Source organism: Mustela erminea, chromosome X (genome assembly GCF_009829155.1).
Source record: "Mustela erminea isolate mMusErm1 chromosome X, mMusErm1.Pri, whole genome shotgun sequence".
Classification (NCBI taxonomy): Eukaryota; Metazoa; Chordata; class Mammalia; order Carnivora; family Mustelidae; genus Mustela; species Mustela erminea.
In genome coordinates, this window is record NC_045635.1 from 128803443 (window position 1) to 129072448 (window position 269006).

At 57.4% G+C, this 269006-nt stretch overlaps 17 protein-coding genes and 1 non-coding gene across 50 annotated transcripts; 11 read left to right on the top strand and 7 right to left on the bottom strand.

Moving 5' to 3' along the window:
* Positions 1–716: 716 nt before the first annotated feature.
* Positions 717–13076, top strand: LOC116583029 (long-wave-sensitive opsin 1). The gene is made up of 6 exons (XM_032330946.1): positions 717–828; positions 4821–5117; positions 7490–7658; positions 8858–9023; positions 10008–10247; positions 12662–13076. Exons 1-6 carry the CDS (start codon positions 717–719, stop codon positions 12770–12772), a joined length of 1095 nt encoding a protein of 364 aa, XP_032186837.1. The 3' UTR covers positions 12773–13076.
* TEX28 (testis expressed 28) lies at positions 12920–57323 on the bottom strand. Of its 8 annotated transcripts, none has more exons than XM_032330943.1 (6): positions 57200–57306; positions 55157–55292; positions 24929–25028; positions 20668–21422; positions 14186–14321; positions 12920–13571 (listed from the first exon to the last, which is right to left on the bottom strand). In XM_032330943.1, the coding sequence occupies exons 3-6, from the start codon at positions 24938–24940 to the stop codon at positions 13215–13217; spliced, it is 1260 nt and encodes a 419-aa protein (XP_032186834.1). In that variant the 5' UTR covers positions 24941–25028; positions 55157–55292; positions 57200–57306; the 3' UTR covers positions 12920–13214. The 8 variants fall into 8 exon arrangements, 3 of the variants coding, with proteins under 3 accessions (XP_032186834.1, XP_032186833.1, XP_032186836.1); XM_032330942.1 differs by lacking the exon at positions 57200–57306 and adding an exon at positions 38537–38679 and having other exon boundaries at positions 55157–55241; XM_032330945.1 differs by lacking the exon at positions 57200–57306 and having other exon boundaries at positions 55157–55340.
* On the top strand, positions 29225–55163 carry TKTL1 (transketolase like 1). Its single transcript, XM_032330941.1, has 13 exons — positions 29225–29404; positions 35010–35127; positions 38779–38876; positions 40226–40417; positions 40501–40628; positions 41832–42025; positions 46249–46413; positions 46916–47072; positions 48190–48320; positions 50218–50301; positions 52823–52919; positions 53052–53171; positions 54602–55163. Exons 1-13 carry the CDS (start codon positions 29268–29270, stop codon positions 54772–54774), a joined length of 1794 nt encoding a protein of 597 aa, XP_032186832.1. The 5' UTR covers positions 29225–29267; the 3' UTR covers positions 54775–55163.
* Positions 57324–69721: 12398 nt separating the features above from the next.
* Positions 69722–94499, bottom strand: FLNA (filamin A). Of its 4 annotated transcripts, none has more exons than XM_032331785.1 (49): positions 94408–94499; positions 91813–91943; positions 91106–91593; positions 87870–88118; positions 87692–87789; positions 87436–87583; positions 86818–86936; positions 86658–86735; positions 86404–86566; positions 86110–86310; positions 85474–85611; positions 85265–85388; positions 85037–85173; positions 84759–84952; positions 84481–84594; positions 84238–84381; positions 83455–83578; positions 83211–83371; positions 83033–83123; positions 82772–82941; positions 82393–82510; positions 82033–82295; positions 81222–81573; positions 80954–81127; positions 80702–80864; positions 80463–80623; positions 80203–80373; positions 79767–79890; positions 79521–79677; positions 78709–78898; positions 78530–78553; positions 76084–76331; positions 75891–75986; positions 75609–75711; positions 75382–75522; positions 75155–75283; positions 74786–74959; positions 74528–74689; positions 74231–74434; positions 74001–74153; positions 73750–73872; positions 73391–73657; positions 73117–73254; positions 72822–72937; positions 72159–72291; positions 71272–71448; positions 70874–71092; positions 70583–70786; positions 69722–70236 (listed from the first exon to the last, which is right to left on the bottom strand). In XM_032331785.1, the coding sequence occupies exons 3-49, from the start codon at positions 91476–91478 to the stop codon at positions 70049–70051; spliced, it is 7698 nt and encodes a 2565-aa protein (XP_032187676.1). In that variant the 5' UTR covers positions 91479–91593; positions 91813–91943; positions 94408–94499; the 3' UTR covers positions 69722–70048. The 4 variants fall into 4 exon arrangements, with proteins under 4 accessions (XP_032187676.1, XP_032187673.1, XP_032187675.1 ...); XM_032331782.1 differs by having other exon boundaries at positions 81222–81819; XM_032331784.1 differs by lacking the exon at positions 78530–78553 and having other exon boundaries at positions 81222–81819.
* Positions 94500–99976: 5477 nt separating this feature from the next.
* On the top strand, positions 99977–102288 carry EMD (emerin). The gene is made up of 6 exons (XM_032330889.1): positions 99977–100180; positions 100270–100377; positions 100544–100621; positions 100830–100963; positions 101424–101470; positions 101553–102288. The coding sequence occupies exons 1-6, from the start codon at positions 100099–100101 to the stop codon at positions 101884–101886; spliced, it is 783 nt and encodes a 260-aa protein (XP_032186780.1). The 5' UTR covers positions 99977–100098; the 3' UTR covers positions 101887–102288.
* Positions 102289–117804: 15516 nt separating this feature from the next.
* Positions 117805–120518, top strand: RPL10 (ribosomal protein L10). 4 transcript variants are annotated; one of them, XM_032330236.1, is made up of 6 exons: positions 117814–117969; positions 118855–118913; positions 119011–119118; positions 119318–119456; positions 120054–120216; positions 120301–120514. In XM_032330236.1, exons 1-6 carry the CDS (start codon positions 117947–117949, stop codon positions 120451–120453), a joined length of 645 nt encoding a protein of 214 aa, XP_032186127.1. In that variant the 5' UTR covers positions 117814–117946; the 3' UTR covers positions 120454–120514. The 4 variants fall into 4 exon arrangements, with proteins under 4 accessions (XP_032186130.1, XP_032186127.1, XP_032186129.1 ...); XM_032330238.1 differs by having other exon boundaries at positions 117844–117969; positions 119001–119118; positions 120301–120518; XM_032330237.1 differs by lacking the exon at positions 117814–117969 and adding an exon at positions 118431–118536.
* Positions 119873–120006, top strand: LOC116583822. Its single transcript, XR_004282921.1, has one exon. It is a non-coding gene; the product is annotated as a small nucleolar RNA SNORA70 (small nucleolar RNA).
* Positions 120519–121687: 1169 nt separating the features above from the next.
* Positions 121688–127995, bottom strand: DNASE1L1 (deoxyribonuclease 1 like 1). 2 transcript variants are annotated; one of them, XM_032330235.1, is made up of 8 exons: positions 127793–127995; positions 124477–124689; positions 124053–124141; positions 123883–123969; positions 123128–123228; positions 122870–122982; positions 122534–122782; positions 121688–122451 (listed from the first exon to the last, which is right to left on the bottom strand). In XM_032330235.1, the coding sequence occupies exons 2-8, from the start codon at positions 124606–124608 to the stop codon at positions 122317–122319; spliced, it is 906 nt and encodes a 301-aa protein (XP_032186126.1). In that variant the 5' UTR covers positions 124609–124689; positions 127793–127995; the 3' UTR covers positions 121688–122316. The 2 variants fall into 2 exon arrangements, with proteins under 2 accessions (XP_032186126.1, XP_032186125.1); XM_032330234.1 differs by having other exon boundaries at positions 127789–127995.
* Positions 127996–129069: 1074 nt separating this feature from the next.
* On the top strand, positions 129070–140766 carry TAZ (tafazzin). Of its 4 annotated transcripts, XM_032330850.1 has the most exons (11): positions 129073–129565; positions 129734–129862; positions 130890–130935; positions 131189–131274; positions 138211–138291; positions 138362–138403; positions 138602–138664; positions 138831–138883; positions 139694–139771; positions 139920–140017; positions 140369–140766. In XM_032330850.1, exons 1-11 carry the CDS (start codon positions 129457–129459, stop codon positions 140610–140612), a joined length of 1029 nt encoding a protein of 342 aa, XP_032186741.1. In that variant the 5' UTR covers positions 129073–129456; the 3' UTR covers positions 140613–140766. The 4 variants fall into 4 exon arrangements, with proteins under 4 accessions (XP_032186742.1, XP_032186741.1, XP_032186743.1 ...); XM_032330852.1 differs by having other exon boundaries at positions 139920–140373; XM_032330853.1 differs by lacking the exons at positions 129073–129565; positions 129734–129862 and adding an exon at positions 130035–130053.
* A 7515-nt stretch (positions 140767–148281) lies between these two features.
* Positions 148282–156121, top strand: ATP6AP1 (ATPase H+ transporting accessory protein 1). Its single transcript, XM_032329941.1, has 10 exons — positions 148282–148501; positions 148761–148887; positions 151417–151491; positions 151777–151970; positions 152484–152524; positions 153318–153403; positions 153803–154041; positions 154651–154698; positions 154786–155017; positions 155272–156121. Exons 1-10 carry the CDS (start codon positions 148359–148361, stop codon positions 155479–155481), a joined length of 1395 nt encoding a protein of 464 aa, XP_032185832.1. The 5' UTR covers positions 148282–148358; the 3' UTR covers positions 155482–156121.
* Positions 156122–156510: 389 nt separating this feature from the next.
* GDI1 (GDP dissociation inhibitor 1) lies at positions 156511–162812 on the top strand. The gene is made up of 11 exons (XM_032329942.1): positions 156511–156844; positions 158091–158198; positions 158358–158457; positions 158596–158730; positions 159219–159417; positions 159686–159817; positions 160406–160505; positions 160925–161096; positions 161386–161530; positions 161658–161712; positions 161802–162812. The coding sequence occupies exons 1-11, from the start codon at positions 156800–156802 to the stop codon at positions 161952–161954; spliced, it is 1344 nt and encodes a 447-aa protein (XP_032185833.1). The 5' UTR covers positions 156511–156799; the 3' UTR covers positions 161955–162812.
* Positions 162813–163509: 697 nt separating this feature from the next.
* FAM50A (family with sequence similarity 50 member A) lies at positions 163510–169542 on the top strand. Of its 2 annotated transcripts, XM_032330952.1 has the most exons (13): positions 163512–163751; positions 164866–164950; positions 165051–165150; positions 165402–165547; positions 167453–167529; positions 167605–167671; positions 167792–167853; positions 168143–168219; positions 168486–168540; positions 168744–168792; positions 168902–168972; positions 169100–169210; positions 169314–169542. In XM_032330952.1, exons 1-13 carry the CDS (start codon positions 163641–163643, stop codon positions 169320–169322), a joined length of 1020 nt encoding a protein of 339 aa, XP_032186843.1. In that variant the 5' UTR covers positions 163512–163640; the 3' UTR covers positions 169323–169542. The 2 variants fall into 2 exon arrangements, 1 of the variants encoding a protein (XP_032186843.1); XR_004282592.1 differs by lacking the exon at positions 169314–169542 and having other exon boundaries at positions 163510–163751; positions 168668–168792.
* Positions 169543–181074: 11532 nt separating this feature from the next.
* PLXNA3 (plexin A3) lies at positions 181075–197035 on the top strand. 4 transcript variants are annotated; one of them, XM_032330843.1, is made up of 33 exons: positions 181077–181480; positions 182989–183612; positions 183912–184451; positions 184643–184825; positions 185747–185875; positions 185947–186047; positions 186389–186512; positions 186594–186750; positions 186830–186929; positions 187104–187218; positions 187394–187594; positions 187729–187825; positions 187983–188173; positions 188254–188399; positions 188478–188598; positions 188679–188815; positions 188924–189094; positions 189393–189486; positions 189584–189823; positions 189918–190061; positions 190141–190375; positions 190476–190618; positions 190698–190954; positions 191064–191130; positions 191243–191389; positions 191477–191636; positions 191793–191896; positions 192134–192230; positions 192497–192687; positions 192969–193138; positions 193717–193929; positions 194155–194305; positions 195424–197035. In XM_032330843.1, the coding sequence occupies exons 2-33, from the start codon at positions 183016–183018 to the stop codon at positions 195517–195519; spliced, it is 5619 nt and encodes a 1872-aa protein (XP_032186734.1). In that variant the 5' UTR covers positions 181077–181480; positions 182989–183015; the 3' UTR covers positions 195520–197035. The 4 variants fall into 4 exon arrangements, with proteins under 4 accessions (XP_032186735.1, XP_032186734.1, XP_032186732.1 ...); XM_032330841.1 differs by having other exon boundaries at positions 194155–197035; XM_032330842.1 differs by having other exon boundaries at positions 181077–181227; positions 194155–197035.
* Positions 197036–201488: 4453 nt separating this feature from the next.
* Positions 201489–204069, bottom strand: LAGE3 (L antigen family member 3). Its single transcript, XM_032331613.1, has 3 exons — positions 203731–204069; positions 202278–202406; positions 201489–201989 (listed from the first exon to the last, which is right to left on the bottom strand). Exons 1-3 carry the CDS (start codon positions 203967–203969, stop codon positions 201875–201877), a joined length of 483 nt encoding a protein of 160 aa, XP_032187504.1. The 5' UTR covers positions 203970–204069; the 3' UTR covers positions 201489–201874.
* Positions 204070–209012: 4943 nt separating this feature from the next.
* Positions 209013–211710, bottom strand: UBL4A (ubiquitin like 4A). Of its 3 annotated transcripts, none has more exons than XR_004282767.1 (5): positions 211569–211707; positions 211292–211397; positions 210884–211098; positions 210465–210778; positions 209013–209356 (listed from the first exon to the last, which is right to left on the bottom strand). XR_004282767.1 is itself a non-coding variant. In XM_032331614.1 (4 exons), exons 1-4 carry the CDS (start codon positions 211614–211616, stop codon positions 210668–210670), a joined length of 480 nt encoding a protein of 159 aa, XP_032187505.1. In that variant the 5' UTR covers positions 211617–211710; the 3' UTR covers positions 209013–210667. The 3 variants fall into 3 exon arrangements, 1 of the variants encoding a protein (XP_032187505.1); XR_004282768.1 differs by having other exon boundaries at positions 209013–209877; XM_032331614.1 differs by having other exon boundaries at positions 209013–210778; positions 211569–211710.
* Positions 211711–212344: 634 nt separating this feature from the next.
* On the bottom strand, positions 212345–216205 carry SLC10A3 (solute carrier family 10 member 3). 3 transcript variants are annotated; one of them, XM_032331610.1, is made up of 3 exons: positions 215439–216205; positions 214817–214878; positions 212345–214153 (listed from the first exon to the last, which is right to left on the bottom strand). In XM_032331610.1, exon 3 carries the CDS (start codon positions 214013–214015, stop codon positions 212585–212587), a length of 1431 nt encoding a protein of 476 aa, XP_032187501.1. In that variant the 5' UTR covers positions 214016–214153; positions 214817–214878; positions 215439–216205; the 3' UTR covers positions 212345–212584. The 3 variants fall into 3 exon arrangements, with proteins under 3 accessions (XP_032187501.1, XP_032187500.1, XP_032187499.1); XM_032331609.1 differs by lacking the exon at positions 214817–214878 and having other exon boundaries at positions 216105–216205; XM_032331608.1 differs by lacking the exon at positions 214817–214878.
* Positions 216206–220522: 4317 nt separating this feature from the next.
* On the bottom strand, positions 220523–245620 carry G6PD (glucose-6-phosphate dehydrogenase). Of its 7 annotated transcripts, none has more exons than XM_032331603.1 (21): positions 245474–245620; positions 244426–244553; positions 237566–237603; positions 237375–237483; positions 236651–236868; positions 235533–235691; positions 235279–235404; positions 234854–234947; positions 234364–234550; positions 234047–234282; positions 233888–233964; positions 233680–233772; positions 227287–227357; positions 225691–225804; positions 225171–225194; positions 223064–223187; positions 222890–222948; positions 222420–222470; positions 222070–222154; positions 221867–221993; positions 220523–221155 (listed from the first exon to the last, which is right to left on the bottom strand). In XM_032331603.1, exons 1-21 carry the CDS (start codon positions 245520–245522, stop codon positions 221060–221062), a joined length of 2265 nt encoding a protein of 754 aa, XP_032187494.1. In that variant the 5' UTR covers positions 245523–245620; the 3' UTR covers positions 220523–221059. The 7 variants fall into 7 exon arrangements, with proteins under 7 accessions (XP_032187494.1, XP_032187492.1, XP_032187493.1 ...); XM_032331601.1 differs by having other exon boundaries at positions 245408–245620; XM_032331602.1 differs by lacking the exon at positions 245474–245620 and adding an exon at positions 245115–245348.
* IKBKG (inhibitor of nuclear factor kappa B kinase regulatory subunit gamma) lies at positions 241000–261277 on the top strand. Of its 2 annotated transcripts, none has more exons than XM_032331612.1 (10): positions 241000–241185; positions 249227–249428; positions 251907–252118; positions 256514–256632; positions 258014–258166; positions 258604–258679; positions 259281–259424; positions 259682–259824; positions 259981–260042; positions 260212–261277. In XM_032331612.1, the coding sequence occupies exons 2-10, from the start codon at positions 249242–249244 to the stop codon at positions 260352–260354; spliced, it is 1239 nt and encodes a 412-aa protein (XP_032187503.1). In that variant the 5' UTR covers positions 241000–241185; positions 249227–249241; the 3' UTR covers positions 260355–261277. The 2 variants fall into 2 exon arrangements, with proteins under 2 accessions (XP_032187503.1, XP_032187502.1); XM_032331611.1 differs by lacking the exon at positions 241000–241185 and adding an exon at positions 245906–246049.
* The last annotated feature ends 7729 nt before the right edge of the window (positions 261278–269006 follow it).

The window sequence follows — 269006 nt, forward strand, 5'->3', positions numbered from 1 at the left end:
GGGGACAGAGACTTGAGCAGGCTGCTGGGAGGGCTCCCCCGTGAGCCCCCGCCACCCCACGAACCCTCTGCCGACGTAGCTCGCGGGGAGCGCGGGGAGCAAGGGGGAGCAGGCAGTGGAAAGCAAGATGCACAGTGCGGCCTCTCCCGGCCTCACGCCAGTCCCCCTTCCGCGGGCTGGGGACCCCCGTCAGCACAGCTTGCATCCACTTGAGTCCTCGAGATGGCCTGACCCTCGGGGGCCCCCCTTCCAGGCCTCAGCACTGCACCTCCCAGGGCTCTGCGGCAAATCAGGCAGGGAAGGCAGGTCGAGGCTCTGGGCTGCTTCCCTACCCCACGCCCCAATCTGGAGGTCTTGAAGCTTGAGTCCCGCTGACCTAAGAGCGAGTGCCAGACAGTAGGGAGGAAAGGGAGCATGAACACGGGTGAGGGCCCACAGCAGCTCCCACAGCCACCTGCGCAAGCTGGGGGCTCCGAGTTGGGTTCCCAGAAAATCCTTCTGAGCCGCCCTTGCAGGCTCATCTTAGGAGCCAGGAGGCAAGGGGTGGGGGAGGAGGAGGTCTAAGTCCCAGGCCCAATTAAGAGATCAGGTGGGGAAGGGTTCGGGAGCTTTTAAGGTGAGGAAGCCTGGGCTGATCCCATGGGCGGGTATAAAGCGCCATGACCCCCAGGCAGCACCAGGGCTAGCAGGCACTGAGGACAGGGCTTTCTGGAGCCATGACCCAGCGGTGGGGCCCCCAAAGGCTTGCAGGTGGGCACCCGCAGCCCAGCTATGAGGACAGCACCCAGGCGAGCATCTTCACCTACACCAACAGCAATGCCACCCGAGGTGAGCGAGCAGGCGCTGTGAAGGCCAGGTCACACTGGCTGGAGCAGCCTTCCAGGGACACTGAGCCTTAGTGGCCACACAGGGGGCCACTGGCCACCCAGCCCCATTGTGAGACTTCTCTTCCGCACATCGTCCTCAGCCGAGATGGTCTTCTCGCTTAATCTTTATGATGACGTGAAATGGGGGGGTGGGCCTTCTGATTATAAAAGGACACCACAATATGGAAGCGGCATTTTCAAACCACACAGACTTCCCAGACCTTTTGAGAATCCCTGTCCCAGGGACACCCTATTTCGTTGCGGTCCCAAGCTACTAACAAGCGTTCATTTCGTTCAGTTCTGGTGCGTCTGTCTGGATGCACTGCCCTGAGCTTCCTGGGGAAGAAGCCGGGTCTGCCTCATTTTTGCATCTCCCGAAGCCAAAAGGAGGCAAACAGTGGGAGCGGGAGGCTGGGCAGCTGACCCGGAGGAGGGTGAGTGACTTCTCCAAACTTAGGGTTGGAAGGGACAGCAGCAGTCATCTTGTCCAACAGTGCGCCCGGCGCCCGCGGCCTTTGGCTGCGCATTCTTGGGGAGGAGGCTCGCGTGGCTCCCAGGGCAGCTCTTCCGCTGCAGGGGCGGCATGAATTATGCCCTGGGAGTGGGCCAGTCCAAAAGCTTTGCATGCAAGCCCTGGAAAGAGCTGAGGACACCGGTGACCCCTAGCCCCTGGCCCCCCTTCCCCAGTCGCTCCTCCAAACCAAAGACCATCTGTTCCTTCGGGAATGTCTCACATGCCGTGGTGTCCAGAAGCCACACCAGCTCCTTGACAGCCAGGGTTCCCGGGCCAAACTAACTGAGACCCCCGAAGTTTGCTCTGACCCGATTGTCCACGTCCTGTCATGTCCTCGGTGGACATGCAACAGTGCTCTCCCCGGAGGACCCTAGGGCTTCACTGAGGCCTGAGGTTCCGTTTTGTCCTCCCCCCAAACTCAAGTACCAACTGAAGCGGAGGCCAGTGTGTAACACCCCCCACCCCGATTTCTGGAAGCAGGTCTGAGATATCACACCCTTTCCTCTGCAAATCTTCTGAGGAAAGGACTCTAGAAATGTAACCGTAGCGCCATTGTCACACCCAGAAGGTAACGTTGCCTTGGTATCATCCAATCTCCTAGTCAGTATTGAAAGAAAAGTCACACATTTTGTTCTCCCTTTGCCTGAGCCACGCTCAGATTGACCGCTCTGTTCTCATCCCCTTTGAATTTCGAGGCTCCCCTCTACCTCCTTGTAACTGATTTGTCGAAGGAAAGGGGTCCCTCGTCCCTGGGCTCGTCCACTTCAGACTTCGCCGGCGGTTTCCCACAGGTGGCTTTCCCCCACCTCGTTTGTCATTACATTTGTGCAAATTGGTAGTTGCTCGGAAGATCTGCTTGGAGGTCAGTTGGATCCGCTGGGTGTTTTGGCAACAGCTCTCCACTAGGACGGCGTCCCTTTTCCTGGGGAGTTGGCAGCTGCTGTCATTCTGGTTCCTTTACCCCCCACGTGCATCCATAGCTATTTCCCTCTGGCAAAGAGGGAACAATGCCCTCATCGACTCTTGGGTTCCCCAGGGGCACAGTGTGTATAGCAAAGGCGAGAGAAATGCCCCTTCTTTCTTTTTATTGCTCCGATTCCGAAGTGATGATTTGGTTTCCCAGCAGAGCCAGCTGGGGTTGACCTCTGTGTCTCCTTTCCTCCCACTCGGAATCCTGTCCTCAAGGGCTTTGCCTGGAAGAATTAGAATATCATTTAATTACTCATTTGCTTGATCTCAAAGACACAACGGTCTCAGAATAAGGACACCAACACTACCATCAACAATGTGATTACCCAAAACTTAGCTGTTGGACAGGTCTATTTATCTAGTGTCTTTCCAAGTCCTTTAGAATAATCTAATGTTCCAGTTCCAGTTCAAGTCCTTTAGAATACTCCCTTCATATGTGATTATGCCTCTGAGTGGATATGCATTTAGTTTCGTTTGTTTTATTTTGGATTTTCTGGGATTGCTTTTTTTAAAAAAAATAAATGTTGTTTTTATTTTTATTTTTTTAAGGATTTTATTTATTTATTTGACACAAAGAGAGAGATCACAGGTAGGCAGAGAGAGACAGGGGGAAGCAGGCTCCCTGCTGAGCAGAGAGCCCGATGCGGGGCTCGATCCCACAACCCTGGGATCATGATCTGAGCCGAAGGCAGAGGCTTTAATCCACTGAGCCACCTGGGCACCTTAAAATTTAATGTTGTTTTTAAATTATGTAATAAAATACTTACAAGATTCCACATTAAAATCTAGAGAACAAGGTCTATTCAAGGAAATCTTGCTTCCTTGTCTGCCCCCACATCTAATTCCCTCCCCGCAGAATTTTCTTTAGAACCTGTTCTCCTGGTCAAAAAATTAAAAAAAAAAAAGAACCTGTTCTCCTGTGAGTTCACTGTGATACCCATTTGTGTACGAAATTCTTTCTGTAGACGACCCTCCTCTGTGACTTCCCACCTTCAGAGCCCTCCTCTCCCCTCCCCCACTGCACACTGCCCTGTCCCCTCTTGTCCCTGCCCTGCCCAATTTGGACTCCATGGGCTGTCTGGGAAGGGTGCTCTGGCGGCCTCATTTTGAAATTATCCCCAAGCCAGAGTGTTCCAAACACCTCCCAGTTCCAGCTGCTGTTCTCAAACTGACCTGCTGTAGTTTCCGGGGACAGTGTGTTGGCAATTTGGTGGGGAATGGTCTCTGTTCCCCCGTCTATCAGCAACCCCATTGTTTCCCTCTGCTTCCTTCTGCACAGAGACTCGTACCACGCAGGCCTTTGGTACTCGGGGATCTGGTCCCAGGGAGCCATTGTTGCCGTGGGGTCCACTTGTGCTGGCGGGGGAGCGAGACCTACCCCATTGCTCATAGCCAGGAGACCCAAGAAAGCCCTACTTTTTATTTTCTTTTTTTTACTAACATATAATGGATAGTTTGTTTCAGAGGTGCAGGTCTGGGATTCATCAGTCTTACACAATACACGGTGCTAAAACTGGTTTAAGCTGGGCTTTTGAAACACACCACGGAGTCGTCCTGGTAAACCTGGGGCTCTGCGTGGATGCTTTCCTAGGCGCTGCACGGCCCTGTTGGATGGTGGTGGGCACCAGCTTATAACCCCTTCCCCTATTCTGCCAAAAATGATGGTGGTGAAAAAGGTCCTTCCAAAACAGAGAGGTGCAGAACTACTGTGTTGTAGTAAAGGGGAGTTAGCCCTTCTTTTCGATCGGTGTGCATTTCCTAGGGCCACCATGACCAAGGCCCCCACACCGAGTGGCTCAAACGAACGAAATCCCTTCCCTCACAGACCAGGGGGCCCGAAGTCCGAGATCCAGGTGTGGGCAGGCGTGGCTCCTCCTGGCGGCTCTGAGGGACCGTCGGCTCGGGGCCTCTCCTCTAGTTTCTGGTGCTCACTGGCCATCAGTGGCGTTCCTGGGCTTGGGGAAACCTCACGTCGAGCTCTGTCCCCCTCCTCATGTGGCCTTACCCCACGTGCCCGTCTCTGCATCCAAATGACCCCCTTTTAGAGGGACCCGGTCCCGTTGGCTCAGGGCCCTACCCTAACGACCTCATATAACTCGACGGCCTCTGGGTAGACCCTGTGTCCAGATAAGGTTACACTCGCACATACTGGAGGTCAGGACTCCGACATGTCTTTTTGGGGGGATACAATTCGACTCAAAACTCATTCATTCATTCTCCGAACACCGATTGTGTGCTGGCCCTGCGTGTGAGATGGAAAACGGGACGTGTGCATGGGTAGCTCCGATACCGGCTAGAAGGTCACAGAGGAGCGTGGAGATGGTGGTCCCCAGGGGCCAAGCTGCCTCTCAGCTCCCGGAGGACAAGCGTCACTCTGCCAAGGCAGAGAGGGCCGGGGAGGGCATAGCCATGCCCGTGCCGTAATGCTGGTCCCCAGCTCCTGTCCCCACTCTGCACCTCCTGCCTTGCAGGCCCCTTCGAAGGCCCCAATTATCACATCGCTCCCAGGTGGGTGTACCACCTCACCAGCGCCTGGATGATCTTCGTGGTCTTTGCATCTGTTTTCACGAACGGGCTTGTGCTGGCAGCCACCATGAGGTTCAAGAAGTTGCGTCACCCCCTGAACTGGATCCTGGTGAACTTGGCAGTCGCTGACCTAGCAGAGACCATCATTGCCAGCACCATCAGCGTCGTGAACCAGATCTATGGCTACTTCGTGCTGGGCCACCCTCTGTGTGTCGTGGAGGGCTACACTGTCTCCTTGTGTGGTAAGCCAGGCTCGGGGCCCGCTCTGTGTAAAGGACACACTCATGCAGCAACCCCGGGGGTGTGCCCAGGGTACATATTTGAAGGGAGACGAACCTGCAGGGCGAACTGAGCTGGGATCATTATGGGGTGGGGTGGTTGCCGTCCAGCAAGCAGGCCTCCCAAGTGCCTACCCTGAGACGGGCTTGTTTGTGCGGCTGGCATGGGAGGAGACAGCTACAGCTCCAGACAATCCCAGAATCGTGTGGGAGGGAAGGGCTCTGGTCACGGCAAACAGAACTTGTGCTCAGGTCAGAGACATGTGCCCTTTAGCTCACCTGTGCCAGCTTTCTCCAGGGAAGGAAGCACGTCCCATTCGAGCTCTTGGGATATTGGAACTAGATCCCAGATCCCCTTCCCCACCCCCAACGCTAACACCTCTGTGGGCCTTGGCTCTGTCTGGGTCGACATCCGCAAAGAAGAGACCACGTGCTGGGCGCAAGAGTATAGGGACCCCGCTCCGAGGTCGTTCCCAGTCCTGGCAAGAGGGGTCGCTATCCCAGATGTGATCACATGGCACCATCAGTTCTCTCAGAGGAGCTGGAGGAGACAATGGAGGACCTGAATCTTAAGTCAGCCAGACAAGCAGGGAGCTGGGACGAGACGGGAAGGAGAGCCGGGGGCCGCCGGCACGTGACAGAAGGAGGGGTGCGGAGGCTAGAGTGGGGGCTGGGCCTGCACACGTGGGGTTCCGGGCGGGGGGCTGCCATGAGGCCAGGTTTCTTTCTCTGGGGCCCACAAGGAACAGGAGGACAGGCAGGCCTGCTGAGGCTGAGATCCCCTCCGGGAGCTCTTGGGCCAGACCCCCATGAAAGAATGGAGGCCTGAGGGTTGCAGCTCGGTGCCCATCCAAGAAAACAGAGAGCCTAAGGGCCACGGGGCTTGGCACATGCAGCCTGTGTCTCCGGGCCCCCGGCTGTCACACCAGCTCTTCTGTCTGAGAAGCTTCCCAGAACCATGGTCATCATTCCTGGGTCCTTGGTTCCCACATCCATCTTGGGTTTGCCTAATTGCTCCATAAACTGATCTGCAGTCCGCATTCCGAGGAGGTGGAGATTAGAAGAGAAAACAAAGACACAAGGACGACAAGGGCCTGGGGAAGGGGGGGGAGGCGTCCCTGGCCCCAGACTTGAATCCTTCATGTGGTGAATGCCGGGCCTGGGGAAGGGGGGGGTCCCCTGGCCCCAGATTTGAATCCTTCACGCCGTGAATGCCACTGAATTAGGTTACCACACCACGCCTCCATTTTCGCATCTGTAAAATGGGGGCAGGACTTGGGGGCGAAGAGAAGCTCACAGTGCAGGGGTGCACGCTGTCCCCCTGTATCGAACTGCCTCTCATTACGGATGACAGCCCAGCACTCTCCCAAAGGTACAGACGGGGCTGCCCAGGGAAGGTGAAGCAGAGAAAAATCCATCCCCAGTTCCAAGTGCTCAGTGCACCTTTATCTCCACTTGGATCGGTCTCTGGTTCTGTCAGGAGTCCCCACTCGCTTCTCTCTCTGACTGAGGTCTGTTTTTGAGTCACAGAGGTGCCGAGGAGCCTGGGGACCCCTCCTCAGGAGAATGTTTACCAACGCGCGCAACAAGATGCATAGGATTACAAAGGAATCCAGTGATATTGAAATATAATAATCAAAGTATCAAATATTGATTAGTGGCATAGTCCTTCATTAAAATTATTAGCAAATGTATTATTTAGAAGTATGAATGATACCATTCTTTATTAAAGTACCAGATAACTGGATCTGGCCGGACAGCCCCTGCGATTGCCAAGTGGAAAGGAATGTAGTGATATTGGGAAATGTGTGCGGCCTCTGGAGAGTGACCAAGTCCCAGGCATTGCTGATGACGCTGTGCTAATAACGGAAGGAAATGCCCAGTGTTCACTAGAGGTTGCCGCAAACAACGCTTTTTTCCTGCCCCAGTTCGTGGAGCCCTGAATGCTGCCCACAGACGTCCAGCGTGTAAGCAGGACAGAAGACACCATCTCCACCTGCCAGGTGGTGGGCAGTGGTGGGAGATCTGGGAGCCTAAACAAATGTGCAGAGTGGCAGAAAGGGCACAGGTCGCTGGACATGTCGTGTTTCCTTGCCCTTGGCCAGGACCACAGCACCTCAGTGCAGTCACGTGGGTGTGTCTGTGGCCATCGGGAGGGGCATCGGCGTCCGAAGAAGGGCTGGTGGCCAACGGGAAAAGAGCTAGGAAGTGGGGTGGCACTGGACCCAAACACACTTCTGGGGAAAATTTGGTGTTGCAGGTAGGTGTCGGCTGGTCTGGATGGAAGGAGGGACTTTGGAGGCTCAAAGCCCTCATCTGCCTTCTGTCCCCTGCAGGGATCACGGGTCTCTGGTCCTTGGCCATCATTTCCTGGGAGAGGTGGATGGTAGTCTGCAAGCCCTTCGGCAACGTGAGGTTTGATGCCAAACTAGCCATCGCAGGCATTGCCTTTTCCTGGATCTGGGCTGCTGTGTGGACAGCCCCACCCATCTTTGGCTGGAGCAGGTGAGCTCGCTGGGAAGGCAGCTGCTTCAGGGCACAGGGTGAAGGACGGTGGGGGAGGGGCAGACTGCCGATTCCCTCTGGGAACTTGGGGCAAATTGCTTCCTGTTTCTGGGCCTCTGTGACCCCATGAGTAAAGCAAGGATGGACCCAGCTCTCCCTGGGACCCCTCTGAGGGTGCAGTGTCTACAAATGTATAAATCTGTCTGCCTGTGGTCTCAGAGGTTCTGGAAAGGTCTGTTTCCCCCAAGCGTGAAACGCTTGTGGGAGCACACAGAGAAAGGCAATGAGTTCGAGCCCTGGGAGGATCTGTAAGTAAAAGCAGGGCCCCTTTAACCACTCTGCCCCAGGCCTCTTTCTCAAACATTCCAAGGGGCCTCCCTTTCAGAGGCTTGCTTGGGTTGTCTGTATAGCTGGGCCTGTAGGTCATTGGTGTGTTGGCCGGGCCGCTTCTCTGGGGACTCAGATGTTATGAGTACTTTACCACAATAAAAAAAAAAAGGGGGTAGAGGTGCCTGGGTGGCTCAGTGGGTTAAAGCCTCTGCCTTCGGCTCAGGTCATGATCCCGGGGTCGTGGGATTGAGCCCTGCATCGGGCTCTCTGCTCAGCAGTGAGCCTGCTTCCCCCTCTCTCTCTGCCTGCTTCTCTGCCTACTTGTGATCTCTGTCAAATAAGTAAATAAAATCTTAAAAAAAAAAAGAAGGGGTTATGAGACCTAGAGCTGGACAAAGGTTTACCAAAATCCTACCCACAGGTTTCCTTTGTGGGCGATGAAGGTGCTGGAGAACTAGATAGAGGCGGTGATTCACAACACTGTGAATGTACCGGACACCACTGAACTGCTCGCTTCAAAAATAGTTAATTCATGTCATGTGAATTTGACCATAATTTTTGAAACCAAACAATCCAGGGGCACCTGCCTGGCTCAGTCCGTTGAGCAGCCGACTCTCGGTTTTGGCTCAGGTCGTGGTCTCAGGCTCCCGGGATGGAACCCCGTGTTCCCCCCGCTATGAGCAGGGAGCTGCTTTAAGGATTCCGTCTCCCTCTCCCTCTGCCCCTCCCCCCTCTCTAAAATAAATGGATGGAGCTTTAAAAAAGCAAAACCCAGCCATCTCGCCACCCAGGTCGGTGGCGCGCCTGGCCTGAGGGGTTCCCAGGCCACCCTGCCTGCATCAGGACAGGCTGCCAGCCCTTCTCTGCAGGTACTGGCCCCATGGCCTGAAGACGTCGTGCGGCCCAGACGTGTTCAGTGGCAGCTCGTACCCAGGGGTGCAGTCCTACATGATCGTCCTGATGATCACGTGCTGTATCATCCCACTCAGTGTCATCATCCTCTGCTACCTCCAAGTGTGGCTGGCCATCCGCGCAGTAAGCCCCCGAAGCCCCCAGGCTTCCCCGCACCCACCCCCTGGCCCGGCAGGATCCTGAGGGCCAGAGAGCTTAGGGCTGGCACAGAGGATCACCTAGTCCTCTCTCCTGCCCTCAAGCCACACAGGAACCCTGCAGCTCCTTGGGAGCAGCCCCTGCAGCCCGGACTCCCTTATCCTTGCCCCTGCGAGATGGGAGGGAACAGCCCCCCTTCACGTGGGGTCCAGTAAGGGAGCAGAGCTGCATTTCCTCCCTGGCCCAGGATGGTTCCCCTCTGGGGGGGAAGCCGGCCTTTCCCGGTGAGTCCCATGCAGCCAGCTGTATCCACAAGCAAAACATGTATCCATAAGGTCTTTCTAGAGTGAAGGCCACAAGCTCCCTGCCTTCAGCCTGTGATGTGCCCCTGCCCCGCTTGCCCGCCCCCAGCCCCACTGGCAGTTGGGGATCAGAGGCAACCTAGCTGCCTCCCGCAGGAATCCAGCCATGGCTTGAACCGTGTTAGCTCTGGGCTGTGTCCTTGCCCACCGCAGGCAGTGTCCAGCCTCTGGGTCTCCTCACGCTCAGCCCGTCAGACCTGAGCACTGGAGGGGACACACTGGTAAGGGACCGCGTGAGGCTAAGAATGGCCTCCTTGGCTCCTTCCCAAACTCCTTTTGTGTGGCTTGGCCCTTCTAAGCCAAGAGCCTGGAAGGCCCTGGCTTGAGGCCCTTATCCCCAGGGCCAGCTGTGTGCCACCTCCAAGCCCCCCTCAAGGCCAGCCCTGTCCGGCCTAAGCCCGGCTGCGGCCTCCCTCAGGTGAGAGCAGGCCGCTGATCGGCACGGGTGGGCCCATCGCCCTCTCTCCATCACTCCCCATCCCGGTGCTGACTCCTTGACTCGCGGCCCAACAACAGCCATAGAGTCCCCAGGGTGGGGTGGGGGGATAGGAGCCCAGAGGGACTCTTCCACTCCGCAGGTCCAGGCATGAATCTCTGTCTCCCCCAGGTGGCAAAGCAGCAAAAAGAATCTGAGTCCACCCAGAAGGCGGAGAAGGAGGTGACGCGCATGGTGGTGGTCATGATCTTTGCGTACTGTGTCTGCTGGGGGCCCTACACGTTCTTTGCATGCTTCGCCGCTGCCCATCCTGGCTACGCCTTCCACCCCTTGGTGGCTGCCCTGCCAGCCTACTTCGCCAAAAGTGCCACTATCTACAACCCCATAATCTATGTCTTTATGAACCGGCAGGTAAGTCACATCGTCGGCAGGACAAGCTAGAAATTGACTGCAGAAAAGCCCAGGGAGGGCCCCCACCTGGAATCATGTCTGGGGGACCCTGTTAATGACATCTAGGACAACAACCAGGGAAAGCTCAGCTAAGTCCCCGCTCTGGATTCTTCCAGGGTCTCGACCCAAGGGTGGCCGCCACAGGGCATCCTGTATGCTGCTACCCTCCCCTTCCGTTGGCCATAGGGCCATCCTGGAGCTCGAACACCCAGGGAATGCCTGAATACGCTTCCGTTTACCCTGCCTGTGCCCGTTTTGCCTTTATAAGCACAACTCTCCTCTTAAGTGTCATCTATCTGTCCATCTTGAAACCCTTCAAGAGGCCCTGCTTGGCTGTACTGACATGTGGCTTGGGTGACTTCATGGTTTAGTTCAGGGGAACATGCTGTGCCTGCCCAAGGCCTCGGCACACGGCGGCCATCAGGGGCTGGCACGTGGAGCCTCAGCAGTGAACCGCCCAGGACCCCTAGACCTCACGGTGGGTTACAGGGGACAACTGAGGCTCTGCACCTTCCGAGTATGGTTTGCCCCATTCTTCCTTGAATCCATCAGATCTACCTCATTAAGGCACAGCTATGGGTGTGTGACTTGACGGTGACCAGAAAGGTCCATGGGCCAGAAACCACCCTCAAGGGGGTCTTGCATTCCACCAGACCCAACTCCCATTCCTCCCAAATAGCTCTTCTCTGTTCCTCCATTTCACGGTTGGCCCATGGCTCCACGCCCTCTGACCCGGCCCTGACTCCCTGTAGAGTTCATTGAGCACACACTCCTTGGGTAATGTTCAAGTATTAAGTAGGACCAGTGCTGGAGTTGATTCCCCAGGACTCCACTGCTGGCCCCTCAATACCTCGAGTGTAGCTCTAGCCCTGACTCCTGTTTCCTGGCTTTCCCGAGGGTCTCTTGTTAAGTCTGGCTTTTGTTTATGAAAGCCTAGGCCATCTTGACTTGTACCGTGTTTACTTGAGTCTTTCCATCCTCCCCTTCCAGAACTCCCTCTCCTAGGCAAGACTTCTGCACTTCTGGACCCCTCCAGGCTTTCAAACTTTGCTTTCACCCTTTCCACATTGTCATCTCTTCCTGCTGCATTCAGAGAGAGTTTTCTGTAACGGTGCTCCATGGGGCGGAGAACGTTACTCTTTTTCTCCACTGCTGACCCCCCCCGGGACACAGTCTGGCGCTGAGTGGGTACTCAGGAGGTGGATGTCGAATGAATTCCTCAGCTAAATGAATTCCACTATTTGGCCCATTCCTTGTGTTATTGATTTCAGTAACTGTGTGTTTTCTTTGTGAGAGTTTTGATGTTGGAGGGAGCTGGAGGTAGTCAAGAATAAGCCTGGAATGTACAGGAGATGCCTCCGATCTGCATTCTCAAGGCACTGTGGTTAGCTCAGTGATGACATGAGACTTAATCTGAGAAATGAATACATTCCAGATCTCTTTATGGCCAAGCAGCAAAGATGGCGGCCCTCCTGATGCTGCAAGATTCTCATGGTTAAAGACATGAGATAGCGGCTAGACTGTTATCAGCCTAGTTCTGTGGGTCCTCAAAGCTGATGGAATGGAAACGAGATGACAGTCGCATGCCTTTTCACTGAAATGGCTCCGAGTCTCTTCCCAGACATTCTGGAGGCAGGTCATCCTATGCAGGGGCCCCTTAGCTGGCATCATCTTTGGTTTCTGTACCAGCTTCCTGAGGCTCCCATAACAAAGTGTCACAGACTGGAGGGCTTAAGCCAGCAGAACGCTTTTCTCAGTTCTGAAGGCCGGAAGTCTGAGGTCAAGGTGTGGGCAAGGTTGGTTCCTTTTGAGGGCTCTGAGGGTGACCCTGGCTTCTGGCGGTGGCCAGTAAGACTTGGTGCTCCTTGGCCTGTAGACAAGCCACCCTGATCTCTGCCTTCACCTCCATGTGACCTTCTCTCTGAGTCTGTGTCTAAATGCCCTTCTTCTAATGACGCTAGTCATTGGATTAGGGCCCACTTTACTCTAGCATGACCTCATGGTAATGTACATCTTAATCACATCTACAAGGATTCTATTTCCAAATAAGGTCATGTTCACAGGCTCTGGTTAGGACTCGAACATAGCTCTGGGACATGGGGAGCAGAGTCACAATCTGACCCATGACAGTCACCGTCAGACTCTAAATTAAATGACTCAGATGAACGAACAGGCAGGAGTAGACCATCGCCACGTGTAAGTGACAGCCTCGGGCTCCTCTACTCTCCGTACAGGGTTCTGAATAGTGGAAGAGAGGGTGTTCAGTCATCCAGGTGACCCTTATTGAATACCTTCCTCAGAATTCCCCAAGAATGACTTTTAGCAGAGTACATGGCCCTTTCTGCTCTGTTGAGTAACACTTTCTGTCCTGCCAGTTTCGAAACTGCATCTTGCAGCTTTTTGGGAAGAAGGTGGACGATAGCTCGGAACTTTCCAGCGCCTCCAAGACAGAGGCCTCGTCTGTGTCTTCAGTGTCACCTGCATGAGTGTCTCCCAGCCATGACAACAACAGGTCTGCTCCCACCAGGAAACATAACCCCTGCCCCCACACCAGCACTTTCGCCGCCGCCCCCTCTTCTCTATCCCTGTGGAAGGAATGTAGTTTCTCTTTGCCAAAAGCAACAAAGTCATAGAGGCCACCACTGCAGCCTGGGGACACCGGAGCCTCTGAGGGTCTGGTCACTGGGTCACAAGAGGTCATGAGGGGGACAGAACTGCAGATCCCCAGTTCCCAGATCAGCCTCAGACACTTTAATATTTTCAAGACTTGTGTCTGCAGATGGTATTGAAGGGTCACGAGGAAGAGAAGGGCAAGGCGGGCGAGTGGTGATGGAATCAGAAAGGGGCAGCTGAGAAGTGGCTCTCTGGGTTGGGCTGGCTGGACGCCCTTGACACCCAGAAGGCGGTACGAGCCAGCGAACCCAGACTTTAAGTCCCGTCTGATAGAGGCTTGGAGTCCTTGGAAGACAGTCTCCATCGGGAGGGGACCCAGGCCTGCCAGTCTGCGGCAGGGAGGACGTGCCGCTTCTGCCAGGCCAGGGCCCCAAGACCGATGAGCATGAGTGTGGTGCACGTGCGCAGGCGAGAGGTCACCAGTGGCAGGGGACAGGCGCACACAGTGGAGACGAAGACCAGGAAGACGGCGGCCAGCGTGAGGAGCAGGCTCGCCCATCGGGACACAAACGTCTGGGGGCGGGTCCTGGAGCCCTCCATCAGCTCCACTTGTGTGGCTCGTTGTAGCGTTTCAAGCTTAGATATGCGGTTCTTGAAAGTCTCCATGACCTCCTGCAGGTGACAAGAACGGCACCCCCACCCCGTGAAGTGCAGTCGCTCCCCTGAGTTCCTCCGCGGAGCACAGCAAACGTGGGCAAGCCGAAGACTTGGGAGGGAATTCAAGAGCCTAGAGCTCTTCCGTGCCAAGGGCCCTGTCCCTGCCCCGTAACAGCCGGTGTGGCTGCAGACTGAGAGGCTAGCCAGGCGGGAGCTCGCCAAGGACGGAGTCCGGCTGAGGGTGCGGAAGGCGGGGAGCCCAGTCGCCACAGGCGAGGGGAGCCCTACCCCGTGCTTGCTAACTCGGGCTCAAAAGCCACCCAGAGGGAGCTCCCCGCACCAGAAGAAGCTGCCGTGACTCACCAGCACCCCCCCCCAGGCGGCCCCGAAGCACCCCCAAGTATGAGAACAGCAGAGCCCAAAGCCCCAGTCCAGCTCGGCCGCGTCAGGGCAGGGGTGCGGGGCGCAGCGCGAGCAGAGAGACCGGATGCGGCCAGCGCGGACACACGTGCCAGTCGCGACTGGTCCGTCTCTCCTAGTTCGCAGGGCTTATCACTCTTTGCTTCGCTCACCCCGACGTCCTTCTCCCTGGCCACTTCCTTCAAAGCCCTGCCCCTCGAGGTTCTCACCCATATCTCCTTGGCTCTCTCGTAGGACAGATAGGCCATTTTCTCCTCTGCGCTCGCCAGGCTCTGCCTGAGGCGGTAGATCTCATCCAGGCGTCCCTGCAGGTGCTGGTCCGCCTGCTCCTCCAGCAGCGCTTGTCTCGGAAGCAAAAGAGAAAGTAATCGTCCCAGGCGCCCGGCCCCCAGGCTGCGCTGGTGGTGAGCGGCCCCGAGTCAAGGCTGCAGCCGGCTTCCGACTGCTCGGTCATCCTCTGCCCTCCTCCAGGCCGCCCTCAGCGGCCGCGAATGCACAGCGGCCGCACACACACGGACACACGGGTCTGTTTCGCAGACAGTCAGCATTCCGCAACAGCTGTCCAAAACCAGCCACAGACTAGAAGCTGGAGAATTAAAACTCTAAACTGTCCACGCCTGCTATTAAATTCTCTGTAAGCTCCCAGCACCGGTGTTCGGTAAGCACTACTTATTCCAGAAAATTCTGCAGCTTACAGGGATGGAGCAGTCACAAAAGACTACATATTGTATGATTCCATTGACATGAAATGTCCAGGGGCACCTGGACATCAGTCAGTTAAGCATCCGCCTTTGGTTCTGGTCACGATCCCGGCGTCCTGAGATGGAGCCCCAAGTCGTGTTCCCTGCTCCGAGGGGAGTCTGCTTCTCCCTCTCCCTCTGCCCCATCCCTGCTCATGCTCTCTCTCAAGAGATAAATAGATAAATCTAAAAAAAGAAAGAAAGAAAAAGAAAGAGATGTCCAGAATAGGCAAATCCATAGAGACAGAAACAGAGGAGCGGTTCCTGGTACTTGGTGGGGGGGTGGGGGGGTGGGGGGGAGTAACTGCTCATAACATCGGGTTTCTTTTTGGAGTGATGAGAATATTCTGGAATGAGAGAGTGGTGATGGTTGCACAGCTCTGTGAATATACTAAAAACCACTGATTGTAAATGGGTGAATTTTATGGGATGGGAATTATATTTCAATAAAGCCGTTATTAAAACAAAAACAGGGGACGCCTGGGTGGCTCAGTTGCTTAAGCGGCTGCCTTCGGCTCCGGTCATGATCCCAGCATCCTGGGATCGAGTCCCACATCGGGCTCCTTGCTTGGCGGGGAGCCTGCTTCTCCCTCTGCCTCTGCCTGCCACTCTGTCTGCCTGTGCTTGCTCTCGCTTCTCTCTCTATGACAAATAAATAAATAAAATCTTTAAAAAAATAATAATAAAACAAAAACAGGAACACCTGGTGGCTCAGTCGATTAAGTGTCTGCCCTTGGCTCAGGTCATGATCCCAGGGTCCTGGATTCGAGTCCCACATTGGCTCCCCTCATTGGACTCCTTGCTCAGCAGTGATCCTGCTTCTCCCTCTCCCTCTGCCTGCTGGTCCCCCTGCTTGTGCGCACACTATCTGACAAATAAATAAATAAGATCTTAAAACAAAACAAAGAACTGTTGCATAACTTAGTAAATTTACTATTGATCATTGAAACATACAGTTAAAATGCTGCATTTTATTGCATGTAACTTATACCTCAGTAAACCTCTTAAAAACCATGAACAAAACGTCACTAACCAGTATGTATTCAACCAGCCATGTATGTAAGTTGTAAAGCACCAATACACGCGTGGGAAGATGCGGGCCCAATGAGGACGGCGAGGTGGGTGGAAGGGGGCTGGGGTTGGGAAGGGTTAGGGGCGCTGTGACAGCTTCACGCGAACTTTGTAATTACTTCTTAATAAAATCACATGTGAAGCACATATGGTAAATGCGAAGATTTAAGAGGCCGCAGGTGGGCACACAGTCTTGATCATGTTATCCTCTACATTTTCCCCGGGCTTGGAATTTTTCATAGTTTAAAAAACACTTTAAGGTTCTTCATTTGGGCACCAGGAAGGATGGGCTGGAGGCCAGAGGCCATGTGGCTTTTAGTGACGTCCTTTAGGGAAGAGCCAAAGACAGAAAGGCTGTCCCATGGGTGTGGAGTGAGAGGTGATGCTGCCGAAGCAGACAGGTGCCAGAGAGCCCTGGGGACACAGAAGGGCTGGGGCGTGGTGCCCAGTCAGATCACAGGGCTCCGGCACTCACAGGGCATAACCAGGGGTGCTGTCGCACAGACAGGAAATACGAGTCAAGGAGGTCAGTTTCGTCCTGCTCCAAGCACTTGACCGACACCCAAACGGAGTCATCGCCCAGGCACGTAATGAGCCGAACAATCAGGGGATATTCCATTGGGCTCTGCCCTACTCCTTATGGAGAAGAGACAATGCCCACGGATGGGGAGGCAGTACGGTGCCCCCTTGAAAGGACATTCTGCATACCCGTCTCTCCATTTACGTGAAGGATTCAGACACAAGAGCGTTCAAGTACATGTTCATGAATATACTCTTCACGGTTATGAAGTCACTGAAGTCAATGAATAGATTCTTCATTAACATATTTATACAAACTGACAAATATATTCTTCAGTGCGTTCTGGAATAGATTATTGAATGAGAAAATGTTGAGTCATGACAGTACTCTAGTGGTCTCCCCTTGTCTCCGGCCCCCGGCCTCCTTGGCTGCGGCACTGCTGACGCCCCTCTCCGTCCCTCCGTTAGTCAAGGACCTCTCGCTCTCCCACTCATACAGCTGCAGAGGCAAATGGACCACTCTAGAAAATGCCCTTCCAGGGGGGCTCGGGTGGCACAGTCAGTGAAGCATCCAGTTCTTGGCTTTGGCTCAGCTCGTGATCTCAGAGTCATCAGATCAAGCCGTACAAGGTCCCGCACCGGGCTCGGTGCTCAGCACAGAGTCGGCTGCAGTTTCTCTCCTTCTCCCCCTACCCCTCCCCTCCACGTGCTCGCTCTCTCTCTCTGAAATAAATAAAGAAGTCTTTTTTAAAAAGAGAGAGAAAACACTCTTGCAAAGACAAAATGACAACCAGCCAACAAAAATGCCCTCCAATCTTCCCAAACTGTGAAACCTGCCCTCGCCAACACGGAATGTCCTAAAGCTTATCACTGTTGAAGCAGCGTATCGACTGGTCTTCAGTGCACTGAGCTTGAAGCTAGTGGCTTGCAACTTGAAGAAGTCTGAGATGGAGAAAGTGATGTAGGAGGGATCAAGCCCTATGGGCAGGGTGGGGGTGATGCGGTAGGGACAGAATCGGTCCTCCGGAGCAAACGTGCAGTCACACGCATGCCTACAGGAGGGAAGCAGAGGGAGCTTCTACACACAGAGGAGAGGCCCAGAGGAAGACAGAACAGAGAGAGATGTGAAGATCGGAGTAATGTGACCACAATCTAAGGGGCCCGGCAGCCACCAGAAGCTGATGCAAGAACGTTCGTGGCGGCTTTGTTCATCACAGCCCCAGCCTGGGGGGCTCAGTCGGTTGGGCGACCGCCTTTGGCTCAGGTCGTGATTCCGGCCTCCCAGGATCAAGTCCCACATCGGGCTCCCAGCTCAGCCAGGGGTCGGCTTCTCCCCCTGACTTGCTCCCCTCTCATGCTTGCTCTGTCTCTCTCAAATAAATAAATAAAATATCAAAAAAGAAAAAGCTCCAACCAGCAGCAGGTGAATGTGTAAACTAACTGTGGTGCATCCATACAAGGGAACAGTGCTAAGCAAGAAAGAGGTAACTACTCCTCCATGCAACTCCGATGAATTTCAAAACTCTTACACCAGTGCAAGAAAACAGACAGGGGTATACACTGTATGATTCCAATTACACGAAATACCCAGAAAAGCCAAGTGCAGAAAGACAGAAAGCACATTGGTGGTGACTGGGGGTTGGGGCAAAGTGGATGGGTAATGATGGGGTCTCTCTTCAGAGTGATGACAATGTGCTGGAACCAAATAGAGGCGGAGCTTGCACAGTACTGTGAATGTACGAAATGCCACAGAATTGTCCACTTGAAGATGGAGGAGTTTGTTTTGTGAAAGTCCTCTCAATTCAGAAATAAAAAAGCAAGCCCTCTTGAAAGCAAATTCAGCTGTGAAAAGTGTCATAGGACTTTTCAGCTTGAAATCTCAGCTTGTGACACACCAGAGGAGACATGAAAATTACAGGGGTCTGAGCGGTGCCCACACCAGTGTGTCTACAAGGTGACACTTCAGTGACTTCAACACATACGGCATGACCGCATCTAGCTCACATAGAAGTTTTTAAAAAAGATTTGAAGGACGGGGCGCTTGGGTGGCTCAGTGGGTTAAGCCTCTGCCTTTGGCTCGGGCCGTGATCTCAGGGTCCTGGAATCGAGCCCCGAATCGGGCTCTCTGCTCAGCAGGGAGCCTGCTTCCCCCTTTCTCTCTGCCTGCCGCTCGGCCTACTTGTGATCTCTGTCTGTCAAATAAATAAATAAAATCTTTTAAAAAAAGATTTGAAGGAGATGTATGTTTTAAAAATGGCATTGAGTGGTGAGTGCTGTGAAGTGTGTAAACCTGGTGATTCACAGACCTGTACCCCTGGGGATAAAAATATATGTTTATAAAAAATAAAAAATTAAAAAAAAATGGCATTGAGGGGCGCCTGGGTGGCTCAGTGGGTTAAGCCGCTGCCTTCGGCTCAGGTCATGATCTCAGGGTCCTGGGATCGAGTCCCGCATCGGGCTCTCTGCTTAGCAGGGAGCCTGCTTCCCTCTCTCTCTCTCTGCTTGCCTCTCCATCTACTTGTGATTTCTCTCTGTCAAATAAATAAATAAAAATCTTTAAAATAAAAATGGCATTGAATTCCTGCACCCCCTTCACCTAGATCAGGAAGCCATGTGGCTGGGACATGTTGACATGCACTCAGGCTTGTGCCTCTCCGAAACTCCATTTCCCCATTGGTAAAGTGGGTGACTGAATGGTACAGGGGACAGGGGTACTTGCTCCCTGCTGTCACTGCTGTTATGTGAAGTCGTCTCCCACCCATTCTCTCCCTGTCTCCTGGTAAATCTGAGTCACACAGACCTGCTTCATCACTTCTCGTGTATATTAATCAAGGTAGGCTGATTGCTGTAGCCAACAAGCTACTTCACACTCCTGTCACAGTCCAGTGGCAGTGGGGGCAGCTGTTCCAGAAGTGCAAGCTTGTAGAATTCATTGGGAATCCGGGAGTGGTAGGTGACCCTGCTGCCCCTCACTGCTGCTGGATTCTGATTTGCTAAGGGGTTAAGAGCTTCCGAGAACAAAGCAGTCCTGTTGGCCAAGGCAGGATGGAAACTTACGGGGATTTGTGTAACTGCCACTGAGCTCTAGTCTTGCTTTGTATAAAGCTTGGAAATGAATGGTATTTTGGCAAAGGGGCATTAAGAGTCTCAACATTTAAGATTTGGTTGCCGTGTCCTACAAAAATCACATCCAAAAGAGACCTATAATTCTGATTCGTTATCTTATTTGACAGCGGGTTGCCCCGTAATACTTGTTTAAAGATTTATTTATTATTAGAGAGAGAGCATGAGCAGAAGGAGCAGAGGGAGAGGGAGAGAGACTCTCAAGCCGGCTCCTTGCTAATCACCGAGCCCATCGCGGGGCTCCATCCCACGACCCGAAGATCATGACATGACCAGAAACCAAGAGTCAGACGCTTAACCGATGGTGCCACCCACCCAAGCGCACAACCCCCGTCACATTTTGTAATTGTCCTTTCTAGATTTGTCAAGCCGTGTTAACGCAGGTAACGTTTTCCTGAGAAACATTAGAGGACCGATTGCCAAGTTTCTTTCCGTGCACCACCCCCCCCCAATACACACACACAGAAGTACTAAGGAAGGGACCGTGAAGTTCTTACTTTACTGAGACTCTTGGTTCGTTAGTGAATCCCTCCCTCCACAGCCAGGCTGTTGGGAGGGTTAGAGCGAGCACAAGCAGCCCATGCCACAGACTGTGGACGTCAGGGGAGACTGTGGCGCCACTGAAGGCTGGCAGGACCCTCCAAGAGGTCCAGGTAGGCATGGGATGGGTCCTTTGAGAGACCGAGTATGGCCTTTTCTCCCTATTTGTGGGACCTAGTCTGGTCTTAGATGAAAATGAAGTTGACCCACCACACAGTGGGGAGAAAGCATTCCCCAGAAGACAAACATTTTCAGAATAAATATCCTATATGGGATCTTTGGCCCCAACTCAGCTACGAGCACAGGTGAAGGGACCGTGGCTGGTGGGGCACCTGCTTCCCCTGCTCTATTATAGCAGGCGCCAGACCGCTCCCTGAAGGGCAGCGGGCATCTGCTGCGCTCCCCACCACCGCACTGTTGCGGAGCCCCCAGCTTCTGGGACCACCGAGCAGGACCCTGAGCTGGAACCGCGCTGGCAGCAGACGATGTAGGCCCGAGTGCAACAGCGGGCCGGGATGAGCCCTCCCCACTGTGGGGGCATCCCGCTGCCCAGAGAAACACTCACTGGCTTCGCCCCCCTTTCCCTCCCGGGACCCTCCAAGTTCACATCCTCGCTGCCCTTCACTCTCCTGCACACAGTCCTGGGAGGGCCGCTGTTCCCAGAGCTGGGGCAGCAGAGGGGAGGATCTCCCGCTCACCTGCATTTCTCTTCCCGAAGGGACACTAGAGACGCCTGCAGGTCCGTCCCATGCTTCTCCTTCAGGCTCTGATAGGACACCTGGAGGCTGAGGTGGAGCTCCCTGGCTGCCTTCAGGTCTTCCTTCATCTTCTGCAACAACAAGTTGCGCCGCTGGGCCACACACTTTGTCTCGGAGGGCTTCCCTGGCTGCGAGGCTCGGAAGTGACTCTCCAGGGGCACGTGTCTGACAACGTCAGACAGCTTGGTGGACAGGCCGTCTGGCCTGCTCGGCTTGGGAGGCTCAGAAAACGGGGTCTTCTCGCTGGGCTGCTTGCACTCGTCCAGGCTGCTCTTTGCCTTCAGCGCAAAGCCCCTGGGCCTGCGGCCTTCCTGCAGCTCCTGCAGCTGCTGGTGGCAATGGCGGAGCCTTCGCTCGATCTGGGCAATGGTGGCAGAGGCGCGCTGGTTCACCCTCTCGAAGGCCTGCCGGATGTGGGGGGCCTGGTGCCGGTCGGCTTTGGACACCAGCTTGAGGTAGCCCATGGTGTTTTCATCCCGGCTGGCCTTCTCCACTCTCAGCTGCTCGGAGAGGTAGAGGATGCGGTGCCTGACACTGTCCTGTAAGTTCCGGGCCAGCTCCCCAGTTGGGAGACTGCAATGGCCGCTGGGGCCGTCCTCGGCGGATGACAGGGACCTGCACGAGGGAATGCTGGAGGCAATGTTGGAGGGGACGTTGGAGGGAATGGTGGCACTTGAGCTCTTGCTGTCTTCCGCCTGCATTGGGAAACAAGAAATCATTAACAGGTACTTCTTTGAGCTACAAATAGTAGGACAGGACATGGAATTGCCTCATGCTAAAAATACTTAGGCGTAAGCACAGATACTCACATATGCAAGATTTGTGCATTCAAGATGGGCCCAGCACAGATGAGGAGGTCAAGTTCAACTTCCAGGCACCTCTCCCCTTCTTTTCAGCACCTGACTTTTTTTTCTTAGATGTCACAACCCTCAGATCAAGAGTCGCATACTCCTCCAAATGACCCAACACCCGACTTTTTGCTCTATGAGTGTACCTCACTAGAACCCCCAGAATCTTCCTTGGCTAGAATCTTCCATGGCTAAAATCTTCCCTCCATATTTGTCCTATCTGTTCTTGGACTTCCTTTCTTCCAAGAAATACCAACTGTATTGGTATAAATCTCATTTTGTAAAGAACTATTCTGGTAAAGTATGGAATAAGCTTGCTCCCATCAACCCATACGGTTTCTTATATTGCTACCGCCAGGCAGATAGAAGAGGTAGGTAAGGAGAAGAATTGCATCCTGACAGGCTCATTTCTTCATTCAGTCATTCATTCAACACGTGATTCCCGAGCACCCACAACATGGTACAGAAGCCAGAAATGTTCCTTGCTCGTATAGAGCTGGTGGTGAAGTGTGAAAATGTCTATTGTGATGCCTATGAATGAGTCTCTTGCATGGACAAGTTAATAAACCACTCAGAGGGTCAGTTATCTCATCTCTAAAATAAAAATGCTTATAGCAGCAGAGCTGGAACACAATGGACCAGGGAAGAATGAATGGTGATGAGCCAGGAAATGTAGGTGAAGTCAGAACGGGTGAAGGGGTGCCTGGCTGGCTCAGTCAGTGGAACGTATAACTCCTGATCTTGGGCTTGGGAGTTCAAGCCCCACATTGGGGGTAGAGATTATTTTAAAGTAAAATCTTTTATTTTTCCGCCAATGCTTGTAAACATTTACTAAAAAATAACTGTCTTTGTAAAGATTTTTATTTATTTATTTGAAAGAAAGAAAGCCAGTGAGAGGAGGAGCAGAGGGAGAAGCTCTCCCCACTGAACAGGGAGTCTGACATGGGGCTCAATCCCAGTACCCTGATATCGTGACCTGAGCTGGAGGCAGACACCCAACTGACTGAGCCACCCAGGCACCCCCGAAAAATAACCATTAAAAGAAAAAATAAACTAGCAGGAAGTGGTATTGTTTTATATTTTTTAAAAAATCTTTTAAAAAAGCCTCTGTTTCTACTTTTTTAAAAAAGATTTTATTTATTTATTTGACAGAGAGAGAGATCACAAGTAGGCAGAAAGGCAGGCGGGGGTGGGGGTGGGGAAGCAGGCTCCCTGCTGAGCAGAGAGCCCAATGCGGGGCTCAAACCCAGAATCCTGAGATCGTGACCTGAGCCAAAGGCAGAGGCTTAACCCACTGAATCACCCAGGTGCCCCTGTTTCTATTTTTTAACTGTAAAAGCCTTCATAAACATTTTCAATCTGCAAAGGATTTCCTGGTGGTAAATCAGGGGTGATTATATGATAATACATAGCTTGGTTCTGTCTATTTTATTGTATGCAAATTACACCGTGATTAAAAAAATGTCATACCATTATGCATCTAGTAGACTGGCAAAATTTAGACTAATAATAATAAATGTTGGCAAGGATATGGAACAACAGGACCTCTAAATCACTCCAGGTGGGACAGTAATTGGTACAAGTACTTTGGAAAAACACTAGTAAATTGTAACATTGAAGACATGCATACCAAATGGCCCAGAAATTGCATTAATAGGCATAGCCTTGAGAAATAGGTAGACTAATGTCCCCAATAACCAATGACTAGAAACAACCCATCTGCCCATCAATAGTGAAATGTGAAAGTGAACTGTAAAATGCTCAACAATATACTACTATACAACAATGAAAATGAACTACAGCCTTGAAAACATGAACGAACAAGCATGATGTTGAACAAAAAAAGCTAAACACAAAAAAATCCTTACTCTCTATGGTTTCATTCATACAAAGTTCAAAAGCAGGCAAAACAAAATGATGTTGTTTAGGGACAGTAGACAACAAAACTATAAAGAAAAGTGTGAACATGGATAGCATAAACCTCAGTATAGTGACTCCCACTAAACTGGGAGAAGGGGAATTGATTGAAAGAGACATGTGGAGGCCAAGGTGCTTGACCCTAGTAGTAGATACAAGCAAGTTCACCTTATCATTATTTCCTAAAATGTATGTTGATGTTTTCTGTGCCTTTATATACATATGCCAAATCTCACATTTTTAAAAGTTTTTAAATAGTTGGGACACCTGGGTGGCTCAGTGGGTTAAGCATCTGCCTTCCACTCAGGTCTTGTTCCCAGGATCTTAAGATCGAGCCCCACACTGGGCTCCCTACTCAGCTGGAACCCTGCTTCTCCCTCCCCCACTATCCCTGCTTGTGTGCTCTCTCCATATATATATATATATCAAATAAATAAATAAATAAACTAAATTTTAAAAATAAAAGTTTTTAATGGTCAACAGATGGATGTATAGTGCATTAGAAATAGCTGAGGAGAGAATTAGAAAAATGCAAAACAGGGACACCTGGGTGCCTCAGGCAGTTAAGCAGCCAATTCTTGATTTTGGGTCCAGTCATGACCTCAGGTTTGAGAGATCAAGCCCTGTGTCAGGCTTTGCATTCAGCATGGAGTCTGCTTGAGGTCCTCTCTCTCCCTCTCTCTCTGCCTGTCCCCCTGCATGCTCTCTCTCTGAAAGAAATAAATAAAATCTAAAAAAAGAAAGTATCCAGAATGTAACACAGAGGGGACAAAGAAATAGAAAATTTCAAAAACAGAAGACATGGAAGATAGAATGAGAAAATCTAACAAAATGAGAGAATGGCAAGATTTTAAGAGATAATCAGGGGCACCTGGGTGACTCAGCAGGTTAAGCATCTGTCTTCAGCTCAGGTCATGATCTCAGGGTCCTGGGATCAAGCCCTATATTGGGCTTTCTGCTCAGCGGGGAGCCTGCTTCCCCCTCTCTCTCTGCCTGCCTCTCTGCCTACTTGCCATCTCTGTCTGTCAGATAAAAAAATAAAATCTTTAAAAAAATAAAAAGAGAGATAATCACAAAGAACTTTCCAGGACTGATGAAAGACACAACTCCACAAATTCAGGAAGCCAAATAAACCCCAAGCAGGAAAACAGAAGTAAACCCACACCTAGACACACGACTTTAAAAACAGCCAGATTTGGGGTGCCTGGGTGGCTCAGTGGGTTAAGCCTCTGCCTTCGGCTTAGGTCATGATCTTAGGGTCCTGGGATTGAGTCACCCATCGGGCTTTCTTCTCGGCGGGGAGCCTGCTTCCTCCTCTCTCTCTCTCTCTCTCTCTCTCTGCCTGCCTCTCTGCCTACTTGTGCTCTCTCTGTCAAAAAAATAAATAAAATCTTTAATAAATAAATAAAAACAGCCAGATTTTAAAACCTGATTACCTTTAAAACCATGACCTTCAGACTGAAAGCTGACTTCTTAGCGGCATCAATGAAATCCAGAAAAGAGTTGAGTAATATCTTCAATATGCTGAGAGAATAGCTGTCAGAGAGAAAAAAAATAGGTCATATTCAAATAATCAGAAGTCATTGTCTTCAGACTTTTCAGCAAAGCACTGAGGAACAAGAAAACAAGTAATGCCTCTGAATTTGCAGGGCGGGGGATGATTTTCCAACCTAGAATTCTACACCCAAACTGCCTACTGTGAGATTAGACTCAAGACATGAAAGAACTGAAATCCTTTACTTCACCCGCATTCTTTCTCTGGAAGCTATTAGAGAAGGAGCACCACCAAAACAAGAGAGGGACCTAAGAACAAGGTAGAGATGTGATCTATAATACAGGTCAAAAGGATGATGGAATGATGGAAGGGATGCCCAGGCTGGCAGCTGGATGGCAAGTCAAAAAGCTCCAGGAAAGGGGCACCGGGGTGGCTCAGTCGGTTAAGCATCTAATTCTTGGTTTCAGCTCAGGTTATGATCTCCGGGTCCTGGTATCGAGCCCCGCGTCCAGCTCCACACTCAGCACGGAATCTGCTTGTCCTGCTCCCTCTACTCCTCCTCCCCACCTCTGTCTCATAAATAAGGAAAATCTTTTTAAAAAAAGGCTCCAGGAGAGGGGCGCCTGGGTGTCTCGGTGGGTTAAAGCCTCTGCCCTCGGCTCAGGTCATGGTCCCAGGGTCCTGGGATTGAGCCCCACATCAGGCTCTCTGCTTGGCGGGGAGCCTGCTTCCTCCTCTCTCTCTGCCTGCCTCTCTGCTTACCTGTGATCTCTATCTGTCAAATAAATAAATAAAATCTGAAAAAATAAAAAAAAATTTTTAAAAGGACTCCAGGAGAGAGCACTCCAAGGAAATGAAGTGCATGGAATGCTGGGCATCTTTGGCCAGCTAGAGAGAAGATATAAAGAGCTGGAGGAATTGCTAGTCAATGAGAAGTAGTAGAAAAAAAGCAATGTGGTGGGAGGGGACAAGTATTAAGTCTAAGGTAAACAAAACATTGGGAGAGAAAAAAAAAGTCATCAAAGTGATGGCTCAATTACAACTAGTGTTTCCATGGATTTGATTATGTGAACACCAATGATCTAACCTAGATTACCTGTACACCATAATGGAAGGATTTGGAAGGGGGGTGTGGGAGAGAGATATATTATCATCATCTTCTTTTTTTAAAAGATTTTATTTATTTATTTTGATAGGGACACAGCAAGAAAGGGAATACAAGCAGAGGGAGTGGGAGAGGGAGAAGCAGGCTCCCCACTGAGCAGGGAGCCCCGATGCGGGGCTTGATCCCAGGACCCTTAACAACTGAACCACCCAGGCGCCCCAGGATTGACATTTTTTGCAATAAACTTCGTAGAACCATTTAAATCTTCAAGCTGAAGGTTAGACAACCATGGCTTTATTTTGTACAGGTGTAAGTTAAGAATGGTTTTTACGGGACGCCTGGGTGGCTCAGTTGGTTAAGCGGCTGCCTTCGGCTCGGGTCATGATCCCAGCGTCCTGGGATCGAGTCCCACATCGGGCTCCTTGCTCGGCAGGGAGCCTGCTTCTCCCTCTGCCTCTAGCCTGCCACTCTGTCTGCCTGTGCTTGCACTCTGTATCTCTCTCTCTATATATAACAAATAAATAAAAATCTTTAAAAAAAAAAAAGAATGGTTTTTACATTTTTATATTTTATAAAGTTTTTAAAAAGATTTATTTATCTTTATAGAGAAAGAGATAGCGCTCCTGATTGAGCACAAGCACAGGCAAGCAGGCAGCGGGGGAGGGGCAGAGGGAGAAAGATAATCTTAAATCAACTCCGCACAGAGCTCAGAGCCCCACTCAGGCATCCCAGTGCCCTGAGACCACAACCCAGGATGAAATCAAGAGTCAGCCGCTCAACCAACTGAGTCACCCAAGCACACCAGTTTTTACATTTTTAAATTGTTGAAAAAAATCAGAAGAGTATTTTGTGACATGTGAAAATTATAGGAGATTCAAATTTCAGTGACCATAAACGAAGTGTGATTGGCACACAGCTAAACTTGTTCATTTATGTGTTGTCTGTGGCTGCTTTTGTGCCACAAAACTGCACAAAGGAGACCACACGGCCTCAAAGACTTACTATGTGGCCATTTATAGAAAAAGCTGGCTGAGCCCTGATTTAAATAAAGAACGAAGCATAAAAATGAAACAACAAAAGCATTAGAAAAACGTAATAATGCTTTCACAATCTTTTCATGAAGAGGACATTTCTAAACAAGACCGAACCCAAAGATCCATAAATAAAAAGATTTATATATTTTACTTCATTAAAACAAGTTTTCAGGGGCTCCTGGGTGGCTCGGTCAGCTAAACATTGGCCTTGGGCTCAAACCACAATCCCAGGGTCCTCAGATCGAGCCCCCTGGCAGGCTTCTCTTTCTGCCTGCCCTTCCCCCTTTTTGTGTGGTCTATCTGTCAAATAAAATCTTTTTTAAAAAATAAGGTTTCTTTTAACATTTAAAAAAATTTTTTTAACTTATTTTTGTGTGTGTGAGAAAGAGAGCACCCACGAGTGCACACGAGGGCAGGGGACAGAGGGAAAGAGGGAAAGGAAGAAGCCAGACTCCGGCTCGATCCCAGAATCCTGGGATCATAACCTGAGCCCAAGGCAGATGCCTAATCAACTAAGCCACCCAGGCCCGCGTCGCTTAACTTTTTAAAAAAGCCACAAGTTGAAGGGAGCCTGGGTGGCTCAGTCAGTTAAGCGTCTTCTTTCAGTTTGGGTCATAATTTTGGGGTCCTGGGATCAGCCCTGCGTGGGGCTCTGTGATCAGCAGGAGTTTGCTTGTCCCTCTTCCTTGCCCCTCACCCCACCGCCATCCTTCTCGCCTCTCAAATAAATAAATAAAGTATTTTTAAGTTAAAAATAAATAAGAAATAAAAATCAACAGTTTGGGAGAAAAGATTTGCAATTATCTCTCATAGAGAACAGGCTAGTCAACACAGTATATAGAAAATTCCTACAAATTAGAAAGCTACAACAATCCAATATGAAAACAGTAAAGGATAGTAATAGACAATTCAGGAACGAGAAACTACTGATGGCAATAAACACAGCAAAAATGTGCGACTGCAAAGATATCAGGCAAACAGGAATCAAGGCAGTAACTGAATACTGTTTTCTCATCCAGAGAATGCCACACGTTAAAAAAGACTAATGACAGCCGGTGTTGATGAGGATGCGGGGAAATGAGCACTCACATATGCTGCAGTAGGGGCACACATGGCTTTCGTGGAGCGATTAGGCAATATCAAATGAAATTTTCAGCGCATGTGCCCTTTACACAAGCAAGACCGCGAGAGCGTATCCATATTCACTGGCACTTAAGGGCTCTCAGTAGCTCGGCAGTTTTGAATTAAGATGCTCCCCAGTATCTGAACTTGGGATATAGTGTTGAGGGGGTGGTGTCATTCACTGGGGGGAGTCATTCAAGTTCTTTTAAGATTGTCTCAAAGTCAGAAGGACCAGCTCTCCGAGACTACATCAGGACGTTGAGGAGACGGGAGCTCCCAGAAGTTAAGTTGCCTCAGGAAAGCTGCAGGGTAGCTAGCGTTGGGCTAACGCCACCTCAAGGATCACAAGGAGCTTGCAGCTTGCCGCACAGAAGGTTCTAGAAAGAGAAAAAGAGGTAGCGGAAATAGACATTGCTGTTTCAGAACAGCATGCCTCATCGCCTGAGAAGCCTAACTGGGGCAAGGCTGCTTTGGAGGGTGGGGGTGGGGGGCCAACAAAAGGTAAAATTCTAGCGTGGCTTATTCTTTAAAAAATATTGTGATAAAATGCGTAAAACAGGACTTCACTTATTGTAATACTTTAAAGTGCGTGAAAAAGTCCCCTTTGATACATTCACCATGAGCGGAACGACCACAACATATAGTTCCAGAATCGTTTTACCACCCAAAAGTAGACCCTGGACCACCCTCCCCCCCAACACACACCGCAGAGGCAGTCCTCTTTGAATTGACAGCACAAAGAAATATAAAAAGAAATTAAATTATTTCGATCAATGTCCCACAGGCAAAAGACAAGTGTTCAAAATCCACCTCGCGGAGGGAGCGTCGAAGCACCTCGCGGAGGGAACGTCGAAGCACCTCTCCTGGGCCTCTCGCAGCACCCTGCGGAGGGAGCTGTGCGCGGAGGGATCTGCACAGCACCGCACGAGGGTGCCGCACTACACCCCGCAGGAGCTATAAGACGCAGCCTCACACAGCCAGCGTCATTCGCTCGTCAGACACCGACCGCGGCAGTAGCGATGGCGGACGCCAAGCCGAGCACCGCGACGGCCGCCGAGGAAGCCAAGCCTGACGCGAAGACTGTGCAGGTGCTGCGGGACATGGCCAATCGCCTGCGCATCCACTCCATCAGGGCCACGTGCACTTCGAGCTCTGGGTAAGGTTCCCTCATCCCAATTCCTCGTGGCCTCAAGCGGCCAGTCTGGTGGCGACAGGAAACCTGAGGTGAAGGGAGCCGTGGGGGGCTGGGCGGGCTCAGTCGTAGAAGCCCCGTTTGGGACCGTGGGGTGCCGAGGCCGCACCGCCGTGGCGAGGGTGGCAGCCCCGACTCTCAGGGCCTCCGGCATGTAGCAGGGAGGAGCCCAGAACACAGCGTGGCCTAGCGGGGATGAGTCCCGGGGAGCGCGGACGGGCTGGCGCTGCCAGGGGGAGCGGGTGGGGGCTCGCCCTCGATGCCATCCCGATGCCGCCTGGGGGCCGTAACAGAAGCAAGCGAGGGAGAATTGGCGAAAGCGAGGCTTTTCGGTCAGCTAGCATTTTGTGAGGACTTCGGCGTCGGTGTGTTTCATGGATGTTGCCTTTGTGCGGGATGCTTGTGTGGCTGTAGTTCAGGGTCGTGCTGGCCTCAGAGGGAGTCGGATGTTCCCTCGGCTTTGTTTGGAAGCGTCTGAGGAGGATTGATGTTAATTCTCTAGCTATTTGGTAGGATTCGCTGGCGAAGCCATCAGGTCGAGAGTTTTCCTTCGGCAGAGGCGTTTTTGACTACATAATCGATATCTTTATTAGTTATGGGTTTATTTGGAATTTTTTTTAGGGTCTCTGGCTGACTCAGTGGGTAGAGCATTTGATTCTTGATCCTCAGGGTCGTGAGTTAGAGCCCCATATTGGGCATGGACAGTATTTTACAAAAATTTCTTTTTTGTGTGTGTTCCACCTTATTGAATTCTGTTTCTAGAAACTTCTGAGTTTTTTTTACATATCTCTGAAGGTTTTTTAAAAAGATTTTGAGAGTGCGCGGCGCCCGATGGGGGAGGGGAAGAGGGAGAAGCACGAGGCCAGGAAGGCGGAGAAGCACGAATGCAGGAGGCGGGAAAGGCGAAGAACCACGAAAGCAGGAGGAGGGGCAGGCGGAGAAGCACGAGTGCGAGAGGCGGGAAGGGCGGAAAAGCACGAGTGCAGGAGGCAGGAAGGGCGGAGAAACACGAGTGCACGAAGGGGAAGGGGCAGGCGGAGAAACACGAGTGCAGGAGGCGGGAAGGGCGGAGAAGCACGAGTGCACGAAGGGGAAGGGGCAGGAGGAGAAGCACGAGTGCAGGAGGCGGGAAGGGCGGAAAAGCACGAGTGCGAGAGGCTGGAAGGGCGGAGAAACACGAGTGCACGAAGGGGAAGGGGCAGGCGGAGAAGCACGAGTGCAGGAGGCGGGAAGGGCGGAGAAGCACGAGTGCGAGAGGCGGGAAGGGCGGAGAAACACGAGTGCACGAAGTAGAAGGGGCAGGCGGAGAAGCACAAGTGCAGGAGGCGGGAAGGGCGGAAAAGCACGAGTGCGAGAGGCGGGAAGGGCGGAGAAACACGAGTGCATGAAGGGGAAGGGGCAGGCGGAGAAGCACGAGTGCAGGAGGCGGGAAGGGCGGAGAAACACGAGTGCACGAAGTAGAAGGGGCAGGGGGAAAAGCACGAGTGCGAGAGGCAGGAAGGGCGGAGAAACACGAGTGCACGAAGGGGAAGGGGCAGGCGGAGAAACACGAGTGCAGGAGGCGGGAAGGGCGGAGAAACACGAGTGCACGAAGGGGAAGGGGCAGGCGGAGAAGCACGAGTGCAGGAGGCGGGAAGGGCGGAGAAACACAAGTGCACGAAGGGGAAGGGGCAGGGGGAAAAGCACGAGTGCGAGAGGCAGGAAGGGCGTAAAAGCACGAGTGCAGGAGGCAGGAAGGGCGGAGAAACACGAGTGCACGAAGGGGAAGGGGCAGGCGGAGAAACACGAGTGCAGGAGGCGGGAAGGGCGGAGAAACACGAGTGCACGAAGGGGAAGGGCGTAAAAGCACGAGTGCAGGAGGCAGGAAGGGCGGAGAAACACGAGTGCACGAAGGAGAAGGGGCAGGCGGAGAAACACGAGTGCAAGAGGCGGGAAGGGCGGAGAAACACAAGTGCACGAAGGGGAAGGGGCAGGGGGAAAAGCACGAGTGCGAGAGGCAGGAAGGGCGTAAAAGCACGAGTGCAGGAGGCAGGAAGGGCGGAGAAACACGAGTGCACGAAGTGGAAGGGGCAGGCGGAGAAGCACGAGTGCAGGAGGCGGGAAGGGCGGAGAAACACAAGTGCACGAAGGGGAAGGGGCAGGGGGAAAAGCACGAGTGCGAGAGGCAGGAAGGGCGTAAAAGCACGAGTGCAGGAGGCAGGAAGGGCGGAGAAACACGAGTGCACGAAGGGGAAGGGGCAGGCGGAGAAACACGAGTGCAGGAGGCGGGAAGGGCGGAGAAACACGAGTGCACGAAGGGGAAGGGCGTAAAAGCACGAGTGCAGGAGGCAGGAAGGGCGGAGAAACACGAGTGCACGAAGGAGAAGGGGCAGGCGGAGAAACACGAGTGCAAGAGGCGGGAAGGGCGGAGAAACACAAGTGCACGAAGGGGAAGGGGCAGGGGGAAAAGCACGAGTGCGAGAGGCAGGAAGGGCGTAAAAGCACGAGTGCAGGAGGCAGGAAGGGCGGAGAAACACGAGTGCACGAAGTGGAAGGGGCAGGCGGAGAAGCACGAGTGCAGGAGGCGGGAAGGGCGGAGAAACACAAGTGCACGAAGGGGAAGGGGCAGGGGGAAAAGCACGAGTGCGAGAGGCAGGAAGGGCGTAAAAGCACGAGTGCAGGAGGCAGGAAGGGCGGAGAAACACGAGTGCACGAAGTGGAAGGGGCAGGCGGAGAAGCACGAGTGCAGGAGGCGGGAAAGGCAAAGAAGCACGAAGGCAGGGGGAGGGGAGAGAAGCATGAGCGCACGGGACGGGAAGGGCGGAGAAGCACGAGTGCAGGAGGAGGGGAGGGCGGAGAAGCAGGAGCGCACGTCGTGGAAGGGGCAGACAGAAGCAGGAGGGTCGGTGGGAGGCACAGCAGATAGAGAAGCTGACTCCTCGCTGAGCAGGGAGGCCGGTTGTGGGGCTTGATCTCAGGACCCTGGGATTGTGAACTGAGTTATTTAGGTGACCTGAAACAAGTTGTAGTTTGATTTATTGGCGTAGTTTTTCATGGTACCGCATAGTCCTTTTTATTTCTGTACAATGGTAATACTGTCTTTTCATTTCTGAAATAAAATCTGTAATTTCACTGGACGCTTAGGTGGCTCAGTCAGTTAACTGTTTTCCACTCAGGTCATGATCCCAGGGGCCAGGAATTGAGTCCCACGTTGGCCTCCTTGCTCAGCAGGGAGGCTCTTTCTCCCTCGCCCACTGCCTGCCCTTCCCCTGCTTGTGCGTGCTCGTCCTTGTACTTGCTCTGTCAAATAAATAGTTTTTAAAAATTAGTAATTTCAAATCTGATTTAGTACATATTCTTGAAAGATATTTATTTATTTATTTATTTATTTGTTTATTTGCTTGGCAGAGATCACAAGCAGGTGGGGGGGGTGGGAAGGTGGAGCAGGCTCCCCGCTGAGCAGAGTGCTTGATGCCCGGCTCACTCCCAGGACACTGAGATCATGACCTGAGCCAAAGGCAGAAGCTCAACCCACTGAGCCATCCAGTTGCCCCTGCTTTAGTACATTTAAAAACTAAAATTTTTTGGTTTTAGTCTAGCAGAAAGATTTGTTAATTTTATCATTTCAAAGAACCAACCTTTGTTTTTGTTTTTCCGGTGGGTTTTCTTGGTCTCTCTGTTCTAACCTTTATTATTCTATCTGGTGTCTTTGGGTTTACTTTTTCTGGTTCTTAGGTTGTAAAGTTAGGGGTTTGACTTGAGATCTTACTTTTTTAATGTAAGCACTCACAACTGTCAATTTCTTAGCACTGCTTTTGCTGTATTCCATGAAATTTGGTACGCTGTGTTTCTATTTCCACTTTTCTTTAAGTATTTTCTAATTTCTCTTCTGTTTTCTTCTTTGACCCATTGGTTAAGAGTGCAGTGCTTAATTTCCACAAATGTGTGGATTTTCCAATTTTCTCTTATTGATTTCTAATTTCTGTATTAGTGGAATAGAATTTTCTGCATGGTATCTTTTTTAAAATCTTGTTTTCCATCCTGAGCTTTGATATTAAAAGTACAGTTTACATGAGCTTAAGACCTGCATGTTTTGGGATTTTCTTTTACACTTCTTGCTTTTTTCATCTTCAAAATTAATAGTGGTTTGGCTTTGTACAAGATTTTTCTAGTAATTTTTATTCATTTGAATTTTAAAGATATCTAACAATTTTTAAAACCTTATCCACTTAGGGGCGCCTGGGTGGCTGTGAGTTACGTGGCTGCCTTCGGCTCAGATCATGATCCCAAGGGCCTTGGATCAAGCCCTGCATCAGGCTCCCTGCTCCACAGAGAGCCTGATTCTCCCTCTCCCTTTGCCTGCCACTCTGCCTGTTTGTATTCTTTCTCTGTCAAATGAACAAAATATTTTTATTTATTTTTTTAAGATTTTTATTTATTTGACAGAGAGATCACAAGCAGGCAGAGAGAGGGGGGAAAGCAGGCTCCCCACTGAGCAGAGAGCCCGATGCGGGACTCAGTCCCAGGACCCTGAGATCATGACCCAAGCTGAAGGCAGAGGTTTAACCTACTGAGCCACCCAGGCACCCCATGAACAAAATCATTTGAAAAGAACAAAAACAAAACCTTATCCATTTAGGGAATACCTGCAAGGCAAAAGGTTTAAGTGTCCATTTTCTAATAGTGAACTTTGAAAGAAGAGATTGTTAACATACGTGAGCTGGACCTGGGATCTCATCCCACATCGGCCTCCTTGCACGGCAGGCAGTCTGCTTCTCCCTCTCTTTCTGCCTGTCACTCCTCTTGCTTGTGTTCTCTCTCCCAGCCACCTCCCACCCCCCGGTCTCTCTCTGACAATAAAGTCTTTTTTTAGAAAGTATTTTTGTTTGATGTAGTCCCACTTGTTTTTTATCGCGTTCCTTGTGTTTTAGTTACCCTATCCCCCGAAAAAGTCAGTATGAGGACCCATGTCAAGGTTTTTTCCTGCTTTCTTCTAGGCATCTGATGGTTTCTGGTCTTACATTTAAGTCTTAATTTATTTCAAGTTAGTTTCTGTGAGTGGTGTAAGGTAGGATTTCTATTTTCATGTTTCCACATGTGACTGTCCAGTTTTCCCAGCACCATTTATTGAAGAGACTGCTCTTTCTCCATTGAGTATTCTTGGCTCCTTTATCAAATATTAGTTTTTCGTGTACGCATGGGTTTATTTCTGCTTTATGGTGTTTTTACTTAATGATATCACAGATAAACTCAAATAAATTAAAGAACACTCAAGTGCTTACGGAGTCACTAGGTGAACTTGCCCCAAGTATACAGGTGCTCCATTGATAGAGGGGGGTAGTCTTGAAGATCTTTCTCTCCACAGAGAGAGGTTATGAGGTTACTGGGCCTTACAGCATCCTTAAAAGTCATGAATTTGGGAGGCAGTGGCCCTGAATCCCTTTTCCTTGACTGGATTCTTCCATGCCTGGGAGAAATGACTGCTGCTTCCAGTCTGAGGAGTCTCTGTACTAAAAGGTCTCCTCCTGCACCGTGTCCCTGGTCAGTCGCTGACCTGTGAGAAATGACCTGTGCTGTGTCTGTCTTTAAGCCACCCCACGTCATGCAGTAGCGCCGCCGAGATCATGTCCGTGCTGTTCTTCCACATTATGAGATACAAGCAGGAGGACCCGGAGAACGCGGACAACGATCGTTTCATCCTCTCCAAGGTAAGCCCGCCCGGGAGCCCAGGGCCTGTTCAGATGCTTACTTTTTAAAAATCATTTTAAAAGCTACTGTATGGCAACAAGGCCTGAAATGGGCTCTGTTTATCTTTTTGGTTCTTCCTTCTTTGCCTCATGTCTTAGTCCGTTTAGTCTGCTATAACAAAATAACCACAGATTGGGTGGCTTATAAACAATAGAAATTTATTTCTAACAGTTTTTGGAGGCTGAAAGTCCAAGGTCAGGGTCACATGGTAACATTATGGTGAGGGTCTTCTTCCTGGTTGCAGATTTATTATTATTATATTCTCACATAGCAAAAGGGGAAGTAATCTATCTAGGGCCTCTCTTTTATAAGGGTTCTAATCTCATCTGTGGGGTTCTGCCCTTGTGACATAATCACTACCCAAAGCTCCCCCACCTCCTAATACCATCACCTTGGGCCTTGGGTTTTCAACATACAGGTTTTGGGGGGCACAGATATTCAGACCATAGCATCTCACAAAGATCTAAAAAGTGTTCTAGCAAGGATTACAGTGGTGGGAAGGATGACTTAATGGCAACTGGCTCCACTTCTTTTCCATCTTTGGTGCCCTGCCTTATTCCACCTAGCACCAGAGCCCCCCTTGACCTATCATGCTCTAATACTTTGCCATCTGGATAGAGGTGGGCAGCAGTGGATCTGACTTACTTGAGCCTCAAGGAAAACTGAGCTTAATTTGGGGAGAGATCATCCACTTGTCAATTATGTTTATTTTCCCTATCTCTGTGGATCTGATCTGATAGTATGGGGGTCTTTCTCATTACACTAAGTATAATACCAGGTACTTCATGATTTGGGGGAATGGGAAAGAGGAGTAATTTAAAAGCAAGTTCAACCTAGAAGAACATGCAGTTCTTTTGATGTTATCTGAAAGTTTGCTGTGTCCTAAGCAAAATGTTTAAAATTCAATTGGTACAGCACCATGTACAAACAGAAACCCCATATGTGGGCAGTGGGAATTAGTTTAAAGAATAAAGACAGGTGTTTAGGTGGCTCAGTCAGTTGAGTGTCTGACTCTTGATCTCAACTCAGGTCTTGATCTCATGGTCGTGAGTTCAAACCTGATATTGGGCTCCACACTGGACATGGAGCCTACTTAAAAAAGAATAAAGTCAGAAGATGGGTGTGAGTGGAGTATCTGGGGTCATAATTTTGGCCATATCTTGGGGTCTGAAACGTAATCTCAAATGAGGTTTGGCAAAAAAATAAACTAAAATTTGTGAGTATGTGTGTAGAAAGATGATGATGAAGCAAAAATGGCCCATTGGCAGTGAATCAAGGTGAAGAGTATATGGGACTTCATTGTGTTATACTCAAAACTTTTCTATAAGCTTGACCTTCCTTCACAATAAAATGCAAACAAATGAAGATGTACAAACACAGTATGAACATTCAGATTCCTGGTTTAAAAAGTCAGATGGCTAGAGTATCACATAACTGCTGCTATCATGTTCACAGTCATTGGCCTGAGCAGTGAAGAGGCTGTCTGGTGTGCAGTAGCAGGCTGGGCACGGTGTAGCTGTCAGAATGTAAATGCTCATCAGATTGAAGAAACAGAATTAGGAGGAAGGGGAAAGCATATAGTGTAGTCCACCTTGGCATTGGCTGAGAATGGACTAAGTGGACTTGCTACAGCAAAGGAGCTGAGGTCCTCACAGCTGGTGCTCCTGGGGCATGAACCTGCAGTGCAGACAACTGTGGTAGGCCCACCGTTATGGCCTAGCAGTATCAGGATTGCTGGCTGTGAATCACTGTGGAAGCTTGAGGGGAGGGTCTTGTGTTTCCCCCAATCCCCACCACTACGCCTTTGCTTTTGTTTTAATGGCTGTGGTTTTCTTCAGTCAAGCAGGCAGGGTAGAAACCAAAAAAGGCCTTTTAAAAACTCGTTCTTCAGGGTGCCTGGGTGGCTCAGTGGGTTAAGCCGCTGCCTTCGGCTCAGGTCATGATCTCAGGGTCCTGGGATCGAGTCCCACATCGGGCTCTCTGCTCAGAGGGGAGCCTGCTTCTCTCTCTCTCTCTCTCTCTCTCTCTCTCTCTCTGCCAGCCTCTCTGCCTACCTGTGATCTCTCTCTGTCAAATAAATAAATAAAACCTTAAAAAAAACCAAACTCGTTCTTCAAGCATACTTTGTGCCAGAACAAAGGTGAGAAATCCCACCTGAGGAGGAAGTCTTTCTGAGTGCACACAGTACCTCATACGCGTTTTTATTCTAGCTCTTGTCCCTCCTAAAGTTTGAGTGTATCCCCCTACACCCAGCATAAGGATTCTTATGGAAGAAAAGGGAGCCCATGTGGGAGTACTTCCATGGTGCCAGGTATGGTGCAGGTGCCTGCCAGTTTTCTCAATCAGTCCTATAGCCCCCTGCTGCCTGACAGGGGTTCTTCATTGTACCCCAAAAATGAAGAAGCCTTGAAGAAGTGGGCTCCCTGTCCGCTTTAAAGCCAGAGGGAAGCAGAGTGCGTCTGAGTGCAGAGCCCAGACTCAGTCCAAGGGCACACAGACAACTGGGGGCCAGACCTTATGGGAGTAACGCTAGGAACCATCGGGTGGAAGACAGAGCTTCAGTGGGAGGGTTTTGCTGGGCTAAGGATACAGAACAGAGAGGAAGTCTCTAGGGGCACAAAGCATGTGAAGAAAAGCTGGAGAAGATTAAGAACCCTGGGAGGAGCCGGAGAAATAGGGGAGTCGGATGAGTCTAACAAGTCCCCCTGGCCCGTCTTTGGTAGCAACAACAACCTAATGATTTGCTTGAATGGGGCTGACTCTTGCATTGTGAGAAGGGTGAAACAAGAAACCTAGATAATCAGCACGTCAGATGGAGGCGGAGTGGACAGGCTGGTGCAGGAACTTGGGCTCTGACTGGCAGGAGCTGGAGAGACCTTGGACCAGTCTCCGCAGGGTGGTGGGCAGAAAAGGTCTAACAGGCTCTCCCTGGTGGCTGTGTTGAGAATAGCTCGGGGGGGGGGGGAGTTTGGAGGTCACTGCAGTGACAAAGTCAAAAGATGTGGCCAGTTCAAGGTGGTGGCAGGGGAAGCACTGAATAAGTTCAGTGTTTCTTTGGAAGCTTGGGACCTTTGGCACCGCCCTGGGGCACCCAGAGGGTATTTTCTGCATGAGCTAAAGATAGCTTGTGCGTAGGCACAGGAGGAGGGGAGAGGAAGAGTAGTGGTGTAGTGATTCATTTCTGACATTTCTAGATGACCACTTCTGAAATCTCATTTGACCTGAGGTTTTACAAACCAGGGAAATTGCAATCTTCTTCAGTGTTTTTGGTTTCTATTTAAGAACCCACATTCTCCAAAAAGATTGAACATCTGGTTTGTTCATGATTAGATAAAAGACCTTATGAAAAATGGCAAGGCTCGTGCTTACGTTTTCTGCTTTGCTCCTGGGCTCTGTTGAGGCTACTGTGTGTAGAGAAATTGTCAGTCTGGATGTCCTCACAGGTCCAGTTGACTTGGATTTACAGTGACCCCCCCCCCGTCTTGGTGATGTTGATCTGAGACTTGGGGTGCCTGTAAGTGTAGGAAAGAGTTAGATACCCTAAAGTGTGGGAGGGGCCATTCCAAAGAACAGCCTGTGCGTCTAGGTTCATTTGATCCCTTCTCTTACAGAGGCTGTCGTTTGTTGATGTGGCAACTGGATGGCTCGGGCAAGGACTGGGGGCCGCTTGCGGGATGGCATATACTGGCAAGTACTTTGACAAAGCAAGGTGAGGCACTTACCCAGCAACTGCTTACCTGGCTCCACCCCATTCCTCAGGCACCTTGGCTTTATTTATGGCTTACTAGTTTGGGAAGTTAATAATTGTTTTGAAAGTTCAGACTACCAAATGTTCAAGCAGAAAAGAAATCGTGTTTCTGTAAACTGTTCTAGCTTCTCTGGTTAGGTTCTGCAGTATAGAAACTGGTTTACTTCTATTATTTTCCAAGAACGATCGCTTTCTGTTTTTCATCTCTCCGTGAGCTTCATTATACAGTGACTAGCTGGTGCACTTGCACAGGGGACACATACGGTAATAATCAAAGGGCTCAGGCGCCTGGTGGCCCAGTGGGTTAAGCCTCTGCCTTTGGCCCAGGTCATGATCTCATGATCCTGGTCATGATCTCAGGGTCCTGGGATCGAGCCCTGCATCAGGCTCTCTGCTCAGTGGGGAGCCTGCTCCCCCCCACCCCTGCTTGCCTGTCTGCCTGCTTGTGATCTCTCTCTCTGTCAAATAAATAAATAAAAATCTTTTAAAGAAATAATAAAACTTTTTTAAAAATAATCAAAAGAGTTCTTTTTCTACAGGGCCTTTTTCATCTCTCATGACTGCCTCTATTAGTCCCTATTCTGTGGTTTAATCAATTTTTTAAAATTTTGAAGCATTTTTGTGGGGCATGGGTTGTATTTTATTGGTATTAACATTTTTGTGTTTTTGTTGAGGGGAAAATTTACCATTTACAACAGAATATACGCTCCTGAAGTAGACTGTTTTGATTGTTACGATTATCGTAAATAAATTTGTAAGAACAGAAATAGAAGACGGTAGTGCTTAAAATGAAGCTTACTGAGAAATTATATATAAAATGTCATTTTGGGTGTTTAAGGGGACTGTTTACTCCCCATCCCCTCTTGTTTGTGGATCGCAGAGAAGTGGCGGAAGGATGTTAGAATGAGAACACTTGCCAAAGTTGAAGTCCGTCATATGAGGTCCAAAATTTTTTTTAAGATTTTTATTTATTTATTTGACAGGCAGAGGTCACAAGTAGGCAGAGAGGCAGGCAGATAGAGAGGAAGGGAAGCAGGCTCCCTGGTGAGCAGAGAGCCCGATGTGGGACTCGATCCCAGGACCCTGGGATCATGACCTGAGCCGATGGCAGAGGCTTTAACCCACTGAGCCACCCAGGTGCCCTGGTCCAAATTATTAAAGCTGTGTTTCCGTAACTGTCCAGTTTGGACAGAATTGACAATGTGAAGCAACTGTTTTTTCCTTTGTTTCTCTCCACGATATCTATTTGCCTGAGTGACCCAGAAGATCGCTGAGCACAGTCTTTCTTAACATTTCTTGGCTTGCCCCAGCTACCGCGTGTTCTGCCTCATGGGAGATGGCGAGTCCTCTGAAGGCTCCGTCTGGGAGGCGTTGGCTTTTGCTTCCCACTACAATCTGGACAATCTTGTGGCCGTCTTCGACGTGAACCGCCTGGGCCACAGTGGCGCCCTGCCCCTCGAGCATTGCATAGAAGTCTATCAGAAGCGCTGTGAAGCCTTTGGGTAACTGTGTCCTGTTTTATGCCACCTTCTTTCTGCCCAGTCCCCCATTCACCTTGTAACCTGGCCTTCTCCTGGGTTGGCAGGTGGAATACTTACGTGGTGGACGGCCGCGATGTGGAGGCGCTGTGCCAGGTGTTCTGGCAGGCAAGTCAGGTGAAGAACAAGCCCACTGCTGTGGTTGCCAAGACCTTCAAGGGCCGGGGCATTCCAAGTAAGCAAATGTTTCTTTTCTGCTCAGGGTTATTAAAAACATCTGTGTGCATAGCAATGTGGCAGAAGGAGGCTCATGATGGCAAGGCAGGCCAACTGGCTTAGTGTTCAGTGATGATACCTGTAATATGTGCTGGAGGCTCTTGCTTCCCTTGGCCCTTATAGGTAGCAGGACTGATGAGGGTCAGAGGGGAAGCCCAGACGCCCAGCGCAAGAGCAATGGTTTTTTGTGCGCCGGAGGGAGTGGCTAGGAGGGCGTCCATCAGTTAGAGAACTGGTAGAGAGTGATCCGCACAGAAGTGCAGTGTGAGAAAGAGCGCTACTGTGCACATAAACAGACAAGCCAATAAGGGCCTGCATATGTGCAGGCACCATCGCCTGTGCCCATGCTGTCTTGGAGGACACATAGGGAACTAGAGAAGCAGCACCTGTGGAACTGAGGGTCAGGGAAGGAAGGGCATTTTGAAAGTCTTAAATTCTTGCAGATTTCAAAGCCGACACCTGAACTTTTTCAAGTATAAAGAGTTGCAAAGGGTGTGTGGTTGCTCCGTGTTTTCATCAGTGCTTTAGAATAAAACTGTTCTGTGACTCCCCTAAGACACAGTCTTAACTATGGTTCCCCAGTTCAGTGAATGACCACTGAACCAATTTGCTCCTGGGAGAATTCTGGGTATTCTCTTTGCCTTCACCTCTCCCCTATGGGCCCCCTACATGGAAATCCGGCCTGTCATCAGTTCTAATGGCTTCTGCTCCTACAGTAAGTGTATCTCAGTCCTGTTCCCTGCTATGTCCTATGCTCAGACCTGTCTTTTCACTCCTTAATTATAGTCTCCCCAGGCCAGTCTCCACGTGACCACTGTGGCGATCTTTATACATTTAAGAACTGACCAGTCACCTCCCCTCTCCCAATTCTTCTGTGTTTTCCTGTCTTGCTTCTGACAAAACCCAAACTCTTCATACCCACAGGATCTTCCAAGGTCCGCCCTGCCTGTCTCTCCGGCCTCATCTCCCGACTCTCTTCCCTCCATTCACCAGTATGTGGGCCAGAGGCCTCCCTCGAGAGCTGCTGCGATGTTTCAGGCTTTCCTGGGGGGCTGCAGTAACAGGCAGCCCTTTTTGTCAGGTTTTTGCTCCTGTGAGTCTGTGGTGGACAGACACTCAATTACTTATACTTATGGAACGAATGTCTTTTATTGGGTTGCAGGTGTTGAAGACGCAGAAAATTGGCATGGAAAGCCAATGCCAAAGGAAAGAGCTGATGCAATTATCAAACTAATTGAGAGCCAGATACAGACTAACAAGAATCTTGACCCAAAGCCCCCTATTGAAGACTCGCCTCAAGTTAACATCACGGATATAGAAATGAGCTCTCCGCCTGCTTACAAAGTCGGCGAGCAGGTAGGCAAACTATATTGTTCTCACTTTTTTAAAATACATGACAGGACTCTTCATGTATTCTCATCTCCATGGATGAACCAGTTATTAGATTGCATGACATGTAACTTAAAGGTTATAAGTAATAGAGGTGGTTTTAGTATCTTTTACTATTTTTTAAAATCTATTTGATAGCGAGATCACAAGCAGGCAGAGAGGCAAGCAGAGAGAGAGGGGGAAGCAGGCTCCCCGCTGAGCAGAAAGCCTGATGTGGGGCTCGATACCAGGACCTTGAGACCATGACCTGAGCCGAAGGCAGAGGCCTAACCCACCGAGCCACCCAGGCGCTCCATCTTTTATTATTTTTTTTTTAAGATTTTACTTATTTTTGAGAGAGCACAAGCAAACATGAATGGGAGGGAGGGGGCAGAGGAAGAAGCAGACTCCCCACTGAGCAGAGCAGGGAGGCCAATGCAGGGAGCCCAGTATGGGACTCGATTCCAGGACCCCAGGATCATGACCTGAACCAAAGGCAGACGGTCAATGGACTGAGCCACCCAGGTGCTCTTTTAGTATATCTGATAATTCTTTCATTTCAAACTTAGGTCTGAATTTTCTTACTAGAAAATGTACTAGTACCTAGTACTTAATTTACTAGTACCTAGTACTGCACAGCTTTTGCTTGCAAAATTCAGTTTGTGGTCTTGGCAGTCTTATGAGCTTGAAACTGCCACTGTTTTGTGTCTGGTCTAAGGGTGGGGACCTGGCTGGTCCAAGTTTGTTTTTTTTTAAGATTTTTATTTATTTATTTGATAGATCACAAGTAGGCAGAGAGAGGAAGGGACGCAGGCTCCCCACTGAGCAGAGAGCCTGACGTGGGGCTCCATCCCAGGACCCTGGGATCATGACCTGAGCCGAAGGCAGAGGCTTAACCCACTGAGCCACCCAGGCACCCCTGGGTCAAGTTTTTAAATTTACTCCCTAGATTAACAGAAGTAGGTCAATTAATCAAAGAGGAATGCAAAAATGAAACAAATTAGGCATGAAACCCTGACCATAAAGCCTTTTGCCATGTTTTTATATCCTGCCTTTTGGCATAATACAAAAATAGGCAGTGTCTTCAGGACCTAAGGAAACAAGGTGATGAGCCCAAGAGGAAGGAAATCTTTTCTAATCCTTTTTTCTTTTCTTTCTTTATTTGGAGACATTTATAGTGTTGCTTGTGTTTTCTTGGGTCTGGTAATATGGGTTAAAACAAATGAATTTTGACAACTCAAGAAATTAGAAAGCAAATTAAAAAGCAGAAGAAAGGTGTTGATCAGGAAAAAGCACATATTAATGAAGGACACTTTGGCAACACTTTAACTGTTCACACACTTCAAACCAATAGTACAACTCACAGGAAGTTATCCTACAGAAGTACGCAGATGTGTCTCTAAGAATGAATGTCGTTGGTTGGAACTAGAGGGTATTATGCTCAGTGAAATAAGTCAATCAGAGAAAGGCAATTATATGATCTCACAGATAAGTGGAATTTGAGAATCAAGGCAGAGGATCGTAGAAGAGAGGAAAAAATGAAACAAGAGGAAACCAGAGAGACCCTTAATCCCAGGAAACAAACTGAGGGTTGTTGGAGTGGAGGGGGGTAGGAGGAATGGGGTGGCTCGGGGATGGACATTGGGGAGGGCATGTGCTATGATGAGCGCTGTGCGGGGGGAAAAAACGAATGAAGATTGCAGCTTTGAATGCTGATGAAACGGAAATGACCCAGCTGGAATAGAAGCTAAGAATTTGCCCAAATTACTAAATTTTTTTTAAAAATGTATTTATTAGAGCATGAGCAGGGAGGAGCAGAAGGAGAGGAAGGGGAGAGGCAGACTCCCCGCTAAACAGGGAACACCCCCCCATCATGACCCTGGACCATAAGCAGACACATAACTGACTGAGCCACCCAGGTGCCCTATTATTAAAATTTTTTTAAAGTTGTAAAACAGGGGCGCTTGGGTGGCTCAGTAGGTTAAGCCTCTGCCTTCAGCTCAGGTCGTGATCCCAGGATCCTGGAATCGAGCCCCACATCGGGCTCAGTGGGAAGCCTGCTTCTCCCTCTCACACTCCCCCTGCTTGTGTTCCCTCTCTCGCTGTGTCTCTCTCTGTCAAATAAATAAATAAAATCTTTAAAGTAAAGTAAAGCACCGTAGAGTATAATTCTCTTTTTGTGTAGAAAATCTTAAAAGGAGGCATCATAGGGGCACCTGGGTGGTGAACAGATATTTGTTCATAGACCATTCCCAACAAGATGCTGCACAGACTCATTTCTGTCAACCTCTGGACAGGGTACTGGATCGCTAGGGGACAAGAGATCAGGGAGAAGATGGTCACTTTGCTCCATAGCCTTTCAGAACTTGAATTTTGTACTGTCTACATGAATTGTTTATTTTTAAAAATAGGGACACCTGTGTGGCTCAATTTGTTAATCCTGGTTTCGGCTCAGATCATGATCTCAGAGATGTGAGATCAAGCCCCCCACATCAGGTTCTGAGCTGGGCATGGAGCCTACTAGAGATTTTCTCTCTCTCTTTCCCTCTGCCCTTCCTGCCCCTCCAAAAAACATTAAGTGTCCAGACGAATGAAAAAAAAAAAAAAGACAAGCAAACTTTGTTTTTTTAAATAATAGCTTTATTGGGGTGCCTGGGTGGCTCAGTGGGTTAAGCCTCTACCTTTGGCTCAGGTCATGATCCCAGAATCCTGGGATCGAGCCCCACATCAGGCTTTCTGCTCAGCGGGGAGCCCTCTTCCCCCTCTCTCTCTGCCTGCCTCTCTGCCTACTTGTGATCTCTGTCAAATAAATAAAATCTTTTAAAAAAAATAATAGCTTTATTGAGAAATGACTCCCTATATTACAATCATCCATTTGAAGTGTATAGTTTAATGGTTTTAAGCATATAAACAGAATCCTGAAACTATCACCACACTGAATCTTAGAGCATTTCCATCATCCCCGGAAGAACCTCCCCCCACCAGAGTGCCTGGGTGGCTCAGTCTATTAAGCATCTGCCTTGGGCTCAGGTCATGATCCTGGGATCCAATCCCGAATTGGGCTCCCTGCTCAGTGGGAAGCCTGCTACTCCCTCTCCCTCTGACCGTCTCCCCCCAAATCGTGCTTGTTTGCTCTCTCAGATAAATCTTTTTTTAAAAAAAAAAACTCACACTCATTAGCAGTCATTGTCCATTCCGTCCAGGCCCAGAAAGTACTCATCTACATTCTGTTTCTGTAGTTGCTTGTTCTGGATATTTCCTATAAAGAGTGTCATACAATATGTTAAGTTTTTGTCTGATTTCTTTGTCTTAGCACAGTGTTCTCAAGGTCTATCCTTGTGGCATGTACAGTGTTCTATGAATACACCATACATTTTGTTTACCTTTTCAATCCTTGATGGATGTTTGTGTTGTTTTTACCTTTTGGCTGTTGTGAATACTGCTGCTTTGAACATTTGTGTGCAAGTTTTTGCTGAGATACATTTTTCTCTTGGGTATATACTTGGGAGTAGAACTGCTGGGTCACGTGGTAATTCTCTGTTTAACATTTTGAGGAAGTGCCAACCTTGATTTCTAATAGAAAAATGCAATAATGTGACGATGTCCCCTAAATCAATTCATAAATCCAGTCCAATGTCAAATAATATGCTAATGGAACTTTTTATTACTGGTATCATGATTCTAAAGTTTTACATTTTATTTTTTTGCAGTTAGCCTTACCAGTTTTATAGTTTAAAAAGTCAACAGGCATTTGCATTTGGTGACATTTAAGTTTTTTGGTAAACTATATGAATGGGGCAGAAGAATAAGTTTACTTCTGAGAATTGATACCCAGTGAGTCAAGTATGGATTTAAGATGGGCTAGCGGGACGCCTGGGTGGCTCAGTTGGTTGGACGACTGCCTTCGGCTCAGGTCATGATCCCGGAGTCCCGGGATCGAGTCCCGCATCAGGCTCCCAGCTCCATGGGGAGTCTGCTTTGCTCTCTGACCTTCTCCTCGCTCATGCTCTCTCTCACTGTTTCTCTCTCAAATAAATAAATAAAATCTTTAAAAAAAAAAAAATAAGATGGGCTAGCAACCCATTTTTAAAACCCTAAAGGAGATTATTGGTAAATCACCAATTTGTTTCTAAGATGGAAGACAACTGGTAATCCACAAAACTTCACCTTCCTTCTAAATTTGCTCTAAGAAACTCCACTGACTTTTCCAGATAGCTACTCGGAGAGCATGTGGTTTGGCTCTGGCCAAGCTGGGCCATGCAAATGATAGAGTCATTGTGCTGGATGGTGACACCAAGAACTCCACCTTCTCAGACATATTCAAGAGAGAACACCCTGAGCGCTTCATTGAATGTTTCATCGCCGAGCAGAACATGGTGCGTGTGCTGTGGGTGTCCCTCTTGGGTCTTCTCACTGACAGTGGCCTGCTGGGCACAGGAGGCAAGCCCCATATTATGGTTCTTCTTTCCACTTACAAAAGCAAAGGAACTAGAGAAAAAATGTCTCTGAGGAAACAAGTAGAGAGTAGCCAGGCAATTTGTGGGGTGCCTTATGGGACCACTAGGAAGGGCATAGTAGACAGAACCATCTCCAGGTATACTGAGGGCAGCAGGCCAAGAGTCACAGCCATGACACCAAGGCCCTAGGTCCGAAGTATCCCAAGCTTGTCAGCAGCTGTAGGTGCTAGGAAGATCTGTCAGCGCAGAGGCAGCATTCCCTCCTGCTACCCGTTGCTTGGAGCCAAGCAGGGACCCCCTTTAGATGGGTGTCCACAGCCAGCTAGCCATGTCCCTGCCTCCGCCAGCCCGCACACTCACTCATGGTGCTTCTCTGGCAGCCGCTCCGGGCCTGTTCGGATTTGTCTCTTTTGCATTGCAGGTGAGCGTGGCACTGGGATGTGCCACCCGTGGTCGGACCGTGGCTTTTGCTAGCACCTTTGCTGCCTTCTTGACCCGAGCATTTGATCAAATTCGCATGGGAGCCATCTCTCAGATCAACATCAATCTTATTGGGTCCCACTGTGGGGTATCCGTTGGTATGTGTTGTCAGTACCCTCCTCTCGATAGCCTTTTTCCTTTACAAAGAAAGATTAGCATGTGAGTGGTTGACCTGTCAATGTACTTGGGGGTTCCATAATGTTTGATTATTTCTGATCTGTCTTTTTTCCTGCCATGTTGTATTTTAAAAGTTCCAGACACTCTGGGTTACTTTTGAGAGGAATTCTTGGTGTTACTGTAAAGTGCCCACTCTTTCAGTCTTTGAGAAACAACGATCAGACTTTCTTTCTGCTCTTAGTGTGGTGCCCTTGTCTAAGCGGGGACAAGCAGCATGAGTCCAGGAAGTGAGGAGCACAGATCGCCAGGGCTTTCTGCCTAGGCTGAGCTGTCTGGTCAGATGGAAACGGAAGCCTTGAAGAGTGGGATACAGAGGAGTGGGGCTGAGGGAAATCCAGCTCTGGGGCATTAACCTGGCAGGACAGGCTAGATGGAAGCAAGGAGAAACAGGGGGTCGGAAAAGGATTGAGATTTGGTATGTATTAGCAGTAGATAGAAAGTGAGGGTTACTCTGTGAGAGTCTGAAGAAAGAGGTCAACATGGCTGACAGGTGGAGGAGTCCAAAATTGCACAAAAAGGTTTTTTTTTTTAAATGGTCTCCAGTAATTTCTTGCTTGAGAGACATCAGGAGATTGTGTTCATGAATGACAAAAATGACAAGAAAGATGAGGTGCCTGGTGTGCCTGTGGTGGCGTAGGTCCTCAGGGTAGATGGGACAGTTCGTGTACACTACTAGAATGCTGGAGGGGAACAGTGCACTTTGGGAGTCCTCTCTGGGACTTCCTGGGAGAAGTCTCTCAATGGGCCAGATGGCATGTGCACAGTGGGGGGAGAGCGAGGCCCGCAGCTTTTCAGGACTGAGCCAGGCCCAGAGTCCAGAGTCTTTGCCTGGGGCCAGGTGTGTCTAAGTACTAAAATCAGTCAGCTAAGTGACACAGTGGCTCTAGGTCCAACCAGAGGAGCTAGGGTCCTGAGGTTAGATAGTTGTCCCAGGCAAGGCACCGTGCACAGTAATAGTCCTTTCTTAGCTGCAAGATCTAGGCTGTTGTGGCATACGTTGGACTTTCTTTTTGCACAGCTGTGGCTTTGCTTTCTCAGGTGAAGATGGTCCCTCCCAGATGGCTCTGGAGGATCTGGCCATGTTCCGATCCATTCCCAACTGCACTGTTTTCTATCCAAGTGATGCCACCTCCACGGAGCACGCTATTCTCCTGGCGGCCAATACCAAGGTATTTTTAAGGGGACATTGGTTCAGGCAGAAAATGCTTTTGGGGTGTGATACTAGTTTGCTACTGATTGTTGGGTTTCTCCCATTTCTCTCAGCATACAGATAATAGATATTCATTATGGAAGTTAACATTGGAGGATAAAAAAAAAAAAGAAAACAAGCAATTGGGGGTGCCTGGGGGGCTCAGTGGGTTAAAGCCTCTGCCTTATGGCTCAGGTCATGATCTCAGGGTCCTGGGATCGAGCCCCGCATCAGGCTCTTTGCTCAGCAGGGAGCCTGCTTCCTCCTCTCTCTCTCTGCCTGCCTCTCTGCCTACTCTCTCTCTGTCAAATGAATAAAATCTTAAACAAAAAAGAACAATTATTCAAAAGTGATGACACACATAAAACATGAACACAGTCATGTTGTGAAAGTGCAAAACAACGCCAGACAGCATCTGATGGCCCGTACGGGGCAGGGCTCAGCATGAGAAACGAGGGTGCTCTGGAGGCTCCAAGAAGTGGGGGACTGTCAGCAATGTCACAGGAGTAGGCTCCAGCAGGAAGCTGTCGAATGCTGCTCTTAGATACATCTCATGCTGTCACTACCTTGTGACATCTGGAAAGCTGAAGAGTGGCCAATGTCTCCACTGCAAACCTCAGAGTCCTCAGACCTGGTCTGCCCTCTGAACATCTTAGAAGGGCATGAGTGTGGATTCTGCCCCACTTGTTCCTCCTCAAGTTTCACACAAGGACAGCAGACGCACTCACCCTCATTCCTGTCTAGAACCCAGCTGCAGGGACGACTAGAGACCCGAGTCTGCACTTTTTCATGTGTTCCAACTGATGGTCACCAGACTCCCATCCTTACCCATCCTCACACCTACCCATGGCCCTGCAGAGACAGCCCTGGCATGGGTAGGATAGATTATGCAAGTTCCTAAGCATTTCCAGCTCATTAGAGGCCTAGGATTCTTTGGCTTTTTTTTTTTTTAAACCTAAGTGGGCTCACACTGTGTGTATTGTTCTGTACTTTTTTACTTACTACATCCTGGAAGTTGCTTCATGACTGTGCATATATAGAGTGATCTCCTCTGTGTGCTGCAAGATTCCATTTCTCGAAAGTTCATAAGAGGCAAAGATGTGGTGATAGAAATTAGTGGTTGCTTTTCAGGTGGGGAGAGTGGAGAGAGACATGAGGAAACTTTCTGGCAGGTGCAAATGTTATTTATACTCGGGTGATGGTTACATGGTATATGCCTTTGTCAGAATTCGTGGAGTACGGCACTTAAGTAAACTATATATTGGTAAAAACACTGAATAGAATTGATTTCTGATGTGAAGGGATAAACAGAACAAGTATTTCTAAATTAATATGTCCTTTTATAGTATATATAAACTCTTCAGACACTTGAGTATTCTTTTATGCGGTATGTGTTCAAGAATATGCTTACTTACGTTTTCTCATTGGTAAAATATTCTTTTTATATTCTAGTGTGTAGAGTATTTCTAAGAATGAAGTATTACTTACAAGTTGTGGTAAAAATGAGTTGCTTAACTTAGCTTTCTGTTAAACGTGAGTCCGTGCTATGGCCTGGATTTGTGTTCTGTGGAGACCGAATAAGTCTGCGTATTTAAGAAAGCTTTCCTACCATTGAATGTGACAGCACAGAGAGTTTGTCGCTGGTGGCATCTGCCTGGGTCCTGCGTAGGCTTTTGCCTGGCTTGGTAGTAATCTGATCCGGTGACGCTGACCTGTTTGCCAGTGGTTGTAGACGCTTATTCTTTACTCCAAAACGTTTGCTTCGTTTTTAGTAAAAAGAATTGTTTAAGCTTCTTTCTTCTCCCCTTTTTAAAACAGGTTTATTAGTTGACATTTAGTTTGATATGATTTAATGTGGCTCTGGTGTTACGCCCTAGGGGATGTGCTATATCCGGACCAGCCGACCAGAAACCGCGGTTATTTACGACCCGCAAGAAAGCTTTGCAATCGGACAGGCCAAGGTAAGGCCTTAAAAGCTCTCCAGTGTCTTCCAGTGTCCCTTCATGTGGAGACAAGTGGTCTGAAGCTAGCACTAGCTATCCCCACAGTGAAGGCTTGATCTGTTCCTCATTTTTGTTTGTTTGTTTTAATTGACCTTTGCCTGCTTTTGCTCAGAAAGGAACATTCTACCACTGTCAGTGGAGGTAAAGTTTTGTCTTTTCCAGGTGAATTTCCTTTTTTTTTTTTAACTTGTAAGGATAAAGTGGTTAAAACTTAAAGGTACTTGAGTTTTTTGGGTGTAAATTACCACAGCCTCAAGCGAAACAAATAATAGAACCAACTTCAAATTAATAGTAGATGTATTAGATTGGGATTTTACAGATCCAAGTCAAGAATAAAAGGGAAATGAATGGGGTGCCTGGGTGGCTCAGCAGGTTGAACCTCTGCCTTCAGATCAGGTCATGGTCTCAGGGTCCTGGGAGATAGAGCCCCGCATTAGGCTCTCTACTTGGCAGGGAGCCTGCTTCCCCCTCTCTCTGCCTCCTTCTCTGTCTACTTGTGATCTCTGTCAAATACATAAATAAAATCTTTTTTAAAAAGGAACATGAATGCATTGCCCACGGGCCTGATAAAGGCGCTAGCATCACTGCTCACTCCCGATCTTCTGTGTTCTCACAGGAGCCCTAGAAGCACAGACTTAGCAGCAGCCCTGAGTTGTAGATGAGAGAGAAGGTGAGCAGCTTAGTCAGGATACACAGTCGTGAGCCGCAAGACCGAAACTCAGACCCAGGCATTGACCTGGCCTCTGTCGGGACCACGTGTGCAGAAAACCAGTGGAGTCTGTGGCAAAAATAAGTGGCTCTGCTCCACCACTTGGAGTGGAGGGCTTACAGGTGTTTGGGCATGTTTCCTTCCTGCCTTTTTGAAGGCTGAGCAGGGAGCCTGATACGGAGTTTGATCCCAGGATGCTGGGGTCATGACCGAAGCTGAAGGCAGATGCTTAAGGACTGAACCACCCAGGCACCCCACTAGCCAGAAGTCATTGTTCCTAGTGCTCAGAATGACTGAGCAGTGATTGGCTTTAGGGCCACAAAAAGCAGGTATATGCAGAACAGTCCATGATGTGCTACTCAGTTGCTGGGCATCATTGAATGAGAAAGCGGCAGTACTCACCTCCAGTGTTAGCTACAGCTTTTGCTGCTCCCCATCCATACTCCCACACTGAAACTCAAGGCCCTCTGTTTGCCTCTGAGGTTGGAGGTGTGGGTGGGGGTCTCAGAGACATCATGTGATTTGCAGAGCTTTTTCAAAGCCTGTCTTCTCTTCTCCCTAGTATTTGCCCCATCCTGACAAAATGGAGTCCGTTTCCAAATGGTAAAGGGTGGGAGTGAAAATGTGTCTCATAACGTGCGTGGCGCGCATGGGTGATTTGAGAGCTAGGGCTTTGCAAAGAGGACTCGGGGGGGAGTGTGCATGTTTATATGTATATATATGAAAAGGCTAGGACATTCTCAAAGAATGGGGTGGCTTAGAAGCCCTGAATATTTGTACTGTCAGCCGTGGTTCTTAAGCTACAAGGAAACCTATACAAAGGGCTGAAATGAATAATTTCAGATGCCTTTGGTTGGGTGGCTTTGGAGTAAATAAAACTCTGAAAAAAGGCTAGGGCCCTATCTTCACTTACAGAAGAGCAAGCGGTTCAGAGTGTGGGCTTTGATGTCAGACAGGCCTGGCTGCTAGTCTCTAAGCTGGGCGAGTTCCTCCCACTCTGAGATTCATTCTTGCCAGCCACAGAATTAGCCCCCAGTGCACTGGCCTTAAAAAGGGCGCTTGGGCATGCAAGGTCCTTGGCACAGAGCATGTTGCAAATGCCCCCAAATGATCCCCCATTAACTTGTTCATTGTCAGAGTCCAGTCTGTGTAGATGCCCCAACAAAATGTCCCAAGTTGTCCAGGGGTGGTGCCTTTCTAGACCCTTCCGCACTGAGTCTGTGGTCTGCAGCTCGTGGCCCGTACGACTTGCTTCTGTCCTTCTGCCTTTCAGATCCCAGTTTGAAATCTGCCCTCTTTGCTAAAGGGTATTCTCTAAGAACTTAGTAATTAGGCACCATAAATCATGAAGCATGATAGATGAATTTGTAAAAATGAACATGAAGGAAGGCTTATCAAAAAGGATGTCCTTGGGTGCCTGGGTGGCTCAGTGGGTTAAGCCGCTGCCTTCGGCTCAGGTCATGATCTCAGGGTCCTGGGATCGAGTCCCGCATCGGGCTCTCTGCTCAGCAGGGAGCCTGCTTCCTCCTCTCTTTCTCTCTGCCTGCCTCTCTGCCTACTTGTGATCTCTCTCTGTCAAATAAATAAATAAAATCTTTAAAAAGGATGTCCTTCTTTAGTGTACTGATTCAGCTTTTTTAATACAGTGAATTATTAAGAAGTGAAATCGGTAGGACTGGGGAAGAGCAGCCTAGTAGTGTTCTCCATCTCTCTGAGATGCGCTCTGCACACAGTAACTACAGCTTTTTTGCTCTCGGGGCATAATACCAGGTCCTCCGCCACAGTGTCAATGACAAAGTCACAGTGATCGGAGCTGGAGTTACTCTGCACGAAGCCTTAGCAGCTGCCGAAGATCTTTCTAAGCAAGGTCAGTTGGTTTTTGCTGGACATTGATGTTTAAGCTGGGGAGAGGTAGGACTTGGGCTGCCTCATGTGCCCCACTTGGACTTTTTATCCTAAGTCCGTTTCACATACAAAGCTGGCTATTGCTCTTCTCCAGATATTTCTATCCGTGTCATCGACCTGTTCACCATTAAGCCCCTGGATGTTCCCACCATTGTCTCTAATGCCAGAGCCACAGGCGGCCGTATTATCACAGTGGAGGACCACTACCCAGAAGGTACGTGCAGGCCTTGAGGGTCATTGTGAAAGTGGGCTTTGGCAGGATGTGTTTTTGATTTCCATGACTGGAAGCATGACATGCCCCAGGTGTCACCCAGTCAAAGCGCTCCTCCCAACAACTGTTATTACTGCTCTTTGCAAGCGCATTGTTTTTGGGGTCTCTTACCCACCTACACGTGCTCCTCAGGGCGGAGCCATCCCCATACTCAAGTTGTGTGACCCCAGGACAGCGCCGTGCCTGGTGCCGAGTGGCTCAGTGGCAGACAGAGGAGTGTCTGATGGCATTGTGGGTAGGGAGGGGTCTTAAAAATCTTGACAGTTGTGCTTGAGTTTTGAATGGTTAATTTGCTCCCCTCCCAAAAGGGGAATAGTGCCTTGCAAGCAGAGAACACAGCAAATGCAGAAAAACTGTGTGAGCCTGGTAGAGGGGGCTGGGAAGGTTAGGTGAGGCATATGAGGGTGTGGGGAGTTCCGTGTGGTCGTGTGTCATGGGCCCAAGAGCACAACTGTGATCCACAGTGATTTTCTAGGAGCACTCTCGGTGCTTTCACAGCTGAGGTTATTGTAGGGAAAGGACACACACCGGGGCCCACGAGGACAGAAGGCACAGGAGAACCTGTGGAGAAGCCCACCCCTGTGGCTCCTTCCCTCCCTTCGGTGAGGGGCCTGCTGAGTGCTTTCCCTTCTCCAGTAGTGAGAAACTACATCACTGGAGACCCAAGGAACCCACTCAAGACCTCAGCACTCGGGTTTTATTGGGTGCTGATCACACGGGCTCCCCTGCCACACACCAAACCTCCTGACTCCCAGAGGAAAACAGGCGCTCCCAGGGCCCTGCACCAGCCCATTGCCCAGGTGTCCGCCAAGCGCTAGCCTTGCAAACAGCCCTGCTGAAGCTAGCAGCTTCAGGCCTGCCTGGTCGTTCTTTTCTGTATGGTTGATTGGTTGCTTTAATCATTTTGGGGTTCCCGACAGCTTTAAGAACCTGAGCTTGTAGCCCCCTATATCTGTGGAGCCCCAGCTGAGAGAGCTCCTGCTGTAATGTGGCTGGGAGCAATTTGGAGACTCACAGGTTTTATGGGGTTTTTTTAAAAGATTTTATTTATTTGGGGGGAGGAGAGAGGGAGAAGTAGACTCCCTGCTGACCAGAGACACCCCACCCCCAATTCGGGGCTTGATCCCAGGACCCTAAGATCATGACCTGAGCCAAAGGCAGATGCTTCACCGACTGAGCCACCCAGGCGCCCCCGGAGACCCACAGTTTTGAATGAGAACTCCTCTGGCTAGTCAGAGAGGGCTGTTCCATGAGTCAGTGGCTAGCGAAAAATATTTTTCCCTAGGAACCAGCAAATTCAAAGGACTCTATTCTTTGGGCTTTAAGGCTGACTAGCCGCTACCAACAGAGCCTGCTGTCCTTTGTTTCCCCAGGCGGCATCGGGGAGGCTGTCTGTGCGGCCGTCTCCATGGAGCCCGACATCCTGGTCCATCAGCTGGCAGTGCCCGCAGTGCCTCGGAGTGGGAAGCCGAGTGAGCTGCTGGACATGTACGGAGTCAGTGCTAGACACATCATAGTGGCCGTGAAGTGTATGTTGATGAACTAAAACACATTAGTTGGCATTAGACGTAGAAGACTGGCTTCTCTACCTTATGTTTATGCTCCGTTGGCAGACTATCATTTAAATCTATACTGTTTTGTTATTAAAAAGTAAAGCAAGTTGTAACTACCTTCTGTTAAACCGTAACTACGTATACAAGTGTAACTCATCTTTGACTCAGGAGAGTGTGTTATAAGCTTACACATAAGACGACAAAAGAACCACGTAAAAGTTTGCTGATAAGATAACTGGGAACTGGGCTGGGGATCAACTTAGGATCAGTTTCTCGAATGTGTATGTTCTCCTTGTAAGTGAAGGGCAACTTGCACTGTAGATGCTCGCGCAGGTCACCTGCCCCCCCCCCACCGGGGCGCTGCTGCCATCGTACCTGCCGCTCCCTGGGGACCGTGGGGTTTCACTGCACTGGAACCTCCTCTGGTGTTTGCCTTCATCTCCCCTTGACGGTGCAGAGCCTATGGAGCGGCAGCGAAAGCTCTCAGGATGTCCTGTGTTGCTCGCAGTGACTGTTGTGTGAAAAGAGGACACAACTAGTTCCAGTCTCCACACTGCACACTTTGTGAGGTCTCAGAAATGTCTCATTTGCCCAGTGACCAAACTGTTAGCTCAATTATATTCAAATAAGCATACCAGTTAATGTTAATAAAAACATTTAAAAAAAAACAGCTGCTTTATTTTATTTGTGCTTCGTGTGTGATTTGGTTTCTCCTTGATGAAATTCTAGTTAAGGAAAGAGTTTCTGTCTAAACCAGGAAAGAGAGTCCCATTCCCCACAGCAGAAGATGCGGGGGAAGGGTATTGGTCGGGAGGCGGATGGCTGGAGCGGACAAGTGGGTGTCTGATAGTCGTGGTCCTAATTTTGATTGCCCTCATTCAGTGGTTGTCAGGAGTCAGTTCTAGAGCATGTGGGGGCGACTCAGAGCTGCTCCGGCCCTTGGGAGCCCTCGGGGCCTGCTGGCTCTGCCCCTGTGCTTTTAAATCACTGAACTGGTTTCCTGGCCTGTGCTTGTTTCATAAGATGGCAGAACCAGCAGCTTCAATGTAAGACAGCTGATAGATAAAATACAGCCTTCTACAAAAACAGTAAAAAGATCAAACGGATTTTTTTTGTGTGAAAAAAAAAAAGTAACGGTTGATATAGGGTCACTGTAGAAAATACAAATAAAGGAAATTTTGACCTCAATTACCTGACCCTCTCAACCCCACACAATTCCATAGTTTCTAGGATGTGTATCGAGTTGAATGAACAACTCTCCCCAGGTCATTTTGTGGACATCTGCCTCCAGATAGAAACTCTGAACCCCTTGGTAGTGGCTCCCACTCCCCTTCCCAGCCCCTGGCAACTGCTCATGTATTTTCCGTCTCCAGATTTGCCTCTTCTGGACACTCAGCAGGAGGGGCATGGCACCGGGTGCGACGTCTCGGTTCATGCAGGCCTTTGAGGTTCCCGCACGTGGTAGCAAGTGTTCGGAGCGCCCTCCGGCCTTCCCGCCCACGGTCTGCATTTCAGTCATTCACCACCGGAGGCTGCACACTTTTCACCTCTCCTCTTGTGAATGATGCTGCCCACGCTCCCACGCAAGCTTGTGGGTGTGAATTTGCAGCTCTCTTGGGTGTGTGTGAAGCGAGGAGTGGAGCTGCGGCCGCGCAGTTTCTGTTGACTGCTCTGTGCGTGTGAGAGCCAGCGGGTCTACGAGGAGCGGGAGCCCCCGACCGAAGGCGCCCTGACGGCTGTGAGGCACCGAGTGCTCGCCAGGAGAGCCACTGGGCTTGGAGCCAGATGCGTGGCCGGGCGTGAGCACGACCCCTGCCTGGGCTCGGGTGTGAAATGCCCCATCCGGTGAGATCGACAAGGACAGAACAGTAAATATGACCCAGGATGAAAGTGCCCTTCCAAAAGCCGAAATTCGGGCCCCGACCGTGCTGGGCTGAGCCTGATCACAGAGAAGGAAATGGACTTGGGGCAGCTACAGCTGCTGCGCACAGAGCAGCCGGAGCGCCGGGAGGAAGGAAGCACGCGGTCGGAGGGTGCGGGTGCTGACCTACGTCGGACTGGGGGCGGTGACCCTTTTGCCTCAGTTTGTTCCGTCTGTACAAGGGGATGACGCTGATGATGGTGATAATCCCTTACAGGACTGTGGCGGGATTTTGGAGGGCCCATGAAAATGTCCACACTGACGGCTTCTTCCTGGTGTGTTCCTACTCCCCAGGCCCAGCCTGAGCCCGCCCCCCCAACCCCCCAGCCCTCCCCCACCGCCACCCCCCGCCCCGTGCTCCAGCCTCTGGGGCCTCATCCCGGGCTTGGCAGTGAATATGCCCAGGCTTTCCCGGCCTGGCCAGCCCCCTCTGCAGCACAGGCTGCTCGCACCCACCTCCAGACCGCCTGTGCCCTACCGGGACTCCCTCTACCCACCATTTGACACTGCCTCACTCCTGCCGTGCCCGCCCTCCCGGCAGGCCCCGCGGCCCCCTCAGTACCGGCCAGTCTGAAAGCCGGCGGCAGCCGGGCCGCGTCGCCGGGTTTTGTCCCGTCACTCATTGGGCGCCAGCCAATCAGCGTCGCCTGCGCCAGGCTGGTGCGGGAGGGGGGCAACGCCCCGAGCGACGAGCAAGCGCAGCGGCTGAGGTGTAGCCCCCTTGCTGCGAGGGGCCGCAACGGCCCCGGTGCCCAGGGACCAGTCGGAGCAGTGCACTGCCCTTAACCTTGGGCAGACCAGCGATGGACAGAGGTATGACCAGAGAGAAAGAGACACTGCTGGTGGCGGGGTGACGGCCTTAGAGGGGCAAGGGCGCGGGGCTGCGGAGGGTGGAGATGGGTGGAGAAGCAGGTTGGGTGGTGGCACAGGTGTGTGTCCCAGGCCCTCGAGCACTACCAAGTGCAAGAAAATGATACGCGACACAGCGCCCTCTTCAGCTCAGGCCTCTGGAGCAAAAGGGGTCGGGAGGGGCCTTCTCTGGGGGAGCAGCGCACCCACCGGCGCGCTGGCCCAGCTGCGGCCAAGAGACAGGTAGCTTCGCCCTCCGCGGAGCAGCCAGCCAGCCGCACTTGGGATCAGAAAAGCAGTGGCCTGGAATTTCAGAATCCTAGAAAGAACGCACGGTGATTCCCCACCCTGTGAGGAGGACGCACAGAGAGTTACAGAACCCTCAAGGGAGGGACCCAGAAGCACACCCGGGGAAGGAAGGGCGGAGATGCACAGCCCTGGCTCTTACCCATTCCTGCCCTCCTGCAGCATGCTGGCGCTCCAAGGGACTGATGTCACCCCTTTGTCAGCTTCAGCTGAGGCCCACCAGAGGCCACAGTTCCAGGCGTGGCGGTCCCACTCCTCCGACCACCGCCTTATCTCTCACAGGAGAAACACGACCTGGGAACTCCGCTGACCTTGGGATTCTGTAACCCCCACAACTGAACGTTGTTTGATTTTCGGCCCTGCCCACCCTGGCAGGCAGAGGCACTAAGGGAATTTGTATAGGGCCCTCGTGAAAGTTCTCTGGTTGTCATACGGGTGGCGTGAGCCGAGCCCAGAGGGAAGGAATCCGGACTCGAACTCGTCCTTCCTTCTCGGCGCGTTCTCAGGTGCCCTCGGGGATCGTCGCGCACCCCCATCTTCATGACCGTCCTCGCCACCGCAGTGGCCGCTGGGGTTCCCCGCATCGCTTACTGCCGGGGTTGGCCCTTCATCCCGGTGAGCCGCAGGTGAGGGCCTGGCGACCCACGAGGCCCCTGCCAGCCACGGGGGCCTCACGTCCCGCTTCCCACTGGCCGGGAGGGAGCCCCGCACTGCGGCCCGAGGGCTGACCAGACCGGCCCCCACATTCCGGCCCGGCAGTCTGTCTTCCCGGACCCCTCCCCGTCCGGATCCTGCACCCGTCGGGCACGAGTCAGGCTACGGGAAACAGACAGGGTTTCCCAACAGAGGGGACCGACTGGGAGGCGTCGGTCACTCAGGGACTGGACGACTGGAGTCACAGAGGTAATGCGGGAGGAAGCTGCCGCCCCCAGAGCAGGGGCAAAGGGTCGGAAGAGGTTGGCGTCCGGGGAGCCTAGAAGCCAGGATGGGGGCGCCTTGAAGAGCCAGAGCCTGGAGCCCTGAGGAGGAGCTGCTGCAGTTTCCCAGGGAAGGAGGAGCCCCACCACCCAGCAAGAGGGGAACCCGGGCAGGAGGTCATTTCGGAGGCTCCGGCTGCTGGGTCACTAACCCCTTCCTCAGCGGCACCCGTCTGGGGTTCAACCCATCTGTTGGGACTTTTATTTCAATGACGGTGTTTCTTCTACTTTTAAAGTTCTTTTTCAGGGACGCCTGGGTGGCTCAGTCGGTGGGACGGCTGCCTTCGGCTGGGGTTGGGATCCCAGCGTCGTGGGATCAAGCCCCTCATTGGGCTCCAGCCCCCGCATGGGGCTCCAGCCCCCGCATGGGGCTCCTTGCTCAGCAGGGAGCCTGCTTCTCCCTCTGCCTCTGCCGGCCGCTCTGTCTGCCTGTGCTTGCTCGCGCGCTCTTTCTCTCTCTCTCTCTCTCTCTCTGACAAATAAATAAATCAATCATCTTTTTTTTTTTTAAAAGAAAGGCTCTCTTTCAAATCTGCCTAGACACTTTTCTTGTTTTTATGTTTTTACTATTATTTTTTAAAGGTTGTATTGATTACTTGAGAGAGAGGGAGGGAGAGAAAGCACGGGGCCGGAGGGTCAGAGGGAAAAGCAGACTCCCCGCTGAGCGTGGAGTCCCAGTGGGGGACTCCATCCTGGTCCGGGGACTCGATCCCAGGATTCCGGGATCATGACCTGAGCCGAAGGCAGGCGCCCAACCACCTGAGCCGCCCAGGCACCCCCAGAGCGCTGGTTTCAGGCGGGATCTCCGTTCCGCTCTCTCACTTCCCAAAAGCCCTTCCTCCTAGCACCCAGGAAACCCAACCCGGCAGCTCCCCGACACAGCCCCAGCCCGTCCCTGAGTCCCTGATCCCTCCTCTGTTCTCATGGGCTCTGCTTCCTCCGGGATTTCTCTTGCTTACCTGTGGGCCACCTATGCATCTCAACAGCGTTAACTAATTTTGTCATTATGGATTCCCTCGTCTTTCTCTCCAACTGGCCTGGCATCCCTGGGTGGCAGCAGCAGGGGGCCGAATGGCACCGCCCCGCCCACCCCGGCCCAGGCTCCGCCGATTGGCACCGAGCCTGTGGCCAGCTGTCCAGGGCCCCGGGGATTGGACCAGCGGGTCCACCTGCCAGGCTCGGGCGAGGAGGAGTTGGCAACGGGGACTCATAAATTCTGCCCCGAGTCTCCGCACTGTCCTCACGCTTGGCAGGAGGCCTTTGTGCCCAAGACACGCAACCCAGAAATGAGCAACTGAGACTTGAATACATTTGGTTATCTAGAAATGTGCAACGTCGGGGCACCTGGCCAGCTCGGCTGGTAGGGCGTGTGGCTCTTGATCTCGGGGCCGCCAGTCCCAGGCCCACGTTGGGTATAGAGGTCGCTTAAAAACGAAACCTGTTTTATTTTTGTTGTTGTTGTTTGTTTTTTAAAGATGTTATTTATTTATTTGTCAGAGGGAGTGAGCACAGGCAGACAGAGTGGCAGGCAGAGGCAGAGGGAGAAGCAGGCTCCCTGCTGAGCAAGGAGCCCGATGTGGGACTCGATCCCAGGACCCCGGGATCATGACCTGAGCCGAAGGCAGCCGCTCAACCAACTGAGCCACCCAGGCGTCCCAAAAAGAAAACCTGTTTTTAAAAAATGGGCAGCTTCTTGACAGCCCAAACCAACGAGCCTAGTCTTTCAAGGCCAAAGCCACGCGGAGGGAAAATATTCGCGACATCCCTAGCAAAGAACGGACAGCCCTAGCGGAGGAGGAGCGCGCCTCTTTGCGGGAAGCGGTCACTTTGTGTCTGGCAGTGCGTTGAACGCCGGTAGGTCTCCATCAGGCGGTTCCACTTCCAGGTGGTTATAACCCAGAGGGAGACCGGCGCCGGTTCACAGCAGGCTGTTGCGGCGCCAAGATGCAGTGCGGAGAGCGAGCGAGGACAGGCCAGAGTCCCGGCAGCCGGGGATCCGTTCCGGAAAGCACGGTGCATCTGTGCTCTCCGATGCCGTGCGGCCGGAGAAGGCACCTACACATTTGTCTACTGACATGGCCGGTTTTCCAAGACGTGTTGCTACGGAAAAGAAGTGGAAAAGGAAACACAGTGGAATCAACGTGTAGTGTGTGTAAAATCGAATAAGGACGTTGCAGATCGCAGCGGCAGAATACAGTGAGAACAGAGCGACAATTGTTAACAATGTGGCGCAAACTAATGTCGCTTTGGAAACATTTTCAATCACGTGCTGTACAAACATGCAGGGTGCTCAGGGAAGATGGTCCAGCCGCCCTGGAAGGCGATTCCGCAGGTCCTTTCAGAGCGAAGCACCCTCCCGAAGCGCCCGGCGGGCTCAGTCGGGAGAGCGTGGGACTCTGCACCTCGGGATCGTGAGTCTGAGCCCCGCACTGGGTGTAGACGCTTCGGCGCCCGTCTGCGCGGGACCCAGCGACCCTACCCGTGGGCACTTATGTCAAAGAGACAGAAACTTGGGATCCCACGAACACCTGTGTGCGAGTGGTCGTAGCGGGTGTGTTCGTGGAGGCCTGAAACGGGGAACAAGCCAGGTGTCCCTCGGCAGGTGAACGCTTGAGCCTGACCGGTGGATCCACACGGAGGACCGGAGCCAGCGGCAGGAAGGAGGAGCTAACTGTGGATTCATGCAGCGGCCTGTGCAGATCGCAAGGGCATTACGGGGGGGGGGGGGGGGGGCGGGGCGCGAGGAGGAGCCCACCGCAGGCTCCCCACCCCGGCCGCGCACCGCATGGTTCCGTGTACCTAGCAGTGTCCACATGACGGAATTCTAGACGAGAATACAACGCTGGGGACCGTAACGGGGGCCGTGGTTTGGGAGGAGAGGCGAGGAGGCTGTGCTCACGTCAGGTCAACAGGAGGGGTCCTCGTGAGGGACCCACGGGACGCGGATGCCCGGGGCAGTCACGTGAATCTCCACGCGCGAGGAACCTGCAGAGCCAGCGCGCCTGCGCACACACACGGAGCAACTCACACGGCGCGGCTCTCAGATGGCACCAAGGCCGCTTCGCGGTGTGCGATGGCAGGAGGCGTGCAACCTGCCAACCCTCGGGGAACTGCGGCAGGCATCTTGGGGTCTCTCACGTCCCCGCGCGTCACTTCTTCAAGATACAAGCTCAGGGGTGCCTGGGGGGCTCGGAGGGCTAAGCTTCTGCCTTCGGCTCAAGTCAGGATCTCAGGGTCCTGGGATCGGGCTCTCAGCTCAGCGGGGAGCCTGCTTGTCTCTCTTCTGCCTGCCTCTCTGCCTACTTGTGACTTCTCTGTCAAATAAATAAACAAAATCTTTAAAAAAAAATCAATTTATACGGTGCATGGGTGGCTCAGAGGGTTAAGCCTCTGCCTTCCGCTCGGGTCACGATCCCAGGATCCTGGGATCCAGCCCCGCATCGGGCTCTCTGCTCAGCGGGGAGCCTGCTTCTCTCTCTTCTGCCTGCCTCTCTGCCTACTTGTGACTTCTCTGTCAAATAAATAAACAAAATCTTTTTTAAAAAATCAATTTATACGGTGCATGGGTGGCTCAGAGGGTTAAGCCTCTGCCTTCCGCTCGGGTCACGATCCCAGGATCCTGGGATCCAGCCCCGCATCGGGCTCTCTGCTCTCTGCTCAGCGGGGAGCCTGCTTCCTACCCCCCACCCCGCCCCCGCCTGCCTCTCTGCCTACTTGTGATCTCGGTCTGTCAAATAATTAAATAAAATCCTTAAAAAAAAAAAAAAGATACAAGCGCAAACCAAAAGCACGCAAGCAGAGCTCCGCGTGGACAGACAGGAGGACGTGCGCGGCTCTGCACAGAGAGCCCCTACCGTCCTTCCCCCGACCCCGGCCTCCCGCCCCTGGGGATGGCCGTCCAGCTGTCGGACAGTTAGTTCCCAGGGCCCGACCGCGAGGAAGGCAGCCGTGGGAGCTGAGCAGGCAAACGGCCGTGGGAGCTGAGCAGGCAAACGGCCTGTACGGATTGGGCAGAGGACGTGTCCGTCAGGCCGCAGGGGCTGGGGTTCGTCGGGGACCTGGGGGGGCGGGTCCCGTCAGGAGCCGAGCTTCCTCATTGGCTGAGCCAGCCGGAAGAGGGGCGGGAAGCCGGCGCCGCGCCTCCTGAGGGGCGGAGCTTCCTGTGGGCGCGCCAAGGGATGAGAGAAGACGGAGCCGGGGGTGGCCGGGGCGGGGCCCAACAGGCCTGGACGACGCCCGAGCCTTCTCGACACCGCCCTCCGCCCCCCCGCCCCTCCGGGTCCTGGAGGCCCCGTTTCCCGAGACCTGGGGGGCCTACCCATTCTTCCGCGGGGAGGCAGGGGAGGAGCCTCTATGGAGTGCAGGCCCCGGGCGGCCTTGGGGCGCGGGGATGGGGGAAGCGCGGCTCCGCGGGCTTCTCTCCCGCTGCGCCCTGCAGGGCGCCCCCCGCCCAGCGCTGTCCTGAGAGTGTCTGGCCCCTAGGCCGCCACGGCCAGTGTACTGGGGACCCCAGGGTCCTAGTGAGGAGGGAGCGGGCGGGGGGAGGAGGAAGGGGGGCGACTATCCCCCGCTCCCCCCCAACCCCGCCCCGGGATGACAGAGCGCCCTGTCACTCCGTCTCCAACCCCTCCCAGTCCTGGCCTCTGAGAGCTGCCCTGCTGTCCGCTCCTGGGCACTTCCACCCTCCCAGGGCCCAGACTGTGGCCCTGCCTCCCCCAACATCCACTCCCCCACCCCCCCAGCCCCCACACCCCCCGCTCCTTGCGAGCCCCGCGCACTGTGTTCCAGGGCCCCTGAGCGTGTCTGTGTCAGGGACGGTTCCCTGTCAAACATAGATCCCCAAGATCCCAGCACCCCACCCCACCCGCACACACAGGCCTAGTATCCAGGAAAACGTGGGCAGAGCTGGGGCCTCTACCCGGGAAGGTGGGGTTCGTCAGAGGTCTCTGTCCACGCTTCTGGGCATGCGGACAGCAGAAAAGTCACAAAGTCTTTCCACGAAACTCGACCGGTGTGGCCCCCCTGGGAGGGAAAGCCGCTCCAGCACACCCGTGCTCCAGGCCCACCTGTGGTGGGGACCATCGGGGGTGCCTGCGGGCCTCTCACCTGGGGAGGTCAGTCAAGATGAGCCCGGCAGACCAAGCTGGAGCTCGCGGCTTCTCCCAGAGCGAGCGGGCGCGACCAGGTGGTTCTCACGCTGGAGGGCTGCACAGGGACAATCACCCTGGGGGTTTGTTCAAACTCGGTCACTGGGCTCCACCCCAGAGTCTCTGATCTGGCAGATCTGAGGTGGGGCCAGAGAAAGGGTGCCTCTGACAAGCTCCTGGCTGCCGCGGCTGCTGCTGCCGCTGCCCTGCCGCTGCGGGTCTGAGACAAGCCCCCCCCCCACCTCTACCCTACCCCCACCCCCACCCCCACCCCACCCACCGCCCGGCCCTCGCGGTGGTGAGAAGCCGGTGGTCAGAAGCCGTGCTCTGGAGGCCTGAGACTCCTAGGGGTGTGCGTGCCTGCCCTCCCTGGGGCTGGCTCCTTTGCAGGGTCCCCACGGGTCTGGCAAATGTCAGGAGGGTGCTAGGCCTCGAGGGACCAGGGACTGCCCTCGAGTGGCAGTCACCCTTTCCTGCCTAGGTGGTGTGGAGGGCACCGTCCACAGCCCAGGCACGGGAAGAGTGTCAGCTTTGTCCAGGTGCTCGGGAATTCCCAGACTGGGGCTCGTGACGTGTGGACGCGTGGGAGAGAGGAGGGGCGATGAGCCCCGGGGCTGGGAGTGGGGATGGACAGAACTCTCTGATGAGGCAGAGGAAAGACCCGAACGCTGGGCTCGGGGATGGGAAAGGAACATGGGCCCTGAGATCCAGAATGAGGATTTGGGTGGCGGGCGGGGGAGAGTGGCGGGGGACCTGGAGACCACACGGGGGGCTCTCCGCCCGAAAACGGCCCTGACCGTTGTCTGGTCTGTGCGTGCGGTCGGCCCTCGAGCTGGTGGGAGGCCGCTGCCTCTCTTCACCCAGGGGCTCTCCCAGCTCCTCGGTGATGCTGCCCAGACCCGCTCAATGCCCAGCACCACTGCCCGCCCGCCTAGGCCGGTCTTGCTGGTTGGTGTTCGCTTGGCAACGTGGTGGCCTCTTGTCTGGTTGGAGCCGCAGGTGAAGTGCGAGGCCAGTCACTGGCCACCGTGTGTCCCCAGAAGGAGCAACCCTGGGACCCCAGCACCTGAGCGTGTCCTGGCCGTGAGACTACGTGGAGGAGCTTCTGGCTTTGGTTTTCCCGCTCGCCTCCTCCCGGTCCTGCAGCCGCTGGCTCGTCAGGCTTTTCCCCGTGGACTGCTTCAGGCCTTGTTCATGGGACGAGCCCTGAGTCACACCTTGCTGCTGTTTTTTTTCCCCCACCGTGTCACTTGTCCCCTGACTTTGTAGTTTGGGGCGTGTGTTTGGTCAGGCAGACAGTTTTGGGGTTTGTGTCATCGGACTTTCCAGGCTTTTCCTTGTTTTTTTTGTTTTTTGTTTTTAAGTCGCTTTATTTGCAAGAGGAGCGCGCATGCACGCCCCTGTGGGGAGGGGCGGGGGGGGGCGAGGGAGAGAGTGGATCCTCAAGCAGACCCCTCCCCGCAGGGGCTCCATCCCAGGACCCTGAGATCAGAACCTGAGCCGAAACCGAGAGTCGCCAGTGGGATGCTCAAACGACAGAGCCTCCCCAGGCGCCCCGGCTTTTCCGTCTTTGCAGGGTTGCGAACAGAACCCGCGGAAAGCCCCAGAAAGCAAGCAGGATACGTGGCAGAGCTGCTGTGGGGCCCCGCAGAACCCAAGGAGCGTGCGCACTGCCCTTTGCTCAGGGGTTGCTGCGGGCAACCAGCCCCGGAGGCAGTCGGGGGGCTGGGGGGCAGGAAGGGCTTTCCCATCCCAGAATCCCAGCAGCCCTGTCAGCACCCCCGCCCAGGCCCGGGAGCTGGGAGGCCCCCACCCAGGCCCCACCCAGGCAGGAGGCTCCAGACCTTCTCCGCTGGGCCCAGGGGCTCCTACTGCCCCGCCGCCCCCAGTCCTCCCTGCCTTCCCCAGGGGCGGGGGCAGCTTGCCCTGCTGGAGGCACGTGGGGGGGTCACCTCTCTGCACGCAGGCGCAGTCCCTGCTCTTCTCCGCACTCCCCTCTCCTCCCCTGTGCTCCAGCCTCCACGGAGCAGCCGGCAAGCAGGTCGGGGCGGGGAGCGGAGAGGAGAGGGGCAGGCCCGCTGCGGGGGTGCAGGCCCACAGGCCCCTCTTCTTCCCCGACGGACAGTGCCAGGTAGCCCCGTGTGCGTGCTGGGCTCTGCTGGCTCAGGGGGTGGCAGGTGCCAGGTGGCCTGGGGCGGGATGGGCGGTCGGTCTGGCCAAGGAGCTCCGGCTGTGGCCTCGGGAGCCCAAGGGCGTCTCCTTTCCCCGGAGAAGGGAGAAGCGCCCGCCCCATCCTTCCTGGCCGGGACTCAGAGATGACTTCCCGGTGACGACAGGCTCGGACTCGCTCGGGTAGCTCCAAATTTGTCACACAGGTTCTGGGGGCGGCGCTCTGCCCGTTGGCTGTCGCCGCTGGCGGGTGCCGGGGAGGGCCCTTGGTGGCAGCTCCTGGCACCGTCTCGGGCCGCCCTGTGCTTTTTGGACCCGGGGACAGTGGGTCTCGGGGGAGCCTGGCTCTGTGTCTCCCCGGAGCAGAAGCCGAGAGACTGGGGCGTGGCCTGCCGGGCCTTGGCTCGGCGGGGACTGTGGGGTCGTGGGGTCGTGGTTCCTGGGGCCATCCCTCCGCCGGGGTGTTGGGCCGTGTAGTCCTGGAGATGGCTCCTCGGGAGACACGCAGACCCGGGAGAGCCCCACACTCCCGGCGACACGTGACCAGTGCCTTCACCAGTCCCCTGGCCTGCGCCTGAGCTGAGCCACCCTCCTGTCCCTCGGCCCTGGGCAGGAGGAACAACCAGGAGGGCCCGGCTTCCCTGTAGCCTTCCCTCTGGGGCCCCGCGCCCAGGAGGGCTCCCAAGGGCCCCACGGGCGCCGAGTCTCCCCTGCCCCAGCTGTGCAGGGGCTCCTCCTAGTGGCCGCTCTGCAGGTGGGCGCCCTCGCTGGCCGCGGATCCTGTCCCTGCCCACCTGCCCCCGCCCCAGCTTCGCTGCCCAAACCAGGCCCTCACCCTCTCTGACCGGCCTGTCCTCAGCAGATGTGCCCACCCGAGGACAGCCCCCAGCCCCACCCACTGTGCCGTGCTTTCCTCAGCCCTCCTGCCCTGCCCGTGGCCTCAGGCAGGGCCCGCTCGGGGACCCCTGGGAAGACAGCCCCCCGCCCCCGAGGGGTGGAGGTGGCCAAGCCAGCCCCTGAGCAGCGGGACAGCGGGTCGGCCTGCCCCCCACCCCCCGCTGGGTAGTGCCGTCCCCTGGATGTCCTACTTTCCCTGTGAGGAGGGGACCCGGCTCTCTGCGGGGAGCCTGTCTGAGGTTGGGATGGGCCTGCGGGAGTGGGAGCAGGAGCTGGAGGAGGCCCGTCCAGAGCTGCAGAGTGCTGCTCGCACCTGGGGTCCCTGTGGTGGCACCTGTCACCCTGCGTGCTCGCGGACCCTGTCTTAGCGGCCACCCCATCCTCCTTCCTCTGGCTCCGTCGGGATCCTGGGGCTGGGAGCTGCCCTGAAGCAGCTTGGCCCTATGTCCCGGAGGGAGGTTAGGCCCCCCCCATGCCGGGTAGCCCCCTCGGGAACCCCACAGTTCCCCAGACTAACGTTGCCCTTGTTGAAGTGCTGGGACTCCCTTCCTGTGTCGCTGAGCGGCAGCCCACCCACCCTGAAGGGCCGGTGCTTCCCTTTGCTCCCCCCCAGTCCCCTTCCAGCCTCCTGTTGGGCGGGGCGGGGCAGCGACAGGCCACAGTGAGGGTCAGGAGCAGAGGTGAGGCTGGGCCAGGGCTGGAGGCTGGTTGTGGGGGGGGCCGGGGGGGAACACCCGCAGGGATGCTCAGGGGACGCGCAGGGGACAGGACCTGCAGGGCAGGGGGCTGCTCCAGACTAGGGTGACCAGCGGTCCCCTCCCTAGAGTTAGCGGGGGAGATGGGGCCAGCCTGGGGAGGGCGTGCGGCCGGGACCGCTCCTCTGCTCCCAGCGCCTGTTGGCAAACAGGCGTGGGGCCTGGGGGGGCCGAGGCTGCACCAACCCCTGCGGTTCTCGGCGGGTCCCCGGGCCTTCACAGCCTGGGTCGGAGCCCGGCCGAGGGCCTGGACCTTGCACCTCTCCCTGTCTCCTCCTAGCATCCGGGCTGGAGGGCAGGGCGCTGGCGGCGGGGGTCGGGGGTGTCCTCTGGGGGTTTCTCTGTCCCAGGCCGGTTTGCCCCCAGCAGGATGGAGTCCCGGGACTCCTTTTCCTGGTGCCATCGGCCTGTCCTACCCTGGGGCCCTTTGCAGGGATGGCGTCCCAGTCTTGCTACCCTCCCGCCACCTCCCCGCCCGCGCCCCCTCCCACGCGGGGCTCAGGCTCAGGCCTCGTCTGGCCTGTAGTCTCTGTCCGGCACTGACCCCAAGGGCTTGTTCTCCCCCAGGCTGGCATCCTCTGCCCTTGCTGCCCGACGTGTGTCCCAGCTGCCTGGGCACAATGTGGTGTCTGGGGATGGACAGGGGCTCCTGGTTGGGTTGGCTCGGCTCGGCAATGGAGCTGTGCTTCCGTGGGGGCCCTGGCCAGCGTGCCCGGTACAAGTGGCGGGGCCTGACTTTATTCACCTGTGTCCCGCAGGCCTCCAGTGGGATGGCCTCTCTCGGGGACTGGCCACTGGGAGCCTAGGGTAGCAGACCAGACCCAGGTTCAGGAGCAGTGTGGAGCCAATGGCACTTTAGTGGAGATCACCAATTGCCCTTGCTGTGTTGTTTGTCCCTGTATTTTGGGCACGGGCACCTGCGGCTTGGGTAGGTGGCCACAGCCTGGTTTTCTTTCTTCCTTCCTGGGCTCATGTTCTTCTTTCACTGGGCGGTGGTGTAAAGTGTTGCTCTAGGCCCTGCGTTCGTGATGGCTCATAAGTTGTTTCCACATAGGGGGATGGCCAGTAATCCTGGAGTTGCCCCGTTAGGGGAGGCTTTGGAAGGCCTAGGTTTGGGTGGGTTTTAAGTCTCCCTGCATGTTGGGGGCAAGGCTGCCTGTAGGAGGAAGTGGGGGGAGGGGTGGCTATGAGGGGCCGCCCTGGGGCTATCCAAGCTTAGAGGGGTGTAGAACCAGGACTTGGCCAGAGTAGTGGATGTTGTGTTTGAGAGTGGGAGATTGCTGGGTGGGCTGTGGGAAGGGTTAGGGTTAGGGTTAGGGCTCAGATCACCCCACTGTGCTGAAGAGGTCATCTCAGGGAAGCAGGGCGCGTAAGGCGTGGCCTTCTGGGTGGGAGGCGGCTGGGCTTCGAGGAGGGCGAGCTTCCCTGTAGGCAGCAGCTTGAAAAGGGCCGCCTGTACACGGAGAGGCCTCAAGATGCTTTGGGGCAGAGGTCCTCATGACCTTCCCTTACACTGGGGGATGGTGACACATTTAAGAAGCCCGGGAAATGGCCAGGGACTGCTGGGATTTCAAGGCCCATTCATCTGGCCTTCCTGTCCGGCGCTTTGCCTTCCGTAGTCCAGTCACAGCCCGGCTTTCCCTTAGGATGATATCAGTTCCTGGTGTGACCTAGGAAGTGTGCACCGGTGTCAAGCCCTGTCCCGCTGTGCTACACATCTCACCCCTTCCATTGGTCTGAACCTAGGAAGGCGAACAAAAGTGCCAGTGGGCCTCCAAGAGTTGGGGGGGGCGCCGTGTGCATATGGTAGGGGAAAGCAGCAGCCCCTGCATGCCGGGCCTGGAGCTCCATCAGCTTGTGGCTTATGCCCACATTTGATCCATCCTGCAGGCACCCTTGTAAGAAAGCTAGAGCCATCCTGAGGAGAATGGAAGCAGAACTTTATTCTTCTTGGCTAGGGAGGAGAACTAGCGGGGGGTCAGGCATGGTACCCCCATCCCTCACCCTCCCAGAACCAAAGAAGCTAGGCAGAGCCACCAAAGGGCTACCTCTGCTCGCCTCTCTCCTTTGCCCAAGTGGAGGCAGGTGAGTGCAACGCAGGGGTGGGGTGGCTGCAGTGATGGGGCGGCCAGGCCGGCCGGGGCTCTGAGGCCGAGGAGACTGGGGGCGGGGGGGGGCTGCTCAGGTTGGGGGCATGGGTGCGGGACACGTCTCGTCCTGGGTCTGCCGGCCAGTACAGGCAGAGCTCAGGGGACCAGGACACGGTAGGGGCTGCCTGGGACGTGCTCGTCACCCCACTTGACCACCAGCGTGTACTCTCCCTTGTCCTTGAGCAGGTAAGACACGCTGTAGAGCCGGCCGCCCACGTGCTTCACCAGGATCTCCTCACACGGTGTCCGGGGGCCGTGCACCCCTACCAGCAGCATGTTGTTGCCTGGCGGGGAAGGGGCCTCTGTTCCCGGGCTCAAGTCTCCTCCCTTCAGTGGAGACCGCGCTGACCCCTCTTTCTGTCTTGGTACCCTCCCACTGCCACCCCCATCCGCCGATGGGGGAGAGCCCTTCCTAGCGTTGCCGGCAGCCCCGCTCCCCTCCCAGCAGAGGCAACTCCCGCTTCTCCCAAGCCACTTTCCTGAGGGGTAGAGAAGATGGCAGAGAGGCCCAGATGGGAGGCACCCCTACCCCACCTAACCCCTTCTTCCCATGTTCCTGAACCCCAGTCATGCAGTCTTCTCTCTGGCCTGCTCCTCTGGATGGGCGGGGGCGGGAGCAGGGGCACCCACCTGCTTTGCTGCAGTCTACTGTGAAGCTGCTCTTTTGGCCCACGTAGGCCTTGCTCAGCCCCAGGCCCTTGGCCAGCACCTTGCTGGCATCCGTGGACCCTGCCCCCGGGGCCCCATGCTGGGGGGCACCGGCAGCCTTGGTCAGGGAGTCCACGAACACCGATGATGTCTCGTGCAGGCTGTGGTTGCTGACGAGCCGGGGACCTGCAGGGCACAGCCCGTTAGGGCACTGACAGGTGGCCAGAGGGCCAGGCTTTGGGATGGGCACCAGAAGTCTGGTGCAAGGCTCACCTGTGACTTTGGCCTTGAAGGGGCTGCCCCCAATGTGGTAGGGGCCACCGTACTTGATGGAGATGAGGTAGCTGCCAGGTGCCATGGGCGTATAGGTGACACGGTAGCCCTCAGGGCACTCCTGGCAATCCATCTTCACCTTGGAGGGCCCGTCGATGGTTACCGACAGGGCACCCGCTCCAGCATTGCTCGTGTTCACGATAAACTCAGCTGGACTCCCTGGGGGCAGGGGAGGTCAGGAAGAGCTGGCCTGCACTGCTTCCCCAGTCCCCGACTCTCACGCCCATCCCTCCGGCATAGCTAGGTCACCTCTGCACACCGCCTGCTGTCAATGAGAACCTGCTGGAGGGGCCCTGGCGGCGGGGTCCACACCCTGGAAGCCACATTCACTGACCTACCTGTGACACCACCTTCCAGGCCGGCTCCATAGGCGGACACCAGGCCCGGGTCCCCTCCGTGCCCAGGTTCCCCAACGCGGATCTTGAAAGGGCTTCCAGGAATGTGGGTGCCGTTGAACTTGACGTCGATCAGGTAGACACCATTCTCCCGTGGGATAAAGCGCACGGCATACTTATCTGAGGAACGGAGGAGCACGCTGTGGGCCTGAGGTCCCTCCTCCAAAACCAAGCAAGTGGCCATCTGTGAGGAGGTCCCCCTGCCCCACCAGTCCAGCTGGACCACACCGAGCAACCACAGCCCACACCCCAGAACTCCTGAAGCCACAAGCAGCCCACCGCTGGTGCTCACTTGGACGGAAAGCTACAAGCCAAACACCTGGCTCTCTGCTTCCCTGAAAAGGTTACCATGAAGGCCATAGTCCTTGCACGTGGACAGGGGCACATACGCGACAGGAACCTGAGGTCCCATGGCTGTGGAGGGGCAGGACCAGCTGTGAGGCTAGTGAAATGGGCTGAACCAGCTCTTCTCACCTCTAGGCTGCCTCAGACCTATATGGCAAGTGCCAGGCCCTGGCTAAGGAGTAGGCCAGCCCCGTGGCTAGACTTGAGGTCTCTCCCTGAGGAGACAGCATCACACCGCCCGCTGCAGGCTTTCTCCTTCCTAGCCGCTGTGGCCTCTGAGCCAGACACACACGCCCGGCAAGGGCTTGGGTCATGAGTGGGGGAAGGGTCGCCTGGCTGAGGGGGCCTCGGGGTTCGGGCCCTGCTTCCAAATCTGTACCGTCCTTCTGTACTCTCAGTCTGCTTCCAGCCGGCTGGGCAGGCCCACTGCTCCCAGCAGGGCCAGGGAAGATGGGTGGGTGGCCCGGGCGGGGACAGGGCCTCACCTTGGTCGATCTCTGTGACATAGCACTCCTCCAGGGCTCCCGAGGGGCTGTGCACCTTAGCATCGATCGCCCCCTTGGCCCCGTTCAGGCTGACTGCAAAAGAGGCTGGCTGGTTGACCTTTAGCCCTGACTCCTGGAAGCACAGCAGATGTGGTTAGACAGGGTGGCTGGGCACAGGAGAGCAGGGCCCCAGCAGCAGGAAGGCCCCTGGGGTTACACTTACCCATCTGGCGTCCAATCTGGTTTAAAGAGGGAGAGCCACTGATTCTTAGGGGCCGGCAAGCTACACACACATGCGCCCACCCCCAGATCCACACTCTGCAGCCATACACCCAGACAGCAGCAATGGAGGGCAGCCCCTCCCCGTGGGCAGCCCTCAGCCCTGGCAGGCTATCCCTCTTTAAACCTCAGCCCTGGTGCTCAACGGGCACAGGCTTCTGTTCAAAGCCTTTAGACCTGAGACACGAGAAAAACTCCACACAGCGGGCAGGGGTGCTTCCTGCCAACCCCAAGCATGGGCTGCACCCGGCCAGAGCAGAGGCCCGGCGCCCCGAGCTGGGCTGGGCGGGTCACTTGACACAGGGCCAAGGCCGGCTCTGTGCGGCGGCTCTGGTCTGGCCGGGCCCAGGAGCCCCAGGCAGGCGGTTTCTCTCAGTGCCTCACCTGAAGACTAGAAACAGTAAGGCGGCGGGCATCGCCAGACGGAGAAGCCACAGGTACTACGAAGGGGCTGTCAGGGATGTGCTCCTCGTTGAACTTGACCGAGACCTCGTAGTCACCTGGGCAGGGAGAGAGCACAGAGGGTATGCTGGAAGGCCCCTGTCTGTCAGTGTTTATGCCTCCCACCTTCCACAGATGGACTGGGCGACCCTGGGACCTCAGGGTGGAGGGTGGGAGCAAGCCAGAGCAGCCCACACCCAGGGGCTACCGCCCCCAACCGCAGCCAAGCTCTCAGTACCTGGCTCCTGGACCACGTAAGCCACACCACAGGAGCCGTCCTTGCGGTCCTCAAAGGAGATCTCGGCCTTGCTGGGGCCCTCAACAGCGATGGCCAGGCCCCCAGCACCAGCTTCCCTAGTCCAGATGCTAAATTCAGCTGTGGGAAAACAGGGTGTCCTCAGAGAGGTCCTCAGTCCCCTCTAAGCCCCACTGATGGCAGCCCGGCTGCTACTTCCTCACGCCCCTCCATCCCCCAGGCTGAAGAGCAAAAGACCCTCAAGGCGCAGGGCTACCTGGCATGCCGGCTTCAGCCCTTTCCAGGCCAGGGCCTCCAGCACGAACTTTGTGGGCTCCCCCTTCCCCCAGGGGCCCCACGGTGAACTGGAAGGGGCTCCCGGGCACGTGCTGGCCCTTGTACTTGACGCTGACCGTGTGCACGCCCATCTCGGCGGGCACGAAGCGGATGCAGTAGGTATGGTTCTCCCCTTCCACAATCTCGGCCTCGTGGCTCTTGCCTGAGGGACTGGTGACCTGTGCAGTCATGTCCTGGATGCTAATTTCTGCAGGGAGGGGGACAGCCTGGTGAGCAGGGGTCCTGGGCCCCACCCCCTCTGCTTGGGACCACCTGGGCCTGGCTCCCTACAGGTCCTACCAGGGATCTTCAGGCTGAGGTCGCAGTGACTGCCCACGTTGGCCACTGAAGGGGCTCGTCTCCGGCGTGTGATGCTCTCCTTCACCCGGCCCTCCCCCGTTACCTTCACGGAAAAGGGGCTGCCTGCAGGAAGAGAGCACAGCCCGCGTGTCACAGGTTACATCTCTGCGGGAAGGCTCTGGTGTGCGGCATGGGCGGAGGTGGGGCACGGAGGCTCAGTCACCGGGGCTGTGCGTGGGTGCCGCACTCACCAGGCACATGCTGGTCAGCGAACTTGATGTTGATGATGTAGTTGCCAGGCTCTGTGGGGCAGTATGTGACCCTGCATGTGCCGTCCTCTAGGTCCTCTGTGTTGATGTCCACCTTGCTAGGGCCCTCAATGGACAAGCTCAGCCCGCCGTAGCCTGTGGAAGGCATGCCGCTGAGCCGGGGGGGCCAAGCCCCGGGCTCCTGCCCCAGCTGGTGAGCCGCCACCACCTACCGGCATCACGGGTGTCGATGATGAACTCTGCAGGCTCAAAGGTGCGGCCTTCATGGAGGCCCTGGCCTGAGACCCGCACGCGGCTGGCATCCCCGATCTCTGACTGGCTGATCACCACGGGGATGGGGCTGCTCGCCACATGCTGGCCGTTTTTCTTCACGTGCACCAGGTGCTCCCCTGTCTCCTTGGGCACGAACGAGATCCCTGGGCGCAGGGCGGGGCTGTGAGCTGGGGAAGGGCACGCCCTCCCCTCACAGCCTCCCTCCACTCCAGAAGACCCGCCCCTCCACCTCTTACCAACGTGGCCGTTGCGCAGTCGCTTCAGCAGGCAGGGCTCCTCCCGGCCGGATGGGGGCACCACCGTGGCGGTCAGCAGGCTGAGGTCTGTCTCCGAGATGTTGATGGGGATGTCAGCAGCAGAGCCCACCTTCAGGTGGGACATGCGCATCGAGTCGTCACCTGCCAGGGGACAGTCACTGTCATGCCCAGGTGCGAGGGAGACTGTGCCCACCTTGCCACCTGCCCACCTTTGTCCCTGTTCCCAAGGTCACCCACCTGTGACCCTGGCAGTGAAGGGGCTGCCTGGGATGTGCTGTTCATTGTACTTGACCAGGATGCTGTAATCCCCAGGCAGCACAGGCAGGTAGGAGACGCTGCAGGTCCCATCTTGGTTGTCTGTGCAGCTGATTTCTGCTTTGGATGGGCCCTCAATGGCCAGGGACAAGCCCCCTAGAGAGAGTCGTGGCTGGAGATGAGAACGGCGCGGACCGCTGGGAGGGAAGAGCCCCAGCAGGCCGGCAGGGGCCAGGCAGCAGGGTGGGGAGCCCCAACTCGCAGAGCATCCCCGTTGTGCCCAGCTCGCCACTAGATGAGGGTGGGGGTCCCTCCACACACAGGCAGGTTAAGAGCAGAGCTGCTGCTCACCCTCTCCAGCGTCCTTGGTGTTCACGGTGAAGACGGCAGGCTTGTTCACCACTCCGTGCGTGAGGCCAGGCCCGTAGGCCGTGACGTGGCCACAGTTGACGTAATCCACATAGAACTGCAGGGGGCTTCCTGAGGCAGGAAAAGGGGCCATGGGGAATGGGGTCTAGCGTCACCTCCCCAGGCCCCCCGCCCCCTCGCGAGGCGGGGCCAGCGGGCCAGAGGCACACCTGGGATGTGCATGTCATCGTAGCGGATGTCCATCTCGTGCAAGCCAGCTTCGCTGGGCGCGTAGCGAACAGTCACGGTGCCATCCTTGTTGTCGGTGATGGCTGGCTGCGCCACCTTGCCCGAGGGCATCCTCACCTCCCCTGCGGGGTGGTGCGGCCAGGGTCAGGGCTCCTGCTGGCAAAGCCTGGCCCCTGTGACTCCCAAGCTCCCTCCTGCTCCCACTCACCCGTGATCTCGCCTTTCTTGATGGTGAAGGGGATGACAAGGTCGAAGGGCCTCAGGCTGGTGACGTCCAACCCATTGACACCCATCAGAGGTCTCTCCGGGGCCTGCAGTGGAGACAGAGGGCCCAAGTGAGGAATCGCAGGAGGGGAGGAAGTCCCCAGGGAAGGATCTGGGGGTCCCTCCTTAGGCATGGCAGGATGGGGCCTCACAGGACACCCCGTTGGCCAGCCCCCAAGCGTCCCCTCAGGCCAGGAGAGCCTGAATGAGGCAGATGAGGCCGTACCCAGGTCTGCTGGCCTCCCTGGGCGTACGTGTAAGGTGGGGCCAGTTGCTGAGCCCGAAGTGGGGGCTGCGCCGTGGGCTGGTCCCCGGCTAGAGCCTGTGGAGTAACATAAGAGGGGGAGAGTGGTGTCACAGAGGGCAAGGACAGGGCCAGCTCCATCGGGACGGACCCCTCAACCCTGGCCCCTCCTGACCGTCACTTGGAAAGGACTGTTGGGCACGTGCTCGCCACCAAAGCGCACGCAGATGACGTATTTGCCCGGCTGGGGAGCTGCGTAGAAGATGTCAAAGGTGCCGTCCTCGCTCTCTACCACGTCCACGTCCGCCTCCGAGCCGTCGGGTGTGCACACGGTGCAGGTCACCTTGCCTTTGCCTGCCGCCTTGGCGTCAACCGTGATCACCGTCTCCTCCCCAATCTGGATGGTGGGGCCAATGCCAGCACCTGGTGGGGCAGGGCGGGTCCCCAAAGGGGGGGCCAGCGTGTGAGCTCGGCACCAGAGCTGTTCCCATCTGCCTGCCACCCGCCCGGGCCTCTCATTGCCACCAAGCGCAGCCGCCCCGGCCCCGCCCCCACCCCCCCAAAGCTGGGATGGTGAGTGGTTTCTCAGAAGGCAGGAAAAGGTTCCCCAGAGCCGCCTCAAGCCAGGGAGTCCTGTCTTGGGGATAGCCCTACGTGGGAAAGGCCCGATGGGTGGCACACAGGTGTCTGGGAGAAAGGAAGGGGCCCGGAGGCCCGAGAGGCCGCCACTGCCGTCAGGACACGAGCGTTTGTCGCCACCTCCCCCACCAACTCAGCCTTGACCAGTGCCGCGGACCAACACCAGCGCCCTGGCTGGGTCCGCAGCCGCCTTCGTCCCTGCAGCCTGGCCCTGGGCCCCAGCGCGCTGTGCGGGTGCGGTGCGGCAGGGTCCTGCGGCAGCGTGGAGGTGGGGGCGTGACACTGGCCTCCCGCCCCCCAGGCCTGAAGGTGAAGTGGAGTTTCCTGACGACTGAGAACACGCGCTCGACCGCAGGCTGGAGGGGAGGGGCGGCCGGGCGCCGCGCAGGCGGGGAGCCGGGAGCGGGGAGCAGCGGGGAAGCGGGGGTTAGCGCCCAAGCAGCACGGCACAGCAGGCAGCGGCAGCACCCGGGGAAGACGGGGACGGGAGGCCCAAGCCACAGCCACCACTGCTAGCAGCCTCAAGGGCCCCAGAGTGCCCGAGGAAAGGGGAGGGACAGTGACGTTATGGTCTGAGCTCTGCCGTGAAGGCTCAGGGGGCTGTGGCTGCAAGGCCTGGCGGTGAGGGCGCTTCCTACGGGGAAGCAGCGGAGAGCACCAGACCTGCTCGAGGGCCTTTGGAGGGGTACCCCTGCCCAAGGGCTCCTGCCGTGCTAGGCTCTCTCCAGCTCCAGACTGGGCCACCTGCTGCCCACCCTGTCACCCACCCCACTCTCAGCTGGCGATCTGGCCCGCCACCCAGCTCACGGCTTGGGCCTTGCCTTCCCGGTCCGCCCAGCTGCTCCCCTTGCCCACCCGGTCCATCGGCAGGTCTCGGCTGCCCCGACCTCACACTACGCTAACCAACCAAGCTGGCTGTCCGCTTAAGCCACATCACCACCAGCCTGGCCCAAGCCATCGCTATGACTAATCCGAAGGTGACTTCAGCTCCCCTGCCGGGCTCTCTGCCTCCATTCTGCACACACTGGCCACATAAACTGTGACCACTCTTCTGGCCGAGTCTTGGCCCTGCTCCCCTGCCCTAGGCACGCATGCCTGTCTTTGGAGATCCTGGAGCCTGTCCTTCCGAGCCACTGGACCCCTGTCCCGAGACCCTCGTCACCCTCTAAATCTTGTCCTGGCCACCTCACCCAAGCTCCAGGGTAATTGTCACCCCTTACTGGTGTCCCTGGCATCCCTGGCTGGGGCTAGAGCTCCCCTCCCATGCCCAAGCAGGAGAGCCTTCATGCCTGGTTGGGCACTATGCGAATAACGTCACTGCTGAGGGTACGGGGTAGAGGGCAGGGAGAGGGAAGGAGGCAGGGAGGGCGGGCAGGCCGCCGAGTGCACTTTGGGGCTCTGAGGCTGGGCTGGGCCCTGCCATGCTACCCGCCCAAGCAGGCGACGCCGCTGCTACTGCACTACCAGCCCGCCCCGCCCACTCATGCAGTCTGTACCTCCCCCCACCGGGGACACGGAGGCCCCCGGGAGATGGGGCTGGAAGTCTGTGGATCTTGCCAGGGCTGGGGACTCCCACTGCTAAGGGGAGACCCCTTGTCCCCTCAGCCCACGCAGGAGCCCTTGCCACGGAAGGACGAAGTGAGAAGAAGGCAGGGCCTGCTGCCCGCCCCCGGGGCTTCCCCAGGGAGCCAAGATCCCCAGACCCCAGAGCCCCCCAGTGGGGTGCTTCTCAGGACGCACCTCACCCCAAAGCTCTCAGCTGCAACCCGACATCTCGGATGGGGAAACGGAGGCCCAGCGAGAGGGAGGGCCGGAGCACTCATGCTCCGCTCTGGAGGCCGCCCTGGGCACTAACCCTCCAGCCCCCCCGTCCCTGCCGAGAGCTGCAGCTGGAACTGCCCCGGGAGCCAGCCCGGGAGAGGAAAAGGAAGCTGCCCTCTGGGCAGGAGGGGCATCGGGAATGGCCCCAGCAAGCAGCTTACCTAGCCCGTGACCTCCGATTGACACTGAGGTGAGAGGGCAGAGAGCAAGGAGAAAGGTCAGGTGAGTCACTCAAGGGGGCGGCCCCCACTCCCACACGCCGCCCCAAGCAGCGAGCCCTGGCACACAGGCACACCCAAGCCCCGTGCTGAGCGCCGCGGCCGCCAGCGGGCTGGCTCACCTGTCACGGTGCACTTGCTGGCGTCCCCGGTGGGCACGGCCCGGACGCGGTATGGGGAGAAGGGGATCTCGTCGCCGCCATACTTGATCAGGATGGTGTAGCGGCCCGTCACGTCGGGCACATAGGCCACGGTGTATGTGCCGTCATGGTTGTCTTGGATGTGCGTCTTCTTGGGCTTGCCCTCGGGGTCCTGCGTGGTGGAGTGCAGGGGGAGGGGTGGTCAGCTTGAGGGCAACCAGGCCCCAGGGCGCCTCAGATCCTCTCGGAGGAGCAGAAACCAAGGGGCAGCCTCCGAGTCCTTTGACTGCCATGGCTCAACAGGGTCCTTTACTCAGCCACGGCCGGGGTCCGGAAGGCAAGTCCCAAATCCCAGATGCTCCCCTGCGAGACAGGTGGGAGCTGGGGAGCCTGGGGCCCACCCTGCTGTATGGCCATGACCGCCTCTTGGCTCCCGCCCTCTGACCCAGGGGCCTGCTCCAGCACTAGCAGGAGCTCCCCTGGAAGATCTCGAGGTCCTAGCCTTATACCTGACCCGTGAGAAGAACACTACTGGTGGGCCAGATGAGGCACTCAAGGCTGGGGTCACGTGCACGGAGTGGCCTGTGCCCACCACCACCACCCTAGAGGCAGGGGATCTGGCCTCGCTGGCCCAGCTCCCAAGGGAGACCACAGCCCCGGACTGGTCCACTCATCCCGGTCGTGTGCCCTGTGCTGTGCACTGCACTGGCCTAGGTCCCTCACGTCCCCTGCCTTCTCTGTGGCCAAAGCGGCAAGCTGGCCGAGCCAGGTGGCTGCCCAGGCAGCCAGCTCACCGTGATCTGGACGGCTAGCAGGCCCTCTCCCGCGTCCTTCGCATCAATGGTGAACTCCACAGGCAGGCTGGCGGGCACACCAGTAGTATTGAGCCCAGGGCCACTGGCCTTCACCTTGCTGGCATCATGCGTAGGCAGCACTTTGACCTTGAAGGGGCTGTTGGGCCAGGGTGTTACGTGAATGGTCAGGATAAATCGGTGCTCGGCCCGGGCCCCTTCCCACAGGCAGCAAGCCCCGCCTCTCACCTGCGGGGAACCTCTTCCTCCCCGTACAGCACCGAGATGCTGTAGGGCCCCTCCCGGCTGGGCACATAGTTTACGGTCTGGGTGCCATCAGCGTTGTCCACGACGTCCACAGGCTCCACCAGGCCTGGTCCCAGTCCCAGAGAGAGACTCAGCCAGTTTCCTGGGACCCCTGGCCCCACCACACTGGACCACCAAAGCTTTGGCTGGATGGGCCCTCTGCTCCCACCCCAGGCCTCGACCTTGCTTTGCCCTCACCTGCCCTTCCCAGGGAATGGTCCTGAGCTGCTGCGACACTAGATACTAGTCTGGGGGCGACCTTGGAACCTTGCCCCCCCCCCGCCACATCTGCTCAGTAGCCGAGTCCTGTTTCCTGGTGGTCCTCTGTCCCTGGGCACTGGCTCCATGGCCACCCACTCCCGGTCACTCAAATGCTCACCTTTGGGCCCCTGCACCTTGACTTGCAGCGGGGCCACACCAGCCTTGCTTGTGTCTACCTGGAAGGACTGAGGGAGGTTGGCGCGGACCATGCCAGGGCTCAGGCCAGGCCCAGAGCACTTGACCTTGGATGCATCTGTCACATCATGCACAGGGACCTTGAAAGGACTGCCTGTGGAGCGGAGAAGGGTGACCGCTGTGTGCGAGAGCCAGGGGCCGGCACACGGTCCCAAGCCAGCCGTAGCTACCCCGCCTCCTCACCTGGTACTTGGTGGCCCCCATAGGTGACGTTAAGGCTGTATGTGCCCGCCTCGTATGGGACGTATTCGACCGAACAGCTGCCGTCCTTGTTATCCATGCAGGACATCTTGGCCTCCGAGGGGCCCTCCACAGCCAGGCCCAGGCCCCCAGTGCCGGCTCCCCTAGTCCAAATGGACAGCCCGTTATCTCCTGGGACTGCAAGGCCCATCACAGCCCCTGCCTCCCGGGCGCCCGCTCACCTCGTCTCTACGGTGAACTTGTTGGGCTTGTTGGTGGTCCCGCTCTGGATCCCTGGCCCGTGGACACGCACACGGGAAGGGTCACAGCCCTCGGTCACAGGCACCTGGAATGGGCTGCTGGGCACGGGGCTGCCGTCATAGGTCACGTCCACAGAGTGGAGTCCTAGAGGAGGGCGGGCCAGGTCAGGGGCAGCCAAGGCTGCCCCGTCTCTCAAGCCCCGTGCCCTGGGAGCCCAGAGCCCCGGTGCCTACCATCCTCGTATGGCGTGTACTCCACTAGGTATGTGCCATCACCGCGGTCCCGCACGTAGGTCTCAGTCAGGCTGCCCGAGGGGTTGGCCACGCGAGCCTTAACGTGTGGCCCTCCGGTCTGGGTCAGAGCCCGGGCGTCCACGCTGAACTCCGTAGTGGCCTCTCGGAAGACACCTGCAGGGACAGGCACGGCGGGGAGGCATGGGGCTCCAGCGGCCCTAGCGGCACTGGGGTCCCTCTGCCCCCATGCCCCATGGTGAGGCTTCACCTTGGCCCTCGACCCCAGGCCCGTAGCACTGGACGCCTGCGGTGTCCACGGCGGGCTCCACCTGCAGCTTGCTGGGGAAGTTGGGCACAGGCTGGCCGCCGTACTTGATGGTGACGGTGTAGGCCCCAGGGCAGAGTGGAATGTAGGTGATGGTGTGTGTGCCATCGCCGTGGTCCTGGATGTGCACCTCGGCCGGCAGCCCCGCCTCTGAGCGGATCTCGATGGTCAGCTCCGCACTGCCTGCACTCGAGCAGTCTACGTGGAACTGGCCCGCCTCCCCAGCCGTGGCTCGCTCCAGCCCGGGGCCCGAGCACTTGACTTTGGATGCGTCGAAGCAGGGAACCACGTGGGCCTTGAACGGAGAGCCGGGGATGTGGGTATCGGCGAAGAGGATGTTGATGTTGTAGTCCCCGGGTTCGGTGGGCACGTAGGACACGGAGCACGTGCCATCTCCATTGTCTAGGCACTCGAGCTGGGCCTCACAGGGGCCCTCCACAGTCAGGCCCAGGCCACCCACGCCGGCACCCTTGGTGTCGATGGTGAAGCGGGCAGGGGAACCTGCACTGCCCCCTTGCAGCCCGGGCCCAAACGCCTTCACCTACGGCAAGAGGGGCAGGTCAGGAGCCCAACCTACGTCCCCTCCCTGACCCCTGGCCCAACCGCCCATCTCCCTTCTCGTGTTCTGGCTACCCTCTCCCATCAGCTAGGAGCCCGGCTGGGCCCATGCAGGGCCATGGGTCATGAGGACAGAAATGAGAAACAGGGAGGGTGAGCTTGGAAAAGAGGAGGTGGCCCCCCACTACCCAGTTACCTTGCTAGGTTTGGTGGGGGGCAGGGCTTCCACAGGAAAGGGGCTGCCGGGCACAGGCACACCGTCGTAAGTCACCTCGACCTCATAGGGCCCCTCCTCTCGGGGTACAAAGCGCACCACACTGTTGTCAGCACCCAGGCCCGGCTCCACCTTACAGGGCACTGCTGTGCCCGAGGGGCCCGTGATCTTGGACGCCACTTTGCCTTGGCCACCAGCACCCTTTGATTTGACTGTGAACTCCTGGTCCTTGCCGACGTCCACTTCTGTTGAGATGACAGAACCAGGGAGAGAACTATGACACCCAGCCAAGGCAGCCCCTGGGGCAGCCTCAGTGACTGTGACAGAGTCTTGGCTACTTACTCTCTCCCAGGCCAGACACCTTGATCTTGCTGAGGTCTAGGCTTGGAGACACCCCCACCGAAAAGGGGCTCTTGGGGATGGGATCCCCTCCGTAAGTGACATTGATGCCCACTGGACCCTGGAAAGGGCACAGAAGGGCACAGCCACGAGTTAAGACCTTGGTCTCCCTGGCCCATATCTTCCCCACTTAGGCACAGAGGATGAAGGGTGAGAGAAACACGGGCTTCGCTCTCCTGCCCCCAGCCTTCCATTCCATGCTGGCTCTGTCCCAGATGGGAATCAAGAGTAGGTGGGAAGCCCTCCAGAGCAACCCACCCAGCCCAGCACTCGAGGAAGCCCACGCTCTTGGTAGCCGTAGCCGAGGAGTGCGTGGAAGTACCTGCTGCACAGGAGTATACTTGACCGTATAGGTGTTGTCATGGTGGTCGATGATGTCCACATCACGTACTGCGTCCCCCTTGGCCAGCCCTGAGAACTGGACGTCCAGCTTGCCTTTGCCAGCAGCTTTGGCATTGACCGTGAAGTGGGTGGGCTTGCCAAGCTCAACACCTGAGGCAACACGGTGGCCATGTAAGGGGACCTCACCCCTTGCCTCCTCGTGGCCCCCCGACTGCCCCAACCGGGTGCTGCCCATGCTCACCAGTGCGACTGAGGCCAGGGCCCTCGGCCTTCACCTTGCTGGCATCATGGGAGGGCTCCACCTTGACCCGGATGGGACTGGTGGGTGTGGCCTGCAGGGGGGTGGGAGGAGTGTGGGTCAGGGCACAGCCTTGCCCCAAGGTGCAGCACTGTTAAGGGCTGGGAGCCGCAGCACCCACCTGGTCAGCAAAGAGGACCATGATGGTGTAGCTCCCGGCTCCGCGGGGCGTGTACTTCACTGTGAAGGTGTCATTGTCATTACGGATAATGTCAAAGTCAATGTCGGCCTCAGTGGGGCCCACCACACCAGGGGCGCACTTGATGCCGATGCTCACATCACCTGCGGTGGGGGGTGGGAGCAGAGGCTGGCATCACACTCGGACTGCTCACCTGCTTGCCCTCCCACTCCGGGCAGGGCCTTACCCTGGCCAGCCTCGGTGCAATCCACGGTGAAGTAAGTTGGCTCATGAGCCTTGAGCCCGGTCTTGGCCACTCCCGGGCCATATACCTTGACCTTGTTTGGATGGCTCCCGGCTCCCACATTTACCTGCAGGGCACAGTGGCAAGTGCGAGGGCATGAGGAGCCTGGAGAAGAGGCTTTTCTCCTCACGGCCAACAAGCACACAAAACGGTAAGCAGTTTGGTGGTTCCTCAAATGATTACACAGAACGTGACCGTCGGGCACAGCTGCTCTACACCGACGTACAGATGTGTTGGGACAGGGGCGCTCGCGCACCCCTACAAACGCGTGTCCTCGAATGTTCACAGGGCGTCATTCACAGCAAAACACCCACGCAGTCCACCCACACTGTAGTATTATCATTCCAGCCACAAGCGGCAGGAAGTTCTGCCTCGAGCTGCAGCCTGGGTAACCCACGATGACAGTGACCAGCTACAAAAGGCCACCTATGGATGCACACGTCCACAGCAACCGCCCCGGACAGGCAAACCCGCACAGCCAGCGCGCAGATCAGTGCTTGCTTCGGGCTTGGGGATGGCGCGTTGGAGGGCAGAGGACTTTCTTGCTCAGATGATGCAAATGTCCTAACTTTTCGCTGCGATCATTGCTGTCTACCTGCCAATGTTCTCAAAAGCACCAAGCCATACATTTGACATGGGGGAGCTGTACGGTGTGAATTCTGGCCATCAGAGCTGGGCCAGGCACAAAGCAGGCAGCCAAGGGAAACGGGCTATAGGGATGCTCACCCGGAAGGGGCTGTTGGGGATGCTGACGCCGCCCCAGGACACCATGGCCGTGTGCTTCACGGGCTTCCTGGGCACGTAAGAGCAGCTGTAAGTGCCATTGCCGTTGTCCTTGACTGTTGCCTCCACGGGGCATCCCTCATTGTCCTGGAAAGCAGGTAGGAATGGGCAGCCCGCTGGTTGGCACCCAGGCCTGGGCACCCGCCCACCCCACCTCACCACTCCCAGCACAGATGGGCACCCCACCTGGACTTGGACCCGGAGCGCGCCCTTCCCACCATGCTTGGCGTCCACTGTGAACTCAGCCAGCTTGTTGACAGCCACACCCGTCTTCTCCAGTCCAGGCCCGCGTGCCTTCACCTGATGAGAGACACCGCCCGATCTCAGGGGACCAAGTGCAGGCCCCCAAAGACCCAGAGCAGCAAAAACACACCGTTGGGGATACCAGCCCAGCCAGGCCTCCCAAGTCCCTAAGCAGAGACAGAAGGAGGCCGAGAGCCAGGGCAGCAGCCCATGCCTTTTACCCTGTCTGGGTGGAAGTCCTGGGGTGCCTCGCGGATGTCAGCCATGAAGGGGCTGAGGCGGATGTCTTCACTATTGCATAGGACATGCACAGCGTACTCGCCAGCTTCCTGGGGCCAGTAGCGCACATCACAGGAACCGTCACCCTTGTCGTCACATTCAATCTTGGCCTGTGATGGGCCCTCCACCGAGAAGCCTGACAACAGCCACCAGTCCCATCAGCACCCCAGAGCCTCAGTGCTGTGGCCTCGTCACCCTCTGTCCCCAGCCTCCAACTGACCCAAGGTGCCGACGTCATCCCCAATGGCCTCCACCACGAAGTCCGCTGACTTGCCAACGACGCCACCTTCTAGCCCGGGGCCCCAGGCTCGTACCTTCTGATTGCCACACTCCGTGCCCACCTTCACCTCAAAGGGACTGTGAAAAGAGCCACACAGAGGAGTGCTAAGGGCCCAGCAGGGGGAGAAGCCTGCTGCCTGGGCTCTGAGGGCTCTGCCCAGGGCCTCACCTGCGCCCGATGTTCTGGCCACCCCACGTGATGGTGACAGTGTACGTGCCGGGGACCATAGGGTAATACTCGAAGCCATAGACGCCGTCCCCCAGGTCCTTCTGCTTCACACGCTCCTCGCCCTCTGCCCAAGACAAGGGAGGGCCTCAGACTTGCCCAGCAGCCGTCCCAGGGCCACTGCCACCTGTCCCAGCTGCAGCCCAACTTACTGGGACCCTTCACAGTGACCTTCAGCTCCCCACTGCCAGCACCCTTCGTGTACACCTTGAAGTCCGCCGTCTCTTTCACCCGCACCCCCTTGGGCTGGAGACCGCGGCCAACGGCACGGCAGGCACCTGGGTTACAGGCTGTGGGGACAGGGCCAGCTAAGTCATCGGGAGCTGGCCCTGGGTGACCCCACCCTTTCCTCCCACAGGGCTGGGCCATCAGAATCAGGGCATCCCTCCGAACGTGGTCCCCCCAGGACAGTGAAGAACTGTGACCCCAGTATCTTTAGGCCGGGCCTCCTCCCAGCCACTCCACGCCAGCTGTGGGCCCCCCGCCCAGCCCGTCCCCTCCCAGAGGAAGACAGATCCAAGTACCGTGGCCCCTGTGGGCAGAGCAGAGAGCAGCAGAGTTCTAAACAGCTGGAGCGGGCTCTTCCGAAGGTGAGAGCGTGGAGAAGAGAGACGGAGGAGGGCGAGAGAAGAGGAGGAAGGGCCCGAGCAGGGGACGAGAGAGAGCCCAGACAGTGGAAGCACAGAGGCCCAGGCCAGGGGCGGGAGCGCGGCGCCCCCCAGCTGCCCCCTCCCGGGGGAGGCCCAGTCTACAGCGCCCCCGCCTGGGGGCAGCTGGGACCGGCCTACCTTGGCCGACAGTGACAGTGTAGGGGCTGCGAGGGATGGGCACGCCGGCGAAGGTGACGTGCACCGTGTGGACCCCCTCCATGGTGGGCTGGTAGCTGCAGCGGTACGTGCTGTCACCCCGGGCCTCCAGCTGAGGCTCCACAGTGCCCTTCTGTCCCGTAGGGTCCTGGATCACGACCTCCACCTCCCCCGTGCCGGCTCCTGCCACAAGGGACCGCAGCTCAGCTCCCTACCTGGTCCCGGCCCCTCCACGCTCTCCTCCCGGACGGGCCAGCCCAGCAACGGCCTCCTCACCTGCCGTGAAGATCTCAAAGTAGGTGGTCTTGTTGGCGATGTTGCCACTGGGCTCCAGGCCAGGGCCCTGGGCGGTCACTTTGCTCGCATCGCCCTGGGACTTGTCCACGTACACCTCGAAGGGACTCTTGGCGATATGCTGGCCAGCAAAGAGCACGGTGACCTGTCCCCAGGAGGAGCAGACGGTGAGGGCAGGGTCAGGGCTTTCCAACCACCGCCTCCCCTGGCAGCCTCCCCCTGGGCTGAGGGCTTACCTTGTGAGTCCCAGTCACCTCGGGGACGTACCACACAGAGAAGGTACGGTTCTTGTCATTATTGGCCGTCACCTTTGCCTGTGGCAGGAAGGAGCACATGAGTTCCTGCCCCGAGCAGAGGCCCCGCCCCATGCTGCCACTTGCTTGACGGCAGCCCTACCTCTTCCTGGTGGCCTGCCGGGTCTTCCACGTACACCAGCACCTCCCCCTGGCCGGCGCTTCTGGTCTCCACAGTGAACTCTGCACGCTTCTTCACCATGTTGCCCGTGGGCTCGATGCCTGCCAGGCAGGCACTGGCAGCTCGGAGTCGGCTCGCAGGGCCGTCTCCTCGCCCCGGCGCACCGCCCCCCTCAGGCCAGCGCTCCTCCCTGCCATCACCCCATCGGGAGTGCTCTGAACTGGGTGATCTGATTCCGAATGAACCCCGGCCCAGCACGCACAGCCTAGTCTTATGCCCAGCTGCATTCTTGTTGTGGGACAGGCCTCGGTCTCTTTTCTGGAACACCTGCTTGGGTCTGCCACGGCCCTAGCTCCCATTCCACACCCTGGCTGGGTTTTGTTGATAGTCCCGTGGCTGGGTCGTCCCTCCCGGACTTCACTCCATCTTGCGCTCGGCACTTCTAGCCCAGTGGCCAGTTTTGGCCAGCCCAGACCCATTGGCTGGACGCTGACGGGGCATTTGATAACCTGGCCCCCGTGTGACCAAAGAGCTCCCGAGACCTCCAGATCCCGCAGGGGTGAGGTCAGCTCCCAGGGCATCCCCGGCCCGATGGCTCACCTGGCCCGTAGGCTCGGGCTTTCTTGGGGTTCAGTTTGGGCCGCAGGGGGGCTCCTGGCTTCAGCTTGGCCTTGGGGAACTGGGACAGGTAGGTCATGACAGAGTGCTCGTCCACATTGGGATCCACGATTTCCTCAGGTGTGATCACCTATCAAAGACGGCAGACAAGAGCCACATGACCTCCAAGCCATGCGACACCGGTCTCCACGGGCACCACAGTACCCCAGAGGGCTCCAGGCAGCCTGGCAGGGGCTACCTGAGGGATGCCCAGCCAGTCATCAGCCTGCTGCATAGCCTCCCTTGCGTTGTTCACAGGCTTGCTGGCGTCCCACGAGTCCCAGTCAGGACACAGGCCTGCGGCACAAGGAAGGCTGTGAGATGGGGGGAGGCAACCACGGGCCCCCCTAGCAGGCGGTCTCCCCCTCCCCCCTCACCTGGGGCACAGCTATCCACAAGGGCGCCCAGGGCCCTGCCGCTCTGCCAGTCCCGGCTGAAGTTGGTGATGGGCAGCTGCGGCAGCTTATTCTGAATCCAGCCCAGGAGCCGCTGCTTCGGCGTCTGCTTCTTGGCTTCCTCGTCCTCCTCCTCGTCCCACATGGGCATGGAGATGGAGTAGTGCAGGATCAGGGTCCAGATGAGGCCCAAGATCAGCTTCAGGTTCCCGTCCACGATAGCCTTGCTGTCTGTGAGGAGAACGAATGGCAGCGCTGAGCGGGCGGGAAGCCGGCCGCGGGCATCCCCACTCGCTCAAACGCACAGGCTGTCGGGCCACTCACAGGTGGCACAGAGCGTGGCAGCAGGAGGTCCCCAGGGAGGAGGGAGAGGCTCCCCGAGGGGGTGGCCTGGGGGTCCTGCCCAATCTGCTCAGGGTCTCTGGGGGGGAGCAAAGGAGATGAAGGAGACTTCTGGGGAGGGGGGGAGACCCCCCCCATTGACATGTGGTGACAGCGGTGTTGCTGGAGGCCCTTGGGACAGGGGGGCCTGGAGGAAGGACCAACAACAGACCCAGGCTGCAGACAGGGCCCGGGGAGGCCTCTGGAGGATCCCCCTTCCCCTAAGGTGCTTCGCAGCAGCCCATCTCCAGAGAAGCAGGCAGGAGCAGCAGTGTGAACCCGGAACCTTGCAAGTGCAGAGAGGAGACCCCCGACCTGACCCCGGCGAGGCGGGGGGGGGGAGGGTGGGGGGCACGGCGCCCGAGGAAGAGGAAGGCTGCCCTCGGGGCAGTTGGGAAAGAAAACTGTTGCCTCAGGCTGGGTGGGTGGGTAGAGGGCCACAGCAGGCAGGGGAAGTAGAGGCGTTGGGCAAGGACCCTTCGAGTGGAGGATGTGAGCCCCACCCCCACTTCCTCAGTTCGCCTCCACCTCCCACAGACCCTAACCCAGAGTAAGCCTGGGGAGGGCGGGGCTGAGGACAAAGGAACCCACGGTTGGGCCCCATGACACCCAGGGTTATGGTCAGGACACATTCCAGGGACCCCCTGGCCCAGCCCCAGGAGGAGAAAGGCAGAACTGATGAGCCTGGGTGGGGTACTCAGGGCCCCAGCTTGGGTGGCAGCTGGGGTGGCAGAAGCCATGGGTGGGGTCCGAGTCCTGCTGCCTCAGCAGAGCTCGCCCGCCACCGCCTGCCCTCCTCACCACCTAGCGGGGCACTGGGCCTCAGGCGGGTGGCGGCCAAGCTCACCACAGGGGAAGTGGTTAGGGCGGGCACCTAGCCCCCTGTCACCATGGCAACCCCTCCAGGCTCTGGGCCCCACCCAAGGCACTTCTGGGTCTCAGCTTCCTAAGGGTGGGGCCCTGAAAGGGGGAGGGCTTTCCGAGGGACACAAGTCCTGCACCCCCCAAAAATCAAGAGAAAACACTTGTCTGATGAGTCAGCTTGAGGGTGGAAGGAAGGGGACGGACACCACCGAAAGGGTCAGTGGTGGGCAGCCTCCGAACCCGGCAGGCAGGCAGGACCTCGAGCACAGGCTGCGCTGCTCACAGCAGCCTCCCTGCTCCCAGACTGAGGTCGGTCCCAGGTTTGGGACTACTGCCTCTACTGCCTCAAGTATGGTCCCAAAGAGTAGGTGGGGCTGGTGAAGAAGGGGCTTCAGGCTAGGGGTGACTGGAAGGTTCAGAGAAGACCAAGAGCACAGGACCAGCCAGAGCTTCCTAGTAGCGCCCCCCATCCCGTCCAGAGTCCTGAGAGAATGTGGGACACAGAAGGCCAAGCGCATCAGCTTTAGTGGGTTGGGCTGGGCCCTCCCCCTGGTCCATAGGAGGCCAACCTAAACCCTCCTCATCCCCCTCACAAAAGAGGGAGGGCAGACAACTGGGGCCCAGGGTTGGGAGACAGCCCGGTTGGATGGCCCCGCCCCATCCCACCCCGTTTCCCCAGCCCCGGGGCTAGCCTGCCCCCTCCCTCCCCTAATCACTGCTGCTTTCCAACATTTTTTTGCCTTATATGGCAAAGCTCTGGGAACTAGGCCTGCTCCAGCCAGCTCACTAGAGGAGAAGAAGGCAGGAGGGAGGAGGAGACCCCCCCCCAGACAGCTGGGGTGTGGCCTGCCTCCCCACATCCGGTTGCCCCCCCACCCAAGACTCAGAGATGACTCAGCTTGGCTAGACTGAGGCTGGGACTGAGGGGTGGGCCTCAGCCCCGACTGGCATTCCAGAGAAAGAGGTGGGGCCCTGGAGACCTGTCCGCTGAATGGCTGGGGGCACCTGAATCCTGTGTCCCTCAGACTCTCTGGCTCAACAAGGCTCCTGACCTTAAGGACAACCGGACGAACGGAAAGCTCTCCTCCTTCCGCCCTGGAGTCACCAGTTCTGGTGCAAGTCCCTGAATGGCCCCCACCCTGAGAAGACCCCGGGATGTCGCAGAAGGTCCAGTCAATGCAGCCTCACCAGCCAAGTGACACGACCCTGGGTTGGCCACAAGCCCAATGCATGCTGGAGTACCTCCCAAGAAGCTCGTGTGCTCTAGATGCGGAAAAGCAAGTCCTAAGTGGAAGCAAGAGTTTGGCCCAAGCTTAAGGCTGACTTGGTGTTTGAGTGGACTACAAACCAGTTCCCTTCAGCGCCCTTTTGCTAGCTGTGGTCCTCTCCGGCCCCAAGTTTCCCGAGGGGAGATCTAAACTGGGGGGTTGGAGCCATCTGCAATGTTAGGACTCATCTCCCAGGGCCAAAAAAAGCCAAGCGCCCTAGACAATGGGACTCACAAGCTCCAACACCCTGTGTGAGAACCACAGGGGCGCCTGAAGGCTAGAGGGCCCTTCCCAGACTGCTGAAGGGAGTGGGGGCTGGAGAGCTCGGGACTCCCCCTCCTCAGGGATGGGGCACCGGGCGCAGGGCCAAAGCCCTGCGGCCAGTGCCCGCCTTCCGCAGGCCCTCTCCCAACGCGGGTGCAGTGGCGGGGGCGCGGCCTGCGGAGGATGTGAGCTCAGCCTGGGCGCGGGCCAGCCGGGGTGCGGCGGGCGGGGGCGCGTAGCGGTCTGCACGCCCGACCAGCCTGCCAGCGCGCCTTTGTTCTCGAGGCCTGTGTGTTGGAGCCCGGGGGCCCCGGGGGGCAGCGCCGGGGCTGGGGGGGGGGCTAGCTAGGAGGGGTTGGCCCAGGAGAGAAAGGAGGACGCGTGGAGCCCCCGCCCTCAACCTCGACCTTCCCGTGCCACGGGAGCGACCCGTGCCCTCACCGATGGACACGAGCTTGATGCTCTCGCGGTCCAGGAATTCGAGCGCCACGGACACGTTCTCCAGCTGCATCTGGCGGAAGGTGGGCCTCTGGTTGTGCTTGCGGTGCATCTTCTTCTGGCTGAGCACCTCCAGCAGCGCGATGAGCCGCAGCCCATCGCTCAGGTCTGTCTGCAGATTGGCGATGCGCTTGCTCACGCACTTCAGGTGCTCGTTGCACCAGCGCGTGAACGTATTCTGTTGGATCTTCTTCCACGGTGCGTCCTCTGCCAGGTCCTTCTCGGTGGCTGGCATCTCGGCGTCTCGCGTGTCAGCACCGCTGCCCGGAGCCGCGCCTGCCGCGCTCTGGCCCGCCCGGGAGTGGGAGCTACTCATTTTGAGGCGCGAGGAGCTGAGGGGCGGTGCTGAAGCCTAGGCGAGGGGACGGCCCCTTAATTAAAGTTGCAGGCACCTCCGCACGCAGAGGGTGAGGCAGACAGCGGAGATTGTGCTGCGGAGAGAACGAGCCCTTTAAATGCGGGCGGGGGGGGGGGGGGGCGGGTTCAGGGGGGTGGAGCCACAGTGGGCGGGGTTGTGGGGTGGGGCTTCGGGCCGCACCCGCCCCGCCCCGCCCGTCGGAATGCCTCCTCCGGCCCCCAGTCCTGGCAGTTCGGACCCAACCCCGACACTCCGGGCTGGGTAGTTGGCCCCTGAATGGGTTAAGGCGCACCCTAGTCCCCGTGGCCTTGCACCGCCACTGCAGGAAACGCTGCAGCAAGAAAAGGCTTAGCCGCGTCTGGCGTTGGACCACTTGGCCTCCAGCACGCACGCCATACAAGGGACTTTCCTCCTCCTAGGCCCCTGTGGAGGAGTGCGGGGTGTTGTTCCTGGTCACGTGGGCTCCGCCCCGTGCCCGCAGCCCCCGCCCCCTCCCCGCCCCGGACTCACGCGCCTGGGCTTCCCCCGGCCGCACCCTGGGCGGCCGACCCTGACACAGCCCGAAAGGGCCCGGTCCCAAGAGCGGGCTCGTGGAGAGGCGCGGGTCCCAGGCCAGGCGCCGCTGCGAGCGCTTTGCGCGCGTGCCCCACGCCGGGGAAGCGGCCGCCTCAGACCCTGGTGCCAGGCCCGCCTTCCCGCTCGACGCGGCCCTGGCCTGCGCACCTGCGCCTGGCCGGTCCCCACCACCTCCCTCCCTCCTCTGTCCGTCCCGGAGGAAATGGGGCACTGGGCCAGAAGGCCGCCGGCTCTCCAGGAGCAAGCAGCCTTGCAAGGGACTGCGCGTGCCAGTAGGCACTGGCCCAGGGCCGAGGGAGGCGTGCAGACGGCGAGTGGACGCCTCACCCACCGTGCCATCCACCTGGGGCGCTAGGGGTTTCCTCTCCGGTTGGAATGGGAGTGGGCCCCCACTGGCCCCAGGAGGAAGCCTGGCAGGGGGCGGGGGACAGGGGGAGCCTTCCAGACCCAGAGGGCCGGCCCAGGAAGTCCAGTAAGGCTCAGCAGGCCCTGAGTACTTGGGTCTGGGTGGGCTTCAGGACCCGTGGCACTGCAGAGGGGGCCCCCAAGGACAGGGGTCCGGGTACTGGTGTGGGTGAGCCATGGGAGGCTGTAAGGGCAACGGCAAAGCTATTCACTCAAAATCAACTCTGGTAAGTAACTCTGGAGACAGTGAGGAGGGTGCTGTGGGGAGACAGACCAGCAAAGGCATGGAGAGGCAAGAGGCCTGTTGGGGACGCTCACTGCCACCCTCTTCAGTCAAGAGAAGTCAGCCTACCAGGGGTTCATCCCAAGTGGACTCATTCCTCCCAGTCCTATGTACCCGCCCCCCAGCAGGATGTTCCCTTCTTCATGCCTTTCGAGGAAGGCATGACTCTCCTCCTTCTACTTGCTCGTTAGATTCAATGTCAGATTAGTAGTAAGTCATCGGATAGAGAGCAGTGGGAGAGGAGGCACTGGTCAGCCAGCGCGTCATGCCCAAATATGGCTCACTCTGCAGTGGGCCAGGGTGTCCGCATCACCCTGCCCTCCAGCTTACTGTCACCCCATTGCTTTTTCCACACTTGAAAAGTTCCCAAGGACAGAATTGCGGTAAGAACTGATTTTCTTTCCACTAAGTGCCATCGACCTGGTCATCTGTGTTCACTCCATAATCTTCAAAGACCAGGGAAACTGAGTCAGAGTAACCGATCAGTAGTCAGCCCCAGCAGAAAAGGGGACAGAAGCTGGTTATCCTGGCTTCCAGTGCTAGGCTTTCCCTATTTGGGGGAGACAAGGTTAAGTGGGTTTAGAGGATTTTTGTCCCCAGGAAACATAGTATCGCCACCAGATGGCGCCCCATCCCGAAGCCCCCAGATCGGGCAGTCCTTGAAAACCAAAATCCAGCTCTTTCATATTTTCCCTTATTTGGAGTAGATTCTTTTCTTGGATGTTAGACACACCCCGCCCCCAGCCCACCCCGGGGCCCTCAGACCCCAGGCCAGGCCCTCCTACAGGGGCGCTTCGGCCGGTGAAGAAAGCTGCAGAATGGCACGGTGGGTGAGAAGAGACCTGGTCTGGAGGGGCAAGACCAGGAGCAGCAGGCGGGGACAGTCATTTCCTGAGCTCCCACCTTGACCGTGCGGCCTGGAGCACATGCAGATGGACCTGCCAGTGGACTTCACCTACTTTTCCGGGACCCAGCTGGCAAGGGAATCTGGGGATGTTGCTGCTCATATCCTGGCTGGCGGTGAACATCCAGCTGGGAGCCAACCTGGGACAGGGCCCAGCCAGGGAATCTGGCCCATAGGAGGAGCCCCTGCCTTCGGTGCCTGGCCACACCCCTGTCCCAGCCCCCACGGAGCGCGGCAGCGCCTGAACCAGCTCCCCCGTGCCCAAGGCAGCCGGTGCCAGCGAGGAAGCCACTGTTGCCTTCCCAGGGGCCATACTGGCTGTGGATTGTCCTCCCTCCAGGTGGCCACTCACTCTCAGCCCACACAATGACCTGCTGTCGGGGGCCCTTCTTCCCCAGACAATACTGCAGTGGCTAGCTCACTAAGTGGCACCCACTTAGCCTATGTCCTGCCAAACACTCAAGACACCGTCTCTCTGAGGGATCCCTATGGCCGAGGGTTCCCACAACCCTGGGCATAGATACACCTTCCCGGGTGTTCCCTAGTTTTAGGGGAGGCAGCCCCTGGGTACCGCATCCCAAGCTCATGAATCCCAGCGGCGCCTGGCCTGGGCGCGGTTACGCGCCGGCGCCTGCGTTCTTGGCGCCTCTCCGCCCTCCTTCGTCACCCCGGTTCCCGGTCCGCAAGCTGCCCGTGACCGTCTCGCGCGGAGGCCTCACCTGCTGTCCCTGCGGGCGGCCCACGACTGCGGGGTGGCGCCGGATTCGCCTCGGCGCCCGCGCCCGGCGCCTTGGGGTTCCGCTGGCGTCCGCTGAGCGCCGCGCGCCTCCACGCGAAGGGGCCGCCGCTGCCCGCCTTCTTTTTGGCCGCACCCCCGCCCCGCGCCCGCCCCGCGCCCGCCCCGCTCCCGCCCCGCGCCCGCCCCGCGCCCGGCCCGGCGAGAAAGCCTTAATTGGTAAAATCGCCCAGGAGCCGGCGGGGGTGGGGGGGGCGCGCCGTGAGCTCAAGCGCTTGGGCCGCCCGGCGACGCCGCCAACCCCCACCCCCGATGAGCTCAGCGCCCGGCGAGGTCTGCCTGGGGGTGGGGGTGCTCGCCTCAAGATCCCGCAGGGTCCACGGGGCCCACATCTCAGCTGAGCGGGAAGGGCCAGTCCCTCCGGGGAGCCGCCCCTCCCCCACCCCGTCGCGGGGCCCCAGCGAGTGCCCCAAGCCTGAGCTGGCCGGACAAGTTGGGTTCTGCCCTCTGGGAGGGCGGGGGGGCGGCCAGCGGGCCGGTGCAGGCGTTCACTGAGCTGCTCCCACCCGCAAGGCCACAGTGGGGCAGGAACCCGAGCCCCCGGGGAAGAGCCAGCATCCCGGCTGCCGCCGATTTGGCCTCCGCTGGGTGCGGAACGCTCAGGAGCACCACCGGGTGCAGGCACGAAGTCTGGGAGTGCGCAGAGGGGTGCCACCGAGAAGAGCCGAGGACTGGTGCATTGGGTGGGCATGGTCACGCCCTGGCACTGCCAGGCTCCCCCTTCCTCTTCTCCAGGCTTGTTTCATGGTGGCTTCAGATTCAGCTCAAATGTCACTTCCTTGGGGAAGGTCGCAGAAAGCAGTGCCATGGTAACATTTTGCCCACAACCCCCAATGAAATACATTTTCTTTCCTGAGCCCGCAGGGTGTCCTTGCCACTGGGAGAACGCTGGTGCAGGCACGCATAGATCCACACAAATAGTAGAAAGAAACATTTTACAAAATGCAACTTTTTCTTACTACCCAAAAAGCACTCCGATATTTTTTTATTCTACTCTGTTTCACGAGGGCGCCTGGGCAGCTCAGGGACTTAAGCGTCTGCCTTCGGTTCAAGGCATGATCTCAGGATCCTGGGATCCAGCCCCACAGACTCCTTGCTCAGAGAGGAGCCTGCTTCTCCCTCTCCCACTATGTGGGGTCTCTCTCTCTCTCTCAAATCAAGAAATAAGATCTAAAAATAAAATTTATTCTACTTCATTAAAAGAGAAAAAGAGGGGTGCCAGAGTAGCTGTCCGTTGATCAATGGACTCTCCATTTTGGCTCAGGTCATGATTTCATGGTCCTGGGATCCAGCCCTGCGTGGGGCTCTGTGTTCAGCGGGGAGTCTGCTTGGGATTCTCTCTCCCCTGCCCCACCCCAACAGGTGCCCACGCTCTCTCTCTCAAATAAATAAATCTGCAAAAAATAAAAAGGACAAGAGGAAAAGAAAAGAGGGAGGGAGGGAGGAAGAAGTCCATCCTACCGGCTGTATGAATCAGGCCATCTACAGTGGAGGGAAGCTGACGACCATCCTCCAGGCCTCTGCATTCACTGTTGCCTTTGCAAGTTCTACTGGCAATGACCTTTCCATCTTGACCCACAGTGGGATTGCCAACCAATGGAGGGGTCTCTTGCTGCTCCCTCTGGTGGGACTCCCCTTGCCACACACACACACACACACACACACACACACACACGTTGCTGGGGAGGGCAGTGGCTTCTTGTCACTTGACAGAGGAGCACAGACAGGCAGCATGCATTCAGGCCCAGGAGGAAGCAGAGCTAGAGCTCGTGGCCAAAGCTGTCCTTCAAGGACGGAAAGCCACCCTACCACAGACAGTACAATGGGAGCCATTGCCATGAGTGGGGGTCACGAAGGAGACGACGGCCACATGGCTGGATCCTGGGAGCCCCACCTCCATCTGAATCATTTTCCCACTACCTCCCCGCTTCCCCTCTATACACAACCCAGAAAGACAAGGCATTCTCTAAGAGACTTTCAGTTGGCTAACCATTCACTGTTTTACATTGGTTCTGACAATTTTCCACATATTAATTTTCGCAATAGTCACGATCTTGTGGCTTTTGTTACTCCCTGAGCAATGTTTCAAAGCACTTGAATATCACCAGGTAAACCCAAAGGATCTTTAACATTCTTGAAAAGTTAAGTTTTTAAACATTTCTAAATTTATTTTTAAAGATTCTATTTGAGAGAGAGAAAATGCACACGAGCACACGCGCGCACATGAGTGGGGGGAGGGACAGAAGCAGAGGGAGAAGCAGGCTCCCTGCTGAGCAGGGAGCCCAATGTGGGGCTCGATCCCAGGACCCCAGAATCATGACCTGAGCTGAAGGCAGACACTTATCCAACTGAGTCGCCCAGGTGCCTGTAAAGTTTTTTTTTTTTTTTTTAAGATTTATTTTTTATTTGAGAGAGAGCATGACTGGGGGGAGGGGGTGGCCAGTGGCCAGAGGGAGAGGGAGAATCTTCAAGAAGACTCCTCATTGAGCATGGAGCCCAATTAAAGCCTCAATCCCACAACCCTACACATGACCGGAGCCAAAATCAAGAGTCCATGAGCTACCAAGATGTGCCGAAAAGTTAAGTTTTTTCAAACTAAAGTATTAAGAACATTCTGATCTTAAAGAAAATGTTAATAGTTCAGTGAACAATCTTCTCCTTGGACGTGGATGCTGAGAAATGTATTCATGTCGGTATCTTTCCTTATAACTTGCAATCCTCTGGGACTGCAGGTTACACGATGCACTGCTGAGAAGCCGTTCCCATCACATCCTTAAGAGCGAAACCGTCCTTCTCTTAAGATTTTATTTACTTGAGAGAGTGAGCACACGAACAGGGAGAGGGGCAGAGGGAAAGGGAGAAGCAGACTCCCTACTGAGCAGGGAGCCCAACTTGGGGGTCCATCCCAGGACTCTGGGATCATGACCTGAGCCAACGCCAGACACTTAACTGACTGAGCCACCCAGGCACCCTGAGAAACTGTCGTCTTATTCTTGACTTGGAATAGTGGCTCCCTTGTCCTTCTCACCCTGGCTGTGGTTCCAGAAAAATTCCTCCTATTTACCTATGCACAACCTTCCCAGAAAGACTCTGCTGGAGGCCAAAGATGTCCCCCAACAGCCCCTGAGGACTCAGAAACCCCACTGGGCCACATTGCCCTGAGACCTAAAATCTAGCTGTGGGAATGTCTGTGATTGAATTGCTGCCCTAGAGGTCCTTAGCAAGTCTCCCTCTCTAAGCCCCCAATTCCTCCTCTATGTAATGGGGGTGGCTGGCACAGAGTGCCTCTTAGCTCCCACAGCCTAGGGTGTGCCTGGTTTTGGGGGGTCTGGAACAGATCTGTACTGCTGCGGGCTGGGCTTGGGCTACAGGTGTCCACGCGGTGGGCACAGGGGACCATCACAGCTCAGCGTCCTGGTGCCATCCTTGGTAGGACCCCCGTAGTGGGGCAATGGGTGGGGCCTAAAAGGCAGAGTGCTGAGGCAGGTGCCGGAGGAGGGGGTGTTCCTTGGGGAGAAGGCAGACCTAGAATTCCTTGACCTCATAAGGAAACGGCTTGGATCCCTATGGGGAGGGGTGGTATGGGGGAGGACTGAGCCTCTGGGACAGGGGCCAGCACTGCAGAAGAAGGCTTGGAGAGGTGCTCGGGAATCTGATTTTGCCAAAACTCCAAATTCCATGAGACCGCCTCTAAGCGCCCAGAGCCCAAATGCCATGTCCTTCTCTGCTCTGAAAGAGAAGCAGCAGCCCCCACCCTGGCTGGAGCTGTCCCCCTTTCTCCACCACGTGGTTGGCTGGAGACTCACACATCTCCTCCTATTTCGGGAGACAGAGCCCACTTCCCCTAGAGCCTAGAGCCTGGCCAGCCACAACTCTTCTGAGGGTCTTTGCAATCACATCAAGTTCACATCTCACCACCCCGTGTGGCTACCTCTTCTCCACCCCATGACCCACAGATAACTTGTCTGTGACCCTCACCAGCTGGACCAACCAGACTGGGTTGGACCAGAGACCTCTCCTCTCTTCTCCCTGTCACCAGCTGTCATCTGGTATCAGAGAGCACCTCCTCTCCCTATGCTCCCAGTTCTGGGCCTGCCCAAGGAGGGTCGTTTCAGCTGGACCCACAGAGTCACTTCATTTAGAATATGAATGTCACCTCCTTTCCAATCTCCCCAGAAACAGCTCTTTCCTGTCCAAGGCCCTCACGAATTCCTTATGACAGTCTGGGCTCTTCAGCAGGCCTTGGCAACCTTCCCATGGCTCACCCACACTGGTACCCTGGACCCCTGTCCTCGGGGGCCCCCTCTGCAGTGCCACGGGTCCTGAAGCCCACCCAAGTACTCAGGGCCTGCTGAGCCTTACTGGACTTCCTGGGCCGGCCCTCTGGGTCTGGAAGGCTCCCCCTGTCCCCCGCCCCCTGCCAGGCTTCCTCCTGGGGCCAGTGGGGGCCCACTCCCATTCCAACCGGAGAGGAAACCCCTAGCGCCCCAGGTGGATGGCACGGTGGGTGAGGCGTCCACTCGCCGTCTGCACGCCTCCCTCGGCCCTGGGCCAGTGCCTACTGGCACGCGCAGTCCCTTGCAAGGCTGCTTGCTCCTGGAGAGCCGGCGGCCTTCTGGCCCAGTGCCCCATTTCCTCCGGGACGGACAGAGGAGGGAGGGAGGTGGTGGGGACCGGCCAGGCGCAGGTGCGCAGGCCAGGGCCGCGTCGAGCGGGAAGGCGGGCCTGGCACCAGGGTCTGAGGCGGCCGCTTCCCCGGCGTGGGGCACGCGCGCAAAGCGCTCGCAGCGGCGCCTGGCCTGGGACCCGCGCCTCTCCACGAGCCCGCTCTTGGGACCGGGCCCTTTCGGGCTGTGTCAGGGTCGGCCGCCCAGGGTGCGGCCGGGGGAAGCCCAGGCGCGTGAGTCCGGGGCGGGGAGGGGGCGGGGGCTGCGGGGGCTGCGGGAAAGAGGCGGAGCCCACGTGACTCAGGGAGCGCGAGCCACGCCCAGCGCGTCAGTACTGCGCCGCTTTCCTGTCCTGACCGGTTTCTGCCGGTTCGAGTTGCTTAGGGTCCCCAGCGTCTCTCTTCCGACCGGGACGCGCCAGTCGGTGACGCCTCGGTCGCTGACCCCGCCCCGTTCCTACGCCCCCGCGAGCCCACGCTCTTTCCCCTCCCATGCAGGCCGCGCTACTCCCTCAAGCCCCGCCCAAACGCGCCAGCAGGTGACGTCTCTCGGGCCCCCGACCCCGCCCCCTTCCCGCGGGCGGTGCCCCGCCCGCTCCGCCGCTCGTCGGGCCTGCGCAGTTTTGCCTTCCGCGCTCGCCCTGCCCCTCTCTATCCCCCGGGCTCGTTCCGCCCGTCTGTGACGCGTGGGCTTTCGCAGGCCCGCCCCGCCTGCTCCCGCGACCGGCCCGGTTGCCGCGACGGTTCCTCGAGGCCTGGCCCCGCCCCGCGCCGCGCGCGCAGGCCGCAGGGTCCGCGGCCGTGACGCGAGCGTGACGCAGGCGTGACGCGAGTGCTGCCGCTCCCGAGCCGCTCGCGCTGCCCTCGCCGTGCTCTGAGGTAGCCGTGAGCTCGGCTCGTGTCGCCAGGCCCGGGCCACCCCCAGGCCCCCGCCGCCCGCCGCCCGCCATGGACGACTACGCGGTGCTGTCGGACGCCGAGCTGGCCGCCGTGCTGCGCCAGTACAACATCCCGCACGGGCCTGTCGTGGGTACGCGGCGGCGGGCGGGCCCCCTCCCCGCGCTACCCCTGGGTTCGCGGCCTGCGGCCCTGACCGCCTCGCGTCCCGTGTCTGGCCAGGTTCCACTCGCAAGCTCTACGAAAAGAAGATCTTCGAGTATGAGACCCAGAGGCGGAGGCTCTCGCCCCCGAACTCGTCCGCATCCTCTTTCTCCTATCGGTTCTCGGGTGAGGCCCCCGCCCCGGCGCTCCACCTGGCCGCCCACGGGGACAGGGTTTGGGCGACCGGGAGGACGGGGTCGGGAGGGTGTGGCCGGGGCGCTGACTTGGGAGGGGCACGGGGAAAAGGGAGGGGAGCCATGGGGGCAAATGGTCCTCCCCCCACCCCATTCAGACTTAGATTCAGCGTCCGTCGACTCGGATATGTACGATCTGCCTAAGAAGGAAGACGCCTTACTTTACCAGAGCAAGGGTAAGACTGAGCTGGGGTGGGGTGGGCACACCCTGCCACCTTTATTCCACTGCTTCAGGGACCCTGGTGTCAGGGAGAATCTGAGATCTCAATCCCCATCATCCTCAGCAGCCCTACAAGGGAGAAACCGTGCTGCAGGCCCCCAATGGGATTCAGATTAGGGCCGTTGGGCCAAGTGGGAGCACTGCTGTCCCCTTTGCTTCCTAAGGCTATGGTGATGACTACTACGAGGAGAGTTACTTGACCACCAGGACATACGGGGAGCCTGAGCCTGTGGGCACCTCCAAGGGATTCCGCCAGCCCTCCAGTTCACTCGCAGATACAGACACCTTTCATCACCAGGTGAGCTGACTGTAGAGGAGTCAGGTACAACCCATGGGGCTCACAGTTGGGTTTGGACAAAACAAGGGGGCCGCTGGGTGCAAATGGTAGGTCCTGTGCCCCCAGAGAAGTGGGGTGAGCAGACACCTTCCCAGTCACGGCTCTCCTCCAAGGGGCTGTCGGGGTTCTTAAGGCTGGAACACGTGGGATGTGCCTTGCACCCAGATCTGGGATGGAGGTTTGAGAGCTTTCTCAGAATCCTGGGGCACAAAGCAAGGTGCAGGCAGCCAGGACAGTCATTGAGCAACTGACAAAGCTCTACAGACATGAGGCTGTGAACTGAGAGGAGTTTTGGAGGGAACGTGGCCTGGGCCTCTAAGTGATAGTCAGAATAAGGCGGCTGGGGAAGTTCGGACTGAGGGATAGGACAGGCCACACTGACCCTGCCGGCCAGTCCCCTCTCCCTGACTCTTATCTGTAGGTGCGCGATGACAGTTTTTTCTCTTCTGAAGAGGAAAGCAAGGATAGGTGAGTAGCAGGGAGGGCCAGGCACCGGGGCTTATTCTGGGCCCAGGGCCTCCTGGCTCATCTGCTCTCCTCTTTGCCTAAGGGAACGCCCTGCCTATGGCCGGGACAGCGCCTACCACAACATCGTGCACTACCGCCCTGTTTCCAACGTCTCCAGAAGCTCCCTGGGCTTGTCCTATTACCCCACGTCCTCTTCCACCTCTCCCATATCCTCATCTTCATCCTCCCCCACCTCCTGGCTCACCCGTCGTGCGATCCGGCCAGAAAAGCAGGCTCCAGGGGCTGGTCTGGGCCAGGACCGCCAGGTCCCGCTCTGGGGCCAGCTGCTCCTGTTCTTGGTTTTTGCTGCCTTCCTGCTCTTTGTTTACTACTCCATACAGGCCGAGGACGGCAACCCCTTCTGGACGGAGCCCTGAGGGTCTGGCTTCATGGCCAGCTGTTCTCAGAAGTCCTGGCTGACTGCCTTAGTCGTGTTTGCTGGGGGAGGGGGGGGGGGGCTTTTCTGTGTGTTCTAGCTTGGGAGTGCTGGGCTTGGCCCAGGTTAGTACTTGCTCCCCCTGCCTTGTTCTTGCAGGGACGCAGCGTGCCCAGGCCCTCCGTGGCACGGTGGGCCCGGGCAGGCTTTCCTCTGGAGTCTCCTGGTCCTGCTTGCCTCTGACCCTTAGGGCCTAGGAGGGCGAGACCCTTCTCCTGGAGAGGAGAACATGGTTGTTGTCATTGCATGCCTCCTGTCTGTTGTCACCTTGTTGGGGGGATTAATCAAGGCCACCCTGACTTTGTTTTCGTGGACACACAATAAAAAGACCATTTATTTTTAACGTGTGGGCTCTTTCTGCTGGATAGGGATCAGGCTCCCTGGACTGGGGGCCTCCAGGCCTTGGGGTCTCCAGGATCAACATCTGGCTTTGTTGGTTCTCCCTTTTTCCTTTGGGTTTTGGGTAGGGATCACATGTTATCCACGGACATGTTTGTGATTTGCTTGTAGGGTTCACTCCCTCACTTGGCACCCAAAGCTGCTGTAACTACTTAGGCAAAGAACTGTGCCTCCACGGGATGTGGAGAGCCCACTTGGGAATCAGGCGAGGCTGTATGCACAATGCTGGCTACGGCTGGTTTTGTTTTTTGTTTTTTTAAGATTTTATTTATTTGACAGACAGAGATCACAAGTAGGCAGAGAGGCAGGCAGAGAGAGGGTGGAGGAAATATGCTCCCCGCTGAGCAGAGAGCCCGATGTGGGACTCAATCCCAGGACCGTGGGATCACAACCCGAGCCGAAGGCAGAGGCTTTAACCCACTGAGCCACCCAGGCATCCCTGACTATGGCTGTTTTAATGGGGAACAGCAGACAACCTGCCTATCGGTGTCCACAGGTGGGGGTGCTGGGAAGGAAATAAGTCGTGTAGCCAGTGGGTTTCTCCTGGAAAGCTGCTTGTTTAATGCCGTGGGAGAAATGCTGCACTGCTTCTGGGTCTAATCCAGGCCCTCACCTGGAAGTATTGTTGCTTATCTCCAGGTTTTCTGTGGGGGAGGGAGTATTTCATAACCTGAAAAGTCTATGTACATTTTTTAAAAGTGAGTGCTAAGGAAACCCAGGGTAGCATGCCACGTGAGGCCACACATACTGGCTCAGTCCTGCCAGCAGAGGGTGGGAATGCAGAGGAGCTGGACCCCACTCCCAGCACTCAGGTGGGAAGCAGAGGCTCCACAAGGCCTTCCCCGACGGGTGGGGCCCTGGCATCACTTCCTTGCCTTTCACCAGCTCCTTGTTCAGGCAGTAGGACTTGGCCACAGCCAGCCTCGCTGGCACAGCACGTGTGGGCTCCTGTTTATGGCTACACGGTGAGCTTGGGGCAAGGATGGAACTGGAACCCCATCTAGCCCTGGCTCCTGGTCATTTCTTTCTTTTTCTTGCACACTAGTCTTTTGCCCGTGTGTGTGTGTGTTTTCCTAAGAGTAACGCCTGCGTTTAGAATACACAGAAAAAAAATGAAAGAAATGAATTGCTTCTAATTTTCTCCCTATCCCCACAGTTTCAGCCTCCCTTGTTTGCTGCAAGTCACTCCCACCTGGCTCCTTCCCCAGGGCCCGGTCCCCTTCAGCTTGAGCTTCCTCAGGCTCCCTACGGCTGCTCCGAGCCATTCCAGGCCGCAGGCAGAGACCTGAATGTTCTGTCGTGGGCAGTGGGCATGTACACAACATGCTTCCTCACCGATGACAGAGGGGCCTGACGGTCAGCTCCATGGGCTTGCGTCAGGTCACCAGTGCACCAGGAGCTCAGAGAGGCATGGTGACGCAGCTCCTTTCACCAGCTAGTCCCAAGTCAAGTGTGTGGAGAGGAGGGACTAACCCTGCCTGGGAACGCAACTGCCCCGCACTCCGTAACTGGGCAGGCCATGGATCTGGGTGGAAAGGCAAGCGGAGCCTCCTGGACCCAAGGGCAAGGTTGACATGACGGTCTGGAGTAGCTGGGGCAGAGTGTGAGGAAAGGGAGCTGAGCTCGGGGCGTCCCGAAGGGAGAGAGATGGTGCCTTGTGGCTGGGACAGCCCTCTACACGCCTCTGTCTGTTGCAGGAAAGGGGGAGCGAGGCGTACTCGGCACCACTGTGGTTTCTGGCACGAAAGAACACAGGGAATAGTCCCAGCCACGTACACAGTCTCCCCCTTTCCATTCATTTACTCCCCAAGAACAACAACCTCCATTTGTCTCCATGTGCCCTGATCCAAAAGTGGTAAATAGCCAGGCGTCAAGGTCTCCACTTAGTGCTTTCCATGACACTGGGACTAGCTGTCTGAAAGCTCCCACGGCCCCCTTCCCCAAAGCAACCCAGGGCTCTGGAGTTGCCCCACCAGGACAGCGGCAGTCTAGTTCTCATACTCCCAAGGGCTCAGGGCAACCTCCTTCCCCTCGGTCCCCACCAAGGGTTCTGAGGGGCCCAGGGGCACAGCAGGGAGGCAATAGCTGTCCTTGGTTCATGGGACAGTGGATCCCTGGGCAGAGGCCCCAGCAGCCCAAGGTGGGGCACCAGGTGTGCAGGCTTGGGCTGCCAGAGCGGCACCACCCAGGACAAGGAGGCTGAGACAAGTGCCGCACAGACTCTTCGAAGGGTAGAGCTGGCAGCTGTGCTCCGACACTGGCTCTCCAGCTGTGGCCCCTGCAGTTCCCAGAGGAAGAGGAGGTCCCTACAGGGCAGGCCCAGTGGTGTACCTGCCTTGAACCCTTGCTGCACAGGATCGAGCAGGAGGAGCTAGAGAAAATAAGTCCGGGCCGCTGAGGCCTGGCACCAAGCAGGGAGCCTGCAAAAACTCCAGAGGTACACGGCCTGGGGCTGCGGAAGGCCTTAAGGACAGGGGAGAGAGCCATTGGCTCCACACTGCTCCTGAACCTGGGTCTGGTCTGCTACCCTAGGCTCCCAGTGGCCAGTCCCCGAGAGAGGCCGTCCCACTGGAGGCCCGCGGGACACAGGTGAATAAAGTCAGGCCCCGCCACTTGTACCGGGCACGCTGGCCAGGGCCCCCACGGAAGCACAGCTCCATTGCCGAGCCGAGCCAACCCAACCAGGAGCCCCTGTCCATCCCCAGACACCACATCGTGCCCAGGCAGCTGGGACACACGTCGGGCAGCAAGGGCAGAGGATGCCAGCCTGGGGGAGAACAAGCCCTTGGGGTCAGTGCCGGACAGAGACTACAGGCCAGACGAGGCCTGAGCCTGAGCCCCGCGCGGGAGGGGGCGCGGGCGGGGAGGTGGCGGGAGGGTAGCAAGGCTGGGACGCCATCCCTGCAAAGGGCCCCAGGGTAGGACAGGCCGATGGCACCAGGAAAAGGAGTCCCGGGACTCCATCCTGCTGGGGGCAAACCGGCCAGGGACAGAGAAAACCCCCGGAGGACACCCCCGACCCCCGCCGCCAGCGCCCTGCCCTCCAGCCCGGATGCTAGGAGGAGACAGGGAGAGGTGCAAGGTCCAGGCCCTCGGCCGGGCTCCCACCCAGGCTGTGAAGGCCCGGGGACCCGCCGAGAACCGCAGGGGTTGGTGCAGCCTCGGCCCCCCCAGGCCCCACGCCTGTTTGCCAACAGGCGCTGGGAGCAGAGGAGCGGTCCCGGCCGCATGCCCTCCCCAGGCTGGCCCCATCTCCCCCGCTAACTCTAGGGAGGGGACCGCTGGTCACCCTAGTCTGGAGCAGCCCCCTGCCCTGCAGGTCCTGTCCCCTGCGCGTCCCCTGAGCATCCCCGCGGGTGTTCCCCCCCGCCCCCCCCCACAACCAGCCTCCAGCCCAGGCCCAGCCTCACCTCTGCTCCTGACCCTCACTGTGGCCTGTCGCTGCCCCGCCCCGCCCAACAGGAGGCTGGAAGGGGACTGGGGGGGAGCAAAGGGAAGCACCGGCCCTTCAGGGTGGGTGGGCTGCCGCTCAGCGACACAGGAAGGGAGTCCCAGCACTTCAACAAGGGCAACGTTAGTCTGGGGAACTGTGGGGTTCCCGAGGGGGCTACCCGGCATGGGGGGGGCCTAACCTCCCTCCGGGACATAGGGCCAAGCTGCTTCAGGGCAGCTCCCAGCCCCAGGATCCCGATGGAGCCAGAGGAAGGAGGATGGGGTGGCCGCTAAGACAGGGTCCGCGAGCACGCAGGGTGACAGGTGCCACCACAGGGACCCCAGGTGCGAGCAGCACTCTGCAGCTCTGGACGGGCCTCCTCCAGCTCCTGCTCCCACTCCCGCAGGCCCATCCCAACCTCAGACAGGCTCCCCGCAGAGAGCCGGGTCCCCTCCTCACAGGGAAAGTAGGACATCCAGGGGACGGCACTACCCAGCGGGGGGTGGGGGGCAGGCCGACCCACTGTCCCGCTGCTCAGGGGCTGGCTTGGCCACCTCCACCCCTCGGGGGCGGGGGGCTGTCTTCCCAGGGGTCCCCGAGCGGGCCCTGCCTGAGGCCACGGGCAGGGCAGGAGGGCTGAGGAAAGCACGGCACAGTGGGTGGGGCTGGGGGCTGTCCTCGGGTGGGCACATCTGCTGAGGACAGGCCGGTCAGAGAGGGTGAGGGCCTGGTTTGGGCAGCGAAGCTGGGGCGGGGGCAGGTGGGCAGGGACAGGATCCGCGGCCAGCGAGGGCGCCCACCTGCAGAGCGGCCACTAGGAGGAGCCCCTGCACAGCTGGGGCAGGGGAGACTCGGCGCCCGTGGGGCCCTTGGGAGCCCTCCTGGGCGCGGGGCCCCAGAGGGAAGGCTACAGGGAAGCCGGGCCCTCCTGGTTGTTCCTCCTGCCCAGGGCCGAGGGACAGGAGGGTGGCTCAGCTCAGGCGCAGGCCAGGGGACTGGTGAAGGCACTGGTCACGTGTCGCCGGGAGTGTGGGGCTCTCCCGGGTCTGCGTGTCTCCCGAGGAGCCATCTCCAGGACTACACGGCCCAACACCCCGGCGGAGGGATGGCCCCAGGAACCACGACCCCACGACCCCACAGTCCCCGCCGAGCCAAGGCCTGGCAGGCCACGCCCCAGTCTCTCGGCTTCTGCTCCGGGGAGACACAGAGCCAGGCTCCCCCGAGACCCACTGTCCCCGGGTCCAAAAAGCACAGGGCGGCCCGAGACGGTGCCAGGAGCTGCCACCAAGGGCCCTCCCCGGCACCCGCCAGCGGCGACAGCCAACGGGCAGAGCGCCGCCCCCAGAACCTGTGTGACAAATTTGGAGCTACCCGAGCGAGTCCGAGCCTGTCGTCACCGGGAAGTCATCTCTGAGTCCCGGCCAGGAAGGATGGGGCGGGCGCTTCTCCCTTCTCCGGGGAAAGGAGACGCCCTTGGGCTCCCGAGGCCACAGCCGGAGCTCCTTGGCCAGACCGACCGCCCATCCCGCCCCAGGCCACCTGGCACCTGCCACCCCCTGAGCCAGCAGAGCCCAGCACGCACACGGGGCTACCTGGCACTGTCCGTCGGGGAAGAAGAGGGGCCTGTGGGCCTGCACCCCCGCAGCGGGCCTGCCCCTCTCCTCTCCGCTCCCCGCCCCGACCTGCTTGCCGGCTGCTCCGTGGAGGCTGGAGCACAGGGGAGGAGAGGGGAGTGCGGAGAAGAGCAGGGACTGCGCCTGCGTGCAGAGAGGTGACCCCCCCACGTGCCTCCAGCAGGGCAAGCTGCCCCCGCCCCTGGGGAAGGCAGGGAGGACTGGGGGCGGCGGGGCAGTAGGAGCCCCTGGGCCCAGCGGAGAAGGTCTGGAGCCTCCTGCCTGGGTGGGGCCTGGGTGGGGGCCTCCCAGCTCCCGGGCCTGGGCGGGGGTGCTGACAGGGCTGCTGGGATTCTGGGATGGGAAAGCCCTTCCTGCCCCCCAGCCCCCCGACTGCCTCCGGGGCTGGTTGCCCGCAGCAACCCCTGAGCAAAGGGCAGTGCGCACGCTCCTTGGGTTCTGCGGGGCCCCACAGCAGCTCTGCCACGTATCCTGCTTGCTTTCTGGGGCTTTCCGCGGGTTCTGTTCGCAACCCTGCAAAGACGGAAAAGCCGGGGCGCCTGGGGAGGCTCTGTCGTTTGAGCATCCCACTGGCGACTCTCGGTTTCGGCTCAGGTTCTGATCTCAGGGTCCTGGGATGGAGCCCCTGCGGGGAGGGGTCTGCTTGAGGATCCACTCTCTCCCTCGCCCCCCCCCGCCCCTCCCCACAGGGGCGTGCATGCGCGCTCCTCTTGCAAATAAAGCGACTTAAAAACAAAAAACAAAAAAAACAAGGAAAAGCCTGGAAAGTCCGATGACACAAACCCCAAAACTGTCTGCCTGACCAAACACACGCCCCAAACTACAAAGTCAGGGGACAAGTGACACGGTGGGGGAAAAAAACAGCAGCAAGGTGTGACTCAGGGCTCGTCCCATGAACAAGGCCTGAAGCAGTCCACGGGGAAAAGCCTGACGAGCCAGCGGCTGCAGGACCGGGAGGAGGCGAGCGGGAAAACCAAAGCCAGAAGCTCCTCCACGTAGTCTCACGGCCAGGACACGCTCAGGTGCTGGGGTCCCAGGGTTGCTCCTTCTGGGGACACACGGTGGCCAGTGACTGGCCTCGCACTTCACCTGCGGCTCCAACCAGACAAGAGGCCACCACGTTGCCAAGCGAACACCAACCAGCAAGACCGGCCTAGGCGGGCGGGCAGTGGTGCTGGGCATTGAGCGGGTCTGGGCAGCATCACCGAGGAGCTGGGAGAGCCCCTGGGTGAAGAGAGGCAGCGGCCTCCCACCAGCTCGAGGGCCGACCGCACGCACAGACCAGACAACGGTCAGGGCCGTTTTCGGGCGGAGAGCCCCCCGTGTGGTCTCCAGGTCCCCCGCCACTCTCCCCCGCCCGCCACCCAAATCCTCATTCTGGATCTCAGGGCCCATGTTCCTTTCCCATCCCCGAGCCCAGCGTTCGGGTCTTTCCTCTGCCTCATCAGAGAGTTCTGTCCATCCCCACTCCCAGCCCCGGGGCTCATCGCCCCTCCTCTCTCCCACGCGTCCACACGTCACGAGCCCCAGTCTGGGAATTCCCGAGCACCTGGACAAAGCTGACACTCTTCCCGTGCCTGGGCTGTGGACGGTGCCCTCCACACCACCTAGGCAGGAAAGGGTGACTGCCACTCGAGGGCAGTCCCTGGTCCCTCGAGGCCTAGCACCCTCCTGACATTTGCCAGACCCGTGGGGACCCTGCAAAGGAGCCAGCCCCAGGGAGGGCAGGCACGCACACCCCTAGGAGTCTCAGGCCTCCAGAGCACGGCTTCTGACCACCGGCTTCTCACCACCGCGAGGGCCGGGCGGTGGGTGGGGTGGGGGTGGGGGTGGGGGTAGGGTAGAGGTGGGGGGGGGGCTTGTCTCAGACCCGCAGCGGCAGGGCAGCGGCAGCAGCAGCCGCGGCAGCCAGGAGCTTGTCAGAGGCACCCTTTCTCTGGCCCCACCTCAGATCTGCCAGATCAGAGACTCTGGGGTGGAGCCCAGTGACCGAGTTTGAACAAACCCCCAGGGTGATTGTCCCTGTGCAGCCCTCCAGCGTGAGAACCACCTGGTCGCGCCCGCTCGCTCTGGGAGAAGCCGCGAGCTCCAGCTTGGTCTGCCGGGCTCATCTTGACTGACCTCCCCAGGTGAGAGGCCCGCAGGCACCCCCGATGGTCCCCACCACAGGTGGGCCTGGAGCACGGGTGTGCTGGAGCGGCTTTCCCTCCCAGGGGGGCCACACCGGTCGAGTTTCGTGGAAAGACTTTGTGACTTTTCTGCTGTCCGCATGCCCAGAAGCGTGGACAGAGACCTCTGACGAACCCCACCTTCCCGGGTAGAGGCCCCAGCTCTGCCCACGTTTTCCTGGATACTAGGCCTGTGTGTGCGGGTGGGGTGGGGTGCTGGGATCTTGGGGATCTATGTTTGACAGGGAACCGTCCCTGACACAGACACGCTCAGGGGCCCTGGAACACAGTGCGCGGGGCTCGCAAGGAGCGGGGGGTGTGGGGGCTGGGGGGGTGGGGGAGTGGATGTTGGGGGAGGCAGGGCCACAGTCTGGGCCCTGGGAGGGTGGAAGTGCCCAGGAGCGGACAGCAGGGCAGCTCTCAGAGGCCAGGACTGGGAGGGGTTGGAGACGGAGTGACAGGGCGCTCTGTCATCCCGGGGCGGGGTTGGGGGGGAGCGGGGGATAGTCGCCCCCCTTCCTCCTCCCCCCGCCCGCTCCCTCCTCACTAGGACCCTGGGGTCCCCAGTACACTGGCCGTGGCGGCCTAGGGGCCAGACACTCTCAGGACAGCGCTGGGCGGGGGGCGCCCTGCAGGGCGCAGCGGGAGAGAAGCCCGCGGAGCCGCGCTTCCCCCATCCCCGCGCCCCAAGGCCGCCCGGGGCCTGCACTCCATAGAGGCTCCTCCCCTGCCTCCCCGCGGAAGAATGGGTAGGCCCCCCAGGTCTCGGGAAACGGGGCCTCCAGGACCCGGAGGGGCGGGGGGGCGGAGGGCGGTGTCGAGAAGGCTCGGGCGTCGTCCAGGCCTGTTGGGCCCCGCCCCGGCCACCCCCGGCTCCGTCTTCTCTCATCCCTTGGCGCGCCCACAGGAAGCTCCGCCCCTCAGGAGGCGCGGCGCCGGCTTCCCGCCCCTCTTCCGGCTGGCTCAGCCAATGAGGAAGCTCGGCTCCTGACGGGACCCGCCCCCCCAGGTCCCCGACGAACCCCAGCCCCTGCGGCCTGACGGACACGTCCTCTGCCCAATCCGTACAGGCCGTTTGCCTGCTCAGCTCCCACGGCCGTTTGCCTGCTCAGCTCCCACGGCTGCCTTCCTCGCGGTCGGGCCCTGGGAACTAACTGTCCGACAGCTGGACGGCCATCCCCAGGGGCGGGAGGCCGGGGTCGGGGGAAGGACGGTAGGGGCTCTCTGTGCAGAGCCGCGCACGTCCTCCTGTCTGTCCACGCGGAGCTCTGCTTGCGTGCTTTTGGTTTGCGCTTGTATCTTTTTTTTTTTTTTTAAGGATTTTATTTAATTATTTGACAGACCGAGATCACAAGTAGGCAGAGAGGCAGGCGGGGGCGGGGTGGGGGGTAGGAAGCAGGCTCCCCGCTGAGCAGAGAGCAGAGAGCCCGATGCGGGGCTGGATCCCAGGATCCTGGGATCGTGACCCGAGCGGAAGGCAGAGGCTTAACCCTCTGAGCCACCCATGCACCGTATAAATTGATTTTTTAAAAAAGATTTTGTTTATTTATTTGACAGAGAAGTCACAAGTAGGCAGAGAGGCAGGCAGAAGAGAGAGAAGCAGGCTCCCCGCTGAGCAGAGAGCCCGATGCGGGGCTGGATCCCAGGATCCTGGGATCGTGACCCGAGCGGAAGGCAGAGGCTTAACCCTCTGAGCCACCCATGCACCGTATAAATTGATTTTTTTTTAAAGATTTTGTTTATTTATTTGACAGAGAAGTCACAAGTAGGCAGAGAGGCAGGCAGAAGAGAGACAAGCAGGCTCCCCGCTGAGCTGAGAGCCCGATCCCAGGACCCTGAGATCCTGACTTGAGCCGAAGGCAGAAGCTTAGCCCTCCGAGCCCCCCAGGCACCCCTGAGCTTGTATCTTGAAGAAGTGACGCGCGGGGACGTGAGAGACCCCAAGATGCCTGCCGCAGTTCCCCGAGGGTTGGCAGGTTGCACGCCTCCTGCCATCGCACACCGCGAAGCGGCCTTGGTGCCATCTGAGAGCCGCGCCGTGTGAGTTGCTCCGTGTGTGTGCGCAGGCGCGCTGGCTCTGCAGGTTCCTCGCGCGTGGAGATTCACGTGACTGCCCCGGGCATCCGCGTCCCGTGGGTCCCTCACGAGGACCCCTCCTGTTGACCTGACGTGAGCACAGCCTCCTCGCCTCTCCTCCCAAACCACGGCCCCCGTTACGGTCCCCAGCGTTGTATTCTCGTCTAGAATTCCGTCATGTGGACACTGCTAGGTACACGGAACCATGCGGTGCGCGGCCGGGGTGGGGAGCCTGCGGTGGGCTCCTCCTCGCGCCCCGCCCCCCCCCCCCCCCCCCCCCCCGTAATGCCCTTGCGATCCGCACAGGCCGCTGCATGAATCCACAGTTAGCTCCTCCTTCCTGCCGCTGGCTCCGGTCCTCCGTGTGGATCCACCGGTCAGGCTCAAGCGTTCACCTGCCGAGGGACACCTGGCTTGTTCCCCGTTTCAGGCCTCCACGAACACACCCGCTACGACCACTCGCACACAGGTGTTCGTGGGATCCCAAGTTTCTGTCTCTTTGGCGTAAGTGCCCACGGCTAGGGTCGCTGGGTCCCGCGCAGACGGGCGCCGAAGCGTCTACACCCAGTGCGGGGCTCAGACTCACGATCCCGAGGTGCAGAGTCCCACGCTCTCCCGACTGAGCCCGCCGGGCGCTTCGGGAGGGTGCTTCGCTCTGAAAGGACCTGCGGAATCGCCTTCCAGGGCGGCTGGACCATCTTCCCTGAGCACCCTGCATGTTTGTACAGCACGTGATTGAAAATGTTTCCAAAGCGACATTAGTTTGCGCCACATTGTTAACAATTGTCGCTCTGTTCTCACTGTATTCTGCCGCTGCGATCTGCAACGTCCTTACTCGATTTTACACACACTACACGTTGATTCCACTGTGTTTCCTTTTCCACTTCTTTTCCGTAGCAACACGTCTTGGAAAACCGGCCATGTCAGTAGACAAATGTGTAGGTGCCTTCTCCGGCCGCACGGCATCGGAGAGCACAGATGCACCGTGCTTTCCGGAACGGATCCCCGGCTGCCGGGACTCTGGCCTGTCCTCGCTCGCTCTCCGCACTGCATCTTGGCGCCGCAACAGCCTGCTGTGAACCGGCGCCGGTCTCCCTCTGGGTTATAACCACCTGGAAGTGGAACCGCCTGATGGAGACCTACCGGCGTTCAACGCACTGCCAGACACAAAGTGACCGCTTCCCGCAAAGAGGCGCGCTCCTCCTCCGCTAGGGCTGTCCGTTCTTTGCTAGGGATGTCGCGAATATTTTCCCTCCGCGTGGCTTTGGCCTTGAAAGACTAGGCTCGTTGGTTTGGGCTGTCAAGAAGCTGCCCATTTTTTAAAAACAGGTTTTCTTTTTGGGACGCCTGGGTGGCTCAGTTGGTTGAGCGGCTGCCTTCGGCTCAGGTCATGATCCCGGGGTCCTGGGATCGAGTCCCACATCGGGCTCCTTGCTCAGCAGGAAGCCTGCTTCTCCCTCTGCCTCTGCCTGCCACTCTGTCTGCCTGTGCTCACTCCCTCTGACAAATAAATAAATAACATCTTTAAAAAACAAACAACAACAACAAAAATAAAACAGGTTTCGTTTTTAAGCGACCTCTATACCCAACGTGGGCCTGGGACTGGCGGCCCCGAGATCAAGAGCCACACGCCCTACCAGCCGAGCTGGCCAGGTGCCCCGACGTTGCACATTTCTAGATAACCAAATGTATTCAAGTCTCAGTTGCTCATTTCTGGGGTGCGTGTCTTGGGCACAAAGGCCTCCTGCCAAGCGTGAGGACAGTGCGGAGACTCGGGGCAGAATTTATCAGTCCCCGTTGCCAACTCCTCCTCGCCCGAGCCTGGCAGGTGGACCCGCTGGTCCAATCCCCGGGGCCCTGGACAGCTGGCCACAGGCTCGGTGCCAATCGGCCGAGCCTGGGCCGGGGCGGGCGGGGCGGTGCCATTCGGCCCCCTGCTGCTGCCACCCAGGGATGCCAGGCCAGTTGGAGAGAAAGACGAGGGAATCCATAATGAGAAAATTAGTTAACGCTGTTGAGATGCATGGGTGGCCCACAGGTAAGCAAGAGAAGTCCCGGAGGAAGCAGAGCCCATGAGAACAGAGGAGGGATCAGGGACTCAGGGACGGGCTGGGGCTGTGTCGGGGAGCTGCCGGGTTGGGTTTCCTGGGTGCTAGGAGGAAGGGCTTTTGGGAAGTGAGAGAGCGGAACGGAGATCCCGCCTGAAACCAGCGCTCTGGGGGTGCCTGGGCGGCTCAGGTGGTTGGGCGCCTGCCTTCGGCTCAGGTCATGATCCCGGAATCCTGGGATCGAGTCCCCGGACGGGGATGGAGTCCCCCACTGGGACTCCACGCTCAGCGGGGAGTCTGCTTTTCCCTCTGACCCTCCGGCCCCGTGCTTTCTCTCCCTCCCTCTCTCTCAAGTAATCAATACAACCTTTAAAAAATAATAGTAAAAACATAAAAACAAGAAAAGTGTCCAGGCAGATTTGAAAGAGAGCCTTTCTTTAAAAAAAAAAAAGATGATTGATTTATTTATTTGTCAGAGAGAGAGAGAGAGAGAGAGAAAGAGCGCGCGAGCAAGCACAGGCAGACAGAGCGGCCGGCAGAGGCAGAGGGAGAAGCAGGCTCCCTGCCGAGCAAGGAGCCCCATGCGGGGGCTGGAGCCCAATGAGGGGCTTGATCCCAGGACGCTGGGATCCCAACCCCAGCCGAAGGCAGCCGTCCCACCGACTGAGCCACCCAGGCGTCCCTGAAAAAGAACTTTAAAAGTAGAAGAAACACCGTCATTGAAATAAAAGTCCCAACAGATGGGTTGAACCCCAGACGGGTGCCACTGAGGAAGGGGTTAGTGACCCAGCAGCCGGAGCCTCCGAAATGACCTCCTGCCCGGGTTCCCCTCTTGCTGGGTGGTGGGGCTCCTCCTTCCCTGGGAAACTGCAGCAGCTCCTCCTCAGGGCTCCAGGCTCTGGCTCTTCAAGGCGCCCCCATCCTGGCTTCTAGGCTCCCCGGACGCCAACCTCTTCCGACCCTTTGCCCCTGCTCTGGGGGCGGCAGCTTCCTCCCGCATTACCTCTGTGACTCCAGTCGTCCAGTCCCTGAGTGACCGACGCCTCCCAGTCGGTCCCCTCTGTTGGGAAACCCTGTCTGTTTCCCGTAGCCTGACTCGTGCCCGACGGGTGCAGGATCCGGACGGGGAGGGGTCCGGGAAGACAGACTGCCGGGCCGGAATGTGGGGGCCGGTCTGGTCAGCCCTCGGGCCGCAGTGCGGGGCTCCCTCCCGGCCAGTGGGAAGCGGGACGTGAGGCCCCCGTGGCTGGCAGGGGCCTCGTGGGTCGCCAGGCCCTCACCTGCGGCTCACCGGGATGAAGGGCCAACCCCGGCAGTAAGCGATGCGGGGAACCCCAGCGGCCACTGCGGTGGCGAGGACGGTCATGAAGATGGGGGTGCGCGACGATCCCCGAGGGCACCTGAGAACGCGCCGAGAAGGAAGGACGAGTTCGAGTCCGGATTCCTTCCCTCTGGGCTCGGCTCACGCCACCCGTATGACAACCAGAGAACTTTCACGAGGGCCCTATACAAATTCCCTTAGTGCCTCTGCCTGCCAGGGTGGGCAGGGCCGAAAATCAAACAACGTTCAGTTGTGGGGGTTACAGAATCCCAAGGTCAGCGGAGTTCCCAGGTCATGTTTCTCCTGTGAGAGATAAGGCGGTGGTCGGAGGAGTGGGACCGCCACGCCTGGAACTGTGGCCTCTGGTGGGCCTCAGCTGAAGCTGACAAAGGGGTGACATCAGTCCCTCGGAGTGTCGATTGTAGTTGGAAATAGCTGCTTCCCTGTATCTAAAGGCCTGACCTTTCCTTGGTAGATAAGGTATCATTGTGCCATCTGGGTTACGATCTTTGTAAAGGAACTCATATTGTGTTTGAGATCTGTGCAATCCCTTGTGTCGCCTGGGCACAAAGTGTGAGCCATGAGGAAATATAGCACACGTCATTACAAATCCCCAGATTTAACTTGTATCTGACAAATGAATCCTATTCGAGCATTATGGGGATGGATTCTCAGGCTGTCAGAGTGAGGTAAGCTGAGACACTGAATGGTGCTGAAGTCCCTAATTGAGATATTCTTTGTAGAAGTTACAGTAGCACGTTTGCTGGTGTGAAACCTAGCATTACACTTTGTAGGTGGACTGAAACTTGGACTCAGGGGTGTCTTATTTGATGGGTTTTAATGCCAGGACAATCTTGCTGTGAGGTAGACAAGGGAATACAAAATGTTGGGGGGGCATAAAGTATTGGGCAGAGAGGAATTTGAGGGTACATTCATTACAGTCGATCTGAACACCCCATCCCTATGTTTAATGGGATGGTCAGAAGCAGCTCTTTTTCATGAAGCTTTGTGAGAACCTTAAATTGGGAACACCTGCATTTTTGAAACGCTCTGAAAAGAAAGCCGTGGGGGCAACTGGTTTGCTCAGCCAGTAAAGCATAAGATTCTTTTATTTTTTTTTAAGATTTTATTCATTTATTTGACAGACAGATCAGAAGTAGACAGAGAGGCAGGCAGAGAGAGAGAGGAGGAAGCAGGCTCCCTGCGGAGCAGAGAGCCCGATGTGGGGCCTGATCCCAGGACCCTGAGATCATGACCCGAGGTGAAGGCAGAGGCTTTAACCCACTGAGCCACCCAGGCGCCCCACGCTTGAGATTCTTGATCCCTCGGTTGAGAGTTCAAGCCCCATGTTGGGTTTGGCACTTACTTCAAAAAACAGTAACAACAATAACAAAAGATAACCATGAATGTGATAAGCAGGCAGAGGCTATAGCATGCTTGATATATATATAACTCTAAATGCTCTAGGTAGCAGAACAAAATGACCTGACTTTAGTTGCTCCAGTGGAGTTACAGGCTCTCACCCACTTTCCAGAACTAGAGTCCCTCGATGGATGGGGCGCTGGGTGCCCTGGATAGCACCCTGCACCATCGGTGTAAGTGGAAACCACAAAGGGACCTGCAGGCATTTACTCAAGTGACAGATTGTCCTGGAGATCAGGTGTGTTTGAGCAGGATTCCCTCCTTGGCAGAGGCCACAGGTATCAAATGACACGGGAAAGACTTTGTTACTTTTCTCCTGACCCCACCTCCAGAAGTGTGGACACTTCTGGCGGTTACTGAGATTGCTGGTAACTCAAGCACTAATTCTGCTCACCTTTCGAGATACTATTGTTGTGGGGGCGGGCGCTTTATTGCGAACCATTTCAGAGGCACACACTCCGGGCCCTGGCACGCAGTGGGAGGGGAAGAGATTGTGTAATATGGGCCCTGGGAGGGTGGAAGCGCCCAGAAAGCCCGCTCTCAGAGCCCAGGACTGGGGCGCAGCCAGAGAAGGAATGACATGTCGTGTTCCTTTGCCATCTTGGTTGGACTCGCCGTCCTCCCAGTCCAAGTCAAGCTTCAGAGCCTACTGTCTCTTTTCTCAGCCGGGTCAGGGTGGGCGGGGCTGGAGCTAAGCCGCACACGGGGTCTCTCGGGCCCCGGATCATGGGGGAGGCTTTTCCCTGGCTCTTCTCTCGCGAGAGGGCGCAGCCCCGCCCCGTGTCTCCATTGACCGGAGGCTGTGCGCGAAGTTCCCGGCAACGCAGGTCCGGACTCTTCGGTTAGGGCGGGGGAGACGTGGGCGGGGTAAGCCAGCCACTCCGCCGACAAAGGAACTCGGACCGAGACTCCAGCATGGCGTGTGCCGTGGAGTCCTGGAGCCCAGAGGGAGGCTCGGAGGCCGGGTCTCAGCCTCGTGACCTCCGGGAACACGCACGCAGCCGCCGTAAGCCCCACTCTAGGGTACTTTACTTCTTTCAATTCCAGGAATATATGTGTTTTTGTGATGGCAAAGTCTCGGCGGGAGTTCTACACCCAAGATGGCCAGCCGGAAGCTGGTTTCTCGTGCCGATGTGGCGACGCCAGATTGGCCAACCGGCTGCCCGTATGCTAACACCCTGCTGTGCTCCGTTCTGAGTGTGTGCGGAAGCCACGCCTGCACGCAGGCGCAGAACGGTGCTGCGTCTATGGTCTAGGAAGTGTGACAGAGCGTCCACCCGCCCTGTCCAGGACTCTATGGTACCTACGCGTGAAGATAGTCGGCCTATATAAGGCATGCGCAGGCGTGGGAGCGCCTCTTTTTCTTCGGCGCGGTGAGTAGCAGATGTTCTAGGGCCGTGCGTTGCCCTTGCTGATTTTCTGGCCTAGTTTGAGGCCTGCCTTAGTCTTCTGTCCGACTTTATCTGTTTCGTTGCAGCCACTGAAGATCCTGGTGTCGCCATGGGCCGCCGCCCCGCCCGGTGGTGAGTCCCGAATCCGTGAAATTTAGCAGCTGTGAAAAAGGAGGGAGATCCGTATTTCGCCTCTAAAACCAACGGTGGGGTGGGGCCTCTAGTGCACCTTTCCTGTACTGGGAACAGACTCCACGTTTTTCCCAATATCTTCCGGGTCGCTTGGGGTCTTTGGTTATACTGTTTCTTTTAAAAGTTGATGTTGCCCTTTAGAGCTGTTTCTGTTTTGTTCGGGGTGGGAGATTTACTACCCTGGACTACATCCGTTCCACCACTTTTCGGGCTGGGAGCGACGTCCGCCTTGCTTCCCTCCTGTCTGGGAAATTCGCCACGTTTTTAGGCTCGATACCCTTCCAGGGCCTTTGTGTACTATCCCGGTCTTATTTCTGGGCGACATGCCCGTGCCTTTTCGGACGCCAAGGGCCGCCCCAAAAAGCGGGCTCAGCCGCCTCGTGTGCCCTGCAGGGGGCGTCAGGATCTCTTCACACGTGGTTCGGAGGCGGATTTAGTGCCACTTGTCCAAAAGTCGGTGGACGGCATGAACTGAATTACTAATCAGCGAGTTGGCAGTGCCTTGAAGTGAGACATACTTTTTTTTTTTTAACTGAAAAAGCCCTTTTGGACATGTTGACTTTATGCGAAGTATGAAACCATAATAAGGGATCAAGCGACATTGTTTTCCTTTTATGTTATTAGCATCGGTGTTTTCTAACATCTCACCACCTTACTTTGACCATGTCTTGCTTAAAACCACCAGGGATGGAGACAGCTGGAGATTGACACATTGTTGTCCTCTCCATTCCCTGTCCTCCTTTTGTCTTAGTTTAAGGGAGCCCCCCAAAGTATTGTTGGGTTCAGTTGTGAACTGTAAACTTGGGTTTCCCCCCCTCCCCGCAGTTACCGGTATTGCAAGAACAAGCCGTATCCAAAATCTCGCTTCTGCAGAGGTGTCCCTGGTAAGTAGTGGGAGAGCTTCCAAACTAAACAGGTTTGGCTCCACTGACTGAGGTGCCTATGGCACCCACTCCCACACACTTAACAAGTTCTTTTCAGATGCCAAGATTCGCATCTTTGACCTGGGGCGGAAGAAGGCAAAAGTAGATGAGTTCCCACTGTGCGGCCACATGGTGTCCGATGAGTACGAGCAGCTCTCCTCTGAAGGTGAGGCAGGGCGCCTTCCTAATCACTCTGTCCATTCTGACTGCCTGGGCTTTATCAGTTACTCCTGAGTACGCAACGAGCAGCCTTTGTCAACATGGCCGCTACAGATGTGCTGTGAGAGCCAGGGAGGGTTACGGTAACTGCTTCAGGGCTGTCCTGTCTCACTGTGCTGCCTCCCCCCCCCCCATCGTCAACCTAGCCCTGGAGGCTGCCCGTATTTGTGCCAACAAATACATGGTGAAAAGCTGTGGCAAAGATGGTTTTCACATCCGAGTGCGGCTCCATCCCTTCCATGTCATCCGCATCAACAAGATGTTGTCCTGTGCTGGAGCAGACAGGTGAGCTGGGTCCTGGGTCTCTGCCTTTTCAGGTGTATGGCCATAGTTGAGGTCCTTGTTCGGCTCGATTTTTTTTTCTTAATCAGAGTAAAGAAATGGGCCTCGCACAACCAAACTCCACCACCTGTAATAAAACCAGGTTACATGTTACCGGGTGCATTTTAATGGACTGTTTCCCCCTCCTACCACTGCTCAGAATAATTGACTTGAGGGAACGAGCATAAGAGGCATGGTGACTCAGTTTGCCTCTTGGTGACTGACTAGTGGAGGGAGGTGCTTCTGAGGGAGTAGCTTTAATCCTGCTGACAGCCATCTGCCAGAAGGCAGGTAACTGAAGCAGTCACAGTTCAGTCTTTCAGATGAGCCCAGTGCCACCTCATAGGGACTGGCTAGTCAGTTTTGGGGTTTTCTGTTCTCTGCAGCCAATTAAGCCGACTGTGCTCTTTGTCTGTGGGGGCCCAGTGTGCCATGGCTGCAAACAGTAGCCTCCTCGGTAGTGTATGCAGCCTGTTGATTGTATGGGTTGCCCTAAGGGACCTTGGAGACAGCCCTTTTGGTGGATGCTGGGGTCTGACCTCATGGCTATCTCCAATTTAGGCTGCAAACAGGTATGCGGGGTGCCTTTGGAAAGCCCCAGGGCACAGTAGCCAGGGTCCACATTGGCCAAGTCATCATGTCCATCCGTACCAAGCTGCAGAACAAGGAGCATGTGATTGAGGCCCTACGCAGGGCCAAGTTCAAGTTCCCTGGCCGCCAGAAGGTGAGTTGTACTGAAAGCGCCATTCTTTCTTTGCTTGTCTCAGTGTCCAGACGTTATGATGACATTCTTTTCATCTCTCCCTAGATCCACATCTCCAAGAAGTGGGGCTTTACTAAGTTCAATGCGGATGAATTTGAAGACATGGTGGCTGAAAAGCGGCTTATCCCAGATGGCTGTGGGGTCAAATACATCCCTAACCGTGGTCCCTTGGACAAATGGAGGGCTCTGCACTCATGAGAACCTTAGCACTACCCCTTCCCGTCCTATTCATGCCCACCAATAAATCCAACTTCGTGTCTGTCTGTGCATCTGGATTCATGGTGGGGGGGTGCTTTTTGGAAACTCTGAAGTCACAATCCTTTATTTTGAGAAGGCGGCTGCTAAGTTGGCCAGGATTGGCATCTTCTCAGTTGTCTAGGATGTTGAGTTGGACCTTCCTAGATGAGAAGTTGTCAGTTCAAGATTTTCCTTTACAACTCCACTCTGATGAGTCCCTAGGCACTGAGTGCTGCCTTAAAGTGGCTGCTGTGGAAGCTCTCCTTGATGAGGGTCCCAGACCAGCAATGTGATCAGAAATGGGGAGAAGTGAAGACCAGGCATGGTTCTGGCCATGTTTGAACCAGCTGTCTAGGAGATGGGTCTTCCTGTTAGTCCTTAAGTAGTTTGTGTTAAAGTTGTAGGGCAGCTTTGGCCACCCCTTCCTGTGGCCTCTACAAGTCCTTGACTGCATCCTGAGCTCAAGCTCCCCCAGACTAGCTGAAATGGCCTGTAAGATGACCTTTCTTGGCAAATAGCGTGCGGCTCCCTTTGGTCTGGGGGTTCTTTGTGCTGTTTGGCACTTCAGTTTTAGGCCAGGGTTCCAAGAGGAGCATTCGCTTCAGCACCCTGGGGCAGCAGAAGTAAGCCGGAGGTATCTCTACTAGGCCTGATGCCCTGTGGCTCCCCACCCAGAAGGGGGTTCTAAAGATAAGGCTTCCAAAGTGGCCCGTAGTGGCTGCCCAGCCCCACTGCTGCTTCTCTGGGCTGGGCTGTAGTGTGCTTCTGGGAGTCTCTGGCCATTGAGAGTCCAGCCTTTTTTAATCATTTAACAGCCATTCATAAGGTTGAAAATTCCCTTTACTCTTGACCTTGAGATGGTTCTAAACCATAAATATTTGTGTTTAAATGGCCCTGATGTCCTCCTAGCTGGATTTACTGAGCTCTGGAAAATAAAGCTGGGGAAGGAAGGGTTCTATGATACCAACACCCAAAACAGGATCATTGTCAACATTTTGTGAAGTATCTGGTAGTCCTGCACGAGCACCCAGGTCCTCATGGGCGGGGCCTCTCTTGTCTGTTTGCCCCCTAGCCTTGGTTACCAGCCCGAGCCTCGCCTTGTGGGCACGCAGCCAGCGTGGACCCAATACTCGGATGGGGTGAGGTTGGGCTGCACCGTGGTTGTGAACTTGGGCTTGACAGCAGACAGCAGGGCTGTTTGCAACTTTTTATTTATTGGAGTCAACGACTGTAAATACTTTGTTTGCTAGTTACTGTGCGTGTGTGCGTGTAAACTGCTTATAGATCCCTGCGTCTGCCACAATTTTAATACTGATTGATAGGGATCCTGCGTGTAATAATTATAAACGTCCCCTTGGCACATCTGCTCGACTATGTAATAGCCCCGCAATTTAGCTTTTTGTTCGCAGCAGTGTTTCCTTTTGGTTATCTAATAAAATTTTCCAACCTATTTTGATTCCCTTCTCTGAGCTCTGCAGTTGAGCGCAAATCACCTGAGCGCCACCCCCCACCACCCCCCCCCCGTCTCCTCCCCCAGCCCTGGAGCCTGTTCTGTCCCCACCCCTGACACTAGCTGGGGGCAGAGTGGCATGCGTCTAGCCTCAGGGCCTGCCGCCTCCCACATTCTATTGGCGGGCAGGGGCCCAACTAAAGAACAGAAGCCAAGCGGAAGAGAAGGCAGAAGGCCAAGGGTTGCATTGTGGTGGGGCGGAGCTACGATCAGATGGAGGAGTCTCTCGGGAGCACACACGGGGGAGTGAGCAGGATCCGAGTCCCCAAGGCAGCGCGGTCCTCACATCTGCGGGCGGTAGGCTCAGGGCTGCTTCAGGCCACCAGGCCCAGGCGGGGGAGCAGGAGCAGGAGCAGCAGCAACAGGGCGGCCAGGCCAAGAGGCGGGACCCCGGGTGCCGCCCGGTTCAGCTCTACTTCCACAGGGTAGTGGTCACTGATGTTGAGGGCCTGGGGGAAGGCAGCAGGACACAGCCTCAGCGTTGGGGCCGAGGCACTTTCCTGTGGGCCTCTTGTGGCCTCTCCCCTTTACCTCCTCCTCGGTGAGGCCGAAGCTCCTGGGGAAGTTAAAGGCAGCTGCGGAGCGCAGCAGGCTCTGACAGCGCCCCCCATGCAGCACCACGCGGTCGTAAGCGCAGCGGGTGCTGGCCCGCACCGTGGTGTCCTCCTCGTCGCCGATCACCCACTGGAAGCCTGCCTGCGTCCGTAGCACCAGCTCCCCCAGGCGCTTTTTGGGCAGTGAGGCACAGTCAGCGTTGAAGTCCCCGAGCAAGATCATGTCCTGGAGAGGGGGGCAGGAGTCAGACCCGGCCACCCAGCACCCCCAGCCCCCCCACCCCCGTCCCCCGTGCGATCGTCCCAACCTTACCTGGCTCTGCCAGCGCTGGGAGACATCCAGAAACACGTCGTACAGGGCGTTCAGCTCCTTCTCCACGGCCTTCGGAGTGGTGTGCAGCGGGACCAGCACCAGGCTGGGAAGGACTGCAAAGCCGCAGGGACCAGGGGCTCCCACCTGCTCCTGGGCACTCCCCGCCCAACCTCTTCCCAGCAACCACGCCCTTGGGACCGCCAGCCAGCCCCTCCTTCCTGCTCCCAGGCAGCGGGGCCACCCTTCTTCCCTTCCTACCCTTGCTGGGAAAAGTGAACTGGGCCACAAAGGGCTCCCGGGCAAAGAGATCATCCGTGTCCTCATACACGTAGGAATCCAGGACTTGTGTCTTGTGTGACCTGGGGGACCGAGGCATGAGAAGCAGTGGCCCCACATCAGTGATATTTAGCTCAGAGCCGGGACTCAGAGCGAGGGGCCCTCCACCACCAGCCCTATTTCACCTGACTGCAGCCTTCCTAGCTGCTTTTCTAGAACTTTTCATTGAGATATACTTCACATAACACGGAAGTGAATTCTAGACAGATGATTTCATTGTCACCTGAGCACGCCCCTCGCCCTCTCCATCCCGAACCCAGAGGGTTCCCCCAGCCCAGGCTGTCCTACAGACTTAGGGCTGTCTCTGGAAACTGGGTCTGCCCAAGGTCCTCAATGAGCCCCCATTGTTGAGTCTCTTCCCAGAAGCTTCGTCTGGTTCACTCCCAAAGAGGAGGCCAGCCTTGCCCTGAGCCCCTGCGCTGTATTCCACAGGCGAGAGGCAGAGCGGCCCCACGTCTGGACATGGATAATGAAGTCCCCTGCCGTACGGACACGTGGCCATCACAGCTGGCTAGGCCGGAGGAGAGTCTGAGCCCGAAATAAAACCACTGAGGAGAAAAAGTGCAATGAGAAGGTGAGGACCACCGCGGGAGGAAGGCACCTGGAGCTGCTGTGACGATGGAGGCTCCTGGCACTGGGCGTGGTGCCAAGCCCGGCCCGGCCCCATCTGTGCTTACCGGTACACGTACACGTACTTCTCCATGTATGTGCTGCGCCCCAGCGAGGGGCTGCTCAAGACGCTGTAGAACCCAGAGCTGTCAAATCTGCCGGGATAGGGAAACCCAGGGTCAGGGCCCCTGAGGTGCTGGGGAGGCCCCCCAGATTAGCCCCCCAGAGCCTTCCTCACCGATTGAGTTCTCGGAGCAGGAGAGAGATAGCACTGCCAGAAGCGTCCACTACCTCCTGCAGCACCATGATGTCGCAGCGAGCCAGGATCTGCCAGACAGCAGGAGGGCTGGTCAGTGCCAGCGACCTCGGGAGGAAGACGGGCTCCCTGGGGAACTAGCACTGGTGCAGCCAAGAGTGATGCGGCTCTCTGGCTGAGGCCCACGGAGAGCACTGGACCAGCAAGGACCTGGGAGAAGACCGAGAGCCGCCCCAACCACACTCCACCCATAGTACAGAGGAAACGGAGGCCAATGACAGGGAATGTGCTCCCCATCTCCTTACCCACGTCTCCTGATGGCCCCTCTCCTCTGGGAAATGCCCCTGGTCAGGCAGGGCGGGGGCTTTGGGTAGTGGGCACAGCTTTCCTTCAGTGATGAACCTACCCGAACGAAGGTGTCCATCACATGTTCTCTGGCCGCCTTGGAAAGTGTCAGCCGCTGGCCATTGAAGGCACAGATGCGAAAGGCCTCAGCGCCCCCAGGCAGGAGAAGCAGGAACATGGCTGGGTAGTGCATGGCTGTGTGGGGGCTGCTGGGACCCTCTGGAGGAATCCAGGCCGTCCCAGGGCACGCTTCCAGCTGGGCTCTGTTCTGCTTCTGAAAGGACATGGCAGTGTGGGACCGAGCCAGCACCGGCTTCCCAGAACCGGCCTCTCAGAACCGACCTCCCAGAACCGCCAGCATCACAGACCACCTGCCTTTCTCCCCATGGACACCTTCCAACACCAGCACGCAGGGCTCGACTTCACTTTTTTTTTTTTTAACGATTTTAAGTGGGGTGCCTGGGTGGCGTAGTCAGTTGGGCGTATGACTCGTGATTTCGACTCAGGCCACGATCCTGCGTTCTGGGATCAATCCCACACTGGCAGGCCCCCTCCTCAGTGGGGAGCCTGCTTCTCCTTCTCCCTCTGCCTCGTCCCCCCTGTTCATGCTCTGTCTCTGAGTCTCTCCATCTCTCTCAAATTTCGAAGATTTAATTTTTAAGTAATCTCTATATCCAATGTGGGGCTTGAACTCACAACCCCGAGGTCTAGAGTCTCATGCTCCACAGACTGAGCCCGCCAAGTGCCCCTCTACTTCATTCTTCTTAATTGTGCTAAAATACACATAGCATAGAATTTACCATCTTGACTTTTTTTTTTCACCATCTTAACCATTTTTAAATGCGGAGTTGAGTGGCATTAAGTACATCCACACTGTTTTGTACATTCACACTGCCATCCATTGCCAGAATTTTTCCAGCTTCCCAAACTGAAACTCTGTCCTCCTTCCCCCAGCCCCTGGCGCCCGCCATCCCACTTTGTGTCTCCATGAATCTGACTACTCTCAGCACCTTGCAGGAGAGAAGTCCTACGTTACGTGTGTTTGTGACTGGCTGATTGCACTAAGCAAGTCATCAAGCTTCATCGAGGTTGTAGCATGTGTCAGAATTTCTGTCCTTTTTAAGGCTGAAGAGCATTCAGCAGTATGGATAAACCCAACTGAACTGACCTACTCCACCGTTCATGGACACTTGGCTCGTGTCCAGGCCTGGCCGCTGTCAATCACACAGCTTGCGAACCTGAGTGTGCCAAGATCTCTTCCAGTTCCTGCTGCGGATCCTTTCGTGTGTATACCCAGAAGTGAAATTGCTGGGTCACACTTTTCTGGGGAGCCACCAGACCATCTTCCACAGGGGCTAACTCCTTTGTTCCATTCCCACCAAGAGGTCACAAGAGCACCGAAAATCATCTCAGCCAGACCAAATCACCCACTGCAGAGGGGGATGGGCCCCTTTCCCACGGCCCTGCCCTCCCCAGACAGCCCATCTTGTTCAACCTACCTGCTAAAGCCCCCTGCTTTTTGAGCATCTCTTGGTTTACCTTGGTTTCAGATGCACTCAAACTTTGTCCTGCCATTTGGGTTCAGCCCCTTGCTTGATTCCTATCTGTATCATTCTCATTTAAGCAACATAAGTCCCTCTATTTCTGTCTGCCTGCTTTTCTCTGTCACCTCTGTAACCAGACTCAAGGTGTTCACCCCCTGGGGTGCACCAACTTGAATACAACCCAAGGAAGGGTTAAAAGCTAAGAGGGTTTTCGGGGCGCCTGGGCGGCTCAGTCATTAAGTGTCTGCCTTCAGCTCAGGTCATGATCCCAGGGCCCTGGGATCCGAGCCCCGCGTGGGGCTCCCTGTTCAGCGGGAAGCCTGCTGCTCCCTCTCCCACTCCCCCTGCTTGTGTTCCTTCTCTCGCTGTGTCTCTCTGTGTCAAATAAATAAAATCAATACAAGAATAAATAAAATAAAAGCTAAGAGGCTTTTAGTTCTTGGTACGAGTAAGGAGACGGGGATGGAACGCTACCTCCCCAGGACGTTAACAGAGGAAGCTTTTATCCAGTGGGTTAGGGGTGAGGGCAGGGAGCTTACATTACATAGGCAGTTTGGGTTCAATTGTGCAGGCCTAGCAAGTCAGCATGTTAGTGCAAACAACGTACGTTCAAAAAATGCTGGAAAACTCCACCTACAGGAGACTTTAGTATTATAATGGACTAAAGGGAGTTACTTTAGGACAACTCAGGGGCGAGGCCGGGGGAAGCAAAGGGACTTCTGTGCTCAGCTCCAATCTAGCTCCAACTGGCTCACAGGAGGCGCTATCAGGCAAGACACACCTAGCAAGGGGCTGTGAGGTGAGACGGTAAGCTGGCTGGGTGTCTCCGTGGCTGGAACTGTTGCTTTGGCAAAATAAACCATATTCCTTCTCTGCTTCCGTCCCTTCCCCCACTGCCTTCTACTCACAGCTTTCAGCCCTCTTATTTTTTTTAAAGATTTATTTATTTAAAATATTTTATTTATTAATTGACAGAGAGAGACCCAGTGAGAGAGGGAACCCGAGCAGGGGTAGTGGGAGAAAGAGAAGCAGGCTTCCTGCCGCGCAGGGAGCCCAATGCGGGGCTCGATCCCAGGACCCTGGGATCATGACCTGAGATGAAGGCAGACACTTAATGGCTGAGCCACCCAGGGGCCCCAAAGATTTTAATTTATTTGAGGGAGGAAGGGAGGGAGGGAGGGAGAGAAAGAGGGAGAGAGCGAGAATGAGCAGGAGGGAGAGGGGGAGAGAGCGAACCCAGAGCAGGCTGCACACTGAGCACAGAGCCCCACGCAGGGCCCCATTTCACGACCCTGAGATGACGATCTGAGCCGAAACCAGGAGGAGGACAATTGACTGACTGCAACACCGGGGCACCCCTTTGAGCCCTCTTATTTGAGTAACTTCCCACTGCATCCCAGGTGATGTTTTGTCACCTCCCGCTCTGCCTTCCTCTGTCTTCCTTGCCCTCTCTTCCCTGTTCTCCCTTCTTTGTCATCTAGTCTCTTTCCTACTCCTGGCTGGGCTCAATGTCTGTCTCTCCAGGGCCACCTGCTCTGTCACTCATGCTGGCTTGGGTGCCCTGCCCTGGTTACTATTCTGGGATGTATGTGGACATCTGAGCAGCCCCGGGCTGTCAAGGGAAGGCTAGAAGGCTCTGGGGTCAGGGGCCCGCACAAGGGCCAAGGGCAAGAAGAACCATAGTGACTGTTTCTGGCCTCAGCCCAAAACCCAGCCCAGGCCCAGGCTCCCAAGCTAAGTCTTGGCCCCCAGGGGTTCCCTTCCCCTTTCTCCCTTCTCCCCACGCAGGGGGCAACTTCCTCCCCGCTCTGCTCAGAGGGCTCCCATACCTACTCAGACCAGCTCGTATCCACGCCTGCCGCAGCTGTAAGCAGATCGCAACACGTCTACGGAGTCGCCGCGGCGGTCTGGGCAGGAACCGTAGGGAAGAAAAGAGGAAGGGACTCTTCCCGACCCACCCCTCCGGCCAGGCCGGTCGCCCCACCCTTCCTGGCGCTGGGGCTGGGCCCCGCGGGGCCGACGGCCGGACTCCACCTTCTCTGACCCACGTGGAAGCAGGCGCCTGCTGGAGGCCTGGAGCTGTGGGCGGGTGACAGCCCTGTGAGTCACAGAGATCGAGCCTCAGCGTTCCTATAATGAGTGGGGTCCCTGTGCCAAGGGCGCGGGTGGGGGGGGGCGGAGCGAGCGCGCAAATGCAACCGGGAGCTGTGCTCTCCCAGGCCCAGCCCTCAGTCCCCCACACGGGTTGCCTCTAGGCGGCACCTGGTAGGAAACGCACGAGAGACGGAGCTTGTGCCCGATGTCGGGGGAGACCTGTCGCGAGCCTGGGGACCCCCGAGGACAAGAGCCTCTTCTCCGTGTCCCCAGGGCGCTTGCCAGCGTGGCTGCACACTCCGCTCTCTGGAGACCCCAAGTGAGCCAGCCAGGCGCCCAGATTTATTTTTGAAGCACCTTTTTATTGTTTTTTAGAAAATGTTTCCAGGGGCCCAGTCAGTAGGGCATGTGACCCTTGAATTCAGGGTCCTGAGTTCAAGCCCCACGTTGGGGGTAGAGATTATTTAAATAAAAGAAGGGGGAAGAGGAGGAGAAGGAAAATAAACAACAGCTTAGCGGATACAAGGCTTTCTCCTGGGAGTAGAAGTGGTGGCTGAGAATACTGGAAATGTGCTGAACGACAGGAAATACTATATTATACATGGTATCTTTATTATTTGGCATATGTTGCTACATATACATCACACATTACATGTTACATATATATACACATATTGTACAAAGCTGTAATATTGTAACTGCAAAATTGTGTGCAGTTAATTACGTGAAACTACATAATGTAACACATAACAGGTTACATACATAAAACATGGCATACAGTATAAAATGCTACAAAATATTACAAAACGGTTAATTCCGTTATATGAATTTTGCCTCAATGAAAAATAAAGGGAAAGAAGAACTAAAGTAAAAGTGCCGTGAACTCCGGCCAGTCATTGTGCTGCGGAGCCCGGTCAGCTCCGGACACCTCCGGCCGCGCAGCCGCCGCCGCCGGGAACGTGCTCGGCGCGGCGCGGCGGGGCGGGGCCACACGGACCCAGGGCCCGCCCCCGCTGCCGTCAAGCGGCCTGATAGCCTTTTACGACAGGCAGCGGAGAGCGGGCCGCCGTCGCTGGCTCGGTTTCGGGCGGGGGCGCGGGGCTCCTGGCTGCCACCGCCGGGCCCGTTCGCTTCTCACTGCGACCCCCGGCTCCTGACCCCAGTAGCGGCTCGTCTGTGGCGAGAGAGCGGGGGCCGGCCCGGCCCTGGCCTGACCTGCGAGGTGACCTTGGTCGAGTCCCCTGCTGCGTGGAGCCCGTGTGGCGCGGGCCTGTCAGAGACCCAGTTCTCCAGCGGCCGGGGACACAGACCTAGAGCGGCCCTCCCCAGGCTGCCCCGTGGCAGGGGAAGCGCCGGGCCGCCTGGGGAGTCGGGAGCGGGGGAGCTCGGTGGGGGCGGGGGAGATGCCCCTGCATGTGAAATGGCCGTTCCCCGCTGTGCCGCCGTTCACCTGGACTCTGGCCAGCAGCGTCGTCATGGGCCTGGTGGGCACCTACAGCTGCTTCTGGACCAGTGAGTGGGCCCAAAGCCGAGGCAGAGTAGGCCACGGCTCTCCACGCCCAGCCAGAATTGGGGTTTGGGGTTGTGGGCGTGGGTAGGGGCCAGTTTGGCTGGGGGGAGCCCTGGGACCCGGGGAGAATGAGGCCAAGACCTCTCCCCACAGTTCGTCTCTCCCTCCAGAGTACATGAACCACCTCACCGTCCACAACAAAGAGGTGCTGTACGAGCTCATCGAGAACCGAGGCCCAGCCACGCCCCTCATCACTGTCTCCAATCACCAGTCCTGCATGGATGACCCTCACCTCTGGGGTACCTGGCACCAGGGTTCTGGGCGTAGGGAGGCATGGCGAGAATCCGGGAGGGGGCCACATAAAAGCAGAACCAACTCACTTCTCACTGGGCTCTGTACATATCCCTGGCACTCCTGTTCCTGCGTGTCCTGCGCCGACGATGAAAATATGATTGGTGGTCCCTTCAGTGTCCTCTCAGAAAATGACTTGGTAAGGGCTTCAGAAATTTGGAGGGACCGAGGAGGTGAGGAAGCAGCTGCAGGGCAAAGTCTGATGGCTGCTTTACTTTGTCGCATCAGGCCTGTGGAACCCTCCATTCTCTAAACTGTGGAAGGTCCCACAGAGTATTAAAACAAATCCAAGAACCATAGGGTATCTTGTCAACGAAGGTGTGGGCTAGAGGCTGGGAGACCCGTGTCCCGCCTCCAGGTTTGCCCCAGGCCGAATGTGTATCCTTTAACCAGCCTCATTTGGGAGCCCACTTTGCCACCTAGAAGTTCCTGCTCTGCTGACTTCACAGGGAGCTGCTTGGCTCCAGTAACCCAGATGGCTGGGTAGAGGGGTACCCAGAGCTTTTACTGATGAATTCGGGAGGTTAGACTGTTGTAGAGCTTATGGGAAACTAGTTAGTCAAATCAGAGCCTTTCAGAGCACACCCTGGCCACTGGGCATAGAAGGGCCCGTAGAGTGCCATAGGCAGACACCGGGGGACCAGGAGGGACCTTTTAGAGCCACTCAGTAACCTAGACTAATGTGGTGGCAGCAACAGTGGAGGGGCAGGTGTAGAACAAGAGGCAGTGGCAAAAGATACGGGGTGGGGGTAGGCAGGCCAGATGTGGCGACTAATAAGGTATGGGTGAGGGTGGGAAAGAGGGAGGAGCCAGGGCAACGTAGGGTCCAGCCCCAGGGACTGAAAGATGCTGCTTTCAGCCATAGGGAAATGGTAGTGCTGCTGCCTCTGTTCCTCATTCCCTGAAACCGGGTGACAGAAAAAGCTGTTCCCTGGGGACAAGGCAAGCTGGGGCATGAAGCCTTTCCTTCTCTAGGGATCCTGAAACTCCGCCACATCTGGAACCTGAAGTTGATGCGTTGGTGAGGAGGAATGGGCCCCTCGCAGTGGGCCTGGCAGGCCTCACCCGTCTCTGCCCAGATTTGCCCTCCTCCTGCTCTGCCCAGGAGGCGGCGTCCAGCAGTACAGGCAGGGCCCGGGGTGGGGTTCCGCAGGGCCTCAGGCTCTCCTGTGCCTCCTTTCCACACTGCCGACGATGTCAGGCATCATGTTGGGGGAGGGCAGGGAATTAGGGTGCAGGGGAGGCAGGGATGACTGCATCTGTCCCTACTTCAGGACCCCTGCGGCTGCAGACATCTGCTTCACCAGAGAGCTGCACTCCCGCTTCTTCAGCTTGGGCAAGTGTGTGCCCGTGTGCCGAGGTGAGCTGGTCCTCCAAGAGGGGCTCGTGGGCGAGTGAATGCAGGGAGGCACTTCTGCAGCCTTCTCTTCTTTTCTTCGGAGCGGGGACTGGTGGTCAGTGCTTTTGCTTGAGCAGTCCTGGGAGTGGAGGGACCCTGGTGGGACAGCCTGGGCACAGAGGGGGCCAGTGGCCACTGCGCTGCTAGTGTGACTCCCAGTTCCACTGCGTGGCTGCAGAGGTGGTACTGGCTGCCGGAGGAGTGAGGGCCTTGTGGAGAGTATGCATTTCCCGGGACTGACTGTGTGAACCTGGACTGTGGCATTAGAAGCCAAGGAGGCATTGTCTGCAGCTAAGAGACTCAGCCATGGGAGGGTGGCGTCATGGGTCTGTGGCGGTGGTGGCATGTGCTGGAAGCTGCAGCGTTTTGGAAAACAGGCTTGCCAGGTGAGGGTGTGACACTGAGGGCCTCAGGAGGTGAGGGCCGTTTTGATCCCCATTCTCCAGATAAAAGGGTTTGGAGGAATTAATCCGCTGGCCCAGGGTCATGGGGCGAGAGGTGGCAAAGCCAGGATTTGAATCCAGGTTGCTCTTTTGTCTGGGAAAGGACAATATTTTCTAGGCAGAGTATGAAAGGAAAGGCATTCGAGACACAGGAAGCACATGCCAGGCCCTGAAGAGGTAAGTGATAAATGTAGAAAGTGTAGGTTGCAGGCCAGCCAAATGTGAACATTCTGGAACAATCGTGTTAGGAATTTTGGACTCTATTCTGTCATCAGGGCAGTGATGTGCTTCCCTCTGTGGTTCAGAGAGAGAAACCGTCCCTGCCGCAGCATGGCTTGTCGGGGGAGGGGGAGCAGAGCTCGGTGGAGGCCGAGAGCCCAGGTAGGGGTCGCTGGGTCATTCCGGCAGCAGCAGACCATCGTAGCTGCATCTCTGGAGGCCGCTGCGGACAGCTGAGGCAGAGTAGACAGGATGTGTTGACAGACTGAGTGTGGGAAGGGGTAAGGAAAAGATAGCTTGAAGACTGATGACACTGAGCCACTGGGAGGAGGGGACGGACGGCAGGCAGTGTGGGGGTTGAAAGGGAGGGCTGTTGTGTTCGGCACATGTTTCACTGGAGGAGCCTGTCACCCGAGGAGGGCAGCGGTCCCAGAGGCAGTGGGATGTGCAGTTCGGGAGCTCAGAAGAGCGCTCGAGCGCGCAGCAGGGACTCAGCGACTAACAGAGTTGCAGAAGTAGAGGAAAGATGGCAGCGAGGGCGAGCGGATGGCCAGCAGGCGCTAGGACGGCAGCTTAGAGCGTGAACAGAGACACAGGCCACCGGGGCAGCAGGAAGCAGTGGCCAGGCAGGAAGGAAGCAAAGCAGGGCCCCTTGGCACTGGAGAAGCCTCCAGGGACCCTGGCGAAGCCACTGCTGTGAAGTGACAGCCACAGGAGCTGCCAGGGCCAGGAGGGGGTGGGGATAGCAGGGGTGTCCACCCCTCCCAGAAGGGCCGCCAGGAAGAGGAAGAGGGAGGAGGCAGTAACCAAAGGGTGTCAGAGGTCAAGGGAGAGTTTCTTACTTCTGCTGGGGAAACGCAGTAAAGTAACCTCAAAAAAATGAAGGGCTTTTAATGAAAAGCTGCAGCACTCAGATCCTCACATCTGCTCTTTGGAGACAACAGCTTTGAGTGCTTTCACTTCTTGCTGCGTTTGAAGGCTGCTTCATTTCCCCAAAACCTGAGCAGAAGCTACGAGTGTTGCGGCGAGTGCCCGTGGCATCCTGTGATGGGAGCTCTGCTCAGGTGCCTGATCTCAGGTCCTCCCTTCTGCGACCTCACACACAGGCTTTCTGTGTCCACGTCTTTTTTCTTAAGTTGTATGTATTTAATTCTTAAGTTGATTTATTTTTTTAATGGGGTGTCAAACGCATGACCCTGAGATCAGGAGTCACATGCTTTTCCGACTGAGCCACCCAGGCGCCCTCCACGTCAACTTCTTGTCTTGTTCTGCTTTTTGTTCTGCATCTAAGTTTTACTGTATGGTTAAAACCAGAAAACTGGGGGCACCTGGGTGGCTCTGTTAGTTAGGTGTCTGCCTTGGGCTCAGGTCATGATCCCAGGATCCTGGGATTGAGTCCCGCATCAGGCTCCCTGCTCAGTGGCTAGCCTGCTCCTCCCTCTTCCTGCTGCTCCTCCTGCTTGTGCTCTCTCTCTCTGACAAATAAATAAATAAAAATCTTTAAAAAATCTTAATTCTCAGCACCTTCAGGGAGAGAAAGTGGACAGGGACAAGCTATTTTTCAAACATATGTGATGTGGAGCAAAGATCTAACAGATTGTGTTAAAGTAAAGGAAGTATCTGGCTTACTTGGCTTCTGTGTTCCAAAATACTCCATTTCCCCCCCAAGTACAGGCTTTATGATACGAAGTATCAAAGTGATCTTGGACAAGCAGAAGTAGCATTAGCAGAAGCTAGATACTCATGTGTTGTGCCAGAATCATGGTAGTAGTATTTTTTCCCTTTATTTATTTAAAATTTCTCTTTTTTAAAAAAAAAGATTTCAAGTATTTATTTGAGAGACAGAGAGAGAGATCACAGAGGCAGAGGGAGAAGCAGGTTCCCCACTGAGCAGAGAGCCTGATGTTGGGCTCGATCCCAGGACTCTGGGATCATGACCCGAGCCGAAGGCAGATTCTTTTTTTTTTTTTTTAAGATTTTATTTATTTGACAGAAAGAGAGAGAGAGATAGCAAGAGAGAGAACACAAACACAGGGAGTGGGAGAGGGAGGAGCAAGCTTCCCACAGAGCAAGGAGCACGAAGATGCGAGGCTCGATCTTAGGACCCCAGGATCCTGACCTGAACTGAAGACAGACACAGAACTGACTGAGCCACCCAGATACCCCTTATTCATTCATTCATTCATTCATTTGTGTGTGTGTGTTTTTTTTTAAGTAGGCTCCGTGCCCAGTGTGGGGCTTGAACTCATAACCCTGAGATCAAGAGTTGCATGCTCTACCAACTGAGCCAGCCAGGCGCCCCTAAGTTTCATCCTTTTTTAAGACTCAGGAATTTTCTGTGTGTGTATCTGCGTACACCACATCTTTCTTCATTCATGTATCGGCGGATACATGGCTTGGTTCCCTATCTTGGCTACTGTGAAGCTGCAGTAAACACAGGGCTGCATGTATGTTTTTTAAAGAAAGTATTTATTTGAGTGAGAGAGGACGAGCAGGGGCATAGGCAGAGGGAGAGGGAGAGGCAGACTCCCCGCTGAGCAGGGAGCCCGATGCGGGGCTCCATCCCAGGACCTTGAGATCATGACCTGAGCTGAAGGCAGATACTTAATCAACTGAGCCACCCAGGTGCCCCATCTACATATTAATTTTGTATCCTGAAATTTTATTAAATTCATTTATTACTTCTAATAACTTTTTGGTGAAGTCTTTAGAGTTTTCTATGCATGGTATCATGTCATCTACAAATAGAGATAGCTTAACTCCTTCCTCATCAAAGTGGATGCCTCTTATTTCTTTTTCTTTTCTTTTTTTTAAAAGACTATTTATTTGAAAGAGTGAGGGAAAGCAAGAGGGCAAGGGAGAAGGAGAAGCAATACTCCTCATGGAGCAGAGAGCCTGATGGGGGGCTGGATCCCAGGATGCTGAGACCATGACCTGAGATGAAAGCAGAGGCTTAACCCACTGAGCCACCTAGACACCCCTCATTTCTTTTTCTGGTCTGATCGCCGAGGCTAGGATTTGTAGTACAATGTTGAATAAAAATGGCAAGAGTGGACATCCTTGTCTTATTCCTAACCTTAGAGGAAAATCTCAGTTTTTCTGCATTGAGCATGATGTCAGCTGTGGTCTGTCATAGGTGGCCTTTACTATGTTGAGTTATGTTCTCTCTAAACCCTCTTTGTAGGGGCGCCTGGGTGGCTCAGTCAGTTAAGCATCTGCCTTCAGCTTAGGTCATGATCCCAGGGTCCTGGGATCAAGCCCCACATCGGACTCTCCGCTCAGCAGAGAGCCTGCTTCTCCCTCCCCCTCTGCCGTTCCCTCGCTTGTGTGCTCTTTCTCTCTCTCTCTGTCAAATAAATAAATAAAATCTTTAAAAAAATAGGAAAAAAGTAAACCCATTTTGTTGAGAATTTTTTTTATCATGAACAGATGTTGAATTTTGTCAAAATGCTTTTTCTGGGCGTGCCTGGGTAGCTCAGTTGTTAAGCATCTGCCTTCTGCCTTCGGCTCAGGTCATGATCCCAGGGTCCTGGAATCGAGCCCTGCATCGGACTTCCTGCTTCTCCTTGTCCCACTGCCCCTGCTTGTGCTCCCTCTCTTGCTGTGTCTCTCTCTGTCATAAATAAATACAATATTTTTTAAAAATGCTTTTTCTAGGGCGCCTGGGCCTCTGCCTTCGGCTCAGGTCATGATCTCAGGGTCCTGGGATCAAGCCCCACATCAGGCTGTCTGCTCAGTGGGGAGCCTGCCTCCTCCTCTCTCTCTCTGCCTGCCTCTCTGCCTACTTGTGACCTCTGTCTGTCAAATAAATAAATAAATAAATAAATAAATAAAATCGTTTTAAAAAATGCTTTTTATGCATCTACTATGATTGTATGATTGTCACCCTTCGTTTTGTTAGCGGGGTCTCTAGCATTGATTCACAGATACTGAACCATCCTTCCCTCCTTGGAATAAATCCCACTCCACAGTGGTGAATAATCCTTCTAACGTGTTATTGGATTCAGTTTGCTAATACGTCGTTGAGGGTTTATGCGTCTGTGTTCATAGGGTTAGTTAGTCCTGTCCTCTTTTTTTGTAATGTCTTTGGTTTTGGTATCAAGCTGATGCTGGCCTCACAGAACATATTTGGAACCCTTCCTTCCTCTTCCATTTTTTGGAATAGTTTGAGAAGAGTAAATATTATCTCTTCTTTAAATGTTTGGCAGAATTCACCTGTGAAGCCATCTGGTTTGTCGGAAGTTTTTGTTTTGTTTTATTTATTTATTTGACAGGCAGAGATCACAAGTAGGCAGAGAGAGAGAGAGGCGGAGAGGAGTAAGCAGGCTCCCCCTGAGCAGAGAGCCCGATGTGGGGCTCGATCCCAGGACCCTGGGATCATGACGTGAGCTGAAGGCAGAGGCTTTAACCCACTGAGCCACCCAGGCGCCCCTGTCAGGAGTTTTTTGATGACCAATTCAGATAATCATTCACTAGTAGTTGGTCTATTCTGCTTTTCTGTTTCTTCCCGATTCCGTGTTGAGTGTGTCTCTCTCTTTCAGGTTGTCCAGCTTTTTGTTGTGTAGTTTTTCACGCTACTCTTGTGGTCCTTGGTGGATCTGTGGTACCGGTCGTTCGTTCTCCTCTTTTCTTGCTGAGTTTAGCTAGAGGTTTATCAATTTTATCTTTTCAAAGACCCAGCTATTGGTTCCATTGATATTTTTTTAGTATATTTCATTTATTTCCACTCTGATGTAATTATTATTTCCTCCTTCTACTAACTTTGGGTTTTGTTCTTTTTCTAGTTCTTCTGGGTGTGAGGTTAGATCAAGGTTTTTCATATTTCTTGAAGTAGGCGCGTGCAGCTCTGCATTTCCTTCTTAGAACCACTGGCAGTGTCCCAGAGCTTGAGGAGCCTTGTAGTTTAGCATGATTTGCATTTCAAGTCGGCTGGTGCTGTCGCACCAGTGAGGTTTGGTGGAGATGGGCGTGGCGCACCGAAGCCCCCTCCTACCAGGGAGAGCTGTGCCGCGGAGGGGAAGCCCTGCTCTCCCGACGCCCTGAGAAGCCACCGGGACCGCCTGCTCCTCAATTCCAGCCCCTGTGGGAGCTGCTGGGCCAGATTCCCACTGGGCTGGCTTGAGTCGAGCGTCCTGGACGGCTCTCTAGCACCTTCTAAACACTCGGCCTTGCAGAGAACAGGTTAAAAGCTCATTTCCTGTGCACTGACTTGAGATAGCCCCAGTGTCTGTCTCCTTGTCTTTATGGTGTGTCTCTCCCTCCTTGATGAGGCTGCCCATCATTGTCCAAGGTAGAGGTTCTGGCCGCGGGGTCACAGCGCATCCCCACTGGGCTCCCAGCTGAAGGCCAGCGCATAGCGTTGGGCACCCGTATCTGCGCTGTTGCTCACTGCCAGCCCCCCCGGGCTCAGTGTCAGGGTCTCCAGGTGTCTCCACGGTGGGTGTTGTTAGCCTTGGGGGCACTTAAACCCCCATTTTTTCGGCCTAGCGAGTTTGACTTTTCCCGGCTCTCAGTGACGCCACGTGTCGCATCGACGTTCTCCCTTTCCCAAGAGGCTTCAATGACGAGAGTCTAGTTTCTGGGGGAGCCCCATGAGGGGCGAAGGGGTCAGCCGGGAGGGAGGGATGGTGGAGGCTGAGGGCTCAGGCGGGGCTGGGATGCCTTTGGAGAGTGGCTGTGGCGACTGGCCCAGCCGAGAGGCAGGAAAGGCTGTGCAGGGGCTGAGGCCCCTGTGAGGCTGGAAATCACGAACAGACTTGGTTCGCTCCTGCGATGCCCTCAGGGCCAGGGGTGGCAGACAGTAGGCTTGCCCCAGGGGTGGTGTACCCCAAGGGGAAAGGCTGCAGGAGCTGATGGGGGGCTTAGCAGGCAGGGAGCGGAGCTGGCGGGCCGGTCTGCGAGGGTGTCCGCGGAGCAGCGGGCGGGGCTGCGGGGGACAGGAAGGCAGAAGGTGGGCTTGGAGGCCACTGGAGGAGTTGCCAGATTGGAAGTTCAGTTGGAGGCGGTTGGAGACAGTGATGCTTCCTTGTCCGTGAGCGGTACTTGGAGGGTTAGAGGTTACCATTGAACAACTGCTGTCGTGGGCCCCAGGGCAACCGTGGCTGAATCCCCAGGGACAGGGATCGGAGGGTGTCCGCATGGCTGGTGTGGTGGGGATGACGGAGTCCTTGAGCTGCCAGAGCAAGGAGGGTGCCCCGGCAGAATGGTGACCGATGGCGCGGCCTTTTCCCGGCAGGAGATGGCGTCTACCAGAAGGGAATGGACTTCATTCTGGATAAGCTCAACCACGGGGACTGGGTGCACATCTTCCCAGAAGGTCAGTGGCGCTGGCAGGGTTGCGCACACACCCAGCTTCCCAGCCTCACCCCTGTCCTGTCTCTCAACAGGGAAGGTGAACATGAGCTCCGAGTTCCTGCGCTTTAAGTGGGGTAGGTGCTGCTGCCCGGCGGCCTGGGATGGGGGTGTGAGTGGTGCCGGGGCCGGGGGCAGCGCCGGCACAAGGGCTCGCCTTGCAGAGGAGCCAGACCAGGGCAGTTGGTCTTAATTGGAGGTGGGCAGCGGTGGCTTTGCCGTAGACTGGCACAGACGTTGGCTTGTGCCAACATTTCTGCCTCTCCCCGGGGCAGGAATCGGACGCCTGATTGCCGAGTGTCATCTCAACCCCGTCATCCTGCCACTGTGGCATGTCGGTGAGCATCCCTCTTGGGCCGAGGCTGCAGCCTGGGGGTGAGGGCAGGGAAGGGGGCGGCTTCCCTAGGTTTGGGGAGAGTTCCACTGGGTGGCAGGGAGAGGGACCCCGGGGTGGAGGGGGCTGGGGCTTCCTTTGTTCCCAGGCCTCTGTCCATTGTGCTGCAGGAATGAACGATGTCCTCCCTAACAGCCCACCCTACTTCCCCCGCTTTGGACAGGTGGGTACGGGCTGCTGGCCTTCGTCTGTCTGTCTTGCCTGCCATCTGCCTCTTGTCTCCCACTTAGCACCACTGAGGCCAGATTCAGCCGCAGCAGGGGGACCGAGTGGAACAGAGAGAGAGGGACTTCCTGGCATCGAGGCCGGTAGAAGGAGAGCAAGAGGGACCAGGCCGGGTCGGGGGAGCCCTGGGGTCTAAGCAGGACTTGAATGTCTCTCAGCCTGACCACCTTGTTTTATTTTATTTTTTTGGAAGATTTTATTTGACAGAGAGCGAGCGAGAGCAGGAACACAAGCAGGGGGAGTGGGAGAGGGAGAAGCAGGCTCCCCGCTGAACAGGGAGCCCGATGTGGAACTCGATTCCAAGACCCTGGGATCATGACCTGAGCCCAAGGCAGAGGCTTTAACCCACTGAGCCACCCAGGCACCCCCTCCCCACCCACCCCCCACAAACTTGTTTTATTTTTTTTATTTTTTATTTATTTATTTATTTATTTGTCAGAGAGAGAGCGAGCGAGAGCGAGCACAGGCAGACAGAGTGGAAGGCAGAGGCAGAGGGAGAAGCAGGCTCCCTGCCGAGCAAGGAGCCGGATGTGGGACTCGATCCCAGGACGCTGGGATCATGACCTGAGCCGAAGGCAGCTGCTTAACCAACTGAGCCACCCAGGTGTCCCACAAACTTGTTTTAAAGAGGGAGCGTGGCCATGAGGGAGCATGCAGCAAGTTAGGGGCAGGACTTAGCTTCTGGCTCTCTCAGGTGGTTGGGCGACAGCTTGTTTCTGTCACGCGCTGGTGGCTGCTCTCTCTGCAGAAAATCACGGTGCTGATCGGGAAGCCCTTCAGTGCTCTGCCTGTGCTCGAACGGCTCCGGGCGGAAAACAAGTCGGCTGTGAGTTGCCTTTCTCCCCGGCGCCTCCTCCACCCGCTGCCCTGGGCTACCCTGTGGCTGGCGTGGCCTCTCCCGGCACCCTCGGCCTCCCAGGGCCCCGGGCCAAACTGCCGAAGGCCCGCAGGCGAGCCCCCATCCTTCTCCTCAGGTGGAGATGCGCAAAGCTCTGACCGACTTCATTCAGGAAGAATTTCAGCACCTGAAGACCCAGGCGGAGCAGCTGCACAAGCACCTGCAGCCCGGGAGGTAGACGTCAGCCTGCCATAAGCCTGCCGGCTCCTGTCCCCCGCCTGCTCCCTCTGGCCCCCAGGCCCGGGAAAGAGGCAGCTCCGACCTGGGACCCAGCCGCCTGCTCTCAGTGCTGCCTTTGGGTCCTTGCATGGCACAGAGCTCACCTGGGGGACAGACTGGTGTTTTGCAGTCACATACATTTTTTTAGACAGATGTGTGCATAAGCCCTGGCAGGTGTCCTGTCCTCATCAGCGAGCATTCCCCCCGCTCTGAGCCGCTTCAGTGGAAGGAAGCGTTTCAGCTGCTCCTCCCACTTGGGCACGAAAGAAAGGAGAAACTTGGGCGGGGCTCCTCTCTTGCCTCCAGGTGTCCCCTTCCAGCGCTGGCATCAGGACAGAGGGGACTTGAGGGGGGGCAGGTGGCCAGGCCGGAACTTTGGTCTTCTCTCACCTGCCCCGATCTGGGAGCCGCTGACCACCTCCTCAGAGACGGCCGCCAGCCTCGTCTTCCTTCTGCCCGCACTTTGCACAGGCGTGGGGTCCTTGGGCAGGGCCCAGCCCTGGGCTGCAGGCGGACGAGCCGCCTTTTGCCAGAAGCGGAGCCCCACTGAACGGAGCCTGTGGCAAGGGGCTGAGACCCTGTCCCTTGCCCGTGTGCCCGGGCCCACCAGCTGCTCTGTCTTCCACCTCCCTGGTATCCCTTGAGTCCCATGGGACCTGGGTTTTCATGTTTTGTAACCAATAAAGCATCTGTGTTGTGTTTTACCTCTGGCTTCTTCACGGGTCGGGTCGTGAGGTGGCTGCTGGACAGGAAGGCTGGACCCTTAGAGCAATAAGGGCCCTTGAGCACACCAAGCTCTCACTGTAAACTTCAGTCATTATCGGGGTGTCTGGGTGGCTCAGTTGGTTGTGTCCAACCTTTTTAAGATTTTATTTATTTGACAGCATGCAAGCACACACGTGCACACATGGGGAGCGACAGGCAGAAGGAGACGGAGAAGCAGGCTCCCCGTGGAGCCGGGAGCCCAATGTGGGGCTCAATCCCAGGACTCTGGGATTATCACCTGAGCTGAAGGCAGACACTTCACCAACAGAGCCACACAGGCATCCCTGAAACTCTTGATCTCAGTTCCGGTCTTGATCCCAGGGTTGTGAGTTCAAGCCTTGTGTTGGGCTCCATGCTGGGCTTGGAGCCTACTTGGAAAAGAAAACAGAAAACCTCAGTCATTATCTGTAATGCCCATAACAAACTAGCAAAGGTGCGGATTAATCTTACTTTGCAAAGGAGGCAGAGCGAGCCCGACGGACTTGATTCAAAACCCAAACCCGGCAAGGCAGGGAGAAGCAGAGAGCTATTCCGTCCTCCCCAAGCTGGTTCCCGGGAGGGGACGGTGTCTCCAGAGGGCCCAGCAAGCCACTGTGAGCTGCTCACGCGGTGATGCAAGGGGAGGGGGGCCTCCTTGGCTGAGCTCGAGGCCCTTGGTAGGAGCACAGGCGGGGCGGGTGGGGCTCCTGGTGGAAGCAGAAGCAAGTCCTCTAGAGTGAAGTGAGCTCCGCCTAGGTCTCCAGGCCACCCATGAGTTAAGATGCCCCCAGAAGAACACAAAGATCACCAGACATGAGATGAAGCCCCAACCTGCGCAAAGCTCCACATTTTTATTACTCTCCATGGTCTTTTTTTTTTTTTTAAAGATTTTATTCATTTATTTGACAGATCACAAGCAGGCAGAGAGGCAGGCAGAGAGAGAGGGGGAAGCAGGCTCCCCGCTGAGCAGAGAGCCTGATGCGGGGCTCAATCCCAGGACCCTGAGATCATGACCTGAGCTGAAGGCAGAGGCTTTAATCCACTGAGCCACCCAGGCGACCCTCTTTTTCCCTAGCTTTATTTTAGTTTATTTTGAGAGAGAGAGAGAGAGTGTGTCTGTGTGTGAATGCAAGGGGGAAGGGGCCGAGAGAGAGAGGGAGAGAGAGAGAATCCCCTCGGTGTGGGTGGAGCCTGACTTGGGGCTCAATCTCACGACCCTGAGATCATGACCTGAGCCGAAATCAAGAGTTGAATTCTTACCAGTTGAGCCACCCGGGTGCCCTATATGAGGAAAGACATTGAAAGACATTAAAGGAGACCTGAGTCAATAAAGATCCCAAGCTCATGAACAGGAAGATTTGAGAATAACAAAGATGTCAGTTCTCCGGAACTGAGCTATTGAATATATAGATTAGGGGTGGCCAGGGGGCTCAGTCAGGGAAGTGTCCACCTTCAGCTCAGGTCGTGATCCCAGGGTGCTGGGGTCGAGCCCCATGTCAGGCTTTGTGCTCAGCGCAGAGTCTGCTAGAAGCTCTCTCTCCCTCTGTCCCTCTGCCCCCACCCCGCCCCACACGCTCTCTAATAAATAAATCTTTAAAAAGATTAAAATAGGGGCACCTGGGTTGCTCAGTGTGTTAGGCCTCTGCCTTTGGCTTGGGTCCTGGTCTCAGGGTCCTGGGATCGAGCCCTGCATCGGGCTCTCTGCTCAGCGGGGAGCTTGCTTTCCTCTCCCTCTGCCTGCCTCTCGGCCTACTTGTGATCCCTCTCTGACAAATAAATAAATAAAGTTTTAAAAAAAAGTAAATAAATACGGATTGGGGCTCGTTCTAAAGAATGCAGCATGACCTCATCGTAGCTAATTACATTTGCCAAGAGCCTATTTCCGAATAAGGTCACGTTCTGAGGGTCCAGGTGGGCGTGAATGTCCTGGGACATTATCCAACCCAGCACATATACCCTAGGACCTGGAAAGTCCCCACCTAGTAATTCACACCACAGGACGTATCCACGATCTTTGGCAGCAACGTCGGCCATACTAAGCAAAGTGGGAGACCACTCAAATGTCCTTCTCCAGCGATATGGCTCAATGGCCGGCAGAATATTTATCTAGGGGATATTGCCGTCACATTCAGAGATGCATACTTAATGGGTACCAGCGTCTGAATGTTGGTGTCCGCCCCCAACCGCCACCAGATTCCCGTGTTGAAACCTGGAGCTGTCATCACTGGGATTAGCGCCTCCTGACAGGCCCCGGAGAGCTCTGCCCCTGCCCCCCGCCACTGCGAGGATACAATGCAGGGTCTGCAACCTGCACCCGGGCCCTCACCCTGCCTCACGGCACCCTGATCTTGGACTTCCAGCCTCCAGAGCTGTGAGCAAGTAATTTTTTTCTTTTTTATTATTATTTTTTAAATTTCTGCTGTTGATGACGACCCAGTCTGTGGTATTTTGTTCAAACAGCTGCAACAAATTAATGCAGTTGGTAAAATCATAAGACCCGAAGTGCTGATCACCGAAGTTAGGTTCACGGTCACTTCGGGGGACGTGAGAGGGAGGCGATCAGCGAGGACTGAGAATTTGAATTCTTGAACTGGATGATGCCAAGGGAGCGTTTGCTTTGGTAAGTCATCGCACTGTATATCTTTGTCTTGTGCCCTTTTCCACCTTTTCGGTCAGCCTGTGGATCCTGCCAGCTGAGGCAAGTGGGGAGTGTGCAGGGGAGGAGAGCCTGCGAAGCGCTGTGCCGAGGTCTGGGCGAGTGGGCCCTGGCTGTGGCTTCCATCCTGCTGGGGGGTCGCACTGGGGGTGACTGGGAATTCGGGAGTGAGGTGGCGGCCCCCTTCCTCTCATTCTCACAGTGAACTCAGCACAGGGCTCGAGGTTTGGGCAGCAGTGTTCCAGAGCCGCCCACTGGCTCATTTCCAGGGGGTCAAAAGCCTCCCACAGTGGCCATGGCGGTCTTCTGGTCCCCGGGTCATCGCTGTGCTGGGGGCCTCCTTAAATCTGGCCCTGCCAGGTCCTCTCCTGCCTGGCGATGGGCAAGGAGGATGGCTCTTAAGGGAAGGAGGAGCCCGAATAATTGTGGACAACGGTGCTGTCTACCAGGCACCTGCACACCTTGCATTCGTAGGTCACCAAGGACCTCACAGCAGAAAGACTGGGAACAGCAGGAAGCAGCCCCGCGCCAGCCCGCAAGAGAAAGCAGCCCGCAGCTGTGGCCGGCGGGCACACTGGACGGTGCCGCAGTGGGACAAAGCTATCTGTGCCCCCGCGCAGGACTGCAGACGGGATGGCGCCATTCCGTCAAGCTCAAGTACACGAAGACTAAGCCCTAGACTGTTTGTGGGCACATACAGAAGTGGTCGACCCATTAAGAAAAACCGGAGAATGGCAAGCGTCAGATTCAGGCTTGCGATGACTTCTGTACCTCCCTCCCGGCCCCGTCTCTCCTGCTTTCCAACATCCATCACCCCGTGTCGTGACTTACTGCCCCGTATCTCCCCAGATCAGACTGTGAACTCTGGGTGGGGGGGTCCAAGTCCGACCCAGCGCCTGGCCCATAGCAAGTGCTTTAGGAAGCCTGGAGAGTCACCACTCCAAGGACTGCTGACAGCTCAGAGAGGAATAAAAGCAGGCACGGTTTCCCCACTAAGGATGAAAGCATTTTGGCGAGACTGCTGGCCGGCAAGATCACACTTGAGAGAAAGCCTTTGCCTTTAAACTTGATTTAAACTGTGCTTTTGCGTTCTTCAGTTTTCCCGTGGCCACTGGCTCCTCTTGTCATTCTGTCACCTTCTCCTGGTCCCCAGGACATCCATCTCTGCCCTCGATCCCTTCTCCTCCTTCGTGTGGCACTGTCAGAGAACTTCCCTCCCAAAACGTGTGCCTTGCTGGGTCTGTCCGGGGCCTGGAGGACTTTGCCTATACTAGGATGCCATTTAGGGTCCTCGTTTCTTTCCCCATGGGGCACCAGCCCAGGCAGGCTCTCCGGGACTTTGGTGAGTGACTGAATGAGGGCGCGCCAGCCCAGGGCTGCTCCCTCCCTTTCTCTCCCTGCCGCTGGCCCAGCTCCGGCTCCACCTTCTCGGGGTCCCTGCCCCCATCCGGCCATCACACCACCTGGTCGTGGGTAATCCCCAGTTCCACCTAGGTGGGTCCCAGACCAGCAAGGCACCAGCCTCTGGTTTCTCTAGCCTTCTCCCTCTGCCCCTCCATGATTCTGGCCAGGCTCCTGTCAGCTTTCTCCCGGAGAGGCCACAGCCTCCTGTGCTCTCTCCTAGCATTCTTGTCCCCTCCAGCCTGCTCTGCCTTCCCACAGCCAGATCAGCCCTTTAAAATAATGACCCGATCATGGCACCAGGACTTCAAACCCCTCTGGGGCTTCTGGGACTAGATAGAGTAAGCTCCAGTGCAAACCTTTCCCTGCAGCTGGCCTGGACATTGCCACTTGGGGGCCCCACAACACCCCAAATACAACTGTCGCCAACTGACTTTATCTCTCAATCCCCAACTCAGAGAGACCCAAGAGCCACGTCTGGACACTGTTTTCCTCAACCACGTCCTGTCAAGCCCACCTCTTCTCCCCAGGCAGAACTGCCCCTGTCCTAGTCTGAGCCACATTTGGGACCACCACCGGCACAATCTCTTTGAAGCAGGTTCTCGGACAAATAGAGGCAATCAGGGAGCTGTCAGCCTCGGGGCTGGGCAGCAATCACGGTGCATGCCGTGAGGGGCTCAGCATCCAGCCCTCCTGCGCAGCCTTCCCGCGGCTTCTGGAGCGCCACAGGCAAACTGAATTCGCTAAGCACAGGCACGGCCCTGGGTGTGGTGCTTTGCTTCAGCAGCCTCCTGGCTTGAGTTCCAAAGGTCCCGGTGTCTAAGGCGCAGGGGCGGTGGCCACAGTGGCTGGACGTAGTGTCCCGGTGTCCAGTCATGGCCGCCCAACTTCCTGCAAGTACAAATGGTGGGTCTGGCGCTCAGCTGACTCTTTCTTTCTTTTTATTTAATTTAATTTATTTATTTTTAAAGATTTTATTTATTTATTTGACAGAGATCACAAGTAGGCAGAGAGGCAGACAGAAAAAGGAGGAAGCAGGCTCCCTGCCAAGCAGAGAGCCTGATGCGGGGCTTGATCCCAGGACCCTGATCTCATGACCCGAGCAGAAGGCAGAGGCTTTAACCCACTGAGCCACCCAGGTGCCCCTCTTTCTTTTTATTTTAAAGATTTTATTTATTTATTTGAGAGAGAGAGAGAGAGAGAGAGAGAGAGAGAGACCATGAGAGGGGGGAAGGTCAGAGGGAGAAGCAGAGTCCCCATGAAGCTGGGAGTCCAGTGTGGGACTCCATCCTGGGACTCCGGGATCATGACCTGAGCCAAAGGCAGTCGCCTAATGACTGAACCACCCTGGTGCCCCGCTCAGCTGAATATTTCTGTTGAATGGATCCCTCAAAGGGAAATTGCTTGGTTAGTGGTCAGATGCATTTTCCCGTTTGTTAGATGCTGCCAAATTATCCCCCCCAAATGTTCTACCAACCGATTCTCTTACCACTGTGTAGGGGAGACTCTACTTCCTAACACCCTTACCGACAATGGGCATTATCAAACTTTTTTCTTTCTATGTATTTTTTAAAAGATTTTATTTATTTATTTGACAGACAGAGATCACAAATAGGCAGAGAGGCAGGCAGAGAGAGACAGGGGGAAGAGGTTCCCCGCTGAGCAGAGAGCCTGATGCGGGGCTCGATCCCAGGGCCCTGAGATCATGAACTGAGCTGAAGGCAGAGGATTCAATCCACTGAGCCACCCAGGCACCCCTCTTTCTATATTTTTATTAAGAAAAATGTCAAACATCCAGTGTTATCAGTTTCCTTGGGCTGTTGTAACAGAAATCTCTTCTTTCCAGGATCTGGGGGCTAGAAGTCCAAAATCAAGGTATGGGTGGGTACACGCTCCCTCTGAAAGCTCTCGAGAAGAATCCTTTCTGCCTCTTCCAGGTGCTGGAGCGATTCCTTGCCTGGCTGCTGCAAAAGTCTGTTTCCAGGGGCGCCTGGGTGGCTCAGTGGGTTAAGCCTCTGCCTTTGGCTCAGGTCATGATCGCAGGGTCCTGGGATCAAGTCCCGCATTGGGCTTTCTGCTCAGCGGGGAGCTTGCTTCCCCTTCTGTCTCTGCCTGCCTCTCTGCCTACCTGTGATCTCTCTGTCAAATGAATAAATAAATAATCTTTAAAAAAAAAAAAAGTCTGTTTCCATTGTCACATGGCCTTCTTCCTGGTGCCCAAACCTTCCTCTTCTTATAAGGACACCAGTTATGGGGTTTAGGGCCCACCTGAATCCAGCATGATCTGGTCTTGATTACACCTGCGAAGATCCTATTTCTAAATAAGGTCACATTTCCAAGTTCTGGATGGATAATGAATTTCAGGGGGTCACCATTAAATCCAGTACATATAGCAAGGTCAAAAAAAAGCTTACAGTACCAACCCATAGATTCGTCCCCTAGGTTCTGCCACGAACATTTTACTATTATTGCTTTACTGCAAACCTATCTTTGTACTCACACTTCCCTCCGTTTTATTTTTGGTGCATTTCAAACTAAGTTGCAGGTGTCAGTTCACTTCCTCCTAAATCAATCAGTGCACATATCCTTAATGCGAGTTCAATCTTGGATTATAGTTACTAGCTTTTTGTTTGTTTGTTTCTAATAGTCACCATTCTGAGAAATCAAAAATGGCACAGAAAAAGATAATAGTCTTCCAATTCATCTGAGGTGGTGTCTCCCACCTTCTGACTATAGCCGTCACTGTCTCTTTCCTCTCTTTAAAGCACACCGAGAAAAGACAGTCTACAAGGATGTCTCCTTCCTCCCACTGACATTGCTCTTGCAAAATCTCCAGTTGTTGCTAAGTCCAAGAAAGTTTTCTGTCCTCATCTTACCTGCTTCCTGGCAGCAGCTGACCCTGACATGGTTAATTGTGGTGTCCTTGAAACCACGCTTCTCCCTTTCTCCCTCTCTTGATGCTCTTCCCGTCCTCCTTGAAGATCCTTCTCTGATCTCTCTTGGACCCTCCTCCTCCCTGCCCAGTTTCAGTGCTGGACCTTCCTCCGGGCATTAGCCTGGGTCCTCTTCCCTCCTCACCTGTCTCAGGGAGAGTCCATCTATAGGAAAAAAAAAACCACCCCTGCAATTTTAAGCGGAAGGAAGATTAAGGCGGGGAGACACGAAGCCGGGCGTGTGGGGGACCGAGGGAGCAGAACCGCCCCAGCCCCGCCCCACTCCCGTACCCAGCCCGTGGGAAGGGGGCGCGCGCTGGGGGCCAGCGGAGCTCCGCCCTACCGCCTTTCCTACTTGGAGCGCGCGCGCCTGGAGACACGTACAGCCAATCCGAGAAAAGGAGCGGCCGTGAGTGGCGTGAGCTTTGCCCAGTCATCTGCTGATCTGGCGAGCAGGCCTGCGCTCGAGCCAATGGAGGTGTGGGGCGGGGCTCGGGCGGAGGCGACTGTCACCTGATCTGCGGTGGCAGCGGCGGCCGAGGCGGTGGAGGCCGAGGCTGTGATGGCGGCGACGGCAGCGGTTCGGGCGCAGGCGGGGACGCGGCAGGCCCCAGCACTCTGGCAAATGCGGTGGCTGCCACTGTTGCTGATGGCGGTGGCGGCGGCGGAGCAGCAGGTGCCGCTGGTGCTGTGGTCGAGTGACCGGTGAGCGTGGCGGGCCGGGCCGGGCCGGGGCTGGCTGCGCTGCTCGCCGCGGCGGCTGAGCTGCCCTCTCCCGGCTCCAGGGCTGTCCTCAACGAGCGGCGGCCGAGGGGGGCAGAGGGGAACTGTCCCTTCCTCGGCGGCCCATAGTGAGCCAGCGGGGTCAGGACTCGGGGCCCCACACAACACGATGGGAGCCCATGAGCTTCAGATTCCAAGCCATGTGCCCCCACTTGACAGCACCTCTTCTGTCCCCTGCTAGGGACTTGTGGGGTCCTGCGGCCAACACCCACGAGGGCCACATCACCAGCGACTTGCAGCTGTCTACCTACTTAGACCCCGCCCTGGAGCTGGGCCCTCGGAATGTGCTGCTGTTCCTGCAGGACAAGGTGCGCCCGCCGCAACCCTCTTTCCCTCAGTCATCAGGAAGAAGGCCCCTCCTCCCAGGACACTGAGGCCCATTCCCCAAAGGAAGCTTCAGTGACCTTGTCCCAACTGTAGGGACGTGTGACTCCTCTCTAGGGAAGGACTGCAAGAGATGTTTCAGTGGAAACGCTGCGGCCCTTGAAATGGCACTGACTTGATTGGGTGATAGCTGGGGGGGTGTCAGAGGCCAGATGCCTACTGAGTACTGAGCACTTATCTGAGCTCCCCTCGTGGTGGGGATTATCAACCCTCTTTATAGATGGGAAGACTTATGTCCAAGGATGGTAAATGACTTGCTTAGGGTCACACAGCTGATGGGTGACAGAGTTGTGATTCTAACTTTAATGATCATAATAGAGATAATCGAAACATGATCATTTATTGAGTGTTTCATAGGCACAGTGCTAAGCTGATGTCATTATCTTGGTTTTACTGCCAAGGAACAGGGCTGGTAGAGGTGCGACCATTGGCTGCTGTTCCGTGGTTTATGGTTCCAGCACACACACACACACACACACACACACACACCCCACTTGTGCTCCGGGTCACAGTTTCCCTGCCATGCTCATCTCTGCCTCCAAAGCAGGCATATGGCCCAGGAGGAGATTCTAGGGCGTTCGGGAGGTTATCGAGCCTCTGCTTATTCCTTCCTTGGTGGTGGCCTGTGTGGCTTGTTCCCCTTGTGGTCTTGCTCCATTGGTCTGTGGGCAGATAGTGATGGTTATACTGGCCTGTAGTCCTTCCAAGAGGTGGGAAATCATGTCGTTAGACTGGAACTCAGTTTTCATTCTACTACTTCCCAGCCTTTGGACATGTGAGATAATCTGTGAATGCAGGTTCCTCATCTGGAAAACGAAGATACCAGAGACTGAGCAGTTCTTTTAACCCTTGTAAAACATCTATCTGGGGTTTCCTTATGGCATCCATCCATTCATTCGTTTGCCAGATACGGACTTCCCACTGGGTACTAGGTGTCAAATGTTGGGGACATAGCAGTGAGCAGAAATAATCCAGGTCCCTGCCCGGAGGAACCTGACATTCTTGTGAGGGCAGCAAGTAAATGCTAAGTCGGTGTATGATACAATGTCAGTGCTACAGTTCTCAGAGAAGGAAGCAGGCCAAGGGAACAGAACGATTGGCGATGCTGTTTAAGATATGGTGATCAGGGGCACCTGGGTGGCTCAGTGGGCTGGGGCCTCTGCCTTCGGCTTGGGTCGTAGTCCCAGGGTCCTGGGATCGAGTCCCGCATTGGGCTCTCTGCTTAGCGGGAAGCCAGCTTCCCCGCCCCCCTCTCTGCCTGCCTCTCTGCCTACTTGTGATCTCTATCAAATAATTAAATAAAATCTTAAAAATAAAGATAGGGTGATCAGTCAAAGGCTCACCGTGGAGGGATATCTGAGCAGATGCCTAAATGGACAGAGGGACAGAGCCATGTGGGTATGAGTGGAGGAGGGTTCCTGGCAGAGCGAATAGTAGGTGCAAAGGCCCTGGGCAAGGAGCTGCCGTGGCTGGAGGGTGGTAAGGGAGAGAAAGGGGTGGGAGGTGGTTAGCCAGGTAGCCAGGGGGTGAGGTGGGGGAAGGGTGCTTGCAGCCTAAATGTGGCAGGAAGCTTTGGGCAGTTTTGAGCAAGGAGTACGGAGAGGACACGGTGGTGATTTGTGGGCTTTTCAGAGTGAGGGCTCAGGCAGCCACATAGGGTTAGGATTCCTGTCTAGAGGGAAGAGGAGGCTGGGCAAGTGTGTATACTAAACACAATGAGCAGGGGGAGACTGATTAAGATTGCCTCTGGGCCTAACTGGCACGAGCTGGAGGAGGCCGGGAGTCGGGGCGGGGAGCTGGAGCCGGAGGACAGCTCTAGGTTATGGAGGGGAAGGAATGCGGTCAGCTGCTGTGCTCCGGAGCACGCGGAAGACTTCAGTGCCTTCTTCAGCATATCCAACACCTTCACCTTTCTCCCCTCTTCTACCAAACCCAGGCAAGGAAGGAACCTCTTGCCCTCTTTTAAAAAGGGCCCTGTCCGGCCCGGACGTGGGCGGTGCTAGCCGCTGGAACCGGGAGCGCGTTCTCTTTCTCCGACTGCTGCCCAGCGGATGGGACGTGAGGGGGAGCCCAGTGACTGTTCCTCACTGCCCCCAGCCCCTCCCCCAGCTTCCCTGTTCCCAGCCCAGTTCCTCATCTGCAGGCAGGTGGCCGACTCTTAATCCTAACGTTCCCACAAGTCAGCTGCCCGCTGCCCTGCCCGCGGACTTCCTCCCAGCCCCGTGACCACCTGCCATGTTTTCTCACCCTACCAGGAGAGTGCGGGAAGGAAAAAAGAGAACCTTCCGTTCCTCCACTGCCTACCCCCAAACATGCCTTTGTTCACTCTTTTAACTTGACCCTTTGTGATTGTAAATGAGATTTTGCTGTCCCTGCAAAAGTGCAGGGGAGGGTGTCTGCCCTGCCTGGGCCCCGGCCCCACCTTCTGAGGCGTCTTCTCTGCTTCCCCCTAGCTGAGCATTGAGGACTTCACAGCCTATGGTGGCGTGTTTGGAAACAAGCAGGACAGCGCCTTTTCAAACCTGGAGGTGAGAGTCCTTTCACAGCCAAGGGCCACGGGGGCTGTCCTGCACTCCCTCCCCCAACACAGTAAATACTGTCCCCTTAGGAAACGGAGGTACTGGCTTTGGGAGCAGAAAGGCCTGAGGTTTCCCGGGCCAGGAATGTGGGGTGTTTTTTTGACCTCAAATAAGACTCCCGGCGTGTGGGTGTGGGTGTCCCTTGCCAGATGGGGCCGCCAGAGAGGTTTGGGGGCCGGCCCAGGCCCACCAGTCCCTTGCTAACTCATCCTTCTGCCTCTCCCTGGCCCCCAGAATGCCCTGGACCTGGCCCCTTCCTCTCTGGTGCTTCCTGCTGTTGACTGGTACGCGGCCAGCACTCTGAGCACGTACCTGCAGGAGAAGCTCGGGGCCAGCCCGCTGCACGTGGACCTGGCCACGCTGCGGGAGCTGAAGCTCAATGCCAGCCTCCCAGCCTTGCTGCTGATCCGCCTGCCCTACACATCCAGGTACGTCCCGGCCTCGGAGCCTGGAGTGTGGCGAGGTGCCTGGCTGTGGTGGCACAGCCCAGCTAGAGACAGCCCTGCTCCTGTTCAGTACCTTGAAGCCACAGCAGAAGGTGCTTCGTGTGCCTGGAAGAGGCGGGAAGGGCCTCTGGTCAGCGGTGACTCAGGACTTCGTGTCTGGCCCTCAGTGAGGCCTGTTGGGCTCCAGAGATGAGACAGGCGTGGGCCCCGCTGGTTGGGGGCTCACTCCTCCAGCCGGGACACGTTCACAGAGCAGCTGGCGGGGCCTTGAGTGCAACTGTGAAGCTGGGGCAGAAGGGGCAAGGGCAGGGTCGTGGAGTCGGCAGAGGTGCAGGGGGAGGAGTGAGCGTGGCTTCCAGAGCCCCCGGCTCGAGCGTGCTATCAGATGGGGCTGGTAGGGAAGGATGGCGGCCTGGAGTGGAGGGGAGGCGTCCCCAGGCGGCGGGGAGCTGTCTGCGTTGGCAGGGGCTCTAATGCTCTGCCTCTCTCCCATAGTTCAGGTCTGATGGCGCCGAGGGAAGTTCTCACGGGCAATGGTGAGTGAGGCCGGGGAGGGCACATATTTTCCAACCTCATTGAGCCCTTGGCCTCAGAGAGCTGCCTCAGAGCTCCTGAGTCACTCTGCGTTTCCAGGGTGTCCCTCCGGCCTCTCAGAACAACTGGCAGCTGAGCAGAAAGATGCGGACCCCCAGGCCTCACCCCTCTTCAGCTGGGCAGGGTGTTGGCACGCCTGGGGGCCTTCCATGGCAGAATGTACGGAGTCAGTCTCCATGCTGGCAGCGCAAAGCTTAGCATTTGGGGTTTAATAGACCAGCACCGTTTCAAAATCAGAGCTGAGGACTACTTTTCTGCTATAAAAAGGACAGCCTTTCCCCGTGGAAGGGTCATTGAAAACCTATAAGTGAATTTGGAGATTTCTAGATCCCTGTGTCTTTTCTCATTTAATGTAGTTAGGGCTTGGCCTTAGGGAGCCAACTCCTGAGGCCGCAGGTGTCCCCGGGGAGGCGGGGGGTGGCTGGGGTAAGATGTACCCGCTGTTAGGGACCCTTGATGGAAATGAAAACACTGGTGAAGGTTGATGGAGCCAGCTGTGAAGGGCTCAGTGGCCCACCGCAGAGGACATGGCAGGTGCCAGGCGTGGGAGACTTCCGCCGCAGACACCGGCCCCTGCCTCAGCGAGGTGATCCCACTGAACACCATTAAGAGAGGCCACTAATGGGGCACATGGCACGGCCCAGCCTCGGGGCTGCCATCTGTTGGCTGGCGTCGGGGTGTTCGTGTGAGGAGCCGCGCGTGACCTGGGTCTCGCCTCTCCCCGTTGCTCCTCAGATGAGGTCATCGGACAGGTGTTGAGCACGCTCAAGTCTGAAGACGTCCCGTACACAGCAGCCCTCACAGCGGTGCGCCCTTCCAGGGTATGTCGTGTCCCCTTCGGCAGGGCCCTGGAGGGAGTGTGCCTCTGAGCAGAGGGCCTTAGGGGGCCGCTTTGTTCCCTGGGCCTGTGGGGGGGGACGAGGATGAACCAGAAAGTCCCGTTTCCTCCTTCCAGGCTGCAGCTTTCCCTCTGGCCTAGTGGGCCTTACGGGCTGCCGTGTTGGGACACTGTGTCCAAGGGTTCTAATTTGGAGACACTAGGGAGCTCAGGGGCGTAGGGGTCGGCCAGGAAGAGCTTCCTGGCCGAAGGGCCTCTGAGTTGAGCAGTAGGACTGCAGGTGCTGGAGAGGGTGCTCAGCGGGCACAGGGAGGGCAGGTCACTTGCTTCTGGGCCATGCCCTCAGGGCCACTGAGAGAGGGCTTGTGGGTTGTCTGCGCAGGTGGCCCGTGATGTTGCCATGGTGGCCGGGGGACTAGGTCGCCAGCTGCTGCAAAAACAGTCGGCGGCAGCTGCCGTCCATCCGCCTGTGAGTTACAATGACACTGCGCCTCGGATCCTGTTCTGGGCCCAGAACTTCTCAGTGGCATACAAGGACCACTGGGAGGACCTGACCTCCCTCACCTTTGGGGTCCAGGAGCTCAACCTGACTGGCTCCTTCTGGAATGACTCCTATGCCAGGTAAGGCAAGTGCCTGTCACTGCAGGTGTTGGGGGGTTGTCGCTGTGGGAAGCAGGTGGAATTGTGGGGTGGGGCTGGTGGAGGGCTCTTGGGATGGGGCCTGCTCAGATCTCTGCCTCTCCATGCCTTCTAGTCCTTGCCTGGACCTTGGGTTGTTAATACTTCCCAGTCACTGGGGAACCTGACACTCCCGCCGCCCCACCCCTGAACAGCCTCAGGGTGACAGCCAAGGGTGTCTGCCAGGACCGAGTTAGTTCAAGGGCTTCTGTAGCCTCCCTTTGTGGTGAGAGAGACCACCTTTATCCCCGAAGTCCAGTCTGCGCATGTCAGCAACCCCAAGGCGGGGAGCTCAAAGGAGGGCAGTGGGGCGGGTTCATGGCAACCAGAGGAAGGCGCTCTTAGCTGCAGGGGGGGCTTGGGTGCTGGGTTCCGACCTAGATGGGATAGGGCCTCGGTTTTCTCATTTGTCAGGTGGGGACGCTGCCTCTTCAGGTGGCTGTGAGGTCCTGGGGCAGCTTAGGTAGCGTAGGCCTGAGGAACTTGCTCAGCTGCTAGGTGCTAGGGGCCCTCCCAGAGCCCAACAGATCACCTCTTACTCCGGCCCTGCAGGCTCTCGCTGACCTATGAACAGCTCTTTGGTACCACAGTGACATTCAGGTGAGTCCGAGGGTTGGTTGACATGTGGGCGGGCTGGCATGGCTCCGGCCTTCCCAGCTGCCTGACACCCCACATGGCTTCCCTCAGGTTCATTCTGGCCAACCGCTTCTACCCGGTGTCTGCCCGGCACTGGTTTACCATGGAGCGCCTGGAAATCCACAGCAATGGCTCCGTGGCCTACTTCAATGCCTCCCAGGTCACGGGGCCCAGTGTCTACTCCTTTCACTGCGAGTATGTCAGCAGCCTCAGCAAGAACGGCCATCTCCTCGTGGCCCGCTTGCAGCCCTCACTCTGGCAGCTGACTCTTCAGGACTTCCAGGTGGGACACGGTGCAGGGCGGGGGGGTGGGGGGGGTGGGGGGGTGGGTGGGCTGGAGCCGGCAGGAGGGAGGGAGTAGAGAACCGAGGAGTGCTAGCGTCTCAGGGGCTGGGCCTGGGCTTGGGAATGGGGAATGGGAATGCAGTTGAGAGTCCTGTCCCCACAGTGCCCCCTCCCATGTGGACTGCCTGCCACCTTGGGAACTCACTGGGTCTCCCTGTGTGTGGGCCACACGCTCCTTTGTGTCGCTCCCAGATCCAAGCGTTCAACGTGACAGGCGAGCAGTTCTCCTACGCCAGCGACTGCGCGGGCTTCTTCTCCCCCGGCATCTGGATGGGGTTGCTCACCTCCCTGTTCATGCTGTTCATCTTCACCTACGGCTTGCACATGATCCTTAGTCTCAAGACCATGGACCGCTTCGACGACCACAAGGGCCCCACCATCTCTTTGACCCAGATTGTGTGATCCTGTTCCTGCGGGGGGTTGCGGGCGTGATGGCGTCCAGGCTGTTGCTTTCCCACCTCGAGGCACACTGGACTGAAGTCCCCTCTGCCTACTATAGCATGAACCCCCACTTCCCGTCAGCCTGTCTTGTTCCCTGTTCAACCCACTGAGGGGCTTCCCACCCCCCACCTCTATCAACAAGGTGTACATATTCTTCATAGATAGTAGACAGATCCTCCAGGCCCAGTCGCTGCAGGGGGAAGAGGACATGCGTTCTGGGCCCCTCTCCTGCCCCTTCTGTATTCTCATCTCTGTGTCTTCTCCCCTTGCTGTTTATAGTGCTTTTGTGTAGCAAAAGCCCCCACCCCAGCCTTTATGGGGCTCCGTTCAGCAGGTAGAAGCTGGACGTCCCCTGCGTTTGGGGGTTGTGGAAGTACTATTTAAGTGTCCTGCTTGGCTGGTGTCATTGTCTTTTGGTGATGTTGTGCTAATAATGAGCAGTACACTAGGGTTTATCTCTGTGGCGTGAGAAGGAAGGGACCTGCACAGCAACTGGCCTGGGTGCGATCATTGGTTTTCTGGCCTATTACGGCCAGGTGCCTGGCAGGAGGCTGGGTTTCTCAGTGGTTTCCTTCCTAATAAAGACAGGTTGCCATGCTCATAGGACTCCTGTCACTCATTTTGCACAGGGCGCGAGGGGAGGCGCTGGGCTCAGGGCTGCGGGGACAGGTGCCCGGATGTAGCTGTAACGCAGCCAGGCCAAAGGGAAGGCCGGAGGGTCTTCAGCAAGACGGGCCCCTAACTGGCGAGGGTACGGAGGGGCTGCGGCGCGCGGGGTGGGGGAAGAGCGGGGCGCCCAGTGCCCCGGGGGCGTGGGGAGATCGTCGTGACAATAGCCGGCTTCCCATCCCGAGGGGAACGCCCCCGGCTGCCGCAGCGGCGCGCGCCCGCCGCGCCCAGCCTCCTGGGGGGCGGGGCGGGCGGGTCGCGCGCGGCTCCCGCGCACGGATCCCTCGCGGGCCGCAGCACTGGCCTCCGGCCGCCCCGCCCGCCCCGCCCCTCTTCAGTCTACTCAGGGCCCTCGGCGAGGGACGCCGCCCGCGGAACCGCGCTGGAGCTGGGACCCGGGCCCGGGCCACTCCTCCTGGGAGGCGAGTCGGGGAGGCGGTGGCCCCCGCTGGTGCGGCGAGACGCGGGGAGGGGCCGGGACTCTTTGACGCGGCGGAGGGGTCAAGCGGCGTCGGCCGCCGCCATCTTTGGTCCAGTGCGGCGGCAGCGGCGGCGGCTGCTGTGGTGAAGGAGGAGGAGGAGCGTCGCGCGCCGGCAGCTAGGCCTGACCATGGACGAGGAGTACGATGTGATCGTGCTGGGGACCGGTCTCACCGTAAGTGCGGCCTCGTTGGCTCGGGGCCCCGCATCGCCCCCTCCTCCCTGCGGCGCTGCCGCCCCCGGCCGCCGACCCCATCTTCCCGTCACTGCAGTCCTCGGTGCTGCCTCCTCGGCGCTTGAGTCTCCCAGAAAGACAGCCCCGTGCCTGACGCCTCCCCCACCTCCCCCGCCCGCGACATGGGTTTTCTTCACGGTCGCGGCCCAGTCTCCGAGAAGCGGCCATCTACCTAGCCGCCCCCTCGACTCTCCAGGACCGACCCCCCAGTTCTCTCCCCCACCCCGGCGTCTTGGGTCCGAAGACGCACCCCAAGGCGACCCGAGGTCCCCTCTCCGCGCCCCTGACCCCGCCCACCCGGCCCCTACCCATCTCTCGCACGCAGCATCCTCCCCACCCTGCATCCCCCCCCACCGATCCCGCGCTAATTCCGGTGAGGATGAAGTACAAGGACCCTGGGTAAGGGTGTCTTGCCCAGTTGGGCCCTCATCCTGCGTTCCTGGCTTTTTATGGGGCCAGGGGACCCAGGGAATGTTCCAGAAGGAGCAGCAGTGGGGCCAGTGAGCACATTCCCACTACCCCACCATGGTTTCCCATGGAGATTACAGGCTGGGTAGTATTTGCAGCCTTTGTCCTTGGCCTGCTGACAGTAACGGGTGAGGGTGTTTATCTTCCTCTTCCCCAAAGCCTGTTGGACCACTCCCCTGGAGAGAGTCCTCTTCTTCAGTCGGGATGCAGAAGGCCTTCCCTTGGCTGCACAGGCGCAGGGTCAGAGGCTCCTGTCCTTTGAGGAAAGAGCAGCCCAGGGTGGGGCCTGAGATTGCAGGCCGAGCTCAGCCTTTCTTCACTTCCCGTTCTGGTGCCCTTCACTGTCAGTCTATCTCTTCTACAGCGCATTGTGTCTTCCCTGCCTTTTCTCGCGGCCCTGTGTAGGTACAGGACTGTCTTGGCATAGTGGTTGCCCGAAGACCATTCCTGTGTCTGGCGGACACTCTTTTTCTCAGCGACTTCGTTATTTCTCTTCTGTTGTTCAGCCCTTTGCCCAGCAAAGTTATAAAAGACTCGGGTCAGACGAAGCTGTCATCCCTGATCTTAGGCGAGGCGGCCGCCAGGGGCGGAAGGCGCTGTCTTTGGAGCAGAGGCTCCAGCTTTGCTGTCTTCTCAGGTTTACGGTGGGGAACAGATCTGGGCCGCTGGTGGGGAGGCAGGCAGGTGGGAGTGCAGCGAATGTTGCCCTCTTCCCCAGGAATGTATCCTGTCAGGCATCATGTCTGTGAACGGCAAGAAAGTGCTGCATATGGACCGGAACCCCTACTATGGGGGCGAGAGCTCCTCCATCACACCGCTGGAGGAGGTGAGGCTGCTGGGCCTGGGCCCATCTCCCGTTAATCTCTCCCACAGGGGGCCAGGGTGGCTCCCCAGGTTTCCTGGGAAGGGGGAAAGGGGGTGCAAGGGGGCAGGAGCGGGAGAGGGTGGTCCTTGAGTGCTCTCTCTCTGTTTCTCTTGCTTGCAGCTGTATAAGCGTTTTCAGTTGCTGGAGGGGCCCCCGGAGGCGATGGGCAGGGGCCGAGACTGGAACGTTGATCTGATCCCCAAATTCCTCATGGCCAATGGTGAGAGAAATGAAAGAGGTGTGGGGGGTGATTAGGGCGACCAGACGAGGGTCAGGCTCCAGAAAAGGGGCAGCCATACCAGCTAGGGAGCTTCCGTTAGGAAGCTGTGCTGATGTTGTCCCCACCACCACCCCACAGGGCAGCTGGTGAAGATGCTGCTGTATACAGAGGTGACGCGCTACCTGGACTTCAAGGTGGTGGAAGGCAGCTTCGTCTACAAGGGGGGAAAGATCTATAAAGTGCCATCCACTGAGACTGAAGCCTTGGCTTCCAGTGAGTACATGTTCCCTGAGCCAGAGAACCATGGCGAGGGGCAGAACAGGGTGCCCCTTGTCCACGGTCACGTTCCCTGTGCAGTACCCCAGAGGCCCTTTTGCTCTGTCCTCCCTCGGTTGCCCTGAGCCTCACAGTGGGTGCCCAGAGGGAAGTCCACGCGCGGCGGGGGGGGGGGGACGCATGGGTGCTTGCTCTTTCTGAAGGGACTTCAGCCTCTGACAGGGGCCGCACTTGACCTGTGTGAAACAGCCCCAAGTGTTGGAGCTGGGACAGTGCTCCAGGCTTGTCCAGTCCAGTCCCCTGGTTGTACAGGTGGGAAACAGGCCGTGAGGAGCAAAATGGTTAATTGAAGGTTACACGGTGCTCAGCGACACAACAGAAACAAAACTCAGCTGAGAGTTGGGGCATCTGCTTTCTTGATCAGCCTGGTGGGAAGGAGAGCTTCGTGTTCTGTGCTGTGAAGGTTCTTCTCACACCTTCCACAGATCTGATGGGCATGTTTGAGAAGCGGCGCTTCCGCAAGTTCCTGGTGTTTGTGGCAAACTTTGATGAAAATGACCCCAAGACCTTCGAGGGTGTTGACCCCCAGAGCACCAGCATGCGTGACGTCTACCGGAAGTTTGACTTGGGCCAGGATGTCATCGACTTCACTGGCCATGCCTTGGCGCTCTACCGCACTGATGAGTGAGAGGAAGCTGGCATGGCAGAGGGCCCCTCGTCTGGCCTGCGCCCTGCCCTCCCCATTCCTTCGTGCCTCCCCCTCGACCCACCCTGCGTATTTCTACTCAGCCACATGCCCGTCCTTGGCCTTTTTTGTTTTTTCTGTGCATTTATTTGACCCGTAGTCTTCCCCAGGCCATAGAGGGTGGTGGGAAGGCTGGCCTGGTGCTTGGGTGGGGGTGAGCTGGGGGTGCTGCTGCTGGAGCCTCTTCTCTTGACGCCGTCCCCCCAGCTACCTGGACCAGCCCTGTCTCGAGACCATCAACCGCATCAAGTTGTACAGTGAGTCTCTGGCTCGGTATGGAAAGAGTCCTTACTTATACCCACTCTACGGCCTTGGTGAGCTGCCCCAGGGCTTTGCAAGGTGAGGGCGTGGTTCTTTTCTGTTGACAGTACTGAGTAGGACCAAAGCCAAGAATAGAGATGGCACCCTTGAGCATTTCCATAGCAAGTAGCAATCGTCCTTTCCCGTCCTGGTCTGACTGACTTCATACTGCGCCTTGGTGGCGGGGCGGGGGGCGGTATGCTGCAGCAGGGGCTGGAAGTGCAGGGTGGAAGGACCAGGCCTGCAGCAGGGCTGGCTTGGCTCCCAGCCTGAGTCAGGCAGCTCCAGGGCTGGGCCTGGGGCCTTTGAACCTCGAGTCAGAGGGCTTCTCCAAAGACCTTCGTTCTGTTACCGGGCCATTCTCATGAGGAGCTGTGCCTTTATGCCACCCTCATACTGGCCCTTTGCAGAATGTTGTAGGTGGAAGCTCCAGAGAGGAAGGAACACTCCAGATTCGGTCCTGAGTCTGTGGCAGGATCAGAGCAGGGAAGAACCGCTGGTCACCTGAGCTCTGCCTGCCCAGGACTGCCTTCTCTGTCCCCCAGTGCTGGTGGGGGGAGGGCGCGGTGGCACCAGGCCGTGCTTCCCCCTGGGCAGTGGAGTACACCATCATTCTCCACACCGCAGATTGAGTGCCATCTATGGAGGGACTTACATGCTGAACAAACCAGTGGATGACATCATCATGGAGAATGGCAAGGTGGTGGGTGTGAAGTCGGAGGGAGAGGTAAGCCTTCTGCACAGCACAAGCATGATGGCCTGGGTGGGGCTTTTGGCCTTCTTAGAGGCCCCCTTCCCAGTGACTGTGGCTCTGCTATGACTGCTGCTAATCAGGTCTAAGAGCCTTGGGCTGGGGGTCAGAGCTGCAGAAGAAACCCGCATAGCCATTTCTGTCAGTGAGAGGCATTTCCAGCCCACTTGCTGTGTCAGGGGTTCGGGGAGTGCTCTTGGGCACGGTGTCTCAGCAGAAGGGTTTTCCCAGCCCTGCATATGGAGGCCCACCTCCCCGAGGTACGGAGCAAAGCTGTGTGTTACAGGAGGGGCAGTGGTGACTGCTCAGAGGAGTGCGGTGCCAGCCCTCAGCGTGGTCTCGGCCCCACAACCACCGAGGGGAGTGTCTGGATAGGCCTTCTGGTGTCTTCACAGGTGGCCCGCTGCAAGCAGCTGATCTGTGACCCCAGCTACATTCCGGACCGAGTGCGGAAGGCTGGCCAGGTTATCCGCATCATCTGCATCCTCAGCCACCCCATCAAGAACACCAATGATGCCAACTCCTGCCAAATCATCATCCCCCAGAACCAAGTTAACAGGAAGTCAGGTAGGTCGAGTCCCATGTGACTTCTTCCACTGTGTTCTCTGTGGGGCGGCTCTGCCTCTCCCCATCATTCTGGGGGCTGTCTGCTTGATTCCTAAGAGCAGGGAGCCGCCTAGCAGTCGCCAGGCTTGGCGCCCTAGCGACTGGCTAGCTAGGACTCCACTCTGTGAGGGTGGGTTTGGGTGCTGCCTGCTCTGCGGGGCTGGGGAGGGCTGGGCAGGTGGGCCCGAATTGAGCTGAGCTTCCGGGAACCCTCTGGGCCCGTGTTAACGGAGCGCTTTCTCGTGGGCAGACATCTACGTGTGCATGATCTCGTATGCGCACAACGTGGCTGCACAGGGCAAGTACGTCGCTATCGCCAGCACCACAGTGGAGACGGCGGAGCCGGAAAAGGAGGTTGAGCCGGCCCTGGAGCTGCTGGAGCCCATTGACCAGAAGTGAGGGGCTGAAGGGCTGGGGCTGAGGCTGGGGGAGGGGAGGGAGCCAGGGAGCTGCGGGGGGTGGGGAGACCAGGTTGAGTAAGGCTTGTCGTGAGGTCTTTCCCTCCGCTTGTCTGCCCCTCAGGTTCGTGGCTATCAGTGACTTGTATGAGCCCATCGACGATGGCTCGGAGAGCCAGGTAAGTGGGTGTTCTTGGCCCTGGCTCCTGGCTGCCCATCCAGGGCCCCTGCCCGACTCACCCTGGCCCGGGGCTCTGGATGTTTCCAGGTGTTCTGTTCCTGCTCCTATGATGCCACCACACACTTTGAGACGACCTGCAATGACATCAAAGACATCTACAAGCGCATGGCAGGCTCTGCTTTTGACTTTGAGAACATGAAGCGCAAACAGAATGACGTCTTTGGAGAAGCTGACCAGTGATTGACGACCCCCTCCCCACACCCCAGCCCTTGGTACCCTCTGCCCTGACCTAAGTCTGTTCTCCTTGAGGGCTGGGGAGATGGGTGTGGCTGGGCACCCCGGTTTCCAGCATTCTCTGCTTCCCCCACCACATTCTGCATTCCTGTCACCCACCTCATTGATTCACTGACCAAATCCTTAACCTTAGCGACGGTTCAGGACACGGGGGGTTGGATAGCATCCTCTTTCTTGGCCCTCCCTTATTCTGGGAAAAGAGGGTTCTTTTCCTTGTGTGTGTCTCTTCCCCCTCCACTCCTAATTCTTCTGCTCTGTTTGGGAAGAACGTGGAGGAAAAGCTTACTTCTGCCCCCACTGCTCGTACCCCTACTGTAGTGGCCTTTGGAGATGCCCCTGCCTCCCCCCACCAACTCGCGTGTGTGTTGGAGAGAAGGGGCCCTCCCAGCACAAAGTTGCATCCCCTGCCCCCTCCCCCCCTCACCCGCCCTTGTTAATTTATTCTAATTTATTAACTTTGGCCCACCCAATCTGAGAAGGGAGCACTGTGCCTCTCACCAGCGGCCTTCTGGTGAGGCCTGGGAGGGGAGAGGGCTTGGGTGTGGCCCGGTTGGAGGTTGATCCTGCGGTTTTTGTTTCTCGTTTTTGTGTTTGTGTTCTCTGGCATTTGCTGAGAAAAAAAAAATGTGAGCAAAGCAGAAGGAGGTGGGAAAATGGATCCAAACCCCAGTATGCCCTGCCCCACCCCACAACCTTTCCCTTAGTGGTGGGAAACCCTTACCTTGCAAAGTGAATGTGTCCCCTTCCCCCAATCTCTAGTGTATTTCACAGAAAACCTCCCAATAAAACTGTGTTGAAACCTGGGCCCAGATCTTCAGTTTTATTTCCCCAAAAACTGGGCAGTGGGTGGGGCCTCGGCTCCTTGGGCTGTTCCATTCTATCAGTTTCAGACTTCGGTTTAGCTCTACTTGGGATGGGTGTGAGAAGTGACTGCCTTCATCAGGGAGTTAGCTCCTGAACCAAAGAGCCACATGCAGGCAAATTAGTGCTGACTGTAACCCCTTGGGGTCAGTGTGGGGAAATAGGGGGAAGGGGGTCTGGCCTAGGGTGGGGGTGGAAGTGCAGGGGCCAGGGTCCTTGTCTCTTAAGTCGAGGAGGCAGAGGGCACTCGGGCCCAGGTTCATGGCCTGGGGAAACAGCAGACTGGGGCCCAGTCTTGGGTGGGGGAGTCAAAAGGAAGGAGTGGGAACCAGCATGGCAGCAAGGGCGCTGGAGTGGGGTGTGGATCTGGCCTTAGGCTGGGCTCAACATTAAGGAAGTGGAGGGTCTTGGTGGCCCAGGTTTGGGGTCAGCAGGATGAAGGCGAACTGGGGAGCCAGTCTCGGGCCAGGGGTTAACGTGGAGGAATTGATGGGGGAGCCAAGGAAGCCAGGGGACCCATCCAGCCTTCGGAGCCGGCGGGGCGGGGCGGGGCAGGCCGGGCGGGGCCGGGCGGGGGCGGGGAGGCCGAAGGGGACGGGGCGGGGCGGGGCGGGGCGAGGCGATCACGCGTTCCCTGGTGCCCGACGTCACCGCGCGGGCGTCAGCTGACTGCTCGGCTGCTGCCTTTTGCAGCCGTTGAGACTCCACCAGGCCGCTGTCGCTGTTACCGCCGTTGCCGCCGTTGCCGCCGCCGCCGCCGCCGCCGCCGCCATGGCTCAATACAAGGGCGCCGCGAGCGAAGCGGGCCGCGCCATGCACCTGATGAAGAAGAGGGAGAAGCAGCGCGAGCAGATGGAGCAGATGAAGCAGCGGATCGCGGAGGTGCGGGCCAGGCCAGGGCGACTCGGAGCACGCGCGCCACCCGCCGCCCCGGCCTCCCCGCGAAACCCGCGGCGCGGGACGCAGAGCCCCGGTGGCGAGCCGGGGCGGGACCCCTGCTCGCCCACCTCCGGCGACGGGCGCAAGCGGTCCGGCGACACTGTGCTCATCTGTAAAATGTGCCCAGGAGGCTGAGACGAGCTAAGCCTGTGACAAGCCTCCGGGAGTGTGAAGCCGTAGTCAGTGGTTGCGTTGGTGGCATTTGGGCTCCCCTCCTGTACACAGCATCTTTGCCCTGCACCCCCCCACCCCCGGCTCTGGGAACGAGGCCTGCGCCCTGATCCAGTGGATGCCAGGGAGGTCAGGTCCCATGGGCCCTGGCCAGTCCACTGGCTACTGAGCCTCATAACAGAGCCTTTTGCCCCGGGCCCAAGGCAGGGTTCGCCGTCTGGGCTTTAGTGGGTGGCTGGTGGCGGCGGGCTCTCAGGAAGCAAGTGTTCCTCTGCTTGGGCCTTTTGGGGAGACTCGTACGAAGAGCAGGCTGTCTTCGGTACTGGGGCAAGCCAGCGCACGGAAGCAGCTGCACGCCAAGGCCCGCCTCGACCTTACTTCCCCCTGGTGGCCCAGCCATGCTGTCGCAGTGTGGACTTGCATTCTTCGGCTGGCCCCCTCCTTTAGAGGCCACCAGCCAGAGAGGGACCTGTGTGGTACCAAGTGGGGTGGGGCTGGGATGCAGTGAGGTCTCATGAGGGAGCAACATTGCTCAGCGGGGGCACTCTCCTGTCACCCATGGCTTGGGTCTCCACCTTCAGCTTCAAGGCTGGGTAGGAAAGACACCAAAGGGAGGTGGAGCCTGTGACCCCAGGCCACTGAGGGAGCTCTGGTTCCCAGCCGGAGACACGGAGGGGCGGCAACAAAACACCCCACTTAGCATCCTCAGCACTGGAAGTGCCCCCCAGAGCCCTGGGGACCCTTCCAGTAACCAAGGAAAGAGGAAATATCTTCCCCAAGGTCACATCACCGAGAGTCCGGAGGCAGACCTGGGGCGAGAACCCGGGCCCCCGCTTCCACAGCGGGCCGGCGGCTGGCCCTCACCGCTCCTCTCGCGTCCCGACAGGAGAACATCATGAAATCAAACATCGACAAGAAGTTCTCCGCTCACTACGACGCCGTGGAGGCGGAGCTCAAGTCTAGCACCGTTGGTGAGTGACCCTCGTGTGGGCCACCCTCTCCTGGCCCCAGATGCCTGCTGCCTTGCTGACTGTGGTGCCTGACCCTTGCTCGTCTCGCCGCCCCTCCCAGGTCTCGTGACCCTGAATGACATGAAGGCCAAGCAGGAGGCCCTGGTGAAGGAGAGGGAGAAGCAGCTGGCAAAGAAAGAGCAGTCGAAGGAGCTGCAGCTGTGGGTTTCGGCCCCACCGGCCACGGGCCTCCCCTCCTGGCACAGCTCGGGGCGGGCCGGGCCCTTTGCCCCTCCATGGCTCGGGTGGGGCGAGGGGGAAGCCTGCCCAGGAGCGGGAGATGCCCCGGGCTGGTAACCAGCCCCGGCCCATGCCGTGGAGGCCCCACACGGAGCACAGGCAGGCGGCTCTGGGGCAGAGAAGGAGCCTCGGGGTGGGGCCATGCGGCCTGAGGGCGCCTGTGCCCTGGCAGGAAGCTGGAGAAGCTGCGAGAGAAGGAGCGCAAGCAGGAGGCCAAGCGCAAGATCTCCAGCCTGTCCTTCACCCTGGACGAAGAGGAGGAGGCGGGCGACGAGGAGGAGGAGGCGGCTGCGTACGAGGAGGAGCCGGAGAGGGAAGGTAAAGGCGGCTTCCAGGGCCGGGCTCCGGCATGGAGAAGCGCGCCCGCCACCAGCCTCGCCGGCCGCTCGGTTGGCGGTCCTGCAGCTCCCGCGTCGGGCCGGCTCCGAGGGCCGAGTCTGCAGGGCTGTGTCGGGGAGGGGCAGAGGCGCATATGCCCGCGGCTCTGGGCAGGGGCCTGAGGTCCTTGGTGTAAGAGGCGGCCGCCCGTCCAGGAGCCTTCAGGAGCTGCCCTTCCCAAGCGCCGCGAAGCGTGGACTCGCGGAGGTCGTGAGCCTGCTCGTGTCTGTGCTGCTCGGTGGCCAGCGAGCGCGCAGCTCGTGTGAGCAGGACACCAAGTTGTCGATTTTGTTCGATCGATTTCAGGGTAAACTGACGCAGCCACAGACATTCGGGGGCTACTGATTGGACAGTAGAGGTCTCTGCCAAGGGACAGAGGGGTGTCGGGCTGTTCGGGAAGGCTGGGTAGCAAGGCGGAAACCAGTGTGGGGCCCCCGTGTGCCTCCACCGAGGCAGACAGATAGGGGCAGGGCCTTGGAGTCCCATAGGTCCGTAGGTGCCCTGCTGAAGGGCGTGGGGCCACCTCAGGACTGGGGTAAGCGCCCAGTGGTGGGGACGGTTGAGATGGGCCTAGGATGTGAGGAATTTCATGAGCAACCCGAGGGACTGGGGGGTTGTGGAGAGATGGATAGAGTCAAGCGCTGAGTGTGCCCGGAAGCCAAGCTGGCAGGAGGGGACACGTGAAGGCCTGGGAGGCTGGGACGGTGGGCCCGGGCTGCTTTGGAAAGTGTGGTGGCAGGGAACTGAGGCAGGGCACAGCAGGGCACGGCGGGGTGCGGTGTGGCCACAGGCCCAGTCTCCTGGCCTGGACGGGAGTGGCTGGCACGGTCGGGAGGAAAAGCCTGTGCCCCCTGGGGTCTCGTGTGCTCCCTGTGCAGGGGTGAGGCAGGCGGAGAGGACCTCAGTGGCACTTAGCAGTAGTAAGTGTGGAGGGACACACGGTAGCGTCACGACCTGTGCATCTGTGTGGCGGGGACCACTGTTTGGGACAGCAGGGACCTGGGGGAAGGCTGTTAACATCCCTGTGGGTTGTGAGGGCTTCCTCCGTCCCCCCACCCCCGTGGTTCGGTTTTGTGGGCCCTGCGATGGGGCACTAGTGTGGGATTCTCTGGGTGATTGTAATGGGCAGGCAGGCCCTGCCGCGGCAGGCTGGAGTGTATGCTTGTCCGTCAGGGCCCCAGTTTTCCAAAAGGGCTCTTAGGGGTCTGTGAGACCCTTTTAGGGGGTCTGCAAGCTCAGAAACACTTTCCTGGTTGCGCTAAAGCATTCTGGGCCTCCCGAGCATGCAGCGTGATAATGTCATCACCGCAATGGCTCACAGCGCGGCCTTCCTGCTGCTGAGCCTTCGGTGTCACTCAGGCTTCATCTCAAGTTCCGTGACTGTCAGTGGTTATCACCCCGCAGACGCGAGCCCTCCGGGGTCCTTCGTGACTGGTGATAGTGCTCACGGGCGCCACACACCCTCCGTGCTTGTTGTTCACGTCCTCGCTGCGGAGACCAAGTTGAGTCCCAGCTGCGGGCGAGCCGGGCCCGAGTGCGGCGGGCCTTTCCCTCCCCCTGCTCCCCTGCGGCTCCAGTGTGGGCCCTGTGGGACCCGGCGCTTCGGGTTGCTCGCTTCTTTTGGTGCTGCACAGGCTGGCCCTAATGCCCTAAGTCCCCCGGGGCACTTCAGGCCGCAGCTGACGGGGCCAGCGCCCGGTCCCCAACCTTCTGTCCAGCTGCTGGTGGTGGAGACTGACGTCAGGGCCCGTGGGCAAGGCTCGGGCTCCCTAGTATTGTCAGGTGGTGCCAGAGGTTCCGGGAAGCCCCTGATGCCATGGACGCCCGTGTTTGCTTCTGCTGCAGAGGTCACCACAAAGAAGAGGAAACTGGGGAAGAACCCTGATGTGGACACCAGCTTCCTACCTGACCGAGACCGCGAGGTAAAAGCCGCCTGCCCCTTGACTCGGCCCCCCTAGTGGCCTGGGGCTTCCCTCCTTCACCCGTGTCCTCCCCAGGAAGAGGAGAACCGGCTCCGGGAAGAGCTGCGGCAGGAGTGGGAGGCCAAGCAGGAGAAGATCAAGAGTGAGGCCTGCTGAGCGGGATGGCGATGGGGAGCCGGCCCTCCTGCTGCCGCGGGGCTTCGGGGCAGCGCCCCTAGCTCCCAGGAGCTGGCGGAGGCCAAGGGCCAATTCTGCTTCCCAGGTGAGGAGATCGAAATCACCTTCAGTTACTGGGACGGCTCTGGGCACCGGCGGACGGTGAAGGTAGGCAGTGTGGGCCGTGCAGCCTGCTCCCCGGGCTCCTGCGGCCCAGCCTCCCTCGTTCAAGCCTGGCCCTAGAATTTCACAGGTCCTTTTCCTGTGAGTGGTCCCTGAGGACCCTGGAGGGGGCAGGCCAGCGGCCCTGGACCCTCGTCGGGGGGAGCCAGGGCCTCCAGGGTCCTTGGCCGGGCCTTCCAGGCCACTGCCTTCTTGAGGGCCCCTGCCCAGGCTGCCGCGTTCTGTCCCCTGCCGCTTGCTCTCCTGGATGGTGGCGTTCGGGCCGCTCCTGCAGATGAAAAAGGGCAACACAATGCAGCAGTTCCTGCAGAAGGCACTGGAGATCCTGCGCAAAGACTTCAGCGAGCTCAGGTGCGGGTGTGCGGGTGGGGCTGAGCGCGGGTGGATAGGAGCACTGTGGCCTCCCGGCCCCGGTTCTGGAGACCTAAGGGGTGGCCGGGTCCCCTGGTGGGAGGGCAGCCTGCTGGGCACGGGGATCCTGAGAGAGTGGTGCCGAGGTGGGGGTGGAGGACGGCGGGCGCTGGTCCCTGGCTCACCGCCTGGCCCCGGCTCTGGCTCCGTGGCCCTACTCGGGTGGCCGCTGCCACCAGCTCACAGCCCCTGCCTGCGTCCGGCAGGTCGGCGGGGGTGGAGCAGCTCATGTACATCAAGGAGGACTTGATCATACCCCATGTGAGGCTCTTCTCTTCCTCGGAGGCCCCGGGTGGGGGCGGGCAGCGTGGGGCCGGGGGGCTTTGGAGTGTCTGGGGGCTTCTTGAGAGGGGCCCCCGTCCCAGCCTGGGTCATGGGCTCAAGCCAGCAGGGCCTGTGGGCAGGTGGGCGGGAGCGGCTGAGATGGATGTTTCTAGCCATCACTTTCCGCCCTCCGCTCGTAGCACCACAGCTTCTACGACTTCATTGTCACCAAGGCACGAGGGAAGAGCGGTAAGTACGTCCCCTTCCGCGTGGGATCCCCGGGCCTCCCACGGCCCCCAGAGCCCCCGTAGCCCCGGGGCAGCCGCGTGATGGTCTCGGATGGCTGCGTTCTCTGCAGGGCCGCTCTTTAACTTTGACGTTCACGACGACGTGCGGCTGCTCAGTGATGCCACCGTGGAGAAGGACGAGGTGTGGGGCTGCAGCGGCGCGGGGCGGGGGAGGAGGAGCGGCGGAAAGGAGAGCTCGGGGTGGGGGGCGCCCCCCTCTCCGGCCGGCGGCCCAGAGCCACACGGCCCTGTCCGCGCGCCCCCCTCAGTCCCACGCAGGCAAGGTGGTGCTGCGGAGCTGGTACGAGAAGAACAAGCACATTTTTCCCGCCAGCCGCTGGGAGCCCTACGACCCCGAGAAGAAGTGGGACAAGTACACGGTGAGCAGCCCCCTCCCCACCGGGGGCCTTGAGCTGGGGGAGGGGAGCCAGCCGGCCCTCAGCCCGCTCGGCCCCCTTCTCCGTCGTCTTGTTCTCACCCCAGATCCGGTGAACGGTGAACGTGGTACTGAACGCGGCGGCTCCTGCAGCTTCAGCTGTCCTCTGCCCCCTCCCGGGGTCTCCAGGACTCCAGGCGCCCCCCACCCCCTCCCCAGTTCCTCAGCCCTGACCTGACCGACTCGGGACGGGAGCAGGGAGCTGGCCACCCCTGCCCCTGGTGGTGTCACTTGTATGAGAAATAAATGCGCACGGCAGAGTTGTTTTAAACATTGCTTATTGAGGTAAAATTCACCATTTTGATCATTTGATTGGGGGGTACTTAGTTCACTCACAGTGTTGTGCGACCATCATCTCTGTCTATGTCCAGATCATTTCTGTCGTACCCCCGCCAAGGAGACCCCGTGCCCATTCACAGCCTCTCCCCCAGCCCCTGGTACCCCCTTGTCTGCTTTCTGTCTGTATGGATTTGCCTATTCTGGAAGTTCCACATAAATGAAATCATGCACTGTTTCTGGTCTTCGTATCTGGCGAGAGAGCACGTGTGTGTCTGCTGGGGGCGGGAGCACGGGAGTCTGCCGAAGCGGGGCGTTCGCAACCCGCCGGGGCCTGGGCAGGCGCTGCCCTTGGAGCCAACCCGCTCTCTTGAGGACACCTATGTGACATCGCGGTTGTCTGTGCTGAGTGGGAGGGGTCCTCCCTTCCCCCAGGCCTTTGGGCTCCTCTTCTGTCTCCTTCCTGCCCATTCCACAGGGGATGCGGCTGTCCTGTGGCTCGCGGCCCCCCTGCACCCATACCACAGCTCTGGAAACCCACCTTTGCCCTCCTGGAGCCCTTCCCAGCCTGTCTGCCCGGTGCCTGCGCGGGAAGGCCGCTGCGGGTGCCCCGTGCTGTCATGGCTCCGAGGGGGGAGGTCTAGCTTGGGGCTGGTGCTCCCACCCTTGCTTCAGCAGCCAGATCCCCCAGTTCCCTTTGGGTAAGCTGAGGCAGGCAAGTCCCATTCTAGAAGGCTGAGAAAGACTACGTGACTACTCCCTGCTTCCATTCTTCCTCTCGCCTAAACCGGAGCAGAGGGAACGGGCAGCCCCTGGATGACAGCATCCCAGGTCTGGGTCTGGCCCCCCGCTTTGGCAAACAGATGGAACAGTGGGGGACCCCACAAGGGACGGAAGCTCCTGTGCCCTCCTCCCCCCATGGGCAGAGCCCTGTGTCCCCTTCAGATGCAGCATGGGTGATCCTGGCCGGCAACCAGGAGCTCTCTCTCGGCCTTCCCGGCCCTGTGTCTGGGGCAGAGCCATCTGGTGTCGTTTGGAGGAGGGACCCAGAGAGCCTGGACATGAGCACCTCCGGGGCACAGCAGGGAGTGGGTCGCCAAGCCTGACCCCTGGTCCTGGTTGTGGGGGACAAGTCTGAGGACCTCAATGGGGCCTTTTGTTTGGCACTGGGAACCCTGGAGAGGGATCATCTGGCCTTCTGCTTCTCAAGGAAAGGGAGCCCCTCTCAGCTGGCTTACCTAGTTGAAATGGTTGCCAGGGGAACTGCCTTTGACCCCATAGCTTCTGGAAAACAAGCTCCATAAGGCCGGGTCTCGGATCCTGGCAGGGAAGGACCTGGCTCGGAAGCACTGTAAATCTACGGGGGTTGGGTCAGGATCCAGGGGCAGGGGTGTGGGGACTGTAAGGGGAGGAGACCCACTTCCTTCCGAGCCAGGCCAGTGAAGGGACATAGCCTTGGTGGGGGGAGGGGCTGAGAGAGGCGCCCCCTTGCCTAAGTAGGGGTGGCGGGTGTCTGGCCTCAGGTTTGGTGGGCACAAGCCAGAGTTCCTGTGGGGACGGGCTGGGCTAGCGCCGGGTACCCTCTTCCCGGGACTTTGGCCCCATACACATGTGGAGCTCAGAGGGCAGGCTGCAGACAGAAGCTGGGAAGCCGTCATACTCGGGGGCCACGTGAAGTCACGGAACTTGGCGAACGGTCACCAACATTTCCGGGGAGCAGTGGGGCCGGCGCTGCGCCTGGGCTGTGGGGGTGCGGAGGGGGCTGAGCAAGCACGTGGGTGGGTGTGAACAGCAAACGGAGACGACACACGAACAAGCAACATGAGGCCCCGGCGCGGTGGCTGACAAGGGTGACAACCGACAACCCCAAATGGAGGACAGAGCGCTCCAGAGGGTCAGCGAGTGTGAAGACGCCGCAGGCAGGTCCGCGGAAGGCGCTGGAGGGCAGAGAGGAAGGGCCAGGGCTGTGAGCTGGAGGGGTGGATGCTGGATCTTTTCTCGTTTACCTTGACCGGTTCTGCAGAAGCCAGGATTCCGCCTGGTTCACATGGCAGCAGCCCCGGTTGGCAGCAGCCCGGGTGGTGGTGGAGGCGCCCTGTCCCTGGCAGCCCTCCCTGCCCAGTTCCCGCAGTGCCTCAGGCAGAGAAGCGTCTCCCTGTGTCTGTGCAGGCAGGGCCTCCTTATTCTTTCCTTTTAAAGCAGCAGAATTAATTTTCCAGGCATTTTGCAACCCCCCCACCCCCAAGCACAGGACATCATCACTCGCCCCCAGGACACATGCAACCCGAGAGAGAACATGTGTTCTCCCAATGTAGGGTTTTGCTTAATTTTTAAAGACTTTTTTTTAAAAGGTACTTTTATTTTCTTTTCTTTAAAGATTTTATTTATTTATTTGACAGACAGAGATCACAAGTAGGCAGAGAGGCAGGCAGAGAGAGAGAGGAGGAAGCAGGCTCCCCGCAGAGCAGAGAGCCCGATGCGGGGCTCGATCTCAGCACCCTGAGATCATGACCTGAACCGAAGGCAGAGGCTTAACCCACTGAGCCACCCAGGCGCCCCTAAAGACTTATTTTTTATTCTAGAGAGAGAGAGTGAGTGAGAGCGAGATTCAGGACCCTGAGATCATGACCGGAGCTGAAATCAAAAGTCAGATCCTTATTAGACCGGGCTACCCAGGTGCTCCTTTCTGAATTTTCAAAAAAAATTTTCAACTGAGGGCAAATTCACATAACAAAAATAACCACAAACCGTTTAAAAAAAGTACATTTCAAAGTGGTGTTTACTATGTTCAGTATTGTGCGACTGTCACCCCTATCTGGTTCCAGAACCTTCCCATCACCTCAAAGTGAGACCCTGTGCCCACTCAAAGGTCTCTCTTCAATCCCTACCCCCAGCTCCTGACAACCATTCATCTAGTTTCCGGTCATGTGCACTTGAGTCTTCTGGGAATGTCACATAAACGAAATTGTACAACTGAAGAGCTATGTAGATAGACCGACCTTTCATGCTCATGGACTGGCGGGCTCAGTAGAATTGGGGCGTGGGTATTGGGTCTGTGCTGCCGTGTAATGTCAGTGAGGAGGGGGCCATGCAGGCCTATATGCCAAGATGTGGGGAGCTTGGGCCATGTTAGAATCAAGCACCATGATGACTCCTTTCCCCAGTGATCTAGAATTCAGCGCAATCCCTGTCCAAAACCCCAGCCTACTTTTTTATGTAAAAATTGACCAGCTCACCCTCAAAGTGTGTAGACATGCAAAGGACCTAGAAATCCAAAACAGTTTCAAAGAAGAAGAGCAAAGTTGGACACCTGATTTCCAAACCTACTATGAAGCCACAGTAATCCAGGCTGCATGGTATGAGCACTAGGACAGGTGCATAGGGGCTGGCACAGAATCAGGGTCCGGGAAGAAATGTTTACATTGGAGGTTAAGAGACGACGCTGGAGCAGTCGGTCATCTGCACGGAAAAAGTACACTTAAACCCTGCTGTCAGGGATTGACCTGCGTCCCCAGAAAGAAATGTCGCGGTTCTCCCCCGGGACCCTCCAATGCGACCTGGTTTGGAGACGGGGTTTTTACAGACGGAATCAAGATGAGTTGTGCTGGAGGAGAATGGACCCTAATCCGAGATGACCGGTGTCCTTGTAAGATGCAGCGGTGGCCCGCGCGGAGGCAGGAGGCAGCGGGCCCGTGGCGGCAGGAGGACTGGCGCCCACCAGCCAGGGCAGGCCAAGGACGGTGGCCACCGCAGCCGCTGGAAGACTCAAGGAAGGATCAGCCCCCAGAGCCTTCGGGAGGGGGAGGGCCAGCCTGCCCGCACCTGGATTCCTGCCTTCTGGCCCGGGAGTGGGGAGGGGAGTAAATGTCTCTTGTTTTAAATCTCTCTGTATGTGGTACTTCTTTGGGCAGCCCCAGGACAATCACCTTGTTTTGACCATATAGAGAAATGAACTTGACAGCTTACAGATCGAAAAGTAAAAGCCCAAATTGAGAAAACAAAAAACATCTATGAAAACACAGGAGAAAATCTTTGTGACCTTGCACGAAGCAAAGTTTGGGCAGGATACAAAAATCATTAATCATAAAAGGAAAAAAATTAATAAATTGGACTTCATAAAAATGTAAGCTTTTGCTCTTGGAAAGATGCTACTATGAAAATAAAAAGACAAGCCACTGGCTTGGAGACAAAAACAGAAATACCTTATGACAAAGGGCTTGTCTCTGCAATACGGAGAGTGTATATAAACTCCTGCAAGTCAAGAAACATGAGAAACACATCTTACACTTTCCAAAATGGGCACAAGATTTGAATAGACATGTCACACAAGATGATGTAAGAATGGCACGGGGCGCCTGGGTGGCGCAGTTGGTTAAGCAACTGCCTTTGGCTCAGGTCATGATCCTGGAGTCTCGGGATCGAGTCCCGCCTCGGGCTCCCAGCTCCACGGGGAGTCTGCTTCTCCCTCTGACCTTCTCCCCTCTCATGGTCTCACTCACTGTCTCTCTCTCTTTCTCAAATAAATAAATAAAATCTTAAAAAAAAAAAAAAAGAATGGCAAAGTGGGGGCGCCTGGGTGGTTCAGTCAGTTGAGCATCTGCCTCTGCTCTGCTGGGAGCCTGTTTCCCCTCTCTCTGCCTGCCTCTCTCTGCCTGCTTGTGATCTCTCTCTGTCAAATAAATAAAATCTTAAAAAAAGAGAAAAGAATGGTAAAAGCAGGGCACCTGGGTGGTTCAGTCGGTTAAACCTCTGCCTCCAGCTCGGGTCATGATCTCGGGATGTCCTGGGATCAAGCAAGCCCCGCGGCTGCAGCCAGCAGGCTCCCTGCTCAGTGGGAAGTCTGCTTCTCCCTTTGCCCTTCCCCTTGCTCAGGCTTGCTCTCTCCTTCTCTCTTTCTCTCGAATAAATACTTAAAAAAAAAGAATGACAAAAGCATATGAGATGTTCACCATCATCATGGGGACAGAGACCATGACACTAGCCACGCAGGAATGGGTGGCAGCCACTGGCTGTAGAGGGAACTTGGAGGGGCCTCTGGGCTGATGGGAACGGTCTATATCTTGACCCAAGGGTGGTTACACAGAGATATGTATTTGTTAAACTCATTGAACTGTACAGTTAAAATGCAGATCGTACCCCAATAAAGCTCATTTTAAAGGGAAAAAAGAAAACAGAGGCAACTGATGGGATTGATTACCTACAGGAGAGAGGGAGCGAACCAGGTGGTCGGGACAATCCCCAGGTGTATCTTCTTCCTTTTTAAAAATATTTATTTGGCAGACAGAGAGACAGCGAGAGAGGGAACACAAGCAAGGAGAGGCAGAGGGAGAAGCGGCTTCCCGCTGAGCAGGGAGCCCGATGAAGGGCTGCATCCCAGGACCCTGGGATCATGGTCTGAGCCAAAGGCAGAGGCTTAACGACTGAACCACCCAGGCGCCCCTGCCCTGGATGTTCCTTTTTGTGTAGTTTTGACTTCTGGACACATGTTGCTACTTTATATCCTCAAAGAATAAAAAGAGAATGGAGGGAAAAGCTAAAATTAAATGCAACGAGAAATGATCCCAAGAGTTTTTCAAATGAATAACATGACCATCGTAAAGGGGAATGTACAATTTACATACAGCATTGTACGTTACATCCTCAGTCTTAAGCCAGAAGACAGCAGACAGCAGGATCCTGCAAGTAAATCCTGGACTCCTCTTAGTAGGTTATTCCTGGGGCTGTAGCGCAGCTATTGGGAAAGTGCTGTCTGTGGGGGGTGCAGCAAATGATGATGCTGGGAGCGGGTCTCTCCCACTAATGGAGAAGGGACCCCAATATAGACCAGGGAAAGGCTAGGAAACTTGTACTGTGGAATTGGAATGAGAAGTATCAGTATGTCCTCCGGATTTACATACATGTATATATTTGTGTGTATGTGCATATTCATGTATGTATATAAACACAAGTATAATTAGAAATATATACGTACATACAGAGAGCGGGAGACAGTGAGACCTCCTCACTCTGCCCGCTGAAAATGCCCCAGTGGCAATGAGCACACATCACCCCTATATCTTGGATTCTAAATGTTACTCTCCTTAAAGGAACCAGGGCTCCTTGGAAGGATTAGGGGGAGGAAAGGACAAGAAGCCAAAAGTCCTAAGCTACTTAAAGAATGATGGGGCCGTGGCTGGCACAGAAGCCAGCCTCAAGAAGGCACCAAAGTGGACACAAAATGGGTAACTAAAGATAACAGACTATAATCCATTGAATAAAGTCAAGATCCGCCAGTCCACACTGCTGGTGAATTCACGGAGAAACAGAGGAGCTCTTCTCGGGCGCAGGATGTCGACAGATAAATGGAGGAGGGATCGTGGAGGAAGAAAATCCCTCTTGCAGGCATCAGAGTAACCAGTGACGCAGGCAAAAATTACCAATGATTGGTGACATGTTGATGAGGAACAGAATATTCACCTAGTTTCAAAAAATCTTCCTACAAATGACTTTTTTTTTCTTTTTAAGATATTTTATTTATTGGGGCACCTGGGTGGCTCAGTGGGTTAAGCTTCTGCCTTCAGCTCAGGTCATGATCGCAGGGTCCCAGGATCAAGCCCCATGTCAGGCTCCTTGCTCAGAGGGGAGCCTGCTACTCCTTCCACTCCTCTTGCTGCTCATACTTTCTCTCTCTCTCTCTCTCTCTCTCTCTCACATGAATAAATAAAACCTTTAAGATTATTTATTTATTTATTTGACAGAGAGAGAAAGAGATCAGAAGGAGGCAGAGAGGCAGGTAGAGAGAGAGAGAGAGGGACAAGCAGACTCCCTGTTCGGCAGAGAGCCCGATGTGGGGCTCGATCCCAGGACCCTGAGATCATGACCTGAGCCGAAGGCAGAAGCTTAACCCACTGAGCCACTCAGGTGCCCCTACAAATGACTTCTTTTTTCTAAGTCAGCTCTACACCCAACGTGGGGCTTGAACTCATAATCCCAAGACCAAGAGTTGCACACTCTACTGACTGAGCCAGCCAGTCGGTAACCCCCTCCCTTACAAACGTCTTTATGACAGAGGGACAAATAGTTAACTGTCCACTTGAGAGACTAGCAGTCCCCCACCTTATCCAAGCGCTCCAAGCGAACGTTACAGGGAAGGGACAAGGCAGAGAGGCCTGGAGAGGGCCCAGCCCCCGGGAAGAGAGCGTGGTTCTCCTTGCAACAGCGCGCAGCCTGGATCTCATCATGAGAAAACACCACACGAACCCAGACTGAAGGACATTCTACCAAATGCCTGGCCTGCCCTCCTCAAAAATGTCCAGGCAAAGCAGAGGTATGTTCCAGATTAAAGGGGAATAAAGAGAAGTGCAACGTGGGAACGTAGATGGGGTCCTGGATCAAAGGAAACACTGATGTTTCTGCTGCTTCAGTGTAAGAAGGTATGCGAGTTACATTGTAATTTTACTGTGGCAAAATACAGAATGAAATATCCCGGGGTAAAGGGGTGAGCTGTATGCAACTTACTTTGCTGTAGTTCAGAAACATATTATTTTTTATGTAAAGTAAGTGTTGCATATAGTACACACACACCCCTAGGAGAGAGGTGGGGGAGGGCCGGAGCGAATGAGCGAGAAAAGCAAATGGGGCAAAATACGAACTCTGGGCAAATTTGGGTCAAGGGCACATGACAGCTCTTCAAACTGTTCTTACAACTTTTCTGTAAGTCTGAAATAATTCCAAATTATAAAATGAAAAGGAATGTCACCACTCCCAGCGAACATTTGACTGAAGGGTCTAGCCATGATGATTAGGCAACAAAAGAAAATAAAAGGCCATCTAGATTGGAAAGGAAGAAGTAAAACTATATTTTCAAACGACATCATCTCATATCTGCAAAATCCCAACACACCCCCTTAAGAACCTATTAGAGGTAACAAACGAGTTCAGCAAAGTTGCAGGACAAAAGAGCATGACAAAAATCAGGTGTATTTCTATAACCTAGCAATAAATAATCCATACTGAAATTAAGAAAATAATTCCATTTACGATTAGCGTCAGGAAGAAGAAAACACTTAGGAATAAATCTAACAAAAGAAGTGCAAGGCTGCTACACTGAAAACTACAAAATGTGATTGAAAGAAATTAAAGAAGATCCAAATACACAGGAAAACATCTGTTTAGTCAGGGTTCTTCAGAGAAACATAGCAGGACACACACATAGAGGATCTATTTTGAGGAATTAGCTCATGCAGTTGTGGGGGCAGGCAAGCAGGCTGGAGACTCCGGCAGCATTTCTCTGTTAGAATCCTGAGGCAGAATTTCTACTTCTCTAAGAAACCTTGATTTTTGCTTCTAAGGCTGTCCAGTGAGTGAACAAGACCTACACCAACTCCGGAGGGCGGTCTTTACTTAAGGGCACTCAGCTGTGGATGTCAAGCCCGCATGTACGTGACGCCTTCACGACACCTAGACGAGTGACTGATCACATCACCGGAGACCGCAGCCTAGTCAAGCTGAAATCAATAAACATCTAAAATTAATCAACATCCCATGTCCATGGATGGAAACACTTAATCTTATTAAGATCCAACACTCCCCAAATTGATCTGCAGATTCAATTTTATCCCTATTGAACTCCCTCTGGATTTCTTTTTCTTTTTTCAGAAACAGACAAGCATATCCTTAAATTCTTATGGAAGTGTAAGGGATGCTGAGTAGCCAAAACACTCTTGGAAAAGTACAAATTAAGAGGCTTAACAGGGGCGCCTGGGTGGCTCAGTGGGTTAAAGCCTCTGCCTTCCACTCAGGTCATGATCTCAGGGTCCTGGGATCGAGCCCCACATCAGGCTCTCTGCTCAGCAGGGAGCCTGCTTCCTCCTCTCTCTCTCTCTCTCTCTGCCCACTTGTGATCTTTCTGTCAAATAAATAAATAAAATTTTTAATAAAAAAAACAAAGAGGATTAACAGTTCCCAGTTTCAAAATTTAGTACAGAACTATAGTGATCAAGACAGTGTGATATCAGCATAAAGACAGACATATAGATTATGTATTTTTTAAAAGATTTTATTTATTTATTTGACAGACAGAGATCACAAGTAGGCAGAGAGGCAGGCAGAGAGAGAGGGGAAGCAGGCTCCCCACTGAGCAGAGAGCTCGATGTGGGGCTCAATCCCAGGACCCTGGGATCATGACCTGAGCTGAAGGCAGAGGCTTTAACCTGCTGAGCCACCCAGATGCCCCCTGGCCAACCCTTAACTGATCTTTTCTTTCTAGCCATCCTAGTGGGTGTGAAATGATATCTCATTTTGATTCGCATTTTCCTGATGACTAACAATGTTGAGCATCTTTTCATAAGTTTCTTGGCCCTTTGTAGATCTTCTGTGACATACAAAGCAATTGGATATGTCTATTCTGTTCTTTGCCCATTTTTCAGTTGGGTTTTTGTTGTGTTGTGGTGTTGTGTTGTTGTCAAGTTGTAGGAGTTCCTTATATATTCTGGATATTAATCCCTTATGATCTGCAAATATTTTCTCTCATTCTCTGGGTTCTCGCTTCACCTTTTTTTTTTTTTTTTAAGATTTTATTTATTTGACCAAGAGCAACACAGCGAGAGAGGGAACACAAACAGGGGGAGTGGGAGAGGGAGAAGCAGGCTTCCCACTGAGCAGGGAGACTGATGCAGGGCTCGATCCCAGGGTCCTGGGATCATGACCCAAGCCACAGGCAGCTGCTTAACGGCTGAGCCACCCAGGCACCCCATCCGTCTTCACTTTCTTGATAGTGTCCTTAAATGCCCAAAAGTTTTAAAATTTGATGACATCTAACTTATCCTTCATTTGTTGCTTTTGTTTTGTTGTCCTATCTAAGTTGTAAACAACTTCCAAGGTCACAAAGATTTATTCCTATGCTTTGTTCTAAGAGTTTTACAGTCTTCACTCTTAAATTCAGGTCTCTGGGGGCGCCTGAATGGCTCAGTCAGTGAAGCATCTGCCTTCGGCTCAGGTCCCGGGGTCCCGGGGTCCTGGGATCGAGTCCCACATTGGGCTCCCTGCTCAGCGGGGAGCCTGCTTCTCCCTCTGCAGCTCCCTCTGCTTGACGAGGTTATTCTTTCCCCACTGGATGGTCATGGCTCCCTCATCAAAAATTAATTGATGAGGGGCGCCTGGGTGGCTCAGGTCATGATCTCAGGGTCCTGGGATCAAGTCCCGCATCGGGCTCTCTGCTCAGCAGGGAGCCTGCTTCCCTTCCTCTCTTTCTGCCTGCCTCTCTGCCTACCTGTGATCTCTGTCTGTCAAATAAATAAAATCTTTTAAAAAAAGGGTTGGCCAGAATGTGGAGAAATTGGAACCCTCATACATTGCTGATGGGAATTTAAAAATGGTGCAGCTACTTTGGAAAGCTCTTTGGCCCTTTTTCTCAAAATGTTAAAAATAGAGTTACCATGTGACCTAGAAATCCCACTCCTAGGTGGAAGGGAAATGAAAATGTGTTCCCATAAACACCTGCACACAAATATTCCTAACAGCATTATTCACAATTGCCAAAAGATAGAAACAACCTAGATGCCCACCAACTGATAAATAAAATGTGATATATCCATGCAATGGAATATTATTTGGCCCTAAAAAGAGAGGAAGTTCCTCATGGATGAACCTGGAAAACATTATGGTAAAGTTAAAAAACCCAGACCCAAAAGACGCAAGCATATTGTATGAGTCCTTTCACATGAGGTGTCCCTATTCAGAAAGTAGATTAGTGGTTACCAGGGGCTGGATGGGGGGCGGGAATGACGCTTTAGGAGTATGGGGGTTTCCTTTGGGGGGTGACGAAATGTCCTGGAATTTGATAGTGCAGATTGTCGCACGACTTTGTGAATATAGTACAAGTCACCAAGTGTTAACACTTTAAATGAGTGACTTATGTGATAGGTCCATTCTATCTCAATAAAGCTGTCTAAAAAGAAAAAGGAAACAGAAAGCAGGGGAATGAAGCCCCCAGATTCAGGGTGGCTGGGGTCAGCTGGTTGAGGGGTCAGGTGTAAAGGGCTGACAGCCTCCAGTCCCGGCGCTGGCCACTTGCCTGGTATTAGCCGCGCCCTCCGGGGTATGGTCCTCGGGGGCGACGGTGTCCCGAGTAAGGACCGCACCGTCCTCCGCCGGTGCGCGCCTGACAGGTGGACACCGGGGCGGCCGCGCACCTGCAGCAGGTGGCCCGGGACGCGCCTCGGGGCGCCCGGGCGGGGCGGGGTCTGTGCGCGGCGGCGGCGCGCGGGGCCCGAGGGGGTGTGGCGCGGGCGCGCACGGGTCCCAGGGTTGCGGGAGGCTGCGGGCGGGGAGGTGGGGGAGAGGCGCGTCTCGCGGACGCGGCCATTGTGCGGGGCGAGGGGGGGGGTCCGCTCGCTGTGCGGGGACCCGGGCGGTTCCTGGGGTCTCGGGTGGCGCGCAGGGTTTCCCGCGGTCCCAGGAGCAGGAGCGGCTCCCGCCCGCGCGCCCGGCCGCCCGGCTCTCCCTGGGCGCCCCCGGCCGGCGCGGTGGTACGGTCCGGGTTTAAAAGGCCCTGGCGGCCGCGGGCCTGCCCACTGTGTGGGCGCGGCGGGGGCGCGCACGGGGCGCGGCGGCGGGCGCGCGCGAGTGGGGCCGGTGTGGGGCTCGGGGTGCGCGTCCACGTGGCTGGCAGGCGGCCACCCGGAGCCAGCGGCGGTGGAGGGACAGGTAGGTAGGTGGCCTCCATTTCCCGCCGCCCGCTCGGAGCCAAGCGGCTCAGCGGCCCAGGGCTCGGCCGGTTGGGTGTTGAAGGGGTCGGGCCCTGCCTCTGTCTCGCATCTCGGGCGCCGGCCTGACTGGTCCTGCGGGCCCAGCGCCAGCAAGGACCGCCCGTCTGAGCCCAGCTCCCCTGCCCTATGGGGACCCTTTGTGGCTGAGGAGCGACCCCTCCAAGGACTGCTGCGGCGCCTCCATCCACTAGGTACTAGTGGGTCGGCCGAGGGGTGCCCGTGGTGGGAGCAGGGCGAGCCAGGCCAGCAGCACGGGGAGGGGCATCGGGGAGCGGGGCGCTGGAGGCGCATCTCTGGGAGGGGCTGTCCCTTTGCAGAGCCGCTGGGTGTGCCTGTGATGCTTGAGGCTCCCGCTTACAGGTGGAGGTTGGGATGGGGGCATGGGTTGCACGTCCTGCCTTTCCAGGTCTCCATTCCTAGGCCTGTATTCCTGCGGGGTGTGGAGGAGGTTAGGGTGGGATGTGCCCCCCTTCTCTCCCGCCTCCCTTTCTTCTCTGGCTGTTGCATTAGGGGTCCAGGATGCAGACCTGACAAAAGAGCCCCAGAGAGATGATCAGTCTGAGCTGAAAGTCGGCAGTTTCAGGCAGGGCCTGTTCCTTGTTCTAGCAAAGGCATTTTTTTTTCTTTTTCTCTCTTATATGCTCTCTTACTTTGGTTCCCTGCACCCCTCCCCCAACCTGGGTACTTTGTGTCCCACTTCAGGCTTGGGCTCAGGGAGGGTAGCGCTGAGCCCTGCCCCGTTGGCTGCCACGAGACTGCTCTGCTGGCTTTGCTGCCTGGAGCTGGCAGAGAAGTTGGGTGTGGCCTGGGGGCGAGGACCTGGCCAAGCTGGGCTCTGTCCCTATGGCCCCCACCCTATCTCCCTAAGGCCTCGCTGTATTGGGGGACATTGTTTCCTTTCCATAGGGCTCCTTCTGCCCCCCTACACCTCCCCTTCCCCAGCTAACCTCTGGATCTGGAGGGAGAGCCCGTTTGTGGGCTGCCTGGGCCATCTGTCTGGCTGTGCCTGAGCAGAGCCTGACTTACGTCTGTCTGGGCGCGTGGCTGTGGGAACAGGCACAACTCGGCTTTGTGTTGCTGTGGGTAGCCAGACAGCAGGCTCCCGGACAGTCCGCTGAGGGAGGCCCTCAGGGCAAGGAGGCAGCTGGGGCCCGGACCAGGGATGTGATGGCGCTGGGTCTGTTCTCAGACCTTGATGCCTCAGACATCTGACCTGGGCCTCCTGGTGGCACTGGCACTCTGGGGAGGTGGCCCTCCCACCCACCTCAACACACACACTTGTGATTGTTCACTCTCTGCCTTTCCCCTCCCCCCAAATTGGGCATGGGGTGTCTCCGTGGCCTGGGGCCTGCCTATGGAGGCTCTTTGTGGCCGGCCACCCTCAGCTCCAGGATCTGTGTTTGGCGTTTCATTCTGGGAGGGCCTCCCGCCTTGCCTCTCCCAGCATCTGGCTCTGCTGCCCCCTTGGGTGTGGCCTGGTTGAGGGGAGGCCTCCTGGCTCCTTTCCAGCGGGGGCTGGGGGTGACTGATGGCCGTCAAGCCCGCCTGTGCTCGCTGCTCACTTATGCGCCCTGGTGGAGGCCCTTTGCACCGGGCCACGGTCACCATCTGGGACTCCGGTCTGCGGGTGGATGAGTGCCCTGGGCCAGGTGGGGGCGGGTGGAAGGCCTCTTATTTGCCCTTGCTTCTCCCCGCTCAGGCCTGTCCCTGGGTGCAGCCGCCGGCCATGCCTGCTGTTGGCCTCCTTCTGCTGTTGCTGCCTGCCGTGGCGGGGGCCGTGAGTGGCAGCAGGACCTTCCCTGCCTTCTTGGTGACGGACACTACGCTCACCCACCTGGCGGTGCACCGGGTGACTGGGGAGGTGTTTGTGGGTGCGGTGAACCGCGTCTTCAAGCTGGCTCCGAACCTGACCGAGCTGCGCGCCCACGTCACGGGGCCCGTGGAGGACAATGCCCGCTGTTACCCGCCCCCCAGCATGCGCGCGTGCGCGCACCGCCTGGCGCCCGCGGACAACGTGAACAAGCTGCTGCTCGTGGACTACGCGGCCCGCCGCCTGGTGGCCTGCGGCAGCGTGTGGCAGGGCGTCTGCCAGTTCCTGCGCCTGGACGACCTCTTCAAGCTGGGCGAGCCCCACCACCGCAAGGAGCACTACCTGTCGGGGGCTCAGGAGCCGGACTCTATGGCTGGCGTCATCGTGGAGCAGGACCAGGGGCCCAGCAAGCTGTTCGTGGGCACCGCGGTGGATGGCAAGTCCGAGTACTTCCCCACCCTCAGCTCCCGCAAGCTCATCGGCGACGAGGACAGCAGTGACATGTTCAGTCTGGTGGGTGAGCCCCTTGCCCGCGCCCTCTCAGGCGGGTGCCGGGCGCTCGCGCCCCGGTGTCTCTGCTCGGCCCTCCCGAGATTGGCTACCGCTGCCCTCCTTGCCTTCCCCCTGGGCCGCCCCTGGCCCACCCCGGGAGGAGACGAGCGGCTGGTGGGGACGGGAGGACGGGCGAGGGCCCAGGATGCCGGCCGTTCCCCCTCTCCCCTGCAGTCGGTGGCCTTTGCGGCCTGGGCTCCCAGGACCACAGGGGCCGGGGGGGCCCTCGTCCCACGCCGCCCCCTCCACCTGCTCCCCAGGTATACCAGGACGAGTTCGTGTCCTCGCAGATCAAGATCCCCTCAGACACGCTGTCCTCGTACCCCGCCTTCGACATCTACTACATCTACGGCTTCGTGAGCGCCTCCTTCGTGTACTTCCTGACGCTGCAGCTGGACACGCAGCAGACGCTGCTGGACGCGGCAGGCGAGAAGTTCTTCACGTCCAAGATCGTGCGCATGTGTGCCGGGGACTCGGAGTTCTACTCGTATGTGGAGTTCCCCATCGGCTGCTCCTGGCGAGGCGTGGAGTACCGCCTGGTGCAGAGCGCCCACCTGGCCAAGCCCGGCCTGCTGCTGGCCCAGGCCCTGGGTGTGCCGCCTGATGAGGACGTGCTCTTCACCGTCTTCTCCCAGGGCCAGAAGAACCGGGCCAGCCCCCCGCGGCAGACCGTGCTCTGCCTCTTCACCCTCAGCACCATCAACGCCCACATCCGGCGCCGCATCCAGTCCTGCTACCGTGGGGAGGGCACGCTGGCCCTGCCCTGGCTGCTCAACAAGGAGCTGCCCTGCATCAACACGGTGAGCGCCCTGCCCCGCCGCTGCTCTAGCCGCCTCTGACTTCCCGCAGGGTCCCAGGGCCCGCAGTTGGTCTTGGCTGGTGGGGAGCCAATTCCAGTTCCTGCTTCCTTCCAGAATATGGGGTCACGTGGCCTCCGCCCAGCCACTGTCCCCCAACTCTGACTCTCACTGCACCCCTCCTGTTTCGCCAGCCCATGCAGATAAACGGAAACTTCTGTGGGCTGGTGCTGAACCAGCCCCTGGGGGGTCTGCACGTGATCGAGGGGCTGCCTCTGTTGGCTGACAGCAGCGATGGCATGGCCAGCGTGGCTGCCTACACCTACCGCCAGCACTCCGTGGTCTTCATCGGCACGCGCACCGGCAGTCTGAAGAAGGTAGGCTGGGGGCCGGGGCCAGAACATGTGCCGTGAGGCCCCGGACAGGGCAGGGCCCAGGGAGGGGAGGTGGACTGCCCAGACCGGGCCCCAGGAACCCAGTCACACTCTACCCTCACCAGTGCTAGTGCCCGCCATGGCCTAAAGGGCTGGCTCGTGTGACACAGCCCAGGCCTATCCTGGGGCCTCCTTGCTAGCCATCGTTGCTGAGTCCTCTGCTGAATGAATGAGGAAGAAATATGGCTGTGACACCCCCCCGCCCCCGCCGAGCCTGTGCCCTCTTGTCCCCTCATGGGCCCTGGGGCTGCTTCCATTCTGGGACAGAGGGTCGTGGGAAAGGGGGAGATGGACTCTGGGAGCTCCACTGTGCTCTGAAGGGACAGGAGTCAGGATAGCTGGCTCTGTGCTGCCCCCAGGAGGGCTGGGAACATGGGGCAGGGTGGGGGAGATTCATAAAGAGAGCCCAGTCTGTCCCCCTCCTAGGCCCTCATGTGCATCTGAAACCTGGGGAGGCATCATTCCCAAATCACACCCTGCTCCCCATCTCGGGTGTGCCTCTCAGTAAGTCTCCAGAACAGTGCTTAGTAGTCCAAGCATGGTCAGTTTCTTGTTCCAGGACAGGTCACCCCACAAAACGTCCTCCCCCACCATGAGCTCTTCCACCCTCTCCCCCAGGCCTAGGTACCATGAATCTCTCCATCTCTAGTTCTTGGAGGCCTTTTTGACTGGCCGAGACACCCCCAGTGGCCTCCAGGGATGGCCTTTGAACCCTCCTTCCCCTGCCCATGGGGGCCGGGGGCGGGGGCTGGGGGGCAGGCTGAGTGCCGAACCCCTCCAGGCCCTGGCTGCAGCTTGATAAGAGGATGCCTTGGGTGCGTGTGGCACAGCTATGACATCCGGCTGGCTTGTCTCGTGGCCCAGGTCCGGGTTGATGGCTCCCAGTACGCCCACCTCTACGAGACAGTGCCTGTGGTGGACGGCAGCCCCATACTCCGGGACCTGCTCTTCAGCCCTGATCACCGGCACATCTACCTCCTGAGTGAGAAGCAGGTGGGCCCGTGGCGGGCGGCGGTGGGCGGCAGGGTGGGGGGCTGGGCAGGTAGTGACGCGACTGTCCCCAGGTGAGCCAGCTCCCAGTGGAGACGTGCGAGCAGTATGGGAGCTGTGCGGCCTGCCTTGGCTCGGGGGACCCCCACTGTGGCTGGTGTGTGCTGCAGCACAGGTGAGGGTGGCCGCAGGGGGCCAGTGGGGAGGGTGGCTTTGGGGAGGTCCTGCTCCAGGGAGGAGTCGTCTCGACCCCCTGCGGGCTGCCCATGTGCCCGTCTCTCCCGGTCACGCCCTTGTGGCCTCCTCCTCTTTCCCCTTCTATTTCATCCAACGAACGAGCAGAACCTGCATCCTCCGGGACACTTCTCGGACCCCAGGGGACGAGGCCAGAGCACACTGGTGCCTGGCGCTGGGGGCTGGGCCAGCTGGCCCCTCTTCCCTCCGGACCTCCGCGACTCCCCTGGCCAGGGCCCTCTGGGGCGGCTGCATCACAGGCTCTGGCCTGATCCCATGCAGATGCTGCCGCGAAGGGGCTTGTCCGGGTGCCTCAGCCCCACACGGCTTTGCTGAGGAGCTGAGCAAGTGTGTCCAGGTGCGGGTCCGGCCCAACAACGTTTCAGTGACCTCCCCCAGGGTGCAGGTGAGTGGCCTGGCAGATGCGCGTGGGGCGAGGCGGTGGGGCAGGTCGCACGCCGCACTCTGACTCCTCTGCCTCCCCCAGTTGACTGTGGCCATGCGCAACGTGCCAGACCTCAGCGTGGGCGTGAGCTGTGCCTTTGAGGAGGTGACAGAGAGCGAGGCCGTCCTGCTGCCCTCCGGGGAGCTGCAGTGCCCCTCCCCCTCCCTCCAGGAGCTCCAGGCTCTCACCCGGGGGCATGGTCAGTGGGCTGGGGCTCTCTGGGCTGGGGGCACTCTGCGTCCCGGGCTTGCTCACGGCCACCTCTGGGCTCGCTGCAGGGGCCACCCGCACCGTGCGGCTGCAGCTGCTGTCCAAGGAGACGGGGGTCAAGTTCGCCGGGGTCGACTTCGTCTTCTACAACTGCAGCGCACTCCAGTCGTGAGTCCTGGCTTTTCTGACCTCTGTCCCCACATCTCTTCATCCCTTGCTGGGTTTTGTGGACCTCAGGTGGGCCCTCGGGCCCTCTTCCCTCCCGTTTCCCCACCGGGCCTGGGGGAGAGTGGTAGGAGGGCAGGCCCGGTCCTCTGACTTCCCAAGCCTCTCCCCCACCAGGTGCGTGTCCTGCGTGGGCAGCCCCTACCCCTGCCACTGGTGTAAGTACCGCCACGTGTGTACCAGTCACCCCCACGAGTGCTCCTTCCAGGAGGGCAGGGTCCACAGCCCTGAGGTGAGGCGGGGGCAGGGGGAGGTGTTGCGCGCCAGGGGGCTGGGCTCTCTGACCTTTATGCCTTTGATCTTCCGGGTTTCTCTCGGAGCCTCCCCCCGGGACCCCCCTACCCCCTGCGTGTGTGTGTGTGTGTGTGTGTGTGTGTGTGTGTGGCTGACGGGTGTTCTCCCCTCAGGGCTGCCCTGAGCTCCTGCCCAGCGGGGACCTCTTGATCCCAGTGGGTGTCATGCAGCCTCTTACCCTGCGCGCCAAGAACCTGCCGCAGCCACAGTCGGGCCAGAAGAACTACGAGTGCGTGGTCCGGGTGCAGGGGCGCCAGCAGCGGGTGCCGGCTGTGCGCTTCAACAGCAGCAGCGTGCAGTGCCAGAACGCCTCGGTGCGGGCGGGGCCCGGGGCCGGGAGGAGTGAGGGGGCGGGGCGGGGCGTGGGGGCGTGGGCATCGGGGTGGGCGGGGCTAAGGCCAGCCCCCCCCCCGCCCCCCCGGGGCTCACGAGGCTCCCTCTCTCCCAGTACTCATATGACGGTGACGAGTATGGTGACACAGAGCTGGACTTCTCTGTGGTCTGGGATGGAGATTTTCCTATCGACAAGCCTGCCACCTTCCGAGGTGAGGGGTGGGATGGGGCTGGTGAGCTCGCTTCCTGGGGCCCAGTTGCTATGAGCTGGGGCTGCATATGGTGTGTATGTGGGGGGACCCTTCATCGGGGTTCTCTGAGCCCTGGGCCCCTGCGCGGCTGCTCCCCAGCAGTGCCCTCTGCCCACAGCTCTCCTGTATAAGTGCTGGGCGCAGCGGCCCAGCTGCGGCCTCTGCCTCAAGGCTGACCCTCGCTTCAACTGTGGCTGGTGCATCTCGGAGCACAGGTGCCAGCTGCGGGCCCACTGCCCGGCCCCCAAGACCAACTGGATGCACCCGAGCCAGAAGGGCACCCGCTGCAGCCACCCCCGCATTGCCCAGGTCAGTCCCCCCTGCCCTCTTCTTTCGGTTGGGCACCTGTCAATCTGGGCTCACCCTGTCCCTCTCCTCCTGTTCTGCAGATCCACCCACTCATGGGGCCCAAGGAGGGAGGCACCCGGGTCACCATTGTGGGCGAGAACCTGGGCCTCAGCTACCGAGAGGTGGGCCTGCGGGTTGCGGGTGTGCGCTGCAACTCTATCCCCTCAGAGTACATCAGCGCTGAGAGGTGAGTGCGGCTGCGTGCGCACCGGGGCCCTGAGCCCTGGGCCCTCTGCAGCTGGCCCTGACCTTCTCGGACCCCCAGGATCGTGTGTGAGATGGAGGAGTCGCTGGTGCCCAGCCCGCCGCCCGGGCCCGCCGAGCTCTGCGTGGGTGACTGCTCGGCTGACTTCCGCACGCAGTCTGAGCAGCTCTACAGTTTTGTGGTGCGTGAGATGCCTGTCCCGTACCCCCCACTCCTGCTGAGTACCCCCCTAGCCCTCCCTCAAGGGTGCTTCTCCCACAGACGCCAGCGTTTGACCGCGTGAGTCCCAGTCGGGGCCCCGCTTCTGGGGGCACACGGCTCACCATCTCCGGGAGCTCTCTGGATGCCGGCAGCAGGGTCACTGTGACCGTGAGAGATGGCGAGTGCCAGTTTGTGAGGTGGGCAGGGCCCTGTCAGCTTCAGCCTGGGCGTTTCGTAGGGGACACAAGGCAGGGTGGGTCCCGGCCCTGAGCCGCCTGCCCTAAGCGCCCTGCTTGCCAGTGTAGGAGGGATGCTGGGGCCATCGTGTGCATCTCCCCCGCGTCCGCTCTGGGCCCCAGCCAGGCCCCCGTCACCCTGGCCATCGACCGTGCTAACATCTCCAGCCCTGGAGTCCTCTACACGTACACCCAGGACCCCACTGTCACTCGCCTTGAGCCCACCTGGAGCATAATCAAGTAAGACCCTGGGAAACATGGGGAGCGTTGATGGCGGTCGGGGGTTGTGTCCCTGAGCTGTTCTGGCACCTTGCCTGGGGGCCGGAGTCTCGGGCATCAGGTTCCACCTCCTGGGAGCCCAAGCCCTCATCGGCAGAGGGGGCCCAGTCCTTTCCTTGGCATCCACCCAGCGCCCTGGGTAGAGGAGGCCCTCGGCTCCCCCGCAGCCTTGGTAGCTGTCCTGGGCCAGGCTGGGGGTAGTGGGGGGAGGGAGGACCCTAACCCTAACCCTGAGGCCCCTCCGCCCCACCGCTCCCAGTGGAAGCACTGCCATCACTGTGAGTGGGACCCACCTACTGACAGTCCAGGAGCCCCGGGTCCGGGCTAAGTACCGAGGCATCGAGACCACCAATGTGAGTGCCGGCCGCTGTGGCCCCGCCCCGCCCCCACCCCACCGGCCCCTGCCCCCTGTGGCTTCAGCCACTGGGCTGCCCTCCCTTGTCCCCACAGACTTGCCAGGTGATCAACGACACTGCCATGCTGTGTAAGGCCCCCGGCATCTTCTTGGGACGGCCGCAAGCCCAGGCCCAGGGAGAACATCCCGATGAGTTCGGCTTCTTGCTGGACCACGTGCAGACGGCCCGCTCCCTCAATCGGTCCTCCTTTACTTACTACCCGGACCCCAGCTTTGAGCCCCTCGGGCCCTCTGGCGTCCTGGATGTCAAACCTGGCTCCCACGTAGTGTTGAAGGTATGAGTGGGGCCCAGGGGCCAGGAGAGGCGGGGAGGTGGGGAACCACAGCCGCGACCCTGTTGTGTCACCCGCCCCCCCCCAACGCCGACAGGGCAAGAATCTGATCCCTGCAGCGGCCGGCACCTCCCGCCTCAACTACACGGTGCTGATCGGGGGCCAGCCGTGCACGCTCACCGTCTCCGACACGCAGCTCCTATGTGACTCTCCGCGCCAGACAGGCCGGCAGCCTGTCATGGTGGGTGGGGACAGGGGAGGCCTCCAGGGGCGCGTGGGGTGGGCGTGGGGGTGCGCTCATGGCGCGCTGGTCCCTGCAGGTCCTGGTGGGCGGCCTGGAGTTCTGGCTGGGTACCCTGCACATCACGGCCGAGCGGGCGCTCACCCTGCCGGCCATGGTGGGCCTGGCGGCGGGCGGCGGGCTCTTGCTGCTGGCCATCACTGCCGTGCTGGTGGCCTACAAGCGCAAGACCCAGGACGCAGACCGCACGCTCAAGCGGCTTCAGCTGCAGATGGACAACCTGGAGTCCCGCGTGGCTCTGGAGTGCAAGGAAGGTGCCTGGGCCGGGGGCGTGGCGGGGGGCCCTGGGAGGGGGGCGGGGAGGAGGGGGGCCTCTCCCCTGCTTTGCTCACTCCACTTCCCTGCCCCTCCCAGCCTTCGCGGAGCTGCAGACGGATATCAACGAGCTGACCAGCCACATGGACGGCGTGCAGATCCCGTTCCTGGACTACCGGACGTACGCCGTGCGCGTGCTCTTCCCAGGCATTGAGGCCCATCCAGTGCTCAAGGAGCTGGACGTGAGTCCCCGCCCTGCCTGCCCACTCCTTGTCCCCTCGGTGGACCCCCACACTCTCTGAGACTCCCCGTCCCTCCCAGACACCCCCGCACGTCGAGAAGGCCCTGCGCCTCTTCGGGCAGCTACTGCACAGCCGCGCCTTCGTGCTCACCTTCATTCACACGCTGGAGGCCCAGAGTAGCTTCTCCATGCGCGACCGTGGCACCGTGGCCTCGCTCACCATGGTGGTCCTGCAGAGCCGCCTGGATTACGCCACGGGGCTGCTCAAGCAGCTGCTGGCCGACCTCATTGAGAAGAACCTGGAGAGCAGGAACCACCCGAAGCTGCTGCTGCGCAGGTACTGGGAGGGGAGGCAGCCCCGCCCCCGGCCTGCCCCCCACCCCTGCTAGAGCAGGCCCCGTCCAGGCTGCCCTCTGCCTGCTGGCCCAGTGCCCCTTATGCCCTAGGACCGAGTCGGTGGCCGAGAAGATGCTTACCAACTGGTTCACGTTCCTGCTGCACAAGTTTCTGAAGGTGCACTGGTGGGGATGGGGCCAGGGGCGGGCAGAGGTGATGGGGCGCAGGGACGGGAGAGGCGGCTAGCTGGTAGGCAGGTGGCGAGCCGGGTGCCCGACCCTGGCTGCAGGAGTGTGCTGGGGAGCCGCTTTTCCTGCTCTACTGCGCCATCAAGCAGCAGATGGAGAAGGGCCCCATCGACGCCATCACGGGCGAGGCCCGCTACTCTCTGAGCGAGGACAAGCTCATCCGGCAGCAGATTGACTACAAGACGCTGGTGAGCTGGGGGCCAGGTGGGCTGGGCTCCAGGCACAGGGGAAGGAGCCTCACCCAGGACCCACCCCGTGGTGCCCCCCACTCTCAGACCCTGCACTGCGTGTTCCCGGAGAGCGAGGGCAGCACTCAGGTCCCAGTGAAGGTTCTCAACTGTGACAGCATCACCCAAGCCAAAGATAAGCTGCTAGACGCCGTGTACAAGGGCACCCCGTACTCCCAGCGCCCCAGAGCTGAGGACATGGACCTAGGTAAGCGGCCCTTTCCTTTCTTCCTGGCCCCCACCCTGTGGCCGCGTCACACCGGCTGGCATTCACACCCCCATTTGGGCTCTGTCTTTGGAGGGGAGTGGGTGCAGGGCTGGGGGGACCCCAGGCAGGACCTCAAGGGCTGTCTGTGGCCTGCAGAATGGCGTCAGGGCCGCATGGCCCGCATCATCCTCCAGGATGAAGATGTCACCACCAAGATCGAGTGTGACTGGAAGAGGGTCAACTCGCTGGCCCACTACCAGGTGAGGGGCAGGGGGCCTGCTCATCCCCAGGGCCACCTGGGAGCCATGGCCCCGTCCTGACGACACAGGAGCTAGGGCACCAGCTCCTCCCTTCTCCTGCCCCTGTGGTCATGGTCCCTGTGCAGGGAGGCTCAGGTGCCTCTGCCCGTGCACCCTGCAGGGTCAGGTTGGGTGGCGGCTGAGGCCCTTGGCCCCTCAGCCTCCTGCACCGCCTGCCTCTTTCTCCGGGCTTTCCAGGTGACAGATGGTTCCTTGGTGGCGCTGGTGCCCAAACAAGTATCCGCCTACAACATGGCCAACTCCTTCACCTTTACTCGCTCCCTCAGCCGCTACGGTAGGTGCCTTCTGCGTGGCAGCCTTTGCTGGCTCTGTGCCCTTCGAGGCCATGTCAGCCATCATGGGGGGCCCCCTCGTTGCTGGGCCAGCTTGCTTCTGGTGGCCTCCCCAGGCCTTGACCTTGGGAGGCCTTGAGTTTCGTGGAGCCTAGAGGTGGGCCTGGGCCAGTGGGAGCAGGCAGGCCGCCCCTTCACTTGCTGGGCTCCCAGGACAGAGCGGGGCAAGAACCGCTGGCCTAAGGGGCATGCCTGTCCTTGGCCCCAGAGAGCTTGCTGCGCACGGCCAGTAGCCCCGACAGCCTCCGTTCTCGGGCACCCATGATCACGCCCGACCAGGAGACTGGCACCAAGCTGTGGCACCTGGTGAAGAACCATGACCATGCTGACCACCGGGAGGGGGACCGCGGCAGCAAGATGGTCTCGGAGATCTACCTGACGCGACTGCTGGCCACCAAGGTGCAGGCCTGCTGGGAGCCACCATGGCCTGAGCCCAGACAACTTGTAGCCTGGCCTTGGCCCTGTGGTGGGCCTGGCCTGCCCTGGGGCGGGGTGGGGGGAGGCCATGGGATTGGTTGCATCCGGGTGGGCCTTTCTCAAGGCTTTTGCTTCAGGAACTTCCAGCAGAGGTTGAGGCTGGGCCTGTCTTGGGTGAGGCCCCTGTCCCCTGCCCCGGTTCTGCAGTGGGGCTGTCCCGGCCTGGCCCCGTCACGGCCTGTGCTCTTGCCGAGCCCCTGCAGGGCACGCTGCAGAAGTTTGTGGACGACCTCTTTGAGACGGTATTCAGCACGGCCCACCGGGGATCGGCCCTGCCCCTGGCCATCAAGTACATGTTCGACTTCCTGGACGAGCAGGCTGACCAGCGCCAGATCAGTGACCCTGACGTGCGCCATACCTGGAAGAGCAACTGGTACCACTAGATGGGGGGCCACGCATGGAGGAGCCGGACAGGGGGTCGCAGGACGGGGGTCCGAGCCGGGAGGGTGCCAGATGGGGGGTTGCCGGATGGGGGTCTGCACGGGGAGGGCACCAGACAGGGGGGCCGCTGGACGGGAGGCTGCAGGACAGGGGGCAGTGCGAGGAGGACACTGGACGGGGCGGGGGCGCAGGATGGGGGCGCCGTGTGAGGAGGGCACCAAATGGGGGGCCGCAGGACGGAGGGTTGTGTTGGGGGGTGCTGGATAGGGGGGCCATAGGACAGGGGACTGCTGCTGGACAGGGGGCTGTGCAGGGAGGGTGTTATAGGACGGGGGGTGGCAAGACGGGGTGCTGCAGGATGGGGGGCCACAGTGCTGTCAGCGGCAGCAGGGTGGGTGGGGATGCTGGCCATGGGGTTAGGATGGAAGGCCATGGACTCGTGTTTTTCTCTGCAAGAAGGCTGGCGGGGAGTTAAGGGACGGCCAACCTCACTATGTCACCCTGGCCATGCCCAGGCTGGCCGGGGAGCATTGGCGGGAGGGGGCCTCAGGCACTTGCTCCTCTCCCCAGCCTGCCCCTGCGCTTCTGGGTGAACGTAATCAAGAACCCCCAGTTCGTGTTCGACATCCACAAGAGCAGCATCACGGACGCCTGCCTGTCCGTGGTGGCCCAGACCTTCATGGACTCGTGCTCCACGTCCGAGCACCGGCTGGGCAAGGACTCCCCGTCCAACAAGCTGCTCTATGCCAAGGACATCCCCAACTACAAAAGCTGGGTGGAGAGGTGGGTCCTGCAGCCCCCTGCTGGGTGGGCCTGGGGCGGGTTGGGGAGAGGGAGGGCGTGCTGTGGGGGAGAGGAGCTTGACTGGGCAGCCCAGAGAGCCCGCTTGCCACCCCGCCCTCTCCCCAGCCCTGTCGGCTTTAGGAAGAAGGCCCGGAGAATGGCCTGAGAGCCAGGTCAGGGGTTTTGGCGGCACCTGCCTCTGTGACCTACTCAGGGTTCCGACAGGTACTACCGGGACATCGCGAAGATGGCGTCCATTAGCGACCAGGACATGGACGCCTACTTGGTGGAGCAGTCGCGTCTCCATGCCAGTGACTTCAACATCTTGAGCGCACTCAGCGAACTCTACTTCTACGTCACCAAGTACCGGCAGGAGGTTTGTGCCAGTTCCACAGGCGCCCAGTTGTTAGGCCCCGAACTTGCACTTGGTGGCAAAAGTGGGGGGCTCAGTAAGGGTAAGGGAGCTCCAGGGCATGGGAGGGGACAGAGAGGGCCTGGAGGCCATCCCTGAGATTGCTCACAGCGCCCCGCCTAGCCAGCCTCCAGGCCAGTACCTGGGATGCTTTCCGCAGATGCTGGGGTTTGAGGGACCTAGGAGAGAAGCCACGGGCCAGAGAGTAAAGTTCTGGTTGGGCAAAAGTAAAGGTCCAGGGAAGGGATGGGTAGATGTGGGGGTGCCCAGAGGGATGAGGCCAGAAGTTGAGCAGGGCTAGAGCCTTATAGGGCCCATGGTTTTTGTGACTGCAGCCTCAGGAGGCTGGAAACATTAGAGATGTGAGATTGAGGATGTATTATTACTGGAAATGAGAACCTTCCAGCCAGGACCCGGCCCTGAAAGCCCGGAGCCTGCACGAGCTGACCAGGGCGGCCCAGAGCCCGTGTAGAGGGAGAAGCGGCCCGCGCAGCGAGCCCTGGGGCCCTGGGACACTCGGAGGTGGTGGAGGAGAGAGGGAGCGGCCACGGAGACGGCGGCGGGGCGGCCAGAGGGCCGGGAGGGACCCCGAGAGGGCAGGTGCAGGGTGACCTCCCGGCTCGGCAAGGGCCGCACGTACGCGCGCACCGGGGCAGGGGGAGGTCAGGGAGGAGGGAGCGAGGGGCTCCGCGGGGGCTGCTGCCTGCCGGTCAAGGGACAGGACGCCTTCTGGAAACCCGCCCGAGAGAGGTTCAGGTGGGCGTGGGAGTTGCGTGTGCCGAGGGGCTGGGGAGCTCGGGGTCAGCCATCCGGGCCGCTCTCGGGAGGGGCTGCCCTCTGGCCCCCGAGAGCAGGGAGCCCGGTTCTGCAGCAGGAGGGGCTCTGGGGCGCAGGAGAAGCTGCCCACCGTGTTGCCGGGGAGGGGTTGTGCCTCCTGCCCCGTGCCCGAGGGGCCCCCAGAGAGGTCGGGGCGCGCCGAGGCGCCGGGGAGGGAAGAGCTCCAGCTGGGGAGGAGGGCTTTGGCCGGAGGGCACTGGCCCCTCCTCGCCAGCCCCGCTCCGGGGGGACACCCCCTCCCCCAGGTTCTCACTGCTCTGGACCGAGATGCCTCCTGTCGGAAGCATAAGTTGCGACAAAAACTGGAACAGATCATCAGCCTCGTGTCCAGCAACAGCTGAGGGTGGCGGAACCGGTTGCGGGGCGGGGCGACTCGGTCCTGAGCTGTCCTCCGGGCTGAGCCCTGGATCCGGGGGCACGGGGGCAGGGGTTCCCTGGGCCAATATGCCCCTGGCACACCTGGGCGCCCCCTTCATTAGTGCCTTCCTCTGGGCCCTGTGTGGGGGCAGGGGTGACAGGACCAAGCCCCCGACCCCAGCAGCAGCAATACCCCTGCCCCCTGCCCGCCCACCCCCCACCCCCCTGCCCTCTTGTCCGCCCCCCAGCCCTCCTGCCCCTGTGCTGTGGCAGCCCCTGCCGCCCTCGCTATTTATACCCCTAACAGCCTATTTATTTAATTTATCTCCCTCTCGCCACCCCCATCTGTAACCACGTGTCCCTTCTCCGGATGCTGTCACCCACACACCCCTTCTGTCCTTGAGTCGTCCTGGCTCCTCTGTGACAGCAGCAGCCCTGGCCTGTCCTTGGGCACCTTCCCCCCTGCGCCGTGGCTGGCCCCGCCCATTCCGAGCGGGGGAGGGGGGATCTCGGCACCAGCAGCACTTGGGGGCCTGGCAGGGGATAGAGGGAGGGGACGCCCCCCCCCAGCGCCACCCATGGACTGTGACGGGGGCCCAGGGTTCTCCCCGCAGCTGAGCCACAGATCCCCCTCCCACGCAGCTCCAGAGTCAGATGGGACCTTCTCCTGGCCCCGCTGGCAGCACCAGGACAACTAGAAGCAGGCCTGGGCCCAGGCTGGAGGTGGCCCTGGGGGCTCTGGAACTCTCCTTCTCCCGGCCCTACTGCCACATGTCCTCCGTGCTGTACGCACTTGCCCCAGACCCCTTGCCCTCAGCCGCCCTGTCCTGCGCCTGCCCAGCGTGGCCTGGTCACGGCGGCCGTGCCTTACTCCTTGGTTCTTCTTTCTCTGAGGGCTCTGGCCCCGTCTCCTGGGCCCCCAAACCCACTTCTCTCCTCTTTTCGGGCATGAGCTTTCCTGTCGTCGTTGTTCATGGAAGTCTTTTCCTAATTAAGTGTTGGGAAAATGGAGTCTCGTGTGGCTTTGTCCTGGCGGCAAGTGGGTGGTCGGTGCGCAAAGAAGCAGGTGGGGAGGCTGTCGGCCTGTGGGTGGGTGGGAGGGCTAACTCCAGCCGGCGTCCTGAGGCTCTGAGGAGGGCGAGGGCCATGTCCATCCTCAGCCGGCCCTGGTGGCTCTCCCTTCAAGGTCCAGTCCGAATCTGTTCCCTTCTCCCCACCTCCACACCCCGAGTCAGGTCCCAGCTACCCTGGGCTCCTGCCTGGATGCCCAGTGTCCCCACTTCTGTCCCACCTGCCTGCCCTCATTCTAGTCTTAGTGCAGCAGGCTCTGGGAACCCGAGAAACCAGCAGTAGCTCTTGTCCCCCTCTGTGCAGAACTCCCCAGACTCCTCCATATCGGACAGTGCTTTACTGCCCCACTGCCTCCAGCCCGAAGCACCTGCTTACTTCTTTTCTGCCTGCCCCCCCCCACATGTTAAAGTCACGCAGGAGGGGAGGATGTGGGATACAATTCCAAATAGACTGGCCAGGAATGAAATTTGAGTGAGCCAGCTGGAACACCAGGGGTAGAGGTTTCCAGACCTGAAAGAGCCTGTGCAAGGGCCCTGAGGCAGGGGTGGGCCTGGCCTGTTTGAGAAAGTAGAGGAGGCCCGTGTGGTTGGACCAGAGGGAGCAAGGTGGAGGGGAGAGCGGAAGAGGTCAGAGAAGATGAGGGGGGCTGGGTCCCATCCCCCTCTGTCGGCCACTGTAAAGGGCTCTTTGTCTCTGAGTCAGAGGGGAGCCCAGGGAGGGTTGGTGATAGAGTTGTGTGATCTGCCTTGGGTGTCAGCGCCACCCAGCAGCTTCAGCAGTCCGTCTGTGGGGCCAATGCAGTGGACTGTGGTGGTTACAAAACTGCATTTGTTAAAAGTCCTAGACCTGTACGCCTGAAGAGGAGGAGGTTACAGGATGGAAATTAGACCTCACTAAACCTGACTGCAAACACAGTAAACAAAAAGGGGAGGTAAAGGGTAAAGAGAAAGCTGCTTGCTCTGGGATAAGGCTTCAAGCCCAGACGAAAGGAAGCGCTTGGATGTCTGCTGTGCAGGCGGGTGGAAGAGAGAGGCCAAGGAAGATGGTTTTCGAACATGACCGCTGTGAGGTTATGGGAACTAAGCCAATGCAAGACTCAATGCGTCGATTTTTAACCTTTGGGGAAAGAAACCACGAGTGACTAGAATAGAACCATTCTGGGAGAATGAATAGGGGAAGCAGAGTGGACAGCGGTGTAAGAGCAAATTTCTCATGTATCAAACAATAAAGTCTTAAAACTGATTTTGAAGGGGCGCCTGGGTGGCTCAGTCTGGGGAGCATCTGATGCTTGGTTTCGGCTTAGGTTGTGATCTCAGGGTCCCGAGGTGAAGCCCATGTCGGGTTCTGTGCTCAGTGCTGAGTCTGCTTGACACTCCGTCTCTGTTCCCTCCACCCTGCTGGTGTGCACATTCCCTTTCTCTAAAATAAATATAATCTTTTTTCAAAAGATACGTATTTATTGGTCAGATAGCAATAGAGCACACAAGCAGGCAGAGCGGCAGACAGAGGCGGAGAGAGAAGCAGGCCTCCTGCTGAGCAGAGAGCCCGATGCGGGACTTGATCCCCAGACCCTGGGATCATGACCTGAGTGGAAGGCAGCTGCCCAACTGACTGAGCCACCCAGGCATCCCATAATCTTTTTTTTTTTTTAAGATTTTTATTTATTTATCAGAGGGGGGCGGAGAGAGCGAGCACAGGCAGACAGAATGGCAGGCAGAGGCAGAGGGAGAAGCAGGCTCCCTGCTGAGCAAGGAGCCCGATGTGGGACTCGATCCCAGGATGCTGGGATCATGACCTGAGCCGAAGGCAGCTGCTTAACCCACTGAGCCACCCAGGCATCCCTCCATAATCTTTTTAAAAAATTTTTAAAATTAGGGGCGCCTGGGTGGCTCAGTGGGTTAATCCGCTGCCTTCGGCTCAGGTCATGATCTCAGGGTCCTGGGATCGAGTCCCGCATCGGGCTCTCTGCTCAGTGGGGAGCCTGCTTCCCTCTCTCTCTCTCTGCCTGCCTCTCCATCTACTTGTGATTTCTCTCTGTCAAATAAATAAATTAAAAAATCTTAAAAAAATTTTTTTTTAAATTAAAAAAAAATTTTTTTAAAGATTTTTAAAAAGGAAGACAAGAGACAGACCCCTGCTGTCGCCTGCTGTCAGGCAAGTCTTCATTGTCATCATCATCACAACTACAGTCCCCCTGCCACCCCCCGCCCCCAACCCCAGCAGCATCGCTCTTTCCCCCGGCGCGCAGCACAGGCAGTCTCCATGTGCCACGATGGCAGATTTTCTGTTCTTGCATCTGGACTAACGGAGGACGGAGTTACAACCCAATTTGGGGGGCTTTAATTGAAGGAGCCCCAGAAACCACACAGACTTGATGAAACACACACCATAAAGAACGCAGGTATGGCGCATGAAGAACAGCGATCTCTGGGTGGGGAGAAATCAGAGATGCGCCCTGTGATCGTTGGCAGAGGAAGTTTCCTGGTGAAGCCCAATGGACACTCCTAGTTTAGGAGGCAGGACTGAAAGCCCGGGGAACCCCAAGTTGGCAGGGCCGAGGATGCGGGGAGCGGCGTGTGGAGGAAAGCCTGCACATCCTCAGAGGGTCCCGCTGAAGTAGGCCGCAGACCACTGACCATTGCCAGTGCATGAGGGAACTGCCCGGGGCTGGGGTAACGACCATTTGAAGAATGGAAAGTAGTTTGTCTGGCGCTCGAGCACGACAGGACATCACAGCTGTCCCTACCAGCCAAGAAGGCAAAGCTCACAATTCAGGAGGCATCAGACCGGCCACCCAGAGGGTCTTGCCTCAGTAGTGTTGGGGGGAAATGGACCGCTACATTGAGTTGTTCTGGTGCATAGAACAAATCTTCAAAGTAAGCTGAAAAGGATCAAACTGTTCATGGTCATGTAATAGCATCTCAGACTAAAGCTCACAGATCTGTCCAGGAATACAAAGATATACAGCACCCAAGGAAGATCATATCTGGCATCCAATCTAAAATTACCAGGCACGCAGAGAAGCAGGGAAAGTCCAACCTACAACCAGGAGAGAAATTCTTCACAAAAAGGTATCTATATTGGAAAGGAAGAAGTAAAACTGTCTTTATCCTGAGGAAACCTGATCACCTATGGAGAAAGTCCCACGACATCCACCAAAGGACTGCCGGAACCCCTGGGCTGGGCAAGCGTACAGGACGCGGTGTTTTCTAGGAAGCGCACTCCTTCTGCCGAAAAGCTCAATTGTCCCAGCACTCGTCGTTGCTGAGCTAAGTCCTGTCAGCCACAAAGCTCTGATTCTAGTGTTTCTGGGTTCCTTGCTCTTCTCATGCAAACTATTTTTTTCTTACAAATTTTATTTATTTATTTGAGAAAGAGCGTGAGAGAGAGCACGAGCAGGGGGTAGGGTGGAGGGGCAGAGGCAAAGAGAGAAGCAGACCCCCGCTGAGCAGGGTCCTGATGCAGGACTCGATCCCACAACCTCAGGATCATGACCTGAGTGGAAGGCAGATGTTTAACCGACTGAGCCACACAGACGTCCCCAGAGTAATTTTTTAAAAACTTGGCCAGAGAGCCAGTGGTGATAAGGTGGAAAACCTGTATTCTGGCAGGAGGGTGCATTTTCTGGGAAGGAATTTTACACTTTGTTTTTAAGATTTCATTTATTTGTCAGAGAGTATGCACAAAGCAGAGGGAGCAGTGGGCAGAGGGAGAGGCAGGCTCCCCGCTGAGCAGGAAGTCTTATGCAGGGCTCCACCCCAGGACTTGGGGAGCATGACTTAAGCCAAATGCAGATGCTCAACCAACTGAGCCACCCAGGCACCCCTAATTTTGCCGTCTTGAGTCAGAGTTTTAAAAAGAATAGCCAGGGGCGCCTGGGTGGCTCAGTGGGTTGGGCCGCAGCCTACTGCTCAGGTCATGATCCCAGGGTCCTGTGATCGAGCCCCGCATCGGGCTCTCTGCTCAACAGGGAGCCTGCCTCCCACTCTCTCTCTGCCTACTTGTGATCTCTGTCAAATAAATAAATAAAATCTTTTAAAAAATAAAAAAGAATAGCAGGATAGGAGGGCATCTGAATGGCTCTGTCAGTTGAGTGTCTGACTCTTGATTCCGGCTCAGGTCATGGTCTCAAGGTTGTGGGGTCGAGCCCCGCATTTGGGCTCCACACTCAGCAGCAAGTCTGCTTGAGATTCTGTCTGTCTCTCTCCTCCTCCAACCCCTCTCTCTCACTAATAAAAATAGTAATTTTCTATTTTAATTTAAAAAAATAATCTTTAGAAAATAGTAATATTTAGGCACTTTCCCTCTTCCCTGGTCTGTCTCCCTCACTTGTACTCTTAAATAAATAAATAAAATCTTAAAACAGTAAATATGCCTGCCTGGGTGGCTCAGTTGGTTAAGCATCTGCCTTCTGCTCAGGTTATGATCCCAGGATTCTGGGCTGGAGCCCGGCATCGGGCTGCCTTGCTCAGCGGGAAGCCTGATTCTCCCTCTGCTTGTGCTCTCTGACAAATGAATAAAATCTTAAAAAACATAGAAAAAAATAATAAACATTTAACCAAGTAATTCTGCCTCTATTAACGTATCTTAAGGAAGCATCATTCATACAAAGATTTTACGCCAGAGTTCCACTGACTCACCATCTCTCATTGGCAAAGCTGAAGAGAATTTAAAAGTTCAGTAATTACATTAGAACGCATCTTTCATGCATGCATTCGAGAATGCACTCAGAGTTTTCAGAGAGGAAAAGTTCACATTCGATGGGGAAAACATCCGGGGACATTATTCTCCATTTAGCATATAAACACAAGAAGAAAACGAAGGACACATTCCACCGAGCGGAGAGAGCCGTTGACAGCAAAGGACAGTGTAGGACAGCCGTGTTCTCCCATTTCCTCCACTGTCTTCAGTCCGCTCTCGTGCCTCCCTATCTCCATCCCAGAACTTCCCCTCCGCTTCCCCGAGGACAAAGGGAAGACCCTCTGAAGGCGGTGCCATGGTGGAAAAGAAACCCAGACAGAATGGCACAGCTCAGCTCCGTTTAATTGTCTGCAGTGACTGAGTCTGCAGTGACTGAAGAACAAAGCGGCAAACAAAACAAAACAAAACAAAACAAAGGGGCCCTGAGTGCCCTGGGGCCATTAGCGTCAGAGGATTAGGCCCTCCTAACACAGGGGCAGCAGGTACGACAGGAGTCCCTGTCCCGGGAAGGACGCAGTCCCCCAGGGAGGGACACGATAGACTTCAGCTCCTCTCCCCAGCCCAGGCTTAGCGGGAAATGGGGGGCCCAAAGCGCCGCATGGTCCGCATCACCAGGGAAAGGTGGTCCAGGAAGTTGAGGACGGAAATTCGCAGGAGGCGAGGATCCTCAGCTCTCCAGCGGCTGAAAGGGAGCACAAAAGACAACCGAGTTGGAGGTGGAAGCTTCTCCCCTTCCTTGCTCTGCCGCCCCCCGGCCCAAATCCAGCCCACCAACCCCGACATCCCCATGAAGGCACTTCCCTGTACCCCAGGCCAGGCTGCAGGTGCAGGCCGAGACAGCCTCCGCCACCCCTGTCCCTGGAAGTAACCGTTCATGGAGGGTCCCTGTGTGTCCAGCTGAGTGCCCCTTCCGTGGAGACCGGGCCTGCTACCGGCTACCGCTCCCACCGGGCCCCCTTCCAGAACTTACACGGCCAGGACGCTGCCGCTCACGGTGAGCTGCTTCTCGACAGCCTTTCTGTGGGGCTCGGCATCTGGGGCCAGGGACCCACAGGCGATCTCCGCCTCCAAGCAGGATGGAAAAGGCACGCAGAGGGCACTGGAGGAGACCGGCTTAAGGCACCATCCAAAGGATTTTGTGCCTGCCCCCCGCCCTTCTCAGGCCCCCCTGACGAGCCCAGTCCCCTTCCAGACAGCTCCCACCCCCTTCCCCGACCTAATCTCGCCCAGCCACCCGGGCCCCAGACGCCAAGCCAGGCCAGCCCATAGCCCCCCACCCCCGCTCCCCCGCAACCGGGTCATCCCCGGCGCTCCCTCCTTCCTTCCCCGACCCGTCCCTCTAAAGCCAGGCCATTGGCACCCTGCTGGCATCTCTCTGCCGCCCCCCACTCCCCCAGCACCCCCTGCCTCCCCTCTGTACCCCTTCAACCCAGCCACGGGCCAGAACCCCCCAGCTTCCTCCACCCCCTCGGTGACCACTGGCCCACCAACCCCGGGCTGGACCCCTCCAGCCTCCCCAACATCTCCTGTGACCACTGTCCCCGCAGCCCCGGGCGGGACCCCCCCCAGCCACTCCCCCGGTGACCACCGTCCCACCGGCCTGGGCTGGACCCTCCCAGCCGCTCCCCCGGTGACCACGGCCCCACCAGCCCTGGGCCAGACCCCCGCAGCCGCAGCCGCTCCCCACTGACTCCTGTCCCACCAGCAATCAGGCTGGACCCCCACAGCCTCTCCACCTCCTGTGACCACCGTCCCACCGGCCCGGGCTGGACCCTCCCAGCCGCTCCCCCGGTGACCACGGCCCCACCAGCCCTGGGCCAGACCCCCGCAGCCGCAGCCGCTCCCCACTGACTCCTGTCCCACCAGCAATCAGGCTGGACCCCCACAGCCTCTCCACCTCCTGTGACCACTGTCCCACCAGCCCCGGGCCGGACCCCCCAGCCTGCCCCAGGGACCACTGTCCCACCAGCCCTGGGCAGGTCCCCCCGCATCTGCTCCCCTGGGGACCACCGCCCCACCAGCCCTGGGCCGGAACCCCCAGCCGCTCCCCTGCTGACTACTGTCCCACCAGTCCCAGGCCTGAACGCCCAGCCTCCCCCAGTGACTACTGTCCCACCAGCCCTGGGCCAGACCTCTGCAGCCGCTCCTCCGGTGACTACTACCACACCAGCAATCGGGCTGGACCCCCACAGTCCCCCCCCCCCGGGACCACTGTCCCACCAGCCTCGGCCAGCCGCTCCCCCGGTGACCACTGTCCCACCAGCCCTGGCCGGACCGCCCTAGCCGTCCCCAGCCCCCGGTGAACACCGCCCCTCTCCCGGACTGTCCGCCCGCAGGCCGCCCCGACCCTTCGGTCCCTCAGGGGCCCTGGCGCCCACAGCCAGCCCCCGGCCCAGGCCCCGCCGTCCGCTCGGGCAGGATACAATCCGTGTCTTCGGGTCTCCCGCCGTCCAGTCGTGGCAGCGGCGTCTCCGCCCGGCTCCGGGACGTGCCGTGCGCGCGAGACGGGTCGAGCCCTGCCGGCGGCGGCAGCAGCGGCCTCGCCCGCGCCGCCGGGAAAGCCGGGGCCGCCCCGGCCACCGCGACGGTCCTGGCCGTCCGCGCCGTCGTCCGCAGCGCCCGCCCCGCCGCCCGCGCCTGCGTCTGCGCCTGCCGCCAGCATGGCCGCCGCGCCCCGCCCCCGCCTTCCGGACGCCGCTCCCGCCGCCCCGCCCCTCTGAGGAACTGGGGCTTCTTCCCAAAGCTCCGCCTTTCGCGAGGCCCCGCCCCCACGCCGCGCACACGCCACTGTCTCGGGGCGGGGCGGGGCGGGGCGCACTAGGGTGCCGGGCGCGTGGCCGCTTCCCGCCAAACCGACCCGGCGGCGGCCCGCCAGGAAAGCGCGGCTGTCTCCACAAGCCCTGCGTCTCAGAGCCCGACGCGTCCCCAGGGCACCTGCGCCAACGGGCTCCTAGGGAGGCCGCCGGGCCTGTGGTCGCTGCCCGCCCAGTGGGCCCTTGCACCCTTGGGCCCTGGGAGGACCCATGGCTGCCGAGCCAGCGAGCGCTTCCTCGCAAAGCTCAGCGCCTTTGTACGCGACGCGACTCGGGCTGCCCGGAGCGCCTGCGCCAACAGCCCCCATCGCCCCCCACCCCAGCCAACCCCACCGACCCGCCCCGGCCCCGCGGAGCCTGCTGGGCCCTTGACTCGCCTCCCACAGTCCCTGTCAGCTGCCCGGGGAGCTGCCGGAGACCCCGCCCCACGGCTGCCTGGCCAATGAGCGCTCTCTCGTGAAGCCCCGCCCCTCAGGGCTCCGTGGGATCCAGACGCGCCTGCGCATACACGACCCTTCCCTCGGGCGGCGGCCGGCAGCGTCCTGGGTTCCCGCCAAGCTGACCCCGCGGCCGGTGGCTTCCGGGACCGCCTTCCCGGCTGCGTGGCCAGCGAGCACTCCGTCACGGAACGCTGCCCCGTAGGGTGACACGTGACCCCGTCGCACCTCCGCAGTCCCGTCGTGCCTCAGCTCGACCCCCATCGCAGCCCCCAGCCCTGCCCGAGACCTCGTGTGAAGCCACCGGACTCGTGGCCTGTTGCCCGCCCTGCCTCTTCCCGGGGTTCGGGTCCCCATGGGGCACGTGCGGCTCGACGTCCTTGCAGCCATTCGTGGAAGGGAGGTGGGACAGAGCCCACGACGGATCCTGAGCCGCGCCCCGGCCCCATCGCCGGTGCAGGTGGACAACCCGAAGTGGCCTTCGAGGGGGCGGCCCCTGGGATGAGCGCATCAGATGCGATTTTCAGGAAGATGGCCCGGTGGCCCCCGTGCGAGGGCAAGCCTGCCAGAGGGACGAGGAGCGACGGGGTGGGCCCCGGAACTCAAGCAGTGGCCGCGGAAAACTGGGCTCGTGTCCTAGACGAACAACCAGAAGGCAGAACGGCAAAAGTCCCCACGGCCCGGTCTAGATGCCAGAAAGCCTGCACAACACCCCCAAGTGTAGACACCCATGATCTCTGGGTGGTGGCTTTGGGGGGCTGACTTCCTTGGGGGGGGCTTCTTCCCCCAAAAGGCCCGCGGAGACCTTACGTCATGTTTCTTTCATTTTTTTTTCTTGTACGTCGTCTCTACACCCAGCCTGGGCCAAAAACTCACGTGCCCCAGACCAAGAGTCGCATGCTGTACCCACCGAACCAGCCTGCGGGCACCCCCATAATCAAAAAGCAGTTTTTTAATCAGACAAGAGATATCCATCCTGGGATGCTGTATTAGTTTTCTGTGTCTGTCCTTGGTAATCATAAGGAAGGACATAAAACTGAACTAGAGCATCAAATCCTGCTCCATGTCCTCTCAAAACAGACCCTATATCAGACCACTTCACTCCCTCTGCATTGCTAATGCCAAGTGGGAACCACCATCCATCCAATTCCTTCAACAGCTTCCTGACTGGTTTGCTACTATACTTGTGCCTTTACAGCTTGTTCATGCAACAGAATCACCTCTTAATTCTTAATATGTTACATCACGTCGCATCCCTGTTTAGAATCATAAAATGATTTTCCAATGCCCTTGCAATTATATCTGAACTCCTGATGTAGCTTATAAAAGCTCCTACGTGTGGGGCGCCTGGGGGTTCAGTCGGTTGAGCGGCCAGCTCTTGGTTTCAGCTCAGGTCATGACCTCAGGGTTGTGAGTTCCAGCCCAGTGCTGGGCTCCATGATCCGCAAGAAGTTTGCTTGAGATTCTCTGATTCTCTCCCTCTCCCCCTCCCTCCTCTCAAAAATGAATAAAGAAATCTTCAAAAATACCCCAGCTCTGTCTGACCTGAGCTCCCAGCTTGTCCTTCTGTGTCCTCATCTGTTGGCTCCCGCATTGTCTGCAGCCTGGGGCCTTCTCTTTGCTCCTGACCAGGGGCGGCCTGCCCCTAGCCCTTTGCATTTATTCTTATGTTTGGAAGACTCTGTACAAATCTTCCCACGGTTGGAGGCTCCTTGTCATGAGGATCTTGGTTCCCATGTCGCCTTGGAAAGGCCTTTTGTGTCACCAAACTAACATACTGCCCCAGGCAACATTCTTCACATATGTCCATTTCAGTCAATTGCATTGCATTGATCATAATCTGAAATTATAATCTTGTTTTCTTTACTTTTATATCATTCATATAGCTCTCTGGTAAGTTTTTGTTGTTGTTGTTCTGTTCCGTTTCTTTTTAAAGATTTATTTATTTTAGAGAAAGCACGAGCAGGGCGAGGCGCAGAGAGAGAGAGAGAAGCAGACTCCCTGCTGAATCTAATGAGGAAGCAATCGGGAGAACCTAGACTCTGGAACATTCTATGAGGCAAGCGCTCTGGATTCTTTAAAAAATATTGTTGCTTGGGATGCCTGGGTGGCTCAGTGGCTTAAGCCTCTGTTTTGGCTCTGGTCATGATCCCAGGGTCCTGGGATGGAGCCCCGCATCGGGCTCCTTGCTTGGCAGGGAGTCTGCTGCTCTGCCTGCTGGTCTCCCTGCTTGTGCTCCCTCTCACCCTCTCTCTCTGACAAGTAAAGAAATTAAAATATATATTGTTGCCTGATTCCCTATGGAAAAGGGAGAGGTTTTATTTATTTATTTATTTGACAGAGAAGGAGACACGCGAGAGGTAACACAAGCAGGGGGAGTGGGAGAGGGAGAAGAAGGCTTCCATCAGAGCAGGGAGCCTGATGCATGGCTGGATCCCAGGACTCTGGGATCATGACCTGAGCCGAAGGCAGAGACTTAATGACTGAGCCACCCAGGTGCTCCGAAAAGGGAGAGTTTTGAGAGACACGGGTGTCCTCTGCTTCCTGTTGTTAAAAGTGTGGCTGAGAGCTGTTGGCATTCATTGAGGCAGGCTGTGGAGAAATGTGGAGCGAGAGAAGGAGTGAACAGCCTGAGGGACACGCAGACAGGGTGGTTCCCCAGGAGCCCTGGAGGTGGGCAAGGGTGGCTGTTTCTCCTTCAGGCTTTCCTGGGCCCCAAGGTCTGGGGCTGCCTACAGCTGTCGTGTCTACTCCTGGAAGCACCAGGCCCGGCTCACCCCTGTACCCCTGCTGAACCTATCAGAGCTGGCCGGGTCCAGTTTCAGCCAGGCCTGTGCAGGACGCCTGCCAGTGCCAGCAAACTGTGAGAGCAGCCTAGCTGCTTGCGTACCTCCAGTCGGTGAGTTCCACTGCGAAGTAAACGCTGCTCTCCCGAGTCTGCCCCTTCCTGCTCCGTGCCTTTGGGAAATGGCACCACAAGCACCGCATGCCAGGTGCCAGACCACTTCCATCTGTGAGGCCCCAACTTGTCCTGTGTCTCCCAATATCATTGTAACGAACAGCAGGGCCCACCAGGTGCATCATGTCCCTGGGGGTGGGGACTATCCCGAGGACCCTCCCCAAGGGGCAGGCAGTGGGGCTTGGGGATCCACAGTAGCCAGGGCCCAAAGGGCAGCAGGGGTGTCAGCACCCACCTCCTGGGTGGGCGCTTGGGTCAGAGGGGTACAGAGCCTGCCTTAAACATCGTGACCGCTGTTGAAGAACCATAGTGTTCAGAGCCCATGGGCACACCCGGGGCCACCCCCAGATTCGAGGGGCAGAGGGAGGGTGCAGCCCTATGGCCGCTCCATCTTCACTTGGAGTCCCTGGTCTCCTCTCCTGACAGCACAGGCCCCTTCCCCTTGTGTCTCCCACTCCCAGCCCTGCAGCATCCTTTCTCCTCCTGTCTTCCCTCCTTTGCCTGCCCATCCCTGCCCAGCCACAGCTGGAGAGAAGCTTCCAGAATGTGCCCCCCCCCCGCTGTCACTGTCCCATCTCTCTCCACCTTGCAGCCACTTCTAGCTCTCCAATGTCACCAACGACCTTCTTGCTACCAATGCCTCTTGGCAGCTCCAGACAACAGCCCCCCCCCCTTTCTGGAAGGGTGTCCTTGGCTTCTCGTACTGACCTTTCCCCGTGGCCTTGTGTTGGGTAGCTTCTGGGCCTTTACCATGTCTCCAGTTGGTAAAATGCCTCAAGGCCCAGTCCTCTCTTCTCTCTTTTTTTTTTTTAAGATTTTATTTATTTATTTGTCAGAGAGAGAGGGAGAGCGAGCGAGCACAGGCAGACAGAATGGCAGGCAGAGGCAGAGGGAGAAGCAGGCTCCCTGCCAAGCAAGGAGCCCGATGTGGGACTCGATCCCAGGACGCTGGGATCATGACCTGAGCCGAAGGCAGCCGCTTAACCACCTGAGCCACCCAGGCGTCCCCCTCTCTTCTCTTTTCATGCTACACTCTCTGGAAAGCCCCCTCACCTGTCCTCAGAGATCCTAGGACACCCTCTCCACACCTCACTCCTGACCGACGTCGAAGAAGGCTGCACGGGGCTCTGGAACCAGACGACTGGGCCAAGCTCCCACCATACACCCTGACGATCTCATTCCTGCTTCCATGTCCACCCTGATGTCCTGGAGGAGTTCCTGACCCCCATGTCCAGTGTCCAGTGTATGGCTCCTAGCCACCCGAGGGTTCTTGTCACTCCTGAGCCACGAGGCACTAGCACAAGGCACTCAATGGCCATCTCTAGGGTCTGAAATGCACAATGGCGTCACTCCCCTGCAGTGGACAGCTGCTGCTTGGGGCCACCATTTAGCCCTGGCTTTTGTAGGGAATCCTCCTGTCCCTCCCACCCATGGGAATCCAGGGGGCTGGCCTCCCACCACCCATCCCCCCACTGGCCAAAATGACTGGAGTGTGACCTGAGCAATACGAGAACAGCATTTATTTGCTGGGGGCATCCGAGAAAGAAGCTACACCTACACCCCGGGGGGAGAAGGTGCGCCTTGCTAGCTGTGAACAGGAGAGTCCGTGGATACGGAGAACAGCCATCTTTTGATCCTGAGGCAATGGCCTGGACTGGAGAGGGGAGGCAGGAGGAGACTGTGCGTCTGGCGGAACCGTCCATCTGCTGCCAGTACCCCTGGACTTCTCAGCTCGGTCAACCGGTGTTTCCTTTATGGCTTAAACCAGTTTCTTTCATGGTTAAACCCATTACTGGATGCCAAATGCAGTTCCTTCCGGTTCAGAGTCCGTCTCACTCACCTTTAGTGGGATTCGAAATTTCAACAAAAATTTCCTGACTCAAAATAAAATGAGAGCATTGCAAAGTGCCAGAGAAGCTTCCCTGCTGTTTGACATTCCCAGCTCTGGGGGGTGGGGGCAGGCAGGGACTTCTTTCTGCTCTTCAAAGCTTTCACCCTTTGGGCCTCTGTCTTCCCTGCCTGGCCACCCAGAATTCACCCCATGAGGCCCAGCAGGAGGGCAGCTTCCTTCTGGCCTTGACCGTCCTGGGTGTCCTCTGCCAAGGAGCAGGTGCCTAGTGACCTCTAGTGCCCACACACAGGACAAGGTGGGAGCGGGGCCACCAGCCCATGCTTCTAGCCCCTGCCCAGCAATCTGAGCGCTCCCCTCAGGCAGTGAGGTGTGTGCAGAAGGAAAGGCCCTGTGTCCATGTGGCAGAGGAAGGGTCTACTTCCACACTGTGGGTAAGCGCAGGGTGTGGGGGCCTGGCCAAGGCTGAGTGACCTCAAGTCAGTCACCTGTCATCCCTCGGTGAGACATGCCTATGTCCAGGAGGAAATAAGCAGAGGGAAAGGTTAACCCAAAGAGCTGTGACACGAAGGACCAAGACATCGCATGCTTGGCCACTGCTCGGTTTTTGGCCTGTGTGTGTATGGAGCACAGACCCCTCACCCCGGGGCTGGGTAAGGATGAAGGAAAGGGAGGTTTCAAGAATGGCCACCACAGTGCAGAGTTAACAAGTAGGAACCGGCGTGGCACTGGGACTTGCCTGAGGTCATACCACAGAGGTCTCCGACTCCCTAACCCACTTTTCCTTGTCGAGGGCACACTGGCTGCAGCAGCTGCGGGGGCCCCAGGGCTGGCTGTCACTTGACCCCCTGCCAATGTCCTGAACCTGTCTGAGGTCAGGTGACAGGACTGGGCAGCCTGGGCCAGCTGCTTTTCCTTTCAGGCCTGAGGAGTTTCTGGAGGTTTATTTTCAGTGGCCTAAACATGACAGGCCAAAGACCATCCCTTGGAACCTGTCCAACAGCCCCTTTTCCCCTCTGCACCCTGAGGCACTTCTAGAAGCTGGCCACGCTCAGATGCTGGCTTCCCGGCTTCACTGCTTGATGCCTCACTGTCTTACCTTTCACGGGAGGCGGGGGGAGAGCCGCGTCCAGTGCGTGTGCTGTGCCTGCCCCCAGCGCAAACCAGGTACGTGGACCCGGGTGCCTGCCGGCTATTATTCTTATTCGTATTATTATTATGAGTCAAATCGCAACAGGAGAACACATTTAATGCTACATGCAGCTTGTAGCCTGGCTGGGCTCCTCCCCACACCGGAGAATCCTATTTGGAGAACCCCTTCTCCACAGCTTCAGTCACTTCGGGGTGCAGAAAGCGGCCAGCCAGGCGCTCGATGTCATCCAGAGTCAGGCGGTTCAGGGACCTCTCATAATCCTGAGGAGAGAAGGCAGGATTCAGGGGGTGCCAGTCGGGGGTACCCTGCGGCAGGGGATGGGCGCAGCCGGGCTGGGGATGGATGTCCTGGGCTGCCTTGCTCACCCTCTGGAGCTGATCCAGGACCCTGGCCGCGTCCGCAGCGCTGAAGTGGCGGGCCAGGACTTTGGAGACGAGCTGCCAGGCGGGGGCCGGCGGGGGTGGGGCCTCGGCCAGTCTCCGGGCGGCGCTTTCTTCCAGCAACACCTTCTCCAGAGGTTTGACCACTAGGTTCAGCTTGGAATTGGGCCCAACGCTGTAGTCGGAGAGTCTCTTCCCATCTGCCAAAGAGAGATTGATAGAAGTCGTTACCCACAGGCGAAGCTCTGCGGCACCTGCCTGAGGAGGGTTCGGTCACCTCCCTGAGGGCAGAGTGGCCAGCACCCCATGTCACACTCCTTCCCGGGCTCGGCCTAGACACCCCGTCCCCCGAATTCCTGCGCGGCTCCCTGGGCGGCTCCTCTGCCCGGGTACCTGCCAGGGCCTTGCCCTTGAATAGCAGCCGCTGCTGGCGCACGGGGACGTTGAGCTTCTCGGAGACCAGATGTTTCAGCGTGGACACCGGCTCGTCCTCCGACACCTGTGGCCGGGCCGAGGGTGCGAGGCAGAGGCTGAGTTCCCGGGGCCCCCGCTGAGGTCGTCTCCCCGGCCTCCCCCACCGCCCATCCCCCGCCCCGCCCGTCCCGTCCTTGCGCCCAGCGCGGGGGGCAGTGCGCGAGCCGGCACGCTGGCGGGACCCCCGCGACGCTACCTGCAGGCTGCACTCGCGGCCCTGGAGCGCTTTCACTGTCAGCTGCATGGCGGCCGCGGCGGCGTCCACTGCGGCGGGCGCGCACCCCGACCGCCCCCCGCTGCGCGCCGCCGCCCCGGGCGCGCGCCGGAACCGCCCGTCGCCGCCGGAAGCAGCGCGAGGGACGCGCCCGGCCCCGCCCCTTCCCGCCCCGCCTCTGCCGGCCCCCGAGGAGCGGACCCCGAGTCCCGCCTCGGGAACGTCGGGGGACGCCACGCGCGCTGCCGGATTTCCCTGCGGCCACGGTGCCTGGCAGCCCGCCACGACAGGGAGGAGCAGCGAGTCGGGCCAAGTTGGCTTCCGGTGGAAGCTGGGGCTTGGTGGGGGGGACGGAGGGCCGGGAGTGCTGTCGTCCCTGGCGGGCTGCTGGGGCTCGTGCAAACCCGGATTCTCTCGCTCGGGAGTCCACGTAAAGGCCCAGCGCGGCCAAGCTTTTGCCCTACTGCCCGAGGGCCCTCTGCCTCTCTTCTCTAGCCTGGCTGCAGAAAGTCAGCTGAGTTTGCGAGCTGGCTGGGGAGCCCGGCCTCTGCACTCATCGTGTCTTCATCCTCCCACGCTCACTCGAGAACAGTAGGGCCCACCTCTCACTGACAGGCAAATGCATGGGAAAGGAAGGTTAGAGAGCGTCTGCAGAGATCACATGGTCACCCAAGCCAGTTCCTCCATCCTGTGTACGTCTCTACGCAGCCACACCCTTCCTGCCCCCACCCCAAGGGCAAAGACTGGAAGCCACCCAATCTTGCTTCTCTCTTTTATTGAAATATATTTTCTGAGCAGTGCCCACCTACCTAACTCAGCACGGCCTCTTTGGCACTGAAAGCTGGAGAATAAAAAACCAGTAAAAAAAATAAGCCTGGATTTTTTTTTTTTTCTGAGTGCATAGTGCATGAGAGCTGAAGGCCTTTGGTACACAAGAACTGTGGAGACAGTGGGCGGAGGGTAGGGGCGAAGGGTGGTGAAAGCTTGACCCAGGGGCCTCAGGGGACTGGGCACAGGCTACTGTAGATGAAGTGGCCTATGACCAAGGCCAGCATTTCTGAGGTGCCACTCAGTGCTACGATGAAGGGGGCCTGGGAGGCGTAGTCTGCTTGAAGGCGACGGAGGGACAGCTGCAGCATGGCCAAGGCCAGCAGGCTGTTCTGTACCCCTACCTCGATGCTGACCGTCCGCCGCTGGGCCACTGGCAGCTTCAGGCATGTGGCCAGGCAGTAGCCCACCAGGAGGCCAACCAGGGGCACTGTGAGGCCCACCAGCACGATGGGCAGCCTGACGCCTGCCAGGATGAAAACCCCCATGCGGTAGGCCAGGAAGAGGCCACCTAGAAGGAGCACAAAGCTGAAAGGCTTGATGACCTGCAGCAGCAACTGGGAGAACTTGGGGAGCCTGGACCTGATCACGACACCTGCTGCTATGGGAACGGCGATGAAGAGCAGGGTCCCCAGGATCTTGGAGATGGGCACGTGCAGTGTTTCATGGATGCTGAGCAGGCGGCTGTAGAGAGCTGAGGACAATGGCAGGAAACCAGTGGCAGCCACTGTGGAGATGAAGGTCATGGAGATGGCCAGAGTAACGTCCCCTCCGAGGAGGAGGCTGAAGAGGTAGCTCCCCCCGCCGCCGGGCGACGAGCAGGTGATGATGAGGCCAAGAGCCAGGGCCTTGGGCAGCATAAAGACCTTGGCCATCAGGAAAGCATATAAGGGCATGACCAGGAACTGGCCCAGGAGGCCCAGCAGCATGGGCTGGGGGCTCTGCAGGAGCCCCTTCAGAACCTCAAGTTCTACTTTGCACCCAAATGAACACTTGTTGACAAAGAGAAGAGGCAGAAGCAAGTAGAGTATGGGGCTCTCTGAGAAGTGGACCAGTTCGGTGCCAAGACTGGTGGGCGTGTCTTCAGCAGGTGAGACCTTGATGCAGAAATCTCTCCGTTCCTCAATGAGCATGGGTGGGGCCTTGTCGGGATCCATAAGCTGGATGTGGAGTGGGGCCAGGCCGGGCAGGCCCGAGTGGATGCTGACCACAAAGCCGCCCCCGCCGCCCCAGGTTATGGCACTCACGTTTCTGATGGTCAGCACCTCTGTGTCCAAGGAGGTGACCCTCAGCGTGGGACCAGGTCCTGTCCTGTTGCCCTGGCCTGGGTACCGGCTTGAGATCACAATGATGCCCTCGCTCTCCTCTGGAAACTCAAACTCCATCACAGAGCCGTCCCCAATGCTCAAGTATTGGCTCCCCGTCAGTGGCACGGTATGGCCCAGAGCTGTGCCGAGGTTGATGCTGGCTATTCCGTGGGCTCCCAATGGTAGGCTGACAAGTAGCAAGGAAACTCTGAGCAAGCCTAGGGGGCCTGGGCAAGCCCTGCCCTCACCCCGTCCAGGCCACTGGGAGCTGCCCCTGCCCCTCCTAAGCCCCATGGCTCCTCCCAGAGGACCGTATGCCCAGGCCCTCTGTGACTTAGGAGAGCAGCCCCACTCGTGCCATCGGGTTGTCCGGAGAAAGGTCCATGGGCCGGGCCTGGCCCTGTGCTGTGTTCCGTGACAGTGGAGCTCTTCCTGAGGAGAGAAGGGACACAGAAAGGTATCTGGTAACGGTGAGCAGCTGTGAGTCCAGGAGCAAGGGGGTCTGGAAGCCCAGTGCTGGGAGACCCAGCAGAGCCCCTAGCCGCAGTCCCAGGAACAGAAAGGCAATGCCTAGTTGCGGCCCTTGAGTGCCATTTGTCTGTCCCCTTCCCCCGCATACCTGCCTCAAGTTTCCCACCCCTCACCCAGCGGGGCCGCCTACAGAAAGGAGTTCCCTTTCAAACTGCGGCTACCTGCTGCTTTCCCTGGCCCTTTCCAGCACAGCGAACATGCAGCAATGGCCTGATACCCGTGGATCTCGGAGAGCCACCCCTAACCCTGTCACCACCAGCCTGTTGCCCATGGGCTTCGAGACAGAGAGGGACCACAGTGACACTGCACCAGGATGAAATCTCCGAGAGGCTGCATGGGGATGGCAAGGAGACAAGCCTGCTGAGAGCCGGGTGCTGAAACCCGGCTTGGGCCAGATCTGAGTGGCCATCAGGCTGTTTGAGTATCATCGGCCAGGCAGAGAGCAGCTGGCAAAGCAGGATGTATAGTGAGTGGGTAACCAACTGGCGGAGGGCCTCAGGGCTGACGTCCATCATCGCCATGCCATTGTGAACAGCCCTGCCGTGGCTTCGTGGCCTACCGTACCTGCCGACAGTGGTGAGGCCGGAGTCCTGGGGCAGGAAGGAGGTCCTCTCTCCCCAGGGAAACTGCCAGAAGCGGGAGCAGGAGGTGGTCAGATAAGACCCTGTGTTTGTAGGGTGCCTTTCTTCCTCCTGTCGGAGCTCCCACTCCTCTGGTAGTCCCCAGTATTTGAGCCCCTTAGGAGCACTGTGTCACCTCTGAGAGGCTCTGTTCTGAGTCCAGGGCCTCCTCCCCATGCCCACACGAGGCCCTACCGAACCTGAGACCTTCCAGTGGGACTATGAGCGGTTCTGGGTGGGGGGAGGGTGCCTGAGGATGAAGGGTTTGTCCACTTCCACTTCTCAATCTGGGCAGCCACTGTCACCTGCTGGAACTGGGGCAACCAGGGTGGGTTGCCTAACCCTTCCCTCACTCCTGTTGGTTGCCTCACTGCAGTGTCCCAGTCCTGGAAGAGGCTCTTGCCTCTCCAGATCCTATCAGTCGTTGGACCTGTTCCCCCTCATCTGAGACTGGGGGGCAGGGGAAGTAGGGGGTGAAGGGCAGGTTAAGTAAAGCTCATCCCTGGGAAAGTTCCCCCATCCCTGCATGCCATGGCCTCTGCTGGTTTGGAGTTTGGGTCACTTACCGTGGAGGCCTTGGTCCAGCTTTGCATGCCACCGCTGAAGAGGGAGGCAGGAAAACCAGAGGGAGTATAAGAAGCAAAGCGGAAGGGAGTCACAAGGAAAAGACGACAGCACTCGGGACTGCAGCCACTGGGGTGGTGTGAATCAGTTCAGAAAGGAGAGGAGGCTAAGGGCCATTCACCCTGTTCCTCCAGTACGGCTGGCGGCTTTGAGTCACTGCAAGAGGGTTCTGGCCCAGATCCCACACCATTTCTGCTTGAGGGACTGGACGAGTTTGAGCAGCTGCACCCTAAGGCAGGGGAGGGAACCCTGGGCCGACCGCTGTTTCCACACCGGCCGTGTGGTCGGTGTGAGCGCAGTTGGCATTGCTGACCCGGCTCCTCCCAAGCTGGGAGTCCGGAAGTTGCCCGCCTGGGCACAGAGCTCGAGCGCCAACCGCGGAGGGGGCGACGCGCCTCGCCGCCGGGCTCGCGCTGCGGTCCTGCAGTCGGCAGGAGGGTAGGCCGCCCGGGCGCTCCCCGGATCGCGCCAGGGGCCCTCACGCCACTCCCAGGCCCTCCGGCCGCGCCCGTCCCTGGCCGGGCCCGGCCGTCCGAGCGAGAGGGCGCCGAGCCGGGCCGGGGCCAGAAGCCGCCTTCTGCCCGCCCTTTCTGGCCCAAAGCTCTCACCTGCAGCCGAAGCCCGGGAGCTCGGCGCCGGGGCCAAGCGCCTGCCCGGCCCGCGGACGCCTGCGAGCTGGGCCCGCCGGGCCCCGCCTCGCTTGCCGGGGCCCCGCCCCCGCCCCGCCGAGGCTCCGCCCCCAGGCGGCCGGCACGCCTCTCGCGACCCGGGCCAGTTTCGAGCGGATATGACGTATCTGGCAGCGACGAGTCGGCGCGGGCGCACGGAGCGGGATGTCTTCCGGGTCGTGCTTGGCCCACGCCGCGTTCCCCTCGGGCAGGGGGTGCGAGTCTTCTGTAGCTGCTGACGTGGCTCCGGGCTCCGGGTAGGGGCCTTGCTCGTGCACAAACGCCCTGCGGCTGGCCCCAGGTTCCCGCCACCACCACGCAGCCGCCGGGCGACCGAGCCCTGATAGCCTCCGCCTAGTTCCACCTCCCTTCGTTCAAGCAGTGACCGAGTGTCTACTTCCAAACTGGGGGGCATCGGTGAGCTTGTGCGCCTTTCAGAACTAGTTGGCGCCACTAGCAGAGTCTGAAGGCGTCGCTGGAAAGGAATGCAAACTGATGGCATAAATTGGGCACAGGTGGTGAGAGTGTAGAAAGGACATGGGGGGCAATAAGCGAGTGCTGAGTCTAAGGGGATTTATATGTTGTGAAAGGCTGCTGGGCGACTGCAGTCAGTCAGTGGCCACCCGCTGCTCTGGAAAAATTTGTCACGGCTCTGATGGAGGCTAGTGGTCCTGAATCACCAGTACGTGCCCACAGGAGGTGCTGGATCGTTGAGAATGGAAACAAAACAAACCAGCGTCTGTATTTTAAGTTAATTTTTCAGGCACCCTGCTAACTTTAATAATAAAAATATTAGTTTAAATTTAAATACATTTTACTTAAAAATTGTATGTTTCATAAAGTTTACGTGGGCAGTGTATGTGATATGTAAACAGATAAACACATGGTGGGCTTTATGCTCCAGAGGGTTTGATCAGAAACATTCAGAGGCCCTAGCTCTCCGCTCTTCTTTAGCCTCAGAGGACCAGTAAGGCGTAAGCCATTTGTGTGTACTGTATTTCAACATCCCTGCTACTACCCCTCACAAATGAGGCAAAGGGGGTCCTGATGGAAGTGGCCTGGTGCAGGGGAGAGGCCTGCGTTTGGCACAATGCTGCGATGGAAAGTGCAGTTTACAAAAGGGCAGTGCGGGTTGGGGTGTCTGAGGACGGGTATTACCGGCCAAATGGAGAAGGCGAATGGGTCAGCTGGGAAGACCTGGGGAAGGAGAACCTAAAAGACTTGTCCTCCCTGGAGGAAACCTGTGTTTTAATACAACTAAGGGGCTCAAGGGGAGTAAATGTAGTTAGGAGGCTGCCCCCTTTACTGTCAGTCACCTGAGCCCTCCCTGAAAAGCCAGAGTGGGCTGGAGGGATGTCCGGCATGAGGGGATTCAGAGGTTTGTACAGAGGAAAAGGACGGTTACATTAAAGGTAAGAGAATATTCATAATTGCTTTGGAGGATTAATAATTTACCTCAAGAGAGGAGGAAGGGCTCTACAAATCAGTCAAGGACATCTACTTCCAAAAGAGAAGTCATCCGGACTGAGAGAACATGTAGAACAAACAGTGTGACAGTCAAAACGTAAATGCAGTTCAGACGGGAGCCCTGCCACTGTACTATGTAATAGGGCCACGGTGGCTACCCTGAGAGGTATGCTTACCTCCTGGTCTCTGGGCAGCCGTCTCTAGGAATCTGTGTGGTGAATGAGCGTGCAGGGAAGACACGTTCTACACAAGCACAAGTATGGCATGCATTTGCTATTTATAGGGACGGGTGACAACTGTCATTTTTGCCTGCCCAACATCAGGTAACAGGACCTCGGTTTTCTTTGTGGAAGATGTCCCTGCTCCACACTTGGTACACAAGATCTGGATGTGGGTCACTCCAGCACTTGCCTCTGGGGTGGGCACATGCCTCCATGTAGCCCAATCGGAGCCAGCCATATCATAGGAGGATATGCCCATAATCTGACCTGGACCAATGAGACTTGTGCTAGAACTGCTGGCAAGGTGGGAGTTATTTTTTGGCTGGGATTACTAAACTGGGACCTCTACTACTGCTCCCCCGAAGTGGGGGAGACGGCATGTTTGAAAATGAAGCAAATTACAGAGAAAAGTAGAGCCAAGAGATGGAGGAAGCTCATGTCCCAATAACATAATTGGGGCTAGAATCACCTGTGGGCATTGGGGTCCGATATATGAGAACACTAAGTGTCCCCTCCCATGTCATTACTTAATTTTCGTTATGTCACTTTGGGTTGGGATCCTGACACAACCAAAGATGACCTAACTCCTCAAGGGTAGGTGGGGGGAGGGGCACCAGCCCCGTACCCCGGTGGAGGAGGACCAAAGGATACAGCTTTGCCTCCACTTTGGAAATTTGGGCAGACTGCTCCACACCATCATTCGCTTCCTAGCCTGGGTTGGCCCAAGGGGGGATTTAAGCTGGCTTGGTGTTTCCATCTGTGTGACTGGTGACTCCCCGTGAGGGCAAAGCCCCCTGAGGAGTTAGGGACCATCACTGGGGTTCACTCTGACTGTCCCAGCATGTAACCCAGCCCCAGCAGGCCCTTGGCAGGCATTTGGGAACAGTCAAGTGACCGCAGCAGTGGAATGAGGCAGTTGAATAGGGCTGCATGCCTCCCAGCCTCGCAGTGTGGACTTTCTTTGAGGTTCTGTTTCCTTTGGGACATGCTACCAACCTTGGGGAGCCCCACTTACTTGGCTTCTGGCCTCTCAGCTGCAGTGAAATTCTCCTAAACTCGCCAGGGACTTGTCTCTATCCTGCAAGTGGGGACAGTGACAGTCCCTTCTCGCTAGGGTTGTTGTGAGGCCCACGCAGGTAGTGCGTGTAACTGGAGAGCTGGTGGGAGGCGCCGTTGGAATGCTGGCCACACAGTGATCACTGGGGCAGCTCAGTGGGTACACAGGGCTTTGCGATGCTGTTCTCTCTCCTTCAGGGGACGTTCAGAATTTTTTATGATAGGTTTAAAAGTGCATGCTTGTATGATACTACCCATTATCCATATGTCAAACCCATAGCCTGTATAACAGCAGGAGGGAACCCTGCTGTCAGCTTGGGGTTCAGTGATGACACGTCAGGGTAGACTGGGGATGTGGAACTCTGCAGTTTCCGCTCAACATTGCTGCAAACCTAAAACTGTTCTAAGAAGGTCTATAAATAATGCATGCACATTAAGCACTTGGCTCAGGGCCGGGCTGGGAGTGGACTGCTACGATCAGCATCTGGGCCCTTCTGGTGTCTCCACCTCCATGACCTTTGAGGTCCCGGCATCACCACCACAGCCTCTCCTTCTGGGCGGCCCTGGGGGCCTCTCACTCTTTTCCCTCCTCCTTACTTTCCTTTCTTGACACTCTGTTCACATTCTGGCTGCAGTGAACTCTTAAAAGGTGAAGGCTCGGGAAGCCTGTCTCCAGAGCAGTACTCATGAAGTCCTGCGCCCCTGCCCCGTTGAGGTCGCTTGGCTGGCTCCTGGTTTCCCCAGATCTAGGAAGTTCAAACTGCCTTTTTTCCTGTTTCTGAGTTCAGACCGCTTCTTTGCTCCTGGATGTGCCGTTCCAGCAATACTCCTTATAGTTTCTTGCTGATTCTCACTCAATGAAGGGAAACAGAACCGTAATGTTTAAGAAATGATGAATAGGGGGCGCCTGGGTGGCTCAGTGGGTTAAGCCGCTGCCTTCCGCTCAGGTCATGATCTCAGGGTCCTGGGATCGAGTCCCGCATCGGGCTCTCTGCTCAGCAGGGAGCCTGCTTCCCTCTCTCTCTCTGCCTGCCTCTCCATCTACTTGTGATTTCTCTCTGTCAAATAAATAAATAAAATCTTTAAAAAAAAAAAAAAAAGAAATGATGAATAGGGGTGCCTGGGTGGCTCAGTGGGTTAAAGCCTCTGCCTTCGGCTCAGGTCATGGTCTCAGGGTCCTGGGATCGAGCCCCGCATCGGGCTCTCTGCTCAGCGGGGAGCCTGTTTCCTCCTCTCTCTCTGCCTGCCTCTCTACTTTTGATTTGTCAAATAAATAAATAAAAATCTTTAAAAAAAAAAGCCAAATAGCTCACAACTTGGGCTTTGAAGCCCTGATCTCAAAGACATTCAAAGTAAAGTGCCGCAGGTCAACACAAGCTCCTGAGGGCGGGTGTGGGCAGTGGGGAGGCACCTGGCTGTTTTTAATTCTCATCCCTGTCTGTAGCGGCCTTGGGGTGTGGGAAGGAGTAGGTGGCAGAATGCTCTCGCCTGGGCAGGGTTGCGGGAATGCCAGCGGCGAGCTGCGTGTCAGGGGCAGGAGCCCCGGAAACTAGGGTTGTCTATGGAGGCTGTGGGAGCGGGTCCGCCCAGCCCCCCGCACACGAACGCACTTGATTCCACTGGGGGCTACTCGTTTATTAAGAGCGCATCCCGAAGGCCGGCCCCCCTGGTGGCCGTCACAAGGCCCCGCAGCGCCCCGCCAGCCCCGCTCCGCAGGGGCCCGTTCCCGCGCAGGGCGAGGCAGGAGGCCGCCGGCTCCAGAACTGCCAGCAGGCGCGGCCCCTCGGAAGGCGTCCCACCGCAATTCGGATTGGCCGGAGAGGCGGCGAGCGGCCCCGGGACCCCAGGCCCCCCCCACCCCGCCCCGGGAGCCGCTGCCGCCGCGCGGGGGTCGGGCTGGGGCTCCCCGGGGGAGGCAGCTTGAGGAAATACGGAGAGGGGCGCCTGACCGCCCGATCAAAGCGAGCCGGGGCCGGCCCCCGCCGCCCCCTCCCTCGGTCGCGCCCGGCCCCCCCCCTCCGCCCCGGGGCACCGCGTCGGAGCCCCGACGTGCGGGGCCAGAGCGCGCTCGTCCGGCCTCGGGCCCGCAGCGGCGCCTCCTCCCGGCCGGGCGCACGCGGCCTCCCTGGGCTGGTCCTGCGCCCGGCCCGGCTAGCGGGCCGTGGTCCTCCTCGGGATGCAGCCCTCCATCTCCAGCGCCTCGGGCCAGCCTTCGTACTTGTTGGTGTGCTTGCTGTTCTTCACATGCTGCGGGTTGGGGGCGGGAAGCCCGGCCTGAGCCCTCGGGCGGAAGGGACGCCGGAGCAACCGTGCGCGCTCAGGGCACCCCCGCCCGCGGCCGTCCGTCCCCGCGGCCCGATCCCGCCATCTGCAGCAGGGCAAGCGCTGCACAGGCCTCTCCTGACCCCACGGGGGGGGGGGGTGTGGGCGCCGCACGCCCGGGAAGGCGAGGAGGGAACGCGATGTCCGTTCCGCCCGCACCTGACCCGCAGCGAGCCGCTGGAAGCTTCAGAAGAACAAAGCCAGAGGGAACATTTCATCTCTTTTGTGGCCGCCAGAGCCTTCCAGAAACCATGGGAACAGCCCATTTGTCTCCTCTGGCTGTGCGTGGGGGTAGGGGTGGGGCCGGGCTGGGGGGCGCTGGGGCTTTTAACGGGCCAGGAGCCTCCCAAAGAGGAGGATGGTGCCTGGGCCCTCCCAGCCCCTCGCAAGGGGCTTGACATGGTGGGTCTGGGGGACATGGTGGGTCCCTTGACAAGGGGCAGGGTGAGGCGGCCTGCAGGGTGAATTGGGGCACTGGGTCACAGCAGGAGGAGACAGCACTGAGCATCTGGAAGGCGCCCGGGAGAAAGATTTCCTAATCATGAAAGCTTTCCCCGTGCAGACGGCAGATTCGGGGGACCCTGAGGTGAGGGCTGGGGCATGCTGGTGGGCTGGAGGCAGAGGGGTGGGAAATACCTGCTCGAAGGGGCTCTTGTTCTGCACGCCCTTGGCCCCCACAAACACCCAGCTATCGCGGAAAGCCAGGCCGTTCGCGTGCTTGCTGCCCAGATCGCTGAAAAGCTTCCTGGTCTCTTCATTCATCCTGCCGCACACAAGGAAGAGCCTCAAGTGGCCACCGTGGCAGCGTGAGGCTGAGGCCAGCCTTGGCAGTCACTTACTTGGTGGCTGGGTCGTCGTAGGATGCCACAAATACCAGGGTGCCCTCATGCAGCGGCCGAATAAACTTCAGCAGGTCGCCGACATCTGGGGTGACAGGTCCCATGAAACACGAAGCATCGGGCAGCACGGGGTGCCCACCCCAACCAGCCCCCGCTCTCCAAATAAGGAAACTAAAAGAAGGGATCAGGCCAGGGACACACCCACGAAGGGTCGCCATGGGAGTGCAGGGACAAACTGGTACGGCAACCCTGATGAGTGTACACCTGTCCCTGCCTTTTCCGAACCCAAGGAGCCAGAGCCACGGGCAGAGGGTGGCACGTCAGCGATCTGGCGATACATGGCGACTCACCTCCTGCCCACATGTCAAAGGCCCGGGCCTCGATGAGCTCGCCGCTGACCCCTGCGGTGACAGGGAGGGAGGGGGTCCTGCTACTCGAGCTGCCGGGCAGCTCCACCCGACCACCGCAGCCCCCCTTGAACGAGGCTAAGGACATGGCCCTGGCCACTGGGTGCAAACCTTCTGGAAGCTTTCTTTCACACCCCCTGTGCCCCTTCCAGCTTCCTGGAAACTTCTGGTTCTTTATTGCTACTGTGCTTTGCTTACTGGGTCACTTCTTCTGTGGAACCTTCAGATTGCATGAACATGAACCCCTGCCTAGGCCTCCCTGGGAATTCCCAGAGGGGCGGGCGGGGAGGAGAGGGCTGAGGCGAATGTCCAGATGCCTCCTCATGGGGAGGGCACGAGGAAGGAGGGGGGCAAGCCATGGCATGGCCCTGCTTCTCTGATCGCAACTCTGACCCCACATCGCAAGGACTCACCATTCACCAGGGCGATGTTCAGTCCACGACCCACGTTGTCCTGGACACTGCTCATGAGCCTGCCGGGGTGGGGGTGGGGGGCAGAGCCCTCAGATGGCACGTTTGCTCCGCCGTCCTTCACAGATCCAGCTTCCAGTCTCCCGTCCCCCCCACCGGCCACCCCGAGGAGCTCACATCTTATCTTCGAGGCAGATCTTCGGTCCGATGACATTGGCAGCCCCACTGACCATGCGGAAGGCTAGGTGCTCCTCGGGGCATGGCTGGGGCAGGCCACACTTGTACTTCCTGGCTCGTGGCTCTGAGCATGAACAGCAGGAGTGACCCATGGGCCTGGCCCTGGGGTCACCTGAGATCTGAGACAGGAAGGGCAGGACCAGCCCACAGGGAGGAATGAGTGGCCACAGAACAGGGGACCAACAGGGGACAGAGAGGACATGGCTCAGGCCAAGGCCAGGGACACTTACACAGACACTCTGTGTCCTGCTGGGGCTGGCCTCAGGGCAAGGTGACAGGGATCTTAGGGAGGCTTTTCTGCCACCGGTGGGAGAAAAGAGGTAGGAGGGCTGGCCTTGGCTGTGGCCTTGCAGGGAAGGAGCACGGGTAGGGGAGGAGGGAGCAGCTGGGACAGTGACTCAGGGAAGTGGCGGTGAGGAAAGCACCTGACTCCCTCCCTTGGGCAGAGGTGGGAGGATCAGAGGCGGGGCTGTGTTACAGGTTAAACCGCAAAAGATGTCCTAACTCCCGCCATCTTCGAATATAACCCTACTTGGAAACAGGCTCACTGAAGGCCTGGTCGCTTAAAATGAGCTCATTGTGGGGTTGGGTTAGTTAGTTAAGCCTAAATCCAAGGACAAGTGTCCGGTTCATGGCATTTGAGTCCAGAGGCCCAGGGACACTGGAGGCGGGGGGTGGGGTGCTGGCCGTGGAACTGGGTAGCGAAGGGAGGCTGTAGAGGTCTGTGGAGCTGGGGCGCCTGGGCGGCTCAGTGGGTTAAGCTCTGCCTTTGGCTCAGGTCATGATCACAGGGTCCTGGAATCAAGCCCGCATCGGGCTCTCTGCTCAGCGGGGAGTCTGCTTCCTCCTCTCTCTCTGCCTGCCTCTGCCTACTTGTGATCTCTGTCTGTCAAATAAATAAAATCTTAAAAAAAAAAAAAACCCGGGGAGCAGCGAGACCAGGCCTAGATGGTCTCTCGGGAGTGCCGACAGAAATATGGATGTTCAAGGCGCTTCCTGTGTGAGCCTAGGGTGAACGGCGCGGGGAGCTTGTCGTGACTGTGGCCGGTGTGCGGTGGCCATGGGCTGTGGTCTCGGGTGGAAGTGGGAACGTGTTACTGGGCACTGGAGGAAAGGCGGGCCTCATCATAAAGTGGCAAAGAACTTGGCCCAGTCTGGTTCTGATGTCTGAGGAGAGGAGAACTTGTAGACACTGAACTGGGAATACCGAGCTGAGATTTCCAAACACAGCCTGGTTTCTCCTTGATGCTTGCAGTAAGATGTGAGGAGAGAAAGATAAACCGGAACGAGAATCGAGAATCGTTAAGCACAAAGGAACCAGAATGTGAGAACCGGGAAAAGACTCAGTCTAAGTGCGCTGGTGTGGTCGCAGGACCGATCGCTAACAAGCGGAGGCACGTGACTCACGGTTCTACTTGGTCCTGTCCCCAAAGTCAGGAATCGAGGTGGGATTACCCAGAAGAGGTCTGCAGGGCCCTCCTGTCTCACACCTTAGAGTCTCATGAATCGCACAAGACACCAAGAAGGTTTTCGAAAATTTTATACCAGGAGAAACCCTGCCATCCTGGGCTGAAAAGGACAGAGAAAGGACAGAAGGCAGCAAGGGTGGCTCTGAGGGCGGAGCAGCGGCTGCAGAGGGCAGAGTCAGCACAGGCCCAGAGGGTAGGACTGCCTCCCCAGGAGCGCACCCTGCTCCCCCACCAGCTCCAGTGGGGCCAGAGGACAGAGCATTGGGCCTCAGAGGAGGCCTCTCAGGCCTTGAATCCTGACAGCATTTGCCCTGCTGGGTTTCAGACTTGCTGGGACTGGTGACCCCCTTATTCCTTCCAGTTTCTCCCTTTTGAAATGGAAAGATCTATCCTAGGCTTGTCTCACCAGTGTATTCTGGAAGCAGGGAACTGGTTTTCTAGGTCTGCAGCTGGCAAACAGCTGCAGCGGGCTGTGATGGCTAGTTTGGGGGGGCGCACAGGGAGAACAGAGACTCCGGAAGTCTTGAGGCAGGCGGAGCTGAGAGCTGGGAGGACTGGGGAGGTGACAGTAGCCTTACCTGCGGTCCCTGAGTTCTCTGCGCCTGTGGGGAGAGAGAGTTGCTTGTGTTAGGGTGGAGGCCTCCAGGGGCTGGCAGCAGGGCATCCTGGTCCTGGCCCTGTACCATGGACTTGAGATGGGGGGCTGGTCAGGCTCAGGGGCTAAGCCAGACTCAACAACCCCCCCCCCCACCCCGCATGGCTCCAGGAAAAGGGTCAATGGCACTGTAAACAACACCCAGCGCCCCCTCCCCATTCCAGAGGCCGGGGGAGAGCCCACAGGGAGCAGCCAGGCTGTCGTCCCAATGTCTGGAGGTCCCCCTGCCCCTCGCTCAGACTCCGCTGACTCCAACAGGGCCCAGGGTTTTAACTGGCAGAGACGGGAGCAACTGGGTGATAGGGGGAGATGACCCGAGGGCAGCTAGATGGGGCCTGGCAGAAAGAGACATCCCCACCCCCGAGCCTCTGCCCCTAGGCCCAGAGTGCCCCCCCGCCCCCGAGTGGCAGCCACTGCAGAGCGAGGAGGCGTCCCACACTTACTGGCGAAGAGCTGCTGGATGCGAGGAAAGCCACTGCCAGGCCCGCCCAGGAGGATGCTGATCACGATCCACGTAAGGCCCACGGTGACAACCAGGGCCACAATGCGGAGGGGGCCTAGAGGCAGGACAGACAGGGTAAGGCCACCCTAAGCCTAACCCTGGGGCCTCTCAGGACTGCATCTTCCCGCCACTTGGAAGAACTGAGCAGAGGACCAGAAGGTGGGGGCCTGCTGCCATCCACGAGGCCTGGGGGTGGGGGGGACTCGAGCCTGTAGGCGGAAGGAGGACCCTGCATCCAGGGCTTTCAGCTGGGTCCTCTGCGGCAGGTACCGAGCAGACATGACCGCTCCAGAGGCTGCCAGCCTCCCTCAGGAGTCCCCAAACTTTATGTCTTGGTGGCCACCAACATATTCACATCCCACCCGTCCTGTTCTCTTTTTCTCCCGTCATGATGAAGGAGAGGGTCCCTGCTCCTTCCAAAGACCAGTTCCTGCAGCTGCTGTGGAGCTGGACCTGAGCTCTCCTCCCGAGAATCGTTATCCGCTATTTCTCCTTGACCTGCAACACCTCCCATCGTAAGACAGCACAGGAGAGACCGTCAAATCACATCCCTATCCAGCCACTGACCTCTCTCCCTCCCTTCCTCTTCCCCAGTCTCACCAGCCACTCTCTTCCAACCTACTCCGGTGTGGCCTTGTCTCCATCAGCCCACCAAAACAGCTTGTGGCCAAGGTCATATATGATCTTCTTGGGGTCAACTTCCTGGGTCACCTGTCAGCCCCAATGTTCCTGACCTCTCAGTTGACCGCCTGGGTCCTCCTGCTGGAAACACTTCAGTGGCTTCTGTGGCAGCACATCTTAACCCCCCACCTGGGTGCTCCTCATCCTCCCTTAGATTGCCCTCTCCTCTCCCCTGAAATGCTGGCCACACCCAGCTTCCGGCCCAGGCTGTTTTTTCTGCCTACGGTCTACTCTCCGGATAGGTGCCCTCACCTCCTGGCCCCCAATTTACCTACAAAGCAGTATTTTTTTGCTCCAGCCCTCGAGGATCTTGAGGCCACACCCTCCCAGCCCGTTCCTAAGCAGCGGCTCTAGTGGGATACATTTCCAAGCAGCCCTGAATTCCAGTTCTTGAGTTCGGCTCGGCATCACCCACTCTCATCTGTTCCTCCCCCAGCCAAGCCACCTGTCTTGCTGTCGGGTGGGCCTAGGGCAGGTTTTCTTATCCAGCCCCATCGCTGCTCCAGTCAATTTCCACTCTAAGACCACGCCCCTCCGCGACTGCACCCCGCCCCCCTTTCCTAGCCGCCATGCTCCCTGAAGCCTCTCCCACAACTCGTTTTTTCAGACAGCGGTTACTCAGTTACCCGAGTTGGGAGAAATCGACTTCCCTGATCCTCATTTCACAGCTCTTAATTCCTGGGAGGTGAAAGGATTTACTCGAGGTCACAGAATGGGTGTTTGTGTAGGGCCCTCCATTTACAAAACCACATTCATCTGTCCACCCGGGCTCCTCCAGACACAGACCTCCGGACATCTGAGCCTCCAGTCTGGTCCCTTTTCCAACTACCTCCCGTTCACTGTGGAAGCCACCCACCTGCCAACCTCATGTCCACTTCTCCCGCTGGGTTGGGGCTGCCGGCAGGAGCACTGCTTGGGGACCGTGCGCTGTGGGAGCAATACAGCAGAAGAGCAGGTTTGGGTGGAACTCAAGGATGGCCCTGGGCTTGGCCCCTGCTGCTGGGAAGACGTGATCGGTGCACCGGCTTGCTTGTCCAACGAGCTGGTGAGGCTCGTAGAGCACGCGGAGAGAAGCGCTGCCAGGACAGGAGAGTCCTCTGGAACCCGTCGGTTCACGATCGTGCCCACGGGAGCCTCTGGGGCCGCGAAGAAAAGGTGGTTCTCCCGGACATGGGCCTCCTTCGTGGGAGGCCCTGAACTCGGGCCGTCCCCCAACCTCCAAGGCTGGGGGACACAGACGACACGGGCTAGGCTGGTCTAGACTTGCCTGGCCGTGGGGGAGATGCAAGCTGGGGTGGGAGGCAGCCCGGTCAGGCCAGCTGCCCTGCTGTACTCCGCGACGGGCAGCGAGAGAGGTGCGCAGCTCCGCGGACCCGCACGGCAATGGCGGTCCGGGGCGGGGCCACAGCTCGCAGGCACCACCCCTGCCACCCGCTCCCGCCCTGCCGCCGCGCGGTCCAAGGGTAGAAGACCGTGGAGTCCCCGCCCCCAGGTCCGCGGGTCCCGCCCACAGGCCCGCCTCCAGCAGGCGTTTTGGCCGTGGTGGGAGGGGGCCTCTGCTCCGGTCCCGCCCCTGAGTGTTCTCTGGTTCCGCCCCCGGCATCAGCACCGGAGGAGCTGGGTGGTGTCGGCGGGATCCTACTTCCGCTCCGCCGCAGAAATCTCCCCTCGCGCTCCTCTAAAGTGGGAGCTGCCTGCTCCGAGGACTGGGGTTGAGCTCCTGGCCTGTGGTCGGATTTCTGAAGCCTGGACGAAGCGACCGTATCTAGGGGTGTAATTAGAAATTGTTGGGGGGAGGGGCGCCTGGGTGGCTCAGTGGGTTAAGCCGCTGCCTTCGGCTCAGGTCATGATCTCAGGGTCTTGGGATCAAGCCCCGCATCGGGCTCTCTGCTCGGCGGGGAGCCTGCTTCCTCCTCTCTCTCTGCCTACTTGTGATCTCTCCCTCTGTTTCAAATAAATAAATAAAATCTTAAAAAAAATTGTTGAGGGGGGGGCGCCTGGGTGGCTCAGTGGGTTAAGCCGCTGCCTTCGGCTCAGGTCCTGATCCCAGGATCTTTGGATCGAACCCTACATCGGGCTCTCTGCTTCACGGGGAGCCTGCTTCCCTTCCTTTCTGTCTGCCTGCTTATGATCTCTGTCAAATGAATAAATAAAATCTTTTTGGAAAATTGACATGTGTGTCTTTAGAAAGCTGGAGACACAGTGGAGTCCACGGGAAAACGGAGAAGGTGAGCAGGCCGAGGCCAGAGTGACGCCTTCCCTCCCACCCTGTTTTCCAGACGGAAGCACGTCCACGTGCTGTCGCCGGTCGCAGACTACGGAGGACTCGCTCCCGCCCTCTCCCCTCCCCTCCCGCGGGAAAGGCCGCCGCACTCGGCCCAGCACGCCCCCGTCACGCATCGCCGGGAGAGCAGCACCGCCATCGGGCGGGCCCACCTTGCTCTCTGGAGGGCAGCGCCCCGGCGGCAGCAAAGCCCAGGAACACGGCGTGCCCTGACCCGCCCACCGCGCCTGCGGGAACCTTCCCAAGTGAAGAATCCAAAACAGAGAAAGCTTGTAGCGCCGGGCAGCGACAGCTCGGGCTAGGATCCAGTACCTTCTCGGTGGGAGGAAATGAGTTCCAGGCCCTGCTGCTGCAGTCCGCGCTTAGCCTTTTTTTCTTTCCCTTCTCATGGAATTTGGGATCCGAGCGAATGCGGACCACCCGTCAAACTCTCCCAAGTCTTCCCGAACCACAAGGCTTGCAGGCGCCGACGCCGGCAGAGGGAGCTCCTGCGGCCCGCGCTCTCGCTCTGCCCGCCAGGCCCGGGGCACCCGCCCGCTCGGTAGTTCAGAGACGACCGTGTTTACATCTTGCCCGGGGCGGGAGTCTCGGAGAGGCTGCTTTAATGAGTCCCCCTGAGGGGCCAGAGGCACAACCGCACCACCGCCGTCCCCACAGCTACCACGCAAGAGACGGGATCCGCTCCAGGTCGTCGGGCCTGCGCGGCAGCCTCGCCCGACTGCCGGCTCCGCTCGCGGACTGGTTTTCAGCCAGGACGGGCAGCGCGTAGCCGCCTTCACGTCTCCGCCCAGCCCGGTGCGGGCAAGGCCGTGAGGGGACACAGAACCTCTCCTCCAGGCGTCCCTACCTGTGCCCGCGTAGTCCCCGTAGCTGAGCTGCCAGTGGATGTCCTCAACAATCCTGTCACCTGCTTCTCTCAGTAGACACCGAAGCAGAGTTAACAGCGGATGGGGACCAGCTAAGGTCCCATCGCCTGGGACCTCTCGCTTCCCCTCTAGATGAGGCGACCAGACCTCAGGCGACAACTGATTTCTCCCACGCAGTCCTTCCTGCCTCCACCTGTCTTTAATAACCAACAGCTTAAGGGACAGCGAAATGTCCTCGGTAGCCCCTCAGTCCAGTCCACAGAACAGGGTTAGACTGTCCTCATCCAGGCTCTCAGGTCTCTCCTCAGTGCCGCCTCCTTCTCCCTTCAAGCCAAGGGCTCAGGTCTGGCCGAGCACCGGAATGCGGTCCCAGGCTTGAGTGCCCCGCAGCGCTGCTCACGCGTGTGTCGGGGCTCGCGCTCTGTCTCCGGGTGGGAACCCAGATCTGAGCTAACAGCTGAACGACCTCAACAGTCCCCTGCTGCTCCACCTGAGGCTCACCACCATGCCTTGAGTGGGAAGGGGACTCAGCACAGTCACCTGGAGCTGAGGGGACTGCTGGCTATCCTCACCTGCGGCTGCTGCCATCCATCCCATGTAAGCACAGGGACGTAAGGTGACAGATGGGTCTCCTCACCGTGTCTGTCATCTCTCTTCCCCGTTACAGACCCCCAGGACTGAGGGGACACTCGTCTTAGTTCAGCGAGGCCCAAGTTCTGTATCAGATGGCAATCGGAGCTGAGGTGACAGCTTAATGCCCTCAGTTGGGACTTCTCTGTCTTCCCCATTGCAGGTTCCTAGAGCTGAGATGACAGGTGACTGTCATCAGGTCCCTCTCTCTTCCTCAGTCACCCAGGGGTCAGGTGACAGTTGACTATCATCACCAGGGCCCTTACGTGTATGCCCTGGTGTGGTGCTCAGATCTGGGGTACCCTCACCTGGACCCTTCTGCCTGTCACACCACTCTCCGCACACATACCTGGTCATCATGTGTTGGGGGCCCCAGAGGAGTTAGGTCCCTCTTCTACTTTAGACTCCCGCTGCTCCCCTTATGTGGATCCTCCCACATTCCCAGGGGAATCCTCCCTGGTGATGCCATGCCAGCAGGTCCCCCAGGGAGCCTGGGGACCCAAGAGGACAATCCCCAGAACACCGCTCTCCTGGGTCACCCAAAGTCTAGGAATGTCTGTGGGTCTCTGCAGAGGACTCTGAGCTTGAGGACCCTCCCAGGGTCCGGACCGACTCCCGCATCTTCATTTATTTGACGGCTCCCGACCTCCAAGGGCTTGAAGTTATGCTCAGGTCTGTGTTTTGGGGATTAGTGAGATTCCAGGAAGGCTGAGAACTTAGAGTAAGCAGAACAGCGCCCTCTGGTGGTAAGCGGGGAAAGGCGTGGTCACATCTTCAGGGACTCCCGCTGCCCCATTCCTTTTGTCACCCCAGCTCATCAGGCATGAGGCTGCTCTGCAGTCAAGGGCAAGACCCTTGGCAGCTCCGTGGGAGCCAGAGGGCTACAGCGGAACCTGCAAGTCCCTAGGCTGGCCTCCTCTAGCTCCTGCGGAGGCCTTTGCCACCGCCCCCTCTCCAGGAGGTCCCAGGCACCAGGAGGGACCAAGGCCACTGCCCGCAGGGTGGAGCCTGGCCTCCAATCCTGTCCACATGGAGTCTTCTTGGCTGCTCTGCATGGACCTGGGCTGGGGTGGATCTTGAGGTCAAGAGCCCACTGAGGAAAGTCACCATTTAGGGGTATGTGATTTGTCCTAACCCCACAGAGCTCCCACCTTCCCTGTTTGGTGACCTCAGTGACCTCCCTCCTTACCCCATCTGAGTGTACCACCTGTCCTGGTCACAGGAGGGGATGGGGAGAGTGCAGATAGCATCCAGGAGGGCCGCTCACGTACAGGGGCGACACATTCCCCTGGCTTACGGAGCGGAACAAGCCAGCCTGCCAGTAGTTTTTTATCCACGTATGGCTCCCACGTGGGAGCCTTGGCTCCCCCCGCCCCCCACCCCCGACCAGCCAGCACTCCACTAGACTGCGCCCGTCTCCCTCGCCCTCACCAGGCTCTCCAGCTGGTTCTCGCCCGCAGGACCAGGTAAGGTTTGGATGGCTGGAGTGAAAAGCTCCAGGTAATTGCTTCCCCAACAGGAGTGGGTAGAGAGGGGCTGAGCCCTGACAACCACGGAGCCCTGGGCTAAGTCTCCTCCTCCCAGGGAGCGGAGCCTACCCACTCTCCCCCGCCACCCTGAGTGATTTTCTGGACCACTTGTTCCCTCCATAAAATGTGCTGCCATCTGATCATTCTGTCCTTTCGTTCTGGGCTGGCTGCACCTCCCAGAGCCCCGGGCGCTGGTGCTGCACTATTGTTGAGTAGGGCTGCGGGGGAGGGGGGCACATGGGAGTGTCCTGGGACGAGCACCCCCCCACCCCCCAACCGCAACCGCCGGGATCCCTGGAACGTGGCCTTATTTGGAAAGGGGACTGTTTACAGAGGTAATCAAGGTTAAGTCAGATGGAGGTCACGGAAGAGAACGGACCCTAATCTGACAGGACTGCTGTCCTAAGAGGAACCAAGAGACACACAAGCACACAGGGCAGAACGTAGAGTTGGGTGCAGACACTGAGTGATCTGTCTGCCAGCCACGGAAGGTCCAGGATGCCGCCACAGTGGGAAGAGGCAAGGTGGGCCCCTAGAATCTTCGGAGGGAGCCCGGCCCAGCCACACCCGGATTTCCCACTTCCGGCCTCGGGAGCCATGGGAGGACACAGTCTTCGGCTTCCCGTCCCGGGCCCGTGCGCCTTGTCGCAGCTATGCCCCCTCCCCCCCGCCCTGGCATCCGGGGTCAGTCACAAGAGCCCACTGCCTCTCTTTCCTAAACACTTCTGGCCTCCATGGATTGGCATGTAAAGGCCCTCAGCGATTCTGGGATGAGTCCTCACTGTGGTGGGGACAAGGTCAAGGCAGAGGAGGCCCATGTGGGCAGCAAGTGCGGCAGAGTGAATGTGGCCCGACCTCCATGGCCTGGTGACAAAACCCTGCGGAGGACTGAGGGAGGAGCACAGGTGAGTGTGGGGGGCCCTCGGGGAGTGGGGCTCAGTCACGACTAGATGTGGGCTCAGGGTTAGGCCTGGACTGCCAAACCCGCGCTGGGGAGAGACGTGGCTGATGAGAACCGGGTGGTGGGATTCAGGCAGCCGTGGGCCCTTGGTGGGCCGGGCTGGCCCAGGCGCCCTCCTGCAGGGTAACAGGGTCAGAAGGAAACAAGCAGGGAGCAGGCGGGTGTGTTTGTGGATTTAATGGCAGGGGCTGGCTGTTTCTGCTTTTCCAGTGGTGAGTGGGCGGGCCATGGAGTGCAGAGTTGGGGAGTGCTGGGTGGGGGGAGGGCAGAGGGGCATCCAGGAGGCCCGAGACACCGGGGGCTGCAGAGCAGCACGGAGGTCCCTTCCAGCGGGTGACCAGGAATGTCGAGTGGCACTGAGACTGGTGTGAAAACGCTTGAGCCCGTCCCCTCAGGTCCGAGGACCTCGCTCACAGCCAGCAGGAGTGTGCGGTTGGCCCCTGGCCCACAGATGCCTGCCCACTGCCCCCCTCTGACGTCCTTCACCCCTGCCCTGGGTGGAGGAGCCCAGGACAAATGGGAAAGCCACTCTACTTCCTTCTGTGGAGGCTCAGGCCAGTGGACAGAAGCTGGCTCAGGAAGGGCCAGTGGCAGCTAGAGACGGTCACAGCGCGAGTCTCGAGCGCTTTGCTAGTGGCGGAATGTACTGGGCCCGGGCTGGCCGGGGCCGGGAATGTGAGGCCGAGGCCTGTGGCCCCGGAGCACTCCCGATGCGAGGCTGGGGTGACGGGCAAGTGGGAGGGACAAAGACGGGGCCGAGGTGGGCGGGGTGGGGACCTGGGGCTCAGGGCTCAGAGCTTGTGGGGGTTCACCCACTTGTAGGTGCCCTCGTACTGGAAGCCCACTCTCTTCATCAGATCATCTGCCTCCGCGGGGCCTCGGCTGGGAGAGTGACAGGCAGAGGGGAGCTGTGAGGGCGCCCCGGGGCCCCTGCGAGCCGTCCCTGGCCCCCCCACAGCCCCCCCGCCCGGCCCCTTACCTGCCGTAAACGTAAGGGATGGGCTGGAGCCTCTCGCGCTCGATCTTGTGCAGCAGCGGCGTGAAGATCCGCCAGGCTTCCCGGAGCTCGTCACTGAGGGGACACCGCACAGCTCTGGGGGTGCTGGTGGGGGCACGGGGCCGCGGCCCTGCCGTTTGGAGCCCAGCCCCGACCCGGTGCGCACCCGGGGCCCAGGGGCGCCCCTCACCTGCGCACGAAGTGCATCTGGTTCCCGCAGAAGACGTCCAGGATGAGGCGCTCGTAGGCATCGGGGAGCTTCACGTTCTGTGGGGGGAGGCTTTGTGCTGTGGCCGCCCGAGCCTGCGGCCGCCCCCCTCCTGCCCACCGCCCGGGGCCAGGCGCCCACCTTGTATCTGTTGCCGTAGGTCAGGTCGAGCTCAGACTCCTCGGGGTTGAAGAACATGCCGGGCTTCTTGGTCATCATCTTGGTGTACACGGCCTCGTTGGGCTGCACGCGGATCACCAGCTCATTGCGCTTGCACTGCTGCCGGAAGATGTCGCCGGCCACGTCGCGGAACTGCAGCCGCACCTCGGCCTTGCGCTCGTTCAGTGCCTTGCCGCAGCGCAGGACGAAGGGCACCCCTGTGCAGGGCGCGGCGGCGTCAGGCGGGAGAGGGCGCAACGGGGCGTGGGGGCCGCACCCCGGGGTTGGGGGGCACCTACCGTCCCACCTCTCGTTCTCCACATAGAGCACGACGGCCGCGAAGGTGGCCGTGGTGGACCCGCGCGGCACCGTGGGGTCGTCCAGGTAGCCTTTCGTGGACTCCCCCTCTCCGCTGGGGTTCCCCACGTACTGGCCCAGGACCACGTTGTCTGCCTGCACCTCGGAGATACACTTCAACACCTTGACCTGGGAGCGAGCCGGGAGAGAGGGGCTCCTTGGGCGAGGGTGGCAGACATGTGGAAGCTGGGGCACCACGCACGGCGGGCTTCCCGGCGGTGTGACCAGCCAGCACACATGGGGGGACACACGCCGTCTGCGTGGCTCACCATGCAGAGCCCGTGGCCGCGGCCCTCCCATCCGAGGACTCCCTGGGACCACCCAGACCCGCCCTCCTTTTCTCCAGAAGGAGAGGCAGTGGGTGAGCCCGGGAGTCAGAAGAGCCCCCTGCAGTCCTGGCGGCGGGGGCCAGAAGGGGATGCCTCAGGGCACCTTCTCGTCCCGGACATCGTCCGAGTCAGTGGAGGCCGGCTTCTCCATGGCCACAAGACACAGCATCTGCAGCAGGTGGTTCTGCATCACGTCCCTGCGGAGGGAGGCGCAGGTGGGCTCGGCTCGGGGCCTTCGACCGGGGCCGGAGGCGCAGGGGGGCTTAGCAGTTCAGACAGGGCTCTCCAGCAGCAAGCCAGGACATTGGCTTCCTGAGCCCACGTCTACCCGTGGAGGTCCTCTCAGGCAAGGAAAGAGATAGGGACACCCCTCTTTGCAGCTGACGCTGACTGCTCAGTCACCCACTCGTGAATCTCAATCTTGGGGGAGGAGGAGCCCCCAAGAACAGGGAGTGGTGACCCCGCAGAACAGCAAGATCGCACCCCTTGCCTGTGCTGACGCCCCGGGAAGGGGAGACACACGCTCACCGGATGATCCCGAATTCGTCGAAGTAGCCCCCGCGGCCCTCGGTGCCAAAGGGCTCCTTGAACGTGAGAATGACGCAGGCTATGTTGTCCCGGTTCCAAATGGGGCCAAAGATCCTGTTGGCAAACCTGCAGCGGGGGCAGTGTGGAGTGCGCTGCTGTACTCTGGGGTGCAACAGCAGGACGGGTGGGGCCCCACGAGTGCCCACCCCATACCCAGCATCCGTCCCCACCCCGTCGCCCAGGCCCGGCCCCACCTCAGCACCATGAGGTTCTGGACCATCTCCTTGCCCAGATAGTGGTCGATGCGGTAGATCTGGTCCTCACGGAACAAGGAGGAGATATGGTTGGACAGCCTGTCGGAGCTCTGCAGGTCCCTCCCGAAGGGCTTCTCCACAATGACACGGTTCCAGCCTCTGCGGGAGCCCAGAGCTGTGTCACTGTCACCCTGCACCCTTCCTCGACAGCAAGGGCTGGCGCCTCATCTCCCCCGAGGTCTCCGTCCTCCAGGAGAGGCAGAAGCTTCCCTCCCCGTGTTCATGCTCAGCTGGCTGTCAGAGCTCTGCTGGCAGAGTCCCCAGACCAGAGGACACCTCCTGTCCACCATGCCCTCCATGCTACACTGAAAACTTCCTCAGAAGCCCTCCCACCCAGCCGGCTGCTCGCTGGGACGAGGGCTCCAGGGTCCTGTTCCCTTCCAGCCCCGGGGGTGGGGTGGGGGTGGGGGTGGGCTGGGTCTCTGTCAGGACTAGCCCGGGAGCTGGTGGGGGAACAGGGGGAGGGGATGTCAAAGGCACAGCCGCCTCCTCAGATTTTAAAATGGAAGAACGCCCCTTTCTTGGCTAGTCCCCTTGGAGAATTGATGTACCACTCTGCGTTCAAAACCAAAACGAAATGAAAGAGACGACTGCGGGTTTGAGGGACAAGACGGACTGGCAGAGGCCAGGGCGCCACAAAGCAAAATTCTTGCGGAGCAACACCGCCACCTCGTGGTCACCAAGGGGACCGCGGGAAGCGCAGAAAAACCAGAAAGCAGACCGGCGGCAGTTTCGTGGAGCAACACCGCCACCTTGTGGTCCTCGCAGGAACAGCGGCGAGGGAAAGCTGATTTCTGGCAAGATGGGCCAGGAGGGCCCTCCGGAGGGTTTCCAAGGCAAGAAGCGCGGTAGCATTTCTGGCAAACGCTATTACAAAACCCCTGTGTTCATGCCCTATTCTCGTCTTTCAAGAGCTAACTCCTCTAGAGAACAAACAGGGGTCACCATCCTTTTCCAACTCGGTGGACTAGCTTGCCCCAGGGACTCTCGGACAACCACCAGGCCCGGCCACACCAGGAGAGGGCACACCTAAGAGGCAGGGAAAAGACAAGCCTTACGTCTGGCTCATGCAGGTCTCGTGGATGTGCTTGGTGACCGCCTCGTACACCGTGGGCGGCAAGGCCAGGTAAAAGAGGCGGTTGGCCTGTGGCCCCTGGTGGAGGGCATTCACATGGCTGTTGAGGCGCTCGTAGGAGGCCGCGTCGTCATACTGGCCAGCCACATAGGAGTTGCGGGCAAAGAACTCCTCCAGCTTGGGCTTCTCCTCTGGTGTGGCCTGAGAAAGATTGACACAGGGACACTGACCCCTGCCCGGCCTTCCCCTACTCATACTGGCGCGCTCCCTCAGAACTCAAGTCATTCGAGCACCACACCGGCTTCACCCCCATATTGTCAGCTTTACATACTTACAGGGGAGGCCGAGGCAGCACACCACCACATGGGATGGGGCCCAGCAGTCACCTCTGGCGACCCCAGGCCCTGACATGAAGTCAGATTTCGGGAGGCTGAGACCTGGCTCTCTCCAAACCATGGTGTGTTGGGGAAAGGCAGATGTGTAAGACTTTCGGGGTGAAGACACTTTTTTGGCTCTGGGCCCCCGGGGGGCGTGTACGGGAGGCGCAGCAGGGTCGAGGTCAGAGGGGAGTTGGAAACAGGGCTCCCATGCCGGCGGGCTCCCCGCACCTTGCCCTGTGCAGTGGTGTGGCTGGGCGGCGCGGCTGCTGTGGGGAAGGCAAAGGGGAGGGGCGCTGTCCCTCCTGGAGACCCCCAGAAGCCACTCACTTTGAAGAAGGGCTCGCTCTGTTTCCGGATGTCGGCCACTGTGAGGCGGGAGCGGGCATAGCCCACGATGAAGGTGTCTTCAGGCAGAAGGCCATCCCGGAACAACCACCTGAGGGCACGGCATTGCTGGGGCCAGGGCAGGGAGGGCAGGGAGGGCTGGGGACAGTGGGACAGTGCGGGGACATGCTTACCAGATGGTGGGGTAGATCTTCTTCTTGGCCAGGTCGCCCTGGGGCGGAGGGAACAGGCGTGGTTAGGAGAAGCTGGGGGCTGGGGGCATGACCTAGATGGTCTCCTCCCCTTCAGTCCGGACGCTGGCTCAGGGTCACCACTCAGCCGCAGGAGGCACCGCGACCAGGCCACCTGCCCTGTGACCACACGTACCACTCAGATCACAATCTCTGGTCACAGGGTGAGCAGGCGAAGCCACACCCAGGCCAAACGCCGGCTTCTGAACAGTGCACAGGCTAACGAAGACGCCTGAGAGCTCTCGAACCAAAGGGCATGACCTATGGCGTGAGATGCCGCTTTAGCTCAGGCCTAATGAGCTCAGGAACTGATTTACGAAGTTAGACAAAGGAGTAGAACTTTATTTTTATTTTTATTTTTATTTTAAGATTTTACTTATTTATTTGACAGACAGAGATCACAAGTAGGCAGAGAGGCAGGCAGAGAGAGAGGAAGGGAAGCAGGCTCCCCGCTGAGCAGAGAGCCCGATGTGGGGCTCGATCCCAGGACCTTGGGATCATGACCTGAGCGGAAGGCAGAGGCTTTAACCCACTGAGCCACCCAGGCGCCCCAGGAGTAGAACTTTAAAGCCAACTTTAAAGCCAAACAAATTACAAGGCAGGGAATAATGAAAAATAAACGTTACTAAAACAGAAAATAGGGGCGCCTGAGTGGCTCGGTTGGTGAAGCATGGGCCTTCAGCTCAGGTCATGATCCCGGGGTCCTCGGATCAAGCCCCGCGTAGGGCTCCCTGCTCGGTGGGGAGTCTGCTTTTCCCTCTGCTACTCCCCACGCTCATGCTCTCTCAAATAAATAAATAAAATCTTAAAAAACAAAACAAAAACAAAACCAGAAAATAAACCCTAAGAAAATATTAAGAAAGCCAAAACCTGGTGTTTGCCAAAGACGAATAAAAACACAATTTTTAAAAAATTCTAAGAATTCCACCAAAATTGCAGAAACAGGGAACTCCATTCTGGGGCAGACCCTGACTCTATAACCAGAATATATAACCCGCTCATGCACCAAAGTAAGAAGACGGCCCCATGGAAAACTGACTAGATTCTAACAAACGCACGAGAAAGTACCCAAGATCATCAGTTGAAGGGAAAAGGCAAGTGAAGCCCCTCGTGGCTGTTTTCCGGTCGTTGGGACGGCTGTAAGCCGGAAGGCCGGCGACACCAAGCATCAGAGAAATGGAGACACAGCCCAGATGCTCAAGTGAGAGATGGAGAGAAAGGCCCTATACGTTCTTTTGTTAAAAAAATTTTCATTTATTTATTTGACAGAGACGACAGCGAGAGACGGAGCACAAGCAGCGGGAGAGGGTGAGGGGGAAGCAGGCTTCCCGCTGAGCAGGGAGCCCGATGCGGGGCTCGATTCCAAGATCCCAGGATCATGACCTGAGCCAAAGGCAGACGCTTAATGACTGAGCCACCCACGCGCCCAGCCCTCTACATTCTTAAAAAGAATATTGATTTATTTGAGAGAGAGAGAGAGAGAGACACACACACACACACATACACACACACACACACACAGCACAAGTGGGAGGGGCAAAGGGGGTGGGAGAAAGAGAATCTCAAACAGGCTCCCCGCTGAGCGTGGAGTCCAATGCGGGGCTCGATTCCAGGACCCTGAGATCATGACCTGAGCTGAAACCAAGTCAGACGCTTCACTGTCTGTGCCACCCAGGTGCCCAAAAGAGTCCTATATTGTGATAAAGTTGTGCAACCTACTGCACCATTGAGATTGGTGCATTTCAGTGCATTTCAACTTGGTCCAAAAAAAACCAAACCCTGAAAAACAATAGTTGAGCAGAGAGTGGGGAGTGGGTAAAGGAAGACAGAATTTCAGTACGCCTGGGTGGCTCAGTCAGTTAAGTGTCTGCCTTTGGCTTAGGTCATGATCCCAGGGTCCTGGGATCGAACCCTGCATCGGGCTCCTTGCTTGGTGGGGAGCCTGCTTCTTCCTCTACCTGCCATTCTCCCTGTGCTCTGTCAAATAAATAAATAAAATTTTTTTTTTTTTAAAAAAGAGGCAAATTATCATGGGAACTGGGCAATGGACCATGGCCATTTGTTGCACCTTTTTTTTTTTTTTTTGAGAAAGAGAGTGAAACACGTAGGCAGGGGGAGGGAGAGAACCCCACCAGGCTCCACACTCAGCAGAGTCTGACACAGGGCTGGATCTCTCAACCGTGAGATCATGACCTGAGCTGAAACCAGAAGTCGGACGCTCACCCGACTTGAGCCACCCAGGCGCCCCTCGTGGCCCTATGGCACCAACTTTGCCGATGTGTGAAGTTTTCCACAACAGAAAGGTGTGAGCACACGGCAACTTCAAGCAACAAGATGGCAGATCCCAGAAATTCCACAGAGGACGCCCTAGAAAGCATACCAGTTCGGTCTCTGAGCCACGCCAATATGCTTCAGTTCTGTGAGCAAAGGAACTCTCCAGTCCAGGTGAGAGAGGCAGAGGCAGGAACCGCCACAGCCTCCTGCGGACCAGCGGGGCAGGCACCCTTCCATCTGCCCACCCTGTGATCAGGGTGTGGGACGGGCCTGGGCTGCGAACCCACGCTGCTCCGGGCACTGCCGATCAGTGCCGAGACAGTAAGGCAGGCTGGGGCAGGCTGGACTGGCTGTAGGCAGAAAAGTGGACTCGGGGGATACGGACCTGAATATTCAATGCAAAACTGCCTTTGAGAAGCCATGTAACCACTGGATAAGCTCATTTCTATGAACTCTTGGACCTGCAAACAGGAAGCCCCATGGCCAGAACCAAAGCAGGACCACCATGGTTCAACCCCCTGCCCCCACCCCTGGGAGAGAGAGCTTTAGGAGGGCCCGCAGGGAGCCCCGAGTGGGAAGTCCCTTCTCGGGGGGGCGGGGCGCAGGTGCAGGGCTCAGGGGCGCCCTGTGCCTCAAATGCTCGAGTTTCCTCCTGGCCTTTGCCCCACCAAGGCTCCTGGGGCAGCCTGCCGTCCCCCCGGGGTGAGGGTGTGCGTGTGGGCCCAGCCTTTCGTGAGCACCAAGCCCACAGTGACAAGTGTTTCCTGGTCCTCTCCGGGCTCCACCAGGATCCCCAACTCCTAAAACAGGTGGTTCCCAAACCAGGGTTGGCTGTGTGGGCACCGCTGCTCACATCTGCTCACTGTCCACGACCGATCTCCCGAGCAGTCTGCAGCAGGTCCCTGTCGTCACGGCCACCTTCCTGCAGCTGCTCTCGCTGGTGCTTCCTGGTCCAACTCCAACCCCCCCGCCCAGGGACCCCACTACAGCAGTCAGTGGCCGCCTCTGGCTTCTCCCACCAGCAGGGCCGGAGGGAGACTCTGCTCAGGTCATGTTTGCTTATGATCAAACTCCAGTGCGCTGGGAAGACTCGGGACAGGCTGCGGGCAGCAGACTGGTGGCAGCGGACAAGCCTGCTGTCTGCTGAGTCACGACGCCCAGCACCCCAAGCTGTTTGTTCCTGCGGCTTCCCTTGGGATTAGCTACCGACAGAACCTGCTTGCCTCGTTCAGCTCAGCCCCGGCGCCCAGAGGCCTGTTGGGCTCCAAGTCGTCCAAGGGCCAAGTGAGGTATGACCCAGGACGGTGGTAGGGGTTCCTGCTGGCGGCTCCCCGGAACGGGAGGTGAGCTGGTCAGCCCTCCCCGCTGGCCTAGAGTAGACTCCTTCGCAAGAGTGAACATGGGAAGACACGGACCAAACCTCAGCGCACTGAGGGGGGGCGCGATTACAGGGTCTCTTGGAGAAATGCGAATCTTTCCCAACCCCCTCATTTCCGTCTGAGGGCACAGCAGTGGGGAAAGAGCTGCCTGGGGACATGTGGGGACATGTGGGGACATGTGGGGACTTTAGCAGAAGAAGGAGGACCTCTTAAGCTCACCAGCTACCAGTATCTGTCCCAGCTGGGGCAAAGGGACTTGGGTCACTGCCTGCCTGTTGCCACCTAGTCTGACCACAGCTTCTAGTTTTATAAGCCCCCAAACACTGTCGACATCTCTGTGAGGATCCGAGGGCAGAGTAGGCAGCCCAGTCCCTCAGAGGCCAGCCGCCATCTGGAGGCCTGGAGGGGTGGGCCATCCCGGCCCCCAAGAGTCACCTGGGTCAAGGATGTGCCTGGGCTCTTGGGGTGGAGCCCGGGCCCTGGCTGCGGCCCAGCTCTCTCCTGGGAACTGGGGAGAAAGAACCTAGGGGCTGTTGAGGTAAGTTCCCTCCTCCACCCTGGGGTTCATGAATCATCAGGCCTTTGGGGGAAGTGCCAAGGTCATCATGACACAGCAAGAATCTTATCGACCCAAGGGGCAAAAGCAACCCAGAAACGTCCCCAAAAGACAGAGGAGCCAGGACTCTCAGGTAACCCATTACCTAGGCAGACATTGGGATGAGGCCTGAACAGCCATCAAGTCCATGGTCCTTATGGACCAGGTGGGGAGACTGGGTCCCGAGAGGTGAGGGCCTTGCTGAGAAGCCCGCAGTGAGCCGGCAGTGCCCACGCAGACTCCCTGTCCTGTCCCCCCCCCCACTCCTTTCTCCATCCCCTGTGGCGGGGGAGGCCTCCAGCCTGTCCAAGGTTCTGTCAGGTGGGGGAGGACATGATGTGCCAGGCCCAAGGCTCCCCTCTCCCCAGCTCTGGTCTATAAGGAGAAACTGGTTTCTTTCATTCCAGAGCTTTCCAGACACGGACATTAAGTATCTCCACTCCCTTCCTGGCTGGGGGTGGGAGTCCTGGAAAGGGGGGCAAGTGGCCACATGGGAGGAACAGAGAGCAGCTCAAAGCCTATTGGGTAACTGCGAGCCAGCATCAGGACGCTCTCAGGAAGGAAGCTGGGCGGGAGAGTGAGGCTTGGGTAAGCAGAGGAGGAATGAGGAAGGGCAGGGGACGGCCATGTGGGCCCAGCCTGCTCTGGGGCCTTTGCCACTGGGGGCTCTGTGTCTGCTCTGCTGTGTGGAACGTTCCCTGACCCTGGCTCTGCCTGGGACCTGTATGCTGGAGGTGGTGGGGGACACAAGGGCCCACTGGTGTTTTCGGTCACATGTGCCACTAGAAGCTCTGATTGGGCTAGGAACTCCCTTTGGGTCCCTTCCCCCCAGCACACAGATCACATGGGGAAGGTGGGGCCGGCACTCACTGTACTGTAGAGAAGGCACTTGGTTGCTATTTGTTGGATGAATGAGCAGTGAACTTGTGGGTTTCCCAGAAGAGCAGGTCTGGGAGAGTACGCCCTCAGCACCACTCTGCCTACCTCTTCTAAGCAGGGAGTGGACACCGGAGGTGGATGGTGGGAGCTGTTCTAGACGCTGCCCGAGCACGGCAGGCCCACCCACCTGGTTCCAGTCCCCTTGAGTGGATGCTTCTGGACAGGGGGATCCCCCCACTTCCCACTTGTGCTCTGGAAGGGTCTGGCTGTCACTCTCAGAGCAGAGGAGAGCAAAGGGGAACCCTACCAGTTGCTCAACATTGAGCCGGCCACAGGCAGAGGCACTGACCACTCAGAGAATGAGCTCAGCCTGAGGTCCCTTGACATTGGTTTCAAAAGCCCCCATTTCCTCTGCAGAAACACTGAGGAGCAGAGGAGGAGGGCCGCTGGCCAGTCATGTGGCGAGCTTGGGTGTTCTCAACAAAGCATCTTAGGAGCGGACAACCCAGAGTCCTAGACCATTTTTGTGGCCTGGGATCCTCTGGTGGAGCTTCCCAGGGCAGCCTGGTATGGGGCTGGGGGAAGGAGGAGGCATAATCCTGAGTAACTTTCTCCTCCAACCTGTTTCTTGGACCTAACGGTCAGACTCCCAGCTGTGAGAGCTCGTGGCCAACACAGGTTAGGGTTAGAGGAGCACACACTGGGGCCAGGGCAGAGACGAAGGCTGCTCCACTCCAGCCCATGTCCCTATGTCCCCCTACTCTAGGAGTTACAGAATCAGGAGATAGTGCTGGCGGTGGCCTACCTTCCTTCCCTCCCTCTGGCTGTCTGGCAGAGCCCCATCTCACACCCAGCACCGCCTGCTGCCTCCTGCTCTCCTTTGTGGAGTTCTCGCTGGAGTCACCAAAGTTGGTGGGCGCAGGCTCCGTCTACAGAGCACAGCTTGTGACACACGAACTAGGAACGAGGTTCTGCCAGAGCTAAGGGGACCGTGACGTGGATGGCACCAAGAGCTTGATAGTTCTGGTGGAATTCTTGCTTAAGCTTATACGACAGGTTACGGGCAGAAAGGGCCACAGGATGGTTAGCAGGGTCCTGCTCATGCTGAAGGTGAAGACGAAGAGCTTCACTAGGACTGCCCTCCCTCTCCTGTCCCCACATCACGTGTGGTCTGTGTGCTATACCTGTGCCTTCGCTTCTACCCTTTGATCTTCTAGAACAAAGTGTCAGTTCCACAGGCTGAACAATAGGATGGGGTGGGACAGGTCATAGCTTCTCCGCGGGCCTTGGGAGCTGGGGTAATGACACGGTACTCAAAGGAAGGGCGAGTGTTTGTTCCCAGGGAATCTGTGGTACTGACAGAGAAGGTGAAGCTTGGGCCTCAGAACATACCTTTGCAACTTACTCTGTGACACCTACCAAGCTAGAAACAGGTGTGAAAGAGATACAGAGTGAACAGCCTGCCCTGTGCACAGTTTGCCCTGCGGAGGAAGAAGTCCAACGAGAGAGTCTCTAAAGTCTCCCGCGTACAGACTGGGCGCATACTGGGTGGCACTGGGATGGGAGTGGCAACTGAGCAGAGGCCCTGGGGCCTCCAGAGTGGGCTGGGAAATCCCGGGCACCCAGCAGGTAGGGACCCGAGGCAATGTCACCCTCCAAGCCTGGGGGAGACTCACCGATGCACCCATGATGATGAAGATGTGTGTATCAGACTGATGGAAGGCATTGCCTTGGTACAGCTCTTCACGCAGGATCCCGCACACCTGGGTCCGGCTCAGGGCCACCTGCTCTGCCATGATGCTCTCTGGTTAAAGAAAGGCTCGTTGACAAAGCAGGAGAACAACAGAGCGTGGGGAAGTTGGCCATTTTCTGCAGGGGTCCTTTGGGGTCTCACCCCAAGATGCCTGCTTATTGAAATGCTTCCCTGAATGGCAGGGAAACAGGACGGTTGGGGGCTTAGAAAAGTGCAGGCTCTGGGCTCCCTGCAGAGTCTCCAAGCGGCTTTATTTCACAGGATTACTAGGGGATCCCAGCTAGAGCCTCAGCTCTGCAAGACCAAGTCAGGCTGCTGGAGCACGGCACAACCTGCCCAAGCCACCTCTCCCCAGACGCCAGCGCAAACTCAAGGAGCTGGATGGAGCACGTTAGAGCGGGTGCCGAGTACGGAGCGCAGGCCGGGAGACGCCGGCGAGTCGCCGCCCCTCTCAGGGTCCCGGTCTCCTCGGGGGGTCCAACGGAGGGACGCAGGGGACACTGGGACCGGTTACACCCTCTTGATTTTGCCCCGCTCCCAAGCCTGGCAAATCAAACGGCCTCGCGGCACAGCACGCTACGCGGCTGGCGCGGCGCCTAGCCACTACGTTACCTGCGCCTCGCCGCCGTCGCACGCCGCGCTCCCAGCCTCCGAGTGCCCGGCCGTTTCCGGGGGCTGCTCCCCGCCGCCTCATTTAAGCGGCGGGGGCGGGGGCCTGGGCTGAGCTGACCGGCCTCAGGCGAGGCGCGTGGGCGGGGCCTCAGCGGCCCCTTGCCCCGCGGGCGGGGCGGAGCCAGGGCGCGGGAGGTGCGCGCGCATCCCGCGCTGGGGCGCGCGCGTCCACGCCCTCCCGCCCTCCAGCGGCGTCAGGCTCCCACCCTCGGCCCGCCCCGCCCCTTGGGCACCTGCGCGAGCCGCCCGACTGCCGGGCGCCTTTTCTCCCCGCCGCCGCTGCGCCGCGTCCTCGGTACCTCGCGCGTTCCCGTGCAGCTTTGCACTCTTCGCCCGCGTACCCATCATTGGCTCGGCCTAATCCTACAGTCTAGTTTTCTCGCCCGGCGCGGGCGGCCCTGCGCCCTCGCGGAGGGCTCCACTTCCGCCGGCAGTGTGGCCACGCCTCCTCGACCCTATTCCTGGGCGGGGATTTCTGCAGCTCCTTGGGGCTCTCATTAGCTCCTCCCCTGGTGGGGGCGGGGCGGCCCGACATCCGAGACATGAGGAGGAGAGTGAGTCGCGACGCCCCCCAAAGTAGCAAGTGCTGCGTATCATGAGGAGCGTCCTGTGGGCAGGCCAATGGTGGCGGACTCGGGTTGCCCTCTGGAACAGCGTCTTGCACAATTCTGCTGGCTCCCGGGCGGGGGCGGGGCTTGCGCGTTTTACTTCCGGATCCCACAGCTACGACACCGGAAGCCGGAAGTGTGAGTTTCCGCAGCGCGAGAAGGGAAGGGTGACCGTGGAACCCGGACTTTCTCGGAGCTCCGGGGCCCGAAGAGTGCTCGCGGCTCACCGTTCCTGCCCTTCTCACGTCGGACCGACTCTGCTAACAGGTGTGGTCCTCTTTCCGAACACAGGGTACTACTGGTGGGCATTCTGCCGCCTCCGAAACTCCCCGGACTTTCAAGTTTACCCCTCCTGTTGGCCGTGGCCCGTTTCTGCCGCCTGCTTTTACAGCACTGGCCAAAGCGACCCGATGCAGGAGGCGACTTACCTTGGCGGCAAGCGGGACTGTTTCCGCCTCTCTCTCTCCGCCACCGTTGCGGAGTCTGACCACACCCCTGCTTCGTGGATGAATCTTTAGTTCGGAGACATTTTCTGCTCATCAAACTTAACTGCATTCGGGGTTGTTAAATTCTTTTAAAAGGCCCCAAATATGGTTGGTCCCAAATATAGCACCTGTGTATCTTACTTCATGTGCCTCAGTTTGCTCAGTTTGCAACAACGATTAACGTACCCGACCTCAAACCGTTTCTGTGACTTGAGGGCGCATGAGCCATCCTGGCATGTTTGAGGAGCTGCAGGGAGGCCACTATATAGCTGGGGCAGAGTGAGCGGGGGGAAAATACTTGCAGAGGAAGCGACGAGGGACCAGATAATTCAGGGCTTTGCAGACCGTCTTGGGACCTTTGGCTTTTACACGCAGGGCACTGAGGAACTGTGGTAGGCAACAGTGTAGAGGACGGACAGGATCGGCATTACTTTTTAGGGTGATCTGGCCCCTGTGGGAAGAACAAACTATAGGGGCAAAGGTAGGAGCATGGTTAACTGTCAGGATGTTATCCCAGATAAGTGTGCTTTGAGCATTTTATTATGAAAAATTTCAAAGGAAAATTTCAAAGACGTACAAAAGTAGAAAGAATAGTATAGTAAATCCTATGTCCTCACTTCCCAGCTTTGACAGTTGTCAGCTCATGCTAATTTTGTTTAATTTATACCCCTCACAATCCTCTTCCTTTATTATTTTCCATAACAGCTTTATCAAGATATAATTCTCAAACCATATAATTCACCCATTTAAAGTGTACAGTTCATGACTCCAAAAAACCGCTTGCCTCCTTAGCTGTCACCCCATTGCCGCAGCTCTCCCAGCTCTTAAACTCGTAAGCTCCATCAATCATTCTGTTTCTATGGATTTGCTTTTTCTGGACAGCTCATATAAATAGAATCATACAATATGTGTGGTCTTTTGTGAGTTGCTTTTCTCTTTCAGCGTCATGTTCACAAGACTCGTCCACCTTGTAGTGTGTGAATGTACTAGATTTTGTTTACTCATCAGCTGATAAACGTTTGGGTCATTTCCACGCTTTGGCTGCTGTGAGTAATACTGCTCGGAGCATTTGTGTGTGCACATGGGTTTTTGTTTCTCTCAGATATCTAGGAGTTCCCATATTATTTTGAAGCAAACTTCTGACACCGTATCATTTCACCTGTAAACATTTCAGCATGCATCTCTAAGAAAGGATTAAGAAACAACCACAACACCACTATGCCACTTAAACACTTAACATTAATTGCTTACTGTCATCAAATAGATTCTGGGGTACATTACGACAGGATTTCCTGATGCGTTAGATGTGAGCTGTGAGACAAGGTGAGGTGGGGGGTCAAGAGGGACTCTGAGGTTTTTGTCCAGTACCTGGACATCAGCTGACAAGAAGGAGGGTTGTGAGTGGAACTGGCTTTTGGGAGCCGTCAGGAGTGCAATTTTAAGGTTAGTTTTGAGAACATTACCAGGTAGCCAAGTGGAGATGTTGAATTTTCTATGTGTCTGGAATTCAGGAAGGAGGTCTGATTTAGGGTGTTGTCACCATGAAGATGGTGTTTAAAGCTGTGAGGCTGAACCGGCTCTGTACCAGAGTGACTGCAGGTAGGGAAGAGACCCCAGAACAGAGCCCAGGAGCACCACAACGTGATCAGGCGGTGTGGTGAGGAGGAAGGGGCCTTAGCATTAGCAGCTAGTGAGCCAGGAGAGTGGGCTTTTCTGAAAGTCCAGGGAAGGATCAGTGGTTCATCACAGACTGCTCACGGGTTCATGGGGGGACATTCAGTGGAGCAGGAACAGTTTATTCAGCATTAAAGCTGTCCTCTCTCAGCTTCTGCAAACTTGTATTGGGGTCAGCCTCCTCCTCTGGGTAGTCTGCCTTCTTGGGTAAAATTTAAAAGGGCTCCAGGCTAGTGCCGGCCCACAAGGCCGACTTCTGTAGTTCATAAGAGAATGCAGACAACTCTGCCTGGCTCTCTGCTGTGTTGTCTTGGGCTATGAGCCCACGTCCCATTTTCAGATTCCTCAGCATGCGTCAGATACTAGATATCCCCTTCAGGCCCTCAGTTCCAGTGAACACTCATCATGTTCTCAGTGGTGTCCTTGAAGCCCATCTTACTAGGCAGATTAACTTCTTAGAGCTGCTGTGACAGATAACCACAAGCTGACTGGCTAAGACAATAGACCTTTATTCTCTCCCAGTTCTGGAGGCCAGAAGTCTGAAATCAGGGTGTCTTCAGGGCCACGCTCCCTCTGTAGGCTCTAGAGGAGGATCCTTCCTGCCTCTTCCAGCTGCTGGTGGCTCCAGTCCTTCCTTGGTTTGTGGCCATATCATTCTAGTCTCTGTCATCATGTGGCCTTCTCCATGTCTGTGTTTCTTCTGTCTCTTATAAGGACACTTGTCATCGGATTTAAGGCCACTCTAATCCAGGATGATCTCATCTCAAGATCTTTCACTTACTTACATCTGTAAAAAAAACCCTTTTGTCCATACAAGGTCACATTCACAGGCTATGGGGGTTGGGATGTGGACATACCTTGCTGGGATTCTGATTCAGTGCGCTGCACGAGGTAATGAGCCGACATCTGCACTCCTGCTTGCAGGTGTATGTGGCACATAGCAGGATACCTCCCCACAACAACAACCCTCTCTGTAAGTCCCTCCTCTCGTGAGATGCTTACCTTGACTTTACAGCCTGGAGGTAGGTCCTAGGCAGAGTTTATAACAAGTGCTAAACCGCGGCCTTTCTGACCCCACGTATGGGCCTGCAACTGCCTTTGGAATGAGAGGATATGCCACCTTGTAGACGGAAAAGCCTGTCTTGGGTTCCTGTTACACCTGATAAAGTGCTCGGTGTTCTGCTTAAAGCGTGGCCCAGAACTCCTGCACAGACTACACTCCTTGCCCTGCAAGGTAAGAGAATTCTGGGTCTTATGGGACACGTCTGCTCCCTTTCTCCTCCAGACCCTGACTTGTTGGATGAGCAGGCCCCCCTGGAAGAGTCCACCGTGTGAGATGGTGCAGCCCAGTGGCGGCCCGACAGGGGACCAGGACGTGCTGGGTGAAGAGTCTTCTCTGGGGAAGCCGGCCATGCTCCACGTCACTTCTGAGCAGGGCACTCCCGAGACCTTCCAGCGCTGCCTGGAGGAGAATCAAGAGCTCCGAGGTGAGAAGGGTGGCAGGTGTGCTGAGTCAGACGTCAGAGGTCCCAGCCTTGCTGGAGGGGGAGGCTTTGTCCACTCCTCTGCCTGTGTTTTTACTGGGTCTGGGGTGGGGGTGCCCCTGAGAGCCAACTAGTGATTTGAACTCAGCCACTCTCCCTTTGGGTTTCAGGTGGGCTCCCTGGAAGTGGACCGTGAGGGTTAGACGGCCGTGCGGGGAGTTTATTGAGAGCGCTCAGAGGGCCCGCACCCGGGAAGGGGAGGACAGGGAAGAAGTGGGGGTGGGGGGCCCAGGGAGAGGCTGGGCTGCGGTGCAGGCTGACCCCGCAGGGAGCTGTGGAGCCGGAGTGACCTTCTGAGTCGTCCCAAGTCGGGCTGGCTGTGGGGGGCCTTGTCCGTCTCCACCCTGTCCAGAAGCGCGTGCGGCTGTTCTGGGAGGGGCCTTGTGGCTCCCGGGGAGGGGCGGGTGGGCTGCCCTGGGACGGACCTGCGGGGGAAGGGGGTGGTTTCTGGTGCCTCTGGTGCGGGCAGGAGCACGGACCAGGTGGTGGCTCCCAGAACCATCCGGTTTCTGTCTTCACCTCGATCTGCACCCGCTCACCTGCCACCATCTCACTTGTTTGGGTGGGGGGTGGCTTCTTCAGCTCCTAGGGGCCTGCACCACGCCTCTCAGGCGGCTGGGTACCCTTGAGTGGGGCATATCTGTGGCCGCCCTGCAAGTGACAGCATCCCGCCCACCGTGATGCTGCTGAGACATCTGGGGGGTGGTCCTGGGGGCTCACTTGGTGTCGAGAAGCATCCGGGCTCCTCCACTAGATGGCAGTAGCACTCTTCCAGTTGCCACAACCAGCACCGTCCCTAATGTTCTCCAGTGTCTTGCTGTGTTGGGGTGACAGAGAGCTGGCAGCCGGGTTGGGGGTGGGGAGACAGCTCAGCTTGCACAAGGATGTGTGTGGGCTCTGCTGGGTGCCAGGAGGGTGCTCCAGCAAGAGGGGCTTGGGGGCAGGAGTGGCAGGCCCGCTGCAGAGGGCTCACGGCCCCGCAGGCTCCCCGGCCACAGAGCTCTTAAAGTGGCGCCCTCCAGCTGCGCGGCCTGAGCCGCGGATGTGCGGTGCGTTGGTTCTGCACCTTGCTGTCAGTGAGTGCTGTGTGTCATGCCCTGGGTCACTCCTGGGGCACTGAAGGTGTCTGCCCCCAGCAACGCTCAGGATTGTGCCCAAGAAGGGCACAGGGGAGAGGACATAGACTTTGCTTAGAATGTCGGGGGCGGGTGAGGAACCTCATGGAAGACGTAGCGTGTAGCTGGGGTAGGAGTCCACTTCTGTGGCATGTCCAGGAGAGGCGGATCCAGAGAGAGAAACAGAAGCGTGGATTCCACAGGCTGGGGCTGACAGCGAAGTGCCTGTGAGTGGGTTCCAGTTTTTTGGGGAGCGGTGATGGAAATGTTCTGGAACTAGCTAGAGGGGATGGGTGCATAGCTTTGTGAATAGGCAGAAGCCACCGAAATACCGGGTACTTTAAAATGATGAATTTGATGTGATACGAATTTTGTTTCAACAGAAAAGGAAGTTGCGCGTGAGTTGAGGTTTAGGTGGGGGCTGGGCAGAATTGCAGCAGGTGGAGGGTGGAGGTGGGTGGGGGAGGCGCCTGCGTAAGGGCCACAGTCTGCTTTGCTCCCCTGCAGGGAAGGAGTCCCGTGGGGACAGAACATGCAGAACGTGTCTGTGGTGCTGGCCTCAGACGCCACTGGGGTTCATCAGGGTTTTGACCAGAGAGTGACATGAAGCTGCTGCCCGTTGCCATCTTGAAGAGTTCCGTGGTTGTGAGAGCCTTCGCGTGTCACGGAGCAGTTCGGTCGCCGTCCACGCTCTTCCACGGCCGGGGGTGTGCCTGGGCACGGGGCCCTCCTTTCCTCGGCCTGTGCCGACTGCCTGGCCTTGGCACACACTCATCCCTCGGCCTGGTGGGAGGGGCCTGGCTGTTCCGCGACCGATCGCTGTGCCCTGCTCCTGGGAGTAGCCGTGTTAGCCCCGTCGAACGTGCCGAGGAGGACGGGGAGGCTCCCGGAGGTCAGTCACTGGGCCGCTCGGAGCCTCCTGGGCCTCCCAGGCTGCAGCCGGCCATGTCGCAGGGCGCTCTGCGCCCGTGGCCGTCCCGGGGTCTGCGGGTTCCTGCTTCCGAGGGTGCTGACCGAGCGCGCGGGGCGGGCAGTGGCGCCTCTGCCTGGGGCCGGAGTACAGATGAGCTCCAGGCGCTTAGAGAGGAGGCGGCCCTCGACGCGCGCTCAAGCGAAGCCAAGGTGTTTGGTCTCTGGAGAGGTTGAGGGGCTTCGTCACTAGGGTGACTCAGTGAATCGTTGGGAACGGGCGCGGCAGAACGAGAGGAAGCGCGGCAGCTCCAGCTCGGCCGCCGGTCGCCCGGGCCCCGGGGAGGGGCCGCCCGGTCGCCCGCCGCTCTCACCGGGTCCTCTTCTCGGCCGCCAGACGCCATCCGCCAGAGCAACCAGGTGCTGCGCGAGCGCTGTGAGGAGCTGCAGCGCTTCCAGGGCAGCCAGAGGAAGGAGAAGGAGTTCCTGGTGCAGAAGTTCCAGGAAGCGCGGAAGCTGGTGGAGAGACTGAGCGTGGAGAAGCGCGAGCTGCGGAGGCAGACGGAGCAGGCCCTGCAGGAGGTGGAGCACCTGAAGCGCTGCCAGCAGGTAGCCGGGGTGGCGGGCCGGGCCGGGTGCTGCCCTGGGGCCGGCGAGCGGCGGGGCTGGCGCCCTGCGTTCCGGGAGCACCCCCCCCCCCCCGCCAGCGCCTGCCGGCTCGGGGCTCCCCGAGGAGGGTTCGCAGAGCGCAGAGGGGCCGGCCCCGCGGCTCCCGGTCGCGGCCGCGGTGCTCAGCGACAGCGCCTGCGAGCAGGCGGGAATCGGCAAGGACGCGGGGGGCGCAGGGCCGCGGCTGCTGCCGGGATGCAGCGGGCGGCAGCTTCGGGGCCCCTGGCCGGCGGGGGTGTGGACCGGCCGTTTCTCCCGCGGCCTGGGGGTGACAGCCCGCCACGGGCCCCGCCATCAGAGAAGTCTCCCAGAGCGGTGCTGTCGGGGGACTTGAGTGCGGTCGCGGTCCTGTCAGCCTGGAGCTCCAGCGGGGCTGACTTTGGTCTCCGCACATCCCCGTCCCCGGGGACACGAAGCTGAGAGTGTGGCCCAGTTCGGCCCTGCCAGGAGTCATGGGGTCAACAGAGATGGCCTGTCACGGCGCTCGGGAAGGGGTGTACCGGGTGCCTGGGGTGACCCTGACAGGGGACCCCAAACTGGGTGGCTAAAGAAAGAGACCTGTATTGTCTCCCACTTCTGGAGGCCAGAAGCCCAAGAGCGAGACATGGGCAGGGTTGGTGCATTCTGGGGGCCCCAAGGGGAGAACCTGTTCCAGGCGGCTTTCCCAGCCTCGGGCTGTGCCTGTGGTCCTTGGCCTTCTTTGACTTGTAGATTTATTCCTCCGTGTCCCTCTGTGTTGTCACATCACCTCACTGTGTGTCTGTATGTCTCTCCTCCTCTTCTTTTTTTTAAGATTTTATTTATTTATTTGACAGATCACAATTAGGCAGAGAGGCAGGCAGAGAGAAGGGGGAAGCAGGCTTCCCGCTGAGCAGAGAGCCCGATGCGGGGCTCAATCCCAGGACCCTGAGATCATAATCTGAGCCCAGGGCAGAGGCTTTAACCCACTGAGCCACCCAGGCACCCCAAGTCAGTCATTTTGTGCCTATTTTGTGTGTATTACAGTCATTGGATCCTCCCCTCCAGCATGACTTGATCTTGATTGTAACTTGATTGTGTCTGCAAAGCCCTGTCTCCTTGTCAGGTCCCATCCGTAGGTACTGGGGGTTAGGGTGTGGACGTATCTTTTGGGCGCCACCATTCAACCCATCCTAGGCTTGAACAGGTGGCCTCAGGGCTCTTTTCTAAATGCCTTCAGAGCCTCCCCTCTTGCCCCGCCCACATTGAGGGGTGCTGGCCTCACAGCTGACAAGTCCGTCAGTGGTGGCTATCGGAGCAGACATGGCTTCGTGTTGCTGATGACAGCGTCAGCTGGTGCCAGTACTTGGAATAACAAGTCGGCATTTTCTCTTCAAGTTGCAGATGTGCTTGCCTCTGACTCAGCAGCCTCCCAGCAGGTGCATCTGTCTAAAGAGCCTGGCGCCGAAACCTGGGCATGGCACAGGCGCCCGTCACTGGAGAAGCTGGTAGAACCGTAGGGTGGAAGTTTTTTATAACAGCTTTACTGAAATAAAAGTCACATACTGTAAAATCCATTGTTTTAAAGTACAGAATTGGGGCACCTGGGTGGCTCAGTGGGTTGAGCCTCTGCCTTCAGCTCAGGTCATGGTCTCGGGGTCCTGGGATGGAGCCCCGCATTGGGCTCTCTGCTCAGCAGGGAGCCTGCTTCCTCCTCTCTCTCTGCCGGCCTCTCTGCCTACTTGGGATCTCTCTCTGACAAATAAATAAATAAAATCTTTTTTTAAAAAAAAGTACAGAATCCCTGGTTTTTTGGTATATTTATAGACTTGTATAACCATCACCACTCTCTGGTTCTAGAACATGTTCATCCTTCCCTGCCACCGCCCTGCCAGTAAACCCCGGCCCCATTAGCCAGTACTCTGCACCCTCTCCCTCAGCCCCCGGCACTGTCCAGTCTGCTTTCTGTCTCCGGGTTTGCATCTTCTGGGAATTTAACACAAATGGAATCCCATGGGATGTGCCCCTCACATCTGGCTTCTCTCATTCAGCATCAAGATTTTGGGGGTGATGCTACTATGTACTTTTTAGAAGTTTTATTTATTTATGTAATCTCTATACCCGGTGTGAGGCTTGAACTCATGACCCTGATAACAAGGTTCACATACCTCTCCAACTGAGCCAGCCAGGTGCCCCCAGTAGTGCTGCTGTGAATCTTTGGGTGTGGATGCGTGTTTTCATTACCGAGGACACGCCTGGAGTTCCCCTGTTAATTTGAAGCAAATTCTAGATGCCATATGATTTCATCTGTAAACATTTCAGTGTCTGTGTCTAAGAAAGGGCTTAAAAGAGAGATAACTGCAATACCACTGTCACATCTGAAATAGTTAACATCGTTTGGTGTCCTCAACTAGACACGGTATATGTATATTTTTTAACTTTATTTATTTGACAGAGAAAGATCACAAGTAGGCAGAAGGCAGGCAGAGAGAGAGAGGGAAGCAGGCTCCCCGCTGAGCAGAGAGCCCAATGTGGGGCTCCATCCCAGGACCCCAAGACCATGACCTGAGCCGGAGGCAGAGGCTTTAACCCCCTGAGCTGCCCAGGTGCTTCAGACACAGTATATTTTGACAGCATTTCCTGGTGTGTTAGATGTGAGTGAGACACAGGGAGGAGTCAAGAGGAACACTGAGGTTTTTGTCCTGGTAGCTGGAAGATGGATTTGCCATCAGCTGACAGGAAGGGGGGCTGTGGATGGAACTGGCTTCTTGTAGCTGTCGGACATGCTGTTTCTGAGGGCGCTGCTAAATATCCAGGGGACACGTTGATGTGACAGGCCAAGTGGTGGGGGGTGTTTGCACTGTTCAGTGGGGAGACCTTCGCTGAGGTGCGTTCTAGTAAGGAGCAGAACACAGTGAGGGGCTAAGCCACATGGGGTATCTGAGGAAAGCCTGTTTTAGAGGCAGGAGGAGAGCATGTACAAAGGTCCTGAGGTAGTGACATGCCTGTCATTTTCAGGGCACACTGTAGAGGCAAATGTGGCTGAAGCTGTGTGAAGGTGGCTGAGGGGTAGGCGGGGAGAGTCCTGGTAGGGGCTGTAGGGGCAGGTTATGTGGGCTTAGTAGGGCCAGTGGGAAGATTGGGGCTTCGACCCAAGTGTCACAGGAACAGTAGGGGCTGCTGTGCTAGTGTGAGACATTATCTGGTTTCCTGTTGACTGTAGAGTATGGGGGGGTATTATGGGGTGGAGTTGTGTGCCCCCAAAAGGAATGTCCACATCCTAAACCCTGTATCTCAGAACATGATCTTATTTGGAAATAGGGTCTTTGCAGAAGTAATGAAGTTCAGATGTGGTCATACTAAATCCCATGATCGCTGTCCTTAACGGGAGAGAAACAGGCACAGAGACATCCAGGGAAGACAGCCTTGTGATGACGGAGGCAGAGAGTGGGGGGGGTCCCCCCCAGGCCCCTCAGAAGGCGCCAGCCCTGCCCTTGCTTGCTCCTGGACTTCGGAGCGACAGTACGTTACTGTTGTCTTATGGTCCCCACCTTGCAATCCTTTATGGAAGGCCCAGGAAACTCCTCCAGGTGCAGGAGTGGAGGAGGGCCCAGGTGGAAGTCCCTCCAGCCCCCGGGGAGGCTGGTCGGAGGGGGCACTGGCCCACAGGGTCTGTTGGCAGGCCCAGGCGACGCGGAGTGTAGGGCAGGTGGCTGGATAGCTAAGCTGAGGCCCCCGAGAAGAGCCTGTCTTGGAGGTGTGACTTGGCCAGTGGCCGACCTGCAGGGGTCCGGCGGGCCTGGAGACCAGACCCGTGTCTGGAGATGCAGAGCAGAAGGGCAGGATGGCAGGCGTGCTGTGTGCCTGTGCGCAGGAAGCCAGGGCAGGGGCATGGAAGGCAGGAGTGGCGGTTTCCTGGGGGCGGTGGGGGGGTCTGGCCGTGGGGGACTGAGGCGCCGACTCTGGGCTTGAGCTGCCTAAGGTAATGGGGGACCTGGCCTGGACAGTGCGATAAGGGAGACCGGCCATCGGGTGTTTGGGCAACTCTCGAGTTTTGGCCCTGGTAGAGAGCCTCTGGAAAGCGGCCGGCCATCTTGGCTCTGGTAGCCTCGGCTTGTGGGCGGGAGCGCGCATGTTGACGCTGTCTTCAGGTCCAGCCTCCCTTGGCACCACATTCTGCCAGGCTCTGTCCTCGTGAGCCGTGAGGCCACTCTGTGCCTGTGTCTGCAGGGATGGGGGGGCATCTTGGGAGGCTTCTGGAGGTGAGCGGTGGTGACATGTCTTTATCCCTGCCCACTGCCCTGGGGCTCGGGGGTGCCAGGGGTGGGCAACTGGTGAGGAGGCATCACTGATAGGAAGTGGCTTTTCTTCTCGCAGCAGATGGCTGAGGACAAGGCCTCCGTGAAAGCCCAGGTGACATCCTTGCTGGGGGAGCTCCAAGAGAGCCAGAGTCGTTTGGAGGCCGCCAACAAGGAGCGGCAGGCTTTGGAGGGCAGGTGAGTGGGGAGGGAAAGCCCGCCAGGGCTGCTGCTCAGGTACCCGAGAGGAGGGAGGCATCTTCAGAGCCTCCAGCGGGTTCCTCTGTCCAGGCACAGGGACCACCATCAGAAGGCCCGCTGCCCACGTGCCGCCTGATGGCCAGGTTTGCGAGTGGTCTGCCCAAGTCGGTGGCTGGCCGGCTGCTCCTTGCTGCCACGTGGGCTTCCCGCAAGCGTGGTGGGCGGGTCAGGGCATGCCGTGTTCCTGGGCTTTGCTGCCGCCGGGGCGCTGCCCTCCAGAGAGCAAGGTGGGCCCGCCCGATGGCGGTGCTGCTCTCCCGGCGATGCATGACGGGGGCGTGCTGGGCCGAGTGCGGCGGCCTTTCCCGCGGGAGGGGAGGGGAGAGGGCGGGAGCGAGTCCTCCGTAGTCTGCGACCCGCGACAGCACGTGGACGTGCTTCCGTCTGGAAAACAGGGTGGGAGGGAAGGCGTCACTCTGGCCTCGGCCTGCTCACCTTCTCCGTTTTCCCGTGGACTCCTCTGTGTCTCCAGCTTTCTGAAATCACATGCATCACTTTTAGGACAATTGGGCGTCTTTTCTGCCTGTGTTTTCCTATGTACATGAAGGAACCCGCTAGAGGCAACTTGGGGCCGTTCGTGACACCACGCGGACATTTACGGTGGCACCTGTGGGCTCCTGGGCAGTGTCTGTTGGTGTCCCCCGCTCACAGTGGGCCCTAGATGTGCTGAGCTGGCCAGCTTGGACACAGAGGCCTTGCTGGGGTCTCGGGGCACTTGGTGTGGCCATTTGGAGAGCTTTCTGCTTCACACACACACACACACACACACACACAGGCCCCCGAGCCCTGGGCATGTCCTGTTGTCCCCCTTATTCCAGGGCCCCGGGCGGACAGCAGCTCCGTATGGCGATGTCAGAGTCAGAAATGTGCTCAGCGTATTTGGACAGGTGCAGAGAAACAGCGAAACCAGTGGCCATTCCCGGCAGCCCTTGTCGCCTCTGCAGTGGGGACTGTGCAGGGCTTTGGGCCAGCAGGGCGATGTGGCCAGAGCCTTGGACTGGAGATCTGGGGAACTGTGGGGACATAGGAGAGTGGAGCTTGGAGACTGGGGGCTGTGGGTGATACGGCTCCGAGGATGCCGTGCTGTGGCAGCCCTGGCCATGGCCAGGCGGGTGGGAGGCTCCTCTGCCAGGTGTGTGCCTTTGGGACTGTAGCTGAGCCATTGAACTTCTAGAACAGGGAGTGGGAGGGAAGGAGTCAGCCCCAAGCCAGGCTCTCTGCGATAGTCCCGTGTTCGGTAACCGGCTTCCATCTTTCCCTGCCGTGGGCTCGGCCGGGCGCGCTGGGGCCCTGCTGTGACCGTCCCCTTCCGCGCCAGGGCCCGGGCGGCCAGTGAGCAGGCGCAGCAGCTGGAGAGCGAGCGGGCGGCGCTGCAGCAGCAGCACAGCGTGCAGGTGGACCAGCTGCGGATGCAGAGCCAGAGCGTGGAGGCGGCCCTGCGCATGGAGCGCCAAGCAGCCTCGGAGGATAAGTGAGTGGCCCGGGCCCACGCGAGGACACCAGGGCCCCACGGGCCTCCCCGCCACCAGCCCCAGTGTGACCCGGCTCTGAGACGGGGATCCGTGCTCTCCGGCCCATGCTCGGGTCCCCCCGCGTGGCCGCAGCGTGGTCCGCATCAGGCGGCCTTCAAGCCTCTTCTCGTCCTCAGCCTCTCCCCCGTCCCTTTCTGCTTCTCACGGGGCCGTTCCACCTGATTCTAATCGGTCCTTGTTTCGACAAACGGTAGCCTTAACACAAAGCGTGCTCAGCACGTGCCGAAGCCGGCCCAAGGGCGGAGGGCCTGTAGGCACAGAGGCCCCTGGAGGCCCCTGTGCTGGGGACAGGCGTGGAGGGGGTGGGCTTGCGAGCGGAAGCATGGTGGCGGAGCACAGGGCGCTTGTTTCTCCAGCGGAGGCTCCTCTTCCACAGGCGGAAGCTGGCCCAGCTGCAGGTGGCCTATCACCAGCTCTTCCAGGAGTACGACAGCCATGTCAAGGGCAGCACGGTGAGCAGCGAGCGGAACCGAGTGCCTGTGGCGGGCACGTCCCTGGGACTGGCCACCACGGATGTGCCTGGGTTCCTCTCCTTGCGGCTGAGAAACACAAGGGCCCAGGGCGCTGCTGCCCCGAATTTAGGACTGTCGGAGTGCGAGTTCCTTCCTGAAGACTTGAGAGAATTGTGTCAGAGCTTTGTCAGGGTTGCAGCGCAACAGCTCAGGGCGGGACGTGGGGCAGACTGGGCGGGCCTCTCGGTGCTCTCTCTGTGGGTGGGGACACGCTTGTAAGGGTCAGCGTTAGTGCGGGACACCAGCTCCCACAGAGGAGGATGGCCTTGTCCTTGGAGGGGCTGGAGGCAGGCTGTGTGGCTGAGGAGTCCGGGAAGGGAGTGTTGAGCTGGGCAGGAAGTTGTGCCCCCTGACCTCAGAGGTCCCCCCACACCCTCTGCCTTTCCTGTGCCCTGCCCGCGCTGACGCCTGGTGGCCAGCCGGGACTTGTCTCTTGTTGCTTTTGGCTCTTGTCACCTGGAGCAGCCACTGGCCTGGTGGTGGCCCGGCTCCTGCCCTGGGCTGGCTGGGGCTCCCTCACTTCCCCCTTGCCCATTTCTAGGGAATGCAGCTGGAGGACCTCAAGCAGCAGCTCCAGCAGGCGGAGGAGGCCCTGGCGGCCAAGCAGGAAGTGATCGACAAACTGAAGGAGGAGGCCGAGCAGCACAAGGCCGTGATGGAGACGGTCCCTGTGCTAAAGGCGCAGGTGAGGGCGCCCCCCTGTGGCCGGCGGGGCCTGTGGGCACTGGGACCTCCTGTGTCACTGGCGTCTGTGGCCCGGGGCTTCTCAGAAGCCCCTGGAGCCCTCTGTCGGCGCTCTCGGGGCAGCCTTGCCCTGCACCATGGAGCCTGGGAGCCTGGGAGCTGGACCTCCTCCGTGTCCCCCAGCACGGAGAGTCGGACGGGCGGCCGGCGGGCGGCCGACGGACGGCGGGCGCGGCCCCTCTTGGCTTTGTCTGCCAGGCGGATATCTACAAGGCCGACTTCCAGGCTGAGAGGCAGGCGCGGGAGAAGCTGGCGGAGAGGAAGGAGCTCCTGCAGGAGCAGCTGGAGCAGCTGCAGAGGGAGTACAGCAGGCTGAAGGCCAGCTGCCAGGAGTCGGCCAGGTGGGCCTCGCCGTCCAGCCCTGCAGGAGCGGGGCCGGGGGCTGGGGGCTGTGGTGGTAGCCACCCACATGTGGCGGCTTCTGAGCCGGCGCTTGTTGCCCCTCGTCCTGCCCCAGCCTGCCGGCTCTGTTGACCAGACGGTTTCTCTTCTCAAAGGATTGAAGACCTGAGGAAGCGACACGTGGAGGTCTCCCAGGCCCCCTTGCCCCCCAGCCCAGGTGAGGGAGCTGCAGGAGGGGTGGAGAGGGCAGGGTGCTCTCCGGAGGGTAGTACTGCTGTGGGGGAGTGGGGGGAGGTGGGGAGGAGCTGGTGGTGGTGACCCCAGAGCTCAGACCCGACGGTGCTGTCAAGTCGCAGTACTCCGTGCCGCCTCCCCTCTTTCCGCAGCTCACCCCTCCTTCCACCTGGCCTTGCCCAGCCAGAGGAGAAGCCCCCCCGAGGAGCCGCCTGACTTCTGTTGCCCCAAGTGCCAGTACCGGGCTCCGGATATGGACACGCTGCAGATCCACGTCATGGAGTGCATTGAGTAGGGGCTGCCTGGGGGGCGGGCGGCCCGGAACAGCGCCCCGCGAGCTAGCTCTGGGACCTTCCGCTTCAGCTGCCCCGGCTGCTGGCCCGCGTCTGCCCTGGCGCTCGGAACCCACCGGGCCCGAGGCTCTGCTCTTCTGGTTTGTTCTGTCTGCTTGGACCACTTGTCTCTGGGGCTTCCTCTTCTTCCATGGCCAAGTCCAGAATCACGGCCAGGGCTCTCCAGGAACTCCTCGAGCTGCTGCGGGCAGAAGGCTCTCCTCACCTGCGAGCTTCTGCACGCCGTGGCATCAGGGCACTCGTGGGCTGTGTGCTGTTCGTGTGGGAGCTGCCTCGCCATTGGATGGCAGATATCCACTCGTGAGGCCCGTGTGGGTCGTTGCCACTCAGTGTCACGAGCGATGCTGCGACGAACATCTTCGCGTGTCACTGACGTGTGTCTTTGGGTCAGATTCTTCGAAGCGGCCCCGTGGAGCAGTTGCCAATGGGTGCATGGGGCCCGTGTGTCGCCCCTGCTTCCTCAGAGCCTTGCCCGTGGTGGGGGTGTCCAACCTGTAGGCTTTGGCCATCTGTCTGGCACGTGGCTCTCTGGTCACAGTGAGCCTGAGCATCTCTTCAGAGCTTGAAGGATCCTTTCCGATTTTGTGGTTAATGGCTTCTTTGTGTGTTTTGCCCATTTTTCTGTTGAGCTGTTAGTCTTCTGCTCCTCAGTGTCTTTGAGCTCTTTGGTCATTAGTGGGACCGGCTCTCGCGTGTGATAGAAACTGCGCGTATCTCCTCTTGCTCTGCGTCGGTGCAGGTGGGTTTTGGACTTGAAGTTTGTCATCTTAATGTGGCCACGGTTCTCCACCTTTCCTTCGTGGCCTGGGGTTTACTGTGGTTGTGACGTTTCTCACGTGCGCGCACACCCTAACCCGCAGCGCGCTCTCGTCATGCTGCAGAGGCTTGCCATGCTGTTCCCTGCTCCAGCACCAAATGCCCCAGCCTTGGGAAGGGAAGCCCCTGGGTGACCATGGGCAGGTTACAAACACTAGAGGGCTCCTTACTGTTGTTTTGCAAGATTCTGGATGTTTCCTCGATGTCAAAGCCAAGGGCATCAAGCCTGCCGTTGTCAGGCAAGGACAACAGAAGTATGCCACGGTCTCCCCAGGTTGGGAACGGGATGTCACTGAAGGCAACCTGGTCAGCAGCTGGTTCTGAAGACGAGCCTGGGCCGGGGGTTTGCTGGGTGTGTGCAGGCAGCTGTTCCATGGGAAGGTGTTTAAGGCTTCCGGGTGCTGTGTCCCCGTCCTGACCGTAGTTTTTCTGCAAGAGCACTTTTAGTTTTTGGGAGGGAATGTGTGCATTTCCCTTGGCTGCTGTAGCAAATGACCGACTTGGCTTAAAACAAGTCATTCTTCCATGGTTCTGTAGTCAGGGTGCCTCGGAGGGCAGATCAGTTCCAGGCCTCTCTCCTGGCGTCTTGGGGGTGGCCCCTGCTGTTCTTGGCTGGTGGATGTGTTGCCCCAGTCTCTGCCTCTGTAGTGACACGGCCTCTCCTTCTCATGTTATCTCTCCCCGTCTCTTAGAAGCACACCAGTCGCTGGCTTGGGGCCCGCTCGCGTCATCCACGATGAGCTCATTTGGAAATCCATTATCTTCATTAGATCCACAAGGACTCTTTCCAGCTCCGGTCATAATCCCAAGTTCTGGCATTAGCTCATGCCTGTATCTTTTGGGCCACTGTTCAGCCTAGCGCAGGGCCATCTTCTGGAGCACATAGTCTAGGACACAGGCGGAGGAAGACCGGGGTCTCCAGGGCTGGCCGCTCCGTTGAGGGACTCATTCCCTGGGGTGGTGGTGGCTGCTGGGTGCTCCTTGCAGGCGTGGGGACTGCTGCTCCTTAGGACACCTTGGCTCCAGCTGGCCACCGCTGGGCGGCCATGGGCAGGAGAAGGAAGGTTGCGGGCCACGGTGGGACAGGGACGCAGGCCCATTGGGCGCCCCGGGTAACAGCCGCCAGCTGTGGAGGGAGGGGCTTTGTGCTTTCTGAGGGGCGTGGACGAAGGCGTGGGGGAGCCCTCCGGGACCGGCTTCCTCTTCGGAGGGAACTGGAAGGAGGAGCACGGCCCAGGAGTCGCGAGAGGGGCCGGCGCTCTCTTCCGGGGCCACTTTCCTCAGGTCCTGGCGGTGGCGCCCCACCGCGGTGGCCAGGAGCTTGGACGGGTGTCGGTGCCCGGACCCCAGGCTGAGTCAGGGTCTGCTCTTCTGAAGCGTCCCCTCCTGGGCTGCCCATGCCCCCTGCCTCCTTGTGGCCCGTGGGGGAGCAGCTGTACACTGGACAGCCATGACTTTCCAGCGGGCCACTCACCTAGAAACCCGGGATTCCGCTTTCTCCTCTGCTGGCTTTCCTTTGGGCTTCCAGAAGAAGTGGTTGGATCCTTTCTGTGAGGGGAAGCAGCCTGCCTACCTAATGATCTGTGGCTCCTTGATCTTCAGCACCCTGGCTTTGGGAGGCAGAGACAGAGAGCTCGAGGCACAGCCCGCCAAAGCCCAAGTCATTCTTGCTGCTGGGACGACAGCATGGGCTGTTCCCCGCTGGCCCGCGTGGGCCAGAAATGCGGGGGATCGCAAACGGCACCGTAAGAAAGCGGTTTTCCGTTGCTGGTAACTGAAACACAGACTCCAGCTGCATGGAAAGTGATGGGGGGCAAGGAACAGATGAAGCCTGGCGGCCGGGTGTGAAGGGCTGGGGGCTGCTGCGGCCGGGAGAGGCAGCCTTGCACCATTTGGGTAGATGTGGCTGGTGGGGTTGCCTGTAATTACGGTTTCCTTTTGTATTTGCGTAGTTGCTAAGGGACTCTAATTTGCATGTATTACTCTGATAGGTAGAACAACCTGTTTGTTCAGAGTCCGCCTGGCTGGCTAGCGCGGCCCGGAAGTGGTGTCTGCTGGGGCCGAGAGAAGCAGGACTGGCTGTCGAGGGGGACGCCTCAGGTGCCTGGTGATCACTGATGTGCTAGGAAGGGAACAGGGCTGAGCCGGAGCTGCCCGGGTCCCACAGGCCCAGGCAGGGTGAGCGGCAGGCAGGGCTGCGGGGCAGCGGAGGGTGTGCAGCGTCCCTGGGCCTCCCGGGGCCTCAGTCTCCACGTGCAGGAGGTGACAGCAGAGCTGCGGCTGACCTGGAGGGGCTCCTGGGAGCTGGCTGAATTCTCATCTGGTCTCCCAAGCGCGGGCAGGGACAGCAACTCCGGCAGGTGTCAGTACTAGTGCTCCTCAGGAGGGGACCCATGTGCGTGTGCCCGCACGTGTGTGCATGTGGGTCCTCGAGATTGTTTTCGCACCTCCTCCTCTGAAGCTGCTGTTAGTCTATTCCAGATGGCAGATCACATGAGTGTGTATTTTTATGTAGTGGCTTAATTATTCTTTCGTGTAACAGCTGAGTAGTGAGCATGTGAACATCGGGTTTCTTTCTTTTTTTGAGTATTTTTTTAAGTTACTCTGCATTTCAGCCACTCTGGAAAACGGTATGGAGATTCCTCAAAAAGTTGAAAATTGAGCTACCTTACCACCCAGCAATCGCACTACTGGGTACTTACCCCAAAGATACAAATGTAGTGATCCAAAGGGACACCTGCACCCCAGTGTTTCTAGCAGCAATGTCCACAATAGCCAAACTATGGAAAGACCCTAGATGTCCACCAACAGATGAATGGATAAAGACGATGTGGTTCATATATACAATGGAATACTATGCAGCCATCAAAAGAAAACAAAATCTTGACATTTCGAATGACATGGATGGAACTAGAGGGTATTGTGCTGAGCGAAATAAGTCAATCAGAGAAAGTCAATTATCATACGATCTCACTCGTGGAATTTAAGAAACAAAACGGAGGATCATAGGGGCAGGGAGGGAAAAGCAAAAGAAGACGAAACCAGAGAGGGAGACAAACCATAAGAGACTATTAATCTCAGGAAATAAACTGAGGGTTGCTGGAGTGGAGGGGTGTAGGGGGATGGGTGGCTGGATGGTGGACCTTGGGGAGGGTATGTGCCATGGTGAGTGCTGTGAACTGTGTAAGCCTGACGATTTCACAGACCTGTACCCCTGGGGCTAATAATACATTATGTGTTAATAAAAAAAAGTCACTCTGCATTTCTAGAGCTCTGTTTTATGTAACAGGTACTTAAAGTAGTAAATATTGTGTCTATTAATACACATCCTCAGGGTTCCACCTCCTTTACTTTTCATTTTCTTCTTTTCCTCTTTCTCTTGTTATTTGTTGGAAGTCCTTGTTGAAGAAGGAAACAAACTTCCCTGTAGTTTTCGTGAGTAATAAGCAGCCCTGGGTATCAAAGCAAGTAGCCCTAGCCCCACATCTGGCTCCACACCTAGCCAGGAGCCCACTTAGGATTCTCTCTCTCCCTCTGCCCCACCACTGCCACTTTCTCAAAAATAAATAAATAAAATAAAGTAAAATAAAATAAAAATGGCCTCTGATTCTTCAGTATCTGCTGTTGTGGCATTTCCATGATCTGATTGAAAGGTCAGTTTCAGCGGTGAGCTTGCATCTTACAGCAGTGAGATTTTGCTTGCAAGTTTAAAGGCGCAGTCTGCCAACATCTGTTCAGTAGGGTGCTGCCCGGGGCAAAAAAACTAGGACAGATGTGCTTCCAGATGACCGATTGCTGTTAAACATGTAATTGGAGTATATATAAAAAATGAACTGAAAAGCTAGGAAAATACTTGAAATCTTTCCCTATCAAACGTTCCCTCCTAAGCTTCGATATTCTCTTTCAACAAAGGAAATATCTTAGGAGAGTATTGATGCCTGGACCAGGAATTACAGAAGCCTGGGATTTTTTTTCTGAAATTGAGTGAAGTGTATTTTCTTCTTCCTTTTTTTAGGTTTTTATTTGAGACAGCATGAGTGGCGGCAAGAGGCAGAGGGAGAGGGACAAGCATACTCCCCGCTGAGCAGGGAGCCCGATGTGGGGCTCGAACCCAGGACCCTGAGATCATGACCTGAGCTGAAGGCAGAGGCTTTACCCCACTGAGCCACGCAGGCGCCCCAAGAATGTTTTTTTGTTTATATATGTGGCATTAAATTGTCATCCTTAAAAATATGTTTATTGGTAAGCTGTGAACAGTGGGATTATTAATAACATTAGCTTGAACTCCCCCATTAAAGGATCCTAAGAGAATACTATGAATAATTGTATGCCAACAAGTTAGGTAACTGTGATGAAATGGACAAATTCCTAGAAACACAGACTATTAAAGTGGATTCAAGAAGGAATAGAAAATCTTCACAGACCTATCATGAGTAAAGAGATTGAATAGTTGCTGTGATCTGAATGTTTGTGTTCCCCTAAAATTCGTATGTTGAAACCCTGACCTCCCAAAGGATGGTATTAGGAGGTCAGGCATTTGGGAGGTGATTGGGATGAATGGGATTAGTGCCTTTAAGAGGCCCCAGGGAGGGCGCCTGGGTGGCTCAGTGGGTTAAGAGGCCCCAGGGAGCTTGCTTGCCCCTTCCCTCACATGAGGTTGCCAGGAGAAGTCTGCAGTCAGGAACAGAGCTCTCACCTGACCATGCTGGCCCCGCAATCTCAAATTTCTAGATCCAGAACAAATGAGAAACAAATTTCTGTTGTTTATAAGCCACCTGTCCGTGGCATTCTGTTAAAGCAGCTCAAATGGACCAAGTAAATTAGTAATCAAAACCCTCCCAAAAGAGAAGTCCTAGACGGGATGGCTTCATTTAAAGAATTGGCACCAGTCCTTCCTAAACTCATTCAAATAATAGAAGAGGAAATACTTCCTAATTCATTCTCTGAGACCTTTCATGAGCATTACCTTGATGTCAGAGCAAGACAAAGACATCACAAGAAAGCTAAAGCAATATCCCTTATGAATGTGGATCCAAAGATTCCTGACAGAAAACGCATCTGACAAAACTCAACACCTGTTTCGTGATAGAACACTCAGAAATCTGGGATTAGAAGGGAACTTTCTCAACATGATAAAGGGCATTTCAAACCCATGACTAACATTGTACTCAATGACTTTCTCCCTAAGATCAGGAATAAGGTAAGAATGACCACTTTTACCACTTCTCCTGAACATTGTGCTGGAGGTGCTAGCCACAGAAATGAGACAAGAGGGGCGCCTGGGTGGCTCAGTGGTTTGGGCCGCTGCCTTCAGCTCGGGTCATGATCTCAGGGTCCTGGGATCGAGCCCCGCATCAGGCTCCCTGCTCTGCAGGAAGCCTGCTTCTCTCTCTCTCTCTCTCTCTCTGCCTGCCTCTCTGCCTACTTGTGATCTCTGCCTGTCAAATAAATAAATAAAATCTTTAAAAAAAAAAAAAAAGAAATGAGACAAGAAAAAGACAAAAGACATCCAATTAGGCAACAAAAAGACACATAAGACCTTTATACTGGAAAGAAAGAAGTGGAACTATCTCTGCAGATGGTGTGATCTTACATACAGAAAATCCTAAGGAATCCACAAAAAAATGTTGAAGGTAATAAAAATTCAGCAAAGTTCAGGATGTAAGATCAACATGCAAAATTGGTTGTGTTTGTATCTACTAGCAATTTGAAATGAAATTAAGAAAACAGTCCTATTTAAAATAGCAGCAAACAGAGCAAAATACTTGGGAATATGTTTAGCTGAGGAGGTACAAACTTGTCTGCTGAAAATGACAAAACATTGTTGAAAGAAATTAAAGATGATCTAATTAAATAAATAGCAGATTTGTTTATAATAACCAAGGGCTGGAAACTACCCAAATGCCCATAAACAGTAGAACAGATAAACCATAATGCAATAGATAGCTGACAAGAAGTTCAGTCGCATGACATGTGAAATTGTCATTGTGGGATTAATGAAATGAATGGGGCAAGTCTATCAGACGGTCCAAATCTGTTCTGATCCTGGCTGGGGTTTGGTGCCATCTAGTGGCAGGTATTGCTGTGGTCTAAAGCACTGATGAAGGTTCTGGGTCCCATGGCTGGGACATCCAGGGCTGGGCCAGTTACTATGGGAATTCCCCAGTTAGCTAGGACTCGTTTTATTTACTTGATCTGAGGATACTGATCCCAGGACTCCGGGATCATGAATACGGGGCGGACCCTCCCTCCATATTGCTTCCTGAGACAAAGTTATGTGCCTACCCTTCCTGATCCGCTGAAAGCAAAAACCTTAGCCTGCCTCTGTTTGACAGTGGAGGCTGGGCAGGGGAGGGGAAGCAATAACCAATCGGGTTATGTCTGATTTCCAGCTATTTCAGGGCTAACTGTGTTATCAGGTTGTGTTTCCTGTTTATATTCTTGTGCTGCTATCATTTATTGGGGTACTATACTGTAGAGGCAGTAATGAACTGGATGTGTATAGCTACATGCCAGCTTGGCTGAATCCTTCTGAAGCCTTTTATTGTGAAATATAACACATATACAGCCAGTTGCACAAAATCAAACATCGCCATAACTTCAGAACATCCCTTGTACCTTGTCCAAACTATGACTCTACTTCATTCCTAGAGATAACCACCACCCTTTTATGTTACTCTTTTTTTTTCTTTGTAGTTTTGCTACTATTTTAGTTATCTCTTATTTTTTTTTAAGATTTTATTTATTTGACAGACAGAGATCACAAGGAGGCAGAGAGGCAGGCAGAGAGGAGGAAGCAGGCTTCCCATTGGGGCAGAGGGCCCGATGCAGGGCTTGATCCCAGGACTCCGGGATCATGACCTGAGCCGAAGGCAGAGGCTTTAACCCACTGAGCCACCCAGGCGCCCCGAGTTATCTCTTATTTTGTAATCATTCTTCAGGATTGTCTTTTTTTCCTCTTCCTCTTTTGCCTTTTAAAAAACCACCTATTGAGGTGTGATTGACATCTGAAAAGCTGTCCATACGTAACATATACAACTCGATGAGTTTGGGGCTAAGTGTACTTGTGAAACCATCACCACATATTTACCCTAAAGACACAAACATAGTGATCCGAAGGGGCACGTGCACCCGAATGTTTATAGCAGCAATGTCCACAATGCCAAACTATGGGAAGAGCCTAGATGTCCATTAACAGATGAATGGATAAAGAAGATGTGGTGTAGGGACGCCTGGGTGGCTCAGTTGGTTAAGCTGCTGCCTTCAGCTCAGGTCATGACCCCAGGGTCCTGGGATCGAGCCCCGCATCGGACTCCTTGCTCAGCAGGGAGACTGCTTCTCTCGCTGCCTCTGCCTGCCTCTCTGCCTGCTTGTGTGTACTCTCTCTCTCTCTCTCTCTCTGGCAAATAAATAAAATCTTTAAAAAAAAAAGAAGATGTGTTGTATGTATACCATGGAATACTACCCAGCCATCAAAAAGGACAAAATCTTGTCATTTGAAATGACATGGGTGGAACTAGAGGGTATTATGCTGAGCTAAATAAGTCATTCATCAAAAGACAATCATCATATGATCTTCCTGATATGAGGAATTTGAGAAGAAGGGTGGGGGGCCCTGGGGGGCAGGGAGTGAAAAAATGAAACCAGATGGGACCAGGGAGGGAGACAGACCATAAGAGACTCTTAGTCTCAGGAAACAAACCGACGGTTGCTGGAGTGGAGGAGTGTGGGAGGGGCGGCGTGGCTGGGGACGGACACCGGGGAGGACATGTGCTACG

Bases quoted from the DNA above. Each gene is read 5' to 3' on its own strand.
- ATP6AP1 (XM_032329941.1), top strand. From the start codon at position 148,359: ATGGCGGCGACGGCAGCGGTTCGGGCGCAGGCGGGGACGCGGCAGGCC. The intron at 153,404-153,802 runs GTATGTCGTGTC...TTGTCTGCGCAG, and splicing joins CAGCGGTGCGCCCTTCCAGG to GTGGCCCGTGATGTTGCCAT. The intron at 155,018-155,271 runs GTGGGACACGGT...TGTCGCTCCCAG, and splicing joins TGACTCTTCAGGACTTCCAG to ATCCAAGCGTTCAACGTGAC.
- G6PD (XM_032331601.1), bottom strand. From the start codon at position 245,522: ATGATGGGTACGCGGGCGAAGAGTGCAAAGCTGCACGGGAACGCGCGA. The intron at 235,692-236,650 runs GTAAGGCTTGTC...GGGCTCCCGCAG, and splicing joins GAGACCTGCATGAGCCAGAC to AGGCTGGAACCGTGTCATTG. The intron at 225,805-227,286 runs GTGGGTGGCTTC...TCCTGCCTCTAG, and splicing joins AGTGGACATGAGGTTGGCAG to GCCCCCTCCGCATTGTGGCC.
- TAZ (XM_032330850.1), top strand. From the start codon at position 129,457: ATGCCCCTGCATGTGAAATGGCCGTTCCCCGCTGTGCCGCCGTTCACC. The intron at 138,292-138,361 runs GTCAGTGGCGCT...GTCTCTCAACAG, and splicing joins GGTGCACATCTTCCCAGAAG to GGAAGGTGAACATGAGCTCC. The intron at 138,884-139,693 runs GTGGGTACGGGC...CTCTCTCTGCAG, and splicing joins ACTTCCCCCGCTTTGGACAG to AAAATCACGGTGCTGATCGG.
- FLNA (XM_032331782.1), bottom strand. From the start codon at position 91,478: ATGAGTAGCTCCCACTCCCGGGCGGGCCAGAGCGCGGCAGGCGCGGCT. The intron at 86,311-86,403 runs GTGAGGAGGCCG...CCCTTGTGGCAG, and splicing joins CTTTGAGATCTTCACGGCAG to GAGCCGGCACGGGGGAGGTG. The intron at 82,296-82,392 runs GTAAGTAGCCAA...TCATCTCAACAG, and splicing joins GGTGTCTGGCCTGGGAGAGA to AAGTGGACGTCGGCAAGGAC.
- GDI1 (XM_032329942.1), top strand. From the start codon at position 156,800: ATGGACGAGGAGTACGATGTGATCGTGCTGGGGACCGGTCTCACC. The intron at 158,731-159,218 runs GTGAGTACATGT...CACCTTCCACAG, and splicing joins GACTGAAGCCTTGGCTTCCA to ATCTGATGGGCATGTTTGAG. The intron at 161,713-161,801 runs GTAAGTGGGTGT...GGATGTTTCCAG, and splicing joins ACGATGGCTCGGAGAGCCAG to GTGTTCTGTTCCTGCTCCTA.
- TKTL1 (XM_032330941.1), top strand. From the start codon at position 29,268: ATGGCGGACGCCAAGCCGAGCACCGCGACGGCCGCCGAGGAAGCCAAG. The intron at 29,405-35,009 runs GTAAGGTTCCCT...TCTGTCTTTAAG, and splicing joins ACGTGCACTTCGAGCTCTGG to CCACCCCACGTCATGCAGTA. The intron at 42,026-46,248 runs GTAGGCAAACTA...TGACTTTTCCAG, and splicing joins CTTACAAAGTCGGCGAGCAG to ATAGCTACTCGGAGAGCATG.
- UBL4A (XM_032331614.1), bottom strand. From the start codon at position 211,616: ATGCAGCTGACAGTGAAAGCGCTCCAGGGCCGCGAGTGCAGCCTGCAG. The intron at 211,398-211,568 runs GTAGCGTCGCGG...GCCCGGCCACAG, and splicing joins GCCGCGAGTGCAGCCTGCAG to GTGTCGGAGGACGAGCCGGT. The intron at 211,099-211,291 runs GTACCCGGGCAG...TCTCTTTGGCAG, and splicing joins CAAGGGCAAGGCCCTGGCAG to ATGGGAAGAGACTCTCCGAC.
- EMD (XM_032330889.1), top strand. From the start codon at position 100,099: ATGGACGACTACGCGGTGCTGTCGGACGCCGAGCTGGCCGCCGTGCTG. The intron at 100,181-100,269 runs GTACGCGGCGGC...GTGTCTGGCCAG, and splicing joins CCCGCACGGGCCTGTCGTGG to GTTCCACTCGCAAGCTCTAC. The intron at 101,471-101,552 runs GTGAGTAGCAGG...TCTTTGCCTAAG, and splicing joins GAAGAGGAAAGCAAGGATAG to GGAACGCCCTGCCTATGGCC.
- RPL10 (XM_032330236.1), top strand. From the start codon at position 117,947: ATGGGCCGCCGCCCCGCCCGGTG. The intron at 118,914-119,010 runs GTAAGTAGTGGG...AGTTCTTTTCAG, and splicing joins CTTCTGCAGAGGTGTCCCTG to ATGCCAAGATTCGCATCTTT. The intron at 119,119-119,317 runs GTGAGGCAGGGC...TCGTCAACCTAG, and splicing joins CGAGCAGCTCTCCTCTGAAG to CCCTGGAGGCTGCCCGTATT.
- LOC116583029 (XM_032330946.1), top strand. From the start codon at position 717: ATGACCCAGCGGTGGGGCCCCCAAAGGCTTGCAGGTGGGCACCCGCAG. The intron at 9,024-10,007 runs GTAAGCCCCCGA...TGTCTCCCCCAG, and splicing joins TGTGGCTGGCCATCCGCGCA to GTGGCAAAGCAGCAAAAAGA. The intron at 10,248-12,661 runs GTAAGTCACATC...CTGTCCTGCCAG, and splicing joins ATGTCTTTATGAACCGGCAG to TTTCGAAACTGCATCTTGCA.
- LAGE3 (XM_032331613.1), bottom strand. From the start codon at position 203,969: ATGCTGGCGGCAGGCGCAGACGCAGGCGCGGGCGGCGGGGCGGGCGCT. The intron at 202,407-203,730 runs GTATCCTGCCCG...GGTCTCCTCCAG, and splicing joins GAGACCCGAAGACACGGATT to TGCCCTCTGCGTGCCTTTTC. The intron at 201,990-202,277 runs GTAAGTTCTGGA...GCTCCCTTTCAG, and splicing joins AGCGGCAGCGTCCTGGCCGT to CCGCTGGAGAGCTGAGGATC.
- SLC10A3 (XM_032331608.1), bottom strand. From the start codon at position 215,465: ATGCAAAGCTGGACCAAGGCCTCCACG. The intron at 214,154-215,438 runs GTAAGTGACCCA...TTCTCTCCTCAG, and splicing joins GCTGGACCAAGGCCTCCACG to GAAGAGCTCCACTGTCACGG.
- FAM50A (XM_032330952.1), top strand. From the start codon at position 163,641: ATGGCTCAATACAAGGGCGCCGCGAGCGAAGCGGGCCGCGCCATGCAC. The intron at 164,951-165,050 runs GTGAGTGACCCT...CGCCCCTCCCAG, and splicing joins GCTCAAGTCTAGCACCGTTG to GTCTCGTGACCCTGAATGAC. The intron at 168,220-168,485 runs GTGCGGGTGTGC...TGCGTCCGGCAG, and splicing joins AAAGACTTCAGCGAGCTCAG to GTCGGCGGGGGTGGAGCAGC.
- DNASE1L1 (XM_032330235.1), bottom strand. From the start codon at position 124,608: ATGCACTACCCAGCCATGTTCCTGCTTCTCCTGCCTGGGGGCGCTGAG. The intron at 122,983-123,127 runs GTAGGAAGGGAA...GCGGCTTTGCAG, and splicing joins GTTCACTTTTCCCAGCAAGG to TCCTTCCCAGCCTGGTGCTG. The intron at 122,452-122,533 runs GTAAAGGGGAGA...GCCTTCCCCCAG, and splicing joins TCGGCCTCACCGAGGAGGAG to GCCCTCAACATCAGTGACCA.
- TEX28 (XM_032330943.1), bottom strand. The intron at 14,322-20,667 runs GTGAGCGGGAGA...TTTGCTTCCGAG, and splicing joins CTTCGGGAAGAGAAATGCAG to ACAAGCGCTGCTGGAGGAGC. The intron at 13,572-14,185 runs GTGAGAACCTCG...TGTCACCTGCAG, and splicing joins AGAGAGCCAAGGAGATATGG to GAGGTCATGGAGACTTTCAA.
- PLXNA3 (XM_032330841.1), top strand. From the start codon at position 183,016: ATGCCTGCTGTTGGCCTCCTTCTGCTGTTGCTGCCTGCCGTGGCGGGG. The intron at 185,876-185,946 runs GTGGGCCCGTGG...GACTGTCCCCAG, and splicing joins ACCTCCTGAGTGAGAAGCAG to GTGAGCCAGCTCCCAGTGGA. The intron at 190,955-191,063 runs GTACTGGGAGGG...CTTATGCCCTAG, and splicing joins CCGAAGCTGCTGCTGCGCAG to GACCGAGTCGGTGGCCGAGA.
- IKBKG (XM_032331612.1), top strand. From the start codon at position 249,242: ATGAGCAGGCCCCCCTGGAAGAGTCCACCGTGTGAGATGGTGCAGCCC. The intron at 249,429-251,906 runs GTGAGAAGGGTG...CTCGGCCGCCAG, and splicing joins GGAGAATCAAGAGCTCCGAG to ACGCCATCCGCCAGAGCAAC. The intron at 258,680-259,280 runs GTGAGCAGCGAG...GCCCATTTCTAG, and splicing joins GCCATGTCAAGGGCAGCACG to GGAATGCAGCTGGAGGACCT.